The sequence below is a fragment of the Leptinotarsa decemlineata genome, unplaced genomic scaffold (assembly GCF_025532065.1).
Source record: "Leptinotarsa decemlineata unplaced genomic scaffold, Ldec_3_MD MMD2_tig00026336_RagTag_RagTag, whole genome shotgun sequence".
NCBI classification, from domain to species: Eukaryota; Metazoa; Arthropoda; class Insecta; order Coleoptera; family Chrysomelidae; genus Leptinotarsa; species Leptinotarsa decemlineata.
In genome coordinates, this window is record NW_027412692.1 from 1,069,470 (window position 1) to 1,350,751 (window position 281,282).

The window sequence follows — 281,282 nt, forward strand, 5'->3', positions numbered from 1 at the left end:
AGATGTTACTCCTTTAGATTTTTTCGTCTGGGGATACATAAAAGATAGAGATATCTATCATCTCAAACAGAAAATAAGAGATGAATGTATTAGTATCACACCTATCATGCCAGGAAATTGTCGTTAATTCCAGCATTTAATGTAGATTACCATGTAGCTTTGATTTTCAGTATTGGTTTAATTTTTCCAAAAAAATCATGACAAAATAAATTGTTTTTGTTTGATTGTTGTCACTGATGATGGTTATATAAAATGAAACGCTATAAAAATATCCAATGTGGTATACCCTTGGATTGTAAATTTGTTGGTTTATCAATATCTGTAATAAACAAGACAGGTCCCTATTTGAAAAAAAATTTAATGCTGGTCATGTTGACACGAAACGTTTAATCGAATATTTATCATTACATCGTCATAGTACCTTCGAATACAATAAAATTTTTTTTTTTAATTTTTTGATATTCTCTGAAATAACAATTTCATTCGAAAAAAACGAAAAATAGCATTTTTAGTTTCCCCGTATAACTCGAAAGGGCGAGAGTCCCCGTAAATTTTCTTCGATCATTGTATTGTTCCTGATGACAGTTATGTTTTTTCCCATTTGATTGTCTTCGTATCTGTTACGGTTCAGAATATAGCAATGTAACACATGATAAAAGAAACGGCCAGTTGATTCACTATGTCTCAAAAAATGACAATTTGGAACTAGCAATAATTTTCTTTTCTCTCGCCCAGAGGTAAGTATTCTGTTAGAAAATACATTTTAAACCTTTCAATAAAAATTTTCCGAACAGATTTGTTACTTTTCAAATCTCTATATTGAAAAATGAGTTTAAAAATTGCCGCAATAGTTCTGATTCTCCTGCAGTTGTTTTGTATTCGAATATTGGAGGAAGACAGCATTGAAAAAAAAATCAGGCGTGGACATTCTTTATTTTACAATCAGTAAAAGCTTCAACATACCTACGGTATTGATAAATTCATAAAATTGCACCGAGAGAAATCTAAAAGTTTTGCAATATATTACAATGAATATAATTAAGTTAATATTGATATTCCACTAGAACTGTTCACATTTGCAGTGATATGCAAACAAGTATTTATTAAATCACGAACTTTGTGAGCATAACAACTATAAATTATTTACAATGGATATATGAACACAATAAAATTCAAGTATACGTGAAAATTAAAAAAGTGCTGTCACAATTCAAATTAATCACTATATTTGAAGGTGTAACAACGTTGAGTTGATCTCTCGAAAAATCCTTTTTCTAAACTACTGAGCGTCTTCTGATATTCCTCGATGTTTTCGAAACTTTTTCATCATGACGGATTATATTCAACTCATCACTATCGATGAAGAATATAAATTTCATTCCAATCATAATCATGAATGATTTTCTTTCGATTCTATTCATTTCATTTTGTGACAACATGCTATTAGGTTGTTTGAGAGTAATTAATTAAATAGGAAGTTTTTTGTTGTGAATTTTTTCAGGCCATTTTGGTGTTTTTTTATATCAAAAGGTACACTTCTTGGTGGTTCTTTATCCGTTTGTTCTCACTAGGTGCCCATTTATACACAAAAAATAAGAGAATTCTTAAAAAATAGAAGAAAGATATTTACTTCAAAATCCTCTACGAATATTGAATTATTATTATTGACCTGTTACTTGATGAAAATTATTAGCCTGTCCATAATAATGAAACAATTTTTAGACGATTAAATTTACTGAAGATGCGTTTCGCTACGCTTCCTCAGCTGAACTGAGGGAACTTCTGTGTAGCGAAACAAGTTATCAGTAAAATCAATAGTGTGAAAATTATTTCATTTTCATGGATAGAATACTGAATAACACAAAAATCATGGCTGGTATCTCAATCGCCACAAAAGAAATAACCAGGAAAGGAATTTCTGGCAAAAAATAACAATCTGCACTGAACGCAGACAAGCTCTATTAGCCTTGAACATACAACTTGTTACCTCAGGGTAAGTACTAGAGTGCCATCAAGATTTAGCCAAAGTCTCGGAAGATAATAACATTATCCTGAAGTGGGTTAAAGGGCACGGCAGGAGTAAAGGTAATGGCATTGCTGACTCTTTAGCCAAGGAAGCGGCTGGACTAAAAATTTTAGGACCCAATGGCACCTACGGCCTGATGACTTCGACAATTGCAGAACGAGCACCCATGCTCGACCCTTAAGAGATGGGATGGAATCAAAGGAGGCAATCTTGCCAGGATCACCCTGGGTGACCCTAGGAAGCTGGCGCCGAAGAAATATCTGGCGATGACCAGGAAAAATCTACGCTTCACAGTAGGATTTCCCACTGGTCACTGTAAATTAAGGAAACACCTCCAAAATGTGGGGCTAGTGGACACATGCAGGATGTGTGAAGAGAAAGATGAGACTTTCAGGCATGTCTTATGCGAATGCCCGGAGTTATCGTCAATAAGAGAGTGTGTGTTCGGCGAGTCTCGGCCTACACCTGCCGATATGAAGGAGATGTCTTCCAATGACCTGTCCACCTTCCTTGAAAGGACAGGATGGACGATGACCTAGGAGGACAACTCTTTGGGAGGATGTACAATGGGTCACATGTGGCCTAATTGCTGTGGGCTTACACTCATCCTCCCTACTTTACAGATACAGAATACAAAAGTCTCTTTTGTAAATTTTCTCAAATATCGATAATGTGATGATTTCAGATACAAAGAGTATTGCTATATAGTTTTACTTTCAAAAGCAATATTTTCACTTCTCCGTGAATACTACAGTGAAGTTTTCCATAAAAGATGACCTGACGAAGTCTTTTGATAACACTCGTCGACAATTTTCAATTTTGAACATTCCGATGATGTTTGTTGTATCTTATAGATTAAACAGGTATCTAGTCAAAAAGTTATCCATCGGATGATCATTCAATGCTACATTTTTTTGCTGTGTACTAATGCTGTGTGCTGATAAAAAATAAGGCATCCTAATTTCGATTAATATCAACATTTTTCACTGGTTTGGGAGAAGAGGTTGCAATGCATGACCTTCACAATCATCAGATTTGTAGGCCCTTGATTTCATTTTATGTGGCTACGTAAAATGAAAATTAATGGATACGACCAGCCTTTTCAGAAAATTTGTTATAAATGCTGTCGTTAGACAGCCGTGAAACTTCCCAATGTGTAGGATGACATTTTATTGGATTTCGATATCAGAAATACCGAAAAAATGTTCCCCATCACTAAAAAATAGTTATCATGAAAAAAAAAATCGGTTTATCCCAAAATACTTCTTTCCATTTCACATAATTAACTTGCATTTCATTCAAATTTTCCGTGTTTTTCTACATAATTTTCCTGATATGTTCAATTTCAGTTTTGTTTGTATTGATATGATTCGCATTCGTATATGACTCATATTTTTACTTAAATCTGACCTCGACTGATCATTTCTTCTGAACGTTGTTACAACCTTATCACAATCGAAATTTACACTAATCTAAGAGGCTTATGAGCTTATGGAAAATAGTTACCCTAAAAATAGGCATCTACGGTAGGTATATGACTTAATCCCTAATAGATCCATATTCGTATTTGAAATACCAGCGATTTTGTTAATTAGAAAATGAAATTTAAATCGAAATAACAATAGATATCAGAACATAGGCTTTCACGGCCGGAGTCACGATTAAAGAGAATAAAATCCGAGCTAGTAGGGCGTTGTTGAATAGAACCTGAAGTACTAAGCGTTTCGTTTGCTACTGAGGCAGATATCGTTGGTGGTATGTGCGTCTACAGTGAGAACGAAAGTTACATTTCGAAGTCTCATCTTCCGTTGCTTAGAATTCAAGATTGAACACTTATCCCCACAGTAAACGCACAAAACACTTACTTCTTCTGCCGCAGTTGCAGACGAAACGTTCGGTATGTCAGCTGCCATTTGATCACGGCTTACTAGCCTGGATTTTCTTATCTTCAATAGATATTAGACTTCGAAAAAATAGTGAGAATACATTAGTATATTTCATTATAAATATTCAGAGGGAGACAAGGTCGTAAACTTGAACCTTTTTAGCCAAATAGTAACATTTTTCAAACATTTGTTGGGAGGAATACATGAATGAAAATTCAAACAATCGTTTTACTGACGTCACAAATAAAAAATAAGACATGACATTTTTTCAAATAGGATTATTTCAGTATCAATCTGGATTCTATATGAAAAAATGAGTTTTTCAGATACTGAATTTTATTTATACGTGAGATACATTCATTACGTTTCTTGAAAGAGTAAGAGATAAGGAATTATTGGCCACCTTCACCAAGCGTAAAAGATTTCACATCTTTCACATCTTCTACGTTTGGTTGAGAAGAATCAAAACCAATCGGGAAATGTCTAACATGAAGGTTGTTATAAAATGATTTCCTATTTCCCCTGTCAGTTACTTGATATCTCACTTAGATGATATGAATTCAAAAATGGAACTTTTGAAATTCCATTTTAAAATCCGAATCACAGACATATTCATTCTGCATCTATTTAGTAGTTCCCACTTTTATTGAAATTTCATTTGAAGATATTGAGAATCATTTCAACATATACAGGATGTTAATTTGAAAACTTCCCACCTTTAATATCTTCCTTCCAAGAATTGAAAAAACAGTTAGGAAAATGCTCATAAAAAAATATCAAATCAGGGTACCATCGGAAGCAGAATTGAACGCCAATCAAAATGATATGCCACTTGACCCCCCTTCCTATTTAAAATTCTAAGGGTAACATCTACCCCTCCTAGAGGGTTGAACCACGAGGGCTACAAAAAGTTCTTGAAAGTATCCGCCGTGACAATAAAATTGAACTGTTTTTTTCGATTCCTCATATTGTTTTGTGGCAGGAAAATATTAAGGTTATTACACTCTGTATAATGTGTGTAACATAAGCATCCAAAATTCAGATAATTTTCAATGTAACTCTACATATTTTCGAAAGGGAAAGAATAACAGTTTTTTTTGTTAAATACTCTAGTTTCAGTATATTCTTCAGTTGTTTTCTCTGAAAATTTAGAAAAGTACTACATCCGGATTCAGCTTATAGTTTTGAACATAACGTATTTTTACAGTTTTTCAAATTCTAAATCCCATTTCAACAAAATAAATTATTATTCAGAACAGTTCATCATCAGAAAAGATGAACTTCAACTGAATAAGAAAGTTTTGTAGTTATCAAAAGGTATATAAACTCATATATTTGACAGGTGTGTGTAATTTGAATAAATCGATTGTAGTCGAATCTGCTTATTTGATGAGAATTCATGGAAAATAAAATATAAAACTTTTCAATGTGCTTGAGTTTCTGAGATAATTTCACTTCACATTTATATCAATTAAAACCAATTCATTAAAATTATCGCTTCTTTATTTTCGAGATACCTTAAGAATGGTTCAACTGCAACTTATCAGATGGAATTTATCCAGAAACATTTTATAACAACTACTCCATAATTGAAGAAAGTATTCCTCATTTCTGAAATGTTGTCAAAAGTAAATTTATTCAACCACTTTTTGAAAAATATTACTTTTTCGCAGGTCTGGGCGTCCTGTCTCACTACGTATAAAACAGTTTTCCTATCAACTTTTCAAGTTTTTACATTTCATGACAAGCAGAATAAATTAGGAGAAAATATAGGAAAATTTTCGGCGACAGACAACATTGCCGAGAAGGTATGACAAACTTCAGGTCAGTTTTCTTTGACTTTTAATTTCTATAGAGTATACATCATTCATTATGCATTAGTTATGTCTTCAATTGACAAGAGAAATTCAGAGATATTTTTTGAAAATTGGCATCAGCCCTAGATCCAAGTTCAATACTGAAGATACCAAATCGTTTGAATAGGCTTCTCTACGATAAATGAGATCGTAGCATTTCCCCGATCAATTATTGAAAAGCCAGAAACAAAAACTTGATTTCTTCAGCCTTGCTGGGATGGGAATTGATTGGCCTTAAATAACTGTTGTATGCAACTACCAGCTTCCAGCTGTTGAAGCCGCTTCAACACTGAACGTGGTAGATGAAAATATGCTAAATACAGCTGCTGGATACAATTAAAAAGATTAAAAAAACGTTTTCACGCTGCTTTCAGCACATCACCTTCTTTTTTTTTCGTTTGTGTAATGATTGCTCAATAAATGGATAGCAACGCATGGCCCCATTCCATGGTTTTCCAGGTCATTTAACCTGACACGCTTTACTTTTTCTGAGGGATTAATTTGTGAACGAAATTGGTAACAGATGTTAAATTCATGTTCATCCAACCCATTGTTAACCCATACGAGGAAGCAGTATTGCCTCTTCAATAGTACACATTTGCGATGTTAACTCGTCAATTTTCCTTCTCGTAGTGCTAAGAATTCTGTCCTATAAAGTTAGCACATACCTTCACGCTTAACACGAGTATTTTTTTCAAAATTATTGCTTCATTTATTAGACATTTATATTTTTTAATACAATAAAGAATAAAAGGAATAATCAACACACTACTTATATATTTCAAGGATTTCCTGATCAATATAAACTGAAAATGAAGATATCAAGAAGACAAACTTTTGAATCTCTATGGAACACGTCTATATGTCTTCTTGACTGTGTTCATTTTCACGAAAGTACCAATTTAATTTTTGTACAACTTGTAGTTTCATGAGGGTAGTTCTGATTCCTGAATAGTATGATCTAGGTTATTTTTGGTCCTCATTTTCATTTGTTTCGGTTTTCGTAATTCGGTTATAGTACGCGAAGGTAAAAGACGAAATCACAGATTCAGAGGCACTCATCCGCTAATTGGGAAAACTTTCTCAAAATGATATTAAAACAACATCGGTTAGAATCATTTCCACTTTTTTAGGTTGGAGTTTTCCTGAATCAGTCGACAAGGAAAGTTATAGAAAAATATATCTATAGTTTCACAGGTTGATACATTGAAATATTAGAAATTAATTGAACGAGAGTTAATTGATTTTTTCAAATTTTGTAATAAGGGCGAACTTGTTTTAACAATAGTTTTTTTAAAAAGTAACACCTATATGTAAATAAATTCGGGTATATGCTACACTCCATATTCTAATAACTAGAAAGATGATTATAATTGGACCCTAAGTATAACAGAGAGTGATGGTCCAACATCTAAAATTTTCGTAAGGAATAGTTACATATGATATATTTATCGCTATAATAAATACATTTTAAAACTTTATTCCCTAAATTCGTATTAACAAACAGTACCTAAAAATTGAGGACATCATAGATTGTCAGGCTCTTACTAATCTAGTTTGAAAATGAATAATAACTATTCGGTATAGGGAAAATCTGAAGATACTTTCGTATACTTTGAGGGCACTTGAAAATTCATATAATGAACAATACGACTCAGAGTAGAATGTTAGATGAGTGTCAATGCAGAGTGAAAGTCAATGCAAATTTATTTTTTCGTCAAAAAATAACATCTTTTCATCATGATATTATACATTCATACATGTTACATGTTGTTAGTGAGATATAACACATATTGTATATCATACTTCTGATTCATTCAATGGAAATAGTTCTTTGAAAGCACCAAACTTTCACATCAGGAAAATATTTCTTTCATTTAATCATAGAGTGCCTGAATATCTGTAGAATATATCGCTCCTGGTGTATACCAGTGATTTATATAGTACATTCAATACATTTTTAATAATTATACTGACTCGATATCAACAGTGGTACTGAAAGGGGATAATCATTGTGATCACACAATTTCATCATTATATTTCAATGAAAATATTGACTCATAAATGTATATGTTCAGAATGCTAAATCATCTTGTAACAATATTTTCGAAACGAAAATCAATGGTACAAATAACAAAACTATTTCTTATAAACAAACTTTACGATTCCTTGATTCACATATTGATGGAATTTTATATTTGGGGATAGGATAAAAATATGAAATATATATCAAACCGTGAGATATTTCCCACACAATTAGGACCTCAGTGGTGATTTGAGAAACATTTATTTTTCACTATATTGATTCATTCATTTGTGTTTGGTTTTTGCAAGATGGCAAAAACTGAAAAATTGTAAAACAAAGATTTTGAAATATATTAAAAAAATATGCCAGTTAGAGTCTACTCCGTATGTAAGAGAAAACATCAAAATATCAATTATTTGTTGCTAGCCCAAAACTTCTATCCATTATCTGTCAATGACAGGTGAATATACTTATTGCTACTGTTAGAAAGTCGTCTCATTCGATAATTGAAATGCCCGCAAAGTTACAATATCACAATTTCCAGTAGAGCTTCGGATTATCTCTATCCACCTATTGGTAGTGAGATCTTCTAATTTGACAACTTTTATTAATAAATTGTGTCTAGGGAAATTAAAGTACCTAGGCCTATTTCAGCCTGTCTAGCTAAAACAGGCACATTCTATAAATGGAATTGTGTAGAAATACTACTAATACTACTTTAAAAAACACTTCATAATGTGCCTGAAAGTATAATGGTATGTATATTTCAGTATATATATATATATATATATATATATATATATATATATATATATATATATATATGTATATTTCATATATGCATACGTGAATATGTTTCTCAACCTAAAGCTAATTTTTGAACTTTTGAACGGAATGGAATATTAAGGTCGGATGAAATTCATGAAAAATGGACTGTATTTTGATAAATTATTCACTTGAACAATCAAATGGAAAAACGGACCATGAGGCATACCGTTTCACACATATTTTGGTTATCAATTCAATAAACTCTTCATTTTTGAAAATTCGCCTTTAGGTTAATTTATGCACCGTGGAAAAAATGTGGTCAGATTTGTCTAACAGTCTCTAGATTAGGGAAAAACGTATTTCAAAATGAACATAGTAAACCGAATATTGACATACTTCAATCGAAGTGGCGTTTAGTACATTGCGAATAAAAACCTAAGGTGCAATTAGAAAAAAAATGTCGCAGTAAGGCTCTCGGTGATAGTGGCGACTAGCAACTTGAACTTTATGATAGTTTGAGAGACCTTTTGAATTAGTTTACAATAATTTTTTATCATCTTTTTATCTCTTCAAATAACGGAAATAATGCCTATGTGGGACACTCTGTATACCAAATATAATTTTCATAATCTGATTTGTGATTGAATCGCGAAAAACAAAATATTTCTTATTTTCATTCAAATTTCATATAAGAAGGATGATGATAAAGACCAAATAAGGTCATAAAAATTTCTCCGTTGTCTCCGTCTAGGAGATAATAGAGAAAACGTAGAGAATTTGATTTGACTTTCGTTTTCCCTTCTTGAAATTTTGTGTATATTACTTCAAATTACTTCATATTTTATGCATTTCGTTGGTGAAATTGATCAAAATTACGGTGTTTCCTTATGAGCATTGTTAGTTCTGTGTTCAGTTTTCAATTTCGACGATTGATAAATATTTTCTAGAACATGATTTGAAAATTGATCCTAATAAAACAATGATAATGCATTTTGGATCGCAGAAGAATCGTAAATTTGCAGAAAACAATTTCCATTCAGAACTAGGTCATACCATCTTAACTCCTATCAATACAGCTAAAAACTTAGGGGTAATGCTTGACACTGATCTCAGATTCACTAGTCATGCTAAATATTTAATGAAAAAAGCTTATATGTCATTGAAACTGTTATACTGTTATCGTTTTATTTTGAGCCAACCTGTAAAAAGAATGCTCTGTGATAGTTTGGTGCTAAGCCATTTCAACTACTGTGACTTCATATATGGGCCATACTTATGATTCAAATAAAAAAAGAATACAAAAAGTGCAAAATTCTTGTTGCCGCCTAATGTATGGACTTCGTAAGTATGATTCAATTTCTGAAGCCTTTAAAAACTCCGGCAGGCTCAATATGAAAAACCATATGATTCATCATTTGGGTTGTTTTGTTCATAAATTGATTACCTTATCCCATTATCCCCTTTTGATACAAAATCTAATTCTGCGTGAAAATATTCACTTAAGAAACATTAGACATAAAAACAAATTAACTATGCCACAACGTCGTACTGCACAGTTTCAGAGATCATTTCTTTTTGGTGCTGGAAAACTCTATAATTCATTGCCCAAGCAATTGAAGAGATTCAGTATCAGAAAATTCAAATACAAATATAAAAATTATATCTATGATAGTTAGTAGTGTCAACTTTTGCTCACTGGACATATTAATAAACAACAGATCAATTAAATTTAATTATTTATCAACTCTCTTCAGAAGGTAATCACAAATTATTATTTTATTTACGTTTCTCATTACGTGGTACCATCACTGTTAATTGCTTTTATTTTTGTATGTTCGCGTGCATTATGGAGTGGTGCTTGTTGGTTGAGTTAGAGTACCTTTGAGCTAGACTTCGCCAAGGAGTACCAGAAACTCCTGTAACCTATTTTAATTTTCAAATGTATCTTTGTATTGTTTTTTTTTGTATTATCAATAAAGCCGATTTATTATTATTATTAATTATGATATTATTCACTTTTCTATTTTTTTTTCTAATCTCATGCTTATATGACAGAAGATCTCGAAGCAATTGACTTCTGTTATCTTTGTTTTATATCTTTTCCGTTGCTGAGCTCCCGTAGTTGTTATCTATCTGTTTATGAATCTCAAGAAATAATTTAGAACTCATTGAGTCCACATTCGAAACGCTATCATATTTTTGATTTTTTCCCATCCATTGACATTTCAACATAATGCTTGTAACTAATCGAAATCGAAGGTATTGGGAACACTATTATATTACCCAACTTTTTTCGACATTTTTGATATCCCTTTCCATTCAAAAATTCACGCGGGCTGGGAAAGATATTCATATTCGCACTGTAAATTCTAGTATTATTGATTTCAGAATGGAGGTAACGAAAAACTCTTTATCAAATGACATGTGAGTGATATTCGTACAGTAATCCCAAATGTACAGTTATATTTACACTTACTTATATTGAAAAATAAATAGTTTGAAGGTGTTCACTATAACGATATCAAGATTTGTTTTGAAACTTTAATTTAACTTAAGCTTATTCTATTGTGCTTATTCAATTTAATATTTTGCTTAGATGATGGTACTTGAAATAATTGGTCACCATTGGCCAGAATTGAATCGAAAACTAATTTAACAATAGCTTCGAAAAGGTTTTATTCAACCAAGTAAGTAATAAGGTATGGATTTAAATGTATCCAACTTGCTTCAGTACTATGATAGTTTGAATATTATAGGTAAAAGGTTCGAAGTAGAAAAATCTTCATTACTGTATTGGCATTGAATATTTGTGCAATAAGAATTATTGGAATTTTGAAGAGATTATTTAAAAAAAAGAATTCCTCCTTCGAAATACTTTTTAGTGCTGAGAAGATAGGAGTCCATTTCATTTCATTGTATAATCAACCAATTTCTTCTATTGGTCGAATTGCTATCTGTTGTGTTTGTGCCAATATATTTATGACATTTGCTATGGCGTCTAATTTTTTGTCCATTGTGCCCAACTGAAAAAAAAGAGAAATGAGAATAATGCATTTTGAGATATATGTGATTTCATATACAGAATGTAGAGTTGAATTATCATCATTAGGGAAAAGATGCATCGTTAGCTGAATACAGTTGAAAATTTGGTGATATTTCCAGAGGGTAGAGATTTTTCAAGATTAGATGGTTGTAAGTTGCCAATTGATAGACGATTCCACATGATTGATTTGAACGTAAATTAGCCCATTATGGGTATTGTCCATAGGATTCATATATACCGTCGTGTCATCTTTCGGTATATTCTGACTCCAAGATAGGAAGGGTCAGCATGGAAAAATCAGAAAGGGTGAGAGTTGCAAAGTCGGTGAAATTTAAGAAAAGTATATCAAATTTGCAATTTCTCCAATTATACTGCTTCTTGAGAAAATAATCAATTTGAATGTTTTAAACACAAAGTGCATCTACATGAAATTGTGAATCGTATGAATTTTGAAAAAATCTCTGAATTATTCAGTTCATCAAAAATTGTAACCCAACAGAATGTTCAAAAAAAAACTTTTTTTCTTTTCTCTGAAATGAGTAACTATCGCCTCAGTCAAATAATTGAGGAAAACTCGGACTTTTGACTTCCACAAGTGTTTCAATATGGGGAGTGTTGAGCATCGAGAAGGATAAATACTATGAAACTAAACTATCATGATTGTTTCAACTAACACTCTGATTTGAGAGTAGATTAATGAATGTTCCATTCTTTTGTGAATCATTAAACTCAATAAGAGAGTAATCAGAATATTTTTCTTACCTGTTGTTCTACCCTGTATAACCTAGCGCCTACCGTCATAGGCTTCACATTTCCTACTCTATCAATACCAGCTAGATAACTACCTGGCTTTCCCAGTGTTTGATCCAGCCTCCGCTGTAACTCCTGTAAAAAAAGGATTATTTATGGGTCAATTGATTTATATTTTGTCACTTATCAGATGGTATCTCTAATATTTATGGGTATTTGGCGAATCTCAGCGACATATGTAGCATATATGGCCAATGTTATCAATCCAGTGACTTCCGTAGTCAGTCTTTCTTAGATTACAATGAAGCACTAATGATGTTAGATCACCCAACAGCGATATGAGCATCATTTATTTAGTTAAACAGTTAATTACACTATATCATTAGAATGAAGAAGTCAAGGAAGTAGAATTGTATACTTTAAAGAATGAAGCTTCCACCCTAGATCTTCAAAATGAAAATTGTCTACACCATTACCCTCGAAATCAACTACTGTCAGCACGAAATACTTTCACGAACAACTTTTTCCCAACTGATAGCTGTCATCTTCAAACACTCAAAATTCTCAAGACCAAGACCAATTAATTACTCTGAAGATCAACTCATTTCTGGATCAAATATTATGAAAAGAAATGATTTTCAAGAACAAATATTCTCATGGTCAAATATTTACTCCGCTGAATTCTCTCAACAGCAAATATTTCCAAAACCAGATACCTGAAAGATCAAGTACTGTCAAACTCAACTCAAAATTAATATTTTCAACACTATGTACCTTCTAAAACAAATACTCTAAAATAAGATAATAATCTCAATATCAAATATTCTCAAGGCCGAACACTACCACAACCAGTTACTAATAAAGTTAATACTGTCAAAGGCTCTCAAACCAAATACCTTCAAGATCAAAATCTATCAGCACCAAATACGCTCAAATAGAATACTTTCGATACCAACTACTGTCAACACCAAATATTTTCAAACCCACATGCTATCGGTGTCAAATAATCATCAATAATTTAAGTCCAAGTACTCTTCACTCCCAAAACACTTAAATATTCTCAACGCCAGATGCTCTCAAGACTGAATATTCATAACATACATTCAAGACCATCAACAAAGATCATACCCAAAACCTTAATTGAGTTTGAAAGCGATTATTGTAAGCTGAATTTTGTAGCCATAATCTATACTATATCACGTCTAAGTGTGAAGTTTTTCAATTCATTTATGTTCATTTCTTTGATTTCAGTATATATTCCATCTGTCGTTTATTATATGACAAAATAGAAATTGGGGGACATATAAGCCAAAATGAACTTTGAAACGTTTCAGGAAGATATCACAAAATGTGGAAATATTAGAAAGTTATTTTAAAGCTGAATACCATACCCCTTCTTACACAAAACCACTTGAATCCTTCTGAAAATTATTCAGCGATACCATGTTTAGGATATATTACCCATTCAAAGTATGAAAATTGACTGTTTTTATTGAACTGTACTTTCAACCAACGCATATTCTATTGAAAATGTCCACCAGAGAAACAGATGAACACTTTTTATTTCACTTGTGACGTAGTGTATTAATTTTTTCCATTGTGGTATCCCTGGTATACTCCTCTACTTCAATTGAACAATATCATATGAAAATATATTATAAATAATGTTGAAAGTGAAACTAGTCATTGTTCATTTAGGAAAAATTTGAATCTGAATGATATCTTCCAATGTCATTTTTCTGTGGTTTAGTCTTCCTCTTGCTGTATATGTATGAATCGTACAAAAAAGAGGCATTAGCTATTTCGTCTTTGACATCATAAAAACAATAATCTATCTATTTTTTCAGTTTTCATTTATTTGTTCTTTCAGTCAGAACATATGGTATATATGGAAGCTTACGAAACTGTTTGAATAGAAATGAATAACAACTTTTCCTAATGATATCGTTCCCTATCTATGTTGAGGCCATTCATTGAAAAAAGTTCAGCTTTTATGAAATAACAAAGGTCTGGCTTTTACTGTTTCTTGCTATGTAATTAAGCATACATAACTCAATTACTTTCTGAAAGTCTCAACAATCATGGACAAGTTCATGTAATATATACTGACATTTGGAAGCCTTTTTTGCAATTGATTATTATCTACTGTTAGCCATACTCAAAGCAATCGGATTATCTGAATATTTGCTTGAACTCGTGGTAACTTAGTTACTTGATAGAATACAGTATGTTGAAAATGAAGGTCATACTTTCAACAATTATTCATTTACCCCAATGAACACCTGAGAATTCAGTCTGTCTCCCATTTGATCCGCATATTCATGAATGATTTATCTCTTGTAACTACTGGCAAGTTTCTGGCAATTCTGGCAAGTTTTTGTAAGCAGGTGATCTGAAGTTGTTCAGCTCAATAACTAATTTGAAGGGTTGCATTACATTTCAAAAAGAACTCCAGCTCTAGTGATGCAAAAATTGTGTTAATATGAATCCGAATGTAAGGTAATGTCATTATTTCGATATCCAATAGTTTTTAATTACTCAATGAATAGTGCTGCACCCGAGAGATGTCTGACTTTCAAAGATTCCGAAGTCGGTTTACCTTCAATGAAGACATCGAAAAAGTCATCATGGCTTCAATGAGATTACTTGGTTACTGTTTGCAAAACTGATCTATCTAGTTTCTCTAGCAGATCCAGTTTAGAAATGTTATATACTAATGCAATTGATAGCGTATAGATAGAAAATGTTCAAAGTATTCCTTTTTTTTGAATATCATGAGTATTATCCCGAAAGAGGTTATGAACACATGCTTCTTTTGAACTCTTTCAACTTTGAGTTGATGCGTGATATGCATAAGTCGTTTACCGAAAAGGTCTAGTTTCTTAGTACTTAGGTTAGTCTTACGTCAACAAACAAACAATGAACACTGTTGTCACGAGTGATAGAATCATATTGATGACCTGAATTTCATAATATATGTTCACAAAACGCAATTAATGTAAATTTTTTTTCGTTTGGGTAAGTTGAGTCCTAAACCAATATATTTTATTTATATAACATTCCAATTTTGTCTACCTGCTACTCATCAGGGTAAAAATAGGAGCGGAGACACACAGTCTACTGCAATCGGTCAATGAATTCAAATATCTTTACTGTGTTCTTATTCACTAATTTACTGGCCCCACGTTGGGCGCCAGTACTGGTGTGTTTTCATTCACTAACAAATATTTTCATAGTGTACCAGTAATGCATACTATTCGAAACTACTCAACAAAAATTATTGTTATGATAAAATTTTTCTATTATTGGTTGCATACCTCTTGAAAATAAATATCTTATTATCAGAAACAATGAGAAACAAACCTTGATTCGAACCATCATGTTTAGATGGCCCTGACTGTACTGCTCGATGACATCCCGAACGTCGTATGGTTTTCTCGCCTGCTGAAATTTCCTTCTCGCCACGAAATATTTGATTTTTCGGATGGCGCGTATGGCGTTCTTGTGTGCTTCAGTTAACCTGAAATGAAAAGACGACAGGCCGGTTATCTTTCGGATGAATTTCTTTTGGAACAGAAAAAACTCATTATTCAGTGTTTCCTTTCCACCTGAATCGCATATGAGAATATATTATTACGAACATGGAATTCTAGTGGTTCGAGAGAATGGAATTAATTTCGTTCACAGTTGAATGATCTGATCAGTAACGTGAATAGAGGTTGTGCGAGAGAAACTGAAAGGAATACTCGTTTGTTATCTCGTCATATATACAGATTTAGATACTGTTGATCATTTTTGTTGAACAAACTATTTGTAAAATTAATTGTAAAATTAACTTAGGTTGGTATACTTGTATGGTTGGTACGCGTGGATGGTTTACTTGTATGGGTTACCTATATAGCATAAATAGCATACATGTATACCAACCTAAATTAATTTTACAATTTTGCCTTATCTATTATTTTACAATATATGTTTATATAAAACAATTTTCAGTTATATAAAAATTTATTTCACAATATTGCCTATCCAAATTTATTTTTGCAATGTGTCCTTATGTAGTAATCAGTAAACCCAACAGCATTATTTTATTTTATTTCAACAACCTTATAGTATGTTCTTTGGTATAGGTCCGTCATCGTTATTCATAATATTATTTTGTTTACTTATTTCTACACTCTCATAGGCATCTAATAATAGAAAAGGCAAAAATTGTAAAATTAATTTAGGTTGGTATGCCTGTATGGTTGGTATGCCTGGATGGTTTACCTGTATGGGTTACCTATATAGCATAAATAGGGTTAGCTCGCATTAGTTTCTAGTTTTAATCTTCCTCTTTGAAGATGATCATTTGGTGATCGAAACACGTGTCGAGGTGTTAAAAATAACGATTTGGTGTTGGAAAAAAACTCCAGTAATATTCAAGCTACATAAAATTCAACTAAGTATGTATTTTATTTCAAGTTCCCTCGTCAACCTGTTTTACAACTACCTACAACTGATATGGTTTTTTTTAAGGTGGTTGACAATGCTTCGTGGTGTATTTCATCAGTTAGGACTTCCATTGTCTGATATAATATAAATTGATTTGATAACCCTGAAAAAAACTAAAGAAAAGATTACCCTAAAATAACAATTTTATTAAACAAAATCTGAAATTACAAAGAAATAACATGCAACAACAACCAAACAAATAAAAATTGAAATATTGATAAAAGCTGAAAAAATTTAAAAAATTAAAACTATTACTAACGAAAAATTGAAAAATTTTCAAACCAAGTTATGTCACAACGTTTCGATTGCTAGTATCCACAATCGTTATCACCCGAAGCAATATTGCCGTTGAAAGGTTACACTCGAGATGAAAATTTATTCAAGGTCATTGATGAGTTTATTACTAAATTTAACATTAGTTAAGATAAAATGGTGTCGCTTTCAACTAGCGGGGCCCCAGCAATGATTGGCAAAGAAGAAGATGATTGCAGAGAATCAGGGATGAAAACTCAGGTCTGATATCGTATCTGTGCCTAATTCACCAGGCAGCCCTTTGTGGAAAACTTAGTGCTACACTGAAAGAAGTGATGGAAAGCTTGGTCGAATTTAATAATTCTATGAGATCTCATGCTGATCTTCAGCACCGACATTTCAAGGAGTTTATTTCTGACAGCGTATTCTGATTTACTGCAACACGACAAAATGTTCATTGGCTGAGTAAAGGTAAAGTTATAGAAAGTTTCTGGCTGATATAAAGAGAAGTAACCTCCTTCTGGCAAAACTTAGATATAGAGGGAGCCAGAAAGCACAAACAATCGTAATATGCTGGTCGTGGCTTTTTTAAAAGATATTTTGAAATATTCAAATGCGCTCAACAAAGAATCACATGGAAATGGAAAATTAATATGTGATCTGATACAAAACTGGACTGCTTTTCGTCGCAAGCTGAAAAAGATATTGAAAAAGATATTGCAGGACAAGAATTTATTCATATTCCGACAATACTTTAATATAAAAAGAACTCTGAACAAGACATTGCATTGTTTGTGAAATTTCTGGCCTATCTTAGGAACGAACTTGCTACAAGATTCCAATACTTTGCAGAGATGGGCAAGCTATCTCCATTTCTTAAATCGTCATTTGGAGTTAATATACGTGGCTGTCAATGGCATAACTTCAAATATAGATAATAGATTTGCAAGATTTGTCTTTGCAAATATATAAAAAGGTATCCACTGAAGAATTTTAGACCAAATATGTTCCAGAAAAATATGACTAGCTATAAATTTGGCCACTATGTTTGGCTCGACATATGTATGTGAAACATCTTTCTCAAAGATTAATTTTTTGAACAACTAATATTGTTCGAGATTAACGGATGCCCACATAGAAGACACACTTCGAATTTTCTGTTCCTATCGAAAACCAAACTATAAAAAACTGGAGTAATTTCTCACTCTTTTCTTTCTCTCATTTTAGGTCTTGTGTTTTCTACTTCAGAATTTGATTTGAAACCAAAATAATACGTACGTAGCGCTTAATTTTTATCAGTTGTTTTTTTCTGGACCTCATCAAAATTTTCCCACAGTTACCGGACCCCACCTAAAACTACTGGCCGACCACTGATGGAGAATATTATAAGGAGAACTGCTGCAGAAACAACATTACAATCATTGAGGTGTTTACAAAATGAAACTATGAAATGCATTTCTCATCTACCTTCCTCAGTACCAACTGAAAATCTATATTCACAAAAGCGTTTACTACAGTCCGGTAAAAAGAATTAAAAAAAATTCACTATGAAATATACAGAACCTACAAATCTACATCGACATTCAACAAGTTATCTCAATAATCTGTTAACGAAACATCTCAAATCTCTTTCAGAATATCTATATTTTACAGAAGATTGGTTGCTATTACAGAATTATATGTTGCATTGATGAACATTATCATATCTGTTTGTTTTGCTCTCAATTAGATTAGACTAATTGTGAAATGGCTTCCTGAAACTGCTTTCTGAAATAGCTTCCTGATGTTTTATTTAATTGATTTGTATTACTTTCTTCTTTAATATATTAATGATTCTTGTATACTTTCCCTATCTTAACCATTGTAGATTCTTGAGAACGAATAAATGTTGCTTATTGATAAAATATTGTATTCTCAGAATCGCACCAGTTTTAGCAATATTTTCAATTAGATTCCTATAGTTTCTTATGCTGATCATGAATCTGAGGTCGAATATTGGCGTTTTATCACTCAAGAGTTGAAACTGTTGAAAGAAATCAACTATTTCGAAAACTCACTTCTGATAAAATGTTGTGACATGATATATTCTTTTCACAATCGCATGATGCGGACCTCTATTAACTCATTTTGAATGTTTTCATAGGAAATAATATATTCAAAAATGTTGACATCGTCACTTCAGTAAAGCGTCTTGTTATTGTTAGCGATGTTAAGAAATGTTAAAGTCAAAATTAAGTTCGTAAATTCGAAAAAAATTACCTAGATTTTGTGAAAATTAAATCTAACTTGTAACCTTACCTATCCAAAGCTGTTGTCCTCTGTAAGCAGGGTCTTCATTAAATTATTTTTTTTTCGATATTATTCATTCAAAGGTAAACGTTGGGCACGTTCTTTACTACTTTTGAATGGTCAAATGGACGAAACTTCATCCTTTACTTATATATTGGGTTCCAGTCAGTAAATAAATAAAGACTAGTTGAACTCAAATTCGGAAAAACATTAAGAATAATTTTTGATACGGACCATTGTGATATCAACAAACCTATACTCATAAAGGAAAACATGTTATCAGTTCCATGCATATATATGTATACTGAAATGTGTAACCTAGAGAAAAAACAATCTTGCATCTTCTGAAGTGAATGCGGCTCCTCGAAATTATGGTACACGTTATGGTGATATGTTGAGAATATCCTCCCACAAAACAACAAAATTAAAAAATTCTGCACTATATAACTCGGTCAGACTTAACAATAAAGTGCCTAATTCAAAAAGAGGTTTTAAATCTTATGAAATATTTAATAATAACACTTGAAATTCTCAATTGAAAATTGTTTTCATAGTTTATAGGATTATTTAGGATGATAATTCCAATTTTAAGATACTCATTATGTATTTGTCTCTCCTTCAACTAACTTATAAATGACAAGTTATGATTTTAACTGTGTATATATTATGTAGTCTATTTATTGACTTACCATATTTACGTACCGAAATGGTTAATGAAGATTGATTGATTACATTTTTGAAGAATTCAAAATAAATGATGTTATTTTGAAAGTTCATTGCACTATCAGTCAGTTGAACTGGGAAGAAGTGTATTCAAATGACTTCTTGGAATAAAGAAAATTTCGATTGATTCAGGAAAGAACCGGAATTAGACTATTTTGTTTCAATTTTTTTTGGTGTAACAAGGTGATATTGGAAAACAAAAACATTTTTTTATTGTCACTTTATAAACTGTATGAGGAAACTTTCAAAATTTTTTGACTCGACGTTTCGCCCCCGAAACACCATCATCCAGTTTGGTTTTTTATTTTAAACAGAAACAAATCACACGACTAAATTTCATGACGTCACTCAAACAAACTCTGAAATGGCTAACTTTTTCTTAATATATCTTGGACATACGGTCTATTTATTACAAATTCTTGTTTCTTCTAGTTTCGGTAAGATCAGTTCACAGGTTGAATTTTGTTTCATTGAGGATTATTTTCTTTTATTTTTGGTTCTTGTAAAAGTATCATTTGTTTCTATATGCAGTATGCAGTTTGATGAAAAAGATGAAAGTTAGAGGAAACTGATAGTATTGTTTGGAAAAAAAATATATTGTGACAAATGAAATTTCACTAAGGCAGCTTCAATTATCTCGGGAACTTTCTTGATAGGTATCTTACAGCTTCTCAATATGTACATACTCGTTTTATTGCCATTTTTATTTCAAACTTTCAAGCAAATATTTTGTCTCAGGCAATGACTGTTAAAAGGAATACACACTGAAAACAATCGTTTCTTTACCAGATGCCTCTCCATCAACATATGTTTATACAGTTTAATTTTTTTGTGAAAATGTAGAATCGAAGATACCAAAACCAAAATTTTTCAGCATCGCTGCTTTTTGTTGGGACATTCCAGCAATAACGTCGATCTTCCTTAAGTTGCAACCCCTGTTGATCTACGTATCCCAGAAATAAATTTTTTTCGGTAACCGTCCGGGAAGTACTCACTTCCCGAATATTTCTTTGAAAAAGTAGCCTTTTCCGGCCTAGTCCGGGAAGTATGTACTTATCGCAATGAATTATATAAAGCAGCGGCGATAGTGAGTTTGTGAATGTGCCTTACGAAATTTTCAATGCAAGCAGCTGCTGCTACATCATATTGTCTGAAAAATCAAAGTCCAGGTATGAAGATGTTTATGATTCATTCTTGAAATGGATGAATTCAAAGAAATGTTCTGCAAACGAGGAGCTCTCAAACAGTGACGTTCGAGATGTACTGAGTTCAAAACGATGAGCAGCCACAGTCCGTCGCGTATTTCTGATATGTATTGCTCTTGGTGGAATCAAATGTGCTTGAACACTTTCCGTGAAGAAATCTATGAAAGAGAGACAAACCTCCAACCTTTCTTCGATGTTCCAGACTATCAAGGTTACACGTGATGTTCGTGTCTCCAATCAGGCGTATGGCTCTTTTCTGGATGGAATCCAGCAGCTTTCGGGTATATTTAGCTCCATACATGTGAACAATACTCCAAAGAAGTTCTGATATGAGCTTTATGAAGCATCAAAAGTTTCTGGTTCGGAACAGTGTTCCAAGCTCTTGAGAAGCAGTCTTTGCAATTCCAGCAACATGATTCTGCCAAGACATGTTGGTGTCCCAAACAAATTTATTATAACAGATTGTCTGTTCTAATATTATTAAATTCGGTTCGGAGATTTATTCACATGGAAACTATCGCAACTATTAGCAGCCGTTATTAGTAACCATAATGCAGTCGTTTCATAATTATTTTTTCTTGTAATTTTATTTCATGTGTTACATGTGTGGATAATAAAAACGTCGTTATTTTTGCATCAACTACAGCTCACGATTTGATCACCATACACTTCATTTCTCGTTATTATTATTATTACTTAGATGCTCTCTTTTTTCTTGTCTTACATTTGGAATCTGAATGGTTTCGTGTATGAGTCTCATGCTGAAAAATTACTTATCTGGATAGAAAACGACTAATGCGGAAATAAAATCGTCTAGAAAAAATAAAAACTAGGAAGTACGCATACAGTTTTCAACAACAATGATGTAGGTCTGGCATCTCTGGGATTTATAATGGTTTCTCAAGTGATTAATCATTCACTTGATACAAAGTGCTCACTTACTAACTGAAAAGTGGAAGTTTGGTCATTTGCAAGTGATTATTTATTGGCGAAAACTAACCGTTTATACACGATTATAGTTATGTGAAATATATTTCGAATGTCAATTTTGAGAGGTGATACAAATGATGAGACTTCAAATAACGCGTCATGAACGTTTGTAACTTCAGAAGGGATGTATGGAGGGGGGTCAAAATTAAATTAGCCACTTGGCGATGAAATTTCTGTGAGTTGTATTATTTCCTTTTAACATGGAAACACTGGATCAGTTGTCAGATTATGGTTTTTTATTTCAGTTTTGAGTGATAAGATATTGCTCTTTGTTTGAAGAGATTCATTAGAGAAATTATGATTTGCAAATAGTGTGTGGCTTTCATCAAAATCAAAATCAAAATCAAAATGTTCTTTATTAACTATTCTCCATACAATTTTAAGGTATTTTTTTTGTGGTGTTTATAAAATATATACAATAAAAAATATATATACAAATATACAAAATGTACACAAGGGTTTCCCCAATGGAGTGGGACAGTGGGAAGGATTGGGATGGGTAGTGAATGGGGTAGAGGGAGTGGCAGGAAAAGACCCCGATACATTTGCGCTCTCAAGAATTCCGCACGGAAGAGAAAAGCGCCTCCACACAGTCCCCCGATGGGACAGTGGGAGACGCCCCCGCTGGTGTTGGCGGTTGGCTCTCCACTCAAAAACGCCTTATATCAGCCTCATATATAGTTTTCCGCTTCCTGCCGAGGCTTACGCGGAAGTTGTTATTCTGTCGCGTTTCGGTACTTCTCAGAGAATCATTCGTCTGTTTGTTGGTAGCATTTGTCGATATCCCCCTGGAAAAAGTTCATTAAAAAACCAGGTAAGAGTATTTCTGCTATCACGTCATCATGTGTGTGTGAATACTCTTATCCAATTTTTCCATGAACTAAGCGCGATCGCATTCGCGCCGTTCACGGTATATCTCCAGTTCTTCATAGACTAGCCCGTGCTTACGGCGCTGTCCATGATAGCTTCTAACTACCGTGACGTCCCTCGTCAGCGGGCTCTTCGGTAGAAAGAACTTGAAGAATATGGAGTTAACAATAATGACAATAATTTCTTTATATGATATCAGGAGTATACATTCTCCATTCACGTATTTCATTCCAAGGAAAATTATATTTGCTTATGAGTTATTATTTTCCACCTCTTGGCTTTAATCATTACTGTAGTGTATAATAACACAACACATTCACAAAGTCAAGATTAGTATCCTATAATGAATCAAACTTCACAAATGAGCTCGTTTGGTTGTGTTTTGTTTGTAGACAGACTGACAAGAGAATCCAAATTACCGAGGCTGTTGTGAGCTGAATGATTATATTTTGATAGTTAGTAATATTGAAGAGAAAATAAACCACATTCAATAATAAAACGCAATGACTGATAACTGGGGAAACCAAATATTTTTCATGAATCTTTTGTTGGATTTGTAAAATGAATCTACGAAAAATTGTCCCTACGGTTCTTTTGATATCCCAGGATATAACATTTTTGACACCAGTTCATGAAAACTTGTAGTTATGCCGTAGGACGCAAAATTAGTTGAAATTCATGAGACAGTGATTTTTTTCGAAGAGACATGTAAGTGCCATTATGAGTTTCATCTGGCTGTATATTTTCAAACATTCCAATGGATTTCCACTCCTGATTCAACATACATAAACCGGTCCCTCTGAGTAAATATTTTTTTGGTTATATAAAAGCTTATCAAACATCCCATGTGTTTTCAGATGCTGGTCGATTTTGTGTGAGTTCATAACCACAAGAAATTATTTCCCTTCGAATAGATCAAACAAATACACACCTCCATCAACGAAACTCATATCATTATAACATTTGTTCTCCTTCAAATTCCTGTGTTATGTTAACAGATGAAATAGCCAACCAACCCTCGAATCGAACTTTGGGTGAGTTGTTCTAATATAAAACAAATTGAACATATTCAGAATGTGGAGATATTTCCCAAAAACGTTCACATGAACATTTATTTTTTCTTCCTACTCGAATTATTTTCCTGGTGAATAGTTACTTTCACTGAATCAACGTTCTTTTCACCTGCTCCCCGTGCTCAGTGAATGAATACTGAAATCTCGTTCCAATGAATATATGTATGACATATCCATATATGAATTTATTACTTCCAGAAACGGTCTGTGTGTTTTACGGAGAACCATATGATTTGAAGTTTTCTTTTTGCACCGAAGATGAATCCGTTAAACTCGAACACACAACAATTTGAAGGAAATTATATTTGACACTAGTATAAAACACTGCATAATCTTCCATCGGAAAAAATTCCGATATGTGTGACAGATATTTTACTGATCTTACTACTGAAGAAACTTTGATACAGATAATGTTGGGTACGGAAGTTACCATTTTTCATGTCAAAACTTCTTCGGGAGTTAGATCAGAAAACTAAATACCATGGATGGAGCTATGACTCCTGAGCAAGTGCATGAGAAAACATTTTTGTGGGAAGATAGACGTTCAAACTAAAAATCTATACTATACACCCTTTTAACACTCATTCATCTCTGTTTATTCGTACTGGTAAGTCTTAGGGAGCTAAGATAGATGCTTCTTAGGTTTAAGATGTGCACTAAGAAAGAATTTTCAAATATTCCAGCAGGAACGCCCCCCGTGGGGGTATAAGGGGCACGTATATTTTCTGAGGCTGAAGTTTTGTATGTATGTTCGCTTTATGTTGTAGATGTGCAATAAGAAAGGATTTTTAAATATTCCGACTGAGGCGCCAGCCGCGGAGGAAAAAGGTGCCTTCACAAAATAAAGTTTCCTTTTCATCACTGTTTCTGTATGCCTTTAAATTTCCGGTGGGTGAATTTATATATAGTATCAGTATCAGCAGTGCACCCTTGCAGAGCCGGGGCGGTTCGCTGGTATCATCTACATCGGCATAAAGAGCAGGAATCTCAATAAATCAACCAATCTATTCGATTCCAAATTATTATACACGTCACTTAAAAATGATAGAATTACATAATCAACACACGATACTATAAAAAGAAATATTAACGAGTACGTTCAATGATAATAATAAGACTACAATCTTCTTTGAATTGTCATGAGGGTAGTACTAACCAAGGTTAGGGAGAAGTTTAATACTGATTATATTGAACAAGACTCGGTCTACAGAAGAAATATTGGGAGACATCCGGAGGTCTTGACTTGAACAACGTTGGAGATCCCAAAAATGTATGAATGGAGCAACTTCCGTACCCGGAATTTGACAGTGGACGGATCAAAGGTGACCATTAAGAGAAAACTTGACATGTATGAGTAATTTTTCATAGAGAAGGTTTTTAGGCTATCAATTTTTCTGTAACTCGCCACTAGATGGCGCTGTATAACACTATTTTGGAAGGACTGCTCTATAACGCTGCGCTGGCCTAAGTTTGTTGATTCTGATTCGGTCAAAACATTGGAACAGCAGCGATACAGCAACATAGTACTAGTTATTGTATATCAACGACTTATTGCAAAAGACGAAAAATCCAATATATTGCTTTGCTGACGACAGCACACTCGTTTCGTCATTTCATTTGGATTCCAGAACATCAGCGGCGGATGCAAATCTTTACCGGCAGCAGGAGGTTGCATATCTTAGCGAGGATCTAGAAGTAATTTCAAATTGGAGTGAAAGAAACCAAGTTCAATCCAATGCCACAAAAACACAGCCACCGGTTTTCTCCAGAAAAATAAACGCCTCCGAACCGGATATTAATGTCACGTCACACACTTCCACTTACTGGTTCGATAAGTTTGTTAGGGGTAAAAATGGACCCCAATATGTCTTGGCACAATCATGTCGCTGAAATTGCGAAAGCCGCTTCTCAAAAGCTTGAAACACTGTTCCGAACCAGAAAACTGTACACACCTCAGCAACTTTTGATGCTTCATATAGCTCAGAGGAGACCTTCTTTGGAGTATTGTTCTCATGTATGAAGGTTCACCCCTAAGCATACCCTGAAGCCACTGGATTCCGTCCAGGAAAAAGCCATCTACCTGATTGGAGACGCAAACATCACTTGCAACCTTGATAGTCTGGAACTTCGAAGAAAGGTTGGAGATTTGTCTCTCTTCTTTAGATACTTTGACGGGAAATGTTCAAGTGACTTGGCACATTTAATTCCACCAAGAGCGGTACTTATCAGAAATACGAGATGGAGTGTGGTTGCTCATCGTTTTGAGATTCAACTCAGTACACCTCGAACTCCACTGTTCAAGAACTCTCTCATTTGGAGAACTGCGTTTATGTGGAATTAACTTTCTAAGAACGCTTTTCCAAATGGTTTAATCTCCAGCGATTCAAATCCAATGTGAATTACTACTTTCACATAGGCACCGCTCTCAAAGTGCCTTAAGGATTTTTCTACAGTGCTTGTGTTTTGTACTTAAAAAAATGTACTCTTATGATAGTCCGAAAATTCCACCAATGTGGTGATGAAAGTAAAGAAATAGTTAGGTAACTATTCTTCAGAGTTTATAATGGAAAATGACTTTTACGGTTACGAAACATGTCTGATGAGAAAAATTAATGAATTTCTTCAGTCTCATATCTCAATCCTAATTTATCAGAACCTCCGAATAATACATTTAGAATCCTACAATGTAGACCTAAGAACTGCTTAGACCTAATGTGTTAAGGTGTTTCTTTGTGACATATAAGAAAAAACCTTTGAGAATGCAAAGAAATTAGGTGTATGTGAGCAATACAGCAAAACCTTGATGAAACCTTGAAGAAACTCATGAAAGGGAACACATACTACTTTGTATTCTGAAAAAATCAATTGCGGAAAAATATAAAAATTAGAGGCGAACCTAGTTGGATGCAATTTTCTGTGTCCCAAATTGACATGGAAACACAAATTGACGCAGAAGTCTTGGAAGAATTTGTAGATCCAATTAGATCAGTTACAAACATTGAATTCAAATGTATAGAACTATAGACCAGTCGTTTTGCTAGCATAAATCATAAAGAGAGTCGTAAACTACCATATTCTTAAATATTTGGAAGGCTTCAACATCTTGAGCGATCATCAATATGGCTTTCAGAAACAAAAATCAACACGCGACCTTCTACCGTATGTCACCCATATTAGGAATAACACAATCGAGAAACATGAAGAGTCAAGAGGTGTAGCGCTTGATAGGTCTAAGGTCTTATGAGTGTGTGGCATGAGGGTTTGCTGGCCAAACTTCGATGGCTCTCCAGCTTCCTAAAAGAACGTTTTCTACAAGTGGCCGTCGATAGATATCTCTCTAATACTTTTACCATCAACGCTGGTGTTCCCCAGGGATCCATATTGTCTCCAACCGTCTTTTCATTATATAAATGACTTTTTGGAAAAAAACCATGAATCCAATATATTGCCTTGCACATCTGCACATCTTCACCGGCAGCAGGAGATTGCATATCTCAATGAGAATCTAGAGGTGATTTCGAATTGGGGTGGGAGTAACCAGGTTCAATTCAATACAACGATAACCCAAGCATCGTTTTTTTTCAAAAAGATAAATGTCTTCGAACTGGATATAATAATGCCAGGACAGACAATTCCACTTTCTGCTTCGATAAGTTTGTTGGGGGTTAAAATGGACACCAATATGTCTGGCACAATCATGATGCAGGAATCGCAAAGACTGCTTTTCAAAAGCTTGGAACACTGTTCCGAACCAGAAAAGTTTACACACCTCAGCAGCTTTTGATGCTATATAAAGCTCAGATCAGGCCTTCTTTGGAGTATTGTTTTCATGTATGGAGCTCCGTTCCTGAGCATAGCCTGAATCTGCTGGATTCCATTCAGGAAAAAGCCATCTGCCTGATTGGAGACGCGAACATCACTTGCAACCTTGATAGCGTGGAACATCGAAGACAGGTTGGAGATTTGTCTCTCTTTTATAGATACTTCCACGGGAGGTGTTCAAGTAATAATAATAATAATATTTATTTGCTATTCAATTTGAAATACACAATAATCTTAGTTAACGACAAATAAATATAGTTCCCACAGAAGGATAAATCTGTGCGTGTGCTATATCATTTTAAAATACAATAGATTACAATGAACGAAATATAAAAAATAAAGTTTCTTTCGGTATGAACAAAAAAAGTACTAGAGAAATTGTGTACAGATATTTCATTAAAATCATATATAGTTAATATAAATAGAAACATTTAGCATGAACAAAAAAAGCACTAGAAAAATTATATACAGATATCACATCAAAATTACATATAGTTTATATAAATAAAACATTTAGGTTATACCTATAATGAAACAATCGAAATAGGTAAATTACATCGAACATCACTCACACATCAATCAAACAAATACCCTATTTTTTTTAAATGAAAAAAAAAACAAACAAACCATGGAGAAGTTGACCTACAGATTACATAACTCTAATCACATACATCTTCTACAGACATTTATACATTGTAGTTATATGTATTTTTCACATCAACATATTGGTGTATCTGTGCTCTAGAGTGACTCGGCACATTTGATTCCAACAAGAGCGGTACATATCAGAAAAACGCGACGGACTGTGGCTGCTCATCGTTTTGAGGTTCAACTTAGTATACCTCGAACTCCACTGTTTGAAATCTCTTTCATTTGGAGAACTGCGTGTTAGTGGAATAAACTTCCTGAGAACGTGTTTCCAAGTTAATTTTATCTGCAGCGATTCAAATCCAACGTGAATCGCTAATTTCAAACAGGCACGGCTCTTAAAGTACCTTGAGGAGTTTCCGGTAGTGCTTGTGTTCTGTTTTTGAAAAATAAGAAAACAACTCCACTAAATCTGTAACCTGACTTTAGACAATTCTGATGCTACCCCAATTTATTGAATATATTGAAACGAATGTACAGATTCACATTTCTCTTGCATGAATCATTTAAATGAATACTCACTGTGTAACCCTTGGCAGCTCAGCATCCAAATCGTCGATGTCATCGCTAGCTGCTTCTGTCACAGTACTTGTCTGACTTGTGAACACTGCGCCCCTTATACTTTCCCTTTCACCTCTCCTGATTCTGTTAGGTGTACCTTCAAAATAAGAGTCCACATTCATATGTTTCTTGGGTTTTTTCTATAGAAATCTGGTGTAATTTCTAGTAGATTCTTTGAAAATTGTTTGAAAAATAACCGTTTAATAAGCTGATTTTCAATTTTTTCTCAATGATCAGTAGAAATTTAATGATGATAGAAGACATATTTGCAGAAATATCTGTCATGTGTATGACCGTTGATGAAGAAACTGAGCGTACCTTTTTTAATGATTATTTAATGAAAATCCACATCTAGCAATGAGTTTTTGTTTGTTATTGGTAATTATGAATTTCAAGTTCTGATATAATTATTTGAAAGTCAATATTGATTTCTCCATCAACATCATAATGAATATCTTTCGGTTCCATCACTCCTTGTGATTCAGTTCGATACCAGACGAAATGGTAAATGAATGCTTTGTATATGAAGACGTCATAGGTGTAATATTTCTCTCTTTTCTAATATAATGAATGAAATATAACTCAAAATTCAACTATGATCAATCACTGCTAGTAATACGAGGACTTTTCAAAAAATTAAGTGAATTTTCATGTTCCTAAAAAAATAAGCATTCATTGATGAATGTCTATTTTGTCTTCTTCAAAATTTAATCAGAAACACACATTACTACTACACAATAACCTCAACACTCTTCTCAAGGCCCACTTCATAAACCAAGTTGGTGTCATTGGGATATGAATGATATGGAAGCAGTGTTTGTTTTCGATTCATTCTACGTCAGTTTAACATTTCACAAAAAATCAATATTTTTGCAGCAGTCTATAGATAAAAAATGAAAACAAAACAAACCTGTTTTTTGTTCATCCATGAAGAACATAACGTCAGTATCGGAGAGTGCCTTGTTAGGCTGATTGTTCATAACTGATTGAACGTTTGGCGTGTCCGCCAACGGGGTACCCGGACCGGGAGTATTCACCTCCGTTCTTGCTCCGGATGTGTTCACTTCCATCCTATTCCGAGATTTCCTTCTTTTCAGCACCGAGGCCTTCTTAGCTACCTGTAATATGAGGGACTGACCCAAGGTAAAGATACTTAACACCAATACATCGAACACTGCATCTAAAACTATTCTAACAAATACTAAGTCTAAAGGTTTATTTTTCAATGCTTCATAATTTATAAAAGTTTTTTCGACTGTTATTACCTGTTTTCGACCATAATTTGTATGTATTACATTGCGAAGTAGTGTAGAGAACCAGTCCAACTGAGGAAGCTACTGTTGCAGTAAAACGCGAATTGTAATAAATTATATATTGTGAGAATTTGTCATTATTATTGTAACGAATCTGAAGCCGCCCCTGACCGATATGCCGGCCAGTGAACAAACACATGACGTCACCGCAAAAATTATGCAGTCGGTAACCGCCGGTAAAGCTCTAGAAACGAACCGACTACAGATTTCTAGAAACGATCGTTACCGATATATAAGTCCGGCTTCCCGACCCAAGAGGGAGTTCAAAAAGTGAATCAAGCGGTTAAACAAGGAATTCAAATAGTGGAGATGAATTAAGCGTTAGTTGCTAAGTGTTGTAAATAAATTAGTTTGAGATTAGTGATATATTATTGAAAATACATTTGTTTATGACAGTTAATCGTTTAATTTGTTACTTTATCAATAATAGTGTTATTAATTTCCGTCAAGTAGCAAGTCAGTGTATTGAAAAAAAGGGATTATTGTTGATGAAAAAATGAGCTGAATTTCATTCCATTGAGGTTTAACATACGTAGCATATCCGCAACGCCGGATGGCTGTTCTATTTTTTTCAATGAGGCATTGTTAACCTTATGTTTGATACTCGTTTGATATTGAGAAGCTATTTCTCTTGATACGATGTTACAGGTAGGACTGTTGGCTTCATGTCCATCTCCTCTATAGACACAGGATCAGATCCTTTGGTCTATGAAGGACCTACGAGTAGCTGGGAAAGGAGATCCATGACGTAGAGCTTCGCGTTACTGTGACAAGATTTTATATGACGAGAGAGCGCCTGGTATCTCATATGTTCCGTTAATGATAGTGAGGGTATATATCATTTCTACAGACAAAAATCTCTTATGCTCAAAGAAGGTTCTGAGATCCAATTTTTCAATATTAGTATTGAACAACTTCAAGGGGGAATTTCAGCTATTTGATGTCAGACTTAGTTGTATCAGCAATGCAACTAAGTCTGAAAAATATGAACAGGCTTATAAAGTTTTCAGGGGAAAATATCGAAAGTGAATAGAGCAAACGAAAGAAGCAGCTACATTTCAAATCAATCTAATCTAATCGATCTACGTTTCTCATTCAGAAACTTCCCGGATATATTTGAAATAACGAAAGTTATTCCTATCTATGAAAGCGGAGACAGAGACATTTCATTGAACTACATACCATTATCAATAATATCTTGAATATAATAATTGAAAAAATCGTGAATGTCAGACTGATATCTTATATAGACAAACACCAAAGCAGTTCGGCTCTAGGAGTTGAAAATCCACAGTTCAAGCCGTTGAGGAGCTGGTTGGGGATATACTAGATGGTTCTGAAGTGGACCGGGTTACTGCAGTAACTATGTGTGACCCAAGCAAGGAGTTCGACTGTGTCTCACGAATTTCTCTTGCAAACACTTGAATACTACGGAATTCAAAGTATTAAATTGAAATTTTCTGAGTCAAATCTTCCAAACAGACAACAAGCGAATTACTTCAATGAAAATAAATCTGGTTTTCAAATGGTCAGATACGGAGTGAGTAGGTCTTGAGACTCACTCTATTTATAATATATGTAGATGATATGTTGTATGACTCACAACATGCATTATGTTTGCTGAAGATGTAACACAAGGTATATAAATGAAGTAATGATAAATACCTCCTGGAGTGTTTTATCATGTCAGTTAAACAGGAAGTTGATGAATAGTTCGTAACGGATATTTTCAATCAGAATCTCAATAAAACACAAAGAATTAGATTTTCAGGTAATCTCCAAATCAAATGGGTGGAAAAATCAAGCTTCTGGGGTTCACATTAGATCAGTCTCTGAAATGGCATTGTCACATCGACACACTGCCTTCTGACCTTCATAACAAGTTGTATCTATCGATATAACTCATAAAAGTAATAAGCTGTGTTGCCTTGAGAACAACCTATTTTTTTCCATTTCATTTCCATATCTGTTGTGGTATAAGGGTGTTATAAGCTATAAGGAAAATTGCCAGTATTGGTTTTCGTGATTCATGAAGAAATTTTTTTCAGGATTCAGTATGGAAATAAACAAATTCAAAAACTCACAATATCTTATGAATGATCAAACTGAACTGAATAATTCGCCATTATTGAATTTGTTTATTTCCTGGTATGAAAAACTGAATATAATTACGGTACTTTCGAAAATTTGATTTATTCCTACAGTTAATGAAGTTATACCTCCCGTTTTCAGGTAGATTCATTCAATAGAAAGTAGGCATACAAGTAGATAACATGTTAGAGTATAAAATAGTTGTAATTTAGAAGTAACTCATTATTTTATGCTTGAGAAAGCAATTGTATAGCAAAACACATGTCACGATTTTTGTAAAACCTTTTTTAGTGAAAATTATAAAATAAAATGTAATAATGAGTTTGAATATGAACTATGTTACCTAACCTCACTTTGTATCATTCAGTTTTCATTATACCTACATTTTTCTAAGTCGGTAGCGGAAGTTTCAATAAAGACCCAGATCTGTCATGCTCAATAAGTAAGTACAAATACTCATTTCATCTTTGTTTTGTCACTCACTTCATGTGGAAAGAATGAATTTAAATTTCATGGTTTGTTGCATTCGATTCTTTATCCCCGAGGTGAAATTCAGAGGTAACATTCAGGTTCCTGCAGGCAAAACTGTTCTATTTTTATAATAGCACGACAACTTCGTGGCATTTTGTTTGGAATTATTAATTCGTCTTTGAGCTAACTGGCTTAAAGGTAATGATTGAACTAGTACTACAAATACACATCAAAAACATCTCAGATGGTAGACAAAGGACTCGTCTGTAAAATTTAGTATAGGAATATTATTCGTTTGTAACCTCAGACGAATTATTACCTCTTTCTGATATTTTTTTATGATGATCGAATGAAAGTCCACGGCTAATAGAGAATTTCAAAAAAAAGGTAACAAGTTGCTAACGGCAGTCAATATATTGGGAGAGCAGTGGTCGTGGGTTTTTTATTTTGTGGAACAACCTTTTTTTGGATGGGGCGCCACTTGATTTGATTTTGCTAAAATCAAGAAATAAAAATATGCATAGTCAGAAAATTATTTAATAGTTGCTGCAGACTAAACCAAAATATGGTAGACAAAAAAGCGGTTATTGTTTTCATTACAAAAAGGATGTGATCCAGTAACACAACAAATGAAATAATACGACGCCACTGCAGCTGCAGTAGGATCTTACAAAACAACGTTATAAAGTAAATTCATATGACTTTCATTACGTCTACACAAAATAATTATTGAAACGTTGGAAATAATTTTTGAATCGTTACATGCATGTAGGCACATATAATTCAAAAACGAAACACCAGGTATATAGTTGGTTTCCAAAAATAGGTTGTCTGTGTAGTGGAAATCAACTCCGATGTAAAAAATTGGAAATTCCTCACCAAATGAGTCCCTTCTTTTTTTGGATGTCATCAGCAACAGGCTGTCTGAGAGGTCGAGTAGATTCTGGATGTAGTCTGGAGGGTTAGAAAACGGAACAGTTCAGTTGTCAGGTGATACTATAAATATCCTGGATTCGAAAGATATATGTCGAACTGGAGCAATTCGACTTTTCTTTTTTTTCAAAACTGGTCGACAGCAAAAGACGGTATTTGGGGATCCAAAAGGTTCCAAACCAGAACAAAAACGTTCGAGATGGTTGGACGACCCACGCTTCTTGGAAAATACCAAAGGCTGTACTTGTCCGTAGCTTAATGGAAACCGGCAGATCTACAGAAAGTGATCTCGGTTGTGATATTGGTTCCAGAAATCAAATGGTTAAAAAACTCACCTCCTCTAAGGGAAAGGCTTCCACTAAAATAATGCCCAACACAAAAATGGTAACTGACGTGACACACTCTACTTTCGTTTCTCAACCGTCACCCAAAATCCTTTCAGGTTGACCTCCAACCAGAAGTATTGACAAAAACTCGTCCTCTGCGCCGTGACGTACACGTTGACGAAATTTGGTGTACTCCAATAGCAATACTTCTCCTTTGAATTAAGTATTCATTGAGCATTCCTTCTTTTTGAGAATTTTATTTCATTATTAATAATTCGTTTCTTTTTCTCTTCCCCAGACTACATCAACTATGCAATGAAATACAGAGTTATCAAGAAAATAAAATAACTGATGTTTACTAGATTGGAACTCTGAAATTGTATACAGGTATTTTATGATTTCTACAATTAAATGATACATTTCGTAACAAGTGTTGTTACGAAATGTATTGTTGATAAAAGTCAACTTTTCACGTTACAGAATACACCGAAATCCATCAACATATTCCAATATAATAGTTTAGCTCGCCCTGTTTGTTTGGGACAAATTTAGTAATTGGAGTTTGACCCGCTTTCTGTTGACAGATTGATCTGATATTTGATACACACATTCAGTTTTGATGACAATACAAATAAATGAATTCTGTATGATTGTAAATCCAAGATGGCTGTTGCTACAAAATGGCGGATTACATATTTTTTTGCAACTATACCTCAATATGGGTATCAAATGACAGGGCTTGACTAATGGTATGGTAGTACACTTTAGAAAAGGTTCAAATTCAAGATGGCCGCAGCTACGAAATGACAAATTACCTATTATTTCACCACTACCGCCAATATTGTTGCGATCCAATATTGACGTATCGAAAGGATTGGTGAATGCGCTATCGGCTACAGAAATTGTTTGGCCTCGGTTTCGTCGAACTCAGATGTACGAAACAGATGTACCGTCAGTTCAAATCAACTTTGGGGAAGAGACGTCGTACGTCTTATCCACCATAAAGCCATACATTTTGTCATGGGCTTTAACTGTCCACAAAATGCGAGGCAGCACTAAAGACCATGCAGTTGTATATAAGGATAAGCTAAAGTGGCCCTGAGTCGAGTAAAGTCTCTGAAAGGTTTATGTATTGAGGAGTTAGATAGCAACAAATTATCAAATTAACAACAAATGAGGCAAATAAAAAAATCATGTTGAACGGTAGATAATGTACTAAAAGCTAAAAAATAGTTCGGAAGGTCCTAGGTAGCAGTCATCACATCAATCTTTCCATAAATATATGGTATTGATCAGATAAAAAAATTATAAAATCGTTGGGCGTAGCGTAACCTGAGTAAATATGTGAATACTACCCCAACGATTTCCTTATTTTTTATCTTATCAATACCGTAGAGGAGAGTTTTCTGATGATTGCTACCTAGGACTTATCGAATAATTTTTTAGTACATCATCTACATATTTTTTTTCAAAACCATTCAGCACTAAAAAAAATTCAGTTATTTTATTTCATTACAAACCATTTCATAGTGTATTAGTGGAAAGTGGAGAAATGAGAGCTCAGGGGTGATGGGAGCGATTACAGTTTATTCACAACTCGCCCGAAAATGATGAGAAAAGCTGAGTAGTTCTGAGCCGCTGGTTGGCTCAGAACTACCCAGTAGCATGTGCCTTGCGGTGATAACTTCAATTTTCTGTTGTATTTCTGATTTGAATTATTTCATAACTTTCACGATGACATTGTATACCAATAGTTTGGAAATAACCTGTATCATTGTATAGAGGTTGGTGGATGACATATGGAGCATTCATTTCATTTACTCAATATGTCTTCAAGTGAGAACCAATAAAATTTTGCATTTTTCGAGCAATATATTATTGGCATTGCAAAGCTCGATATCTTCTGAATGAATGAAAATATTTTCGTAAACAAAGTATTTATTAATATTTTGGGTTGAGTAATACCAGTGAGGTATTACTCAACCCACTTATGTTTTTCTGAAAAATTTGGGCAGTGAAAGCACAGCTTCAAAGGATTATGGGTTTGCAATGCAATAAGATACTTATTGTATGTGTTTGAAAGAATGTCATTTTCTGTGGAAGAAATCAAAGTTTTTATCGATCTCCTCCAGGTATTTCAACTTTACACAATCTGAAAAATATGACAATTTCAATATAGAACTTCCTAAATGTGTAAACGAAATAAGGTTGATAAAAACCTTGTTTATGTTATTTTGACAACTATTTCACGGTCCGAATACGGAAGCTTGAAAATTTGTGTCAAATATTCCACCATATACCTGAAAAATGATGCATGAATTTTCCATTATTTTAATGTAGGATCACAATTGAATTTGAAAAATTATTTCACATTTCCAACAAAAATCTGAGAGTTTTTAATGTATTCATGGTAAAAGGAAAATTTTGGCGAATGGTAGAATATTAATTTAGGCGAAGGCGCCGAAGTTTTATATTCGAATTTACTGCTTTTTATTGTTTTAATATGAAATAGTTACTCGTATACTATTGAAAAATTCAGACAAACTATCAGATAATTTGAAATCTAGTTAATTCCAAGATACATATAATAGTTTTTCATCGAAAAGAAAATTAATTTTCTGTTATGAAATAAAAGTGCTTTGAACGATATCGTTATTAATAAAATGTATGTACCATCTGTCGGAATTTCAATACATATTGTTACGCATGAAGTTCATGTAGATGGTATATACGTAGACGTTTCTCATAAGTAATCAATTCAAAGTTGAAACCGATTTCAAAACAGTGAGGTAAGGCGGAACAAGTTCAGGAATGGGAAAAGTGCATGAATTGGTTGAAGAGTTTGCTCTTGAAACTGGATGCAGTCTAGTCACTGAGTTCGGAGTTATATGTCAACTCACACTCATTCGTCAGAGAGCGCCAACACCACTAGTAATCTTCATGAAAGGTCGTAAGATCACATAGTGCCTTCATCAGTCAGCTGTAAGATTAAAGAACGTCAACGTAGGATGGTCGGTGTATGTTCTTCTTTTTTATTTCACTCTTATAATTGAAATGTAACTATAAACGATTTGTATATGAAAGGTTAGGTTCACTTACCTAATATTTTTTTTCAAAATGGGAGTAAATGCGTGGTGGAAACATAGACAAGTGATAGTATCTGTTTTTTCAAGTTTAACATTTTTTTCATTATTCCATTCATTTGTTGAGAGGCATACAGTTATCTCAAAAAAATTCCACTAACCTGACCTAATCTAGCATTTCGAACGGTTTCTTGGAGATGAGTAATATGAATTCTCGTAGACAAGTCATACATTTTTTTAGGGAGAGTCTGTGATTAAATATTTAAGCAAGCAATGAACTGATGAACGTCGTAAGGCATTCAAATATTCATCACGAGAAAACCATCGATGAAAATGATATTCCCCTTCTACTAGATATAGTTGGTGGGATCATAGTAATTCTCTATGTACAATTTTCAAACTTGAGGATCTATTGAATCTTAAATGTCATTTTATCCCTTCCATTTCATCAAGTACTTACCCTAACTTAACTTTCATTCATTAATTTTCAATCAATTGAAGGTTTTCAGTATATAACTCGTTTATATATCAAGAAGTGATTTTGAACTATAGTGAAGTTCAGTCAACCGAAAGAATAAAAAATCCCTTATATATTTTAATTATAGCTAACAGTAAAAACTATGTGTGAAGTAATAACGAACAGCAATTGTTATTTCGTGATTATTTTCATATGGATGATATGACATAGCCTATATTTTTAATGCTATTGCTATAGACAAATAAATAGTCCATACATTATAGAAATGGTGGGATTTGTAAATTATTTCCAGGACCCTCAATTTCTTACTATAAATGAGGAAAAAAATTCCAGATGAGGCTGTTTGACAAACTTTTGGGCCGATATATTATTTCTATTGACTGATCAATTAAAATAGCCTCTACAATTCAATGCATAGTTTCAATTGACAGATATTATTACTGAACCTCACATATCGATACGTAGACCAGATTCATACATTTCATAGATTTTAAAGTTTTGGCTTTCTCCTATCATTGTAGCAAAACACAGGCATTTTTCCTTTTGAGTTATTTTACGTTTACTCCGTTGACATATATTTTTGATACATCCTTCATATATTTGTATGATGGGTTGCTTGCCATAGCGATCCTCGGTATGTCTATAAACTTCGCATCTATCGGAATGTACAGAAAAATCGCCATTGTTTTTATATCGGAAACTATTTTATTGAATTGCGTTGGTAGGAAGAGATTTGTTGAATCGAAGTTAAAGTCCGTGGTTTTATTGTTACCCACGCATTATTCAGTTTGATATAATTTGCCAATGGCCTGAAAGGTTGAATAATACTTGTATTGTGGCGACCCGTGCCTGCATCTTATTTTAGGTAGGCAATGGTAAAGCCAGTAGTGTTCTCTTGTGAGAATTAATTACATCTCATTTCTGCTGTATATTTGCGGATAATCATCCATTATTGATGTCTGTATTGTTCACTCATTTCACTCCGAATCAGTAAACGTTCCATATTACAAGAGCAGCAGTCTGATTTTCCCTGACCACCCACGAAAAACTCTGAGAGAAAAACCCGTTCCTTCACACCATCAAACGAAATACAACTAGTTCATCTTCATCTATTTCGATAACTTCTGTAGTTTCTTCGCGGACTGTTAAACATTTTTTCTGACCAGAACTCAGTTATTTTTTTTGGTAATCACATTTTCTACTTTTATCTCCTGAATATAGCGTCAAGACAGAATGTTAACGCGATATTGGCACAAATTAAAGAAAATAATTGATCAATCATAATTCATATTACTGGAGTTTTCCTCAACACCAAACCGTTATTTTAACACCTCGACACGTGTTTCGATCACCAAGTGATCATCTTCAAAAGGAAGATCGAACTTCCTCTTGAAGATGATCTCTTGGTGATTGAAACACGTGTCAAGGTGTTCAAATAACGGTTTGGTGGTGGGAAAGAACTCCAGTAATATTCATTACTACACCAAAGGTTCCAAATAGTGCATCACAAATCATAATTTACGCACAGAAAAAAGAGTGAGGTAGATAATGAGAAGTAATAAAGCCATTAATAATTTTTCAGTAATTCAATTATTGCAAACTGAAAATTTCCTTTTTTTGTTTTCCGAAAAACTAACTACACACCGTAGTAGCTAAAATATTTGTAGTATCCTTATGTTTGTATCGATATCCGCTTCATGAATCAAATATTGTACCCGCTATCACAATTCCAATTTTATTTTAGGCCATTTGTTATTTTTTTTTGTTTTTCATCTTTTTCATTTTTTTTTGTAAGGTGCAAGAGGAAGAATGAACTCTGTTCAATCTTGTATCCTATTGACAAATTTGTATTTTGTTTTTCTCCATATTGTATCATGTTATTTCAGCTGTCAATAAATTCATTTATTATTATTATATCTGGATGTTTTGCTGAATTCCCGCCTGCAATATACCTAATTGTTTTTATTTTATTTGCCATCTCTTTACAAAAACCGGAATACCTACTCATCGAAAAGGGTGGATTCAGTAAAACTTTGGAATGTACATATATACAAGCTTCGCCTTATATTACAAGTTATATTTCAAATGATGCTCTCTAGTATGGATATCTCGATATTTCTAATCCGCAGTTTCGGTATGAATATATTTTATTAATTCAATTCAATTCAATTGTCATTTTTTCCTTACACTTATTTCTCTCATTGTTTAACAACCATAGTTTCACCGGTCGAAAGTGATTGTTCACAAATGAAGCACAAACTTTCCATTTTGGATAATGGAAGATAACCTCAAGGCCTATTAACTACCACGTCAACTTGTTTCATAATAAATAACATAAGTGGATAATCTAAAAAGTGTTCGACCTAACAATGATACCAAACATTTAATCAGATTTTTATATTTTTGAACATAGTCTCCTTTCAACTCTACTCATTCCTCCCAGTAATGCTTCTATTTCTGTAACCCTACAAATAGTACTCGGCGTTTTTTCCCCGTATACAAAATCCAATTCATTTTTGATTTGCGTAGGCGTATTGCCTTCCAAAAATGAATATTTATCAACAGCTCGATACTCGATTGATATGTGATTTCCGATCTGTCAAGTTTTTTGTCAGGCTGTACAAAGGCATGCAAAATCTTAGCGTAAATAATTTCTCACTTCGACAGAATTTTTAAAATGTGAACCCACAGATATTTCAATTATTGTCATATAAGTACTTCATATATGAATTTTCTTACCTTTGATAGCGGCATACTATAATTGCTACTACCACCTGCTCCGGAATTACTGGTTGGAACAACAGAGGTGCCATTTCCATCACTGAGGTATACCTGCCACGTAGCTGTAGAGTTGAAACTCTTGTCAGCAGCGTAACATCGCCAAAGACACTGGATCAACATCGCAGCTGCCGGAATTTGTCGATTGAAGTGCTTCTGACGCTGTTTTTGTTGTACTTTCAGTGCGAATCCGGAACCTAGTATTCCCTATAACAAAAAGTTCCAAGTCACATGATTTTATTGTAAAGAAACAATGATGCGGATGAGGTACTATAAAACTCTTTCAACAAAGAACCAGTGATGAATGCTGATGATCTATCCTAGCCGTTGTTCTAAATGTATCGTTCCAGTGGCGACGCAAGGCCTAGATTTAATGTGGGCAAGGTACATTTCGCGAGGCCCTCTGTTGGTAAAAGAATGAGGGTTTATAAAATAGAAAATATACTTGAATTCAAACAAATTTTCATTTATTAGTAACTACTCACCAAAACAATCTGTACTGACAGCAGACAAGCCCTATTAGCCTTGAACAGACAACGTGTTACCTCAAGGCTAGCACTAGAGTGCCACCAAGATTCAGCCAAAGCCTCGGTAGATAATAACGTCAGCCTGAGGTGGGTTAAAGGGCACGACAGGAGTAAAGGTAATCGCATTGCCGACTCTTTAGCCAAGGAAGCGGCTAGACTAAGAATTCTAGGACCCAGTGGCACCTACGGCCTTTTGACTTCGACGATTGCGGAACTTGCCAAATGTTACACCCATGCTCAATCCCTAAAAGAATGCAATCTTGCCAGGATCACCTTGAGTGACCCTGGGAAGCTGGCGCCGAAGAAATATCTGCAGATGACCAGGAAAAATCTACGCTTGACAGTAGGATTTCTGACTGGCCACTGTTAATTAAGGAAACACCTTCATAATATGGGGCTAGTGGACACATCTTTATGCAGGATGTGTGAACAGGAAGATGAGACTGTCAGACATATCCTATGCGAGTGCCCGGAGTGATCGTCAATAAGAGAGTGTGTTTTCGGCGAGTCTTGACCTACACCTACCGATATAAAAGAGATGTCTCCCAGAAATCTGTCCACCTTCCCGGAAAGGACAAGATGGACGATGATCTAGGAGCACAACTCCTCGGGAGGATGTAAAATGGGTCACATATGGCCTAAGTACTGTGGGCTTACACTCCCCCTCCTAACTCTACAGATACAGATACTCACCAAAATTTTGACTTTTGTACTTTTCTGGAATATTAAACAACAAAATCAAAAATAAAAAAAAAGTTATCAAAAAACATTATGTCCTGGTTGCTGTATCAAAACCCCAGTTGAAGTCACTGACATTGTGGCTATCTACTCATTGATACCTTTAAAATGAGCCCAAACACGTCACGTCTGCTGTAACTTGCCGAGGAGTTAGTACTTTGCAGTATGTTCTGGTTGCAGCATCATATCAAAGTTATTGTACATACTCTCAAAGTATCGGATTTTTATTACGATTAGTCAAGCACAATTCAATGCATAATTCCTCTTCATAATTTGGAAAACGAGCTGGTAACTTTCAAAAGACTGGAGCGGTTTTCATGAAATGTATCTAAGAACCATTCACACAAAATTAGCTATCAAATAAAAAAAAGCATCAAAATTGGTCTACTATTATAGAAGCTTCAGTGATACAGACAGACATACAGATACACAAGTCAAACTCATAACACCTTTTTTTGTGTCGGGGATTAAAAATGGATAAAAATCAATGAATTAACGAAACAAAAATTTTCTACTTCTGGTTTTACGGAAGTTCCTAATTATTGGTTCGTTATGCTATAACTGCTTCAGTGGATGGAAGTGTCAAAGCTGTAACTCTTTCTTGACCCAATGAATTCGTTAAATAATTTTTTATTGGTTTCAATTTTGAAAATCTCCTTTCAGCGGAAGCAGTTATACATGTTTTGTTGATAAAATGATAAAATTCGAACTTCAATGTGAACATTTGGCTAAATTTCTTTCAAATCGTTCTTTATATTATACTGGAGCAGATATTCCACGTCTTCAATGGAGTTTGGTGAATTTGAGATCATATTTTGTAGTTCTTCATATAACTCGTAAGGTTGGAAGTCACTGCTCTCGCCTACTTACAGGACTGTGTGTTGATCTTGACAGTTTTTCACTATTTGCTCTTCTTTTTTTTAACTTGTTTAGTTATGAAGAAAATCAAAAGTTTCAGAGTGTTGATTTGACGATAAATCTCGAATCCATATTGCTTATCACAGAATCAATCATTGTATTGAAAAATCTTTCATACCGGCTTTTGGCAGACTGTATAGGTTGATCGCTAAAATTACAATCAAACATTCTTTTTTCCATTTTATTATGCAAATCTCAATAATAATAGATAATTATTGAACTAACTAGCTTCAGACAAGCATTCTTCGAATCTAGTTTGTCGATATTCTTCGATCCCTTCACAAAATGACGCAAATATTAAAGAGTAACGCTTAAAAGTATTTGCATAGATTTCCATAATTTGTTTATGGTATTGGCATACGTTAATGAGGATTAATTTCATAATATAATATAGTTCAGCAGAAAGAAAAATATATTTAGGAATTTTTCATTTATATGCTTTCATAGGCTTTGAGGCGCGAGGCCCTTTGCAGCGCGAGGCCGTGGGTGGTGGCCCACACCGCCCACGTTTTAGGCCGCCTCATAGGTTTGTTCTGGTTCTGCGAAATTCAGGTTCTAGGACGTCTGGATCATGCGCAGTTGATATAGAGTGTTCTGGTTTATGATCCTGAACTGTTTTGAACCGTCCCGAATCGTTCTTCATCTCAAGGCTGAACTGTTGAGAACTGTTGCTCATGCGTATTCATGTGGAAATTTGTTTGGGCTATTTGCTAGGATGTTTTTTTATTTATTTGATTTTGATAATTGATGATTGAGGGTAGAAAACATTTGAACTGACTATAGGGATACGTTACATAACAAAATGGACATGATTAATAGTATTTTTTCGTCTTCATCTCTTCATATATACGATAGGTGGCACAGTGGTCTCCTCAAGAGCGTTCTGGTTTAAACAAGTGTCCGATACTATTTCGGACTATTTGAGATTTTTTGTTTGTACACACCATGCCTTGCGTAGTTTCCAAACGTTTTGGGATGTTAGAACCAGAACAAACCTTACATCGTTCACATGTTGGCGTATCATCGGTTAACACTTCAAAACCGCACGGGCATCGGTCGATTCCATGGTTGATGCAGATCTTATGTTTCATTAAAGGATTTTTTCTAAACAATTCATAAAACCACAACACGTGTTTCGCTAAACAATAATTTCCTCAGGCGTACTCATATTTCCATGAACATGTCTGAGGACGCTACTGTATAGCAAAACACCGATTCAAGAAATATTCGCTGAATTTTAAACTGAAAATGAACATACAAATGAATTAACTGATTATAGTTCATAAACTGAATCAATTTTCAATTTCAGTTCTCAGAATGAAGTTGTTGATAGCCAGGTTGATGCGAAACCAATTCATGACAAATTAAGTATAGAAAAAATTCCTATTAACTTCTAAGTGGACCTCCACTCATTGTTCAATAAGCATTGATTATGTTGAATTTTCGTTCATGTAAACTACAATTAGTTGAATGTAATCCAAAGGACAGAAACTTGAAGAAATTCCTACCAAAATTAAAAACCTTTTGAAAAAGTATTATGAAATATTTGAAAATAAACTAGGGACTCTCAATGAATTTGTAGTTCATTTAGCTTGGAAGAGGAAGTCATTCCAGAATTTTGTGAATTCCGACCATTAACATTGAAGTTGAAAATTGAAAAGGAAATTGATAGTTTAATCGAAAATAAAGTTTTGGAATCTATGGTACTGATTCTCAAATCCAAAGGGGAATTAACACTCATCTGATTGTTCACCACAGTCCCTCACGCGCATAGTGTATTTATTTTCACAATTGGAGGGTAGTTGGAAGTTTTCGAAAATATATCCGAGTGAGGCTTATCAGCAAGTAGTTTTGTCTTGAAATTCACAGAAATTGGTTCCCATAGCTAGACATAAGGGTTTTTTTATTTCATATACCCGTCTTCCGTATGACATTGTCAACGATTCTGCTATTTTCCAGAAAATAATGGATTAAATGTTCCAGAACATGCCTGAAGTCGTTAGCTTTCTGGACGATATTCTTCTAACCGGAAACATTTTCAAGAACATTTTGAACGTTTTGATAAAGTTTTCCATCGGTAACGAGAATGTTGATTGAAAGTGAAGAAAGAGAAGTGTTTTCTATTCAAAAACTCTGTTACCTACTTGGGTCATGTGATTGATTAGGAGGGGCTCCCGACCTCAAAAGAACAAATTTCAGCAATAACATTCACCAGTGACGTAGAACACATTACCGGCACTCCTTATCATCCTGCTACTGAAGGACAAGCGGATAGTGCTGTCAAAATCATGAAAAAAGCAAATTTGGAAGCGACACACGACGGTTAAAATAGTATCATTTTCAACCTGATGATACATCGATTCTTGATTCATTAAAGAAACAACAACAGGGAAACACCTGCAAAATTGTTGCAAGGACGTAAATTGCCATGTAGATTAAACTTATTTTCTATTCCAAATACTATCCGCAGGAAACAGAACCTGCAAAGAAATATGAATGATTTTAGACAAAATTTAGATAAGTGTATCAAAGTATCATAATGGACGTTCTTGAAAAACTAACTTTTCAGAGTTCGAACATCCCGAAGAATGATATAGAAACGTTCTTTGAATCAACTCAAAAGAGAACATACGCCTAAAAATACAGCAGTGACGTGATATGTCGATATCATTTCTCGGTCAGACATACTTGTATATTCTGTAAATATTGATCGTAATGATAGTATAGGTGAAAGTGACGGTAACGGTGATGAAGGCGACAGTGACCTCGAGCATAACGATCGCATACTGAGAAGAAGGAGCCTATTCGAACCAACAGAATGTTTAGGGCATTGATAATTTTTTTCTTGTCGTTTACCCCTCATTTGTGATATTAGAGGAAAAAGTTTCACTAAGATATAGAATCAGTATTATATATGCAGTGTGACATCTATCTAACTAATTATTCAAAGAAAGTAATACAAATCAGGAAATTATGAAACAACAAAAAAAGTGGCGCTCCAGGGCGACTCCATTGATTCCAGTAGTGCATTTGCTTTTTCGGCTGCAGGAAAACCCTAAAAACCTGCAGCACCACATCATCTGAAGATCTTGATCTGCCAATGTCCTCTCTCATGAATCAAAATGTAGGGTGTTCAATAAATTCGAACCATCGCCAGAACACTTCGTGACCAGTCCGTTTCGTCTTTCACCAATGCGTAATAATAACCTGGTTCAACGCCATAACCACAGTGAACAATGACCGCATGAAGATTAAAATAGTGGTCTGCTAAATTGAAGTGTTTATCTATTTTGAACTTTCGTAAGAGTTTGGTGCATCCTTCAGAGGTTGAGTCATGTTTGAAGATCATCAGTGTCGTTATTAGATTGACTGATGCCTCAGCTATACTTGTTTTCTTATATTAGTCCGTTATTTTGGCCCATGCTTGGCAATACAGTTGATCATCACCCGTTCAAAGTTCCATTTTCAGATGATTCGACAATAAGCTTTGCACGGCCTGGTTATCAGTCATATTGGGAAACGCTAGTGGAAGTTCCAGAAAATCACATTCGTTTTTAGTACCTCTTGAACATTCACTACAATTTTTCCAGCAAAATATCTATAAACACAAGACGAGATAGACTGTACGGGATCATTCAATCCAGAGCGGTCGGAAGTATTGATTCTGCTATTTGTTTGCTCACGAAGAGTACTCAACAAGAACTCCAAGAATTCAGAGCAATCCACTTGTTGTCCTAACGAGTACCTAGTAGACTTCAAAGACTCCAGGAAATCGGTTGGTGGGAAAGATGATATATTCTTTCGAAACTGCAACTGCATGAACAATTGTTTGAGTTTGGTGAATAAGTAGGAAACATTCTCGTTCTCGTTCATCGTTAAAACCTCGTTGCTGAAATTCTTCGTCATGACCAATACTTCTAAAATGCTATTCATGTAGTACCTGTTTCTTAAATTATCTAGGACAACTGTTTACTGTTGTATCAGAATCATTTCTGAAGCTGCAATCGATCCTTCCAATTGATGAAGGGTTTCGTAGAGGGATCGATTCGGCTCTTGCTTCATGAAGCTCTTCCACTGAAAGGTAACCAGAACAACGAGGACTGCAGCTCATATTTTATATATGTGTCTTTCATCACCCTGAATCGGGAATCCAGATATTGGTATGAATAGCTTGTTCCTCGATTTCCGATCCACGACGGTGGACTAGTTTCTTCCTCAGAGTAATGAATAAAGGACATTCAAATTAATGGTGTTTATTATTAATATTCTATTTGAATAGTCATCTTAATATCCTTATAGAACACACGTATTGCGTTTTCGTTAGGTGTTCAGTGAGAATCTCACTGAATCTCATGAGGCATATTGTTTTCCGGAAACTAGGAAAAAATGGACAAATAAGATGGACTTCTCAACCAGCTAAAAAGACTGGTGGTGTTTTCTGTAAAATACTAGATATATTTCATTCGCAAGGTTCTTCTTACGCTAGCATGTTGATCAGAATAGCATTTTTATTCACATTTATATAGAATTTATGAATAAAAACCCCTGGGTTATTTCCTGAGAAACGAATACTTCGATCCATTATGACAGAGATTAATGGTCCCGAAGGAAATTCAAATGCTATCAACACCCACCCTCTAAAAAGTATACGACCGCATTCACTGACATTCACAAAATAAATTCAGTCATAATAAAGGGATGAATAATAGCAATAACTTCAAATCGTAAATCAGTGCGACCTTTCTAACTTGACTGCAATGATGCTCGCTACCTTTTAGAGACGTCTGTATTCCAATTTTCGTTATAAATCTTCCAGATATCGATTGCATTTATCATTTTGATAGCGCTGAGAGTTCTATTTTGTAGCGAGTTGTAAATCACCTGTGAATAATCGATGAATTGGGCGAAGCATTATTTATTGATGGAATTCAAACACGACCATAATGTTGTGCCTGTGGAGACTAATTTCATGAGTACACCTGGAAAATGTTTTTTCACTGTTTTGAATATATAAAATTTCAATTTTATCGCCATTACTTCAGAAGTGATAGCTGGAAATTTTGCATACTGTACAAAACAAGAGGACACAATAGAAACTTGAAGAATTGTATCATAACACCAATAAATATTTTGTCATGATGGAACTCGGACAGTAATCACTTCTTTGCGTGTGGGTGGAACCTTGACCAATCGTAGCCTTCGCGATGACGAAGAAATATCCATTTCACCACAATTGTAATGAGAATTATTTGTACAGTCCTCATTATACAGGAAGACACACTCAATACACTCACCTGGGGAACGAAATGAATGAATTGTATCTGAAAGTTTGATACTGATTACTAATGAAAGAGTCTGTGATTCTGAAATATTTTGAGGAATGCAGTTCGCCAGTTGTTACGTTTATTCGTAAAACTTACCTCAGAGTTAGACGAGATACGGAACATTCACAACTTTTTTCTTCAAGGACAAAACACAAGCATCACAGGAAAATCCTCAAGGCGCTCTAAGAACGGTGTCTGTGCGAAAGTATTGATTCACGTTGGATTTGAATCGTTGGAGATTAAATTCATTTGGAAAAACGTTCCCAGGAAGTTTATTCCACATAAAGGCAGTTCTTCCAATGAAACACTCCTTAAACAGTGAAGTTAGAGGTATACTGGGTTAAACCTCAAAATGATGAGCAGCCACAGTCCGTCACGTGAAACTTTCACGGCTGGAAGTGAAATTGAAGCTGTGGTTGTCACGACTGAATAGTTGACCTCCTTGTTGTTAGATTCTCATTAATGACTTTCTCATACAAAATTATTCTTTTATGATATTAGAGGTGTTTTTGGGCCTTTTACATTTTTAATTATTGAATCATTTTCAAACACTATGTTATCAGCATTGCCTACCTGACCTGAAACCGTTTAATTGAGGTGTGACGTAGTTGTGCTGAAAAGTTTATAATATGACATATGAAAAAATTTGATAATATTTGATTTTATTATTCAACGATTAGTCAACGATTATAGCGTTCATACATATTTTCGATACCATATTTATAGCACGATTTGTCTACAGTCTCAGAAAAGAACTATGTTTCGAAGATTATTCATCGGTATTAAATTTCTTTCCAGCGAGCATTCTCTTGAGGGTCTACGAACAGAGAAAAGTCAGTGGGAGCCAGATCTGGAGAATACGGTGGATACGGAAGCAATTCGATGCCAAACTACTGCAACTCTGCACTCGTTTTCATTGCTTCGTGACTTGGTGCCTGGTCTTGATGAAACAACATTTTCTTTCATGGTTTACCACCTGCAGTCCACTCAGATGACGATTGTTTTGATTCTGTTGTGGAATGATGGACCCATGTTTCAGAGCCATGTTCCATCCACTGTCACATATCGACGTGAACATTTGGATTTCTTTTGTGGAAGATTTTCAGACACAGCTCACAATCATCAATATGTTGTTTCTGTTCGATTGTGAGCTCGTGCGGCACCCACTTCAAACAGAGCTTTCGCATATCCAAATACTACACTGTCTTCAACCTAACAGTTTTGACATCTTTCGGTCACAAACGAGTTTCTATAATTCTGGTAATCATCAATATTTTCAATCTATTTCGTTTTCGAAAACTCCTATGACAATTTTCAAGCAGAATAGCTGTCGAGTATCTATAGAGTATCTAAAGACCTGGTGTTTCAGGTCTATCACCTGCAGTCAATTCTGCCTCGTTGAAAAATCCCTAGATCCATTAGTAAACGAGGACGGATATTATCCTGCTTTGGAAATAACATGCAAACTGAACTTCAAAACGAACTCGAAGAATAAATTTGCATCATGTTTCCAAGATGCATACAATTTTAAAAAAGCTAATTTTCTGCTCATGTATGAGCTGATCCTCAATCTCGATTGGACGTTTCTGAATGCGTTTCGCAATGCAGATGATGCCTGTCTTCACTTTTATGAAAAATTATACAGTGCATTTGATCGCTGCGTGCCAAAATTCTCGATAAAATCTAAACATAATTATTCAGTCTACTTTGAAGGTTGCATTGATGAAGAAAATTCGAACTAAAACAAAATTTTTGGGGTAAATACAAAAGAAACGCCGATATTCACACTTTTCACGAATTTAAACGTCTTCGGGCAGAAATCAAAGCAGCTATTAGAATAGCTTATAAAAAATTAATTCAGAAAACTGAGAGCGAGATTATCCATAACCCCAATAAGTTTTGGTCATTCATTAACAATTCAAAATATATGAATGGAATCGGAGATAAAATGTTACATGAAGGCAAGCTACTCGATAATCCCTCAGATATTCTTGATGGTTTTGCAGATTCCTTCAGAGGTTCTTATATAGTGTCAACATTAAGTGACCATGCGAACAATAGTAGTGATATTCCCAGCTAAGTAATCGAAATCTTAAGTATTGAAGATGTTTATCATACCCTAAAAAAATAAAGCCTAAATTTACTGCGGGACCTGATGATATTCCAGCATTCATCATTAAAGAGTGTGCCTCAGCTCTGGTTGAACCACTAACAATTCTAATTAATATATGCCTGAAAACATCAACTGTACCATCAATATGGAAAATGTCGAAAGTACGTCCAATTTTCAAATAAGGAAATAAAAGTGAGATGAAAAATTACAGACCAATCTCTATCATATGCAACTTTTGTAAAGTGTTTGAGATTCTCCTTGAGAAGAGAATCTATTGTCATTTTAACAACAGTATTAGCCCCAATCAACACGGTTTCATGACAGGACGTTCAACCAACACCAATCTTGTAACAAATCACTCAATGTATTGCAGATGGTATTGATTGTCAGTCTCAGACTGATGTCTTCTACATTGATTTTTCTAAAGTGTTCGACAGACTTGACCATAGTATCCTGCTCAACAAGCTTTTGTCTTTTGGGTTATCCAATGAATTAATTACCACATTCAAATCGTATTTTTGCAACCGTAAGCAGTACGTCCAACTCAATGGCATCAAGTCTATCGAATATATATAGCCACATCTGGTGTACCACAAAAATCAAATCTAGAAGCCCTACTGTTCAATATGTTCATTATTGATATCGGAGCTAAGATTGATGAAAATTTCCTTTTATACCCAGATGATTTGAAACTCTATCACAATATAACATGTTCTAATGATTTCGAACGTCTCGCCCTGAATTTAAATCGCGTTGCTACATGGTGTCGGGAGAATAATCTATCTCTCAACATATCCTAATGTAATGTAATGTCTTACTCACTGAAAACGAACTTGAATTCACACAACTATGTCATAAACAATCAAGTTCTCGAGCGTCCTGACACACTCACTGATCTAGGTGTTACTTTTGATTCATCCCTCTCTTTCAATAAACATATTGGCACTACTCTAACAGCAGCCTATCGCATGTATGGATTCTTAGTTAGAAATACAAAAGACTTCGAAAAAGCTTCAATATTGAAATACTTTATTTCACTTTTGTTCGATCTAGGCTGGAATATGCACCTGTCGTGTGGAGTCCATACTATCAGGTTCGTATAAATGAAATAGAAGCCCTACAGAGGCGCTTCCTGAAATATATGTCTTTGAAACTTGAAGGCACGTATTCTACTGTAGGAATACTCTGTTATGAATTACTTGTAACTCACAATTTTTGTAGTCTCAAGGTAAGGCGTAAATATTATTCATTTCTTTTTTCATTCAAGGTCATAAACAATATCATTACCTGCTCTCAACTGTTACACATGTTGAATTTTTGGGTTCCTAGACGGTCATTTAGGAATAGTGTCACATTTTATCTCAACACTCCGCGTACAAATATAATGATAAAATCTCCAATTTATACAATGTGCGACACCTCTGATTCTGCCAGTCATGTCCTAGATATATTCAACTGTTAGATTATACAAATCAAAAGACATTTCTTAGCTAACTGACAGTTATGTTTTTAATTTTTTCAATATAGATTCACAAATTATATTATGTAAGTACATGTAATGCCACTGTTACTCCCTATTCTGTAATTGGGTTCATCCTGTAGAATAGTGTATGAAACAAATAAATAAATAAATAAATAACATTACTAACATCGATTGAAAACTTCACTCTTGTACCCCACAAAATTTTTAAAAAGTTTTCTCGCACAATATTTATGCATCCCAGGAGACAATTTTCAACGTCCCCATACTATGGTGCCATAAAAAAAACTCTGCCATAATTTTCAAGTTTTCCAATTTCCAATTGCGTGCAGATCCCATTTCACGTGCCTATCGATCATTGAACCTAGGTATGTATTTGATTGATGTACTGAAATTAATGAGTTTTGGTTGATAAATGATGGTACTATATTCGGCAGCTTATTGGTGTGAGAGGTAAATGATAAATATTTCGTTCCTCCACATTCGAGGAAAATTTTGTTATATCGAAACCACTTTATAATGTTCTAAAAATCTTTTTACGATTTCATTTCTCGCAGTACACATGTTCGCTTTCTCGTCTTTCAATGAACAGGATTTGACTCAAAACCGTGCCTTGGGGAACACTATATTATGACAGCTATAAATGAATATTCACTTCGCAGACGATCCTCAACTTCAGTCCATCAAGAACTGTGTGAAACATTATTGAACCCATTTAACGAACATGTAAATAAATTTTATAAATTTTGAAATTTGGAATACAAAAAAAACGTGAAAATATAATTATTATTGTGAAATCTAATATGTATATTTTATTCATAAACAAATTTTATTAAGTTTTAGTATTAGTCAATGACTTATCAAAACACTATGTCGTGTATTCAATCAATCAATCAATCAAATCAGTTTATTTCCAAAGACTCTACAGCATGGAAAAAGTCAATTAAACTAAAATATAGAAATTCACAATACAAATAATGATATATATATATACATATATATATATATATATATATATATATATATATATATATATATATATATATATATATATATATATATATATATATATATATATAATCATCAGTATATGTATAATCATCAATATATGTATAATCATCAGTTTCTCTAGCATACTAGGAATGAAGCGAAATCGAATTGTTGGGTGAGAATGTTTAAATTTCTGCTTTTCTTTCCTGCTCTTCGATTGAAGGAGAACTTCAATATAATAATGGCGTATATAATGAAATATCTGCTTGATTTGGCCAAGTCATATCAGGAAGGCATCTACGAGACTCTTTAGCGAGCAGATTTTGGAACACTTTAACAGTTAAATGAATTTACGTTACTTATACTTGGGAATTCAGTAATCTGAACAAAGTACTCTCGTATAGATACTTTCGAAATTCTTGATTCTGTTGAATATAGTGAAGTATATGAATATTCATAAAAATGCTGCAAATAGACGCTTCTAATGTTTTATCAACTCTTTCTAGTAGAACAACAGTATTTTTTCCAGTTCAATCAGATGAATGATACGAATTTTTCTCCTTCCTTTACATAAATTGCTTATACTGCTACATATCTCACTGAAGAGGTTCGACTCAATGTGGTTACAGTAAATAAGTATTGTTGCTTTTCTCACAACAGTTGTTCAAATTTTCTGTACGAGAGTTTTGCAGTCTGACTTTGTTTTTATTAAGTTGAAACTTTTGAAAAAATATGAAAGAATGCCGATCAGTTTTCAACACACCAACATGTTAACGATATCATCAAACATGCTTAAATTGTTTAGGGCATTTCTGCTCTTCATCCCTCAAGATATCAATACGGATATATATGTATATATATATATATATATATATATATATATATATATATATATATATATATATATATATATATATATATATATATATATAAATACGAAGGTTATCGAGTGTCTTGATATAGATAAAGGAGTTTTTAATCGGACACAGCACTCAAGGAAGTGGCAAACCATAGACACGTGTTTCGGGCTTTTGGCCCATCATCAGTATGGTGCAGCCAAGTGTAAGGATGGGCAACACTTGGTTACCAGAAGAAAGAAATACAAATGCACGGAGCCACCAGCAGGAGCCAGCCGCACATTTGTGGTTTCACTTGATAGATCTTGTGTTTACAAGACAACTATCAAAATCACCACGGAGGCAGCTATAGCTACCTGCGTGACATCCGGGTCCAGGAAATGATATAAATACGAAGGTTATCGAGTGTCTTGATATAGATAAAGGAGTTTTTAATCGGACACAGCACTCAAGGAAGTGGCAAACCATAGACACGTGTTTCGGGCTTTTGGCCCATCATCAGTATGGTGCAGCCAAGTGTAAGGATGGGCAACACTTGGTTACCAGAAGAAAGAAATACAAATGCACGGAGCCACCAGCAGGAGCCAGCCGCACATTTGTGGTTTCACTTGTCTTGTAAACACAAGATCTATCAAGTGAAACCACAAATGTGCGGCTGGCTCCTGCTGGTGGCTCCGTGCATTTGTATTTCTTTCTTCTGGTAACCAAGTGTTGCCCATCCTTACACTTGGCTGCACCATACTGATGATGGGCCAAAAGCCCGAAACACGTGTCTATGGTTTGCCACTTCCTTGAGTGCTGTGTCCGATTAAAAACTCCTTTATTTATATATATATATATATATATATATATATATATATATATATATATATATATATATATATATATATATATATAAAAGAGTAAAGGTATGAAAATATCAAATAGAAGTATGAAAAAACATGAAAATGAAAAATATGACAATTGAAAATAGTACAGTTGCAATCAAGTTATTAATATTTCCAAATCAGCCTGGAAGCATTCATTGAGGGAATAAAATGTATTATCATGTAACAGTTTTTTAAAACTTTTCTTCTTGAGGAATGCAGGGTTGATAGCTGCTTAAGAGAGATAGGTTGTTTGTTGTATAACTTGATGGGCATAATTAGAGAGTCGTTTGCTGCTTTCGTCAATTTATGGTGGGGAACAATAAAATTATAATTAGATCTTAACGTATATCCTGTGGCGAGCCGAAGATTATCTCTTGATTTAAATTTGTCGAGATGAGTTTTGACATAAACAACACAGTTGAATATATATAGTGAAATAATAGTTAGAATATCCAAATCGGTTAACATCTCCCTACATGAGTCATCATATTTTTTGAAACACATTGTTCTCAATATCTTTTTTTGAGCTATTAGTAATTCGTTTATTCTTGTACAGTTACCAAAGTTGATCAGACAATAACTGAATGGAGATTGAATATAAGCATAGTAATAGCTCTTCAATATATTCAGTGGACCATTATTGACCAATGAAATACAATACAATACAATACAATACAATACAATACAATACAATACAATACAATACAATACAATACAATACAAAACAATACAATACAATACAATACAATACGATGCAATACAATACAATACAATACAATACAATATAATTTATCCGTAACAGTAAGTGGACAAGAATATCAAGGCGTGAAAGTTTTTAAGTAGTTCTTCACAAAATGTGCCATAGTATGGCGTACATATGAATTTCCAGTCAATATTTTGCATAAAAGTAATCTTTTTCACAAATTCCCAAAATCCTGGAATCATTTTCATTCATTTCGAACTTTATTGGCGCTGTTTCAATTATATTGTCATTCAGATGGCTTCAAGTCATTCTTGTTATAACTTGCTGATGAAAAATTTGGATACCGTCTGTGATTCGTCACCTCATGGACGATCACCTGGTTATTCTGTGGAAGAACTGAAAGTGTGTGAAATATTCAAACATTCTAATCGAGGTTACGAAAAACTGTGTTTCTTAAATTCTTTGATATGTACAAAATGTTTATTTTCCGTTCTGAAATTCCTTCATCCCTGTATCGTATTAACTGTAGATACCGTGAACTAATTTAGCGATCAACTGTTAGTGTGTATCGAGGCTTCAAATCCCTCAAGATTGAGTGCACTGTGTTCACAGACCCGCAAGCGTTTATCCAAGTTGGCAGCATCCTTTCAAGCGAATAACGTCAAAGCATTTTACTGCTAATGAAAAACGTAAAAGGAAGTCTTTTTGCAGACAGATTGTTATTTTTACGGCCCTTTGTTATTTTACACCATCGAAAATTGAATGTTATTTCAGTTCGAAAAAGTTTTAGCACTTTCAATCCATTCACGAAATATTTAATGACAAAAAATAACGTGTTCGAGTGTACAAATTGAGTTTTCTGAGATCATATTGAATTGAAAAAACCGGAAGTTTTGTCCGTTTTAATATCATGTTTTTGTAGCTCCATATCTCAATAAATAATTATTTTACTGCGTCGTGGTATACATAAAGTCCACATCAAATGGGATATATTTTTTGTTAATCTCTTCAAGCAACTTTTGATATCTCCACTAGGTTGTGCTTTGAAAATGATGCCAAATGACATGCATATGACCGATCAAGTGATTTTTCTTCCCTGTCAAATTTGACATTTTTTCCAAAAAATGTTCAGAAAAGCAGTTATTGCTCGAAATTTCGAAAATCGGTAGAAGGAAAAGATGATTGTTTTTTCATTTTTTACCCATCTACCAATTTTTAGCTCTCTAGTACAAATTTTATTTTTTTTACAGTTTTTCAAAAATTTGACATTTGCCGATTTCTCAAATTTAGCCGAACCTCAACAAAGTTACTGCTTTATGCCTAACTTATCTCTCCAACGCATTTTCAGTACCAATTGCAATTCTAAATACAACTAATTTCGCAAAAATTTAAAACACCAGAAAAAATTATGCCAAAAATAATGCAAAGTTGATACAGTTTTTAAAAACAGATAAATATTTCACTTTATCTCTACTTTTTGCGAAATACCTTGATACATAAGCATAATTGAAAAACAATATCGATGAAAAGTCAATAATTTATTCTTTACTGCACTTTTCAAACAGTTAAACTTTGATTTTCTAATTACGAAAAATTACAACGAAATTAAACTAAGGGTACCGTGGAAACAATTGAACTGAACTGAATAAGCAACATATTTTATTGTCATATGACATTTGTTGAATAACTCAAAATAGTGTTTATCAGTTTTAGATTTAAAATAGTTTATTCGTTGTCTAGTGTGTTGTTAAAAATGCTGAATCTTCAAGAGAAAATTGCAATCGTTTTAATATGCGGCGAGAATATCGGTCACCGACAAGTAGCTGATATTTTCAATGCCAGACATCCTGCAAGAAATATTCATCAGTCAACAGTTAGTAGGATAATAGCTAAGTTTAAATCTACTGGCTCGGTTGAGAGTAATTTTAGAAAAGCACGTCAGCCTTCTAGACATACTGAAGAAGTGGAATTTGAAATATGTTTGGATGTCGTAGAACATAAAAAAACAAGTATTCAAGATGTTGCAGATAGAACAGATGTTAACCGAGAGAGTGTACGACGTATTTTACACAAAAATTAATTTACGCCTTATAAACCGAAATTTATCAATACATTAAAAGAAAGGGACTTCGATATGCGCTTGTATTTTTCTTTTTGGTTTTAAGGGGAAAAATAAGAAAATTATCATTTTTCTTATCAAATTGTATGGAAAGATGAAGCGACCTTCTCTTCAAATGGCGTTGTGAGCTCGCAAAACTGCAGGTGGTGGGCAAAAGAAAACCCACATTTCGTAATCGAATGTCGAGATCAATATTCGTTTAAGACGAATGTATGGTGTGGCATATTAAACGATCAAATTATAGGACCATACTTTTTTAGACATAATTTAAATTCTGCGGACTACCTACACTTTGTGAACTATCTGAAGTTTTGGATAATATGCCCCTTCAAGTAAGAAATGTTGTGTGGTATCAGTGTAATGGTGCACCTATTCATACTACAAGGATGGTTAAAGAGCGTCTTTTGGAAATATTTAGGGGCAAAGTAATCAGTCACAATATGGAACACTTTTGGCCGCCTAGATCTTCTGATATAACCCCACTAGATTTCTTCTTGTGGGGTTACTTGAAACAAAAGGTGTATAAGCAAAGACCTTTTCGAGATATGAACCATTTAGAGGCAGTTATTCGAGAATGTGTTGTAAGCACGAAACCCCGTAGTATAAAGAATGCAGTTAAAGATGTTTTAGAAAGGACAATTGATTGCATTGAACGTGATGGAAGGCACACTGAAATGTGACTTTTTATTTTGTATTTCTATTGGTATTTACATGGTTTAGGCATATGTTTCGATTTGATTTAGTGTTCTTAATTTAAATCATAACTTTATTTTAACAGATGTTTGTTAGAATTTTTTACTGTTTAGTTTTCTAGGCAACAAAATCTAAATTGATTTCTGAAGTAATTTTGTTAATTCATACCTCATAAAAGATATTTAGTAAATGTGAAATTACTTTCGTATAATTCCTTTCCTTAGTTTAATTGCGTTGTAGTTTTCCGTAATTAGTAAATCAAAGTTTAACTGTTTGAAAAGTGCAGTAAAGAATAAATTATTGACTTTTCATTGATATTGTTTTTTAATTATGCTTATGTATCAAGCTATTAGAAATAAAGTGAAATATTTATCTGTTTTTAAAAACTGTATCAACTTTGCATCATTTTTGGCATAATTTTTTCTGGTGTTTTAAATTTTTGCGAAATAAGTTGTATTTAGAATTGCAATTGGTAATGAAAATGCGTTGGAAAGATAAGTTAGGCATGAAGCACTAACTTTGTTGAGGTTTGGCTAAATTTGAGAAATCGGCAGATGTCAAATTTTCGAAAAACTGTAAAAAAACTAAATTTATACTAGAGAGCTAAAAATTGGTATATGGGTAGAAAATGAAAAAACAATCATCTTTTCCTTTTACCGATTTTCGAAATTTCTAGCAATAACTGCTTTTCTGAACATTTTTTGGAAAAAATGTCAAATTTGACAGGGAAGAAAAATCACTTGATCGGTCATATGCATGTCATTTGGCATCATTTTTAAAGCACAAGTTAATGGAGATATCAAAGGTTGCTTGAAGAGATGAACAAAAAAAAAATCCCATTTGATGCGGACTTTATGTGTGACACTGTATACTGATCGATAGACAATTTTGACCTTACCACATTGATGGTGTTTGTTTTTATGCAAATTTTAATTTTTTGCCTCTTGAACAGGCATTTGGAAATAATAGTGTTAATGAACGCATTCATAGACGTTGGTTTGGGAAATTTTGTTACGGAGGTTTCAGGCTCGAAGATGTCGACCTACAGTAATCCAGGACGAGGATTTGAGGACCCTGGTGGAGACTGACACATCATAAACTGTGCATGTGATTCGGTTTTTGATGTTTAGAATGTATTGGAAAAGTCAAAAATCTTAAAAAGTGGGTGCCCCACGATTTGAATAATCGATGAAAATCGTCCACTGAAGACAGAGGGACTCTTTAACACCAGTTAGTCCAAGTTTTTTGGCGATTCCTGAATCTGATAGTTTTACGGTCGAAGCTTCATCACACAGTGCCAAAACATTACCTCATGGTCCATATAATTTTATATGAATTACTCGTAATATGACCTTGCTTGTGGGATTATTTACGGAGCGCACCATTTCCGGATCATTTTCATCAATATTTTGTAGTAGCATGGTCCTATTTTCATTTTCCAGTTGTTTGTGTAACAGGGGATGATGAAACAATTTACAATCGTTCCTACCGCAATATTTTCTCATTCTGCATTTAAACTTTCGATGATTTTTTCGGAAACAAGAAAAACACAATTACTTTCTGGTGACAATTTCCTATCTTTTTTTAAAACCATCTGATTACATTTTAGGGCAGGTACCTTCGTGGTGCTGGGACTGATCACAGTAATTACATATTTTGGATTTTACTTGGGTCGTGTTGAAAACCCTTTCATTTTTCTTAAAATTAGTGAATTTCGATGAATGAAATTCAGTATTCAAACGAGTTATACTAACATAACATGCAGAGCTGGCCTTTTCTTTCAACCATGCACTGAAATCTTCCAACTTTAGTTCACCTTTTTTGTCTTTGACTGTTTCTCCCCATGAAAGCTTCATGATTTCTGGAATTTTTTCGAGTAACTCTCTTATCAGTTGAGGATTTTCCAGGTGACGTTTATTGTCCAAACTTTTCATCATAGACACCATATTGTTCACGTTTTCAGCCGTTAATAACATTTCAGCAACTACGGATTTAGCCTCTTCTTTGAGATATCTTTGCAATTTCAACATAATTTCTTCATTACAATAATCACAGAGTTTGCGAAGATTTTTGAACGATTTATAAAACTCGGGCCAATCTTGAGGATTTCCATGAAAATGCGGGAAATCTGTCTCCAGTGGAATTTATCGGGTTCTCTGGCAACATGTGCATTCGAGGATTGATTCGAAACAACTGGAACTGGTATCGAAACTGATTTGTGAACATTTATGATTGTTCCACATAGCATTTTGATGTCATCGCTAGATGTATTTTTCTCGTCAGTTCTTCCTACTCTTTCTATCATTTCAGGTGTTTGCTGTTGGTGGATAGATATATTTTCAACCCATTGGGCTACAGTACCTCTGTGTTGTTGTTCATTAACCGACTCTTCTCTCGAAGCCAAACTAAATGTTTCAGACTGAAGATGAACGCTATCATGAGTATTGCCATTTTCTTATTCTTCTAGCTCCGCTTTATGTAACTCTTCTTCCATCTGAAGCAAATGTGAGCTATTTTTTATTTATTTCTGTTTCAATTCCAGATTTCTACGTTGTTTTTCTATTTCTATAGCTTTCCTCTTCATTTCCAAATCTATAGAACTTCTACGGGAACATTCAGTCTTTCTAGAAATATTTGAGCATACTTTCGATTTTTGGTCATGTCTCAAGAAAGTTGGCTATTTCACGACTGTTTTCTTGAACTGGCCATTTGAAGTATCTGGAATTTGGGAACGATTTGCCTTGCCAAATTGGTCGGGCCAAACATAATCAATCGAAAGGCTTCGATTCAAACCGGCACCATGTATTTGGGATTTACGCTGCTCCATATCGTGATCACGTCGGGGTCACCAATGTTATTATTTTAGAAGAATTGATCAACTCAAGCCAATAAATCCAATTTTGGTCAAGAAGAAACTTCATTGACGTTTTTACTAATTTTCAATCTTCAACCGACAAATCTTGTTTACAAAACAAATGAACAGAAAATAAACATACAGAATGATAAGTAATAAGGAAATATCCAGAGACAATATATTTAATATGAAGGTCCAATTTCAAAATAAGGTCTAGAATAAAAGATATAAAAAGGTGTTGATTGATCGAATAGGGGTGCTACAGCTGCATTACAACAGAATGTTAGGGTATGCCTTTTGTTAATATTCACCGTCAGTAGCTTCTTTATCCAGTTATCTGCTTCATAAAATAACGGTAGAACCATCAATCAGTACATGTTTCGAACCTTTATATCATCAGCTGATTATTAAAAAATCATGAAGAAAAAATTTCATAATGGGAAAAAGGAAATTATCACATGTTACCAATGAATGATTGGTTGCAATTACAATTAGAGTTAATCGAGAGCTGGCTCTGATGTAGTCTATAAATTTCAAGTTATTTCCTTGATTATTTATTCTCAACAAATATGACAACACAACATCGTTTCATTCTGACAATACCACAGTTAATTAATGCTGAATGAATGAATGAAAGTGGACCAAGAACTGTGCCCTGAGGAACTTCACAGTTTGTTTCGCCGTATTTTGAATGCATATGCATTTTGACAATTTGCCTGCATTCAGATACTCGAAATTTGAGCTGAGTGAGAGCTCTTATTTGTTATGTTAAGCTTCTGAAATAGTGTCTCATGACTCAGGGAGAGAACCTCCGGCATATCATTAAACATCGCGCTGGCAATGTCTCCTATATTTATTTCAGTACATAGGTTGTTCAAAAATGAAAAAATCGCATCCAGTGTCAACTTCACTAAGTTTTTATAATTTTCGTATTCGATTCCAAGACACTAAAGACGTTCGAGTGCGTAAAAAAACCTGTTCATTTAAAAACCTTACTCCATCAATCCAGCCACACTTTCTGACATAGATATATCATTAATTTACAGAAAGCGAATCAGTTTCATGACGTCAATAGTTCAAACTTTATTAATGGAATGAATATTATATAACCACCAGTCTCATCGTTGATCAATAAATGTTTCATTCACCAAGTATGTCTCGGCGAGAAACCACCCCAAAACTTTCTGATGAATCATTTCAATTTATATTTACAGTGACAGAATTACTTTGGAAAATCAGACGAAGAAACAAAGAAAGAGATATGTGAATTGTACCATATGAAAATCTGTGGTTTTGGATTTCTTAATTTTTATACAAAAAAAAATTTGGGAATCTTTCAAAATCCACAATTCCACCACTAACACGAGCGGATGGTGCAACTGCAACAACAGTCATAGAAAAAGCTGAATAATTTGCGTCCCATTCCACAGTCGATTTTCTGGGAAAAGCACCACCCATTATTCCCACACTAGAATCCACAATGCCGGAAATTACTTTTCGACAGCGTCTAGTCAGGCGAATTTTGAAACAGCTTAATATCAACAAGACGTCTGGCTCTGATAAAGTACCCTTTATCGTAATTAAAAAGTGCGCAAATGAACTCGCACCAGTATTTTGTAGACTTTTCAATCTGTCTTACAAGAAAGGGGTTTCTCCTTCTTGTTGGAAGATTGCTCGCGTTCAGCCTATTTCCAAAAAGGGCACGAATAATCTTTCAAATAACTATAGACCAGTCGCTTTGCTATCAGTGATATCAAAATATCAAAAGTCATGGAGAAAGTGGTAAACCACCATATCTTCAAATATTTGGAAGGATTCAACATCTTGAGCGATCGTCAATATGCCTTTCTGAAACAAAGATCAACTGGCGACCTTCTGTCGTATGTCATCCACATTTGGAATAACGCAATCGAGAAATATGGAGAGCCAAGAGCTGTTGCGCTTGATATTTCTAAGGCCTTTGACCGTGTATGGCAATAGGGTTTGCTGGCTAAACTTCGATGCTATGGCTTGTCAGATCATTTTTTGTACGGCTCTGCAGCTTCTTGAAAGAAAGTTCCCTACAAATGGCCGTCGATGGATATCTCTCGAATACTTTCACCATCAACGCAGAGATCCATATCGTCTCCAACCCTCTTTTTATTGTATATCAACGACTTATTGGAAAAAATCAAGAGTCCAATATATTGCTTTGCTGACGACAGCACACTTGTCTCGTCATTCAATTTGGATTCCAGGACATTGGTTACGGAGGCACATCTTCACCGACAGCAGGAGGTTCCATATCTTGATAAGAATCTAGAAGTGATTTGGAATTGGGGTAAAAGTAGCCACGTTCAATTCAATGCCACAAAAACCCAGGCATCGGTTTTCTCCAAGAAAATAAATGTCTCCGAACCGGATGTAATAATGTCAGGTCAGAAAATTTCGCTTTCTGCTTCGATAAATTCGTTGGAGGTTGAAATGGACATCAATATGTCCGCTGGAATTGCAGGCTGTTTCTCAAAAGCTAAGAACACTGTTCCGAACCAGAAAACTGTACACATCTTAGCAACTTTTGATGCTTTATAGGGCTCAGATCAGACCTTCTTTGGAGTATTGTTGTCATGTATGGAGTTTTGTCCTCAAACATACCCTGAAGTTGCTGGATTCCATTCAGAAAAGAGACATTGGAGACATATACTTTCATAGGAAGTGTTCAAGTTACTTGGCACATTAGATTCCACCAAGAGCGGTATATATCAGAAATACGCGACGGACTGTAGCTGCTCATCGTTTTGAAGTTCAACTCAGTACACTTCGAACTTCACTGTTCAAAAACTCTTTCATCTGGAGAACGTTTTTTCAAATGGATTTAATATCTCCAGCGATTCAAATCGCTACTTTCCCAGAGGCACCGCTCTGAGAGCACCTCAAGGATTTTTATGTAGTGCTTGTGTTTTATCCTTAAAAAAGACAGAAAACAAACAATCAACTTCAAAAATTATTTGCATACAAACATGTGAAGATAATTCAAATCTGAATAAAAAAAGCAAGGACCTGCTGCTGAACGTATTAGAAGCATCTGTATGGTATTAGCTAGGAAAGTAGTTGGTTTCTGGTATAAATTTGTCATATCCTAGTTTAAGGACGTTGTGAGGGGGAAATGTTCATAATTTCTTTGAAAATATTTATTTTTCGGGTCAGACTTATTTTTATTTCAAACAGATTCATTTTTTTCATTCTGTGAAGTATAAAATTTCAATGTTCCTTCGGGAAAAACAATAGCCCGAAAACTCAATTTAAATGAATGTTTTTCATTCGATTCAATTTGTAGAAATTTCTTGGAGCAGGTCAATTTAGACTTCGAAGTGTCGATTTTTCGGGTTCTGAGGTTTTAAAGAATGCACCGCCTTATGCCAGAGTTCACATTCTCTACTCGCGCTCTGTTAGACGACCTCTTTGTCAGGACCGTATCTAGTAAAATTGACGTATAAGCGTGTTTCAAAGGTTGTGTCCGTTTCAGTGTCATGTGTTTTTGTAGCTCCATATCTCAATAAATAGTCATTCTACTGATCGATAGAGATTTTTGTACTGTATACATTGATGCTATATATTTTTTCCAAATTTTAATTTCTTGCCTCTTTCCAGCTCATAACTATATGATTTTCGGATAATTTCAATTCAAATTGAACTACAGCGCTGCCGAAACAGTTCAAAAAATCAACCAGGCATCCTACAAATACATGAATTGAGTGTATATACAGAATATTTGGGTAGTATATGGTGTGCGTAAAAGAAACAGTTCTATCATTGATATCTTGAGACTGTAAGCTCTAACTCAAGCCACTGTGGCAAAACTTTCGTTCAATAGTTCCATAATATTTGACGACTATCAGATGTATATAAGCAGTATTTTGAACTATACCCTATTTAGTATCACGCCAACCGTAAAGTTCTATAGACAATAACGATAGATTGCAGAAGTCCTGTATTTACTAGCTTGTTCATTCCTTCAGGATTTTTTAGTTATCAACAGTCTAGTCAATAGCCTTTCTGCCGTATAATTTTGTCGTACAGTTCATAAAAATTTGGATTCAAGTTTTCTCTACTCTCTATTTCATAGGTGACTTTGAATCGGGACAATGAAAAATGTTTTTTCTGAAATAAGTCGTGAAATGACTGGATTGAATGATTCTGCAAAACTTTTAGTATTTCTGGGAGGGAAAAATGATTCAAAAAGTATCTATTTTATCATAAAATTCATCTCCAGTGAAAATGTGTCTGTAGACCTAATATAAACGCAGTGATAACAGAAAGAATAACCAGAAAACAATGAAATATTTCGAGGGAAATTCATGAAATATTTTTCAAGGTGCTTGAAAAACTTGATTCTTCACGTCATTCATCAATGTTGCAATTACCGGTTTTTGAGTTATTTTGAAGGAAAGATGATTTTTGTAACATTACAAAACTGAAAATTCCACTTTAAACCGATCGAACCCTCTGATCACATCACAAACCTATAAAATAACATGAGTTGTGAACTGGTCATGATTGTTTTCGAATGAAGCGGTGACTAGGGGGTGATTGTCACATTTTTTGTCGTTGACAAGATAGGGATCGACATAATTTTCGAACTTAGTCACTAGTTTTGATGCTACGGACTCCTCAAAAGCAAAATAAACCGTATGAAAATGTTTTACTCGCAACTGAATCGGAAAATAAACATAGTTTAAAAAATTAAAAAACACGCTTTTAAAGAACATCGAACTAAAAAGTTGATTTTTAAAAAAATAAGCTTTAAACAATAACGAACGAAAAATATTAGTATTATTGTGAAAAAGGCGACGGGCACAAAGCGCCCACGCCCACTACTATTTTTCGTTCGTTATTGTTTTAAGCTTATTTAAAAAGTTTTTAACTTTTTAGTTCCATGTTCTTCAAAAGCGTGTTTTTTAGTGTTTAAAACTATATTTATTTTTCATTTTTTAGTTTGGTATGCTATAAAAGCGTGTTTTTTAGTCTTTTTGAACTATATTTATTTTATCTAAACTTTGGGATCAATCAGCCGTATATTGTTCAGAAAAATGACCATTGATATTTTCCGATTCCGGAGAGGTAGCCTGAAAATCAGCTACCAAGCCCAAGGCAGCAAGCGCGCAAAGGATAGTTACAAATAAGGCAGCAGGCGCGCGTGTTAATAAAAAAAGTCTTTTTTCAAATGAAGAAATACATGTGAAGTGCGTTCGAATTATATCAAAGAGGTTATGCACAGGCCATCTGCCCACGAATTGTTTAAGCCATAATGTCCATCGTCTGCCCGCGAATAGATCAAGCAATAAAGTCGATAATTCTGTCAAACACAGATCCCGACCTTGAGAGTTACAAACAAACATACATACATACAGGTGAAGCTAATGTAAAGCGTGTAATGAAAACTTCATAGAATAAAGTTGGTTAGAATCAATCTATCCATTTTTGGAATTGTTATTACCGAAACATTTTTCATTACTAAGAAGGGGCGTCATCCATCCCAAGTATGAAAGTAACCCTCGGTATAGGGCCAACCTTGAAGTAGATAGACTATTGGACTATTCCATGCTGGTTTGGATTTTTTTCAGTAGCAATTCTAATCAATATTGGAGGTGATGTGGCCTCTAAAAGATCCGGGAAGTATTGTTTAGCAAATTACTAACGGGATTCAGGATTCAGAAGCACCGCTGATTTTGGTGAGAAAAGACTAGCTTCAACGTCTTGATGAGAAGTCTATTGGTAGTAGAAAAATCCGAAAATCATTTCAAACGAACAACAACATCATCAGAGAGTAGAGGTTTCATGGAATGATGAAGAATGGTTTACAAAAGTATCCAGTGATAGGGGTCATTTTGAACCTCCTAAGATGAAGCACGTGAGTCCTGTCAATTACCGTAAATTTCCCTCAACATTATATTCCTATCAACATATTAGCTACAAATCGGTCTTGTGAAATTGAAAGGTAAGTTTCATGTATAAAATAATTCCATAATACATACTGGTGAAATAATTAAACATTAGTCAGTGTTCCAATTTTGCCTCGATTTGTCCATCTTGCGATGAAACTCCAGGCCTGTTCATGTGGGAAACAACAAAAGAATAGTGCGGAGAGGCACTAAATAATTAATGAGGGACGCTTCGAGCTGAAATCCACAATGCCGTATCGTGGCACAATGCCGTATCGTGGCACAATGCAAGTTCATCTCATCACAACGACAATATTTTGGTTTACAGGATCGTCAGGAAATTCTTATATTATAGCAGCATTCAACAATCTGAAATTGATTCAGTCGTTGATTGTAATATTGTGTTTCAACCTCCGATGATTTGAGAGATGATAGATACCTTTAAAGAGATTGGGTTTGCTTGTGATGAAAAGAAAAAGAAAAAACACCCCTTATTTGATTTAGTTTCAATAATTTTACCTATAACTAGAATATTCTATTAGGCCGAAAAACCTCTTTTTTCGTTTTTTATTTTTTTTTCATTTCACGAAAAAAAAGCGTATCACTATGAAAATTTGAGCAATTGTACTATTTTTTATCACAAATTAGTAGCAATTTTTTTTTTGCGATAAGTTAATTCGCATTTTTCGAAAAAAAAAGTATTTTTTTCAAGTTAGTCACAAAGGTTTTTTTTTGGCCTGAACAACTTTCACACCGCTCATTTTTTTCGTAATTACATTACGAAAGTTGGCCAAAAAAAAACCTTTTTGACTAACTTGAAAAAAATGGTTTTTTTTTCCGAAAAACGCGAATTTCTCAGAAACTAATTAACTTATCGCAAAAAAAATTGCTACTCATTTGTGATAAAAAATAGTACAATTGCTTTAATTTTCATAGTGATACGCCTTTTTTTCGTCAAATGAAAAATAAAAAACGAAAAAAGTGTTTTTTTTGCGTTTTACTGGAAAATTTTGAGGTTATGTAAAAAAAGTATGGATACAAAAGTTATAGATTTTTTTATTATCTACAACTTTCACATTCAACTTTTTTCTCTAAAACAATTATTTTGTCCGCAAACCACGAAAAACTGTTTTTCACCCATTTTCACATCCATCCCTCCGCCCCTGCAAACATTCAGCTGTTGAATTTTTGCCCCAACATTACCGACTACCTTCCCAACCCATTCCCGTTGAGTTTACCCTGTAAGGAATTTTTCTGAAAAATCAGTATTTTTCAACATAGTACGCCTGGCCTAATACAGAATATCTCATGACAAACTGTTGATCTCACATTGGCGTGTTACTAAAATATCGTGGTCTAGTTTGTATTATCGATTAAATCATGAAATCATTTCTTTACTGTTGGTTTTGGAATTTGCGTGACTCTCCTGAGAAATTACCTCAAATATGTTTCAGTGTAGAAATATTTATGAAAAGAACTTTGTTCAAGAAAATGGATCGATAAGATGATATCTCATTTTCAGGATACAGCCGATTTATTGATATGAAAGAGTTTATGAGATCTAGAAACATGACGTTTCCATTATGCTTTATTATTTCCATTATTCTTTGAAACCCTATGAATATATGTTGAAAAAAAATCCTCGAATTTCATATTGAGGGAGACATCTGATACACCTACTATTCAGGATTCTCTCATATTTTTCCCAAATCAGAAGAACTTCCAAGAAATTTTTTCATTTTACTCAGTACAATTTCCACAAGGTTTTTCACGTGAAGCAAATGGAAACTACTATGAAAAGACTTTCAATACTATCTTCTCCTAACCAAAAACGTTCATGAGTCAAACAAAAACATCGCGAAATATCCACTTGATTTTTCTTGCAACTCATCTCAGCTTATTACCTTTGACAATCTGAAAATTAAACGAATCTGAATCTGCTGAAGTGGTCAAGATAAGAATGAAAAGTTCACCTAGAAGAGTTATATGTAATATGAACAACTTAAAAATCCAATAAGTCAGTAGAGAAAATCATATAGAAGCTTAAGTCTAGTGCAAAAATATCACTTTCATATAAAACATTTTCTGATAACTCCATTTTTTCATCTCGAACTTTCAACGTAAGCCTGATGTAACAAGCTCTACAACAGTTCACATCGGAAGTTCTCAAACTTATTTTGTCTACCACCCACTTCGAAAATTAATTATTTTCTAGCGCCCCCCAATTTTTTTTACTCTACTACATCTTGAGAATCACAATCGCAGTCATTATTTTAATAATTAAATTATGTGTGTCATGTGAAAATGAGACTTTCTGATGAGGGTAATGTAAAACACCATTTTGTAATATTAGGAAAACTTTTATTCATGTCATTAAAACAAACATTTTAATTTGAATTTTAAAACTAATCTAATTTTATGATTTGATAAACGAATTTGATGATTAACAAGTTCGTTAATATCAGGCTCGAATTTACTCAAAAACAGCCGTAAGTCACCGCGTTCGGTAATCTGCAACCGATTTCTCTTTTTAGTTGGCAACGTTGCCATAGCTTTAAATCCACGTTCACATGTGGGAATGCTATCAAAAAATCGTTGAACGATGGACCACAATCCAGGGTACAATTGCGGAATTGGCTTTTGTAGCCAAAATACTTGGTATCCAATTTTGAGTTTTATTCTTATTTCCTCGTTGGTTATCAGTTCTATGAGTTCTTCTTAGAGCTGTGGTGATACTACTGTGTTGACATTTGAAAAAGGATCCAAAACCCAGTCCGGTATTTCCAATTTTAAAATGTCCTGGAATCATTCTGCGAAATTACTGTGGAGGTTCTTCAAATGTTGGCAGTAAACAAGCGAGTCATCGTTGTTGAAGAATACTGCTGATAAATTAGGGAAATTGCGAAACTCACGTTTGCCAATATTATTCTTGCAAAAGATCAATTTGGCGACAAAAGCAGCAATGTCATTTTTTGTTTTAATCAAATTCAAGTTGTCACCTTGAAGTTGGAGATTGACATCACCAAATAATTTATACAGGTCTGTCAATTACGCAATATCATTCTTTGAAGTGATGAGGTTGTCGTGCCATTCTTTGTCTGTTTTCCAAGTAATCTATTATAGAGTCAAATAGATTGTGAAATCGATTCAGACAGTTACCTCTTGATAACCAACGCACTTCTGTGTGAAATATCAATCGATTGAAATCTTCATCACTACCAACACAAACCTGATTAAATAATTTGTCACTTAAAGAGCTGTTTCGGATTTTATTGACTGCTTTGGTGATATATTGCAGTGATTGAGAGAGGCGCCCACTCAAATTTTTCGCAACCAAATGTTGCCAATGAATGACACAATGTAAAGCGAGCTCATCTGGAATTTTATTTTTTAAGTACGTTATGAAGCCTTTGTGACGTCCTGTCATAGTCGGAACGTCATCTGTAGCAGCTGATATAATATTCTTCTGTGGAATTTTTTTCTCATTACGAAATTCCTACAGTGTATTATAGATTTCTCCTTTTGTATCCGTCTCTAAATTTTTGGCAAATATTTTCTCATTTTTAATAAACCTCACGTATGACAACAACAATGCTTCTTTGGTTGGTAAAGTGGACTCATTTAACTGAATTGAGAATTCAGAATGTTTTCAGCCATCTCATCAATTTGTATTTGCACGGAACTATTGCTCAAAGGAATTTTTCGGATATCTGCCGCTGGTTTATCTGTTTCCTGTTTAACATCTGTTTTTCCAGTAACCAGCTGTGGCCCCCATACAAACGACAACCCTCAGAAGCCGAAACTTGTGCGAGCTAAGGATTAACGAGGTCTCACCATTTAACGTGTGATTCCTAACAGCACAGTATTCCTATGGAGCACAATATTTATTACTTTTTATATTGCCGGTAAAATTAAATCCTCCCCAATAATGTGAGGTTTATCTGTTTGAGCAATTAGCATGGAGATATTGTAGGAAGCTCGGAGTCCGTCGTCGTCTTGCTTAAAAGCCGCTGAAAAAAGTTTTGACACAGTTGACTGAGCTGAGTGTTTCTCTTCCAGTTCTTGAAAATAAGTCACACTTTTGTCTTTTTTATCTGAATGCATTTTATTTGAATGATCTTGTAGCCTTTAGGGTTTCCTCATTTCATTCGAAAATGTTTTTTGACAAAGATGGCACACATGCGAAGATGGATTTGTGGGATTTTCAATAAATCCATATTTTACACATTCCGCGCTATACCGCCGTTTTTTCTTTTTTGTTTCCGACATAATTTTGTCTTTAAAATGCCGAAGCAAAGATTCGAGTATTAAAAACTTAATAATGACACCACTCACAGCATTCACCACCGCACGTACAGCACTTTACCTAACAGGTAGCTAACTAAATTCACTTGTTTTCGTAATATCGTCGAATGACATTACTAGCTGGATGGCGCGCGCGCTTTTATATGAGGCAGCGGGCGGGCCTAGTACTTGCGAAAATGGAGACTGGACACTTCACGCTTCGCATTGAAGCTTACCGCCATCTATACAGGTTGACAACTATCGGACAGGAAATAGTTACTAGTCCCTTAGATGGCATTACACGAGGGAACGCGCGTTAAGCGTAAAGGAGCGGCAGAGTTTGTGTTGAAAGCAAAAAAACATTATCAAAGTAGCCATCGCCCCCTAAACCGCTTCAACGCCCATCAATCTTCTCTGATAAATAAAATAAAAGTTCTGAAACATGTTCCTGAACGATTTTATCTTCAGCAGACCAATTTTCGTTGAGATTATCAGTGATTATGAAGTGATTTTTTCAAATCTGGATTGCGATATCTTGTGGTTCATTTTTCATCGCAAAATATTCATCATTATTATTTTGGTAGTGGAATGAAACAGTATCATTCAAATAATTTCCTCTCACCTTCTTAACAGGAATAGCTAGTAGTAAAAAAAATGCAACTTACGGCTGGAAGAGCGAAGAAAGAGATAGCGAATACGCTGAAACAAGAGGCAACTATTTTGCCCATCCACGTTCTGGGAACAGTGTCACCATATCCTATTGTCGTAACGGTGATGACACCCCACCACAAGGCATCGGCGTAGCTTGAAAAACTTCCAGTATTTTTTCCTCCGTCTTCTTCAACTGCGTCTTTCTCAGCTAAATACACGAAGTAACTACTGAAAATGAGACCCAAAAATCCGATGTATAACGTAGTGATCAGTTCCTGTAAATGAAAAGACAAATTTCAGTATTGAACAAAATTGATTTAATCACTTGAAAGTGAGAATGTTGATATTTCTAGTTAACCAGGATGGGCGCTGGTAGCCTAGATCCATTACACCCTTTCCCTTATATAAGAAGCAATCCATAGTAGTGGAAAACACAGTAAAACCTTGCAAATTACCTGGATAGTTGCTACGTTTCTGAAGAGGACTTCAAAAATTACTAACCAGTTTCATACATAACTGTAAGCTAGGTGGAATATCCGGTGCATGCGCAGTTTGTAACCACTACTACGTCTCAAACTGTCTACCACGAGAATTCTAAGCATGAATGTCTTTCAACGTGCTTACACAGTAGGTTCTAGTAAATACCTGCAGAAAAATAACTACTTCCCCGGCTAATACCACGCTGGACATTGAATTATATCCGATTGAGGTTAGTCTTGCAGAAGTTTTTAGTTCATTCAGCAGAAGGACAAAACTGTAATCAATCGAGTAGATTACCTTCAGACCGGTTTCGGAAGTAAACCTCTCGTTAGTGCAGGAGAAGTCCAACCCAACAAGCAGTGTTCCTGAGACTCAATTATTTTTTCAACGCGGTTCGACTGTATATATAAAACCTTCGTCTAAGGGAGAGATTGTTAACTACTATCAGTTTTTTTGAAGGTGATTGACAATGTTTCATGATGAATTTCACTAGTTCGGACTTCCATTGTTTATTATATAAAATGATTTGAAATCCCTGAAACAAATAAAAGAGAAGAATTGAAAATGAATAGCTGAAAATAACAATTATATTAACCAAAATAAACCTGAAATGAAATAATAGTGAAATAAAATACAAGTGAAAATAGAACAATTGAATAAATTAAAATAAAGAAATGAAAAAGGAAATAAAAATAAAAAGTGGAGAGATTCCAAGTCACGTTAGTTCACGACGTTTTGGTGAAGAGGACCGACACTAAGTGGGAAACATCTGTATACCGAAAACCCACTCATACGGGACAGTATCTGAACCACGAATCCAACCACCATCAATCGACTAAAAGAGAAGACTCTATTAGACCGTGCTTTTGGGCTCTGTAATACGAAGGAAGGTCTTGAGAAGAAACTAGACATCATCAAAAATGATCTTCAACGGAATGGCTACTCCAAAGCGATGGTAGAAAAGACTTTGGCTAGAAGACAGCAGGAGCCTCGCAAGGAAGAGAAGCCGTCACAACCAGTGCTTGCACTTCCCTACATCAGAGGATTATCGGAGAAGATAAGGAAGAATTGGTTCCAAGTACAACATCAGAACCTGCTTCAAATCCGGTAACACTATCCGTAGCAGCCTCACAAAAACCAGGCCACCAAACGCGGACTGCGATTCCAAGAATTGCATTTACCGGATACCCTGTGAGAGTGGAGAATCCTCTATTGGTGAAACTAAGAGGCCATTGAATGTTCGCATTGCCGAGCACAAAAAACACACACAGCGAGGGGAAACCAGCAAATCAGGAATAGCAGACCATGTTTGGACCCATCAACACAACATCGAGTGGTCCCAAGCTGAGATCTTGCACAGAGAGGATCATTGGTTTACGAGAAAATTCAAGGAAGCCGCATACATGTTGTCCAACAACGTATTCAGCCAAGCCAGCGTAGAAATACGCAACATATGGAAACCCATCATCAAGCGAAATGGCCAACTTCCGCCAAAACGGTCATCTCCCACGGAACCAGTGAAGCGGAAAATGAAAAGCGGGGTTAACTGAAAGTACTCGAACGACCTAGAAATAGTTATCTCTCGGAGGAATCAGTCCAGTCATCACCCTAAGACGATTGTAGATACTAACAATCGAAACGTCGTGAACTAACGTGACTTGGAATCTCTCCACTTTTTATTTTTATTCCCTTTTTCATTTCTTCATTTTAATTTATTCAATTGTTCTATTTTTACTTGTATTTTATTTCACTATTATTTCATTTCAGGTTCGTTTTGGTTAATATAACTGTTATTTTCAGCTATTCATTTTTAATTCTTCTTTTTTATTTGTTTCAGGGATTTCAAATCATTCTATATAATAGACAATGGAAGTCCGAACTAGTGAAATTTACTATCAGTTTTATTTCGAGAACAAATCTTCATTGATTGATTTCAGCATTATCCTGCTGGTGGATGAATTAAAAACATCTGCAAAACTTATTTCTGTGAGGTATCGTACATAAATGTTTGTCGGATATAATCCAATGTCCAGCTTGGTATTTGCCGGGGAGGTAGTTGTTTTCCGGCAGGCATTCACCAGAAAATACTATGTAGATACGTTGGGAGAGATGTTTTGAGATTTCATTTCGAAATATTAATTATCTTATAATAATGAAAGGTTGAAGTGGAACATCTGGCTCAGAATAAATCTAAAATTAATAATTTGGTTGGTAAAACGCACGTCAGGAAGAGTATTGAATAATAACTTTGATACTTCGAAAGTTCCTGTCACAATGAAACCATACGACGTTATCGGTTTAGACCCTTATCGTGAAATAAGTTCACTAAACTCCAACTTTTGGTCAAAATCAGCCCTAGGTCCTTGATATCATTGCATCTCTGTAGATATGAAACGTTAATTGCATACGGAAATTTATAAATATTCTTTTTTCGGGCATAGCTCATAGCTTCACACTTCATGAAAAAGGTTTCAATTCATCACAGCTATAACAAGTAACCAAAGAATTCCAACTGATAGGTACTGAAGATTTATACAATTACAAAAAATAGTTTTGAGTCATCTGCAAAACATAGCCGCTCACATTTCACACTCCCACATAAATCATCAATGATCAGTAAAAACAAAAAGGGCCTAAGTTGGAGCCCTGAGGAACATCAGAAGTAGCTAAATATGTTCTAGACTCGTAACCATTGTAAAAAACAAATTACTTTCTACCTGAATATCCGAATATTTTAGTCTGGTTATTCAGTATTTCTGATGATTTCATTCATTTCAAAATTAATTTTCTCTTCCTATGATTTCAAATTTTTTCGAACAACATTCACCGAGAAACACTGCCAACCACATTCGAACAAATACAGACTATATATTACTAATATGTAGCGCCTCATCATAATCAAAATGGTGGCCTGGAAATAAATGGATCGGAAAGAAATAAACCATTTCTGGTCAGCACGATCCGCAGACCTCAGTCCCTTAGAGGCGTGGTCAACCGAGAGAAACCAGCGACACCTAACAACATGAAAGATAAAGTTATAGAAGATTTTCGTCCTATTACAAGATCAACTTCAATTGCAGTTCGAAGAGAAATTGTGGATGGACTTAACATCTAGGAATACTGAACTCTAAATGTAGCATCGTTTGAACATTGCTGCGATTCAAGCGAATACAAGTGTATTTTGTTCCAGCATTGAATAACAATATCTTGAATGTATTTAGTTTGGGATACAAACTGTTCGGTCGGTAGCCGGTCCGTTCGACGTTGGTCCTTTGTTCACTCACTCAATCGATTTCACTTGCTATCGTCTAATCCGTGTTAGGAATCATACGTTAAAAGGTAAAACCTTGTTAGTCCTTAGCTCGCACAAGTTTCGACTTCTGAGAGTTGTCGTTCATATAAGTGCGACAGCTGGTTAACGGATTTTAAAAGTTATTTTTTTCGTGTAATTCAATGTTTATATGAAGTAGCTATCTCGAGAAGACTTTTCTTCCAGTTTGTGTCTGAAAGTTGTTTATTTGCATGATCTACCATCCATGCATAGAGTTACTTATTTTCAAATTGATTACTTCCTTCCTTCAATTTTTGGAAGATTCCTACGTTTTTTTTTGTTTCAAGATGGAGAAAAGTATAAAATCAAAACTTTTTTTTCCAAAAAATTCGAAATAACTACTCTCATTTCCATTTTTACATAACAAAATATGGAAATTAAATCATTACATTTCATAATTGCCTATACATTTTCAATTATAACTGATAATATATTTACACTGACCCCAATGAGAGACGACAATATTTTTCATTTTATTCTGGAATGGAGTTTAGAAAAACAAAAGCTCAGGTGGACTTCATTTTATTTTTGATGCATTTATTGAAATTTTATCCACAGTAAAATCTGCAGTGGAATGTAAAAAATGTTGCAAGCTCAAAAAGGAGCTACCTGAACCGTAATCTCATGAATGATGTGTTTTTTCATCGCCTGCGTATACAAAAGAATTCTATGCTAACAAACTAAATTGTGTTTTCCAAAGGACTCATGCGTTATTCAAGTCGCAACAGATAGTTATGCATGAGTTGGGTCAAAAAAGGGAATTCTTTTTCATGAAGTATGGGTACGTGTAATTCGTTTTGTTTTATCCTGCAAATCTCATTTTCTCCAACTTTTATATATCCTGAAGTGGAACATCAAGTGAACAGAAAGTTCACTGTTGGTCCTTCACTTTTTCAACAAAAACCTAGAGAAGTTCATAGTTTCCAGTTACAATTCACGAATTTTTGTCAATATTCGAAAAGGTTCATTTTTTTATTATGTGGGGCCAACTTTGTGATGCTGAAAGAATTATACTTTTCAATTCAATAATTGATCCATTATATCATTGAAATGAGAATGAAATTGATATCCTGGAGAAACTTCACATTTTTCTGCGATACTTTCAGTATCGGCTATGGCTATGGGTTACCCATAGCCATTCCTTCACGCTGTTCATAATATGAGCCATTATATTGAAAACAATTTTGATCCATGCAAAGCTTGGTGAGTTGAATGTATTCTTCAACAGCTTCATTTGCTAAGTTGTTCGATTTCAGAAGATCCTCAAACACTCTAGAGCTTGTGATATTGGGACGCTTGGAAATAAGGAACTCACATCGAACGATACCAATAATTCGCCTTCTCCTAATTTAATATCTTTTATTTTCTCTATGAATTCTTGTGAGTTTTTAACACTCCCATCGGTTGGGCCAATCGGGAGATTTTCAAGTTATTTTGTCAACCATTTAGCGATATTATACGAAGGCGAATTAATTGCTGAGACCATTGGTCGCATCGATTTTCCAGGTTTGTGTATTTTTGGTAACCAATATATCTTTGGTACTGTGGGATTTGAAAGTTGTAGCCTCCTGTTTATAGTAATCCCAAGTTTATAGTAATCCCATATGAACTCCAATACACGAGAGGGTTTCAACAGATATTCGATAAAGTAAATATGAAAGTTGCATATAAAACTTCTCATAAATTGCAACAGCTTCTTGGTAATCCAAAAGATAGACTAGAAAACACAGAAAGGTCGGGGATTTACGAAATCAGTTGTCAGCATCGGCCAGAGCCGACGAGCGATTAAAACCCGCTTCAAGGAGCATTGTGCACACATGAAATACGGAAGGATAGAAAAATCCAGTGTCGCCCAACATGCTCTAGACAAGGACCACAGAATTGGTGGAAACAATCTGAAACTGATTAAGCATGTGCATGACACCAGGCTACTCGATGCATGTGAGAGTCTAGAAATAGCAAAATGTAAAAACAGCATGAATGGCGATATGGGACCCATCCCGTTAAGCCTGCTTTTGAATCTTCTGTTAGGAAGAGAATAATTACTAAGAACTTGCAGGTAGTTAATTACCGAGAAATTCCATATTGGATTTCAGGTATACAACCTCAGGTAACAAATTTTAGTATATAAGGACTAACCAGACTAGATACAGGTATCAATTTTCTTCTCCTGAGGATGCTAAGTTTGTTGGCGAAACGCGCCAACAAACTGGGTTAACTAGTTTCATAATCCTATGCAGTAATTTTATTTTCATATTGCTGCTCGAGTTCAACCCATTATCAAAAATTGTAATATGAAACTTCCAAAAAAACCGTAGACCATCTGCGTTACTATCAATTACAACCAAGTTGATGAAGAAAACAGTTAATCAACATACCCTGAACATTTGAAATGCTTCAACATTTCAGGCATTATCAATATGGTGTCCGAAAGACAGAAACATGGTGAGTCACGAGCTGTTACGCTAGATATTCCCAAGGCCTTTGACCATGTCTGGTTACAGAATTCACCAATTGAAACTTGATGATACGGCCTTTCAGATCGTCTTTGTTCATGCATGGCTTTTCAGCATTCTCAAAGATCAAGTAGTCATTGATGGATTAATTTTTGGATTCATTCATCATCAACGCTGATGTTGTCCATGAAACCAAATATCTATGATATATTTGTATTATATTTTGTTTTGGTAATGAATTTCCCAAACATCAACTGCCAAAGCACATATTTAGTGACACCGAGAGGTTTCACAAACCATTCCTCGAAAATATTAGCTTCCATGTTCTTATAGTCAACATTGCAGTCCTCAATATTTTACTTCCTCCGCAATACCCAATGATTAGTCGCAATCCTTTGTTTGCAGGCATGTTAGGCGTACACATTTTAGGACCATCAGTCCACCCTCTCGTAACTGTAGTGAGTGTCATACCAAGTTTCGTCCAAATAGAATATTTGCCGTTGTTCTTGTGTAAATTTTTTTTTATATTGTTACGCAATTCCACTATTCTTCTGTTTTCCATAACTGCTTGACGTTTGTTTATTATTTTAAATCTGAATCCTACTTTATTTATCCGTTATGGCCGGAAGTACCAAATTTCTTCCTTATGATTTCAGTTGTAGGAATCTTATTGCTTTTGTAACAGTCATATATTGTTTTATTCAATGATTTTATTAGATGAACGTCTGAAGGTTTTAGTGATCCTGTATCACATCGCGTTTTGCGTTCATAAGTTTTGTTTTTGACTATTTTACGTACAGTTGAAAAAGGAATGTCGGTCAAATCTGATGTTGCTTTTAATATTCTGTTTTCCCCGAAACCAATTTTGAGATGAATATTTATATATACATTGAAATATACTATCTGTGTTTCAATATTCAAATGCATCCAAATCTCATTCACTGGTATCTCTTTTTCGCATTGTTCACCATCGCTATTGGAATCACTACACTGGAAAAGTCTGCGTTGTTATCACATTCGTTATTACTATTAGTACTTGTCCAAGAACGCCTCATTTCAAACACCAAGCACCAATATCGAATTTCAATACTCAAATCACGATCAGTTCCGGAACTAAACACGACGACGATAATCATCCCCGCATTTCCCGATTTCTATTCTTCACCGTAACATGACTTCGAATTTATTTTTATGACTCTTCAGCCAATCATAAAACTTTGTTAGTGAAAATTATCCAATACGAACTGCCAATTGTACAGTCCACGTGGACTACTTCGCAGCCGGTTCATTTCTATGTATTGGTTTTTTTGGCCTTGGGTCTTTACTTTTCAGATTGTATATCTGTGATTTCCATCTGTTTGTAAAAAAATGCAATATACATCACTATGCTGACGACACGCAGTTATATTTCTATTTTCCACCTCGTGATTCTATATCCATTAAGTCAAATATCGATAACGATCCCCAGGCCATCTTTGACATTTCTACAGCCCATAGGTTCAAGTTCAAATCTAATGAATCTGCAATGAGTTGAAGAAATAGTTTTAGTCATTTCCAAACACAAATATTCCACCTTCAGCCGTTGCTCCTCGTATATTACACCCAAACATTATAATCAACAACTCTGTGATTTTCGATCTCATACAATTGAAAATAAAAAAAGACTATATACCTACTCAACTGTCTAGTCTCTTGTCCGTTGCCGACCTCGGCAATACAGAAATACAGAATTTTCAATACAGAATACAATACAGAATTTTCTATTGTTATTGTTCAATTATTGCTATTTTCAGGTTGAGTTGAAAAACACCTTTGGCTGATACTCCGCTTATTCACCTTTATATTGAGAGTTGTTTTTTTCTTCTGTCTGTTTAAATTGTGCTATTTATGGTGGATGAAGACGTATAATTATTTAGGTATACTTAGTTGCTTCATTTGCAAATTTGTGAAACTCAAATAGCATGCGTGATATATGATGAATGATTACCTGTCGATGGATGAACACCACGGATCCAAGCAGCCTCCAAGTACCTCCTTGTCGATCAACGTGAAGCATACGAAGAATTTGTAAAAATCGAATTCCTCGTATAGCAGAAGTTGCAAAAACTTGACCATTGGAACCCAATGTGAGAACTACAATTGACGCTACTACCACTATTAAATCTGGAAAATAATATAATAGTCAATGAGTTTTTCGAAAGAACGGTAGCAGCTTGAGTGTTCAGCAGCTTGAGGTTTTGTGTTGAGAATTTCTACTGATTTTTCAATTAAAACAAAAAAAAAAAATTATGCTTTCGTAAGATCCATTTTTGAATATTGTTCGGTTATATTGGACCCATACTATAATGTGAATATCAATTTGATTGAGAATGTTCAAAAGAAATTCTTAAAGAATTTCAATTTGATTGAGAATGTTCAAAAGAAATTCTTAAAGAAATGCGCTTTTCACTTTAGTATTCAACGAAATGAATATGAGTACAGTCAAATCTTAACCAAGTTGAATATAATATCATTGAAAGATAGGAGAATTTTTATGAATCTAGGAATCATTTGCATATAATGGCATAATATTATTCAATACGTTGCCTCAAGATAAGATTTGCATATTATACAATTTAAAAAACAAATAAAGGAGCTATTAACTTATAAGGGATATTATAGCGTAGAAGAATTTTTAGAACGGGATATGCTGTTATCGTGATTATTGCTTTCACTGCATTTTTTTCATCCTACTTAAAGATACATTTACTTTTATGTATTTTTATATATATATATATATATATATATATATATATATATATATATATATATATATATATATATATATACACATATATATATATATACACACATATATATATATATATATATATATATATATATATATATATATATATATATATATATATATATGTATAGTTGTATGTGTATGTGTATTTGTTTTATTTTTTATATATGTATATAGTTAAGTACCTGTCTTAAGTGTCCGATCTATGTTATACTGTGGACCGTTATTATTGTTTTATATAATTTCCATATTTTTATTAATGACATGTTTTATATCATGTAAATGATCGAAAAGACGAATAAAGTTATTATTATTATTATAACATAAGTTTCCTCCTCAAATTAATAAATAGTGAGATGATAAACTGTCCGAACTATTTCATATCAAACAAAAAGATACGAGAAAGCCTGATATTTTTCATATAACTTTTTTCCATACCAATTATGCTTCGAACAGTCCGAATCCTTGTATTCTGAAGCTGAGAAATCAATATCATAATAACTTAGATCTTTAATGTATCACTTCAGGTCTTTAAAAATCAATTGAAAATATTATAGCGTTTTCGAATCTTTTCTTGTATCGACTGGTGGAGAGAAAATTCCTCTCGTCTTGATGAGAATATCTTTTTTGTCTTTGGTGTATAGAATTTGCAATAAACGTTAAGCATAGTGTTTTTTCAAATATACCGATTTGAAATTTCAAACCTGAATGATAAAAACAGCTGGTAGGTTTTCAAAATGAATTTAAATACTTGATACTCAATAGGATTTGGAACATGCTGCGTTAACAATCTCTAAAAAGACACCAATTTGGTACCTATATCTCGAAAAAAACTATATTCAATCGTTGCATCAGATTCATTTGATTATCAATGATGGTGATTGTTTACTGATTGTGAAAAACTCTTAATTATTATATTTTAATATAGGTACACAAGAAACTGTACAGTGTGTGTCATATCCAGTTTCCATTAAAAGTTTTAGATGACCGAGTAAGTTTTTAAAAAAATGTTTAGCATATTGCATTGCATTGCATTGAACTTTTTTGAATTTTTTTTTAATAAATATATAGAGTGTACCCAGTACAAGATTGGCAAATCGAACATATATTGTTTTTGAAAGGAAGGATATATATTGCTTGCATAATTGTATTTCATTAGAAAATTACTATTGAAATTATATCGGATTATATAGCGGTTAAGAAGTAATATCGAAAAAATAAATGTAATAATCCCAACAATTTCAATGAAAACTCATAAAAGTTAATTTACTCATGGAAATGTTTTGGATATATATTTCTCAGTGGTTACATAATATAAATTATTATTTTAATTGACTTCACTTCTGCAATATAATAATGATATGACTATTCATTATTAGATAAGGATACGAAGGAAGCAGGTTTGACCACATGCCATAACATACAATGAACGATAATTAGACAAACAAGAAAACAGTTCCACTCCTTGAAGATAACAAAAACCAATGTCGAAATATTGAAAAAACACTGTCGTTCTCCTCGATCGCAAAACGCCGTCCTTCTATGGATCTCTTCAATCTTGGGAAAAGAAAAGAGTCACAGGAGGCCAAATCTGGTGATTATGGTGGGTGAGGCATGATCACGATGTTGCTTTTGGCCAAAGAAATACAAACAAGCAATGATGAGGTGCATTATCGTGATGCGAAAGTCATGAATTGTTTTTCCACAATACTTGACGTTTTCTTCGTATTGCTCACAAGCAGCGCATAACTTCAACAACCACAGTAGAATACTACAACCAGTAGGCTCTCTTATCACGTGATCCTCCCGAGTTGCCGGGGACCTTCAACCGCTCTTAGGATGAGATTCTCATCCAACGCGTTCAGTGATGTAGTATCGAAGGATTTGTCGGTGCAACGGACATCGGATTAGTTACAATAAACGGTCGGAAATTGATATTGTGTTTAGCTTATTTGTTGTTGTTATTATTGTTTTTAGATTTTGTGGTTGGCTGTAAGTAATTTACTACAAAATATTCTATAATAACCTTAAATTTCGTTTTTATATGAGCGCACGCCTATGGTAAAAGAACGAAATTGGCTCCGCACTTCGTTTAGAGGTCACCGAGAACTTTATGAATTCATGAATGAAAGTAGTAGGAGTGTACTCACTGGACATTGGACATTGGTTTCGATGTCATAACCATATTAGTCCAGTCATTTGATGTTTTATCTGCGGAAAAATTCCTACTGAGCTGAATTTTGGTATACACCTTCATTATGACGTTTTAATGAATATGTGAAAAATAGAGATTGATATCTTGCTAGCTAAAAAAAATTATGAGGGTCAAAGGTCACGAAAATAAGTTTTTCGGGAATATCTCGCGACCTACGGATTGGTTAATAAAGGTTGATATAAAAATTATTCCTCATACGATTATCTACAAAAAAGGTATCTTGCATTTTTCTGTAAAGTCAACCGTTTTCGGACTAGAGCGCTGAGAAAGCGACTACATTATGATGATGCACTCGTTTCCGCACCACCTTTGAGGTAGAATGCAAGGCGCGTTTTTTTACATGGTTTCCTCCGTAGGCATAATCCATGTACCGTGATGAAAGATTTTTTTTATGCTCATTAATTTTTTATTCGTACATTTGTGCAATGTGTTGGATATGGACTTAATTCGTATTGTAAATATTCGTTTATTCGTTATTTACACTAATTCGTTGAAATAGCAATAACGGATCGATGTTAATATACTCAGGGCTCTTCTTGGTATCGTTTGACGGCCGCAATACTCAAATTGTTCGTATAGTTTTTACGATGATTACTGTAAACATTTACAAATGTCACAGTATTAAAATATTCAATGTTACCATCACTTCTAGCGACACTAGCATTTTTTAATGTTTTTAGACCACGTCTAACTGTTACTACTTCACCACTAGATAACGATTCATTACATATGAAACATTTATCACTCATTATGAAAACTGTTCAAGAGCACAAAACTACGAAAATATCGTCTTTAACACTCAAGAAATATTTTTCAACTGAGCTCAAATATAAGTATATTTGTCTCAAAACGCCCGAGATAATTTGAAAAAATACTCTCTTGATATTACTGTTGAATTGTTTGACTAATTATTGTTTATTGTTTGTTGTGACGTGTGGTCAAAGCTATAACTTTCATTTCAATACCGTTCTTCCTCTCCATGTGTGTCACCCGTTCAACATTAACTTTCTCAATGGATTCAAAAGTGCAGACACATGGTTTGCATCAGTACATAGCAAAGATGAGAAACACCTAGTTGTTTCCGTTAGATCGCCTTGGATTAGAAACTATGCGAACTATGGTTAAGAATATTTATTAAAAATCAATATAGAGATGATTCGAAGAGAAAGAGGTAACCTAGTGCTGGAGAGAAATGTTCATATAAGATATATCAAAACATTTGCAAGTATTTTCAGTAAATTTCAATTTGGTATAAATAAAAAACCGTTTCCCTTCCCTTCTCCAAATGCCAACTGAAAAATATAATAAAGGCCCAGTCGTAAGCAGTATCATCAGTCACAAATGAATTTTTGTCCATTTTGTCACACATTTTCCGCAAAATGGAACACGGCAGGTCCCTATGTCATTATGTTGCGACCATCTGCTTGTTTTTTCATTTCAGTTTTATTGACATACTTGAGCTTTCTATGCCAGGAAAAGGGTTATTATGCGAAAATTGTCATTCCAATTTGATATTTCTGAAAGAAAGAAAACAATAAGGAAGTTATTGGATGGCATGCTCTTCCAAACTTACGGCTCATGAATGAATGGGTTCGACGAGAAAGTTCCTCTCAAAATTTTATTTATAATGCTTTAAGAGAACTCTCAATATTTATTATATCGATCCTGCCACTGTTTTAATAGTAGTTCGTATGCTATATTAGCAGATCGGTAGCCGGTCGGTTCGATGTGGGTGCTTTGTTCACTCACTCAACTGACCACCGTGTTGGTCGGTGGTTCAAGCTGCAGGCCGAACGATCGGTTTTCACGTGTTATTGTCCAATCCGTGTTAGGAATCACAGGTTAAAAGGTAAGACCTCGTTAGTCTTCAGCTCGCACACTTCTGAAGATAGTTGTTCGTAAGGGTGTGACAGTTGGTTGACAGAAAACATATTCTAAACATATTTTTGAGCTCAGGGATGTCTGAAAATGTAATATTGCTCTTGATTTGAACTTAATATAGTGGTAGTACTTAATTGAAATCAGAGGTATAATTTTTTTACAAGCTTTCCAAGCAACTTTTTGAGCTTGTGGTGTTTTTTCGTTTGATGAATCTCTGCCCAGAAATTTCAATTTTCTGTTAGTAAGTTGCTATTACCTTTTTGCTATTCCTTACTTTTATCTTTTCCACCAAACAAAATTGGAAATGATCATTCAGGGATCACATGTAAGAAAATAAAACGCACATCTTTCCTTAGTCTCTAGAAGATTCTCAAAGATTCGCATAAGGGAAGCGACTGATTGGCAGTTAAAAAGAGAACTCCTCATCATTTCATTTTTCTAGGTGAAAAAAATATTTTATATTCATTGTGACTCAACTGTGCGGCTTGCAATATGTAAGATGTTAATTCAAGAATACGGTTTTTCCTACAACTACTTACTTTAGAAACACTTTATTCCGTTATTGATTTTTATTTTTTTATTATAAATTCTTGTTAGGAAATTAATTTTTCACAACTCTCTTATCGCGCAGGCGTTCAAAATATCTATCTGCTTGGGTTTTTATGTTAATTTTATTTCATTTTAATTTCAACTTAGAATTTTTGTAATTTTTCTCCGCATATCATCGAAATCCCCTCTTCTCACGAAAAGAAAGTTTATTGCTGAAAAAACAGGGCCCAAGTGGTTGACCTTTCTTGGCTAAATTTATGACCCCGACCAGTGGTGATTTTTCAAGAGTTACTGGGAACAGATTTTTTCATAGCAGATGCATTCATTCTGTTCTGAGATTTCGACCAAGAATCAGTCTGTTCAGGGATTTCGGCCGGGAACTAATCCTAATTTCTATTCTCCTCGCCACGAAGTTACACTGTTATTTTTTTGTTCGTCGTTTTGTTGGTGTTATTATTGAATTTCATGATTTGGTTTAATTAATATTCACTTATCACCAGTCACGACACAAGCCTAACGAACTTGAACCTGAATGTAAGACCCAAAGAAAATTTTTTTCTATTCTTCAATTGTTCATACTGTTTCATTTTTTATAATTCAATGTATTTTGAGGATACCAAATAACTCAAAGGAAAACCATCAGTAATATTCGTGTTGTTCAATTTCGCAAAACCGAATGCACCCTGAGCCTGTCGTGTTTTGTTCATGTCATTTTATTTATTTTAAAACCAGCCTCAACTGAAATTCAACAAGCCAGTTAGCAATTCTCATGTAACGGATAATGGTCTCTAGAGATCCAAATAATATTGAATGGAATCGAGCAATGAGGAATCGTTAAACGCATTTTGTATAACCACTTTGCAGATCCGCGAAGTTTTCTGAAGTTCTCCGGAGACATCTAGGATAGTATTACGCAAATAAAACTGAAGTTTAGTGAAACTGAAACGAAATGGAAAGAAAATTATGGAAAAGGTCGAGTATCATGCAGGCATTTCTTCAATTTGGCTTCTTGATTTCACTAATGGAAGTTTTGAGAAGTTTTCTCATGTTTGAGCTTTGTATTAAAATCATTGGTTCTGAAAAATGAAAGGACTATATTGCTAAATAGTCAGAGAAGTACATATGAAAAAAACAAATTAGGTACTTCGCGGAATTGGAATTGGCCGCGGTGGTAGTGCGCCCGACTCACGATCAGAAGTCCGTGGTTTCGATTCCCGCCTCAACCAGATATTTTTCTCGAGAGAATGTATCTGTTTGAAGCTGGGATGATTCTGCAACCGTGTTAGGAGTCACACGTTAAAAGGTAAGACCTCGTTAAGTCCTTAGCTCGCAGAAGTTCGATGCTCAATACGTTTAATTTTCGGACGGTGATTCGAGGAACGTGCGGATGGTCGTTGTCGTGGAGCAGGATTGGACCTCTTCTGTTAACCAGTGCCGGTTGCTGCTGACACAATTTTTGATGCAGTTCGTCGAATTCCTCACAATATGACTCTGCTATGATGGTTTGGCCCGATTGCAAGAAGTTATCGTGAATTACACCAGGCGCTGGCCTTTTTTTGGTTGATGAGAGGTGCAACATCTTGTTGAAAACTGATCACTTCCTTGGTCAACTGATTTTTCCAAATCATCTATTCTAATAAAAATATAATAATACACCTCCCATTTACCTATGTATAGTGTCTGTGTCGAAACTGATGTTTTGGAGGTATAATAAGTTATTACCCGAAGACGATTAAGAATACCAACAATCGAAACGTCGTGAAGTGACTTGGCTTGGAATCTCTTAACTTTTCATTTTCATTTTTTGTTCAATTGTTCAATTTTTTATCTGTATTTCATTTCACTATTATTCCGTTTCAGGTTTTTTGCTTAGTATAATTGTTATATTTAGCTGTTCATTTTTAATTTTTCTTTTTTAGTTCTTTCAGGAATCATTTTATATAATATCAGACAATGGAAGTGCGAACTAATGAAATTCATCATGAAAAATTGTCAGTCACCTTCAAACAACAACTGTTCTACTCGGTAACAGTATTAATGAGTTTACTTTTTGATAAACTGAAGTAATTTTAATCATAATTATCCTTGACAAGTTTTCTTTATTAGTAGATTTCCCAATTCAGGAACTTTTTACCCTAATTGGAATATTGGGTAGATGACGGATTTCGACATAGTACAGCCTTAGTGCATTAGAACTACATCATTGGTGTATAAATATGATGGACACTGTGTGTTCTTGATATGGGCTATATATCGAAGGGCTGATCAAAATTCATCATTAATTCAAGAAAATTCTGCGATCCCTCAAGAGGTGGTAGATGTGACAAAATACAAACTGCAGAAGCAATTTTCCTGTTCATTTGATGAGTCAGGATTCTTATCACACAAATTCATGAGTATCTTTTTCTTCTCGGGGGTAAAAAACCCTTCAAGAATTTTCGAATATATTCGTGGAATCCTTAATGTCGCTAATAACTCTCTGTGGTCCTTAGATGACCCTAGACTCTCTCAGATGCTTTTTTTTCTTCTTTGAATTCTGATATATATAGTTGAGTGTCAACAGTATTTTCCTAATTCGGTCTGTTACATTCTCTACAAAGGGCAGAAACACTTTTCGAACTACAGACTGATTTGGAATTGGTTTGGCCTTGTCTTTCCTGGGTCGTGTTGCTCGCAATGAACGGAGAACAATCTCTTTTCGGATCTTGTACTATCAGATTCGATGCTTCAGCCGAAGTTCCAAAAATATATGAATCAGATTTTCTCAAACAAAATATAACTTCCTTTCACTGAAAAAGTATACTCATTTTATATTCGACATTGGCCATTATCGTGAAATCGATTCATTTCGTGTTTTTATCCACAAGGACATTCGATACTATCTATTATCCTTGACACGAGAAATACTAGAGGTCGGGCATTGTCATGATAATTATAGTAATTTTGATTGAACGCAGTAGAAGCGAAATTGCTTTTACTGTTTATTGCTTATTTTACAGCGTTTCTGAAAAACAACCGATTAGAAACTAGTTCTTTCAGTTCATGTAAATAACAATTATTCTATCTGAATTTCATCACTTCGGACTTCCATTGTCTGATATTATATAAAATGATTTGAAATTCCTGAAAGAACTAAAAAAGAAGAATTAAAAATGAATAGCTGAAAATTACAATTATATTAAACAATAAAACCTGAAATGAAATAATAGTGAAATAAAATACAAGTGAAAATTGAATAATTGAACAAAAAATAAAAAGTTAAGAAATTCCAAGCCAAGTTACTTCACGTCGTTTTGATTGTTGGTATCCAAAATCGTCTTCGGGTGATGAAGTCTCCAACTCCTCTTTGGGTAACTTCAAAGGCGACAGTTTCTGAAAATATCCATAGAGTTTGTTGAATCAATCGCCTCTATATGAATTTCCTTTAAATTGAGTATGGCATTAGTAGGAGGAATTGATTTTCGAGAAAAAAAGCATTTTGGCTTTTTACTAGTTGTTTCGAATGGGCTCTCATTTTCAGTTTGAATCTGAAAGAAACTTATGTGCATATTCTATATAATTTTGGTAGTTAATTCCCTAATTAAGTTCCCTTCTTTCTTTGAAAGTTTCCCAAAGTTTAGGCAAATTGTTGTTGCGAAATATTGTTTTATTTGTGGAATATTTTGATTTGTTATACATGGTGAACGTAATATAGTTGAAATTGAGTACGAATTTTTCAAAAACGGTAACACATCTCCGTTGAATAGTTTCTAATGTTTTGTCAAGCAAAAAAATAATTCAAAGTGCTTGAAAACTATAAATTTCATAATGGAGCTCCATTTTCAAATAGACCCAACGAACACTCAATCTGAACACTCCACGAAATATTGAATAATGTTAATTATATGGTTCAACTCGTTGATGATGATGAGAAATCTTACCTATAATACATATGGGTTTCCTGATGAACCGTAGTCGTCCCCAAAATCCCATATACTTAGACCTACACCCTGCAGACCACAGTCGCACCAAGTATTCAGCTCCGAAAAATAAAACTAAACAAATTTCCTGCAACAAAACAGAAATATGAATAAACAATATAATCGTTTTTCATGTTTTGAAGAGACAAATAGGAAATGAGTTCTTATGTTTCGCAGGAAATATATAATATACCCTATGTGATGATAATAATAATAATTCAATCAGCAATCAGAATTGTCGTACAGAAATATTAGCGACGTAGTTGAAAGTGTGTTCACGTTCACTTCGAAATTTTTGGTAATTGTCTAAGTATTGTCAGTAAAGTTCTTTATACGGAACCACGAACAGTGTATTTTCACTCTACTCTGCATTACCCATAAATTATGGTGCCAAGAATGTTTGATTCTGATCAGGTGGGAACTGCAGAAATCAATCAATAGTAGTTAGTGAAATAGTAAGTATCGGCTGTAGAAGAGGCAATTACTATTTGTGTTGAAAGTTTCGCGAAAACATGGCCCCAGCAGTCAACAACCAAGTTATGATTTTGAAACTCTTCGATGACTCAGATCAATCAACTGAGAATATCGTGTCAAACTAGTATTGAAATAAGCAGACATTTCGGAGGTTCTAGAAACTCTTCCACACTGAGATGAAACCGAATGTATGCATATTTTGAAAAGGACCAGCATATAAAAAGAAACGAATCTTATTTCAAGTCCAACTTCTAAAAAAACTCAAGGAGTTTTAAATATACAGTAGTGTTTTCCTCACAGAGTTCCAACGAACAGTCCTGTTGGAAAAAATCAATGAAATGAGTTTTTATCATAACTGCTTTTGTCGATATCCGAGTTATTGCAACTGCTATTGACTTAATGTTTTACCAAGATGGGTCGAAAATTACCATCGACTGTGTTAGAAACAAACTAATAATGGAAGAAGCACGACACTTCGTGGAAATTTATATGTTGTTATGCTAAATGTTATTTGCAATGATTTAGCTAACGTAACAACTCTACGAAATTCAAAATCTTCTGTGTAAAAAATGGAATAAAATGTCAATATATCATTCCAAGGAACCCCAAATGAAACGGTGTAGCAGAACGCTTCAATCGGACGAACATGGAATAATTACACCTGTAGAAATATGGTGATCAGAATCCTTGAAGAAAATGAGAGTTTTTGTTTCAGTGGTTCATAATTATGCACCCAATTAAGATAGAATATCAAAGCTCGATTCACATCAAAAAACTAATAATGATTTGCTAGACATAATAATAAAATAGTAAAAGGCAGAAATGTTTTTCACTAAACACAAAAATATCTCTTTAAGAATAAGGCACAAATTAGATGAAGGCAGTCTGTGATGACGGTTAGGAAACAGTTATTCGAGATGAGATGAATTTTTTTCAGGAGTCACACCCTTGGGAGTTTGTGCCACCTCCGAAGAAGACGAAGATAATTGATTGCTAATGGATGGTTGACCAGAAAGTGTTGAGATGTCCTTGTACTGTTACTTGATGTTCATTAGAAAGAAACTGTTTATGCTCCAGTAGCACGAATGGTCAAAATCAGACTTTTGAATATAATTTGTATTTGCAACAACAAGAATGGTCTTTTCAAATGGCACACACAGTAGATACTCCTGTTTCATTGTGATAACCTGATGAACTTCAAGAGAAGTATGGTATATGAATTATTTGAGACCCCTTATGGACTTAAATAAGCTCAAACATTTTGGAACTCCCATTTATTAGGAAATAATTGATTTAATAAACATTTTCATTATTTTATGTTATCAATTGGTGACGAAACGTTAGCATCACAACGAACTGAACATGTTCATAAAATTTTAGATTTGAATATTTCAATATCTTTTGAACATCACATCACCATGGAAATGATATTTGTGTTTGAATGTTTCACTCTGAAAAGAATATTCCACATTATTATTGAGTTGTATTCACTTATAACTATTGTTTTATTTTATACTTGTGATTTCACAGAATTGGAGGAAGGTACTAATATGTATAATTATGTATGCAGTTCTTGTTTGTTCTTTGTTCCAAAATAATTGATGGTGCAATTATGTAGTTTTGGTCAGTTTTAGTAATCGTTAAAGTATTGTCAATATTATAACTCATTCGTGACCGTATGTATTATAAATTCTATAATAATAGTAGGTCTCTATTCCCATAATGATACAATGAATATGTGTGAAGATTTGCTGAAACGAAAAAAGCTGAAGATCAGTTGGTTGTATCAAAAGATGGAACCTCTGTTTTTCATCTTAGGCCATAATAAAAAAAGGTTCAAAACTAATTACAAATTGGAGATTGAATATATAATTGAGTCCACAGTATATTAGACACATGTATAAATGTGAAGAAAAAAAGAGGTAGTGATGTTACGAACTACTATTCTCATTGACAATACTGCTTGAATTGAGAATAATGTTTTGAATTTTTTCATAGACATCACTTTTAATTCATCGTAGATTAAGTTGAAAACTCGACCTGGTAGAGAAAATATTTTTTAATGATTCTGCTTGGTATGTAGGGGGCGTTAGTCTTCCCTTGTAACGAATGTTGATATTGTGAATATTTGAACGGTATAAAAATTTCTTTCATGAATATTTGAAAGCTTTTTTGGTAGTGATATTATGATATAGACAAGTAGTATATAATGTTTGCCGTTTTGCCATGTTGAGCTTATTGGTATCTTCGAGTTTTTGTGATACATATGTTGGCCAAGTCTGATGGCTAGTATTAAACGTAGATAATTGATTTGAACAATCTGAGTTATTCTTTTATCTTCATATCCAGTCATGGTCCATAGATTGAGCTTCCAAAATTGAATCTGGATAATACAAGAGATTGACAGAGCATGGTTTTCACTTTTTTGTTGAGACAGTGTCTGTAAGTATACATTTGTGTGATGTTCATATAAGCAATACTAATACATTATAATCAAGAATGATACCTAAATTGTTTTAATGTTAAATCGGTGTACCCACATCCTTGTCTACAGTTAATTGGAAGCCATTCGGTGATTTCTCAGCCCCCAAAGACCAAATCTGAACCTGAACTACCATTGATTTGAAGAGAATGCTGCGTAGAGGTAGAAATCAATTGGGCTATGCCTTCATCTGCATTGCGGTATTCATGCCGATGGATGGAATAAAAAATGTATTTGTCTATCATTGGCGTATAGGTTTACTTTGGAGTGTCATCTTATGTATTGTAATTCGTTACTTTTCACACATCCATTGTGAAATATATTTATTGTAACTTTTACTATCCGATTGAATGATTGATTAGACGTTTTATCTGAAATCCAGAGCAGTAATTTTATTCCGCTCTGTATTTCCCATGATAGTAGTATGAATAAGAGGTATGTTGAGACAGCATAGAATGCAGTGTATTCTAAATGAAAATGAAGATGAGTCTTCATTTTCTGTTTTCTAATATTTTACAAAAAATTGAGTGCTAACGAAGAATTATTGTAGAAATTTCTGAGATTTGGAGGATACTAAACATTTTTGCTATTATGTTTTATAATGTGATATATGAGGACCACTTTTATTCAATACTTACTTGAATAATCTGCAAAGCATTAATACTATTGGGAAAATTCAGTCTTGCTGATGATACAGTTACGGTATACAGTGCTCCAAATTGGCTATGGTTTTTTTGAGGACAAAACACAAGCACTAGAGAAAAATCCCTGAGATGCTCTCAGAGCGGTACCTGTGCAAAAGTAGCGATTCTCATTAGATTTTAATCGCTGGAGATTAAATCCATTTCTAAAAACTTTCTCAGGAAGTTTATTTCACATAAACGCAGTTCTCCTGATGAAAGAGTTCTCGAATAGTGATAATCGAGGTATACTGAGTTGAACTTCAAAATGATGAGCAGCCACAGTCCGCCGCATATTTCTTATATGTACCAGTGTAATCAAATGTGTCTAGTCATTTGAACAATTCCCGTGAAAGTATTTATGAAAGAAAGACAAATCTCAACCCTTTCTTCGATGTTCTAGGCTATCAAAGTTGCACTTGATGTTCGCGTCTCCAATCAGGCAGATGGATCTTTTCTGGATGGAATCCAGCAATTTCAGGGTATGTTTGGGGGCAGAACTCCATACATGAGAACAATGCTCCAAAAAATGTCTGATTTGAGCTTAATAAAGCTTCAAAACTTGCTGGTGCAGTGTTCCAAGCTTTCGAAAAGGAGCTTTCACAATTCCAGCGACATGATTATGCCAAAACATATTGTGTCCATTTTAGTCCCCAACAAACTTATTGAAACCGAAAGCGGAATTGTCATTATTGACATTGACATTAGTAGAGACGGTTCGAAGACAGTTATCTTCTTAGTGAAAACCAATGCCTGAGTTGTTGTGTCATTGAATTGAACCTGGTTACTCCCATGTGATGGGCTACCGATCGAGCGCATCCCCAGGTGGCAGATGGGGAACGGCCAGGGAACTGTTCGGAATGCCAATGTAGCCTTACGGACGGGGTCCCCGAACTCCTGGTCAGTGGCAGAAATGAGTAGGGTGAGGGGAACTGAAACTTTCCAAAAGCATTTGCAAAACATGCCACCGTGGACCAGCCTATCCAACCAAAGGTGTAAGAATCGTGCCAATAGCTGAATAGCCGCATGGAGATATGCGCTTACGAACAATCCCCTTGGGGAATCGGGCGAAATCTCATTGTAATCAGCCTACCTCTAGTAATGCGGGGCTCTGCCAGAGATGACCAAATGATCATGAATGGTCATGTACGATGTATAGAAATCTAAATGTAACTAATATGCATAAAATTAATCTGGAACTAATATTATGTGATTTCATGCTGAACTGTGTCGATGTGAATATTATATATAAAAATTTACTAGACAGGATAAAATTGCACCAATGAAATCATTTATGAGCAGAGAGGATTGCTTAACTTATTATGATTACGAAATGAGAGTAAAGGCAAAAGAAAGAGATACAGCATTCAAACTATTCAAATTACAGAATAGCACGAACAACTGGGTCAGTTATAAAAAAATTAGAAATGAATATATCCATTTATTAAAAAGTAAAAAAGCAAATTACTATTTCAATAAGACATATTTAAATGCGAAAGATCCAAGTAAGATGTGGAAAACTTCAAAAAGCCTTGTCAACTCAAGGAGAAATGTTAACTGCTTCAGTAGAGCTATTGAATTTGAATACAATGGGGCCATAACAAAAGTTAATGAAAAAATGATATTGCGCAGAATTTCAATTTTTATTACATTGAAAGCATTGAAAATATTTTAAATACTAATGATACTGGACCAAAAAATGGAGTCATTTGTACCATTTTGTATGTACCTTCTCTGAATTTAAATTAATTGGATTGTCTGAGTTAGCAAAATTGGTCAATGAACTAGACAACAAACAAGGCAGTGAAATAATAGATATGAGGTTCGTTATATCTACTTTTGGAGTCATTGGACATGTGTTACTTCACTTTATTAACAGTTCTTTATCGTATGGAAAGTTTCCAAATTACTTGAAAACTAGTAAAGTTGTACCAATACAAAAAATTCAAAATTCCATAAAATCATGTGAATTTCGACCAATTAATACATTACCGAGAAGTGAGAAACTACTAGAATCTGTCGTATATAAACAATTACTGAGATATTTGAATGTCAATAATATACTAATGTCAAATCAGTCTGGCTTTAGGCAAAATCATTCATGTAAATCTGCGCTTCAGTTAACAATAACTAAATGGAAACAATAGATAGACCAAGGGCAATATATAGTGGCTGTATTTTTGTACCTCAAAAGTGCATTCGAAACAATTGATAGAATTCTTATAATGAAGCTAAAAAGCATTGGCATTGATGGTAATGTACTTGACTGGTTTATTGATTATTTGTCAAACAGGAGCCAGATCACAAAGATTGACAACTATTTATCGACTCCTATATTAAATGAATTTGGTGTGCCACAAGGAAGTGTCTTAGGACCCTTCTTGTTTGTGATATATATTAATGATATAAGCTTTGCTCATAACTGTGATTTCATAAATTTATTTGCTGATGATGCACTACTTTGCGTTACCAATAATAATCTAAATGAAGCAATTTGTAAAATAAATACATCATTGGAAACTATGACAACCTACTTGAATACAAATGAATTGAAACTCAATTCTGCTAAAACTAAGGCTATGATTCTAACTACTCCCTTCAAGTATGCTAACCTTGACATATCTGAATACCACATTAATATTGAGAACACAGAAATTGAAGTCGTTACTGAATTCAAATATCTTGGTTTTATGCTTGATAACAATGTCACTTTCAATAAACATTTTTTATATACTTATAAAAAGATTTTTAAAAAATTATATTTTTTCAGTCGTATATCAGCTAGTCTCTCAGCTTTCTCTAACATTACTGTGTATAATACAATCATAAAGCCACACTTTGATTATTGTGCTCTATTCATTAGATCAAAATAAAATATCAGCTTTACAGAAACTGCAGAATAGAGGTATGCGTATAATATTAAAATGCAACCGTTATACAAATATATCATTAATGCTGGATCAGCTTCAATGGCTCTCCGTGAGAGCCATTTTTAAAATTTTAAACAATCATCTCCCTACCTATTTTAATGACTTCATTGTTTTCAACTCTGATATTCATAGATATTCTACAAGAAATAATGCAAGTTTTTATTTATCTAGATGCAATCTGTCAAGTACTATGAAGTCCATGTTCTATAGGGGTTTGAACGATTTCAATAAATTACCGAATGATATTAAAAAAGCTCAGACTGTTAAGGAATTCAAAAAACGCCTTATCAGATTCATAAAAATTATGAAATGAATTTGATACCTATTTTATATTGTTTTGTCTTTAGATAAATTTATATGTAACTACCTGTATACTTATTTTTATTTGTATTTTTTAATATTGGTCCTGTCAGAAAGTTAATAATATTTTTTTTTTAATATGTAATGTAATGCAATATGTAATTTTGTATGTAAATTATGTTTTCCTATTTTCAATAAACTGTTATTATTATTATTACAAATTGTGAACTGAATTTGATACCAATTCCATATTTTATATTGTTTTGTCTTTAGATGAATTTATATGTAACTACCTGTATACTTATTTTTATTTGTATATTTTAATATTGGTCTTGTCAGAAAGTCATTGTAAATTTTTTTCTTGATATTTCTACATGTAATTTTTGTATGTAAATTAGGTTTCCTATTTCAATAAACTATTATATTTATCATTTATCATTTTTTTTATCACTCTTCCCTTGCTACTCGTGAGAATACACATCAATGAAACAAACACAAAAACAGGTACAACAAAAACAAAAACCAATCCCGAGGCTGGACAGAAGTGCTCACCTCAATCTAAGGTGGCTGGTGATGAACAGAAATGTCCACCCCAATCTACCGCTCAGAATGAGGCTGGACGTAGCAGATCACCTCGGTATGTAATACAAAGGCCAATGCCAAGGAGAGAGCGAAAAAGGAGAGAGTGGCAGCAAATATAAGTATATCCTCCTCCTCCCCCCGACCACTTCCAATTGCAAGCATACTTCCTGCGGCGGGCGCCAAGGGCTCCGCCATGAATAGAGGCAAGGAACCGGCTGCCCCTACAGGAAAGCGCCCTCACTTGTGCACCTTCACGAAGGGAACCCCAAGAAGGTTGAAGAAGCAGCGCAATGACAGTAATGTCGCTGCACCTTTCAAAACCTTCGCGGAGGCAGCCGTGAGACACCTCAAAGTTGCCAAAGAGAATGAGTGTTTGGCGAGTCTTCGCTAACACCTGCCGATATAAAGAGTGACAGGATGGACGATGACATAAGAGGACAACTCCTTGGGAGAATGTACAATGGGTCACATGTGGCCTAAGTGCTGTGGGCCTGCACTCACCCTTCCTACTCTATAGATACAGACACAGAACCTGGTTATACTTTCACCCTAATTCGAAATCACTTCTAGATGCTCATTAAGATATGCAACCTCCTGCTGCCGGTGAAGATGTACCTCCGTAGCCGATGTCATGGAATCCAAATGGGATGACGAGACGAGTGTGCTGTCATCAGGAAAGCAATATATTTGATTCTTGGTTTTTTCCAATAAGTCGTTAGTATACAATAAAAAGAGAGTTGGAAATAATTCACAGCTGAAGAGCCATACATAAAAATGGTCCGACAAGCCATAGCATCAAAGTTTGGCAAGAAAACCCTCATGCCACATACGGTCAAAGGCTTCAGAAATATCAAACGCATCAGCTCTTGATTCTCCATGTTTCTCGATTGCGTTATTCCAAATATGGGTGACATACGATAGAAGGTCGCCTATTGATCTCTATTTCCGAAAGCCATATTGATGATCGCTCAAGATGTTGAAGCTTTCCAAATATTTGAGGATAAGATGTTTTCAGATTTTCTCCATGATTTTTTATATCACTGATAGCAAAGCGACTGGTCTATAGTTGTTGGGAATAGCCTGAATGCGAGAAATTTTCCACCAAGAAGGAAAAACCCCTTTCTCATTGGAAGGTTGAAAAGTCTGCAAAATACTGGTGTGAGTTCATTTGGGCACTTTTGAAGTACGCTGACGGGGACTTCATCAGAGTCAGACGCCTTGTTGACATTGAGTTGTTTTAAAATTCGCCTAATTAGACGCTGTCGAAAAGTATAGAATTTCAGGGCGAAGAGGTGTGGAATAAAACTGCCTCATAAACATAGGCATTTTTCGAAAACACTTCTTAAGATGGATACTAAATTACAATCATTATGTATGTCCCACTGAAAAGTTAATCAAAGAAAGATGGTATAACTCACTATGGAAAAATTGTTTCATATTAGTTCTATACCAATGAGAGATAAATCCAACAAATCAAGATTTCTAAGAAATTTTCAGTAGTCATTTCCAAATATGTGCATAATGAAATCCATAGATCTGAATTTCCAAATGATTCAACACTGAAAATATAATTGTTACTATTTTTGTTAACGTATCAATTAATCCTCAATACAAGTAATTCCACTTCGTGAGCTTGAATTGTTTATTCATGTTGAGATTCCTCAATGTTGTGTAACCATAACTATCATTGATTATGGGATTGAGAATTTCGTGATTCGGATATTTCATGACGGAAAAACAGATACTTCAATAAAAACCGATGGTTGGAATTCATACTCGACTCCATTATGCTTTCATGGAAATCTTCCACTCACAAAACACTTCAGTACCCTGATATGACGAGAAAGGGGATGTGAATAGAAATTTCTCGCATGCCCGCTTTCTCCCTTAGATGTACGAGGCACTGAGTAAATGGAATGAATATAATATGAGGTATTTGAAATCCGCATATTTCGAAATGAAGTAAGCTATTCGTTCGGAATGGTTTTTTTTAAGTTCGGACCTAAGGAGGTAGAAGCAATGCTTTTGTGGCTCATTTGCGCATTTCCAGAAGTTAGAATGTGGCTCATGAATTCATTTGAGAAATGGCAAATCTAGCTGTGCCTCTAAGATGCGTGAACGATAAAAAGAAACAAGACAAAACAAGACAAGTTTTGTCTCCCAAGAAACTACATTCATGAATATACATAATTTTACACATAATTTTATACATAAATAAATAAAGATTGAACACCTGGATGGCAAGAAGATTTATGAACTTCTAGCAGAATCTTTCAGGATTGGCTAACTCCAAGGTGTTTATTCACCCTTCGAAGCTTGATACCAAACAGTTGCAATAGAGATGAACTACGATGTCTAACAGGCGTTCTTACAGGTCACTGTCATTTGAATAATCATATGCAGAGACTCGGACTGTCGGAAGACAGTGTGTGTCGCCTCTGTTTGGAAAATGATGGAACAGCAGAACACATACTTTTTGCCTACTCCGCTGGGAACCGAATCAGGTTTTTGGAATTCGGCAGAGTCGTACTCGTACCATCTTACCTGAAAGACCACTCACCATATAAACCAATCGGCTTCGTTAAGAAGCTGGGTTTATTTGGTCGAGTGTGAATAGATGTGAGTCACAATAAACCCTTGCCGGTTGCACTAACTTTGGACCTAACCTAATCTACATATTATTGTGAGATTTCCACTATTTTGTAAACTGTAGAAACAGTTTTACAAAACCGCTAGAAGTGCATAAGAGAAAAAATGTTTGATTTTTTTTGATCATACAAACGTTTGCAAGAACATCATATTGAAACTGAGTAATATTCTGGAAAACATCAATTTTCTTTTCCATTTCGTTGTTTGATGGTAGAATCTATTGGAGAGGGTCGTCAGAAAATTCTTTGAGATAATATTACATTTTTTTCTGTAGAAGTTTTCCCATAATAGGGAAGCCCAAGCAGGGATTTCGGGATTTACTGAAGTGCGGCAGATTGATAAACAGAGGGATACCTTGTAACCGGTTAAGTACCTACACCAAATATGAGCCCTATATATAAGGCCGCCCGTGAAGGATAAAGGCTCAGATTAGTAAAATTAATTGATCATCAGAAATTCTCTAGCGCGTCAGATTAAGGTAGAGTGAGTTAATTATATTGTAAAAAATGTATATTCCAGTAATCTGACAATTTGAGAGTGACGTAAAGAAAGAGGATGGCAGCAGAGTTGTAAAAAAACGTCATCTCGACATTTCGAGCGTCCTAATTTTTTTTTATTTTGAAGAAAATAATTCAAGGATATCAAAAAATATATAATCTGACGATTTTCGCAAGCCGAAATAGCAAAAATTCGTCGAAAAAGTTCAATGCGTGCAGCTGCTTGATGCCTATTTTTCCCCTTTCCGCGTTTCTATTCCTTTTTCACTTTTTCTCTATCTGTTACTCTCTAACTCCGTCCCCACTCTGAATTCTGTTGCCATGACGCCATCACAGCTGATCACAGAGACTCGTTCGTGATGAAGATGAAGATGATGATTAATTAATCAATTAATTGATGGATGTAGCCGTTACTACGTGGTAGGAAATCATAATGAAGAAAAGAGAAAATAAACTTTCTACGTTTTTTACCACTTTTATTTGTAACCAACACTTTCTATGTTTTTTATCACTTTTATTTGTAACTAATGTTACTGCAGTTTCGTCCTATAAGGACATTTTCAAACTTATATATTGTATAACGTTAGTTACAAATAAAAGTGGTAAAAAACATAGAAAGTTTCATTTCTCTTTTCTTCATCAATTTCATCAATCAATCAATTGATTATAAAAAATTAAATTTTATTGAGTATTTTTTTTTAAATTATGTTTTTATAAATACAAGTATTCTACTTGAATAATATACACTTATTCATTTGCATGCCATTTCCTGAGCTTTTTAATTAATTAAGTTCAATGTTGAAAAAAAAAAAATTAAAAAAAATTTTTTCGTCAGATTAGGCGAATCCCTCTAGATAATCGTCAGATTATGAGACAGCACGTCTAAAACATAAAAATGAAGCATATATATCTTAATCTGACACGTTTGAGTATTTAAAATGACAATTTTTTTTTGCACATTATAATAATGGCCGCGAGTTTGCGTCAGATCGAAATCGTCAGATTATTGAATGAGAGCTTTTTTTGGTGCACTTAACACCCCCTTAGAAAATCTGACGCGCTCGATTAAATTTTTTTTTCATGTTTAACCCTTACGTACAACCACCCATCATGCAAACGATCAGATTACCATACCAACATTATTAAAAATACGTAGGACATTGATGGTATCAATATCTGACGCTTGGTATCAATATATATCAAAATATAGCCGCTTCCCCCACCGATGAAAAGGTATATATTATAAAACATTTTTTTATTCTTATCATCTAAGCTTGGCACGGGCACACTTGCAGACCGGTTTCGGGCAAGTGTGCCCGTTCCATAATTGAAGGTCGACTCTTTCAGTTGTATTGCCAATTGCATATGCAGGACATTTTCTGTGAAGATTCCTGCACTGACGCCTGTCTGATATAATCCAACGCCCTTCGTGGTATTAGCCAGGGGAGTAGTTGTTTTCTGATAGGCGTCAGTCCATTAAACCTACTGTGTAGGTATATAGAGACTGGCTTGAACGTTTGAAGTTCCATTTGCTTTAGATTTGTTTACTGCCAGTCTTCAAGCATAGCCCATTGACTAATAAGAAAGTTTTTATTCCTTATTTAGAGGAATCGGGCAAATTACGGATGTGCAGTTAGTTAGTACCTCGTCCACTAGATGGAGTGACATTTTTGATGTTCGCTCCAACTTCGGAAGGGGAATGAAATACTCTGAAAGAATTCCGATTTTCAATTGTGGAATATCATTGACTTTAGGTCGATGATGGTCACTATCTTGCACTGATGAGTGGCTAATAAGCCCGAAACCGGTCTGCAAGTGTGCCCGTTCCATAATTGAAGGTCGACTCTTTCAGTTGTATTGCCAATTGCATATGCAGGACATTTTCTGTGAAGATTCCTGCACTGACGCCTGTCTGATATAATCCAACGCCCTTCGTGGTATTAGCCAGGGGAGTAGTTGTTTTCTGATAGGCGTCAGTCCATTAAACCTACTGTGTAGGTATATAGAGACTGGCTTGAACGTTTGAAGTTCCATTTGCTTTAGATTTGAAAAATAAAGATAAAGGTCCTGAAAATATGAGTTATGGCTAATTCGATTCGAAATCACCTCTAGAAGAATGTTGTTGGAGGATTTTGTTGCAGGTAAAAAATTGCAATTATTATCAACAAAATAAGATTAACAAAAAATTATATTTAGATTTTCGTTATTAACTCAAAAAATATTGATATTTAAACAATTTTTAAAGAGGCTCGTTAAAGAGGAGGAAATTTCCGATGAAAAAGTCCCGACTTCCGAAACTCTATCTCTTTTATTTATAATTTTGATTTGACGTTGAAAATAAGGTTCCGCGCGGCTGTTACAGCATGCGCGCTCTGCCGCTGAGAGTTTATCAAAAGAAATAATTTTTTTATAACATAAAATGTCATCTTGGAAATTTAAAAAAAATCTAGTATCTTCTTAACACTTGAATGAATCGAGTCCCGTAGAAAAAAAGTTTTATCACCATTTTTCAAAAAGTTATTCAATTATTAACTAACAAATTTTTTCCCAATCTCCGTTAGCATAAATAATGGGATAAAAGCTATGAATAATTGGCCTATAAATTTTAAACTTCGTGGAGCCCTTTTGATATATATAGTTCATACGATATGCGATAAAACTTCATAAAAATTTATTGATTTGTTAATTATGATTTTTTATGACTATTGCAAAATGAAATATCTAAAAATTGTTGATAAAATTGTTTTTTCAATTGACGTTCAGCTATGCCTGTTTTTACATTAAACAATGAAAGTTATTAACATAGGATATGATTTTTTACGTAATTTGTTTATTGAATTGTTTTAAATAAATAGAGAAATTATTTCTTTTGATAAACTCTCTTTAGTGGCAGCGCGCGCATGTCGTAACAGTCGCGCGGAACCCTATTTTCAACGTCAAATTGAAATTATAAATAATGGAGATAGAGTTTCGGGTGTCGGGACTTTTTTATCGGCCTCTTTAATGAGCTTTCTTCAAAATTGCTTAAATATTAATATTTTTTGAGTTATAAACGAAAAAAGAAATACCATTTTTTTAATCTCATTTTGTTAATAACAATTGCAATTTTTTACCTGCACCAAAATCCTACAAAAACATTTTTCTAGAGGTGATTCCGAATCGAATGAGCTATCGCTCATATGTTTAGGATCTTTATCTCTATTCTTCATGTTTTTGAACTTGTTGATTAGACTAATTGAAGACATAGTTATTGGATATGATACGTATACAGGTATATAATCTACAGAACATTGTTCGCAATATTGATAACACAGATACAATCCATATAATAATTTCGAAGGTTGTTTGTCTGAAGATTATAATATGATTTTCCGCCTACTATCGATACATGGTTTTTGTCAAGAAGTGTTTCGATTCCGGATAGCTTATCATCTTCATTCTCTGTGTAACAATTTAATTTCCATTCAATGAGTATATACTAATACGCCTGAAGAAGCTCTTGTATAGCAAAACAAGTGTTGCGTGTTTAGTGAAAATTTTACACGATAAAGTGTTTCTTGAATTTGTTATGGATTTTTATCAAGTATCGGCCGATTCTATCAAATATCTGAAATCTATAGTTGAATTGAAAAGAAAATTATCAAAAAATATTTTACTAAGATCATTCGTCTCTTTATTCAGAAACTCATTGAAAAATAATAAACATTGATAATAATTAAATCATAAATATTATACTTTAAATGATATATTTCATTGTTGATTTATGGTATCATTTATGTATCATATACAACTGCATTCACCACGCACAATGAAATAGTTCTTTCTGTAGTTTCACAATTTATTACATAACTAATAATTGAAAACATTTTGTAAATTATATGGGTGTTATTATGAATGAATTATTATCTATAATATTATAGCAATCCTTATCAATTAAGCAGGACAAATTCATTCGGCCCCACACACACACCCCGATGCAACACCCGTGATGAAGAAAGGTTGTAAAAATTTTGGTTTTGGGCTATTGAGGCGCTCTAGGAGTGGTGCAAAAGTATCGATTCACGTCGGATTTAAATCGCTGGAGATCATATTCATTTGGAAAAACGTTCTCAGTAAGAGTATTTCACATAAACGCAGTTCTTCAAATGAAAGAGTTTCCAAACAGTGAAGTTCGAGCTGTACTTAGTTGAATCTCAAAACGATGAACAGCCACAGTCCGTCGCATATTTCTGATAAGTACCGCTCTTGGTGGAATCAAATGTGCCAAGTTACTTGGACACCTCTCGTGAAAGTATCTACAAAAGAGAGACAAATCTCCAACCTTTCGTCGATCTTCCAGACTATCAAAGTTGCAAGTGATATTCGTATCTCCAATCAGGCGGATGGATTTTTTCTGGATGGAATACAGCAGCTTGAGGGTATGCTTAGGGGCGTAGCTCTATACATGTGAACAATACTCCAAGGTCTAATCTGAGCTTTATGAAGCATCAAAAGTTGCTAGGGATTGTATAGTTTCCTGGTTCGGAACACGGTTCCAAGACTTTGAGATTTTGAGCGATATGATTGTGTCCATTTCAACCCCCAACAAACTTATTGAGCAGAATTGTTTGTCCTGACATTATTATATCCAGTTCGAAGACATTTATCTTTTTGGAGAAAACCGATGCCTGAATTTTTGGTGGCATTGAATCGAACCTGGTTACTGTTATACCAACTCAAAATCATCCCTAGATCCTCATCAAGATATGCAACCTCCTCCTGCTGATGAAGATGTGCACCCAAATACAAGTGTGCTGTTGTCAGCAAAGCAATATATTGTATTCTCAGTTTCTTTCAATAAGTAGTTGATATACAATAGAGAGAGGGTTGAAGACAATATGGATCCCTGGGGAACACCATCGTTGATGGTGCAGGTTGCAGGGAAAGTTTTTCGAGGAAGCTGGAGAGCCATACACAAAAATGATCTGACAAGCCATAGCATCAAAGTTTGGCCAACAAACCCTCATGCCACACAAGGTCAAAGGCGTTAGAACTATCAAGCGCAACAGCTCTTGATTCTCCATATTTCTCGATTGCGTTATTCCAAATATGGGTGACATACGATAGAAGGTCACCTGTTAATCTTTGTTTCCGAAAGTCATATTGATGATCGCTCAATTTGTTGAAGCCTTCCAAATAATTGAAGATATGGTGTTTAAGGCTTCCTCTATGATATTTTATATCACTAAAAGCAAAGCGACTGATCTACACTTACTTGAAAGATTTTTTTTGCTCTTTTTGGGAATAGGCTGAACGAACACGAAGAAAAAACCCCTTTCTTGTACAGGTTGAAGAAATTTACACATATCTATCTCCAATATCTTGCCTCAAAGTTTCAACACACATTTTGAATATCATCCTATATTTTATCTTCCATTCATAGAGACATTCGATGCTTCCTTGAGGAAATTTGAGAGATCAGTGAAACTGTAGCGAACTCGCAAAACAACATCATTAACAGTCGTGTTTTGAGAAACAAAATATACATTACAAATGAGCCTGCAGGTATGCGGAAAATACCATTCCATGATAAAATAATTCCATTACATTCTCCTTCGTTGAAGATGGAGAGCTGGCATCGAAAATGTGCAAGAGTTTTCTGAAGTCTTTCATTTTCAAATCGGGTTACATTTTAGTTGAAAAAATTATAGAGTAAATACTTCCGGTACACGGACAACTGGCGATGGCACATTGGCAGAGGTGTAATATTAACTAACATTAACTAACGTTTCCATACTGTTTTATGACAGTACAAAATTCATAGACAACAAGCATATTAAGAGGTTGAGGTTGAGAAAAAGTTAGTTGGTATAGGATGTATCCGTTTGCCACAGACATTTTTTTTTATTATGATTTGTCCAACTTTTCTCTACTTACTTACTGGATATTGAGAATAATTTTTGTTTGAAGGTGGTTGGCAATGTTCTTGTTGAATTTCTTCAGTTCGGACTTCCATTGTCTGATATAATATAAAATGATGTGAAATAAAAATTGAAATTATTGTATTTTAAAAGTCATTAATATTTTTTTTTCGTTTTCCCACAGTATTAAAGTTGTATCAGTGGCATGGGGTATATGATTTTGAGCAAGGAACATCCATAGTATATGACGCTATAAATTGTATTTTCGGCAAGCAGAAAAGATATAATATGGATCAGCAATGGATTCGTTTTCGCATAGACAGATGTCAGTACCAGAGATTCCAATTTTATGCAAATGAGCGGGGTATCTCCCATGTTCCAGTCTCAACCGACTGATGATTACAGTGTGAGCTCTTGATACAATGACATGTAACTTCCTCTTGAAGATGATCACTTGGCGATCGAAACACGTGTCTATGTGTTAAAATAACGGTTTCGTGTTGGGAAAAAACTCCAGTAATATTTATTGCACTGTGATTGGAAGTGTTTTGTACAACTTTACCAAGAAAGTATTCCACCGATGTTTCATTTTGTTTCTGTCAAGACTGAGCATATCTTTATAACTATGTTTTTTGGTTATCAAAGGAAGTTTCGAGGTTTTTTGACTAGTTCATCTGCATTACTGTTTCCTGTGATTCCAACGTGATTTTTATCCGAAACAAAAACAATCCGTTGATTTCTTTTAGAGAGTTTACAACCCAATGAGTGCTTTCTTCATGGCCAATATATCTGCTTTGTATATCGAGCAGAAACTAAGTATTCGATATTGAAAATTGATGTCAAAATTTGGGCCAAGAACTGCCAAACCAGAACCGTGCTTAGTTTTTTAATCATCCGCATATATCTTCATGAAATTCTGATAATAATTGTGAGTTGCATTGATATTGTTACCAAAAATAATTTTACAGATTACGAGGGGAAATATTAAACTTATATTTGAGAGTAATGAGTGCATTTGCCAGAGGCAAGATATTCTTTTTTATCTCGTATTCACTTGTTGAATTTTTTATGGATAATTGAAGAACAAGCCTGTTTATAGGATTAATAAAAAACAATTACAAAGAACATATTCTTTCAAAATTAAAAAATTCTCTTCTCACTCTCCAAAGTTGTTATCGAGCTTCACCTAATAATGCTGGAGTTGGTGTTGATTTCGGTACAAGTTTACGTCAACCATTTTCAAAAAACAATTCTATTGGAAGTGTGGTGATTTATAATCCTACTGAATAGATGGAATTAAGAATCAAATCAAAGAATGAATGAATGAAATATTTATGAAAAACGAAATATGAAAATATATAAATAAATGAACACAGTTGCTAGTATCAACAAGTATTTTCGAAAAATAACCGAAACGCACGTCGCTGAAGGTGAAAAGCACCCAAACACTCATAAAATCTTTTTTTTTGTAATACGATAGAACGACAGGTTGGACCCAGTGAAGTATCATAAACCCGCCTATGCAGCTGTGGCAAAACATAACAGAACCACAAAATTTTGTTTGAGCACTCTGTTAGCGTTTTTCATTTATACTGACCATTCATTACTTTCCACTATAAGAAAACAAAGTAGACATCAGTTTCACCTATTTTATTGGTAACAGGTACGAGTAGATACCAGATATGACTCACGTGTCCTTAGTTGTATTCCTGTTTAATATTATATTTGCCCGTTTTCTATGAATTTTGAGTTTTCAGAAGACAGTCTAAAGCGCCCAGGTGTCTCGGTATCACTATAGTAACTTTCTATTACTATTTTCGAGGTCAGCTCTTTAAACAGAAAAATAACTATAAACAACGCAACGTTCATGTATGTCTTTCGCAACGGTTCCCTTGATAAACCGTCGAAATATGTACTTCAGGTAAGATTACTCAGCATCCAGTTTGTACCTGCTAGGATTCACTAACCTTTTTTCTAAAGATATCAACTCGATACGATTCAATCCTAATGTGACACATACGAGGGCTATTCAAAAAATAAGGTGAATTTTTAAATTTCGCGGGCTACGTACACTAGATTAGCGATGTTCTATTTTTTTCATGTTGGTACACTCGTATCGAACATATGTTCACAATTTCAGATGTTTTGCATGTTTAGTCAGTTGGTGAGAGGCATAAAAGTTGGAAGTTTTTTGCATGTTCGGCGATTTTCTGCTATCGAAGAAAATGTATCAAGTAATTTGCATCAAATGTTGTGTTAAAACCTAAATATTGACAGTGGGATACGGTGATTGTACTTTGAGTAAGAAAAATGTTTACAAGTGGGACACAGGAGGTCGAGAAGATGAGAATGACGACTTTCGTCCTGGACCCCCGAGCACATCAACAACCGATGAATTGTTTTGGAGAATCGTCGAGTTGGTTACAAAATTGCTGAATTTTGACCAAACAAACCGTCGTATGAGCATGGCTCATTAATTGTTGAATGACGTCAGTGGCGATCCAGATTTGCTGGTGACGAATAATAGAGTTATGTTATCGAAACCAAAGTCCAATCGTCAATGAAGCAGCCAAGGAGAGTCAAGACCGAAAAAGTACGCTAAGTTCGATCGAATGTCAAGGTTTTGCTGTTTTATCGATTAGCGTGGCTTAGTGCATCAGGAGTTCTTGGCACATGGTTGTACCATAGTAAAAATCAACCAGTAAGTCCACTCCCACTACTTTCATTCATACATTCATAAAGTTCTCGGTGACCTCGAAACGAAGTGTGAAGCCAATTTCGTTCTTTCACATTAGACGTGCGCTCGTATATCCATTCAATATCTCCAGTTCCCAACCTTTTTTTGATGTTCCAGACTGACAAGGTTGCGTATAGCATTTGGATGCTCGCTCAAGTGGATGGCTCCTCAGGATAAGCTCAAACCATAGGAGGTCTAATTTGACCTTTATAAAGAAACTAACTGACCTGGCAAACTTCGACTGCCTATTAATTGATGAATGTCGTGTTAGATTAACAGCTGAGTTATCTTAACTCTTTCATATTGTATCCTTGAAGTACGAAGTCGGGTCATTTCAATGCCCAGCAGTAGATTTTGTGTCACATCCGGAACAGGAGATCCACTGCAAAAACAGTAGACAACACCCAACAAGGTGCTCCTCTCATGTGATTTCTTCTTCATCTGCAGTGGATTCATTCGAAATATCAGAAAGTCTAATTGCAGGATTGTGAATATTCATGCGCGAACAATCACAAAAATAACATCATTGTCTTTGCAAACAGCATGACAACTGTCATAACGGACTCCCTCTCCGACCACGATACAGGACAGTTGTGCCGATAACGACCGTCCTCAAAGATGTTGTGGCCGGAGTGAAGTCTAAAACAGAGGTGTAGTTAAAATGAATAATGTAACGATTTCATAAATATCGAAGTCAAAGGCAAATTGAGAGGACTGACGCCCCCCTACGCCAGTAACCAGGCTGGATGTCGACGGATTCGACAAGGTCGTTTATTCTATGAGAATTAAAAAAAATGTGAAGTGTATGTTTATGCGATAGAAAAACCAAATGGTCTCCCGAAAAGGAGGAGACTATTATGTAATTATTCATCAGTATTTTCAACAAAATACTGATAGCATGAAAAAGTAAATGGGGTGGCAGCATTCCGTAAAGCAAGACTATTGCGCTTCACGCGAAGCTCCTATTAATGATTAACAGGAGGAACCTGATCAAATGCGTCAATTGCATCAGATCAGTAGGAAGTAACGGCCATTAAAAAAAGAGAGAGAGAACTGTTAAAACCTAACGTCACCAATTTAATCATTCTTCAATATTTTTTATATCCAGTCGTTATTAATACATGTTTTCGTCACTTTGTTTTATATATTGAAAATGTGTTTAACACGCTTTCATTAGCTTCACCTGTTTGTATGGATGTTTGTTTGTAACTCCAGAATCATCGACATTATTGCTTGATCTATTCGCGGGCAGATAGATGGCGCTGTACGTAACCTCATTGATATAATTCGAACTCACTTTACATGTATTTTTTTATTTGAAAAAATTATATTTTTTTATCAACACGCGCGCCTACTGCCTTATTTATAACCCCCAATACGAACCGCCAATTCTTCAGTCCACGTGGACTAATTCGTTGCGGCATAATTTCTTTGTATTGGTTTTTTTGGCCTTTGATTTCGCCGACACCTTTAAGATTACTATATCGGTTACCTCGACTATACACAAAAGTTTCAGTATAAGAAATGTCACACTGATATGTTACATAAAAAATACACCAAGAGGTGGATATGAAAGTTATGGAATTTGATCTTATGAATCAACAATATAACATTATTATAAAATTTCAAATGACTGAATTATATCTCTTCGAATGAACATTTCTCATTTAGTTATTTGTGCTAATTCAATTTTCTCAAGTGTATAAAAAGTAAAGTTTGAAAGCGGCTGTATATTTGGTCGATAAAATGAAAAATACTAGCATAAAACAAATTGAGCAATAAAGGATCGTTTTACATTTCGGAACTTGATTTTCCAGCTATCATCCATTACGAACATAAAATTTTTATCAAGAAGTATGGTTATATATTTGTCGCGTGTTGATGGGTTATGTTGATATTTGAGCAATTTTAAAAATGGTTGTACCTATTCATTTCATGTATTACAATACATAGAGAAGACTTGTGAGTCATTCTAATACCTTTCGTGAAAAATGTTGGTAACAATGAAAATCACCAAAAATGTCACTGAATTGCGGGTGCAATGTGATAAAATTAGGTCACGTTCTATTTCCTTGTGAAACTGTTAATGCAAAGCCTCCTTAACTTCATTATTTACTCACCATCCAAAAAAGTGTTTCGTTGGCGAAATTGGAATACGTATCTATCGTTGAAAGTACACTAAATATAAGACACACTAGCACCAACATGAATCTGAAACAAAAAACAAACAGTTAGGACGGAACACAGGCTCGAGTAGAAAAAATAGACTTCTCCACTTCATAGTAGATCATTAGTAAATGTGCTTAAATATGGGGTTTAATTCATGAAGAAAACATAATACATCCAGGAAAACTCATTTTACTCATATGGACATCTATGTTACCTACTAGATACTGCAAAATATACTGCAAAGTATAGCCAATAAAATGTAATATATGGTCAGATCTGAAGAAATGAATTTTAAACGTTCAAGCCAGTCTCGGATATACCTAAACAGTAGGTTGAATGGACCGACGCCTATCAGAAAACAATTACTTCCCTGGCTAATACCACCAAGGGCGTTGGATTATATGCGACATGCGTTCTTCGTGGTATTAATCAGGGAAGTAGTTGTTTTCTGATAGGCGTCGGTCCATTCAACCTACTGTTTAGGTATATCCAAGACAGGCTTGAACGTTCAAAGTTCATTTCTTTAGATTTGTTTACTGCCAGTTTTCAAGCATATCCCACTGTCTAATGAAAAATATATGGTCAGGTTGGGATTCCGACATAGCAAAAGAATGAGTTGAGCAAAATGTCGTTTTCCAAGTTATATATGAAGCGAATATCACATTTATAATCCAGTTGAAAATGCACTATTTTGAAAAACCTGATGAACTGATTTTTCAATTTTGTCATTCATCAAATCATTGTGTGGCATATGAAAGTCACCTTTTTTATTGCATTTAAGCAGTTTCCAATTTTTTTGTCAGTAGTGAATACCAAATGAATGATTTGAAAATCAAAATGTTCAGTGTTCTAATGGCAAATAGAATAGGCGTGTATTGTCAACTTCCATTAATATTCAGTGAATAGAAGAGAGCAGAATATGCCATAGCATGTCCTATCTCCTATGAACTCGGTTATTTCATCAAGTATTAACACTTCATTTGCCTTTCCGGGCAATCGAGTTCAGTATCGAACACGTTAAACCTCTTTTATTTGTGAATTTTGTATTCACTATTCATGCGAAATGGACGAGGCAAAATTATTTCAGTACGAGAAAAATTATGTCAAGATAGTTGGTGAAACTGAAATTATAGTCAGAGATGAATGAAACCAAATTGATGAATCATTGTTTCATCCAGTACCTCAAGAATAACTTCAGCAGGAAATCAATTCGCAATATCAATTGATCACTTCATCTTATATACATACAACCATACCATATACAGGGTTTTTTCTGATTACGCTACGAAGATGATTCGGTCGTTTAAAAAAAAAAGTTCTTATGAACATATGTCTGGAGTCGTCTCGTTTCTGTGATACAGAGCGTTGTTGGCAAAAACGATATTTATAAAATATCATGAATATTCTTACACCGATTTGGTAGAAATTCGCTACAGTTATTTGAAGTAATAAGGCACTTGTTTAGTTAGCCTTAACTAGATTGGAATATATCAGTCCAATGGAGTATCAGTGGGCACCACAGTCAACAATATTGGAAAAAAATACGCCACTGACTTTGTTGTTATATTTTTTTATATTACAGCTTTTATTGAACTTTTTCAAAATACTTTACTCATCATGAACACCTGCTTTGGAGACCAACTGATAGTGGTGGTATTGTCATTGTCAGTGTCAGTGAAAGTCAGAGATGTCAATTAGCAGTGATTCCATTATAAATGATTTTACTAATGATTTGACTAACTTTATTCGTAGATTAGCAAATGGAAATGCGGAAGAAGCTGACAGAATTTGTCAGGTCAGATATCTTGACAGAGTAATTCTAAGTCCTGAAACATTTAGAACTTGTAGAAACTATATTCGATGCGATACGAGAAGATCCTTGAAATAGTACAAAGAAGATTGCACTGCGGCTGGAAGTCAGCCAAAAACAGTATTGACAGTTCTAAAAAGAAACCCCCTATACAGCGGGTCCAAGCCCCACTGCCTTAGGATTTTCACCCATGATTAATGTTTTGCAGGTGGTTGATTCATACGATGATACACAATAATAATTTTTCGCTATACGTTTGGGTAGGAATGACTGGTGACTACCTAATTGGCCAATTTTTTCTACCGGCAAGGTTAACAGATGAACAGGTGAACTTGTGGTTTATGCACGACGGGACTCCTGCTCATTTTAGTGTTCTTGCTGGTCAGCATCTCGACATCACCTACCCTAATCACTGGATTGGACGTGCAGGATCTATTCAGAGGGTCATCTGAAGGCTCTTGTTTGTAAAACTCCTGTTCTAGATGTGAATAACTTGAGGAATCGCAGTGTCATATGGAATACTCCAGGTATTTTTGAACGTGCCAGATAATCAAGTCGAAATTGTTAATTATTTACTTTCTGTTTTTATTTTATGTTGTCCATGGATATTTTTGGGCGTAATTTTTTTTCTCGAAGAAAACACAGGCGACAAAAAAGTTGTATTTTTTGTTGCTTCATTTGAAAAAATGAAAACTACATGAAAAGTTATTTGCGATTTTTTTCTCTCAATATTATTGGCTGTGAGACGCCACTGGGCCAAATAATTTCAATCTAGTTCAGACTAAATGAGCGACTTACTACTTCTATTAACTGTAGCAGATTTCAATCAAATCGGTGTATGGATATTTTAGATTTTCTATCAATATCGTTTTTTTAAAAACTTCAATGCCAAGTATCTCAGAAACAAGTCAACTCCGGATATATGTTCACAGAAAAATTTTCCTTGAAACGACCTAACGAATCGGTCTTTGTCTCTTTGTACCATTGTCAGGAAGAATCCTGTATACATAACCAACTCATCACTAAATTTTTGTATCTTGTTTTATATTGTTACGCCACTGTTTTTGTCAATGTGGTGTCCAGACTTATGTATCATGACATCAATAAGTGAAAAAAGAAAGAAAAAGAAAAGAAAAAATTATAGAGCTAGAATAGAGGCGAAAAAGGAAGAGAAGAGGAAAAGTAAAGCATATCAAGAAAAGTTGCTACAACGATTAGAATAGCAAGTAATAAAAACAAAAAATAAGAACGATCTCAGTTGATCAAAAACTGCAGTCGAGAATAAATGAAGGATAGGAGACATAAGAAGGTGGAAGAAAAGAACAACAAACGTTGACGAATAGTTATAACAAGACATGCTGTTGAAATGATCAGAAACGATCAGCCTGGCAAGTAAACGAAATCAGCCAAGGCCTGCAGTTGGAATGAAGGAAATGGAGTAGATATTAGGAAATCTATCATCAGGCGTCAGAAAAGTTTGTTTAGAAGATATAGGCCTTCATTAACGTTCTCAGGGATACCCAGACGCATAAAGAAGTGAGACTAGAACATCTGTTCCATTTAGAAAAATATTAATTCAAAGTGGAATATTTCAGAATGAATGAATTGAGTGTTTTTTTTATAATTTCATTCAGATTTGGTGCTGAAGAGGCGATTAGGCAAGTGTTTTATGTCGAAACATCGCATGTCCACCAGTGAGGATGACAGTGTTCCATGTAAGTGAAATTTCACCTGAATGTGTGTGAGTGATATCTGATTCAACGACATAACGAAAGTTTGGAATACAAATATTCGTTATAGAGAGAAGTATTTTTGTATAATTCAGTGTTCGTATGAAAGTATTCGTTTCGAAAGTTTTTTTGTCGTGTAATTCAATGTTTATATGAAAATAGCTTTTTCTAGAGGTATTTCCTTTCAGGTGGTGTCTCAAAGTAACTTCTTTGCATCATCTACACTTCTTCGTGTAGAGTAATTCTTCAACTTTTTTTTTAAGAAAAAACACAAGCACTATAGGAAAATCCTTAAGGCGCTCTCAGAACGGTGCCTGTGAGAAAGTAGCGATTCACGTTGGATTTGAATAGCTGAAGATTATATTCATTTGGAAAAACGTTCTCAGGAATTTTATTCCACATAAACGCAGTTCTCCAGATGAAAGAGTTCTTAAACAGTGAAGTTCGAAAAGTACTGAGTTGGACCTCGAAACGATGAGCAGCAGTCCGTCGCGTATTTCTGATATGTACCTCTCTTGGTGGAATCAAATGTGCCGAGTCATAGTCTAATTAACGAGTTCAAAAACATAAAAAATGTATTCAGGTACGTTCGTTTTCACATTAAACAATGGCAGTTATTAACATAGGATATGAATTTTTTACGTAATTTGTTTATTAAATTGTTTCAAACAAATAGAGAAATTCAATATTTTTGAAAAAAAAATCTGATATTTTGTTGTCTAGAGATAATTATGATTAAAAATTTTTTTTCTCAATTTTAATTTTTAATTCTATAAAATAGTTTTTTTTTATATTTCGATTGTTTAAATAATTAGTTAAGAAATAATTTTGCTTTCAGAAATCATAATTCACACTTTTAAAAAGTTTGTCAGAATTTTTTTTTATTCATTATTGAATTGTTTATCAGTTTAACAATTTGTTGTAAACAAATATTGACCAACGTTATATTTTTTTCTGAAATAGAAAAAATTATTAAAACACTATATATATATAGAAAAGTTCCAAAAAATAGAAAGTATTATAATAAATAAAAACAATGTTTTATGGCACTTTTTTATATATAGCTGTTTTTATAATTTTTTTCTGCTTCAGAAAAAAATATAACTTTGATCAATATTTGTTTATAACAAATTGTTTTTGAACTTGTTGATTAGACTATCACTTCAACACTTCCCGTGAAAGTATCGATAGAGAGACAAATCTCCAAACTTTCTTCTATGTTCCAGGCTATCAAGGTTACGTGTAATGTTCGCGTCTTCAATCAGGCGGATGGCTTTTTTCTGGAAGAAATCCAGCGATTTCAAGGTACGTTTGGAGGCAGAGCTTCATACATGAGAACAATACTCCAAAGAAGGTCTGATCTGAGCTTCATTAAGCATCAAAAGTTCTTGATGTGTGTAGTTTTCTGGTTCGGAACAGTGTTCCAAGATTTTGAGAAGCAGCCTTTGCAAATCTAGAGACATGATTGTTCCAAAACATATTGGTGTCCATTTTAACCACCCAACCAACTTATCGAAACAGAAAGCGGAATTGTCTAACCTGATATTATTATCAAATCAAATCAAATCAAATCAGTTTATTCATTCAAAGGACTCATTAGGGTATAGAACATGTCAGGATATAATGTCTTAGTGCATGTATATAAATATAGTAAAGACTACATACATAACTACAACACAACAAAAGGAACATCGATATAAGTTATTTGCTTAAAAAGTTACAATAAAAATTCATCAATGCTATAAAATAAATTCTCTTGCAGAAAGCGTTTTATGGAGTTTCGAAATTTGAAGTGTGTAGGCTGAGTTTTAATGCCAGTGGATAATTTATTGTAAATTCTCACACCTGTTGAAAGTGGTCCATTTGATGTTATTTGGAGATTGCTATGATTTGGATAGATTAGCTGATTATTTCTGGTTTGGTAGACATGTATGTCCGAATGCCTGGGAAGAGTGTTTTTTATTTTATGGATGTAGCAGGCAACCTCCATAATATAAAGACAGGCCAGAGGAAGAATATTCAATTCGGCAAACAATAGTCTACAGGAATTCATGGGTGATACATTTTTTACAGTTCTTACTGCTTTTTTCTGAATAAGAAATAGATGCAGTGCTGCCGGAGAGTTTCCCCATAGTAAAATGCCATAAAGAAGAATAGACTGGATTTCAGCAAAGTAGAAATTTCTCAAACTTCCGATATCAACCACATTCCGCATACATCGAATTTGATATATTTTTGTATTTAATTTATTTATAGTTGCTGTAATATGCTCATTCCAGCTGAGATCGTCCTCTAGGGTTAATCCCAAGAATTTTGTTGTTGATTTTCTGTTAATATTTAAGTCATTCAGTTTGATCGAGAGTGGATTGTTTATTAGTCTTTGTCTGGTGTGAAAGATTAGATACTCAGTTTTTTCTGTATTGAAATGTAGTTGATTAGCTGAAAACCATAGTCCTAGTTTACCAAGAAGATGGTTACAAGCTTGTTCGGTCATTTCACTGCATTCTTGGGAGACAAGAAAAGATGAGTCATCAGCATACAGCGTGATGTTATACTCAGGTAAAAATTCCACTATGTCAGCAATGAATAAAGAAAATAGTATTGGGGCCAAAACACTTCCCTGTGGCACTCCCAGCTCCAGTTGCGAGGCATCTGAGCAGTGCTTACTAATAGATCCGTCATTTTCATTGAAACAAATTTGGACAAACTGACTTCTATCAGAAAGATATGATTCAAACCATTTGGCTGCAATTCCTCGTATGCCGGTTCAGAGACATTTATCTTCTTGGAGAAAACCGATGTCTGGGTTTTTTTGGCATTGAATTGAACCTGGTTGGTTTCACCCTAATGTGAAATCATTTCTAAATCCTCATTAGGATATGCAACCTCCTGCTGCCGGTGAAGATGTGTCTCCATAGCCGATGTCCTGGAATCCAAATGGTATGACGAGACAAGTGTGCTGTCGTCAGCAAAGCAATTGAATTCTTGGTTTCTTTCAATAAGTCGTTGACATACAACGGTGAGAGGGTTGGAGACAATATGGATCCCTGGGGAACATCAGCGTTGATGGTGAAAGTACTCGAGAGATATCCATCGCCCTACACAAAAATGATTCGACAAGCCATGCATCAAAGTTTGGCCAGCAAACTCTAATGCCACACACAGTCGAAGGCCTTAGAAATATCAAGTGGTACAGCTTTTGTTTCTCCATGTTTCTCGAAATGTGGATGACATATGATAGAAGGTCGCCTGTTGATCTTTGTTTCCAAAAGCCATATTTATGATTGCTCAAGATGTTAAAGCCTTCCGAATATTTGGTAATAGGGTAATTCAAGACGTTCTCCATGATTTATGATATCACTAATAGCAAAGCGACTATAGTTATTTGGAAAATGTTTCTTTACCTTTTTGAAAATAAGCTGAGTGCGAGCAATCTCCCAACAATAAGAAAAAACCTTTTTCTTGCAAGACAGGTTGGAAAGTCTGCAAATTTCCGGCAATTTCCGGCATTGTGGATGCTAGTGTGGGAATAGTGGGCGGTGCCTTCCCCAGGAAATCGACTGTGGAGTGGGAGGCAAATTGTTCAGCTAGCAGATTTGCTTTTTCTATGGCTGTTGTTGCCATAGGATCTAGATCCGGTAGACATTTTATTTCTAATTCTCTGAATGCGAAGTTCTTTGATTTCATTTATCCTAAGTTTGGAGCTGTTGCGAGCAAAAACAAACCTAGTTTGGTTTTCTGTACAGGGATTTTTGCGCCACTGCCGCTAGGCGAGATTTTTGGAAGCGACAGCTTGCTCGCAATTTTTGTTTAACCATGGTTTGCCGTTAGAAGGTCGTTTCTTTGAAAAAGAAATATATGCATTCATGGACGATATAATAACTTCAGTGACTTCAGAAGTTGGACCTTAAGAGCTGAAACAAGCTCTAGCCATGGGAATGAATATTTAACTTTCCTAACATCAAAATTACTGAGTATTGATGATTCAGGTAAGAGTTTTGTTATTACAGGTACAGATTTAGTTAACCTACCTAAACTATATATTGTTTATTTGAGGATTTGTTTGTCAAACTGTGTCATTGTACTTGAGAATGATTTAATAAACTGAATCCGGTTGTAACAAAAAACATTTCTGTAGAAATTAGACAGAAGTTATTTTTTTATCCTATTTCTTTGTACCTAACTTATTTATCAAAGCATGAAACAAAGTCATAGAATGCGCCTGAATAAATTTCATACATTAATATTCTGTTTTGAAATTAGTTTTATCCCAAGAAACGAGACCTCAGGTGCAAAAATGTTTCTGTGCATTTTATTCACAAATATAACCAAGATTCTCAGGAAATATTAGTAGTGGATATTATTATCTAACATTTAAGAGTTGACATTTCTCTGTATTCAATTATCTCTGCATAGTTTCAGAAGTAAACATGAATGAATTCATGCTCAAGATTCATTGAGTTTCCATTCAAATCGTCAGGAACAAAACATTCATCCTTTATCTCGAGACTTCGTTGAAGTTGTTGAAGTTTCCTGAGACAAAACATTTTAATTATTACGGCTTCCTTTGTCATTGTTATCCACCAAACATGGTACAGAATACAAAGTTAGGTTGCCGGAAGGCTAACCATGATGAGGGTTCCAATTAATTTTAGATTTTTATATCAAACTTCGTATACTCTCATTAATGATTATTTAACTAGTTTAAGGCTGGTTGGGTAAGAAAATTAATAATTATATCGGTATTAGAAGTTATGACTCGAAGAAGTTCAGGAAAATAATTACTGATGAGATCAGGCAACAGATTCAAGTTGTTCATTGTGATAATATGTTAGTAGTACACTTTGATGATATACGTCATACAAATAATTCTAGCAGTCGAATGTCCTTATCAGTCCTGGAAATATTTCACGCCTATTTTGATGAAAGCGGGACAAGCGACTACAATACATTTTATAGTCCAGTCCCAAGCCACACGAATATGTCTATCTGAACGTGAAAAACGGTAAAACTTTCGATTTTTATGCCGTTTTTGGCAATGTATGGAACGATTCAGGGGTAGGGTTAATGTGTACCCATAATTCTATTGTTTTTTGTGAGCTGGTTCAAAAATGACAATGTTTTCCTTACAACGTCGAGAGATCGGTATCGATGAGAGCTTCCATAGAAAACGATATTAAATCCTTTCGATATTCAAGGAAACAATTCACTACATTTTGTTTTTGTCATTAGTATGTCTAGCGTATGCGAAATCAACTATATCGATATAACACAATCCTAGGAGAGCTTACTTATCACTCTAAAAGTAAAACTATATTAAATCTAAAGAAATGAACTTTAAATGTTCAAGCCAGTCTCGAATATACCTACACAGTAGGTTGAATGGACTAACGCCTATCAGAAAACAACTACTACCCTGGCTAATACCACGAAAGGCGTTGGATTATATCCGACAGACATCAGTGCAGGAATCTTCACAGAAAAGTTCCTGCATATGCAATTGGCAATGCAACTGAAATAGTCGACCTTCAATTTTGGAACGGGCACAAGTGTGCCCGTTCGAGACTGGCTTGAACATATAAAGTTCATTTCTTTAGATTTCTTTACTGCCAGTCTTCAAGCATAGCCCACTGACTAATAAGTAAAACTATATCTATTGTATATTTTCAGGTTTTGAGTGGGATGAATATAGTATCGAAAGAGAAAAAAAAAGAACGATTAATGTGGTTATTGTTATTATTGGTGGGATGATACCCTCTCAACACTCGAATCTCAGACTAATATCGGCACACAACGACAGAAGTCTTGACCAGACAAATGCAGAAGACTGTCATCCTTGGCAATAATTACTTACCTCAAGGTGTGGAGAGTTTCTATCGAATATTGATACCAATCTTTCCTCTGGAGTCAGTGCCGTAGCGAAAAAAAAAACCGGGGGGGAAAGAATTTCCCAACTTTCGAAAAAATGAAAACCAAGGGATTAGTTACTACTATAATATATTAATTTCCTTACTCAGCTATCCAAATATTGGCTGAATGCTTATGCCCGATAGGATATGCACAAACAAAAATAAATTTTGGTTATTAAAAAAATAATAATGGGAATTTTTCTACTTTGGACCAGGGTCTTTGATCTTCCACCATATCCACCATGTATAGGAATATTAAATACAAATGAAAGGAAACAACACTTAAATAATATTGTACTTATTGTTTCTACTATTATTTTTTCTATCTTCACGGCCCGAAATTTCCCAACTTTTCCAAGTCGAAAAAACAGCGAAAAGTTGTGAATTTCGTAAAATTGTCACTTAAAAATTTGTGAACTGTTCCGGACTGTTACTTACTTGGAAGAAACCAAACTTTTTTGAAGTTTGCAAACAACTCAGAATTTTTATTTTAATTTTTATTCATTTTTTTTACTATTATTTTTTTTTCAATCTTCAGGGCCCAAAATTTCCCAACTTTCTCCCAACTTTTTCCCAAGTCGAAAAAGCAGGGGGGGGAGGCACCCCCCATGGCTACGGCTCTGTCTGGAGTGTATGACATTCTGAAAAAGAACACACCCCAACACAACCTTTTGATGAAAAAGTACCTATATATTATCATTTTGATGCAAATGGATCTCTTTAATTAAATTTTTCCATTAAGTGATAGTACTTTCTGTGTTGTTCGTTCTGAGCCTCAGGATTTTATGAACAAACACTACTTTTTTAGTTGGAATTCCAAAGAAGTCTGGAGTACTGATTGATTTCCGATTTTCTCAATAATTTTCTATGTGTGAATTTGAGTTTTTCGTTTACAAAACTCTTTCCCAAAGAATAACTTCGACTTTTTTCAGGTACGCTCCCAGAATTTCACTGTATGTTGATTCTGCGTTCTCTGCGATCTGTCTTTTAAATATATTTGATAGTTCTCTCAGTCACTGAATTGTGCCGTTCTTGGTCAGGTCTATTTTGTGATCCATTGAACTGATTTTTTTTCTTGTTCGAAAATAGAGGAATTTTACCCTCAGAGCGCACTCTCTTCAGTTTTTTGTAAATGAATTTCTTCTCTACCTACCACTTCAACCGCCTTGTCTCTTGCCTCTTTTCTTGGAAGACCTTTTCAAAAAAAACGTCCAGAACTTTTTGTCACCCTCATTGAGACTTTTTCAACTGTTCCTTATCTTGAGGGATTCTAGTGGATCAATTTCCGATTCTGAGAGTGAATCGTCGTGTCCCATTCATTAAGCGAAGACCAAGAAGGTTATCATTTCTCATTTATATATTTTTTCTATTCATTACAATTCTGAGATATGTGATAACGATGTAGAAGTAGGAAGCCTGAATCTTTCTTTACCAAAAATATGCCTCCTTTTCAGAAAATATGCCCCTTCCAATTTAAATTCCAGGATCATTTCAACAGCTAGTGGGCCATTGATATCATAATGTTAGGCGAAGCTAGCTGATGCTTTTGCAGCGAGCATCAGCCTCAGTGCAAATATGGACGATCCAACGAAGTTTTCTGACCCAAATTAAGAATTTGTGAGTCTTTCACATCTATACATAACAACTCATCCTTGATTCTCCATAATAATGTGGAATTACCCTTTGGGGTCTTCTGACCACCAAATAATTCCTGAATGTTTTTCCCTTTTAGACATTTGTCTCAAATTTGATGAGATATCAACATGTACTTGAAAGTGAGATCTTATTACTACTTTCTCAATAAAGTGAGCTTTTGATGATGAAACATGGCTCTCGGAAACAAAGGTCAACAGGCGACCTTCTATCGTACGTCACCCATATTTGGAATAACGCAATCCAGAAACATGGAGAGTCAAGAGCTGTAGCGCTTGATATTTCTGAGGCCTTGACTGTTTGTGGCATGAGGCCGAACTTCAAAGCTGTGGCGTGTTGGATCATTTTTGTGTATGGCTCTTCAGCTTCCTGAAAAAAACGTTTCCTGCAAGAGGCCGTCAACGGATATCTCTCGAATACTTTTACCATCAACGCAGGTTTTCCCCAGGGATCTATATTGTCTTCAACCCTCTTTCTTGGAACTTATTGTTGAAACCAAGAATCCAATATATTGCCTATTGCCTGGATCCGACGACATCGGCGGCGGATGCACATCTTCACCGGCAGCAGGAGATTGCATATCTCAATGAGGATTTCGAAATGATTTCGAATTGGGGTGAAAGTAACCAGGTTCAATTCAATGCCACAAAAACCCAGACATCGGTTTTCTCCAAAATGATAAATGTCTCCGAACCGGATAAAGTAATGTCAGGTCAGACAATTCCGCTTTCTGCTTCGATAAGTTTGTTGGGGTTTAAAATGGACACCAATATGTCTCATCACAATCATGTCGCTGGAAATGCAAAAGCCGCTTCTTGAAAGCTTGGAACACTGTTCTGAACCAGAAAATTGTACACACTTCAACAACTTTTGATGCTTTATAAAGCTCAGATCAGACCTTCATTGAAGTCTTGTTATTATGTTTGGAGCTCCGCCCCTGAGCATACTTCGAAGCTACTGGATTCCATCCAGAAAAGAACGATCCGCCTGATTTGAGACGCAAACATCACTTACAACCTTGATAGTCTGGATCATCGACGAAAGGTTGGAGATTTGTCACTCTTCTATAGTTACTTTCAAGGGAAGTGTTCAAGTGACTTGGCACATTTGATTTCACCAAGAGCAGTACATATCAGAAATACGCGACGGACTGTGGCTGCTCATCGTTTTGAGGTTCAACTCAGTACACCTCGAACTCCACTGTTCAAGAACTCTTTCATTTGGAGAACTGCGTTTATGTGGAATAAACTTCTTGGGAACGTTTTTCCAAATGGATTTGATCTCTGGCGATTCAATTCCAACGTGAATCACTACTTTCACACAGGCACCGCTTTTGAAGCGCCTTGAAGATTTTTCCGTAGTGCTTGTGTTTTTGTCAAAAAAAAGTTGCGATCAAGCTGTTGCCTCAGATTCCATGGGTTTCAATTAGGTTAGTTATGATGGTACATTCAAAATCGTGGAAACACACGATGAACTGCCAGTTGCAGTTCCAACAAAATCAACAGAGTTTATGATCCTTGAAGTGTCATTGCACTTGAGCAACGTGCCAAAAACTTGCACTAGGGTTTATAGGCTCTTTCACAAGGTTAAAGGTATACAGAACAGACAGATAAAGACCAAGGCTTAATGCCTATTTTAGACAGCAAAAAACATTTATTTCTACACTCAAACTGAATAATGATAACGATCAATTACGCTTCTGTGCACTTATGTACATCCTTCCGATAAGTTCGAATTTTTGGAGTGCAATTACATCAAATATAGGCTCCACTCCAATTACAATACAAAAAAAGAAAAACTGAACACGCAAACATTTTCGTGACCAGTACACCAGATGGTGTTGGATCACGCTTCGCCAAATCTTATATGCAATTATTATGCAAATCTGAAAATGTTCGTTTGTAATAAAGGATCGAAGATAGTGTTTACCTTGAACTTTATGCCTCTATAGGTTACATTGTTAAGGTTCGTGCAAATATTCTGTTCCTCTTTTGATAGCTTGAACAGTATAATTAGTTATGAGGAAACGGAAAACCGTTTTTCGCGGAAATTAATGATTTTCTCGAAATTTCCACGGCAAACGAGGGTCCCTTGCATTTATAAAGCTTAAATAACGACCATCATTCATTGTTTGTAGAAAATTAAAATGGGTTTTTTGGTTGATTTGTTGAATGAAAGATACTTCACTTCCTTTCAAACTGAAAAAATGAAATATAGGTACCTTCTTACCGTTACAGCGTTCTTACTGTGAGGGTATTAGGCATTGTGAAATGTTATTAGTCCTGAGCTCTATGTTGACGACACATCATCGGAGGAGATAAAATGAAATATTTGAATTGATAATTAAACTGAATACAAAAGATAGAACTTCCTATGTTTCAATATCAGTTGTATATGTATTCGTTTGAACATGTCCTTGTAGGACAAAATAAATAGAAAGTTTCATACCTCATGTTTATTACACGATTTATATTAGCTTCACCTGAATGTATATATGTATGTTTGTTTGTTTGTAATTCTCAACCTTGGGATCATTATTTGACAGAATTATCGACATTATTGCTCGATCTATTCGCGGGCAGATGGCACTCTACGTCACCTTCTTGATATATCGACATTATTGGTTGATCTATTCGCGTGCAGATAGCGCTGTACATGAACTCCTTGATATGTCTACATTATTGCTTGATCTATTCGCGGGCAGATGGCGATGTACGTAAACTCCTTGATATAAATCGAACTCACTTCACATGTATTTCTTCATTTGAAAAAAGTATTTTTTTTATTAACACGCTCGCCTGCTACTGATTTTCAGGTTTTCTCCGGAATCGAAAAATATCAATGGTCATTTTTCTAAACAATATACGGCTGATTGATCCCAAAGTTTAGATATAATAAATATAGTTCAAAAAGACTAAAAAACACGCTTTCATAGCACACGAAACTGAAAAATGAAAAAAAAACTTTAAAAAACAAAAAAAACACGCTTTTAAAGAACATCGAGCTAAAAAGTTAAATTTTATTTTTTGAAAAATGAGCGTAGTAACGGCTTCATCCATTAATTCATTGAATACAAAAGACGTATCAGTGAAATCACAACCGAAATACCTGATAAAAAAACCATATATGTTTCATTCCTAAAATAGGTTTGGAAAAAACTTCAGTACTAATTGAGTGTATGTGTTACTCCGACTCCTTCAGATGAGACCATTAGGTTCAAGGTCCATCAGGAGGCACCATCATGGCAGAAAAGATACCCCGTAGTATTATCCAAACAACGCTGAACGATGTTTATAATTGATGCCAGAAAAAGCAGTTGCCTGTAAACCCTTTCAAATTGATAATAGCCCTGTTCATTAAAAACAAGAATGTGAATGATTCAACTTTACTTTCCTTCAGTGGAGAGGTCATTTTCATTTCACCGGAGAAAATATTGTTGTAAATAATTCCCAAAAGAAAATAACGCCGGCTGCCGTTAGTAGCCATAAACCAGTCGTAACTAGGCTAAGAGCGCGCAAGTGTACGATGATTCCCCGCCAATCGAGAAGGAGCGAAAATAATGCTACCGACTTCCACAGAACTCCGGAGAAATTTCGACGACATTCGATTACGATATTTGAAGGCTAGCTACGAGGATATCGGCACAGTTAAGTGGACGTTACAGTGCGGTACGCCGCGAAGTGATTTAGTAAGGCCATAGACATTCAAATAATAGTTGAAGTTTTTTTGTATGAAGTGTTTGATGTATTTAAAGTGAAATGGAGTTGAGTTCCATTATTCAGTGTAGTCAATCACTGGTCAACCCACGAGGAAAAATGTAGCAATATCAAAATCACTTATGAATTGTTTGGAGGTAATAATAATGATAATGATAAATGGCTTCATTACTATAACCACATTTTTTTACATTATCAAGTTTTAACTACATATATAAAGTTATGGCAAAAGACGGAGTTCCATTTTCGCAGCAATGCAAATAACTGCTAAACTATTCTTCCACTTAACCTTAAAAAGTATCTGCATGTGAATTGACTTAAGCATATTAACTTAAGTATATCAATAAATGAATGAAGATCAGGGCTGGCGATGTAGCTAAAAATATTATGATACACAACTAAGCAAACTATCATCGAAAATATATTTATGCGATACAAATATAATCCCTTGTTTTGAACTCTGGATATTTTACAATGGAACGGAGATATTGCTATTGCCTATAGAAAAAATGTGTTAACCAATAATGTCATGAAGTAGTAATTCACGGCCGAGAATAACTGTGACAAAAATTTTTTTTCCGGTTTATTGTCTGTGTTGATATTTTTTTTATACCTGACGTTTCCTCTACGACTGCGGTAGATCTTATCGAAGGCGGTGGCGATGAGGCAAAGGAAACGGTGCTCTGGTTATTCGTGAAGTAGATATACAGGTTTTTTTTTGGGTCTCCGGTTTTATCCCATTGGTAGATGATAGGGCATTGTTCCTATTAATTAACTCAATGACGTGATATGGAAGTAATTGAGTGCAGATAGCCAAATTTTATTAACAAGAAGTAAGTTTTATCGTCTCTAATATAAATATAAAATAGGTGATTAATAAAAAAAACAATTAATTTAAAAAAAAATGTAATGCGACAGAGATTTGAACCCAGCATTTATGTCTGCCAAACGCAAACACACTCTTCGATGTTTATATTACAGACGATAAAATTTTCCTATTATATGTTCGGTTTATTTCATGCATTGAGATTTATGTTATGAAATTCCGATGATAATCCTATATATAAACGATTCTAGAATGAAATAATAAATGTATGAAATGATATGTGCTAGGAATCACTCGTTAAAAGGTAAGACTTCGTTAGTCCACATATTTCGACATCTGAGAGTCGTCGTTCGTATGGGTGCGATAGCTGGTTAACGGAAAAACATATTTCAAACAAATTTAAACAGATGAACTTCAGTAGTTAAGTTCATCGTTTTTTTTAAGTACAAAACACCAGCAATACAGGAAAGTCTTTAAGCCGTTCTCAGAGTAGTGCCTGTGCAGAAGTAGCAATTCATATTGGATTTGAATCGCTGGAGATTGAATCCATTTGGAAAAATTTTCTCAGGAATTTAATTCCACATGAAATGTTCTTCAGATGGAAGAGTTCTTAAACAATGAAGTTCGTGGTGTACTGAGTTGAACCTCAAAACGATGAGCACTTTTTCATTTCATGTCTGCATAAGTGGATCTCCTTTTTCAGATTCTCTTAACATTAACTTGAACTTTTCTTTGTGGTTGCAGTATAGGCCGATTCACAGCTACAAGGGATCCAGTTAACCTTCTGGTGTTGCTAAACGCCTTCTTGAATAATTTACATTCTCTCTTAAGGTTTTCATAGGCCTGAATATTGTATTCTATAGATCCAATATAGCCGGAAAGCTCTGCCTATTAGGATTTACCTTAACATTATTTTTCGGGCGTCGTATTGCCCGCACAAAAACGACTCTGCTAGACTCATTCACAGATGAGTCTGACCCTATTAACAGAATTTTTGATAATTATACCTACTGTCGTTTTAGTTAGAAGAAGTCAGGAATAGAAATGCAGAAAATCGATTTCTGCCAATATCGATGTTTCCACCATTCATCAGGCAATGCTCAGGACACGGAAATTTAGATTTCTTTTGTTAAAAATATGTACGAAAGGAGTCTATGGATATCTTGATAGCATCAGTAAATATCTAGTGTTGCATTAAGTGAAATGTTATTTTCGATAAATTCAATAGCAAAGGTATAACACCATTCTTGAATTCAAATAGCAATAATTTGAAACGAGAAGAACGGAGTTCCATATCTTCGTTCTAGAATTCAAAATTTTGATCAATGCCATTACCAGATTTTTTTTTGTACCTTGGGAGCTGTCTGACTTGTCCATGAAGTCCAAGTCTCCAGAAAACACTGCAGCCTCTTGGGCTCATTGCGTTTATTCTACCATCTTCTCATGACACCCATTCCATCAGTCTCGTTCCCTGTACTAGTTTGTACAGGTTCAGTGTTGGATGTTCGTCATATTCTTCTGGACGTAATTTCTTACGTCCATATATTGCCTGCCTCCTGTGATTCAGTGCCTCACATTCGCCTAGGATGTGAAGAGCTGTTTCCATCCCTTCGTTGCATAATCTGCAGCTGAGATCTCCGTTGTACAGCCCAATTTCATTCAGGTGTCTTCTAAGCGGACAATGACCGGTTAGTAGACCTGTAATCATTCTGAGCCAATCGCTACTATATTGAAGTAGTTCTTCGGTTCTTTTCTCGGACGGTTCCCTTATGAAGGTTCTACTGTGTTTGTTGCCAGGTACTTTTGTCCAGTACTCTGTGTGCTTCTTATTGGTCCATCTCCTAATCTGGTTTCTTACCAATGATTTTGCTACCCTCAGAGCTGGTTCAGGACCTATATTTGAAGTTGATGATCCGCGTCTAGCGCATTCATCAGCTTTATCATTACCTGGGATTCCTGAATGTCCTGGCATTCAGTTAATTTGTTCCTGTTTGCAAGTTCATTCAGTTCTTCATGGCATTCCCAGACCAGTTTTGATGTCACCTTCTGGTTTGTCAGAGCCCCTAGTGCGCTGCTGCTGTCTGTAAAAATATTGATCCGCTCATTTCTTTGAGGTCTCAATTTAATAAGCCTTGCACACTGCAAGATAGCATACACTTCCGCCTGAAAGACGAATGTGTATAGTCCTAGTGGATAGCTGTAGTTTGAATTTCTATCCGCTTGGTATATTCCAGCTCCCGTTACATGTTTGGTCTACGATCCATCTGTATACCAGGTGTTTTTTCCAAACATGTTTTCGGGATGACTAATGGTCTTCCACTCTTCACGGCTTATGATTTTGGCCGTGAAGTTTGTGTTAAAGGTGTACTTCGGTGTCATGTGGTCCGTGCACATATTCAATATGTGCTCCTCCACTTGTTCCGAAATTTCTGTTCGGTCCGATATTTTATATTTCGGTGAGTTTTCCAGTCTGAATTGGCCCATCCTGGCCTCCCCCATTATCACAAGGTGTAAAGGAGATAGATTCAGGAGTGTCTCCAATGCAGCTGTTGGGGTAGTTCTCAATGCTCCCGTCATTCCCAAACATCACCATCATATTTTCCTGAGGTTATCTAGATATCCAAAGAATTCTCAGGTTTATATTTTTAAAGAATGGAATCCAAATTACTGTGTCCTGAAGGTGACATAATAATTTTATTCATTATTGACCTCTTTCGACCAAAAAGCCAGAATGATTGAAAATATTAGGGTAACGAACCACTCTTAAAATCATTTTCAAATGTCTCTTTTTTGTCGAAGCTGAGTGTTGGAGTTTTCATTCAGATACCTATTGGGTACCTCATTATAGTGTAAATTTGATTTTTCGGTTGAGGGAGTTCAGATCTGGAAGGAATTCGTTTGGTTGCTCTTTGCCTGCCATACCACGAACGTATCGTGAACGTAACCCAGGCCACAAACGAGTTCACAGTCGTTCGCTCTTTCAATATTTTCTTGAAATAATTTGGTATCATGCAACTTAAATAAGCTGCCCATTGCGTCACTTTGCGTTTGTTACGTCGATGATAAACAACTAGCGAACAAGGTAGTTAAGGTTGCTGGGAATACTAAATTACTCGAATACGAGAGCCCCAAGTCGAAGCTCACTAGAATATTTCCTAGACCTCAACCTACATCTCTCATCGTTTCGATGAAATGTCTCTAGTCTTCAATAAATAACATCATTTTTGCCATGAGCAGTTGCAATGGGTCAACCCAAAAACCCAATTCACATTGGAAAGAGAAAACCTAAGGGACTTTTGCCTTCTAAGGTGTACTAGTGATAGACATGAAGATAGGACATTGAGTCTTGAAGCGTACACGAAAAGGATTCACACAGATAGGCATCTGAATGAAAACTCCAGCTACCAACCACGACAGAAGTAGTGTAGTAAAAACTTTAAGAGGGTTTGGCCCATTTTTGAACCTGACACTATTCCAGAGGAACTCAATCATTTGAATAATACTTTTGAAAATATGGTGAAGCCAAACCGATTTCAAGCATGCAAAATGACCCAAGAAAAAGAACGTCAAGGCTACTCAAAATGGACCTGTCAATGGAAAATTTGTCTTGTCCTGTTGAGAATTTTACGAACTGAGTCGGAAAAGTTCTTGAGGAACATAATGAGGAATCGATATTCTAGCAAACGAAAAGCATCATAGAGAATCTAAAGTCAGCTGAATACTCAGAAGGCCTTCAGCAACACATGGGGTTGACCAGATCCCTTGTAGCTTTCGGCCCACATTGGGATCACGAAGAGTGTGACTACTTGTCTCTCAGAATACAGAAGAAATTGTTGCCTGAGGAATACCAATAAATCAGCAGTGGCCAAATATGCATTTGGGAGTACCCATCTCTTCAAGTTAGAGGATACAACTCATAGAATAGATAGTAATTCTGGAATAGAACCCAGAGTTGCCATCTGAAACTTGGTAGAGGGGCAATAGACATTAAGAAACACAGAAACAATTTCAATCGAAAGGAAGAAGGAATCAACATTAATAGAATCTGGCTATCTGGTCTCGTAATCCAATTGAAGAGAATGAAGCTATAACTAATGAAATGATTAAAACCAGTTATCTGCTTTCAGAACAACTAACACCTCGTCCATGGCTTGATTGCTTTTGATATAGTGTATTGCAGTCGTAGACGAAACGATAGCCATAAAAACCAGCAGACTACAGTCAACGAATCCAAGAAATATCTTTGACAGAAAGTAATATAGATATTGATCAATTGGTCTACACAAAGAGCAATTTTTCTTCGACTTAAGAGCAACCCTTTTGCTGTTCAATGAACTGAACTTATGAAAATGTTCTTCGTTCACAATGTTTATTTATAAACTTTTCCTTCTACAAGCGCCGATATTCTCTTCACGAAGTTCAATCTAATTCCACCCACTCTCCAGAAACAATTCAATAGAGAATCCAATCGTATCGTATACATATCAAACAGTTTAATGGAATCCATCTGAATGGACCTATTTCTGGAAACGTCCAGACTGTCCTGACACCAGAGTCGATAATTGGTTTTACTTAGAAATCTGTTGTGGCGAACTCACTGAATCGCTCCTGATTACAATAATCTACAGAGTTGTTCCGTGAATAGAATCTGTTCTCAGAGCGGAGATTTCCCATTGATGACAAGGTAGCGATTGGATATGCGAACGTTTTTATTCGTCAATACGTAGATTTCCCTTCCGCATAACAATTTCCGTACAATTTCATTTCTGTTCGATAGGACAAATTGGTTGTCAGTCTTTTGTCAAAAATACAACAGGGAGTATCATATTGATTCAAACAGCAGAATGTATTCGAAAGGGAATTATTCCCAGGATGATTTTCAATATGCATATGAAACATGCCTGAATTTTCATATTTACTTAACTTAAATTTTCAAATATCAGAGATGAGCAGGGTCAAGAAGGTCTTTTACAATACTCAAATTATAAATAAGCTAACACGTGTCGTGACTTAACTTCATAATTTTCCAGTTTATTTGATCTAATCTTGACAACCATACATGAACCTTATACGTTCACCGTGAAGTTGGAAACGGGAAAGTAGTTGTTTTCCAGCAGGCATTCTCTAGAACCTACATAGTAGGAAGTTGTTGGCTAAACAACGAGCTCTATAGGAAAATCTCAAGGTGCTCTTACAGCGGTGCCTGTCCGAAAGTAGCGATTCACATTGGATTTGAATCGCTGGAGATTAAATCCATTTGGAAAAACGTTCTCAAGAAGTTTTTGTGGCATTGAATTGAACCTGGTTACTCTCACCTCGATTCGAAATCACTTCTAAATCCTCATTAAGATATGTAACCTCCTGCTGCCGGTGAAGATGTGCCTCCGTAGTCGATGTCCAATCCAAATTGAATGACGTGGAAAGTGTGCTGTCGTCAGCAAAGCAATATATTGGATTCTTGATTTTTTTCAATAAGTCATTGATATACAATGGAAAGAGGGTTGGAGACAATATGGATCCCTGAGGAACACCAGCGATGATGATGAAAGTATTTGAAAGATATTTATTAATGAACACTTGAAGGAGACGTTCCTCTGGAAAGCTGAAGAGCCATACACGAAAATGATCTGACAAGCCATAGCGTCGAACGTTGGCCAGCAAACCCTCATGCCATACACGGTCAAAGGTCTTATAAATATCAAGCGCAACAGCTCTTGATTCTCCATGTTTCTCGATTGCGTTATTCCGAATATGGGTGACATACGATAGAAGGTCGCCTGTTGATCTTTGTTTATGAAAGCCATATTGATGATCGCTCAAGATGTTGAAGCCTTCCAAATATCTGAGGATTTGGTAGTTTACGATTTACTTCTTAATTTTTGGTATCACAGATAGCAAGTAAACTGGTCTATAGTTATTTGGACCCCTGTCTTGTAAAACAGGTTGAAAAGTCTGCAAAATACTGGTGCGAGTTCATTTGCTCACTTTTTTAGTACGATGACGGGCCCTCCATCAGGGCCAGACACCTTGTCGATATTGAGCTGTTTCAAAATTCGCCTGACTAGACGCTGTCGAAAAGTAATTCCCGGCATTGCGGATTCTAGTGTGAGAATAGTGGGTGATGCCTTTTCCAGAAAATCGACTGTGGAGTGGGACGCAAATTGTTCAGCTAGTAGTTTTGCATTTTCTATGGCTGTTGTGGCAATCGAATGATCTGCTTGTGTTACTGGTAGAATTGTGGATTTTGTAAAGTTCTGATTAACAGCTTCAGCTACCGACCAGAAGGATCTAGACCCTTCGGGATTGGCAAGCAGTTCATCCCTAATTCTCTGATTGTGAAGTTCTCTGCTTTTATTCATCCTAAGTTTGCAGATGAATAACTCCAGATTATATTTCGAAATATTATTTTTAGTGAACAAAGTTGTAGAGGTGATAATTTGTAATTGCCAAATGAAAGTTTTGATTGACAATCCACGGAACTCAACAACAAGTTCAGCTCATCTGATTGTAGAATCTATAATGGAAATTATTACTTTCCAATAGCTCTAGGACAAAAAAGCCTCTGATATCGATAACGTGTCTGTCATCGTATTGAGACAATGAGCCTGAGGTCCAACTTATGCAAAAATACTTTTTGAGACCACTATATTAAAAAATCTGAAGGCGAATCTATGCTCTATTTTTGGAGATATGGATTATTTTAGAAACTCTCTTTATTTGTCGCTTCAATTTTTTGTTACAGATAATGTTGTTTTGAAATGTATCTGCATATGTTTGTCAGTTATCAGATAGCCAATTTCATGCATATTCTTTACTAAATGGAAAACTATTTTATTAATCTGAATCTTTTTTTATCTCACCACTCGGATAGTCAAACAGGTAGCGACGTTACATGTACACACAAGCCGTCCCGTTTTTTTGTTGAAGTAGCCTTGCGAAAAAATCACAATTCCATGACACTTAATTGTTACTTCGCTGAAAGTGGTCGTATACACAACTCAATTAATCTGGTTTCATCAAGCTAATCCCCCTTGCTAAATGTTTAGCGATATTGAACATGTATGATGACGTTGGATGAAAATGGCGTTTACATAGGCATCAACGTTGGTTTTAGTAACATCGGTTGTTAGAAATTCTCTCTCATACCGTGTAAACGTCCTCTCGATTTTATTTCTTGACTTCACCTTTTCATGATATCGTCAGTGAAGGGGTTATTTTGGTGAGGTTAGGCAACAATAAATTGTTACCCCGCCGAAGTTAGTTGTATTTACGACTTAAACAAATTCCGATTTCAACAAGCTAAGCCCCCTTGTTAAAGGTTAAGTTATATTGAACCTGTATGATAACATAAGATGAAAATTGCATTTACAGAGGCTTTAAAGTTGGTTTTAAAGTAACCTTAGTTGTTAGAAATACCTACTCTCTCATATTGTTTAGTCGTCCTCTTGATTTTATTTATTGTCATATGATATTGTCAGTGAAGGGGTTATTTTGGTAAAAAAAAACTGTTTCTACGTTAAACAGCTGTCGGCCCCCTACGAAAGACAACTACCGGAACTACCGGCCCAAACGAGGTCCTACCTTTTAACGTGTGATGAATCAAAAGTTGTTTTGCTATGGAAACATCCAATGAAGGTCCTCTGCATGTTACGTTGAAAGGAATGTGTCATTTTGCGAATTTTGATTACCAAAAGTGAGTTCCAGAGAGTCAATTTTTAACAGTTTCGACTTTTGAATGTCAAATTCTCCATAAGCAGACCAGAGTACCAATTCATGTGATCAGCGGATTCAAAAACTACAGTGGAAAATAACTCATAAATGGGAAAACAAACATTTATAAAAAAATATTGAACTCCTGCAAGTAATACAATAATCAACAGCCTCTTTTGCTTATACAAAAATAATGAATATATACCATACTAGCGACTCGACCCGGCTCCGTACGTGTGCAATGATGATACTAAATATACATATGAACATATGCGACCCCTGCTAATCATGAAGTGTTATAGGGCGAAGCACTTCCGGCCGGTACCGCCGCAACCGCTATGTCCCTGTATTTAAAATCTGTAATATCTTCGAAAATATTCATTTAAATCACATGTTGAAAGGGCCATTTTGATCTATATTGAATGCACAATGTATTTGAGGTACTTAATTGGATAAGGAATAATGCTGTATTGCTTAAAATCGCTTCGTAAAGAAGGAAAGGATAGAAAATGATAACTGTGTGTTATCCTTGGGAGATAGCCATATACCATAGCGGACACTTTTGTAGATCTTTTTAAGGTGTACATCATTTTGATATATCTCCTAGGGTCAAGACAGCGCAGCGTTTGCAATTTAAGCGCAAAAAATGTTTATTTACGATATCACATTAGAAACCTATGAAATTATCAGTGTTTCTCTAGTATATTATGCATGTTACATACAAACAAATCTTCCTCGTGAACCACTGTATCTATTCAAAAAAACAGTATTGAAGTTCGTTGCGTAATTTTAAAGATCTAAGCATACATAAGGACAGACAGCGGGAAGCGACTTTGTTTTATACTACGTAGTGATATGAAAGGACCATTGTTCATAGAATCGTTCAGAATAAAAAACAATAATATTGTATGAATGAATCTATCAATTGAAATCGGGTGAATGTTTCATTATTCTTACGAAAAGCGCCTATTCAATTATGTACTCTCTTCAAAGCACGTGGCTGCTTTTCAAGATTATCTACTTCCTATATCCTTCAGATGCTACTATAAAATTACGTGATTCAGTAGAACATTCGATTGAACGAATTGAAGGAGAAATAAATCGCTGCTTTTCCAATAAGGGACTCGTAGAGGAAAAGATTTGAATAATACAGCAATTTTGGCGCAGAATATAGGTTTCGGTATAAGAGCAGTTTGTCAATCGAGAATTTCATTTCGAAGATCAAGAACAGTCCAGTAAAGCTCTGAATAATGATTAGACTGATTTTTGAACTTTAGCTGATGAAAAAGTGTTTTAAACTTTCCGTTTACCATATCTTTTCCATTTTCTTCTTCATCGAAATTCTGAAAAAATATAACTCTGAAACACTAACACTTGAACATCACTTCATAATTATTTTACTAGTTCACTTAGCTTGCTGTATCTGCGTATTTTGGACCAAACTGATTCCCTGACGCGTTTCAAAAATATTGAATAACAAGATAAAAGTTTTACAAGCATTCCCCATCTTTTTTCTCTTCCAACATCCACTCTTTGTTGATGGTTCATTCACTAAACCCCTCCTTGATGATATGCATTTCGCGGTCGGTGAACGGTCCGACAAGCACTGTTTCCAAACACCAGAACTCCAACACTGAAGGTCTATTCATATCTGATAAGGTACACTTTCACTTTGATTTTTAGATACACATTAAATATTCTGGCTAGAAACTGCCAGGAAATGTTATCGTTAGTTTTAGCATAGTGAATGATATGAAAGTAAGCACATAATGTGGAGGCTGGTGTACCTCGAATATCGATTCCTGGTCCGGTAATTTTTCTACTATATTTAAATGATCTTCTGAAATACGTCAGCACTAAACACCTGATTCTATATGCTGATGATACCACTTTAGCGACGGAAGCAGAAACGTCTGAAGAGCTCATTGCAAAAATGAATATACTGGCAAAGGAATTTACCAGATGGTGTGGGAGAAATTCACTGATGGTGAATTCTGCTAAAACAGTTTGTATTCACTTTTCCACCAGAAATGAAATATTTGAGAATAGTAGAATCTCACTAAATGATAGAGAAGTTCCTTTCGTGAAATCCATCAAATTTATAGGATTATTTGTGGACAATAATATGGGATGGAATAGCAATGTCAATCACATTTGCAAGAAATTGAATAGTAGTTACTTTGCTATATTGCAACTGAAAAATATTTTTGTGACGAGTCAGTTGATCAGCATTTACTATGCTATTGTTTATTCCCACATTTTTATAATATTATTCTATGGGGTGGTGCAGTGAGAGGATCCAGGGTCTTCGTCTCTCAAAAGAGGATTATACGATTAATTTTCGGCACAGACTATAGAGAAACATGTTGTTATCATTTCAAAGAACATGGAATTCTCATATTTCACTCTATTTACATCTACAAATGCAGTCTACATGTAATAAGATCTTTGAAACTCATTAGGCCTCCTAAACATGGAACTAGTATGTATGAGAGAAGCCCAATATACAGAGGAATTCAATTTCTAAATAATCTGCCTGCCTGTATAAGATTGGAAGACAACGTCAATATTTTCGAGTGGAAACTTAAAAATGACATATAGGAATTCATGAGCAAAAAGATAACGTGAGTTATGACACTCGGAGGCCCTGGTTATTATTATAACCTTAAGAACTTCCAATATTGTCATTTCATCTGATTTTATGTATACATTATCTTTGTGACTGTTCCAATATCATGTAAATATGATCGGACTGAAATAAAAATTATCATTATTATTTTTTTCACCGTAGTGTGCGCTGGTCAGGCCCTATCCCCCAAAGCCCCGATACATTCGGAAGGGTGCGCCGGCATTATCAACCAATGACCACTCCCCACACCGTTGCGTAAGTGATCATTGAGTCCGAGAATCATGTGCTCTGAGTAAGCGCAGTGAGCCAAGAATGACAGCCTTTTGCATCTGTGTGGCTAAGATTTCTGCCTCAGATTCGAGAGTAGAAAGGGCATCATTCCACCAAGGACTCCAATAATCAGAACAACCATCTTGACAGAGTGGTCTGAATAAAGTCTGCGGAGTTCGAAGAGAAAATCACTATATTTCAACGGATTCAATATCCTCCAGAGCATAGGGCAACACCGGTGTCTCGTCAATACCGTAAGAGTGCCGTAGATGGCAATATAGCACTCTTAGTCGCGTTATGTCGATGGATATAGGCTGAGACCGCATATGCTGGACATGCTGATAGCAAGTGCATTAGAGTCTCGGCCGCCTCACGGCAGGCCCTGCATCTTGTATCAGAAACCTCTATACCCATCACGCGACTGCGGTAGACTAAGGTGTTGAAGACACCATCCTGGCAAGCCATGATGAACCCCTCAGTTTCCGACTTCAGCCCACCCGACCTGAGGAAAGCGAAATTCAGGCGCTTTGATGAGCCAAGGTCTTCAATGTTATTGAAGAAGACCCATGCATTGGCTTATCCTTGTTTCCGCAGAAGTGAGGTGATCTCTGCGGCTTTTATATGAGCTTTTTGTTGAACAGAGTTGTGGTCACCTCATTCAGTGTCGAAAACTAAACCGAGTTCATCAGCTGCTCGGGCAGCTGTCCTGAAGAGAAATGCTCCAATTTTTGCTCTCTCATGGTCAAGGACCGTGCAGAGAAGGGGACCCGAACTCCTGACGACTCTACATGCTATATTCAGTACCATTATGTCATGTAGACACTCCAAACTCAATTATTATTATTATTATTAATAATCTGTATGAAAAAGGATCTGTTCATAGTTCTCATGCTACACTTCACTCTTTGCAGACTAACGAAAGCATCGAAAAGTCTAGTGTCATGCAATGATCTCAGCGATTTTAGATATTTTATATGCTTGAATTGTTTACTTAGTGAGACCAATATATTTTTCGACAGAGTATTCATTGCCTATTTCATTTATCGGCGAATTTTCATTTTCCAACATCTTGTTTAACCTAACATTTGCTGGAGTGGACTAGTAGTTTTAAAGGCTACTTTCACATTTAACTTTTCAAAAATGTGACCTGAGTTGTTTGTGTATCTTTGTTCATACAGAAGAACATTTAATTTTTTTTACTCAAAGTAAACGTAACTAAGGACTGAACTTTTTTTCTTATGCTTGTTAGCAGGGATCTAGCTGAAGGCTATCTTTCGAATAAGGGATTATAAGTTGATAAGGAAACGTGAATTTGAAAGAATCTTAGTGAATCTCCGACTTCTCAAAAATACATTACTTCAGAGTTCATTGTTCTTCCGCGTGAAGAAATATATACACCAACATATTAGATGGTATATGTTGAAAAATAAAAAGAGAGGAATATTTGAAATGATCTGTGAGTATTGTGAGAAAAATATTAGTCAGACTAAGCGAACCATCAAAACTCGTTTCGAAGAACATAGACAGACATATCCGATTTCGGATATGTCTGCCCAGTAGTGTTCAACTCTCAATGCAAGTTTTGGCCTCTTCTGAAAATATTACAGATTTTATTGAGAAGCTCATGCTGTTATATATATAATCTCAGAAAAGCGCTGCGTTTTGTATAAGAGTATGAATTCATCAAGAGTAGATGAAAATCGGTCACGGGTACCTAATGAAAATAAGTATGAGGATTAGCTCGTCAACAGAAGAAAAAAAGTTCTGAAACTTTTAAGGTAACTTCTCAAAGATTAACAAAATAAACCTTCTTCAAAAAAAAATCGGGTAACAAATTCGGATCTCACAAATTTTCAATCCTCAGGTACGTGCTGTATTGAAAAGAACCTATTTTTCGATGAATATTCTACAGAAATATTTGACACGAGAAAATAATGCCGAAGCGAAGGGTAAACATGAGAAATCTTCAATTATTTCTGAGGTATGTACGCTGGAAGCGATTATCATTGCTTCAATGAGAAGGTTTGAGGATACTTACAAAAAAGAAAGATTTACTTGCATTGGAAATTACTTTACCGAATGTGTTTAACTTTGGTTGTGAGATAAATTTTCAATAAAATACACTTTTTTTCCTTTAACGGAATCTGACCATATTGCTGATTTGTATAAACTTGTATTGTATAACGCTTCTCTGTCCCAATATTATTCAAATCTTTCGAATGAATATCGATGAATATGGGCTCAATTCTCAGGAATTAATCTCTCATTGGCTCAAATGAGTGAATGAATGTAATTTCCTACTGTCATCGTGACATCATTAGATTTGACTCATTGGTGACATAAATTCGTGATGTTATAAATTAATTGAGTACTGAAGATTGGGGCTGAAAAGGCAATATGACATGTGTTTTATTCCGAAACATCGATGTCCGCCATTGAGGATGACAGTGTTTCATGTAACTGAAATTTTATCTCCTTCATATACTATGTTGTGTAGCGATCCTGTGAATAATATCTGATTCAACTCCATAACGAATGTTTGAAGTAGAAACTGAATGGGAAACAGTGTTTTTTGTATAATTCAATGTTCATACGAGAGTAGTTGTGTTGAAAGTACTCTTTCTTTCGTTCAATTCAATGTTTATATGAAAGTAGTTGTTTGAAAAGGGCTTTATCTTGTAGTATCTGAAAGCAACTCCCATGCATGATCTATAAATCTGTGAAAATAATTCATTTCGAAATGAAGTAGAAGTAGAAGTAGAAAAACAAAGCCTTTCTTTCCCAAAAATTGATCACTCCTTGAAATATACCCCTTTCAATTCAACCAAATTACAATTTCTATGGTTCATATTAACGCATTGTTTTCCATGTGAAAAATACCACTCTAGCAATTTGTGAGATGTTATCCTGAAACGTATTTCATTTATAGTTGTTAGTACATTTTCATAATGAATTGAATAGGTTGACGAACAGGTTAGGAGGCTCAAGAATTTTTGCAAAAAAAAAAAAGTTTTGGCTTTCTTCTTCCCTATCTTCATAAAACATTTCTGTGAATCTTCCAAAAATAGAAAGAAACACAATTTCACTTAGATGAAAGACTGACATCCTCAATGGCGGACATCAATGTTTCGGAATAAAACACTTGCCTAATTGCCTCTTCAGCATCAATCTGGACAACATTACAACCTGAGTTTATTCTCTACTCATGTCATCAATGAGAGTATATAATGGCATCCATTCGGATATTTGACTCAATTTCAGCCATATGAATCTTGTTTGAATTGAAATGGGTATATTTTAAGGAGAGATAAATTTTGGAAGACAATTTTTATATTAAAATGGAGTAGTCGCCAGCCAAAACTTTCTTTTTTCATTCTTCCATTTCAATTCATTTTTTGCGATTTTCCAGTTTGCTTCTACTTTGGAATTTTCGACTCTACTGTTTGATAATTTTCAATAGAGCCAATAGAGAACTGCAAATCTTGTTTGAAGGCATGCTACTTTGAACACAGTAAACAACCTAAATACCTAGGGGTTACACTAGACTAAATGTTGAGTTTCAAAGAACATCTGTCGAAAACAGCAGCTAAGATTGAAACGCGTAATAACATCCTCCAGAAACTATACGGCACCACTTGGATCAGCCTCTACACTGATATCTTCAGCTCTGGGCTTGGTATATTCAGCAGCTCAATACTGTGCCCGATGTGGTTTAATAGCGCTCACGCTGGTCTGGTTGATGTCCAGCTCAACCAGACAATGCGGCTTGTTACAGGTACGATCAAACCAACACCTACTTTCTGGCACCCAACGCTTAGCCACATAGTTCCCCCTTACCTCCATAGAGAGCACGCTCTTGCCAGGGAATTCAAGAAGATCATCAATAACCCTCAACTACCGATCCACTCCGATACCCTCGCCATCGAAAGAAACCGACTCCGTTCCAGGCATCCCCCTCTCAGAACTGAAAAGTCTCTGCATGATGCCGGTTTTGACATAACTGCCCGCTGGCGAAAAGAATGGGGGGTCAATGCTCCACTAGCCTACCACAACATGCCTTGCATGTGTTCCACATGGATTCGACCTACCCTGCAAATCATGGTCAATCCTAAATAAAATTAGAACCAAATGCAAAAGATGCACTGACTCACTTTTCAAATGGGGTAAAACCCCCAGGTGTGACTGTGGAGATGATATGCAAACAATCTGCCACATCGTTGAAGACTGCCGACTGAGGGCCTACACCGGTGACCCCTCTGACTTCCGGACAGCGACTAAAGATGCAATTGAATATATACGTGATTTAGATGTTTGTATTTTAAACTAGATTTCCTCTTTTTATGCCTTTATACAATCATGTTATGTTAACTTTTGTGATGTGAATAAGCTGTACGCTAAATAAATAAATAAGTAGTTTTCAAAAAACTTTTTTCCATAAGGTGAGTTCTGATTAGTTGATGAAGTCTCATTAGACCCGGTATAGGAAAAAGTAACTTCAACGTATACTCAGTTCATAATTTATTTTTCAGTCTCCTAATATGATCGTCACATAATTTTTTGTCTCCAGTTTGCACATGAGGAAATATAAACCGTGATCATTTACATTGTCACCAAAAGTGAAAAAGTGATTTCTATTCACCATCGCAATTCTAATTCCTCTTCAAGAACTCAGCTCTGCCGTAGTTCAACTAAAAAGAATGAAAAATTCTCGAACGAAATTCCTTCCAGGGTATGAAACTGGGGATAACAAACTATTTCAATTTCCTCCCCGTTTACGGTGAACTGATACAGTTATTATTCTCGAATCATGATGGAAAATATTTCAATATTGCGGTAGGGAACTGATTTCATCAGCGAATATTCTAAAGGTGGATCATTCCAAACATGCCACATACAAGTATGTCGGAGAGTAAATTCAATCACGTCCCGTTCAGGTTTTTAATGTTTTATATTTTTCAGACCTTTCACATTCAAAACTGTCAATGCGCTATTGACTTTGAACAGGGCCAATAATGCAAAGATTATAATTCGTTTGAGCATTTGTTGGATGACTGATCCAGAACTATCACTTTAAGACAAAACACTTATATGGGTTTGATGGATTGAAGAAACAACAGAAACATCGCCAAACATAATGTATTCAAACCCCACATTTGAGAGCCGCTGTTTGGCCCAGCAAAAATATGTACTCTGGAAGAAATACTGATAGCGTGAAATGTCCAGGGTAATCTTCTCAAAATGGACCAAGAAGAAACTCAGATCTTACAGTACAAAGTGTACAGTAATTTTCCAATTAGGTATTTGAAGTTATTACAAAATTTTAGATTCTCATTGAGGTATACTCCTGAAAATGTTGTAGACGAGTAGTTTTCTACAAGGCCTCTCTGTAAAAGAAGATGAGGTTTTCTACTTCCGAAGAAGAAAACGTCTAGTTCTGGAATCACACCAGTCTTTCTCTTGATGCATATCAGCACACCTTGTTTAATTCATCCTGATTATATCTCTATGTACAAACAGCTACCTGGTACTGAAGAGAATTCTCTGATATTCATAGTTTTTGGGGGGTTTCAAAGTAGATTCGTTTGACAGATGATACAAATTTTTGCTTTTCATAGTGGGAAATAATTTGCGACGAATCTTCCGAGTCGAAGACGTTGCACAGGTGCCTGATGGTTTTACTTCAACTCTCTGCGGGGCATTAACCGGGTGAGTTTTTTGTTTTTCCGTTGGGTATCTGCCACACGTACCTACAAAGTCGTAGGTCTGCATGAGATGAATGTATACTGAAATTATTATGATAATGAACGTCGATGGTGAATTTTCGTAGATGAAATGGTGCAGAAACTGCTAGCAAAATACATTTCCAATATGTGTACAGTGAATATACTATAATTGTTATAGGTCGAAGCTATTCTTCGTGTTTGTTGGCCCTGAACTGCATGGTTTTACGTCAAAGGTTTCGTCAAAAACTGCGGTAGATACTTTATCGGTGGTGAAATTCACTAGGTGGACAACTAGAAAACTTGACGATGTCTACCACAATTGTGCACGAAACTTCACGCATGAAAGAATGCAGCCATGGCTAACAAACCCAAGAAATATATTTGATACAGCTAAGCCTGCAAAAAGTAGGTAATAATCGTAATAATGTTTTTGTGCATCCAACAAAAAAGTTTCAGTTTTTCCAGTACACTTTCTTTATGTCGTGTCTTGTTTATGCAAGTGAACAGAAAAAAATTGTTAGATGGACTAGACAAGAGACAGGGCATTTGTAGGTGGGGTAATTGTATCAAATGTTTTCGTGGCTCAAGAGTATATTTTGAAAATAATAGCTATGATTCAAAAAAAAATTCTCTTATAGAAGTTTATTCATACACTTCAATATGTTGACTCTTGTCGGAATGTAGATATTTGAATTTTTTATTTATGTTTTCAGAAATAAATATGAATTCATCAATAATACATGCATTAATTGTAGGACTATGAGTGCACGTCAAAAATATAACTTCCACATACATTTTTATAAATATAAATCTTCCTCAAATTAGTGTCATGGTACTGAATGTCTTCGAAAAGTTATCAATGGATATAAAGGTGCTCAAAAAAATTCAAAGAATTCCCTTGAATCATGAAGAAATATTTGATAGATCTTTGCGTCAATTTAGAGAAGTTTTCCAATTCGAATTGAAGGGGTTATATTTTCGTAGGAGTGATTAATTTTTGGGAAAGAAAGTTTTTGGTTTCCTACTAATCCATCTTGATACAAAAAAATGTGGGAATCTTTCAAAGAAAGGAAGGAAGTAATCAATTTGAAAATAAGTATCCATACATAGATGTGTAGATCATACGAAGAAGCAACTTTGAGTCACAAACTGGAAGAAAGCCCTCCTGAAACAGGTACTTTCATATAACCATTGTATTCCAAACTTTCGTTATGGAATAAAATCAGGTATCATCATTCATAGGAGTTCTACTTTAAATGAATGGTAACAAATTGCACTTACATGGAACTCTGTTATCCTCACTGGTAGACACCGATGTTTCGCCGTAAGACATTATAGAAAATACACACAATTCATTCATGAATTACGATTTTTTATGTCACGGAATAAGTTTGATATACTTATGACATCGATGACATCGTAATGACATTCATTCACCTATTTGATTAAATCCCAGCCAAGAGGAGTCTTATTTGAATTGAAGGGGTTATATTTTTTAGGAGTGATTAATTTTTGCGAAAAAAAGTTTTTGACTTTCTACTATTCCATCTTGATACAAAAAAATGTGAGTGCAATTTGTTACTATTCATTTAAAGTAGAACTCCTGTGAATGATATCTGATTTTATTCCATAACGAATGTTTGGAATACAAACTGAGTAGAGAAAAGTATAATTCAGTGTTCATATAAAAGTATTTGTTTCGAAAGAATTTTTTTCTTTCGTGTGATTCATGTATAGAGTTACTTAATTTCAAATTGATTACTTCCTTCCTTTTTTTGGAAGATTCCCACATTTTTTTGTATCAAGATGGAGTAGTAGAAAGCCAAAAACTTTTTTCAATTCATTATAATATGAGTCTTTTGTGTGTATAATTTTTGGTCTGTCTACATAGTAATGTAGATAATTCTGTAAATTCCTTATTTCTGCGTTGCTGAAAAAATCCTATACACTCGTATGTCAAATGGAGAATAGATAAATTGATTAGTTGATCGAGTAAGCATCTCAGTCGTAATTAGGAGTAATATCTGAATTTATGAAAGCCGTACGAAAACTATCAGCCAATCAAAATTGTCATATCACTACCTACAACTTACGGAATTAGAATGAACCTCATATTCTACTTCAAGGCTATGAAAATCATACTTTTTTGGGAGGTATCCAATCAGACTCCAGAAATGTAGCATGGGCTTGCGATTTATAAACACTTCTTCCACTTTTTCTTCCCATGTTGTAATTTGGAGAAGTACATGAGATATTATTATTTATATACTCGTACCGCCGAAATTACCATTGCCAGATGAAGAGGGCAGGTAAAAGTATTTTCAACCTGTAGTAGAAGTCTATTATATCTCGTAGTGGAGTGTAGTTGATTTACGATGCTGAAAAACTCAAAGTCGTCTCCACAATTTATCACTACCTCCAGACGGTAAAAACCATCAATCGATACATGTTTCAAACTTATATAGGTTCATCATCAATCAATTATTTGATGGCCGCAGGATGACATGCTATCACGAACGATCCCCTTGGGGACCTGGGCGAAACCTCATTGTAATCAGCCTACCTCTGGTAATGCGGGGCTCTGACAGAGGTGACCAACTCTTCCCTTGCAACTCGTGAGAATGAAACAACAGAAACAACAAAAACCAAACCCGAAGCTGGACAGAAGTGCTCTCCTCAATCTAAGGCGGTGGACATAGCAGATCACCTCCAACAGCAAGGGCACTTCCTGCGGCGGGCGCCAAGAGCTTCGCCTTGAATAAAGGCAAGGGACCGGCTGCCCCTGCAGATAAGCTTCCTCACTTGTGCACTTCCACGGAGGGAACCCCAAGAAGGTTGAAGAAGCCGCGCAACGACAGTAATATCCCTGCATCTTTCAAAACCTTCGCGGAGGCTACCGTGAGACACCTCAAGGTTGCCAACACCTGCCAATATAAAGGAGATGTCTCGTAGTGACCTATTCACCTTCCTGGAAAGGACAAGATGGACGATGACCTAGGAGGCGACTCTTCGGGAGGATGTACAATGGGTCACATGTGGCCTGTGAGTCTACACGCTGTGAGTCTACACGCACTCTCCCCACTCTACAGATACAGAACATCCTAGCTATAAATGATTGAAGTATGGAAGGATTAGCGCCTTTTTTCCCACTAATTTACATCAAAATAAAAAACCCCACATGAAAACGAATTCTAATGAAATAGATCTGAACTGAATTGGATGAGAAAGGAAAATCAACTGTTAAAAATATATAAAGAAATAAAGTCGCGATGACATGGAACAGTGACAAGAGACCTGCAAACACAGAACACATCAGAAGAAGGGCCACCACATACAAATCAACTCGTGTTCTTAGCAAACAGATCCCACGCCATCTATACATGCCAGCTTGTTCATAGGAATACTTTTACAAACTATTGTAACAAGCTGGCATGTATAGATGGTATGGGATCTGTTTGCTCACGACACGGGTTGATATGTGTGTGGTGGTCCTTCTTCTGTAGTGTTCTGTGTTTGCAGGTCTCTTGCCACTGTACCATGTCATCTTAACTTTATTTCATTATATAATTTTGACAATTGATTCTACTTTCTCATCTAATTCGGTTCGGATCTTTCTCATTAGAATTTGTTTTCAGGTGGGGTTTTTTATTTTGATCTTAATACTTCAGTCATTTGTAGCTAGGATGTCATTGTGACCGAGTATTCATTGGTGATAATTTCATTATTATTATTAAAAAATGTTTTTCTCCATTTTTTTTTTATTATATCAAGTATTGTTATGTTGTTCTTCTTTTATTGTACAATTTTTGAATGATTAGCTGATGAGGAACATATATAGGTTCGGAACATGTACTGATTGATGGTTTTTCCGTTCTAACATCTGAGAGGGATATCATAGTGAATATAGTGACAATAAAATAAGTGATAATTGTGATAATCGAAGAATTTTAAATTTCAGGACATCAGTTGATTTTGAGTGACAGATATGAATAGGTTGATATAGTAATAGATCATTAGGAGAATCGTTATAATATATTTCAATTTACCATTCTGGAAATGTGCAGTCTCAGCGACAATCCAAGTTAGTAACGACCTACAGTTCATCATGATAAATAAAATACTTTCCTGTCATTAACACACAATGACATAATAAAAAGAATATATTCTCATGATATTTTCCATTTGAGAACAATTTATTCCGACCAAAAACATTTACTTACACAGAAAAGTGATAGATAAAACACAGCCATCCTCCAGGATGTTCCAAAAACACGTAGGTTCTTTCCTGGCAAGTTTTTCCCCTTTTGTGATGGAAAACGTACTTTGCTTTGAAGGCCTGATCTATGGGCAGGTAGATAGGATAGTAGGGATCGGGAACTCCACGGGGAGCTTCTAGGGAGGGGTCCACGATATCGTCCACTTCGTCGATATCTTCGTTGGCTGCTTGTTCGGCCAAAATCTTCTCTTTTTTCTCTTTCTTCCTCGAGCGTTTGATAGGAGTCGGCACCCTGCGATGGTGCGCCTCGGTGAATAGAGGCGTTCGGGGAGATCTTTGACCACGTAACCGTTGTAGAAATGGAAGCTTTTCCGAACATTCCTCATCTTCGCTGCAGGTTTGCTTACACCTTTGGAAAAAATGAACATTTCGGGGATCTGATGTTTGATTCGGAAAACCGGTAGCTCAACATTGTTCTCAATTTCGTGAAACATTATTAAGAATGAAAGAATTAGAATTACTTATCAAGAATAGAAGGTGTGGATTATGGCCCATAATGACTTACTAGTGTAATTTATTCTCATATGTGACAAAACAAGAACTGTATACATTAATAAAATTTAACAAAAATATGTACGGTCTATTTCCTCAAGCAGCGTAGTGATGAATCATTTCAAGTGAGTTACGTGGAAATAGATATCAAGAAACGTGCCTTATCTACAGGAGCCGCAAACTCATTATATTTCAAATCTTGTAATAATTGTCTTAATAGAGATTCATTCTTTGTACTACTCTCGAAGAGAATAAACGCTTTTTTGACTTTTATGTGAAATCGATTTTCTTTTTAAAAACTAAGTTATCGATTTCCAATACATGATTGGCGCAGTCTGCAGAAGAAAGAATCGGGAAAAGAACCAGGAGATTACAGTCACCAAACTGTAAGTGCCAAATTCCTTTTCGACTTTCCTAAACCCTCTTTTTGAGGACTTTGGGAGAGATAGGGTAGTGACGTTGATTCCAACTGAATATTGGATATTGACATTACATTTACTTGAGAAAATATCAAATTATAATAAAAACTATATTAAATTTGAAAGTTAAATTATTGCCGATCGATAGATACTGAATTCTATTGGTCAAAATCAACAATTTATGAACGATATTGAAAATATTTTGCAACTATTAAATAATCTGTCAGTCGAAGACAATAATCAAAATATTCCAAACATGGCACCAGCGGAACCTCGAATGGTCGACTGGAACCTTTTTAAATCTCGTTTGGAAAATATCAAACCCTACGATGGGGATAGCAATACTCTTAATAAATCCATAACTCGTTGTCAAAGCCTGTTAAACGATTATGCCATATATGGAGATGCTACTTTTCAAAAACATATACTTGAATGCATTCAAGAAAAATTAGTAGGAAAAGCAGAAGCAATGGTAAGAAATAGGATAGAATTAAATACTTGGGAAAAACTGAAAAATGCTCGTTGCCAAAGTTTTTCAGATCCCAGGGACTTAGATTGTTTAGTTCAAGAACTCACGAGAACTAGACCTTATAAGGGAGTAAACCTTATTAATTTTGGGGGTAGAATACAACTGTTGAAAAGCAGTGTTGTCCAGAGAATAAGTAATGATGTCAATTCAACCGAACCCGAAAAATTATGTCATATTAATCACTATGATAAAACAGCACTGAGTGCCTTCATTGCAGGGTGTACTGGCATCCTGAAAAATAATATGCATATTAAAAAACCAGTTTCACTGGAAGACGCAATGGCGTACGCGAATGAATTTGAAAACTTTGAAAGAATGTATGGAAGTTCAAACGAAACAAAGAATACAACTCCCAGAACTAATTTGGTTCCTAGACCACAATTTGGTAATAATTCACAAGGGCATAATTTCAATTACCAACATTATTTAAATCACCAACCCCACTTTCAGCAATACCCCCAATTTTCTGGAAATTGCAACACTTTCCAGTCACAATACAGCCAAAAGTCTACGAAACCCCGAATTTCACCAAAATCAACCTTGATGAACTGTACCAAATAGACAGAATAGCCAATCAACTGAAGCCTATTCAATCGCAACAAAACCAAGGTCCTATACAACACCTATTTTTGAGACTATAATATTTGTAATCATCGTCATCGTGATACTGCTCAGTTTGCCGAAATTGAAGTAGTATTTCCAAAAAATATTCGAGAAGAACCAAAAAGCCTGTGAATCTGCAGAAACCACAACTTCAAAAATTAACTCCGTTATTTTTTCAACCTGAGGAGGGACGAGTTACGTGGAAACAGATATCAAGAAACGTGCCTTATCTACAGGAGCCGAGACTTTGCAAACTCATTATATTTCAAATCTTGTAATAATTGTCTTAATAAAGATTGATTCTTTGTACTGCTCTCGAAGAGAATAAACGCTTTTTTGAGTCTTATGTGAAATCGATTTTCTTTTTAAAAACTAAGTTCTCGATTTCCAATACATAGTTAGTGCCTGTTCTATAGGCGTACATAACTGAGTCGGTTTGAAATATTTCCAACCCAAAACTGTGTTCACTTTTGAATTTCGATTGAAATTCTAAATACTTTTCAATGTATGACATGCCTGCACAGTATATCTGATTGAATCAGGGATGACTGGAAAAGTGAATGACTTCATGATTTGAACGATCGTATAGTACTGTAATTAGGTACTTCATTACGTGAAGATAATAATGAATCAATGATGAAGTCATTGTGTCCTAATCAGTGTTGTTATAATTGAGTTATACCGATTGTGTGAATTGAAATGGCTACTTCTGTGGTCTCTCCAGTATAACTGATGAGCAAATGTGCTTTTCTTGTTAACAAAAAAAATATTGTTCTTGATGTAAATGACACTACGATACACCAGAGTCCTTCATATACTATTGATAATCTGGTTAAAATGTGTTCGCAAATAACTGTAGTTTCGGAATCATCGATATATAAATTCAAGATTGAGAGAGAAAAAAATTAAGCTGTTAAATCACCATAACCATCTTCACAAAAATAACGGTGCCTGTTGATTAATACTACAGACTCGCAATTGGTGGTACAGTAAGTACATTCATTTTATTTTGAGAAAAAACCTACTCTGTCCAATGATAGGCAGAAAGAGATTGTAGAAAATCGATCTCAATCGAAATCAGTTGCCGAAAATGAGGCAGGTAAGAGAGTTTCGACATAAGAATAGAAAGATTCATTATCTTGATGAAACTTGGCTAAACAAAGGATATACCCTTGAGAAAATGTGGCAAGACAAAAGCATAACAAGTTCCCGTCAAGAATTTTCAGAAGGCTGGTCTACCGGATTGAAGTGCATGGTGGAAAAGGGAAGCAACTGATTATTAATCTCATTAGAGGTATTGATGGTTTTGTTGAGAGCGGTTTATTGATATCTGAGTAGAAGAAGGAAAGGTGGGAGAATACAAACTAATGCATGAAACTGGTGAAAATATATTGAACATGTTGTGAAATATATGAAGGAATTGGCCGATATTTTATAAAAATCCATGATATATTCAAAAAACACTTCATTGTGAGATTTTCACTGAACGGTTTTACAAAAACGCACCACGTGTTTCGCCTTACAATGGCTTCTTCGGGTGTATCTTTACTAACTGAATTCTACATATTGAATGCTAAATATATTTAATTTCACAATGTGTACCAAACTTCAAGTACCTGAGTTCATTGCAGACTATTGTTCTATCTGCTAGGTAATAATTACTGGTAGAAACCATGGAAATATAAGGTATTATCAAAGTTAGCCATTAAAATATGAAATAGGTTTTCCAACAATAGCCAACTTAGTTGGTGAAACGCGTGTCGAGAATAACTTACTGAACTTGATTTTTCACCCTGAGGTATTCTGAAAGTTCGCGTTTGTTTATACATGGATTTTGTAGAACTGAAGTGGCCTTCGAAGAATAAAAAAAAATCAGTTCATGCCTATCCAGTTGTACTCCAAATAGCTTCCCAAGTTTGAAAACCGAATACCTATTTCATAAAATATCTAGAAAAATTATGCAAAGAATGCAATTCTGAAGAAAACGTGACTAACACTCCAAAACATTCATATTCACCCGGTTACATTTCAGTCCTCTTGACTCATTTTCACTCCTTTGTTGTGATTTTCCTCGGGGAAAATCGCAAAGCACAGCTCTGCAAACGCCATTGACGGTTACATCGAGTTGTTTATTACGCCTTTTTGGCCTGATTAGTTCTGAGACCCTATTACTTGTTTCTGAATTCCAAATTGACGCTTCCCAATACTACGATGACGTCAAGCAACTCTAATCTGAGGTCATACGTTATGGATTTCCATGACGTGAGCTTCGTGTTTGTAACTGCCAGTATCGCGTTTGGAATCATTATTTTTGGGGTAGGTAGTCATTAAGGAAAAGATTATATTACAAGCGATTCTTAGTTGGATTTGTTTTTAATGGCATGTTTCCTAGTAACCCAATTTTCGAGAAACTGATTGAGATTATCGTAGAAGGAAAAACGTGACACATTTGTGAAAAACTGAAAAAAATGCACGGTTGAATTTGTTCAAAGCATGTTTGAATTCTGTTCATGACATTCTGAAAATACAGTCATTCCAATTGAAGGAAGATTAAGTCGTTTCATATTAAAACTGTAACTTCTAACCAACATAACCTATATACACATGTTAGGTCTTGTTGTGTATTGATTTGTTCTTCGATAAGTGAATTATGATTTTTTAATTTATGGATGTTCAGGTATTCCCAAATGTCCATACGATTTCCTTTATTGACTTGTTTTATGAATTTGATATTTTGTGGTGGGGAAAAACATATTTTATATAGGGTGTAACAAAAAGAAAGGTCCTATACTGAACCACGTATTCTGTCGTCAAAAATAACTCGATTTGATATAATTTACTTTGATGCAACTGTACGAAATGAAAAATCGATATTTTCCGATATTTCATTTTGTAATGAAAATGAAGCGATGGCTTTCATGTCGTGAGAGCATCTTTTCCATATGAAACTACGAATGGGGAATGTTCCTCAATTTGGGTTATTACAGCAAATGCAAGTTTGAACAAAATAAAGTTGAGTTTGATTCATGAGTTTTTCAAATTCACTTCGAAAAGTATTCAAATTGATGTTTCAAATGTTGGGTTTTGATTTTAAAGGGATTTGTTTTTAATTCACATATTGGCAACAGCGCTTATATCAAGTTGAAATAATTTATACGTACCTAGATACTCTACTTTAAAAAAGGAAAATTATCTTTATAAATCAACAATTAGGGCAAAATATAAATTATAGTTCAATACCACCTCCACAAGCCACATAAACAACAGTTGTTTTGTTATTTATTTATATAGAGGAAGATAGGTTAGGTGCACAAAATGTTTCGGAACTCGGAACATAAGTAAACAGAACAGCACGCCTCTGAAATATGTCATTTTTGTTTGTCTCATACAGGTAACATATTCATTATCCTTTATTAGCTATAACCGATGTTGCCAAATGGTGAAATAGAAACGAATCCCTTTGAATGTTGAATGCATTCTTTCATTCCTCTTTTTTAAATATTTGAATAATTTTTAAAGAAAAAGGTTGAAATGATAAGTTTAAAATGCGTTGTTTCAGAGCTCTTTTATGAAAATTACTTGATTTTCGTCAGGAGGAACATTCCCCATTCTGTTCAGTCCATAAAAATTTTAGGGGGTTCAACGCCTAAAATCCTTCAAAATTTTCTATGCGTTACAATAGAATCGGTATTGTGACATCATGGGTTCAATGTATTATTTTTGAATTATTATTGTAACCTAGCACTTTTTCGAAAATCCAGTTTTCATCAAGAAGCGAGCTCAATCTCATTATCCTTTAAAAATTTTCTGTTTGGCTATTCAACACTTGTATTTCCTACAGATAAAAAACAAGAGTTGTTTCAACAAACTTTTTCGAAAAGCCAGATTTTATTGAGAAGCACAAAAAATTTTAAGTAAAAGTAAGTTCTAATAACTGATTATTCATGTTATTTGCAGGCACAAGAAATATGTATGAATGTGTGGTATTTCCGGAATACACATTCAGTACCGTTTTTTAAAGAAAACCGAATTTTCTCGAAGTTTATAGTTTCCTGACGAAATCGATTTGCACTTTCAATGATCCGATGCATCAGTTGTTGTTCGCCGGTTATGAACAGAATACACATCCTCTTCCATGAAATAAAAGAAGCAAAACTCAATAGGGTTCAGATCTGGACTTCTAGTTGGCCCCTTCCAATCCAACGTCCAGGATACAGACCAAAAAGCTATTCCCTAACTTCGTTCTCAAAATACGTTGAAGTTTCATCTTGTAAATACCACATATTTTGCCTCATGTCTGCTCAAACATTGACTTCGAATGTCTTTTGATGATTGACCGTTTTTTGCGTGAAGGTTTTTTTTCGGCTCACATGTGTGCGTTATGATGATTCGTAATGCCATTCCTTTTGAATTTAGCTTCATCGGTAAATACAATAAGATTAATGAAATTTATATTTCAATTGTTTTCTTTTAAAAACCATCTTTTGTATCCATTTTTGGACGACCACTATTACCAGAAACTTGTGGTCGCAAAGTACCCGTCTCCCGTCAACGACGATCAATGGAAACAAATAATCGTGTTTGGTGTATCTATTCCGATTGGGATATTTTTCCGCATAACGCCTTGCAGGTACACTATTTCCTAGGCTTTCACCTGTGATTACAAGACTCATAGATAATTATCTGAAACCTTGTTTTAGCCTGATCAAATTTACCTTGAATTGAATGCATATCTGCCATTTCTGCAATCGTATTGTAACAGAAAGTTTTTTCTCAAAACACTCAAAATGCGGAATAATCGAAAAACTCTACAGGCAATATGTAAATGTTGAAGCTTCTGTTTGTTATTCATCAATAGGAACTGCAAATGTTGAACAGGCAACCAATGAATTTTCAAAAGATAATGATAAAAACTGGCTTGTTGAAAAAGTTCTACGTCATGAAAAAATATCAAAAATGACAAAATAAACCATAGGTATCTCAATATTGATTTAAATCCAATAAAATGATGAACAGTTCATGAAACATAGGAAAATATCGATTTTCATTTCGTACAGTTGTATTAATGTAAGTTATATCCAATCGAGTTATTTTTGAGGAAAAAATACGTGGTTCAGTATATGACCTACTTTTTTGTTACACCCTGTATATTCAGTTTCATAAATCAGAGGAGTCTAGTGTTGCTACTCAACATGACCGGTATATGGCAATATGCTTTTAGATGCGTTCAAGAGTTTCGAAATCGAAAAATGTAGAATGATATCTAAATTTATGGATGTAGCCGTTACTACGTGGTAGGAAATCATAACGAAGAAAAGAGAAATGAAACTTTCTATGTTTTTTACCACTTTTATTTGTAACATTACCGGAGTTTCGTCCTATACGGACATTTTAAAATGTATACAATGAAAAAACACCCAGAGATTTAGATGCAGTCTTCTACCGATGATGCAAACTTGGTTGGAAAACAAGCATCGATCAAGTGGAAAATGAAAAAGAGAGATATTTTCAAGTTCTCACGATTTTCTGGAATGAAACGGAAACCCATACAAAAATTGTCATAAAAAAGGTTTTCTAAGCAGTTAATGATCAAAACAACTGGTTTTATTTTCGTGCCATTCACATATTATTCGTATATATAAATTACTGAAGGTTTTCGTTATTTTGAATTATCTTTTATTGATTTCCTCATTCAATTATTCACAATTTGATACATATTTTTACTGATCACGAACGTGTAGCGTTTCTGCATACCTTTTACTATCCGTTCAAGTTCTGATAGCTAACACCCCTTTCGTGCTTGATACATTTAATCTAAAAAATCAATCTTCAATAATAATCAGCTTTGAAATAAAATGAACATAGTTAAAGTTTTATTGCCCACATTTATCGGAATAAAAAATTACATGATCACATGATTGAAAAATTGGACTCATATTCTATGTAGGCTCTGTTACCTATTCCTTGAGTTGTATCGGGGATATCTGTGCGTTATTCAAATTCCATCAGATATAAACTTGAATTCTTGGACAATTTCCGTGAAAGCCTATACTTACACCATGAATTTTGCAGTAATTTTCGTAGTATTTATATATTTTGAAGCAAGAAGTAAATAAGATTGGGGTAGTTGGTCACGGGTTGGACAACTCGTAATGGAAATCAATTTACTTATAGTTCTCCATTACACAACATCTCAACTTTACAATTTTTTCATTAAATTTTCTTCAAATTGGTACTTTTGACCCTCGATATCAAAAGTTTCGTAATTTGGAAAGAAATCGTTTCAAATGAGTAACCCTGTCAGCATGTTGCTCCAACTACAACAAAAATAAGTTACAATGTCCTTTTGGCTTCGTGGAATGACTGGTTATATGTCATGACATCCAGACAATTTCAGTGAACTTGAACAACCAAAAGTGAAAACAGAAAGTGATTTTGACGAATTCGGAACCTACTTGGCATAAAGCATAGTATTTGTTTCAAACGCGGTGATTTTCTACACATCGATAGTACTTATTTATAGTGGAACTTGAAGACACGTTGAAAGTTCAAGATCGAATTTTCTTATATTATTATTTTCCCAACGTGCTATATACAGGGTGTTTATTAAACATGCAGCAAAAAATAAGGAACTATTCCTCGGACTATTCTGAAGATAGTTTGTCCTTTGATGATTTTTGATAGGGCACTTTGTTTCGAAGATACGAGGCAAAAAAGAATGTCGACAATAACAATTTTGATAGTTTTAAAATTATTAACGTAGCCGAAATAAAAGTATAGCGTACTGCACTGGACCTACCAAGTGATAAAAAATTTAACAATTCCGTTTGTACCTAACAACAACATTCCGATTACAGTGGAAAAATTGAGGAATCGGATAATTTCTGGGTGTAACGTAATAGATGAGAAATGGCAGATGGCAAGTGACAGATAGCGTATGACAAATGGCAGATGACATTTGTCAAAAATTTTCTGAAATTGACACTAACTGATTTGACAATCGTCAAGTGGAATCTCTTCGGCAAGAACACTTCAAATGTTATTTTCAAAATTCCCCGTTTTACGTATGCCTCGTAACACATCATGACAATCTACTTATTCAATTCGATTGAAGATAACGCAATTTTTCAGCGAAGTCCTCATCCATCATCAATGTCCTGTTTACTGTTATTTTATCATATTTCTGTATCTGCTGCTTTCAGATAGCAAATAAAACAATGTTCCAGTTCAATATCAGGCCGTTTTTTTATCTGATCCTACTTCTGCCATCTCGGAAATGGTACGACCTACAAGGTTGGTTATATTGGACAAAACTTTCCTATTTTGAGGAACTATAATAATATATTTTCAGATCGAGAATTTCAGTGGTTGTTTTTGAAACATTCGTCAAAAACTAGGATTGTCAAATTTCGTTTCTTGAATTTCCGCCTCCATTTCGAATGATATAACAAAAGAACAAGAGAACTTTCAACACTGCTTTCTATTTGTTATATTCAGATATACACCAATTTGCAATGCGACGTTTCGTTCACTATATTTCATCATCACCTTTATCTTTTGTTAATATGGACCTGTATTGTAATACACAACTGAATTTATCATTAGAATGACTGAAGCAACCGATGAAAAAAACTGGAGGTACTCAATCGAGCGAGCCAAGATCCCATTTCGAGATCCCATATTCCAAATTAGGGGCATTTCACCGCCCCAAGTAACTTCACTCCTACTAAACTAGCAAACCAACTAGAAATTCAGAACTGCCAACTTGGATAAAGAGACGTATTCAAAAAATTCAGGAACGTCTCGATGTTGTTTAGATTTTATATACGTTATAGTTTTCATTAATGAAAAAAATGGAACAGTAAGAAATTCGATGTGGCAAGAGTAGTATGAAAAATGGTGAGTCTACCGATAATAGTGACCCCATAACCGTTTTCAGTAACAGATCAATATCTAAAGTGAAATCCAACAAAAGTTGTATTCAATAAAAGAGCCCAGTATGAACTTGTTTTCAAAGTCCGAAACTTTCTTGTTTAAAAATAGCAAAATTCGTCTTCAAACGTTAATGGTTAATTTTTGTTGAACAAAATTTGTACTAAGAGTCGCACATTGAAAAGGAAGAGCTCGCTAATCTTTGGCTCGTACAACTTTCGACTTCTGAGGGTTGTCCATAAGAGACGGCAGGCAGCTGGTTATACTAGAAATAGATTTTTTATTTTTTTTTCATTTTGCACTACAAAACTGTTCATGAAACATATCATTATTAATAATTTCATTTCTGCTTCGAATCATTCACATGAGTCCAGTTACAACAAAGTCAAATGTAAATGTATATATAAACGTTTCAGAAATGATTGAAAGGTTCGAAATTGAAATCCTGTTAAAAGAAAAATTCATGCATAAATGAAACGTTCGATCATAAATATGTGAAAAAAACCATTCGAAATTCGTTATCACCTGAATATTCACTAACAGAAAAATGATATTTGTATACTAGGCACTCTATGAGTTTGTATCTATAACTTTCCTCTAGGAAATTTTATTGACAAATACTGTACGAAAAATTGTTTGTAGATTTTTATTGTAGGATGAAGAATAAAACAAAAAATATTCATAAATTACAGGGTGTTTCCTAACTACAGCATGAAACTTCAGAGGGTGATTCGTTAGGTCGTTTTGAGAAAAAAAAGTTCTCATGGAAATTAGTCCGGAGTTGCTTCGTTTCTGTGATACAGGGCGTTGAAGTTGAACAAACGGAATATATGAAATATCATGAATATTGTTACACCTATTTGGTTGAAATTCGCTAGTTAATTGAAGTAATAAGGGACCTATTTAGTCCTTAACTTGATTAAAATTATTGGGTCCAGTGCAGTCTCATTGGGCATCACAGCCAACGATATTGGGAAAAATAATACGCCACTTACTTGTTGTAGTTAGTATTATTACATTAAATTCAATAATAAAAAAAAATTAACTATCAGAGACATTTATTTTTAGAACATTGGAAATAACACTTCTGTCCTTTTTTTGTGTACGGCAAGTAATGTGCTTGCTAGTAAGGGCCGTGGGTTAAATCAGACAGATAAGTATAAATATGTACAAAAAAAATGATAACGAGGGCAGCAAGTAATTTCTTGTGCACCGACTAGCCTAAACCTGAAATGAATCTACTAAACAATCCAGATACGCGAAAACAATAAGGTGGAAAACGACAAAGGAACAAGAATAAAAACGTTGAACGTTGCTTCCCCAAAATATGCCTGTTCAACGGATTTATTCTTCACTTATACTACAAACTAAACGCTTATACAAAGGCGAAGACAAAACTATTCGGAAACACCTATTCAGCGAGGTTCATTGCTTTCGTAAACAATAATGTCAGAATCCCGCAAAAACAACACCATTAATAAAACTTCTAATCGGTTCTTATCTAGCTGCTAGTGATGTGTAGATTCCTATGACCCACTACTACGCAAATTCGTGAAAAGCTCTTAATTCCACGTCCACACGGTCGAAATCGGAATACTTCGGAAAATTTGTGGTTTAGTCGCTACGTACAAAATTAAGTTCAGAAAGGTCTGACACTTCAACGTGTTCTCAAAGGTAGCACCGTCCGGGCGAAATTTCGATTTACCATAGGTTCGTTCCAACCAGCGTCAGAAACAGTTTCTGACAGTCAGGATTCTGCGCAGTAATGCGATTGCGTTCCAACGTGAGTTTCCAACCATTAGTAAACTATCAGTTTTCTGTTCCATCCAAGATTCAAACCTGTTCGAAATCTATCAGAATGGTTTGAGGATTATCTTCTAACCATCAATCTGACGCATGCGTATTCCGTATTACTGTTTCTGTTTTATGTTCATGCAACTTACAAACAACATAACCTGCAAAAATTGTTATCAAAATTATGTATTTGCTGGCGCAGGAAAAATTGGGAATTCTTTAAGTGAACCTATAATATGAACATCTTTAAATACACAAATTAATTATTGCGGTGACCTCCCAGTTCCATGTTGATAAGTAAATAGAATAGAGATATAAAATATTTTTAGTCTCCAGAAATACACTTGATTAGATTTATTTTTGAAGAATTGAAGGGGTTATATTTTTAGGAGTGACAATCGTTGTGGAATGTTTGAAATACAAACTGAGTAGAGAAAAGTATCTTCTGTATAATTCAATGTTCATATAGAAGTATTTGTTTCGAAATAATTTTTTTTCTTTCGTGTAATTCAATGTTTATATGAAAGTAGCTGTTTCAGGAGGAAATTATTTCAGTTTGTGTCTGAAAGTTACTTCTTTGCATGATCTACACTTCCATGTATAGAGTTACTCATTTTCAAATTGATTACTTCCTTCCTTTCTTTGGAAGATTTCCTCATCCCCTTTTTTTGTATTAAGATGGAGTAGTAGAAAGCCAAAAACTTTCCCAAATTATTTTTAAAGGTTATGTTGAAATTCCATGCCAAACTTCAGTTGAACTATCAGCTGTTCCAATCAGAAATTTCAAATTAATCAGAAACCAATATTTACCAGACATGCGCGTTGTCAACGATTTACAATCAGTTGGAAATCTGTTTGTGACTCAAGGTTGGAACGAACCTCATATCAGAGAAAAACATCTAAAAAAGGTATTTTCGTAAATAATTGATGTCGCGATACATCCGTGCCAAAATAAAATAAATGAATTTTGAAAATCCAAATATTTTGGATAGAGAAACCAATACATCTAAAAGAATATTTTTGGAAATGATACATATTAACAACGAAGAACATTCAATGAATAAACGAACTGATATTGATAGTCTTAGCAAAATTTACACGTACCTACTGAAATATGATAAAGAAAATAAAAGATCTAGTAATTCGAGTATCATTCAGAATTTTCCCACTTGACATTGTCAGCCAAAAATTTTTATCAAGTGTCATTATTTAATGTCTTTCTATCTGTTTTTGAACCTTTTTATATTTTATTCTCACGTTAGTAAGTTCTCCATATTTATATATTTTTACAAGATATATAATCTTATTATTATAGTTGTCCTGACGAAGGTGTGAAATATACCGAAAGCTTGACATATAACAAAGAGTTTTCTTTGTAACAACAGCCCAGCTATTGACTGCAACCTTTTTGTAGAATTTAATATTGAAATACTCAAAATGAAGGAAAATTATCAATCAAAATATATATATATATATATATATATATATATATATATATATATCCTATTCAGTAAGAATAACGACAAAGGACTACGTTATCTGAATTATTCAAGTATACACAATTCAATCATTCCGCAAGTTATCGTGCGTGAAATTCTCCATTTTTGTTTTTCACATGTTTCGTGATACATTTCTTATTCTCATTTGTTATTTTCATCTGATTTTCATTTTTACTGAACTAAAACATGCCACCCTTATTACGTGATGAATGATTACATTCTTCTGGTGGTATCAAATCCATATTAGTCCGAGGTGTAATTTTCTAATGACGGTCAAGGTCGTGGTATGTAAATTATAGCAATGAAATTCATGATAAATAATTCCAAACCTTGAATTATATTGCAGACAAAGATTAGTTGGTGATTGGTCTACTGAATAGATGTAACTATAACGTGTCTCAGATTTTTCCAATCCGTAATCATAATTAGTGAAATGCATCCTAAATATATTGAAATATTGTAGGAATTTTACAAATTGAAAGACTGGCAAATTGGTTACACCAACTTCATTTGAACTCAGCACACAGGCACATGCACACACACGCGCACGTATGCACGCACGCTGTACTCACGCACACATAGGTACACGCACTAACACGCGCGCGCGCAAGCTCAGTGAAAGATCCAGTGAAAGACAGAGGACAAATCTCGTTGGCGGTGAATGTTGAAGCTTAACTTTGCAACTGGCCGCCTTGGGGAGCTTCGTTTATTTTTGATATTCGAAGACTGAGTTCTTTGTCGATCTCATACTCGTAGATGGCGTTCTCTTCTGGGGAGATGTCGACCTTACTTAATAAACGAATTATTATTCAACCAGTACTTATTTGATATAGTTGTTGATGATCCACAAGACAAAAAATACAAGATGATACAAAATGCCTAACGAATGTTGATAGTAAATCACGAATAGTCAAAATTGGTATTACATTTCAGAAACTCCCAGAAACAACTATAGTTCATCTACAACTCAGAAGTTTTCTTCATTCAAGTTCAATAATCAGTTCGATTTTAATGGCATATGTCGATCATTACAATAATGTTCACTGCCTGAAATAGGATCCTTGTTTGGTATCGCGAACGTTTGTAGAAGTCATTTCAATTCGATTTATGTAGAAGATGAATTTATTATGGATAGAATTAATGAGATTTTATAATTCTCAATATGCTCATTCGGTCTCTGTACCTAACGTAGGTACGATCAGTACTGAAATAGCACAAAATAATTGTAATGTCACCTTTTTTGTTAATTCATTCGAGAGGTTTCTTTTTTACTGCTCTTACTATTTTCAGTTAACATGTCAATGAACAATAATGGTGCTATAATACTAGCGTACCTACCGTTTTTATAATAAAGATGAATTGTCGACACTCATTCCGCAGTTTGATGGACATAGTGAGTTAAATGATAAACTGAACTAGTCATAGCCAATAACGTAAGATATAGATGGAATCTAAATAGTTCAAAAGATATATTCCTCAACGAAAGATAACAAAAACTGAGTTCACCTTTTATTTACTAATATTGGATTATATGAAAGCTACTACAGCAATTTCCAATGGAAAACCCGTCTTTGGAAGAATTTACACTACATCAAAATATGCAACGGAATTGACCGATTGTATACTGGAGCGAATTCGCAGATAAAAAAAAATAATGAAATCTGAAATTGACAAAATGCGCCGATTTCTCACATAAAATAAAAATCTGAAGACTTTTTCCAAATCCCAAATATGGGAAATAACCTTGATTACTTTTCATTATCCCGTCCTGTATATTTTTGAACTATTCCTTTTTTTGTTGATATCGTCATTCATCCTTTTCTAAATAATGACTTTTTCGGTCTGCATACATAAGCAAAAAGTATATATGGGAACTGTTTTTTCAAAGACATTGTTATTCATTTCGAAACAGGACTATTTTCAAAGTTTAGAGAAAATAAAGGGTAAATTATTTTTGGCAAAAATAGTCTTGAGATTTTTATTCAAACTTCGTTTGAAACTCACCCTTCGTCACAAGAGAATCATGAATTGAGTTTTCACTTGACATCTACCTCAGTCTACTTAATTGTCATTATTCCGTTTCCCTCTGGATGTGCTTTCATATTCATTATTCAAAAAGCGAGCTTTCTCCTCGCTTGAAAAAATATTTTACTTAACGCTCTTTTGAGCGAGTGAGATCTGTCAGCAAACAAATTCATTATAAAAATAGCCCTCTGATGAAATTTAACCCAACTCCAATATCTGACCGACTATCATCTGATGGGTCAATATTTGAATTCGCAGGAGTAAAAGCAACGTGAATCTGCTCGGTCAGGATGTTTGATTTAACTCAATAGAGTGACGGGACGAAATATAAAAGGGTCAAACGTTATACCTAATTTCCTTTCACTGATATTCGTGAAGGTTATGTAGTGAAAGAGACGCAAACCAGCAGAAATTTTTAAAATAGGATTCAGTCACGAAAAGATCAATTCGATTGATTTTTTTGTTTCCCAGTATGTTGTGGAGCAAAGATTTTACTTTCATTGTTCTACAGTTCTCTTCTCGTCGGATATTCTTAGGAAGGGCTACAATTTTATTGATTTTTTACAAATGTTTTTTACATTATTTGAAATCGAAAACCTTTTGAAGCGGGAACATATTTATTTATATTTTTTGTGATAAACTATATACCGGGTGTCCCACATTTTATGTGACAGGCAATATCTGGTTTGTTGAAGGAGATACACAAAAATGTTTCATACAAAAGTTTTAGGAGTTCATGAGAGCTATATTTTGATATAATTTTCAAATATACAGGGTGTTTGGTGTAGGTGCTACATACCAAAATTCCATTTTTTAAAATAGAACGCCCTGTATATCATTACATATTCAGATGCTACGTTAAATTTTGATATCATTTCATGTTTGGTTTTTGAAATTCGGTTACGGCGTTGTTGAGTTATTGCTTAAAATGTAAAGTCTTGAGAACGACTATTATTTTTAAAAATATCTCATACAATTATTCTCTCTGCATCAGATCACATGAAAATTGGTCAAAATTTTGGGTGTTCGAAGTAATGGTTTCAATTTTGAGTTGTGGAATTCAGTCAGGAATCATTTTGAATATGAAACAATTGCGAAATTGAAAGAGGTGTATTCGAAAACAAATCTTTAATTAATAACAATGTAAATAATATAACTTGATAAATCATTTCATAAGAATGGTAGGTACCAAAAATAAGTCATAAAAATTGTTCAAAGTGATGCCCATTAGATATTATACAGGCTTCGAAACGTCGAATCACTTCTCTCGTACAAGTCGCTCTCATAATATCAGGCGTAATATCACTGCACGCTAGTCGAATTTTCATTTTCAGATCATCCACATTCAAAGGGGGAGTAGTGAAAACAATATCTTTTAAATAACCCCATAGGAAAAAATCAAGCGGTGATAAATCTGGGGACCGAGCCGGCCACCGAATTGGACCCTTATTACCAATCCATCTATTTGGGTACGTTCTATCCAGATATTCAGTAACAACCTATGAATTGTGAGAAGGAGCACCATCTTGTTGCCACCAAATTCCTTGTAGTTTTGCTATGGGAATATCTTCCATCAACTGGATCAAATCATTTTCTAGAAAATGTAAATATCGCAATCCATTGAGATTTTCATTGTAAAAGTAAGGTCCTATGATGCGGCCATTGAACAATCCACACCATACATTAATACCCCAAGTAGTTTGAAAATTACTTTCGCGGACCCAGTGGGAATTTTCTTGAGACCAATAGTGACTGTTATGTCGATTCACAACTCCATTATTGTGGAATCGCGATTCATTGCTCCACAAAATTTGACTGAATATGTTAGGACTTTCATGTAATATTACCTGAATACAAGCAATGAATTCAAGTCGTCGTTCAAAGTCCGTGGGTTTCAAACCTTGTACCAACTGAATTTTGAATGAATGGTATTTATTTTCTTTCAGAATTCTCTGTACATTAGATTTACTCACACCGACTTCTTCTGCAAGAGTACGGATAGAAACATGTGGATGAATAATAATATAAGCCAACACATTGATCTCTAAATCTTCAGTTCTAACAGATCTTGTATGATGACGATGCTTTATAGTAGAAGGAAATGACCCAGTTCGCAATTTTTCTACAACTCTCGAAAAAGTCATTCGTGACGGAATGGGTCTGTATGGAAAACGTTCTTGGTATAGACGTTGTGCTTGACGGCAGTTTTTCTGACATTTCCCAAAAATTAATAACATATCAATGCAATCACTTGGACTAAACGCGAAAGGCATACTGGACTTTCCGCACAAAGAATACAGTTACTGTTTTGCAAAGAATCACTGAATCGAACTGACAAGTAGATACAATTCAACAACATTTGTAACTATGGCATCGACAAGCATAAGCTACTAGATGAAATTGTGCAATATAAAGCAATTCATCCTCAAGTTAGTCACATTCTCAAGAATTTCAATATTATATTCAACTGATATCGATATCGTATCGTAGAGGTGGGAATAATGGTTTGTATTCAGTAGTAGTCTAGTTCAATTTAATAAAAGATATAGACTGGATTCGTGTAAGAGTAAATAAGTTTTTTTGAAACTTTATATTTAAGGAAAAGTGCAATAACTCAACAACGCCGTAACAGAATTTCAGAAACCAAACATGAAATGATATCAGAATTCAACGTAGCATCTGAATATGTAATGATATACAGGGCGTCTATTTTAAAAAATGGAATTTTGGTCTGTAGCACCTACACCAAACACCCTGTATATTTAAAAATTATATCAAAATATAGCTCTCCCGAACTCCTAAAACTTTTGTATGAAATATTTTTGTGTATCTCCTTCAACAAACCAGATATTGCCTGTCACATAAAATGTGGGGCACCCGGTATATTCAATTTTACAATTTGAAGGATACATACATAGAAAATATCAATACTAGTATTTCTAGTATTAAAAGTGCTCTAATCAAAGCGTTTACAGAAGTTATCAAGGAATTGTAGTCAGAAGATTCATGTGATAAACACTGCCTTTCAAAAGTCAGATTCAAAAGGTTCGCCCCTCGATTCATGGGATTTGCCCATCAAGATGCCCAGGAATTCCTCCGATATCTTATAGAAGGTTCACATGAGAATTACTGAGAAACCTAAACCGATCTTAACGGAGATTGACGAAAAATTGAGTGACACCGAAAAAGCGCAAGAGTCCTGACTGAGATATTTGAACATGAACAACTTCGAGATTTTAGACAATTTTGTTGGTCAATTGAAATCTACTATGAAATGACACTCATTAGTAACTTTTCTAGGATTTGCCTCTCCCCATACCACAAATAACTGAATAATTGAGTTTGTCACAGTGCTTGGATTTCTTCACAAGAGAGAAAACTCTGGATGGACATGAAAAACCAACGTGTTCGAGGTGCAAGGAAAGAAAAAAAATGCACTAAGTCCTTATCAATCCATAATTTTCCCCGTATTTAAGTAATTCATTCCAACGAAAAGATTCAGAGGCATATTGTTGCCATTGACTTTTCTTTAGAAGGATCAGATATGAACAATTATGCAGCAGACAATGTGGCTCCTTGTCGTTATACTCTATATGCACTTTCGAATCACAGTGGGACTACCCCAATTTCATCAAAATCGTTTGTGAGTAGGGAAGCATATGTCCTCTTTTATGAAGAGGGGGAACGAATCAGCACTTTTGAGATGTTTTTTCTTATTTTTTCTTTTCATAAAATAAATTCTGGTAATTGATTTGTATTTCATGATTCTTATTGGAGAAATTTATTTATACAACATATTCATATGAAAAAAATCAGTTTCTGTATGGCTTTTTTTCGATGAAAAATGTATATACCAATGACTATAATAGTATATTATATATTCACGTAAAACTATAGTAAGTACCAAAGTAAAACTTTTTTTATGGATTTTTTTATTTTTATTTGAAGAATACCTGCCTTTGAATACAACTAAACAAAAAAAATCGGGAAAGCAAAAAAACTACTTCTGATTTCATTGATTTCTTTTCAGGGGTGATGTGATATAAGTGACTCTCCTCTATAGGAAGACGTAACAGATTGTCTCTGGTCTGGATTCCTGGTCATACTGACCTGGAAGGCAATGAGGCTGCTGACTCCCTTGCAAGGAAGGATGCTTAAAGCAGCTTCATCGGACCAGAAGTATCATTGGCATCGCTTTAGGCTTCGCCAAACCAACATTGAACACCTGGATGACAAGGCGTTTATTCGCCTTTCGAAGCTTGATACCAAACAGTTGTTGGACTAGAGTAGGGATGAATTACGATGTCCAACAGGCCTTCTCACAGATCATTGACATTTGAATCATCATACGCAAAGACTCGGACTGTCGGAAGATAGTTTGTGTCGCGTCTGTTTGGAAAATGATGAAACAGCAGATCACATACTTTGTTGTATTAACCCAAAACTTTTCAACTTCGAAACTGACGAAATTCAACACAATCTTCAAACTCCTATTTTCCCCCTTGAGGGTGGTGATTCTCGACTCCCTTCCTTGATGCTTATTTACCTTATACAAAGAACCTACCTGCATATTTCATTATTCCAGGTTCAGTAGCTTCGGCTGTACGTTAATATTAGAGTGTCAGTCAATCAATAGGTACCCATTTATACAATATTGAATAGCATCAGCAAAAAAAACTGAAAGGATTACACTAAAATACATTGGTAATCCTACTATGACCAACGGATCATAACCTGAAATAACATATAGGGTAGGTTCTCATGGTAACGCGGGTTAAACAGCGGGGAACAGCTAGTTTCGTATAAGTGGGTACCTATCGACACTCTTATATTAAAATACAGCTGAAGCTATTGAACCTACAGTCTTTAAATATGCAGGTAGGTTATTTGTATAGCGTAAATAGGTATCAAGAAAGGGAGTCAGGAATTTCCATCCCTAAGGGGAAAAAATTGGGGTTCAAAGAATGTATTGAATTTCGTCAGATCTAAAGTTTTGGGTTGATAAAATATATTGTAACTATTCGTTTAAAATGTTTAAAAAGGAAACTTACTTGTCCAGAGATTTTAACGTGTGCTCTGTATATCCGAGTATTTTTCTATGAGTGTATTTGTAGTACATCATCTCCGAGATTCAAAAACTACTCTATGCGTTTGAAAACATGCAGTACTTCATTCTTGATACAAATGCACACATTCCCGTGAAACAAAATTTTTCCGCATTTCATCGATCATGTAGGTTCGACAACATAAAATCATAATTACGGCCATAAATCAGTATTGTCACATCGATTGAGTTTTCAATTGATTTATTTCGAAATTCCAATTACAGATGACAACGTTTCATGAAATAATAATCGAAGTGTTATTTGGTGAATGTGATTTTCGGCAATGCAATGAAATGCCAAAGTTGGAAATGCTACTAAATAAAAACAGCAGTATTCATGTCAAAAGTATCGCAATATGGTCAGTTTGGTAGCTTTAATGGAACTCTCATATTTCTCTTTACTAATTATTCGTGGGGCTGATTTCAAAACTAAAATTTTTCCTTCTCTTACGAAAACGTCAATTATGAGATCGACGGAAGGGATTATAGCAGACATAATAAATGTTTCAGTTGAAAAGGTAACGTTTCCTTTTGACCTCATGATAAGAATTGTAAGTACATTTTCAAAAAAGGTATTCAATTATGTCACGATAACTGTACAGTGAGTAATATGTAAAATAATCGAAAAATGTATTTATACTCGAATAATTTCCTTTCTCTCAAAATATAATCTCATAATAGAACATCAAAATGGATTTCTGCCAGGAAAATCAACGGAGAGTGCAACTATAGCGCTTTTTAATTATATTTATTCTTCATTAGATATGAAAAAATATGTAGGTGCCTTATTTTTTGATCTGTCGATAGCTTTCGACTCATATTACAATTACCAAACTAAGTGAACTGGGTTTCAGTGGCAAATTTCTTTCGTGGCTGACTTCATATTTCGGAGTCAGAAAAATTATTTTAAGAATTGATAATAATCAGAAATCTCTCCCACATGATGTGTAGGCTGGTGTACCTCAAGGATCGATTCTTGGCCCGCTAATTTTTCTAATATATTTAAATGATCTTCCCAAACACCTAATTCTATATGGTGATGATACCACTTTAGCGACGGAAGCAGAAACGTCTGAAAAGCTCATTGCAAAAATGAATATACTGGCAAAGGAATTTACCACGTGGTGTGGGAGACATTCTCTGATCGTAAATTCTGCTAAAACAGTTTACATACACTTTTTCGCCTGAAATGAAATATCTGAGAATAGTAGAATCTCAGTAAATGACAGTGAATGAAGTCACTTTCGCAAAATCCACCAAATTTCTAGGAGTATTTACGGACAATAAGGAATGGAATAACAATGCCAATCACATTTGCAAGAAATTGAATAGCAGTTACTTTGCTACATTGCAACTGAAAAATATTTATGTGACGAGTCAGTTGATCAGCATTTACTATGCTATTGTTCATTCCCACATTTCTTATGATATTATTCTATGGGAGCATCCAGGGTCTTCGTCTCTCAAAAGAGGATTATACGATTAATTTTCGGCCTAGACTATAGAGAAACATGTAATCATTTCAAAGAACATGTAATTCTTACATTTGACTCTATTTACAGATACAAATGCATTCTACAGTGTGACCCATTTTTAATGGAAACACCCCCCTAAAATTTGAAGTTGTGAACCAATTTCAATGATTTTTTTTTGAAATGTCAAGTACTAAAAGATCTACCTTGGGACAAAATTTGAAATGTTCATTAAAGTTTCAGGGCATACTACGATATTTGTTCTTAGTCGAAAATCGGGATTTTTTGTTTGCGATTTTTTTATTGAAAAAAAATCACTACGCCACTGGATTCAGAGTGCCTCTAAACAGGTGTGACCAAAATTTCATGAAAAAATATTCATTATTAACAAAGTTATGACGACTCAAAAATTCGAAAACTCACACAGCTAACAGTCACAAAAAACACCCTATATCAACAGATATAGCCATGAGAATATTTTTTTTTATGATTTCAACAATAAAGTGCCGCCAGATGAAAAAAAAACAAATAGCGTAAATATTTTTAATGAAAATAACGGAATTAAATTCAAGTTTTCACGCAAATTAACTAAAACTAAGACCTAATATTTCAATTTAAATCTTAGTTGCCATGGAAATGATATTACAGTTTGACACTTATCAAAGATTTAAATGTACTATTATCAACAATATTCACCTTACAGTTCTTTGAATTATTTCGTGTCATTGCTGTAAGATTGAGCATAAGAGAGAAAATTGAAATTGTACGCCTTTCGGGAGATGACGTTAAAAGTGCTAGAGAGGTTTGTAGAGTATTTAATGAGAGACATCCAGATCGTCCTCGTATTAGCTGCGGTACGGTAAATAAAATAAATAAAATATTCAATGAAACTGGTGCAGTATCAAAAATGATGTTAAAAAGTAATCCTGTACAAAGACAAAACAGGAATGACAGGAATGATCAAATCATTTTGGATTATTTCGGAAATAATCCTAATGCTAGTATAAGGAATGCCACTTTAGATTTGAATATTCCACGAGAAACTATTCGGAGATATCTTAAGGCGAAGAATATTAAACTTTTCAAGCCAAAATTTTTACACACATTTCAAGAAGGCGACGAAGCAAGACGCCTGAAATATTGTTTATGAGCCCAAGGGGAATATTTAAACAATAGAAATTTCCTAAAAAATATTTTATATACCGACGAAGCCACTTTCACTACAAATGGAGTAGTGTCATCACATAATTGTCGCTATTGGGCAGCGGATAATCCTAACTGGGTAATAAACTGTAAAAGCCAGTATTCACAAAAAATCAACGTCTGGTGTGGGATTTTGAACGAACGAATTATTGGTCCTTTCTTTTTTGAGGAAAACATTAATGCGCAGAAGTTTCTAGGATTTTTAAACACAGAGTTTTGAGATGCTATTCACGAGCTGCCAATCAATGAACGATCAAATTCAATTGTCCAGTTAGATGTGTGTTCAGTTCATTATGCCAGAGCTGTGAGGCAATGGCTTAACGAACATTTTCCAAACCGATGAATAGGCCGTAGTAGTCCGTTTATAGAGTGGTCACCCAGATCTCCAGACCTCACAGTTTTGGACTTTTTTCTCTGGGTACTTCTCACACAAAAGGTTTACAAAAACCGCTCAAGAGATAGAAATAAACTTTGTGCAAGAATTCGACAGGTATGTGCAGATATTAGCCCTCAAGAACTAAGGAACGTATTCAAAAACATTCGTAAGCGCTACGACATATGTATCAAAATACGTGGTGGATTAGTAGAGGCTACTAGAATATGAGTTAGAATTAATTGTTGCATTGAATCGAAACATTTCAATAATTAATTATTAGTTACGTTTATTAAAATTTTTTGCTTCATTGTTAGTTGAATTGTGTGAATGTAATTTTTTTTTCATCTGGCGGCACTTTATTGTTGAAATCATAAAAAATGATATATTGTGACTGTTAGCTGTGTGAGTTTTCGAATTTTTGAGTTGTCATAACTTTGTCATAACTTCAGGGCATATCGTAGTATGCCCTGAAACTTTTCAAATTTTGTCCCAAGGTAGACCTTTTAGTACTTGACCTTCAAAAAAAATTATTAAAATCGATTAACAACTTCAAATTTTAGTGGGGTTTCCATTAAAAATGGGTCACACTGTATATGCAAAAAGTAATTATCATAACTTTTCTCTCAACTCTGATTATCACGACTACCCAACTCGATCCTCGAAACTTATTAGGCCTCCTATTAGGCATGGAACTAGTCTGTATGAGAAAAGCCCAATCTACAGAGGAATTCAATTTCTAAGTCATCTGCCTGCCTGTATAAGATTGGAAGACAACGTCAATGTTTTCAAAAGAAAACTTAAAAATGTTCTATGTTATAATGTTACTATGACATATCAGAATTCATGAGCAAAAAGATAACGTGAGTTGTGACACTCGGATGCCCTTGTTATTATTATATCCTTTAAAACTTCCAATATTGTCATTTCATCTGATTTTATTTATATATTATGTCTGTGACTGTTCCAATATCATGTACATATGATCTGACTGGAATAAAAATTTTTAAGGTATTAAAAAATAAATAAATAAATTGAATATACGAATATAAAAAATGAACGAGGCTACCTAATGCAGTTCATTGTCTTCACTGCGAAACAACTGAGTGAACCCTGAATATGAAAACAAAGCATCCACGACCCAATATCTGACAAACGCTTGGTTTCATCAGTGGTGCTAGACTGAACTTCGAATGCTTTGCTAGACTATCCTGCCCATAAAATAGAAGCCTGAGTAAGTTAAGCCTCAATTCATGAATATCAAAGATGAAAGAGATTCCCAAAACTGGTTTGTTACAAAATCAAGCTTCGAAAATCGAGATTCATCTATTCCAGTTTCCACTTCAAGACAACTAAGTAGGTTGTTGATAAGTAGAAAGGTAGGAAAACTAAGTAGGTTATTGATAGTAAAGTGAGTGCTGAATAAAAATAATTTTTGGATAGAAAATGAAACTTTTTGCAGTTATTTTCATATTCCGCAATCTGAGAAAATCATAATTGCAATGGAAAACTTGACCTTGCCAGACCTCGACTTTCTTTCTCATCGCGATAACTTACTGGGTGAACACCATAATGACTTACTACAAAAAATAGCATTCAACTATGAATTGTATTGAGGTTCCTTTGCTTCCTCCAAAAAACTGAATATTTTAAAATACATATCCAACATATTCAACTAAAGTAATTTTTTGTGGAATAAAATCAGTTTTTATCGACTTTTTTGGTATTGTTACCTTCCACAATCTGAAAAATAAGAAAATTATAATGACATCTATCGAATAAGATAAGAAATAAACAACCAGCAAAGAAATAATGCAAATATCTTTGAATCTTTTGTCCATTTCTGAAGACGGAGGCAGATTTTGGCTTCCGAAACGTTAAGATAAATATTGTATTATTTCTTGGCAATTTTTCATTTTTGATAGGCAAAATTCTTAAATACAAGTTACTGATAAATAGAACATTTTTCTTTTTGAAAAATACTTTGATTTTACGCAGTAAATTATCGAGGTAAACTAGAAAGTTTGCCCTTTCTGCACTTGTATAAAGTTCTCCATTATGATTTTCATATTTTTCAGATTGTGGAAGGTAAAAATGCCCAAAAATAGGTCGATAAAAAACATATTGAACGTTATGGAAGTGAAAAACCGTAATCTTCACCAAAATTTGCAGGGGACAAACGACAGTTTCTTTCTTCAACTAAAATGTAAAAAAATAGTTTCACTTGGCAATAGCTTGCTTCGTAACTTTTGTTGTTTTATCATTGAAATGTTTAATGGTGTTATACAGTTGCAGAGAGTGGTAGAATATTTCAGTTTTGTCGGAGAATATGCCGTTTGTGGTAGTGATAATATCGCCTGAACCGATTTTAGTGAAATTCGGCACACTGGTACTTGAGTACAATATCTCGGTCGAGTTCGTCAATGCTCAAAATCAATCGAGCTGTTTAAAAATGGCGGCCGTTCAAAAATTAAATAATTACTACTACTTAATGTAATATAAAATCATGTCATCTATTCTAATAGTTTTTCCATCGCCCAAGGTTGTGATATCTTCCTCTGACAATCTTGGGATATGTCGAGGACAGGATAACGATAATTTATCACTGTATGATTTTTTATCCGGAGCAGTACAAGAAACGCCTGGGCTATCCTTTGGATTTTATTCAGATATTAGCGAAACATATCCCAGGCAATGGGTGATATCATCTAAGGAATGAGGTGCAAATCAATAATCCAGGATGTTTTTCGGAACTTTCTATTATAATATCATGCGGATTTATTCCGAAATATCCTAAGGAACAAATGGATAATGCAACAGGGATATTCCTGGAAATCCTGGAAATCGGTTCAAAATAGAAATAGTATTATCTGAACAAAGTTAATCTAAAATTGGATGTAGAGCTCAAAAATGTTGAAATATACAGGGTGTTCCATTTGAAAAAATTGAGTTCCACTCATTTTTTCATGAGATCAAAGTATCTGCATTTTTTGAAGACCCTGTATGAGGCAAATGGAAATATGACTCGAAGTGAAGATCCTCATACTATCACTCCACTCCAGTTCAAATTTGATCGTTTTAGTGCAAGAGAGTTCAAGATTATCAGCATTTATAAAAGTTCATGTAAAAAAAATATCGAAATTAATTTATATCTTCTAAACGGTAATAGAAAGGTATAGGGAAATAGTATTTGTTGACAAAGTGATAGTGAATCATAATATGATATTATATACGGGGTGTTCCGTTTGAAAAATCAAAGAAGCCGCTACTTTATAGTAGAAGCGACAACGCCACTTCGTCTGAAATATTTTAGGCGTGTAGGTCATATTGATTTATGCATACTGTGAAATTTTCAGGTCGATCCGTTGAATAGTTTGTCAGAAACGGCTAATTAACGCTCATCATGAAAAGCCCTATATAGCTCATCATGCTAATTATTGAATATTACATGAACTCCCTGAGAATTCTAATGAGTCACAACCACTTTTCCAGAAAAAGCGACATCCGTTCCGTCGTTCTCTTACTGATTTTTTTGTGGTTCATGTAAATCTTAGTCTGAGAAGGTGAGTACTCCAACTCATATGAAAACTCGATTTGATCGTATACTTTTATATTACATTAACCTTCTAGTGAATCGAATTTTTCAATATATTTGCCAAAAAAATTGTTCTCAGGGATTTTTCACTGATAGGTTTTGTTTTCACTACTAGCATCTTCTACTATAGAAGTTTCTGAAGAAGTTGTTTGGAATTTTCATTGAGGAATGAACAAGGATTTTCATACTCAAGAAACACTCATTGTAAGATTTTCACTAAAGAGTTTTACAAAAACGTGACACCTGTTTCGCTATAAAACGGCTTCTTCAGGGTGTCTTCACTAGCTAAACTCCACATATTCAATGCTTTATATATGTTTTTACATGATTCAAAATATGGCAGGGTATATGCAGAAACTCCTATCAAAATGTTTCTTGACTATAATTTCTAATTGTTGAACATTCTGACATGAAAGTATATGTGACAGACATAGGATTGACTTTGACATAGAAATGTGTTTCACTGTGAACTATAGTTGCCGTTTTCTACGAATTTTTACAGCCACATATCAATTGATCTATGTCTTGTCTAGCTGAAATGCATTGAATATATGTATGTTGAATCCGCATCGTCATAAAACCCTTTCAACATATCCCCCACACATATCATCCCATTACGGACGAAGTCCTTTGTGAAGTTTCTCGTTTCAAAACTAGATTCAGCGCTATCAGACTTTCAGTGAGGGTACACTGAAGTTCCGTTTTGCATTACGTCCGTTTTGGATAAGGAGGGGAAATATTTATTTATGGAGTTTTACTACGGCAAATACAGATAATTGAAAGCAACATAAATTGATTGATCACTCTCATCAATCAAACTCAATACTGAAATGGAAGATTCATCGTTTCCCTAATGAACCGGATACAATTGAATTTTACTGGACAATTGTGTACGTGTTATATCGATCTGTGAGTTAATACGATTATTGTATGTGGTGTGGAAGCAAGGAGTAACTTGGACATTTTCAACATGAAAATGGTTTCAAAGCATGTCAAATTTTTGCTCTCTCCATTGGAAATATGTCCCTCAACTATTCATGAATGAGATTTAGATTTGTATTCCTAGTTGCACATTATTCTAGTGCATTAGGAATGTTATTTTGAATAATAATGGAGATCTCTAAAATATCATGAAAAGAAATTAAATAGCCACTCGAAAAAAATTGAAATTGTTACAGTAGCAAAATTCTCAAAACACATTTTGAAATCAGATGGTGAACATCGAGTTTAATGAAACACTTCAAGAATGATTGCCAATGAACCATACGCTCAGAGATGTAAGCTCAAAGAATCAGTATACAGTGCAATCCATTCAAAACGAGCCATCTTGAATAAATTTTGATACAATGATCTTCAGAAAAAAAACACGTCAAACATAGTGTATAGGGGGACACATTTTGACATATTCATATTTGATGTTACCTCATCGCACCCCCAGAGCATGTCACCAATTTTTTTTAAATGAATCACCCTATATTGTTTCGCATTGTCAGATGCTCCATGATGAGCAGATTTCAACAAAGTATAAAACATATGGTCTGAAGCTTATGGATCGGGAGCTACCAATTTTTTGAGTTGGAAACGAGCCACCCTGAATAAATTTTGAAACAATGATTTGCAAAAAAACAGTTTAACAATTATACAGGAGGTCACACTTTGAAATATTCGTTCTAGAGACAAATAAGGAAGCAATAAATAAAAAAATATTTTTATTAATTCTTGAATCAAAATCTGATGACTAAACAATGAGAAGAAACAATTCTTCACTAAATGTTCAGAAACGTTCACACCAACTTTCATACAATGGTACAAACGAGCTTTTAATGCGCCCTCACATATTTGAGAATCTCGGGAGTTATTTCTCTGCAATGCCTCATGATATTCCCTCTCAAGTCTTCTAAAGTTGTTGATTCTATCTGATACACTTTCGACTCCGAATGACTCCGTAAAAATAAATCTACAGGAGCGAGATCCGGAGATCTTGGTGGCCTTTTTGTAGGAACTCTTTTGCTGATCCAGCGACCACGCTACTTATGTTTTCCAAAAACCGAAAAGTCTTTTTAAAAAATTATTTTTTATTCAATACACAAAAATTATTAAAAACGATGTTTAACAGTACATGTATAAAATCAGACTGAATGCAAAAGGTCGTTTCCCGAGGCGATGCTCTCTGGCCGGCTATGCTGATAAGAAGCTTTCCTAGGAATTGTAGCTGAGTGTCAGCAGAATCCGGGGTCAGTGACAACGTAATTCCTCCCTCCGAAGATGGAAAACAGGGTTTCACGAAGAGAAAAATGTTTTCCGCTGCATTGGTAAGGGTGGATCTGTATTTCCCTCTTGAGGTCCTTCAAGTGGTTGGTGTCGGACTAACAGGTGCTTGTATTTGTATATAACAAATATCAAAAAACATACTATGATTATAGCATATGCTGGAAGTGTCCAAATATAACCTGATGATGGACGAATATATGTTGTCAAGGGTAATAAGCGGTCGGCCTCTCTGTGGATTTCGTTTGACTTGTCTAGAGGAACGTCTTGGAGTTTTAGAACTGGTACCACCTGGGTTGTTGGAATTTGAGGAAGCATTATGTCTGGTAGAAGTAGGGGTTGTTCACCTATTTCTGTTGCTTGGTTGACATATTCGTCCGTGGGGGTTTTGAACTGGCATCCAAGAGGTAAGGTGATCAAGTGTGCTCCCTTGAGAGTGGTTATGTCTGTTGTTCCACAAATAGTCTGGATACGGGTGGCATTCTTGAAGATGCCAATATAGTGGGCTTCATCTACTTGTTCGATAATGTTTGATTCCTGTTGGATTGGTATCAACTCGCAGTTGAGTGGGTTACTGTCGATGCTCAGGATTTGGAAGATACAATCCTTCGTGGTGGATCCCGGCAGGAGGTTGTTCCAAGGGCAGTAATGGACATCGTGCAGGTCCAGGCAGGGCGTTATGGAATATTGAAAATACACCTCATCCGTTGTCAGATAGGGTGAGGGTGGTATAATGGTGGTTCCATTCAAGGTAGGAATCGAGTATAGATGGTAAAGGGTAAATATATGTGGAAGTACCAAAGGGAGTTTGATGATAAAGACGATTTTATTATGTCTTTGATATGTACCTATATCGATGATATCATAATATCGAGATGTATTTACTGGGTCTAATCCAAACAACAAATTTTCAAAAGAATAATGTTCTGATGAAAATGCTATCATTGTTTCGAGATCTTTTATTTTCAAAACGCTAGGGTGCGTAGTATGTAATTTTGCAAAAGTTATTGCATTTTCTAGATCTGTTAATATTTGGATTAGTAGGTGTAAAATGGCACTTAATTGATCGAATGCTTCTTTTGTTTCAAGAAAATGATTGAAATCAAAAACAAAGGTTGAGAGTTCTGTAGCAATTTTATCTATTCTATTTGCAATTACTTGTTGATTATGTTTCACCGTAGCAGTTGTTTCATTGAAAGTTTCAATTATATGTTTTGAGAGTGAGATCTGATCATTTACCCTAGAAATAATGTTTTCCTGGCTGTTTTGCAATTCTATAATGGCTTGGTCATACTTTTCGGCGTCTTGATAATCTAGATTACCACTAATACTCTTAATTATACTGCCTAATCCGTTTATAAGGCCTCGTTTTGATCTCCTGATGGGTGTGAGTGTATCAAATTTAGCAAATGATAATTGGAGCTGAAAGAATATCGACTGATTGATCGCTTTCAACTCTTGAAAATATGGGTGTGACAGCCCGCTATTGACTGCTTCAAGTAATTTTGAATATTGATTTTGTATAAGAATAAGTTCGTCAGCGATAGGAGTAAGGTCAAAGTAATGAATGAAGGTGTGGAAACTACTTTTGACTCGTGCGGTTCCTAATTTGAAGGGTAGGATACCTGGATTTTTATTAGTGACTGTATTTGAACTTCCTGGCTCATCGTCAGCGATAGGATGAACCTGAAACAATGGTCTTTTGAAACTTGATTTGTGTAGAGTATTTTTAGGTAATTTCAATTTTGTCCTTTGGTCTTTCAAAACTGTTACTCTTTTAAATTTTGAGGCTAATTTATTACGTGCCTCAGTGCGTTTGTATGCCGGTGTTTTTTCTTTGTAAGTGAGAGGGGGTTCGCGGTTTGTGTTCCGTTTTTCAATTAGTTTTTGTTTGGATTTGTTGAGTTTTTCATTGAGGTGCCTATAGATCTCGGAGGTCTTGTTTTTATGAGCTGCCATGTAGGCGCTTTGTACTCGATTTTCAATATTGATATTGAAAGGGTCCGAGGTAGATAGATGTCCAGTTATGACATCAATAGGTTTCATTCCTGTTGCGGAATGTATTGAATGGTTATACCCCATTATTGCATAAGGCATTTGTTTAATTATGTCAAGCTCTTTGTGGGTAGTTTGAAGAATTCTCAAATGCTCAATAATCGTGGAATGGAATCGTTCAACGATTCCCTTAGATTCAGGATGATCGGGGGTAACATAATGTAATTTTATGTTGTGGGTTTTTGTGAATTCTTGGATGAGTTCATTTTTTAGTTCAGTTCCGTTATCACTCAGATTCAGGAACACCATGATGATTAATATAAGTGAGTAAGTTATTAGCAACTTCAACAGCGCTAAGGTTGAGAAGGGGGTACGCTTGTCCATATTTGGAGAAAGCGTCAACGATAGTCAAGAATTTTCGATTCTTTACTTGAAATGTGTCCATAAAAACTGTTTCGAATGGCTTGGTTGGCGTTGGGCTCACTTGTAAAACTTGTTTAGGGGGATTATGGTCATATTTATTAGGTTGACATATAGGACAGTTGTTAATGTATACGCGGGTATCGATTTCTAATTTTGGCCAATAATAAGTTTCTCTAATTCGTTTTTCCGTTTCGACTATGCCTCTATGGTTTGTTTTGCCTTCGTGATATTTTTGTATTGTTAATTGTTGATCGTCAGTCCGAATAACATCTTTTAGCACTTTTGTACATCTAACAAATTTATACGAGGGTGTTTTGAATGTATTTTTAATTATTTCACAAAATCGGGGTATCATATTTTCGTCTGGCAAATATATTGCGTACGTATATTTTGGATCAAGAAAATCCTTGAGCAGTTTGATAACGTCTTGTTCAAAATTTTGCAATGATAACTGAGCAAATATTCTCTTTTTATTTTTAAAAATTTCTTTAATTTTCGGTTCTGCTGGTGAATAGAACACGAGATCAATATGAAGTTGGTGGTCAAAATTATTCAAGGGTTGTTCCGAGATTGGAATGGTGAGTACAGGGTCTTCGGCGTTGGAGTGGACGGTTTCACAGTTATTATTGTCAGATATGTTCATATTGGGTATTTCATCACTGACACCTGTATTAGTGACTTCGTTGATAAGGTCTTCAACATCAGTTCGGGCTATGTTATTACTGCTAAGATGATTTCCGTCGTTGTTGGCTCCATTGTTTGTACTCACATCTATGACGGGAGGTACAATAGGAGAGTCCGTAAAATTGATCAAGTCTAGTAACGATGGGGTTTCAAAATATGATGAGGGGGGATTTTCGTCACTATCGACGTCATTTAGATTGGGATTTTCATCCATCTGAGGGATAATTGATTCCTCATCTCTTGATCGATTTGGTCTAACAGGAGTGTTATTGGAGATATCCAAAATATCCAAAATTTCACGATGGTCTCCATTGGAATCATCTGTAAAATTTTGTAATTCGTTTGTATGTATTTCCACTCTGGATAGTGCGTCCGCGTTGGTGTTCAACTTTCCCTTTTTATAGATGATTTCATAATCGAACTCCTCTAGTTTGAGGCGCCATCTCACTAAGCGTGAGTTGGGTTCTTTGAGTGACATCAGCCATTGTAGAGGCTTGTGATCGGTGAAAATTTTGAACTTTCTGCCATACAAGTATGGTCTAAAATATTTAGTAGCCCACACAATTGCTAAGAGCTCCTTCTCGATAGTAGAGTGATTTTGTTCAGACTCATTGAGTGTTCTAGACGCATATGCGACTGGTTTGTCAGAACTAATTGGTCCTTGTGAAAGGACGGCTCCTAGGGCAAAGTTGCTTGCATCAGTCGTTAAATTGAATGGCTGTTCGAAGTTTGGGTATGTCAGGATTGGTTCATTGGTAAGCAATGTTTTGCAATGTTCAAAACATTGTATGAACTGAGAATTGTGGGCGATTTTTGCACCTTTCTTCAAGCACATTATGAGAGGTTTCGTCAATTTGGCGAAATCTTTTATAAATCTCCGGTAATACTCGAGAAGTCCTAAGAACGCTTTCATTTGTTTTGTTGTAGTTGGAATAGGAAATTTCTGTATAGCCGATATTTTGCTGGGGTTGGGTTTTATCCCATCGGTCGTTATGATGTGTCCCAGATAGGCGGTTTCTTTTTTGAGAAATTCTGATTTATCCATCTGAACTTTAAAGTTTGCTTTCTTCAAGCATTTAAATATTTTAGAGAGATTGTCTATGTGCTCCAGGAGCGATGTTGAGAACACGATAATATCATCTAGGTAAACTAGACAAATTTTGTTAACGTAATCTCTGAGGATGTTATCCATACAGCGCTGAAACGTTGCTGGACTGTTCTTGAGGCCCATTGGCATCCTCAGGTGCTCGTAGTGACCTCCTTCAACATTGAAGGCTGTCTTCTCAATGTCAGAGGGATTCATTTGAATCTGGTGAAAGCCAGATGCCAAATCAAGTGTTGTGAAGTACATAGACTTGCCTAGTTTATCCAAAACATCTGTGATGTTAGGAATTGGATACTTGTCATCGATCGTCTTCTCATTGAGTTTACGATAATCGATGACTATTCGCCATTTTTTCTTCCCAGATGCATCTTCCTTTTTGGGCACTATCCAAATAGGAGACGACCAAGGGGACTTGCTGGGTCGTATTATATTCTGGTCCAACATTTTACGAATTTGGGATTGAACTTCCTGTTTATGAATGAAAGGATAACGGTATGACTTCGTATAAACCGGAATTTCATCCTTAGTTTTTATTTCGTGTTTTATTTCAGTTGTCGCAGTTAATGGTTCACCTTCTCTGTAGAAGATGTCTGAAAATTGTCTACACAGTGTTAGTAATTGACGTTTCTCTTCAGAATTAAGGTGGTCTGTCCGTATTATATTTTGAATGTCACATTTAGGTACACCCTGTAAGTTTTCAGAGAAGTGAATTTCAAAGTTATTTTTCCAGTCATGTTCGCTCATGGTGGGGAACTCTGGAAGCTGATATGTATTATCATTTTTAAGGGATACGGTTTTAATCGGGTATAGCATGGTTAATTTGGTGTCGTTTTCCGTTGGATTTAAAATTTCAACAGATGCTTTTCCTTTGTATGCTACAGTTAACGTTTCCGGAATCAGGCATGACAAGATTTCTTGTTTGGGTATCATAATATAACCGTCTGGACAGTCAACAGGAATTTGTGCGGAAATTTTGGAATTTTTTGGAATAATTTTTTGGAACAAGAGAGTTGGGTTCGATGTAAAATATTTTATAGTTATGGTCGATTCAGGGGTTATTATTTTACTATTAATAAGATCTAATCGGCTTTTTAACAATTTCAAATTATCGATTCCCAATAGGCCATCGAATATATTGTGAAATTTATATAGGAAAAATTTTATTTTCTTATTTGTTTTTAGTTCTTCAAAAGCCGGAATTATGAGAGACGAATTATGATTTGAAGTATTGAAACAAGTCGATACCGAAAAAGGTTCCTCAAGAATAAAATCTTTGAAGTATCGATTAGCAATTACTGGATCTAAAAATGAACGTGTTGAACCTGTATCGATTAACAATTTTAGAGGAGGTTGTTTTATTTCAATGAAAGGGAGCTGCCTTTCTTCGATGTTATTTGTTTCAATAATTAAGTGTGGTCTTCTTGACCCTGGGCCTCTAGAAAATTTTCTGGATCAAAATTTTCTTCATCATATACGTATTCGTCTGGTTGATAACTAGCGTTATTTTCATCAATTTCGTCTGGGGTTGAATCAGAGTATTCGACGACAGGGACAGAACTTTGTTCAGTATGGAAGAGTTCTTCCGAAATGAAATTTCTATTCTGATTATTATTCTGGAAGGTGTTTGGACGAGTTTGTTGTCTGAGAGTTGTGCCATGTGATATGCCACTCATAGGGGTAGGTCGAATATTATTTGTATTTGGTCTGTTTGGAGGATTTTTCCAAACATTTTGAGGTCTCCCGAATACTTGAGAGTTCGTGAAAAATCTTTGAGGGGGCCGGTTGAACGGCCTTATAGGTATAGGTTGACTTGGAAATGTGGGGCGTTGTACATTGCCATTTGGCTGATGAAAATTTGATAAAAAAAAAGTAGGTCTCGGTGTATTGAAACTAGTGTGGGGTTGTTGATAAGTAAGATTTGGAGGTCGACTTTGTTGATTGTGATTAGGGCGAGAGTTGTTTACTTGAGGTTTTGGGAAGACGTTTCTTTGTAAATTCAAAATGTTCATTTCGTCATTGAGAATTGTCAAAGCATGTGGTAGTGTCTGAGAATTACGAGCCCTTACTCTCGTACCATATGGTTCTTTTAAACCTACCAGAAAAACGCGTAAAGTTTGACCAGTAAAAAGTTTTCTTTCACATTTTTTCTCAACTTCGGTGGTGGTATGTAAGTCGATATAGTTACAAATAGTGTTTAAAACATGAATACAATTTGAATAAAACTGCTGCGGGGTTTCATTCCCTTGTCTCATATGCATTGAAGTTTGATTGAGAGAATTTAGGTCTCTCTGATCTCCAAAATTTGATAATAATGTTTCTCGGATTTCTAACCAAGTTTTAGCATTATAAATATTTACTGCTTCTAGAGCCGCACCCGTGAGTTTTGAAAATATAGTGTTTACAATCAATAAATTTTGAGGTGCATTAGCATTGGTATTATCAAAATATATTGCTGATAGTTCTTCAACTGTTTTTATAAATCTAACCAGACCAGTTGGATTCCCGTCATATTCAGGGATGGTCCTCAAAAGATCAGAACTAATCATGGGAACAATCACAGCGTCAGGCATACTGAGAGCTGCAAGTCTATTTACTAATAAATCTATAGTAGAATCTATTTTGAAAAAATTCAAAATAAAATTTCAAAAATCACAAAAAAAAATTTTTTTGTTTACAATGCAAACTACTATAAATGTTAAATATTTGTATCGATATTGGAATTATTGATTTATTTTTATTGAATATTGGATAAGGAGGATGTTTATAGGAACTCTGAAGTTTCAGAGGTGTCTGACATACATAAATGAAGTGTACTTACAATAAAATCAAAAAACGCTTAGCCATCTGCATTTCAGCTATGGACTGTTACTCCTTTGAAGGCTTTTCGATTCCAACTTATTGTCTATGAACGTCGTTTCCACGATGGATGCGTACGTTCGCGATTTTGAACAAACAGTGAAAACTGAAGCGAACAATTTCACGATGAACCTTTTCACTTTCAAAATCCTACCGACTGCGCCACTTATGTTTTCCAAAAACCGAAAAGTCTTTTTAAAAAATTATTTTTTATTCAATACATAAAAATTATTAAAAACGATGTTTAACAGTACATGTATAAAATCAGACTGAATGCAAAAGGTCGTTTCCCGAGGCGATGCTCTCTGGCCGGCTATGCTGATAAGAAGCTTTCCTAGGAATTGTAGCTGAGTGTCAGCAGAATCCGGGGTCAGTGACAACGTAATTCGCTGGAGCTGCATAATGAGGAGGTGCACCATCCTGTTGAGAAACTATTTCGTTTTTGAATAAATTTATATCATCCGCAATTGCTCTATTGATGCACGGTATTATTCGATTCTCCAACATATCCAAATATTCATCACTAGTCGAATTATCATCGATTAAAGAAGGTCCTATGATGTGGTCACCTAAAATTCCTGTCCACACATTCAGTTTTTGAGGTCGTTGGGTATGAACTTGATGGTATAAGTGAGGATTCGTATCACTCTAATATCGACAATTTTGCCGATTCACCTCTCCATTCAAACTGAACGTACATTCATCCGAAAAACGAATTTTATACAAGAAATTTTGATGCAAGTTGATCCGTTCAGTGGGATTTTCAAAAAACTCGATATGTCTATTCATGAAGTAGTCTAATCTTTTATGAATGAAATTTGTACTCATGAAGGATCCTGAAAACATTTGTATGACTGATTCCTGATTCTTGAGATAACTAATTAAGAGATTGCAAATTTTCCATTAGTCCTACGTACCCTAATACTGCAGTACAAATAGCTTCATCGTTGACAACTCCTAAACGGTTATGATTTTTATTGTTAACAGATCCAGTTTCCATAAATTTGTTCAATAATTCCGAAACGTACATTTCTTCCTGGATGATTATAATTGAACTTACGGGCAGTAGCTCTAGCACTATTTCCATTCTGGTAGTACAAACTCACTATTTCAATCCGTTGTCGAAGCGTATAAACTATTGCTTCTCAAGAATTCACAAAAACAAAAACACTAAGTGTAACTTCACCTGGTAGGTAATCGTTATTAAAGAATGTGACGAATACAAAATGAAAAAAATATCGAATTCAAACTTAACTAGACAAAATGAGACTTTTTTGAAGTATACTTCACAAAAACACCTATGAAACGTAGGTAATAGATTGTACAAAGTTCATTCAGAGTGGTTCGTTTACAACTCAAATAATTTTTAGCTTCCAAACTATGAGCTTTTGACCAAAATGTATTCTACTTTGTTGAAATCTGTTCATCACGGAACATCTGATAGTTCAAAACAATTGATCTATTTAAAAATATGGTGATGCGATAGGGAAAAGTTAGATCAAATGTGAATATGTCAAAATGCGTCTCCCTATATACTATTGTTGGGGTGTTTTTTATTTTTCCTGAAAATCATTGTTCCAAAAGTTATTCAGGGTGGCCCGTTATTAATTCAAATAATTTGTAGCTCCCGAACCATAGGCTTCAGATCATATGTTTATACTTCATTGAAATATACTCATCATGAAGCATCTGATAATATGAAACAATATAGGGTGATCTCTGGAGGTGCGATAGAAGAAGCAACATCAAATGTGAATATGTCAAAATGTGTCGCCCTGTATACTATGGTTGACTTACTTTTTTATTTTTTCTGCAAATCATTGTATCAAAAGTTATTCAGGGTGGCTCATTTTGAATGGAATGTACTGTAAAAGTATATTTAAAAAACTCCTAAGAAAAGGATCATACTTGGGAACCCGCTTTGAAGAAAGATATGGTTAGTGGCAAAATTGGTACAGAATAATATCAGAGAATACCTAGTGCTACAGAACGAATCAGAAGTTAGTTAACAACATTGCTGTATTACATATTTCAAAACTATTTGGACATCTGTCAAAAGAGTTTGAAAATATACGAATCGAAAGAAGGAACTGCAAAACATTTTTTTCCAATTCTGAGAATAGAGACAGATTTTGACCTCCAAAACGTTAAGATGAGTTGATTGTACAATTTCTTAATTTTTTGTTTGATAGACAAATATGTTGAATACGACAATTTACTTATAGAAAAAACATTTTCCATTGTGAAAAATACTTTGGAGTCACACAGTAACTGTTTGCGTACTGGTAAAAAGCAGAAAAAGTATTCGAAAGAACTTATAAATTTAACAGCTATCGAATTTAAAAAAAAAATCAATTCGGCTTTACTGAAAATAAAGCACAAAAAGAGTATTTCATGAATTCATTGAGCATTTGGTGAATGCACCCGACGCGACTTACTGTTCCTCTATTTCTACAGAGCTTTCTATTGATTAGAGCATGAGCTATTATATTTATTTCAGAAAGAGGTGAAATAGAAGAAGCTTCGAAACTCCAAAAGTTGTACTTTAAAAATAGAAGCAAATGCCGTCAGGAGAAGATAAACCCCAAGTGAATTAGTAACCTTCAAACGTGTTCCCAAGGATCAATATCAGGACGTATACTAAAGATATAATAAAATATTTTCACGATTTGTCAACAAATCACGCCGTAGTGTGAGCAGATGACACGAATTCCATTTGATAATGAGGGATCAGGACATTAAAAGCCGAATAGAAAGAATCGAACGGTTGTTATTGAAATGAACCCTTGAGCCAAAAATAATCGTTCAACTCTCAATACATTCGATGGGATTCACAATGAGTACATTCACCAAGTATTCTGCTATTCAAGAAAATGTTGATAAAATGTATATGTTATCAGTTTTCCGTTAAACATCTGCCACCTCTCGATAAATGACAACCCTCAGAAATTCAAACTTGTCCTATCTGAATATTAACGAAGTCCGATTTTTAAACGAGCGATTCCTAGCACAAATACGCAGTGAACATCGATCATCTGACAGTTGGAATCAAACCAACGTTCACATATCGTTGATTGGATGAGTAGAATGAACTACTTTTGCTCACTAACCGGCTGCCATACTCGGAAAATCTGTTCTTGTGGGTCTAAGATATTAGGCCTAACCTAATAAACTTGCACGGACCCCTCTAATTGAATTTGTTAAAATATAAGTAGAATTATATTTATTTTGGATGTATATATGTACGCAAGAGGGCGCCACTGAATTAGTAGTTATATCAAATTTGGCAACTATGTAATATAGAAGAGAGTAGTCTTCTTCATGGAAATGTATGTAGTTGTAATTGTTGGATACTCGTTAATGAAGTTTTTGGTTACTCGCTAAGAAAATATTTCACTCCGTTCATGTATAGGGATTATAGTAATTAAATGATCGATCGTTAATGAAATCAAACTGTGACTCATTCGATCCTCTCAATTAACCTTTATATACTTATAATTTGTCAAAAGAAACAATAAACTGAGAGACAACTAGAAAACTATTATGAATTGATCTGGCGTTGGCGATACTGAAATCTGAAATAGAGCACAGGGTCTTTTGATGGAAAAGAATTTTGTTTTGCAAAAGAGAGTCGTTGGGATTTTATCCGATATAGATTGGAGATAGTCACATAAATATGGATACCAAAATCTTGGTGAACTTTCGTTTGCTACTCTATACATTTAGTTGAAAGCAAGCTCAAATTACTGCTCGTTCTAGGGAAACTAATGCCCAATATTAAATAGACAGTTTTTTATGGAAAAAAATTGCTATGCAGTAGATGAATTTCAACCATACCTGAACATTTGAAAGGCGAACAATTTTTTAATGTTATCATACACATTTTCTTATATATGTAACTTATATCTATGTGTGTGGTAATGTGTGTGAAAATATATGAATATTTTATATTTCATAGCCCAATTGAAAATTATTACAAAATTATTACGATATTTGCAAAATATTCGTGATATTAGTCAATCAAATTTTTGCCGTAATATCTCAACCTCATTAAAATGTTTGCCAGTAATTATTTCATCCAAAAATAATGTTATTGAGAGATTTGCTCACATCAAAAATTCAAAATGTGACTTTATCAATAAGGATTCGATAGATTCAAACACAAAAACGCCATAATGGAATTGCATAAAATTCAATCTATTGATGAAAAACTAGTCAGCAGTTGAAAAAAATTATAATATCCACTTCGAAGTGATTCATAAATTCATATCGATTTCAATTATAAAGTTTCCAGATAGACTCGACATTTACACACAGAATCAAACGTTGTTGGGTAAATCTTCATTTTCAACTACTGTATTATCAACCCTTTCGGAAAATGCAAGGAAGTTTCGTGCTGTGCTTCTGGGAGAACGTAAATGAACAAAGTTTCTAACATATTCCTTATCGTATACATATTTGTATTCATTATGAAACTCTAAATTGACGAGAATATATTTTGTACACGTCAGACTTCGATAATCATAAACAAAAGAAATAATTCTGTCTGGAGTAAGTAATGAAATAATGTAATTTTTTTTTGAGGTGTAAAGTTCTTATATCAAACAGAAACGAAAATGCGAATATCGTTTTGGAATTAGACGAGAATGAAGTTGAAATAGGCAGCTGATCCATTTGATACAAATGAAAATAAATCAACTAGAACTGGAAATAATTAGTTTGATATGAAAAAAGAAGACAACTAACTGTTTTTTGATACATTTCGAATTGAATGTTGATGGTATGTATGGCTACCCTGAGGTTTCAATTCGTCTTCTCCTCGGATAGTGACACACTTTTAGGGTTATGTGACTTGACCCCGAGGTCTCAATCTGCCTACTTATCAGGTCTCGTCACTGGTCTTCGTAAGAGTCTCAATCCGCTTACTACCCAAGCGAAGATTGCCCGTTCTTGGAAGTAGGTATATACATTTATAAAATTATTTTTCGTTCTGTGTTTTTTTGAAACCGAAGTTTTGCCAGGATCTCAGCTAGGATTCTCAAGTTATGTTATTTCTTCACATGAGTATTACCGTTCATATAAACGAGAAACATTGAAAAGTGTAAAAGTAATATTTTAATGATGGTTCTCTTGTGATCAGATGTTTTCCCTTTTAAATACCTTTGTACCCCTATCAAATTTCCTGAGTACTGGCATTGATCATTTCCGATATATTTCACAGAATTCTAAACGTGTTTACTAAATCCACTGGGATTAAGAAACCTGGTGTAGAAACCTACAGTATTGTTGAAATTCAAAATTGTATTACTTTAAAGCAGAAGTCCAATCGGAATGACTTTTATTGTATTGGGATCTGTCTTGATACCACAGAAAACTGGTCATTCAGGAAAATCTTTTTTTTTTCACGAAAGAAAAGACTCTGGAAGTAGATGAAAAACTAACATATTCGTAATGTGAGAAAAGAAGAAAATTAACAAAATTCCTATTGATACATAAGTTTGAGGGGTAATATATACCAGTGTATACTGGTATATATTACACTTTTCATTTTAGTAATTCAACATGTTATTTTTTTTCTTTTCAAAATATTATATTTTCCGTTATATAAAAAATAATGAAGTATACTACAACATCAAAACACACTCACCCTTCCCGAAATGTTATCCTCATAGTCATATAAAAGCGTCGTGTTTGAATTCAAAATAATTCAGATGGGCCATAATTGTGTTTCATTTTATTAATGCCATAAATTAAACACGAGTAAAAGCAATGTTGAGCTACCTTGCCGACGAATAAAGATGAAAATGGTATTCATTATATTACTTCAATACTCTGGGGAAATCAGGGTAAAACAAGGAATTTGGAAATGTCTTGATATAACAATTTTCATTTTGTCTATATTAATCTGAACATTGAAAGCAAGAGAGAGCATTTATGGAAATGCCGATGATGAATTGAATTTTAATGATACAATAAATGTTTTATGAAAAAACCTTTTTAGGTATTCTCACCATCGACAATTCAACAAAAAATTAAAATAATAATGGAGACTTCCATATAATAGATTTTTCTGAAGTATTTGATTTTTGACTATGAAATGCAGATAAGAATTTAATTGATACTCATCTCAAGGTTCTCGCTGAATCGTTTTCTTTCTGAATATTTTCGAATAAATCGATTTAGTGAGAAAAAACTGTATTATATTCATTTTTTTTCAATTCTGAAGACGGTGGCAGATTTTTGACCTTCAATACATTAACATAAGTATCGATGAAATTCTTAGCTCTTCTTTGTAGGTAAAATTACCAGAAACAACAACTACTGATAAGGGGAACATCCTTTAATCCCTTCTATACCTGGATAGATGTTTCCACTACAATTTTTTATTTTTGAAGGAAATGGCGGTGGAAAAACCCAAAAAGGTTAATGAAAAATATCATTTCGTTTCCAATTATGGATCTTGGATTCAGATAACTGGCAATACGAAATAAAAATGTTGGAAGTACTTTCTTTCGAAGAGAATTCATTTGATACCTAATAAATAACAGTCATTGATATGACTACTAATACTCGTAATAACCACCTATATCTTTTTTCAGTTTTCTAATCGAAAATAGCTGAACCAATTCTGCTAGGAGTGGATCAATACTGACTCGAAACTAAAATAATTGGTGTAAAATATAAATAAGTTAGCTATGTTTACATAGGCATGGCCAATTTGCCAACAAAACAGGCATTTATTGATGACTTTTTGAACAGAGTTGAGGAGAGATTGAATACGGAACACTGGATGTTGTTTCTTCCTGAGATCAATCGAGGATAGATCAATTTTGATAAAAACTATTGAAACAGACGATTTTCAAATGAACTGCCAAACAAGGTAGTTTACTATAAGGAGAGTCAAACTAGTAAACACAATAAGGATATACAAATATGCCAAAAAATGGAAATCGGGTTGTGAAGCAAGGCAACTTCTATAAAGCTCAAAGAATATACCAACAGTATCAACCAGACACAAGATATAAAGTACCAATAGAAATTCTGATTGAAAAGGTCCACATTGAAATTGATCTGTAATAACACAGATTATTGAGAAAACGATATGACATCCCTTTTTTAGATCTCAAGCAAGCATTAGATAGGATATAGCAAGGTTCTGACACAACATATAAAAAACCCCAGTATCCTAGGAAAACCTACAAAAAGAGTGGAACAAGATGATTCACTTACGTCATTATCTAATTATCAACAATAAGTACCGTCAAAATCAAAGCTCATTATTATATGATGTCGTTATGCCATTTCCGGCCAATTTTCTTCCACAAACTGAACGATAGCGCTGCCGAAACAGCTCGAAAAATCAACCTGACATTTTCCAATGATACTGTTAATGCGACTTTGGTTTGTGAAATATCGGAGATTTTAGCATCGAAGATGAGCCCCAAGAAGGTCAACCTACACTAGATTAGATTAGATTGTCGGGGAGCTAGCCCATGGCCTGATTTACTGCGACCTTTTCAGATCTATTGTGATGCTCCTTGGTTGTTAAAGCTCATTGTCTAGCTGAATATCTTTGATGAGACTCCATAGTCTTGTCATTGACCCCTTCATATAGCTGGCAGCCTCTGGTTTCTCTTTCCCGTATCTTGCGTGTCTCAGCCTTGCTATCGCTTCGCATTTACAGAGCACATGCAGTGCGATTTCTTCCTCTAGTTGACAGAACCTGTATTGTATTTTTTCTGTCAGACCCATGCTACTCATATGTTTCCTGAGTCAGCTATGTCCCGTAAGTAGACCCACCACTACCACTACACTAAGGTTATGGTTTAGCAGGTCTTTCGTGAATATGGGCGATGGTTTCTTTATGAACTCTTTCGCCTGCCTCATTCCTGGGAGCTTATTCCACCAATCTATCGATTCGGCTTGCATTCATGAATGTATGGATGTCTTTATACATGCTATCGCTACCCCGCAGAAGGGTTCTTGGTCGATCACAGCCTTGGATGCGCCTTCATGGGTTAGAACATTGGCTTCCTCATTGCCCTTGTGACCCTCATGGCCGGGTACCCAAGGTAGAGTGAACCTATTTTGGGTACTCAGCTCATTGAGCGCGCTCAGACAACTTCCTACCAGTCTTGAGAAGACTTGAAATGAGCTGCGCGCCTTAATTGCCTCCTGGTTGTCATAGAAAATGGTAATGTGACCTCCTGCCTAATCTACACTAACCCAGACTGGAGACTGGTTTTTTAAAACGAACCAGTCAATTAGCTCTAAAAGTAGGTGCTTCACGAATTCAACGGTTGATAAAGCTTTCACGTTTAGATATTTTTTTGTATTGGATCATCACATGTAATGAGAAGCAGATACTCTACGAAAACAGGAGTCTTTCAGGACGGTAGTTGCCACCCAGAGATCCTCACTTTTCTGGCCGGAGAAGAAATTGTTCTTCCGATAGTTATCACCTGAGTCTTGTCCGGGTTCACTCGGATCTTCCATTCGAGGTACCAGCGCTCGAGGTCGTCCATTGCACGTTGTATGTAGACGATCCCGATCTCCCAACCTATGGAAGATGAGAGGAGTGCTGTGTCATCGGCGTAGAGAGATATCTTCACTCGCTCGGACCTCGGGAGGTCACTATTGTAAAGAGAGTACAGCGTGGGAGAGAGCACAGCACCCTGTGGCACTCTAGAGAGGATCTCTCTGTTGTCAGAGACAGAGAGCCCTCTACTCTAACCTGAAATGTTCTGTCTTTCAGGAAAGACCAAATCTACCGAAACAGGCCCCGAGGCAGGTCGAACGCGACTAGCTTATGCAGAAGACCTTCGTGTCATACACGGTCGAAGGCCTTCGAGATGTTTAAAAGCACAACATGAACTTTACGACTTTTGTTCAGCTCTGCGATGGTATTTTCGACCAGTCTCAGTGCCTGTAGCTCAGTGGAGTGTTCTCTCTGATGCCAAATTGTTCGTCAGGCAGAACATTATGGTCCTCAACTTCTTCGTTGAGACTTTGCAAAACGACACTTTCAGCCAGCTTGGTTATTGAATCGACTCCTGGAGCTTTCTTGGCCTTTACGGCCCTGATATAACCCTTCCGCTACTCCACAGAAGCTGGGCGTATGTTATCGTCGTCATCTTCCCTAAGGATACGGTGAACCCGATCTTCGAGCAGAATATCGCGGTCTATGTCATCATTATCGTCAACGTTAAGTTGAAACTGGCGTTCCATCGTGTCGGCAAAGGCCAATGCTGTGTCGGCGGGGGACTATTAGAGTTGTTGAAAAACCCTCTATATATTGTAAAAGATACATCGAACTACATCAAAAGTTAAGTCACAATTCAAAACAGTCAATCGATATAAAATATAAAAAAAAAATTCTCATATCGTGAAATAAAAATGTTGATAGGTCAGGAAGAGAGTCATATGTTGTACTAACTCCACTCTCTGGCCTATAAGCACCTTCATTATTGCAGAATTCTATACGAGTTCCAAATATCTTTAAATTTTCACGAAACTGACATTAACATGTACATTTTGATTTCGATATGGCAAGAGTGGGATGTATTCTAAATTTTTCCAACACCCTTATTCGAAAGTCTAGTCGAAAACATATTGTGAATCTTTTTTCTTTTCTGAAAAAATCCCAAAATGAAATGGGTTCTCTAATCGACATATTTCCAAATTCCGTAATAATTTCCCTTACATCCCCGGACCATAATTCAAATATACTAATTACCTGTCATCCTCCTGCTCTTTATTTCGGGTAGAACAATAATCCTCACTGGAAGAACAGCCGCAATTAGATTCTCTTATTTCGTAAGCTGTATGATTCACGGGACTTTTTAGGACGCTCAGTACTAAATCCTGGGGGTAAGCAGGGGGTGGACTGTCGCTGCGATGAAAATCTTCTGTTGTCAGAATGGGCGTGAAATCCTCCCTTATGTACGAATGCCTGAAAGGAGGTGACAAGTGTCGGGAGACATCTAAAGACCGATTTTCTTTGAAGTGCGGTTTTCTGGAGATTCACGTCATGTTGATGCGAAAATCTATATTTTTAATGCTCACAGGAGAATAGTTGACAAAATGAAATTATTTCTAGAGATAGCAGCGGTTGATTCTTCGTCTGTCAGATATTAGAGTGGAAATTTCTTACACACTTCAGAACAAAAATCTAGCAACAAGATCGAAGAGAAAACATTACGAAAACGTAATACGACCATTTGCGAGTTTAGCTGCGAATTATACACTACTCAAAGTAGTCAAAGGATCACTTCTTTATGAGCTTGTCATTTTCGTAACAGCAAAAACTTATTAATTGTTATATTATTTTGGAAGGCAATATAAATGGCTACCAAATCCATGCTAAATTATTGAATAATTTTTTTTGTGTATTGGATATAAGTGAGAAAATTAAAGAACTACCGAAATCAAAATTTAAACCCTTCAGTTATTGACATCAATAGAAAACAAAAAGTTGTTTTTGTATTGAAATCAATGGCTTCTCGGACAGAAATCATCCAAAGTAGTGCGTTGGTTTTGACAGCTTAGGGTGCTTTTTCCAAGTTGATCCTAGATATGTTCGATGGGATTCGGGTCCAGGCTGCAAGCGAGACACTAACGCACGATTCCTACAGCGGAGTACGGGCCCCATCTTGCATAAAGATGAAATTGTGCCCCCCTTCTTCTGCTCTCTGAAGTATATTTACATCCGAGAGTATAATTCGACCCCACACCATTATTGAACCACCTCGAAATGGGACTAAAACGTTCGTTCCTTCTTCTATATACTCTAGCCTGACCATCATTACCAAAAAAGTAAATTTAGACTCATTAGAAAGAAGTATTTAACGTCAATGCCTTAGCTGCCAACCTCTGTGTGTCCAAACAGATTGCATTATTTCTCTTTTGTGACGTTCTGTAAGCCGAGGTACCTGTACTAGTCTTCTAGTTCTCAATCCACTTTCCCGAAGTCGATTTCGCACAATCTGGTCGGATATTTGGATTGACAACTTGGAATCAAGCTCTTTTCCATTACTGTTTTGGTGTGTTTACAGATAGATAAGAATTATCTATACTAATCCAAAGCCAAGAGACAAAAACAACCGCTATCGTTTCCTATCAAATTTGTCCACTATCAAATGTCACATTATATATTCATCATAAAACTTATTCTTGTACACTTGTACACGATCATTACAAAGTTGTGATCCATAAAATTTTTGAGGAGTGTATTGAATTCGAAATTTGGACGTTATTATACATAACACATTACCCTGATTATCTAACATAATCTGATCATATCCATTAATTGCACATGAACCCCAAATCAGAAATCCCATATTAGGAATTTAAAAGACAGTTCTCTAATTTTGGTCAATATGGCAAAAATAGCACAGCTTGTACATTTTGTGCAGATTATCATTTGTATTATTATTTTGGTGCTGCAGGTTTTTCCGGGTATCAGTATTTGTAAATGAGAACTGGACAAAAGTCGAACTGAAACGTCATCCCTTTCAAAATCTAAAACTGTTGCTAGGCAACACATCATGGTATTAGGTACTGTAATGTTCGATTTGCCGGCCGCAAATAAGTAATAATAGGGGATCCCAAGAGGGGATTTCGGGATTTACTAAAGCGCGGCAGATTAATATACCGGGGGATACCTTGTACCCGGTTAAGTACCTCCACCAAATATGAGCCCCATATATAAGGCCGCCTGTGGGGGATAAAGGATCAGACTAGTAAAAAAAAAAATTGATCATCAGAAATTTTCGAGCGCGTCAGATTAAGGTAGAGTGAGTTAATTACCTGCTAAAAAGTGTATATTCCAGTAATCTGACAATTTGAGAGTGACGTAAAGAAAGGGGAGGACAGCAAAGTTGTAAAAAAATAACGTCATTTTGACATTCTCGAGCGTAGCTAATTGTTTTTATTTTGAAGGAAATAATTCAAGGATAACGAAAAATATATAAACTGACGATTTCCGCAAGCCGAAATAACAAAAATTCATCGATAAAGTTTAATGCGTGCAGCTGTGTGATACCTATATTTCCCTCTCCGAGTTTCTATTTCTCTATTCTCTATTCACTTTTTCTCTATCTATTACTCTCTCACACCGTCCCCACTCTGAATTCTGTTGCCATGACGCCATCACAGCTGATCATAGAGACTCGTTCGCGATGAAAATGAAGATGATGAATAATTAATCAATCAATTGATGGATGTAGCCGTTACTACGTGGTAGGAAATCATAATGAAGAAAAAAGAAATTGAAGTTTCTATGTTTTTTACCACTTTTATTTGTAACTAACGTTACTGCAGTTTCGTCCTATAAGGACATTTCCAAACTTATACAATATATAAGAACATTTTCAAACTTATACAATATATAAGTTTGAAAATGAATATTTTGTGTAAGTTTGAAATGTTCTTATATATTGTATAAGTTCGAAAATGTCCTCATAGGACGAAACTGCAGTAACGTTAGTTACAAATAAAAGTGGTAAAAAACATAGAAAGTTTCATTTCTCTTTTCTTCATTGATTAATCAAATGATTATAAAAAATTAATTTTTTTTGAGCATTTTTTAAAACTATTTTCTTATAAATACAAGTATTCCACTTAAAAAATACACTTATTTTTTTGTATGTTATTTCCTGAGCTTTTCAATTGATTGAGTTCAATGAAATGAAAAAAAATTTAAAAAAATATTGTTTTTGTCAGATTAAGCGAATCCTTCTAGATAATCAATATAATCGTCAGATTATGAGACAGCACGTCTAAAACATAAAGATGAACCATATATATCTTTATTTGACGCGCTTGAGTATTTCAAAATGGCGAATTATTTTTGCACATTATGATAATAGCCGGTCAGATTATTGAATGAAAGCTTTTTTTTGTTGCACTTAACACCCCCTTAAAAAATCTGACGCGCTCGATTAAATTTTTTTTCTTTTCACTTTTAACCCTTACGTACAACCACTCACATCATGCAAATGATCAGATTAACATACCAACATTATTAGAAATACGTAGGACATTGATGCTATCAATATCTGACGCGCTCGAGTTTGTCCATACAACAGTATTTTTTTACAAATTTAAAAATCTATAGCCGCTTCCCCCACCGATGAAAAGGTATATATTATATAACATTTTTTTCTTCTTATCATCTAAGCTTTGCAACCTAATATGTTTCAATGACGCTTGAGTAAATCCCCATTTTGCATCGTGGGATCCCCTGCTATAATGGGTAAGTTGATTCGCTGAACAGAATAAAATAGTCCGAACTGATGAAAGAATAAAATAAAATATACTTCCGAGTTTCAAGTCGGGTGGTTCGAGTGGGAAGCAAAAATATAATCCCGTGTTTAGAAAATTCTGAATTCAGCAGTAGATTACATCCGATCTGAAACTCGATTGGCAATCTATAAGTAGGTTATTATTTTCAATATATGTACAAATCTGGTTTTACGAAGGTGATTCTGATTCCTAAGGAGGTGGAGTGTTAATGGAAAGGAAACTGCGAATATCATTATTCGTATAATTGCTCATTTTAGATACTGGATGGTGAATACTAAGTTTGAGCTATTTGGGAAATTGTTGACTATATCAGCGTTCGACCTTAATTCTGTACATTCAATATTTTTTTTGATTCATCAAACCTGCATTCAATTACAATGAAGTTTTTGCTTGACCAGGGTGCTTTGATTTCTAATATACTTCCTATGAAAATATATTGTTGAATAATTCTGTTTTGTCCCAATTCGAGACAACTCACAGCATTACAAACACAACCACATCAGGAATATGAGCATTATTTGGTTCAATTAATGTGTTTGAAGTTATTCACATTTTTTGCGTTTTATTCTTTTACGCATGTTAACAATTTCGCTTCTATATTTTTTGTAAATGTCTTTTTATTAAGGACAAAACTGAAGCACTACAGGAAAATCCTTAAGCCGCTCTTAGAGTGGTGCCTGTGCACCGTTGTATTTCATTTGAATTGGAATTATTTTCAAAAATTGTTTATACTTGTTTTTAGCAATATTGACAGTTTTGTGATATAACAAAGTCAGTTGCCTACTGAGGTTTGAAAGATTTCCTGAGGGAGACAATATCGATTTGGAGGAAAACATTGAAGTGATAACCTATTGCTCGTGTCCTTCTTTCTTTCGGTTCAGCATCTAATAACTATTCCCCAAATCAACGAAAATCATCTCTTCTTTCCTCTTCAAAGCTCACAAAACCATGTTTTTGAGATTTAATCTTGAGAACTGATTCAAAAAATGCACCTGTGAAAATATATCAGTCCTAAAGGTGGATATTGAGAGTTTGTTAAAAAAAAAATTATTTTGTATAATTTCTGTATACATTTAAAAAAGGGTTATCGATGGCTACTTGCAGCAATCTCTGAGAAAGACAAAAATCTCCATCTAGAAAATACGATTTGGTTTGAAAACCTCCATTTCAAACAGTGTCAAATGCGTAGTGACTTTATTGTTTGGAATCAGTCGTATTCTTCTACTGTTTTTCACTTTCCCTCCTCTGTTGAAATCTAGTTACAGTTTTGCTGAAAGGGTACATATATCTAATTTCATAACCAACCAAGCTAATTGAAAATTACTTGGCAATACATATGGAATTGTTGGATGGTCTCATTGTTTGATGGATACATCACAACCTCTGACTATTGAGCCAGATATCAATAATGAAATTAGCGGCTGGAATTGAGTTGCTAATTTATTGAAGTCAATGTATTGATTAGACCCTTCAAATCGGAAATGACAACTCTATAATTCATTATGATCCACACATTTTCCAACTGTGATTCAGGTTGAATGAAGTATTCGAATATGTTTAATCGTTCAGGTAGAATAATGTTTTATGTGAAACCATTCGTGAATCTGATCAAAACATTCAACTTTGGAAAAAAAATATTGACACTGGAGAGAACACTTTCAATTTGAAGTGACTTTGAAATATCATCAAGGGCAATTTCAGATGCATAGAAACCCTGATATATTTGTTTCAAGGTGGTTGACAATAATTTATGGTGCTTTTTATTAGTACTTCCATTGTCTAATATGATATAAACTGATTTGAAATCCCTGAAAGAACCTGTGAAAAATTAAAAAACTGAATTTACAATGAAAGAAAATATAAGTAACAACCAAAACACCAAAAAATTTGAACTATTAATACGAGATGAAAAGTAAAAAATTATTAACAAGACTCATCAACATAACATCAAGTGGCCTCAAGCTGAAATCATCCACAAGGAGGAACACTGATTTAGGAGAAAATTCAAAGAAGCCGCATTACGGTGTCCAACAACACGTTTAGCTAAGCTAGCGTAGAGATACGCAACATATGGAAACCTCTAATCAAGCGGAACACGACCAACTCCCGCCATACGGTCAGTTTCCGCTAAAACCAATGAAGCGGAAAGAGGGAAGAGGGGATAGGTGACCTATAAATAGTTAGTTAGTTAGACAGTTAGATAGGAATAAGTCCAGTTATCACCCGAAGATGATTGTGAATACTAACAATCGAAACGTCATGAAATAACTTGGTTTGGAATCTTTTAATTTTCATTTCTTGTTTATAATTTTTAATTTTCAGCTCATAATAATAGTTCAATTTTTAATTGTTGCTTGTATTTTATTCCATTGTAATTTCAGTTTTTTTTTTGCCAAATGTAATTTTTTACAGATTCTTTCAGGGATTTCCAATCACTTTATATCATATTAGACAATGGAAGTTCGAACTAATGAAATGAACCCTGATATAGTCACTGATTCGCTTTTGTTTTGTTCAAAATTATTTAATTATTCAAAGAAATTAACACAACATTTTACGCATATTTGTAGTTCGTGTATGAGTCGAATTCTGCAACATTGCAGAATTTGAAGCTGCTTCACCACGAATGTGGTAGACGGTAATTGCTGAACCCAACACTGAATAAAATTGGCAAAATTGAAAAGGCGCTTTTACGCTATATGCAGAAGTTCTGCATACTAAATTAGGCAATCACCGTCAACAAACAATGAAAAAATGTAGTAGGGTTGACTGCTGGAACCTGGTGAACGTACGCATTTTGTTTTTTGTTTCGATATTTCCAATTAGTCATATCTGCAATGTTAAATTTTCCTATTGAATCTAGTTCCCTATTTCCTTTTGATTTCACAATAATTTCATTGTTTTTATGATCCGGTTTTTCAATTATCGTTTCTTGGTTGGTATTTTATCTACAGTAATAACGATAAGAGTATCATAATGGATTACGAACTTTATGGCATTTCTTACTATACCCTTGATATTCATACATCTGAATTTTATTTTTGAATGAAAATTTTGCAGGTGATACGATAGAAATTCGTTTGTTTTTATTGCTTACAAAAAAACCACCAGAAAGTGAGTAGAGCAAATAATCGATGTTCTGTCATAAATTTCCATAAAGGATTAATAGTTAAAACTTATCTCGTGAGGAATTTGAGTTAATTCTGAACTGAATCCATAGTACAACGATTGTTTCAGTTTTGAGAACAATTACTTTAGTTTCACTTATGCACGACCCCCTAAAATTACAAATAATCGTTTAGACCTCTAATTCATGAACCACGTTAACATCAATATCAAGTTATGTCCAGATGTAAATATCAAGATATCAGTCTGCAATTTCCAAATAGAATCACTTGGTATACGCTCAGCTCCTTTGTGAATGGAATGCCGACCTTTATTGGATCTCTTTGTGAAGAGTGCCGTAGGTCGAGAGTGTTCGACAAAATATTTTACATAGGAAAGGAATTCAACTGAAATGCATCAATAAAAAATCAGTCGGTAAAGTTTTTTTCTAAGATTTCAAGTTTTCTTCAGAGATCGACTTAGTAGACTTTCAAATTCCTGTTTAGGTTGGATTCCGGGATTTGCCGTGATCTTCTTTGTTTATAATCTCCAGACGTTCCAACTGCAACTCTGTAGTTGCTGTTGAAACGTTTGAAGATTATAACCAAAGAACACCACGGATAAAACCGAAAACCAACCAAAAAATTTACGCCAGCCGAAAAAGCCTACAGTCCTATATGAATATAACCATCATTTTGAATTATAAGAAAGTTACACTGAAGGAAACAAACATATTTTTGAACTAAAAAGGGTTTGCAGGTGACGCCCATGTCGAAAAGCTCTTATGAAGCAACTTTTACAATAAGCAATTACAATGAGCAACAACTTGTCTTGTTTCATATCAATGGTGTCGAGGTACTATACAGGATTGGCTTTTTTCAATGCTCAGCATTTGAGTCCACCAAAAATAATGTCAAGAACTTGTTCATACATAATATTTAACAGAAAAATTATATTCGAAATTATGCTGATAACAATATTCACTGTTAAGTAGAGCTGAGCTCTCAGTATTTGTTGTTCCACAGTGAAGCTGTGGTAGTACATGTACAGAGTGGCCAAATTGGACACTTTTAAATAGAAACTTCAGTTTTCAAAGTAGATAGATGAAAACTGATGGCCGTATCTTGGAATTAAATTTTATGACAAACTCAATGGTGAAATCCGCATATCGATAGCTATTATCGTTTCTGAATTGCAGCATGTTTTTCGAAAATGTGAATTTTCGAAAAGTTGCTGTAACTTTTTTTCAGAAAAATTCAGAATTTTTTCATTTCTATGAAAACATTTCCGGAACACTTTTCTGCGTAGGATTCAATGGTATGAAAAACAAATTTTATTCAAATGAGATATCTGATGATGAGTACTGATGGAAAATTATTTGTTTTTAATGATAAACCCTATATATTCCTGTATATTTCAATAAAACATAAAATCACCTTTCGAAAATGTAGTACACTTATGTAATCTTTCATCTTTCAGTCATCTTTAAAATACATTGTTTTTAGGTTTTTCCATGTAGACTATGAAACGCAACACTTTGATTGAGTAGTAGGCTTTGGACGATGCGACGATAAGACAGAATGCGCATCTTCACTGGTAGCTGTAAAATTCTGATTTGAGCAGTATAAACACTCTTCAATTGGTGGTTTTTGTTCAATTTTCAGACACATCTGCAATGAAGTATGACAATAATGAAAAATGGGATATGATAGTCTGTTTTATACAAACTGGGAAAAATGCAAAAGCAGCAAGCACTTTGTATCACGAGAGGTATCCAGAGAGAAGACAACCTTTCAGAGACATTTTCGCAAGATTGCAATTGATGGTGGTCAATTTGAAAATAAAATGACAAAATTATATGAATCAAATAGGTATAAGGAGTTGGAAGAAATGGCCGTTTAAAGAGCTGTTGAAAATAATCCCAAAACGTCAACGTGAAATTTGAAAATATCCCTATATCTCGGAGTACCACAAGGTTCAGTCTTGAACCTGTACTACTTCGAGTATATATAGATAGAGTTGACGAATCTGTTTCTGATGGAAAGTGCGTGAAATTTGCTGATGACGTTGGGATGATTATAACAGGCTCCGATCAAACGAGTATTCAACAGAAATGTGAGCAAACAATAAGATCTTCGAGCTGGTGGTTTTCTAGTAACTCGCTTGCAAACAAATTCTTGACCCACTATATATTGATGTAGATAACCAACTGCTTCCATTGTCGGAAAGTATGAAGTTTTTGGGTGTTGAGATTGACAAAAACCTTAATTTTAAATCACATTATGATGGACTCATACCAAAATTGCATTCTTTAGCATTCAAGCTATGAGATCTCAGCTATATTCTCTGAAGTGGAGTCGAGGTTGCGCTATGGTGTCCGTTTCTGGGGTTGGTCAACTAACGCAAATGAATTTTTTTTTTGTGTAAACATTTTTTTAAGAAATTAGAAATATTAACTTTACCCTGCTTGTACATAATGGAAATTTGTGTCTACGTTTTTCAAAATGAAAGTCAATTTCCGTTAATAGGCTCTACTCATACAATAACACTATGCAAAAAAAATATATCAAGTTCCGCTAGCTCGAGGGCGAGGGTGCTAATGTTGCAGGTCCTCGTTTATTTAATATTTTACCAAGTGAAATGAAACAAAACAAAACATTAGAGACGTTTGAAACGAAAATAAAACCTTTTTCAGTTTCAAATTCGTATTACAGCGTTAATGATTATTTAACGTAAGTGTATGTGTGACGTGTCCATGCGTTTTTGTGTGTGCTTCTAGTTTCAGTGTAGTTAGTAGTTTGTAATTTACCTTTGTAATTTAGCTTATACTGTCTATTCGTAATACACAATAATAAAATCTCTGTATTTCAAAGATGACTCTAGCAAAACATCAAGTGTGCTACATTTTGGAAAAGGTAATTTTACGCAGGAATATTCAGTCTCTCATCAGGGTCTCATAAAAAAAAATAGTTTTTCATCAATAACTATTGATATCTTATTTGGAAAAATAAGTTTTTCACATCTTTGAATTCTATGTAAAAAAGTGCTCTGGAAATGTTTTTATGGAAACAAGAAATTTTCGACAGGAAAAAAGTTACAGCAACTTTTCGAAAATCCACATTTTCGAAAAACATGCTGTAGCTCAGAAACGATAATAGATATTGATATGCGGTTTTTTCCATTAAGTTTGTCACAAAATTTTACTCAGACACAGCCATCAGTTTCCATGTATCTAGTTTGAAAACAGATGTCTCCCTTTTAAAGTGTCCAATTTGGAAATCACGGAAGTTCGGCAAGTTGAGCACGTCCCATAAAAGTATTTATAGAAGAGAAACATCTTATCCAAAATTCCTCAGATGATCTGAATTTCCATGATTATTTATAGTACATCTTCAATCAGATGAATAGTTGTTTTATGATGGAACAACCTCAGAACAGCAGAGATCTTTATAAGTGACCAATGTTCAAAGATGGTTCTATTTTGTATGGGTACAGCTGTCTGGTTCAAATTAGTGTTCCAAATGTACCGATGTACAGCTAGCCGACTGAGTCATGGCCGATGGGAGGAATCAAATCTGCGTAAATTTGGGCCGGTGTATGAGAAATAAAGTATTAGAAAAGAAAAAAAAGGATAGAAACTTTTGTTTGCAATTATATGTTTACGGCTCGAATAATCTAGACTGATAACAGATTTCTACCCATCTACTGCACATCTTGAGGGACGTGCTTTCTCACCGGCCATGACTCAGTCCGGCAGCTGCATGATATAAAAGCTGACTTCCGAAAAATCAACCAATGAAGTTAGATGTGTGACGAAGTTTGTCACGTCTTTCTCCTTCTCAATCTATCATTCCTTTTATATATTTTTTGAGATGTGAAACGTCTGTAGCATCGAAGAAAAAGTGTGAGACATAACGAATCTCTACTGGATGTCATGTTTTAATGTTGATCTTTTATTGATAACAATATTTGAGAAAGCGAAAAAAAAAACAATAAACAGGAATTTAAAAAAAGTTGTCAATACGTATTTCAATTACTAAATCATTGTGACTCACCACAGAAGTCTGTCTCATTGCTAATACTGTATTTCGAAACATCCTTCAAAGGAACACGCAGGGTACATCAGAAATGTTTACCAAACTTTTCGGAGGTTTGAAAATGAATCAACAACTGCCATTTCAATAATTTTAGAAAATCTCCAGAACCGCAAACCTTCAACAGAATAAACAACTCACCTCCTGTAAGCTCCTTCGTTGTGATAGGTCGCCTCCTCCCTGATCCCGGATGGCCTTCTCGAATCTGTCGGATGACTGATGGGCACAAGACTAAGCTTCCTCGATGTCCGATACAGGTTCTCTTGCTCGCTTCGATTCATATCGCGGAACATCACTAAAGAAAGCATTGGCGAATTGGCCAAACGGCCCAACTAGCCTCTTTCATTTTCTCCGGCTCATAGTCTCGCGGACGAAAGCGATTTTCGTGTTTTTTGCGTATGGTTTCGAGTTATTGAGCTCGGTTTTCGGTCTGGTGGAGGTATTCGAATGAGTGATTGATTGTTGCTTTCACGGTAAGAGATGGAAATCTGCAAGACTCACGAATGTGATGAATAATATGGAAGGATTTCTATAACGTCTCTGAGAATTTTCGTATTCCATAGACTAGATGAATTCAAGTTATTGAAAAAAAACTTTCATGGTAAACGTTTTCATAACTTTTGAGTTTGATTCGAACATTTTCTTATTTCAAGTGATTCTAAGGTAAAACTTTCAACTAAAACATGAGTCCAGATATCATTTTCACTTTTCATTCAAATAGTTGAACCGGGCTGTTTCGAGTCACTGTATGAACAAAAATTAATACAATTGGAAATTATATATTTATATATATCTTCTTTATTTGCAGAGGTATTAGAAACGTGATCAAAGTTTTCCATAGGAAATTTCAATGAGCTTTCAAAATATGTTCATTGAAACTTTGAATGATCTGTATATTTCATTTAGAGACGTAACCCATACTCAGTACAGAGAAACAAGGCTCACTACGATGAAAAGAATAACTATTCATCTTGCAGAAATGAAGTATTGCAGTTTCGATGTGTGTTAGAATCGTTTCTTTCATATTCATTACACATTCAAAAATCCAAGTTCTACTGAAAATGTGCTGATACCTAAAAAAGTTTTTGCTACGTCTATCTCCTGATAATGCCTAGTTGATTGGTAAAAAGCGTGTCGAGAAGAGTGATACAATTCTGGTGTTTGGCAGCAGTGCTCGTTTTGGGAATTCAGTTATACTCTTCACTCTAAGCTATGATGTCTTGTGAAAGACCATTAGTGAAACATAAAACTCAAAACAGTTGAATGAGGTGTTTTTAATTTCAAACAGTTCGAATTTTATGATAATAATAATAATAATAGGATCTCCATCAGTCCTTGAGGGTGATAAAAGTGTACACGCATGCTATCGGTATGAAATTCGGGATAGACAAATGTGCAATGGTCCACTTCAAAAGAGGACGATGCGAGGACTACGGAGAGGATGTGCAGCTCGTAGATGGAAGCATCCTACACTATCTGGATGCCGGAGAGACGTATACTCACCTCGGGGTGGAACAACGCCACTCACAAGAGGTAACAGCAGTGAAGAACTCTCTCCGTGGCAAGTAACAGCGCAAACTTCGACAGATCTGGTCATCGGATCTGTCGGGAAAGAACAAAGTTGCTGCAACAAATATGCTTGCCGTTCCAATCTTACTCTACTCGTTTGGAGTAGTGAAATGGACTCGGGAGGAGCTGTATCAACTCGACGTAAAGACCCGAAAAATTATGCATCTCTATAAGAGTTTGCATCATAAATCGTCCATTCCACGGTTGTACTTTCCCTGACAACAGGGAGGCCGAGGATTTTTGAGTTTGGAGTGTCTATATGACAGAATGGTACTGGATACAGCCTGTGAAGTCTTCAGGAGTTCGGATCCCCTTCTCTGCATGATCCGTGATCATGAGAGAGCAGGAATTGGAGTATTTCTCCTTAGGGCAGCTGCCCGAGCAGCTGATGAACTCAGTATAGTTTTCGACTCTGAACGAGGTGACCACAACTCTGTTACCGAGTTGAAACCCGTTCAGCAAAAAGCTCAGATAAAATCCGCAGAGATCACCTTACTTCTGCGGAGACACAAGGGTAAGCCAAAGCATGGGGTCTTCTTCAATAACATTGGAGACCTTGGCTTATCAAAGCGCCTGACGTTCGCTTTTCTCAGGTCGAGTGGGTTGAAGTCGGAAACTGAGGGGTCCATCATGGCTTGTCAGGATGGTGTCTTCTACACCTTAGTCTACCGCAGACGCGTGATAAGTATAGAGGTTCCTGACCCTAATGCACTTGCTATCAGCATGTCTTGCACGAGAAGTGCCGAATTTATTGGAACTATCCGTTCCCCACCCTCAGGCTCATACAAGCTAATAAGCCTGATGTAGCCCTTCTCGACCACCAGACCAAAACGATATTTGTCGTGGAGTTTTCAACTCCTGGCGAGACGAATATCGTCAGAAAAGAGCAGGAAAAACAGATAAAATTTCGAGATTTTCTCTTCGAACTCCACAGACTCTATCCAGATCACTCTGTCAAGATGGTTGTTCTGATTATTGGAGTCATTGGTGGAATGATGTCCTCTCTACTCTCGAAACTCAAAATCAGACGGGCTTGCCGCACTAAGGCAGAAATCTTAGCCGCACAGATGCAGGAGGCTGTCATTTTTGTCTCACTGCGCTTGCTCAGGGCACATGATTCTTGGTCCCAATGATCACTTACCCCACGGTGAGGGGAGTGGTCATTGATTGATAATGCTGGTGCGCCCTCCCGAATGTATCGGGGCTTCGGGGGATAGGGCCTGACCAGCGCACACTACGGTGAAAAAAATAATAATAATATCATCTTTATTATTTCATAACCAAAACAGAAAACACAACATAACTTATATATCCAACTTACAATTGAAATAAAAGGCGAAGTTCATCGTCCATAATGTCTACAATAGTCTTTGTATTTAGTTTTGAATTTTGTGAAATTTAATTTTTTTAAGGGGGTTGGGGACACAATTATACTTTTGACAAATTTGGTACCTGAAAGACCGCCTGAACACTTCTGTTTAAATTTTGGCATTGCAATCATATTTTTATATCGAATATTCAGGTTACGGATGTCCTTACGATATGAAGGTTTTTTTGTTACAATTATTTTATGGAAAAAACAGACAGCGTGAAGTAACCTTCTTTTCTCCATGTTCAGCTATCCAATTTCTTGAAGCTTATATAGATCCTGTGTCGCCAACCAATACCAAAAATTAACCTAAGGCACGCGTTTTGAACTTTTTCAATCTTATTTTTGTATTGATTGATTGAACATGTGCCATAAAGAACATCCGCATAATTGAAAACTGAAAACACCAAAGATTCACATAAGTACTTTTTCACATAATAAGACCATAAATGATTTTCAGTGCAGAATAGGGACGTTGTAAGAGATCATCTTCAAATTTTTCAAATCTCAGATCTATATCCATCAAAACACCAAAATTTTTTGCTTCACCAACAATATCTAGTGGCTCATTTCGAATGCATATATTCACAGAGTTATTTACTATGGAACGGTGAAATCTTAGACCAAAGATCATTACATTTGATGTACTAGAGTGTATAAATAAACAGTTGTCCGTTGCCAATTCAAAAAATCTATTCATATATGCATTGACAATGCCACAAGCACTAACCAGTTGCTGTCATTTTTCAAGTAGTCCGTCAATAATGCAAGAGCATTGGCAGAAAAACCATTATAATTCAAAATGCTTAGCAAAAGATTGTTATTAATAGTATCAGACGCCCAGCTGAAACATAGTAGGACTGATAACGTACATTTGTTTTCATCTATTGCTTTCATTATATCATCCACAATATGTAGAAGGGCAGTTGAACAGCTATGCTCTTTCTAAAAAAAAGTTCAAATTATGGTTTTTAATTTGAAACTCCATGGCTCTCCAGGATTTTTGACAATACAGGCAGGATACTGATATTCTTCAAATCTTTAAATTCCATTGGATTCTGTGTTTTGGGCAGAACTTTCACAATGGCTCTTTTCCAGATAGTTGGGCAGACATTCTCAGTTAACCAGAGATTTATGATATGGTTGATATAGGGTACGATATTAGGGCAACACAGCCCTCATACATATTTTTCTTCGGTAAACTCACCAAAGAAAGCACTAGCAAACGTGAGCATCTAATTTTATTTCTCCAGTATCCTTGAAACCAAAAACCGCATGTTTTTTCATTAGTGGAGAGAAAACGTCTAGTATTGTGGAAAAACATTTCATGGCTTTTGCATCACGATAATGCACCTGCTCACTCGTCATTGCTCATTCCTTTTTTTTAGCCAAAAACAACACCTTAATCATGCTTCAGCCATCATATTCACCAGATTTGGCTTCCTACGACTTTTTCCGATCCCAATATTGAAGACACCTATGAAAGGACGGCGTTTTGTGATGATTGAGGGAATGTAAACCGAAAAGCTGAGAGGGCTCAACGACATACAAAGAAATGCATTTCGGAACTGCTTCGAGGACTAGAAGAAAACGCTGGCCCAAGTATATTATACTTTGAGGAGGAAACAATGGAAACTGATGTGTAATAAATATTTTTTGAGAAAAATGAAAATTTACATTATTTTTTGAACAGATAGCGAATAGCGAGTCCGGAAGAAGATAATGCAGGTAGAAACAGATGTTTTAGCCAAGTCTATTTAGTTGACCTGTCATTTTTTCATGCCAAGTCAAAGACAGTACTGAAATGACAAAAATCACACTTAGGCAAGAAGACGAATAAATGTTTGTATAAGTTTGGCTGATATTCATGTTTCAATCAATAATTGCTAACGTTCATTATGAACATTTGTAACTAAATGGTTCGTTGTGTATTGTTGTTTATTGAGGAAATATTATTGAAGAATTATCATCTACTGTTATTTGACAAATCAAACTAACTGACTATAGAGTGTATTTGATGACTATTCTAGAAATATGGCAGTTCCTAGAAAGTTGCGATATATATTGACGTTGTAACATAGACGCCCAGTTCAAAGGTAATACTTTGATAGGTTATTTTTCGACATACAAATAAATCTGTCTATAATTTCAGAATGATATCATTGTTATTATACTCTAGTATAGAAAAAAGTCCTGTGATAAGAACATCACAAGATTCTATGAGAACTAATTCACTGTACGCCTTCTGTTATTGAAAAATTTCTTTATACTACAATTCGATGACTTTCAAAAAACCTTTCTATGAAATAATTCATTACAGCAAAAATTGAAAAGAAGTCAATTCAATTTATCTCAATGATTTTCACAAAACAAAAAATCTCACACAACTTCTGTTGTTCAGAAACAATTTGAAATCAGAGAGTGACAAATTTGTATTGAAAAAGTTTGTTCTATTGAAAAAAACATTGAATCTATAAAAAATAAAATATTCTTCTTCAAATAGAAAAAATATATCACAAGATTGAAAATGGAATCGACTTGAAATGAATATTTCTTTGAACAAATTTTCTGCAATTGTCTACCATCCAAAATCTTCATTTTATACTATCAAATTATTCACATTATTGGAAACTAATGGTAGTTTCTAACCCATATTTCATCACAACATCAATATGATTTCAAAAACACTTGTGGGCTTTTCATATTCATTCGTATTTGTTGAATGAAAAATTTTATTTGAGAGAGAAAATCATTCTTGTTCTTATATATTTCAACTCTGTCAAACATCTTCAAGGATATTTTTCTGGAATACAAAATAAAACTTCAATGAAGCACCTAAAATGTATTGACAAAACGAGAACAGAATTTACGCGATAATCACAAATCCATTAAATTATTCATTTCCACCCTACCGCTGGAAACTCTTAACCATCAAACTTCTCGGAATCTCGTTAACCTCAAAACATCCATTAAGTAGGAGTTCAGAATGTATCATTCTGAGATATATCTACCGAAATATCCCTTGTTTTATGATAGAAACTAAGATAATTACTAGTGTTTAGATTAATTTCAACGTGGCTGGTTGTAAAATCATCAAGTTTTGCAGCTCGATTTACAATTATGAAAATCCGTATCAGGAGTATATTTAATTTTCTTTACCCAGCTGAATATCTTGGAGAATACGATTGGGATGAAATTGAATCTTTGGAGAAAACCATGAAAGAAGATTAGGAATGAGAAACGGGCGAAAGCGGAGACTCATCATATTGTGGAATAGGCATTACCTTAGAGATTTTCTCGTCATAGGAGTATACAAGTTATATTGAAATTTTTTATTTGTTATGTTATTTGTTTATTTGTTATGTTATTTGTGAAATTTGTTATTTGTTGAAAGTTATTATGTTGAAATCACAACTACAAATCGAACACTGGAATATTACCTTATCATGTAATGAAAAGCATGAATCTTACGATACCTTCATTATCAAATTGAAGCGATACATATGCCAAGCAACTGAAACTATTATAATTCATAGTAAACTTTATTGTAAAATAAAACCGTGGATTTCTGCGGGTGTTATAAACTCAATCAGAACTAGGGACTATCTGAAAAGAAGGCTATTGAAAGTATTCTCTCCTGAAGCTGAAGTGAAATATAAAGAATATAGAAATAAACTAAATAACTTGATAAGAAAAACGAAACATCAATACTACAAAAACAAACTGCAAGATGCTAATGGTAATTGCAAAGAGACGTGGAAAATAATTAATGATATTTCGAATACCATATCCCACAAAAACAATGTAGAAAATACAACCATCACCAACGAAAATGGTGATTGTATAACAAATAACGAAGAGAAAGCTGATATATTCAACAAATTTTCCACTAACATAGGAATAGAAATGGCTAGCAATATCGAAAAAATTGATTTACCAAATACCTTTTTGTGGCACCCACATTATTTCTGGAGTCAACCAATGAGAGCGAACTAATTTTACACATTTCGAAATTGAAAAACAATTGTACGCTAGGACCAGATGGAATGTCATCGAAACTTATTAAAATCATCCATAATCAAATACTGAACCCACTTGTTCATGTAATGAACATATGCTTTAAAAACGGAACTATTCCACATCAGTGGAAAGATTCAAGAGTAACTCCTGTGTATAAAAGTTGCAAACATAATGTCATTAGTAATTATCGACCAATTTCGATGATTAACAATTTTGCGAAATTATTTAAGCAGTCAGTAAAAAAAGATTGGTGGACTTTTTCAATAAACATCACGTGATAACTAGACAGCAATTTAAATTTATAAATAACAAAAGTACTGAAAATGCCATACTAGATTTTGTTGAACAGACAGTGGAAACCTTGGAAACTTCGTCGAAATGCTAAGTGGTTTTTATTGACCTTGCAAAAGCATTCGACACTATGTCACATGACATACTACTGAGAAAACTCTTTGGATATGGCATACGGGGAAACGCTTTACAGTTGATGCAAAATTATTTATCACAGCGGACATAGAGAGTAAAAATCGGTAATGAAATCAGTAAGCAGTTGAATATATCTGTTGGTGTGCCTCAGGGAACAGTTTTTGGACCAATTCTGTTCGTTGCTTACATAAACAGTATTACACAGATCAGAGATTTTCAGGGGCACATAGTTTGCTATGCTGATAACACCGCCTTAATATTTAAAGGTGAAACATGGCATGATGTTTTACATACTGCAGAAATAGAACTGCAAAAAGTACTGATGTGGGGAAATGATAATTTACTCAGTTTGAATGTCAAAAAACCAAATTCATGACTTTCTTACTGAATTCGAGTACTCAGCCAAGCAATATCGAATTGTATCTACATAAACCTAGTTATTCTGTAATTGTCCCACTATTGAGGAAACAACATCCATGAAATATTTGGGTGTAGTTATTGACCACCATTTGAGATGGGATGAACAAGTGCCACATGTCATTAAAAGAATGAGACTTCTCATGCATACATTTTACAAGCTCCGAGACATGCTCTCAAGAAAAAACTTGCTAACAGTATATGACTCTCTAGCAGAATCCATAATTCGATATTGTATTATAGTATGAGGTGGTACTTTCAACAATACGCTGCATTACTCACATTCGGTACAAAACTCGCTACTGAAAAGTATATTGAAAAAAAATTGGCGCTTCTCAACGGAAAAACTTTACAATGAAACTAAGTTATTAAACGTAAGATATCTGTACACCTACCAGTGTTTAATATGGATGTTCTCAAACATTAACAGATATAGAACTAATATATCCAGACCCACAAGATTCTCAGAAAACTCAAATATCCAAATACCAAGTTACAAAAAAAGGCATACGCAGAGATTCGTCTTTTTCTTTGGTCCAAAACTATTCAACATGCTTCCAACAAACCTGAAGAATATCAATAATATAAATAAATTCAAAACTATCGTAAAACAATATTTTATCGAAAATCCAGTAATAATTAATATATTTTGAATAAGAAATCAATACAGCTGTTAACGCTGCCTCAAAAAAACATTGCTTTTTCCCCGACATCCCCTCTTTCTATATTTTCTCTGTATGAATTCATCTATTTTCTACTAGTGTGTACTAGTCATTAAATGTCAAATTAATATTTATTTGTACACTTTAAATGTTGTTCATGAATGAGTGAATAAGCACAATACAGGCATTTGTATGCCTAGGTGTCATTTACTGATTCAGAATGAATTATATAATATGAATTATTATACATGTACTATAGAACTATAGTACTATAGAATTGAGTTGAGTTGAAAAAGTGAATAAATTCAAGTTTTACTCGTTGAGTTGAACTGTAACCTATACTTGAGGGTGTTTCAATTTGCAAATGAATTTCTGAAATTATTTTTCTGTTGATAAATAAATATAAATCTGAACAGTCAATGTATCAGTTTTATGAAAACTACAGCTTGGCAAATTTAGATGTGCCTCTGAATTTTGGATGCGCAATAGATCAGCCGGCGAAATGAGGGCGAGAGCTCATTAAAAACGTGTTGGTGCAGTATGTGGAGAAATTATTTTCTGTGGTGATGTGTGAGTGGGGTACATAGAAACAGGACGCTTGGCGGGAGTCTGAAAAAAAACTGCAATATTTCATACAAGCAGAACTAGTAGCTAGAAAGGTTCATTTCTCTCAACATTTGGGCTGGAAAGTTCCGTGCGTAATCTCCTGCAAGAGCCACATAATCATTTCAGCGCCTCTCTAACATTTCAATACCACTTTTGTAGAACGATATATCTTTTGTATTTCATCAGTTCGGACTTCCATTATCTAATATTATATAAATTGATTTGAAATTCCTGAAAAAATTTTAAAAAAATTAACCGAAAATAACAATTTTATTTGAACGAAAACAACAAACAAATAATAAAAATTGAAATATTAATAAAAGCTGAAAATTAAAAAGGTTAAAAATTATTATCAACCAAAAATTTTAAAAATAAGGGAAACGCTACTGTTGTGATGGATACTGATCTCTACGAACAGAAGATCGAAGTGGTGCTTCAGAAAGGAAAATACACGAAGATCGTAAGAGACCCTACTGCATCAATTGAAAGGAAGTTGTACCAGACTTTGAAAAAACATCAAGTCTATTATTCGGAAAAAGAGAGATCATCGCTAACACCGCACCACAGTAAATCCCCTCACTAGTATGGACTACCCAAAATCCACAAAAAGGATGTTCCGCTCAGACTGATCATTAGCTCCAGAGTCAAAGAGCAGGATCAACTGATCAGTTTCGGCGTAGAAAGCCTCTATACCAACGTTCCTGTCGAAGAAGCACTTCAAATCATACAGAAGAAGCTATGCGAAGATGGAGACCTGAAAGATAGAACAAACTTACCGATACAAGTGATCATGGATGCTGTGTACGAAAGTACTACTTCCAACTGAAGGATGAATTCTTTACGCAAGATGAGGGACTGCCAATGAGATCGTCACTTTCACCGCTTATAGCTAATATATATATATAAATATATATATATATATATATATATATATATATATATATATATATATATATATATATATATATATATATATATATATATATATATATATATATATATATATATATATAGATATGGAGTGGTTTGAAACTCTGGCCATTGAAGAAGCCCACAAGAAGCCCCGAGTCTGGTTAAGATACGTAGACGACACCTTCATAATATGGAACCATGGGAATGCAGAACTAGACACTTTCCTGAAGCACATCAACAACGTAAGTCCTTTCATTACTTTCACAATGGAAAAGAAAGTCCACAACGAATTGCCTTTCTTAGACGTATTGGTGAAGAGGACCGACATTAAATGGGAAACATCTGTATATCGAAAACCTACTCACACAGGACAGTATCTGAACCAGAAATCCAACCACCATCAATCGACTAAGAGAGGAATCATCAAGACTCTACTAGACCGTGCCTTCGGGCTCTATAATACAAAGGAAGGTCTCGAAAGGGAACTAGGCATCATCAAAAACAACCTTCAACGGAATGATTACTTCAGAGTGATGGTAGAACAGGCTTTAGCTAGAAGACAGCAGGAGCTCCTCAAGGAGAAACCTCCACAATCAGTACTTCCACTTCCCTACATCAGAGGATTATCAGAAAGGATACGAAAGATTTGGTCCATCAGGACCTGCTTCAGATCTGGGAACACTATCCGTAGTAGCCTCACGAAAACCAGGCCAGCAAACGAGGACTGCGATTCCATGAATTGCATTTACCGGATACCCTGCGAGTGCGTAGAATCATACATCGGTGAAACTAGGAGGCCATTGAAAGTTCGCATTGCTGAGCATAAGAAACACACACAGCGAGGAGAAACCAGCAAATCCGGAATAGCGGAGCATGTTTGGGCTCATCAACATAATATAAAGTGGGCTCAAGCTGAAATCATCCTCGAAGAGGAACACTGGTTTTGGAGAAAATTCAAAGAAGCCGCGTATATGTTGTCCAACAACGCACTTGGTCAAGCTAGCGTAGCGATACGTAACATGAAGAAACCACTAATCGATCGGAACGCGACCAACTCCCGCCAAATGGTCATCTCCCACTGAAAATCAATGAAGCGGAGAGAGAGAAGAGGGGATAGGTGAAAGCACTCGAATGGCCTATAAATAGTCGGATTTTGAAAGAATAAGTCCAGTTATCACCCGAAGACGATTGTGGATACTAACAATCGAAACGTCGAGGCATAACTTGGTTTGAAATTTTTGATTTTTATTTTTCAAAGTATTTGTTAATAACAATTTTATTATTTTTTTATTCTCAGCTATTATTAATATTTCAATTTTTATTTTTTGTTTGTTGTTTGGTTTTATGTTATTTCTATATAATTTCAGTTTTTTTGTTAAAATAAAATTGTTATTTTCGGTTAATCTTTTTAATATTTTTTCAGGAATTTCAAATCAATTTATATTATATCAGACAATAGAAGTCCGAACTGATGAATCACACCACGAAACATTGTCAACCACCTTCAAACAAAATATTTATCTATTGCCACTAAATATTCTTCAGTTTCAGCAATAACCTCTTCATTCGAATGAAATTTTTTACCAATGAGCATTTTTTCGAGGTCTGCGAACAGTCATTTGTCGCTGGGAGCCGAATCTGGCGAAGATGTTATATGCGGGAGCAATTTGAAGCATATTTCATGCAATTTTGCCATCGTTTCCATTGATTTGTGACACTGGGAAATATCTTGATGAAGCAGCACTTTCTTTTTCCTCAAATGGTATTGTTCTAACGCTGCAATACCACTATATAGTATTCATTGTTGATGGTATTTCCCTCCTCAAGATAGTCGATGAATATTACAGCATGCCCATCTCAAAATACCGCGCTTTGGACGAGGTTCATTAGTTGCTCTCCACTCAAATGACGATCGGATCGGAGTGAAGTGATGGATCTATGTTTCAGCCATTGTCACATATCGACACAGAAATTCCGGTTTGTTATGTTTAAACATGGCCAAACACTGCTCAGAATCATCAACACGTTTGAACAGAGCTTCATCATAGTTAAATGCGCATGCAAAATAAAGCCAACTCATTTTTTTGATATCTTAACAATGTCAGCTAACTTAAGCAACTTCACTTTTCAATCATTCAAAACGATTTTGTGGATTTTTTTTATGTGTTCTAGTGTTAATGCCTCATTTGGACGTCCACTGCGTTCTGCATCATCGGTGTCTCTACGACCACGTTTGAAGTTGACTTACGTTCAATGGTTGTTTCTGATTGAGCGGGGTCATTATAACACTTTTCAAGCCATTGCTTCGCTTGAACGGTATTCTTTCCCATCAAGAAGCAGTGTGAAATTAAAACATGAAATTGTTTTTCATCCATTATTTTGATAATAAAAAGAGTAGTGTCACTCTTGGCAAAATAACTCACAAAGTCATGAGTAGAATGTAAAATATTATAAAATTCCAACAGCTTTCTCTAGAAGGTTAGTCTATGTGTTAGGCCCGAAACTTTTCAGCCCATGTAGTACTCAAAGGTGGCTTTTCATGTTCATCTTTCACTACCTGAACCACTGTACATGCTGTTTTTGGCGCATGCATTAGCTCGGGATGTGGGGGTCGATCAAACCGGCCTTCGAATGCCTGCTTCCATGTAGCCCCGCTGGATACGGAAATGACAGAATCATTTCTGGTTCTGTTATTCCCTAAGTAAATGACATCCCAACGATGGCCTAATCCTAAGTTGTGTGTATCCGTGCCGAGAGGATGAATGACACTGAGCCTATCAGCCTATCACCGGAACCGTCGAGATGCCGGGCGCCCTCTCGTCATGGATGTCGAGCTTACGACTTCAACTGACCTTCCTGTAAACTTAGATCAGGAGCGAGTCTACAGAGGAGATGGATGTCAAATTTACGATTCCAACGGACCTCCCTGTAAACTTAGTTCAGGAGCGAGTCTACAGAGGAGATGGATGTCGAGTTTACGACTCCAACTGACCTCATTGTAAATTAAGTTCAGGAGCGAAAGTTTCTCAACTCCTAATCCAACAAATGAACCATTAAAAAAAAGGATTGGTGGTACAACCAGGAAACGACTGAGTCATCTCCTCAAGAGCGGGGTACCTTAAACCGCCTTGCACCAAATTCTTGAGCGGCGTACGCATAATCTGTCTCAGGTGGGGGAACAAACCCCCATGAACAGGTTAGCAAACGTTTGCGCTCAAGTGACTATTCACCAAAACCAGAGGCGAAAAAGCCCTGCACGGCTGAATCTAAAGCATCGTCAGGTGTAGCTGACGTGCAAACACCCTCATATGGGAAGATTGTCGTGGGTATCAAGGTGGGAATCTTGCAACTTGACTATTCGACTACCTCATTAACAGAGCATATACCTTGTGCCTGCCCGGCTGGGGACCGAATCAGGTCTTTAGAGTTCGGCAGAGCCGTACTGTTAGCATCTGACCTGAAAGACCACTCACCATACAAACTAATCGGCTTCGTTAGGAAGCTGGGTTTATTTGGCCGATTGTGAATAGGTGTGAGCCACCATAAAGCCTTGCGAATTGCGGGTCGAATAGACCCACTCACTTTGGACCTAACCTAACCTAACTTAAAGGTGAGTTTGTTCAAAGTGGCATATCATTGTTACGATCTTCATTCGGGTTTGAAGGCCGTCGTGGTTCAGAACTGTTCCCTAACGTTTCACCAGCACGAGTGGCTGACTTCTTCAGAGGTTTATTCATCTTGATGGTTCACCGATGATCAGTGATTTATAGTTCGAAAGTTGTATTTATGTTCGCTCAGGTAGCCCGCTTTTCTTGTTGATGCGTTGCTATTGGCCGAAGTGTTATTACCTGTTAATGACGTTATATTGAATTGCACTGTTGCCACCTTAGCATCTTTCAGTATGGGATTCCAAATCCGGTTGAGTGTTATCGTGTTGTAGTTTTACGTATGTTTATGTATTTCTATGGCTTCCCGTACAAGCCGACTGTGATCGGCTGCAAGTAGTTTACAGTATCGTATGATCTTCTTCACTAACCGCATGTTCTGCTACTGCCGATTTTTCTATTTGACCTAATCTACAGTTTCTCCGATTTTCATTTAGCCTTGTACCCATGGATCTTTTTGTGGTACCGATATAAACTTTTCAGGTGCATGGTATACGATACACCCCCGCAGCTGATATTCTTTTGTCTTTCGCACATCTCAGGCTTTGTGTATTTTCCTGGTGGGCTTGAACACTGTGTTTATGTTATGCTTCCTTAAGGTTTTTCCGATTCTGTCTGTAACCCTAGGGATGTACGGTAGAAATGCACGTATAACCGTTTGAGTTTCCTCCTTATTTTGACTTGTAGAAGTCTTCAGTTTCATGGCCTTGTTGATCTCGGTTGCACTGCATCCATTCGATCTTAAAGCCACTTGAAGATGCTCCAATTCTTCTTGTAGGTGTTCCGGTTCACATATTCTACGGGCACGTTCTGTCAGGGTGTTGATAATTCTCCGCTTTCGACTCGGATGGTGGTTCGAAAGTGCATGCAGATATCTGTCCGTATGTGTCAATTTTCGGTACACTTCTGACGAGTACATCTAGAAAAACTATTCATTGTTCCTATTCAGGCTCCATGGTGAACTTAATGCTAGGGTGTTGAGCATTTATGTGGTCTAGAAATAGGTTCAGTCTGTCCCTCCCATGTCTCCAGATAACGAATGTGTCATCCACATATCGTAGCCAAATGGTTGGTTTGAAATCGAAATCGTCTATTGCTTTCTTCTCAAATTTCTCCATGAAGAAGTTGGCTGTCACTTGGCTGAGTGGACTTCGACCGCGATAGCCTTAACCAATTTATCAAAGTTGCATATTTTATAAGTCAATATAATCAAGGTTTTGTGCTATGTTGATATAAATATTGAAGTTTTCGGCAGATTTTCATAACAACTTTTTTTATAGGTTTGAAAATGTGCCGATTCCATTGGGAATGTTTAACGAATCAAAAAGGAAGGCGAAGTAGTTGAAACGTGTCTTTCAACAAAATTTGGAACTCCTTATGAGAAAAATAAGACTTTTTTATCGACAGATATACAGCAAATTTTCGAGCATCACGTAGCAAAAATCACTTACAAATAAATTGTTTTCTGGGTTATACGGTTTTCGAATGACAATTAGAAATGAAGAACTATCTGTTCAATGTGACATTTCCAAATGGGAGTGCTGTTCAAATTCACACCCAGGAACTTTACACTATGACTAAGCTTGTTTGGGTTGAAATAAAAGAGTAGGGTAGGGCGGGGCTAGTTGGGCATTGGGGTAAGTTGGGCAATCAAAAAATTTCCGAAACTTACACCGGACGCTAGCACGTCGAATGAAAGAAATACGGGGGCGCGGGGGGAACAGATCACGCGACCGCTAGTGGCGAATTGACGATCGAGTAAGGCACGCGAGCGCTTTGTTTATTTTGCGAACAAAAAGTAAAATAAATCGTGTCTGTAAATGTCTTCTGTACAGGTCAAATGTTATTCATTTTCAATCAAGTAAGTATTAAAGTTTCATCAATTTCATGTATTTTTAATATCTATTATGGATTTTGTTTAAACTAATGCAGTTTTTTCATAACCTCATTTCAAATTCAAATACTCGGGTTGAGATATATTGAGCAACTGTTGCTCAACTTACCCCGTGATTTAAAATAATAGTGACGTATATTTTTCTCTCGTTTTAGAATGCGGACGTATAAAAGGAAAACTTCAAGAGGTGTGTACTCAACTCAACAGTTAAATGGATGGACGTCTCAGTATTCGGACCGTTCAAAAAATGCACAAGATTCATGGCAACGAAACAACTCAGGGTAGACTATAACCATTTACGATTTCCCAAAAATAATCGCTGATTCACTGCCTTTTGCTCATACAAGTTTGAATATTATGAATGGTTTTAAAAAGACTGGCATCTTCCCATACAACCCCAACATGTTTAGCGACAATGAGTTTTCACCATCGTTTGTAACCGACCGTCCAGATCCAGCATCTATTGACCTAGAAAGAGATCGTCAAAAACAAGCAATTTCCACCACAACCTATTTTTTTTAATATACTTTATTGTCTGAAGAATAAATTCTTATTGACAAAGCCTTGTGCGAAATATAAATAACATATACATGAAATCACAAAAGTAAAATCACTAAAAGTAGGTTACAACACGAACTGAAAAGAGACATGTAAATAATAACAAACGTTCAGGATATAAGAACATGGTCAACAAAATGTAAATAAATCAATTTAAACTAAATTGAATGAAATGAAATCAATAAAATACCGTAGATATTACAGTTAGTCTTCTCAATCAAAATTATCATCATGGAATTCTGCTAAGCTATAATAAGGTCTCCCAGAGAGCAAGTCTTTCAACTCTTTCTTAAGAGCTCTAAGGTCATTTAAGGTTCTTATAGCTTGAGGAAGGTGATTGAACATTTAAGACCGTTGTAAATAATGGAATCTTTAACTAGCGACGAAGAAGGCAGCGGTAATTTAAACCTGATCCTGTTATGTCTACCTCTGCCAGTCAATGTGAACCTGAGCCCAGTACGAGCAATAAAGAAAATGAACAGCCCCAGAAAATGTTCAGTCATACCCAAAGGCAGCTCCAAGAAAGATAAGTACAAGTATTCGAAGAAAGAGAAAAGCTGCAATTCTCATGCACAGATACACCTGAGAAAAACGCGTTGCAAGAAGAACAAAATAAATCTGGTAATAAAGTTAAGAAGCAAAAAAAGAAAATTTGAAAAAAAAGAAAGAAGAGGGATAGTAAAAAAATACTTCAGTCAAGTGATGAAAGTGACAAAGATAAATGTATCTGCCTGGTTTGTAGTGAAGTCTGATCTGACAGCATTGAAATTGATAAAGTCCGATTTTAAGTGGAATGGCTGAATATATTCCAAAAATTAATCTTTAAATATGTTGCGTTTCTATTGATTCTATTTTCATGCTTAATATATAAAATTTGTTTAATTTTTTCACTTGAAAATTAATGAAGTAGCAGTTAATTATCAAATACAATTTTTTTTTATGTCTAGAAACCTTAGTAAGACTAGAATCTCTAACTGCTCAATTTGCCTCATCCCCTTTCTCAACTTACCTCTCCTATGGGGTTAGTTGAGCATACTTGACTTTCTTCGTCAGGCTTTTTTGTAGAAGAATAAATAAATAATCCATCAGTATGCCACGCAAGCTATTGAGACTCATTGTTGAGGAGCTGTAATCACTTGAGTAAAGAATTACTCATCTAGCTCCGCCCTACCCTAATCACTAAAAAAAGAAGCGAAGTTTATATTCAGGTCATTAAATATTTTCAAATTATTTGTAGGTATTTTCCTTCTAGAGAAATTCATCCACCTGTTGATTTCTATTGAACGCGACAAACTAAAGAAGCAAGGGAAAATCGAATAGTGACTTTGACCTAGATTAGTTATTAAAATATCTCTCTCGATCGATGACAATATCCAAGGTACATTACTCAAATTATCGTATGGAAATGAAATTCCTCATTTATAGAAAGGATTGGAAATTTTATCAATAAATTATGAATAGAGTTCTCATCAGCATTTAGGGCTAGACTGGCTTTATTCAGCAAAGAAGACTTTTTGGTAATTTCACTCCAGAACTTCTGAACATTAGAGAAATCGAACTAACTGGAAATAGCTCCAGGTTTGGTTGCTGAACAGGGTGAAATATGAAAATATTGACAGAATTCAACAAATTACGTTGATGGTATTATGTAAAAGAGATTTTCAGTTGGAGCTAGTCACTTTAATACAAGGAACAATTTACACAAAGTCTAAAATAATGTTTCATGCAATTTTCTACGTGCGTAGAAAGACCTGAAAGGGTCATTAATTCTAAAAATAATGACCCATGATGATAGGGTACATATTGAGTTAAAAATCTCATTAGAGCATTTGATATTGAAATTATCAAAAGAAATGTTATACCTGAAATTTCTAGTCTTCAAAATACACCTTTGCAATACACGGTGGCTTTCAAAAAATGTTAGAATCAGTAAAATGTTCAGTTTTGATGTATGTTATCATGATTGAACTTTATTCACAGTGACAGCATCAAACATTCCAAGATCATTCCTTTTGTCTGCCAACCAATAGGATGCCACGGAAAGAAGGAAACAGACAATCGTTTCATTTCACCGTCCAATTTGGAATCTGCTTCTTCTTCTTACAAACACACTGGCGCATAAACATATTTTAAGAAATGGTTTTTGAATTTTTCAGCATATCTTTCCTCATTCCACAGAGCGAATCCCTATAATATTGGGTAAATGTGGGATAGATGCCCTAGTGGGATAGATGCCTAAGTAGAGGCGTAGCGACTTCTGCGAGTAGGATATTCAAAGTATTTTGTTTTAATACAAGCGTACCCCCTTCCTCCCACTAGTCTACGCCAAGCGTTTCACTTGGATGCACGTATCGAGAGTTTTGGCGCGAAACACTTTGTCGAAGGCGACAAATTGACGAATTTATGTTACGTATAACCTTTACGTGCCCGGTAAGTGATAATATTTTAGTATTTGTGGTCTGTGGATATATCAAATATATCAATTTTAATATAATTTAGTTATGTTTTGATATGTTTTATTTGGTAAGCCTGAAGGCATCTATCCCTAAGACAAAGGATAGATGCCTCACTATTTGTGAGGCATCTATCCCATTAAATTTTTTTAAGTATTTATTTATTTTCTTTTTTTTAAAGCCATGCCACGCAAGTACGTGCGCAAAACAGGTACACAGCCCCGAGCCGTATGGACTGAAGTTGCTCTTAAAGCTGCCTTTGAAGAGATGAGCCAAAAGCAATGCTCTGTGAATGAAATATCTCGGCGTTAAGACTTTAAGAAGACGATTTGAAAAACAAGATACGCAAAAAATAACATTAGGTACTGTTATTTTTAAGGTTATATTCAACATATAGTATGTAACGGGAATTAACGCGAATCATGCATTTCATTACCTTATTTTTCCTTGATGTTTCTTTTTATTTTTAGGGAAACACCCAATTTTGGACTTCGACAATGAAAAGCGGCTCGTCACTCACATTCGAAAGTTAGAGGCAGCGGGGTTTCCAGTAACACGTGATATGTTACGTAGACTAGCTTTTGGATTTGCTGAAAAACTTGGCGTTAAACATCATTTTGACCAAGAAAGTCGCAGAGCTGGACATCATTGGCTACGCTCTTTTATGGAACGGCACACCGAACTAAGCGTTCGACAAGCTGAAGGCTTATCCCTTGTTCGAGCTCAGGGACTCAATCGTGAAGAAATAAACAAGATGTTTGAGCTTCTGCTCCATATTTTGACAGAACATGATTTGTTGGATAAACCAGAACGTATATTCAATATAGACGAGACTGGTGTCCAGTTAAATAATAACCCTGGAAAAGTCATTGCTACAAAAGGTGCAAAATCAGTTCACTCTGTAACGTCTGGAGAAAAGGGTGAGACGATGTCGGTAATAGCTTGTTGTAATGCCGCTGGAAATTTCCTTTCTCCGGTTGTTATTATAAAAGGAGTAATTAGAAAGCCAGAATTCCAAGATGGACTTCCTCCTGGATCAGATGTTTACATGAACAAAAAGTCTGCTTATGTTAACGCGGAGTTATTCCAGAAATGGCTGATGCATCATTTTGTTCCTCGAAAGCCTCAAGGTAAAGTCCTTTTGCTTCTAGATGGACATTCTTCTCACAAAAATTCTGCAGATATGTTAGAGACTGCAGACAGGAATGATATAATTCTTTTTTGTTTGCCAAGTCACAGTACACAAGCCTTACAGCCTTTAGACCGCAGCTTTTCCAAACCCTTCAAAACATTTTTCGCAGCAGAGACTCGAAACTGGATGCTTGCAAATAAAGACAGAAAAATAAACCGTGCAGTTGCTGGTAAACTGATTAGTAATGCATGGATACGAGCGGCAACACCTTCTAATGCTGTTTCGGGGTTTAGAGCTTGCGGAATTTATATATTTAATCCTTCGACTGTTCCAGACAGCTTCTTTGCGATCTCTGATTTCTCTTCAAATTGCCTAGCCCATAATGATCACGAAAATGATTGCACTGTTGGGCGTGACATATTACAATTGCCTGGTCCCTTATATAGTAATCAAGCTTTGCCTGCTCCCTCACGTACTAATGAGCCTTTGCTGTTCTCTCATGTAATAATCAGCCTTCGACATGTTTGGATGAAGAAATTCGTATGAGCCCAACATTGTCTCAAATGCGAAGTTCTACGCCACCAGATCAAGTTATAAATAATGAGACTACTGTTAGCCTGACAGAGAATCAAGATCCTACCAATTCGCCATCTTTGCTTGATCAAATGTCTAGCGCAGAGTTACATATGGAGACGCCAAGCAAGTTTTTACAAGAATTTTCTCCCGTACCTATAATTCCGGTACCTTTATACAAAAGAGGAAAGCAATCAGCTACAGTATTGACTACCAAGGAGAATATTATTTCCAAAAAAAGTAAAATTCAAGCTTTTCATAATATCCCACGCAAAATCATCAAACCACCTGAAAAATTGTCAATAAAGAGGACTAGAACAGATTCAGAGGACACAGAGGGCAGTTTGACCTGTGCTTTGGATGATTCGATAGAAAAAAAAGAAACTGATCCTATCAACAAAAAAACTAAAGGAAAAGCTACTTCAAACATACTATGCAAAAGTAGCAAAAAAACTAGGCAAGTTATGGAAAAAGGGGATAAAGCAGCTTCAGATGATATATACAGAAGTTTGGATGATTCAGTCAAAGAAAATGAGCCTAATGTTGACCAAAGAGCCAGTTTAGTGAAAATCTCACAATAAAGTGTTTTTGGAATACGTTTGAAATAAATAGAAATGAAGAAAGAGATCAGACTAAGAGGAGTAGCAGAATTCTGCGTCCTGTTAGCAAAGCTCAAAAACAAATTTATAAAGATTTCAACACAAGCAGTCTTGCATCAGATTCTTCTTCGGATGCGTCAAATGAATGTGTGGAGTGTTTTGAAGATTTTGAGAAGACAAAGTCAAAGGTAGACTGGATACAGTGTGTCATGTGTCAAAAGTGGTTGCACGAAACCTGTACCATGTACGGAGATTATTGTAATCAATGTCAGCGTTTGAAATTGCAACATGAAAAAAAAATTATTAAACAATAAGTGTTTTTAGTAGTTCGAAGTGGTGAGGAAAACATTCAACACGCTCAAAGATAAAAAAATAATATTTTTAAAGTTTTAATACCTAAAACGATTGTACCACTGATTAAAATTAAGAAAATGTAGAATTATTATACTTAAAGAACACCATTTTAATTCAGTAATTACCAAAGATGATTGTGCCATTTGATTGAAATCGATTAAAGTTTTAAAAAATATATTATACTTTCATTACTTCCTTAGGGCAACTATCCCCCAGGCCATATTCTCGTTGCGGCATCTAACCCACACATTAGGCATCTATCCTCATTCATGAGACTTTTTTTTTCTTTTATTACAAAACCAATAAAGAAGATAATATGAAATAATATATTATTTTAATATTATTTGTAATCTGTATACGTTGTATACGTAGAAATAAAGTAGAAATAAAATAAAATAAATCTCATTTATTTCCTTTATCTATAAATACACTAACCATAACAATAGTACTATATTTTTAAATAGTTATCTATTTTGCTCAACAAGCACATTTGTAGAGGTTTGGCATCTATCCCACATTTACCCTTATAAATGCGAATGTAAGTTTCTTTGTTACGGTTTCACGCGAAAACTACTCAACCCATCATCATGAAATTTTGTACACATGTTCTTGGAGGTCCTAGAAGTAACATAACATACTTTTTATTAAAAAATGTAAGATGTAACATAAAAAAATTGTTTCGGTTGTTTGCAATTTTTCTATATTTATTGTTATTTTCTTCTGTCATTTTTATTTTTAGGTTAGGTTATTTTTGTTACAGTGAAATATATTTTAACATCTCATATTGATTATTTTCTTTTTTACTGACACTTATTTAATGGCATAAATGCGAGCGAAGCCGCGACTAAAAGCTAGTAATGATATAAACGAATTATATTTCACAATCAGTTGTTAAACGAATTGATTGATTGATTAATTGAATTGAAAACGCGCAATATTATTATAATACTCCAAACAAAAGTAAAATCATTTTGGAATTTTATTACATTGATAATACAGATTCAATCAAATATTAGTAGTGTGAATGAGTCGATTCATGCAATTCTTTTACGATGCAGTCTGACTTTTTTTAAAGAAAAAATAGTAGATGTTCTTCACAACCGAACTATTGATTTGGTGGTAAAATTTGTGAATTTCAATAAGAATTTGGTTCACTTACAGACTAAATAAATGAAAATTTAAAAAAGCGAGTTTTATCATTCAAATCGGTCATTCGGAAGTAAAGATAATTTTTGAACTATGATAGACAAAAATCAGTTGAATGAAGAAAAATTTGCAATAATCGTAGCTCTGTGAAATATTAACAAAACAAATTTCAAGAAATATTTTCGATTTTTTTTTCATTCAAACAGAGTTTTCTTTGATTTGGAAGTACCAAATGTTCATTCAGATGTTCCGTATCCCAAGTTTCTCAGTCAGTTCTATCAGTATATCATATAATCACCGGTATATCACATAGAAATAATCAGTGATGAAGTCTATGATTTCAGAAAATAGTCTTCGATAAGTTGAAAATCAATAAGAAAACAGCTCAGCCTCACATATGCTGCTGCAGTTAAGTTTAACCCAGATAATCCTCTTTTCAATAATGTTATAGCCCAAAGGTTCAGAAATACATTTGCAAAAAAGAGAGTGGTTATTCCATTCTACGAGGGACTCAATCGATTCCTTTCCAACTCACTCCTCAATCGACCTGAAATTTTCAACACCTCAAACATTCCTAATCCCCCTCCATGGACCTTTTCAAGCATTAAAATTGAAAAACGGCTCGTTCAATTGGAGAAAAATTACACCAACCATAGTCTAATTCACACAACTATTGCAACAATTCGAAGACTGTATCCAAATATACACCGACGCATCCAAATCAGGAAGAGGAGGAGGAGGGGGCAACATTCACCAGTACTGCCTGCAATCACTCTTTGAAACTACCAGCAGAAATCACTGTGTTCTCAGGAGAACTTAATGCCATATGCAAAGCACTTGAATTTGCAGAGTAAAGCGATCATTCAAAATTCTTGGTAATTACCGACTCATTGAGTCCACTGGAGGCAATAACGAAGCTAAACCCAGAACACCCCATCATACTTCACATCAAACATAAGCTCCACTCAATCATTGAGAAAAGTAAACATATAAACTTTATGTGTGTTCCATCACATGGTGGAACACACATAAACAAAAGGGCCGACTAGCTGACGAAGGATACTATTACTAACCCACTCACAGATATTGAAAAAAGAATAGCCCACCCTGACCCGAAATCGTTTTACAAACAAATCCTTACTAATGTATGGCAACAGCAATGGAATAGCTCCAACTCTAAGTTATCAGCAATCAAACCATTGGTCTTACTCTGGAAATCACTTCCAAAAACGAGAAAATTGCAAGTTATCCTGTCACGTCTTCGACTAGGGCATACTCGCCTCACTCATGAATACATCCTCAACGGTAATAACCCTCCATCATGTGAAGTTTGTGACTGTACCATAAGTGTCAAACATATTTTATCTGAGTGTGCATCTTACTACAACAAGAGAATCGAGTAGTTGTTTACAGCTGATTCTCGGCCTCCCCCCACCACTATGACGTATTAATTGCTTTTTTTATTGGTTGTTGTTTGGTGAAGTTTTTTTGTTGTGCAGTGAAGTCAAGGCATTGTGACCTTGAAGTGTCTGGTGCATGGATCGTTCAGATTTTTTTTTCATATGAGATTTTGTGTGTTTATGTGTGTGTGTAGGAGAATGCACGGTACAGGGTTTCATCATGTGCTTGTTTGTCTATGTACAAACATACGTCTGCATACTTCGAAGATCCTCCAAGTAATAAATGCTCCATCGGTGTTAGGGCACCAAGTTAGTAGTGGAGTGACGTCACAGCAATAACCGTTCAACGGCTAGAGAGCGACATGTTCACTCCACGACGTGTGGCAGAGTAATGCGTATTCATCGGTCTGCCCTCACCTCTCCTGAAGCGATGAAGGTTCGCTCTAGCCCCGCTATCGATGGTGACACAACGGCAGCCGAGGACTGTTTGCCTAGCGTCTACCCTCTCCGAGACCGCAACGACCACTGCTTGCTCGTATATCGACATCTGTTATCGCATTCAGTTGGGAGGTAATCTTGGCGCATGTAGTTGAGAAGTGGGGTTGGCTATGACGTCTTGACGGGTCCTATCAGAGTGTATTTAAGAAGCGTACGAGTGTTGGCTATGTCAGTTTACATCAAGTGAGTTAGTGAGAACTATTATATAAAATGTATTCCTGTGACTGTGGTAAATCTTTCACTCGTAGTGATAATCTTCGTCGGCATCAGCTCCAGAGTTGCCAAGGAGGGCCTGCAGTGAAACGGGTGAGAGTGGATAATGCAACACCTATGTATACGTGCAATTGTTGTAATGTGACAATTCCTATGAGCCAAGTGAATTCTCACCGAAGAACCATGAGTCATAAAAATAATGCATGTGTTCAATTGTCTGACGGTGTTCAAATTATAACGAATGCATTCAATTGCCGCATTGCTACATACAGGGTGGAGAGTTCGATTGTAACCAGTGACTACATTTCATTTTTCAATAAGATTAGGCAGAAGGTCATTGAATTACTGGAATCAGCCATCAGGATCCATAAAAGCATCAAGGTGAATATGGAAGTTTTTGGGAATTATATTCTTCAGACTGATGATTCGAGGGACACGAAGTCATTTAATTCCCAAAATAAAATAGTGGACCAATCTTCAGATTTGAATGCTGTTTTTGATGGATTCCGTGATGTAATTGTGGCACAAACGACTGAGTTCCAGGATCGTGACTCAGGTATTTATTTTTTAAAAATTTCAATAAGATTGAATAGTAATATTTTTTTTTTTTATAATTCAGGTTGGACTTGTGAAAAAATATTGTTTCTCGAGGTCAACATTAATAAATACAGTCCACTGGAAGGACGTTCATATGTGAAGCTGCCTCAATGTATTCAATGGAAGAAAGCTGTTGTGAATGTTCGTAATGAAGATCAATATTGTTTCGCTTGGGCTATAACATCAGCATTATATCCTGCAGATAGTCGAGTGTCCGAACTTACGTCATATCCACATTTTTCCACTGTTTTAGATGTCACAGGTATGGATTTTCCGGTTAAAGTTAATAATAAGAGTATCGAAATATTCGAAGATAGGAATGATATTTCAATTAATGTTTACGGTTTAGAGAGTACATTTGAGAAGGGTAAAATGAAGTATGAAGTGATTGGTCCATTGCGATACTCACAGAGAAGACTCCGGAGACATGTCAATTTGTTGTTTATAACTGATGACTCCGGTAATGGTCACTATTGTTGGATCAAAGATCTTTCAAGATTAGTTTCTAATCAACTATCAGCTCATAGACAGAAAAAATATTTTTGTGACGGATGTTTGATATATTTTTCTGATGAGAGATTGCTTTTACGTCATAATATGTATGATTGTAATCACATTAGTACCACAACACCAACTACTAATTTAAAGATCAATAAATATGGTAGAATGGTTGCGGAAAATAAACTAATGTTTGAAAACTTTGAGAGGCAAATGAGGGTGCCATTTGTAGTGTATGCTGATTTTGAATCAGTGCTTAAACCGATTCATGTGAATGAGCCAAATCCTGGAAGTTCATACACGATTAAAACATTCAAACATGCCCCATATTCATTTGCTTATTTGATAAAGTGTTCATATAATGATGATTTGACAAAATTTGTTACATATAGGGGTGTAGATGCAGCTCAGAAATTTGTGAGTAGCATTGAAGATGATTTGAAAGAGATACATGAAAATCATCTCAGAAACCCTAAACCAATGGATACACAAACTGTCGAAGAAGAAGAACAGTTTGTTGCAGCCAGAACTTGTGGTATATGTAATAAAGCATTTACTGATGGTGACGTCAAAGTAAGAGATCATTGTCATGTCACAGGAAAGAAAAGATCACATGCCGCTCACTCGAAATGTAATTTAAATTTCAAAATACCAAACTTCATACCTATCATTTTTCATAATTTAAGTGGTTATGATTGTCATTTATTCATAAAAGAATTGTATAGGAATAAAGAGAAAGTTGATGTTATCCCGCAAACTAAAGAGAAATATATATCTTTCACGAAGCATCTCTTTACACACAGCTATACCGATAAAGATGGTGTGGTTAGGAAGAATTATCTCAAAATGAGATTTATCGATAGTTATAAATTTATGACTAATTCGTTGGAGAAGTTGGGTGCAAACTTGACCTCCGATCAATGTTTGGAGATGCACAAACATTTCCCACAAATTGAGAAATTCAATTTGATGAGACAGAAAGGTGTATTTCCATATAGTTTTGTTGATGACATTGACAAATTGAATTATCCATTACTTCCGACAAAAAATCAGTTTTATGACACACTCAATTGTGAACATATATCGGAAACTGATTATGATAGGGCTAGAAAAGTTTGGAATTTATTCGAGTGTCAGAATTTGGGGAATACTCTGATTTGTATTTGAAGTCGGATGTATTGCTACTATGTGATATTTTTGAAAACTTCCGCACCACAAGTTTAGAGATATATAACTTAGATCCGGCACAATATTACACTGCACCTGGATTATCATGGGATGCCATGTTGAAGTTCACTAATGTTGAATTGGAATTACTAACTGACATTGATATGATTCACTTTTTTCAAAAAGGTATACGAGGTGGAATTAGTCAATGTAGCGAGAGGAAACATATAGCAAATAATAGATTTTTACCCAATTATAATCCCAACGAACCTTCCACATTCATTACATATTTAGATGCAACAAATCTATACGGTCACAGTATGTCACAACCTCTACCAACAAGTGAATTTACATGGTTGACACCAAATGAAATTCTTAATCTCGATGTGATGGATGTGAGTACTGATAGTCCGTATGGGTATGTATTTGAAGTGGACATTCATTATCCACAAGAGTTGCATGATAAACATTCTGACCTTCCATTTTTAGTCGAAAAAATAATACCACCTCGTACACAATCGAAAATTCCCAAATTAATTCCAAATTTGAATGATAAAAGAAAATATATTGTTCATTATAGGAATCTACAGCAAGCTGTCAAAAATGGATTGATTGTAATGAATACACATAGAGTATTGAAATTCAAACAATCATGCTGGATGAAACCCTATATAGATCTTAATACTGAAATGCGTAATAGGTCTAACAACAAATCTGTTAAAGATTTCTATAAACTAATGAATAATGCGGTGTATGGAAAGACAATGGAGAATGTAGATAATCGAATTGATGTTAGACTCGTTACACATTGGGAAAATATAAAGAAAAATATAGGTGCCAGCACTCTCATAGCCAAACCAAATTTCAAAAATTGTTCAATTTTCACTGATAATTTCGTTGCCATTCAATTGGGTAGAGTGAAGGTTCATTACGATAAACCATTATATTTGGGATTTTCCATATTAGAATTATCTAAAACAGTCATGTATGACTTTTTCTATGGATGCATCAAACAACACTTTGATGAAAATGTCTCTTTACTTTACACAGATACCGACTCGCTCATTCTTAAAGTAAACACAGAAAATTTTTATGAATTCATAAAAACTAACATAAGTAGATTTGATACATCCAATTACAGTATAGTTAACCAATTCAATATTCCAGTAACAAGTTCAGTCTTGGGTAACTTCAAAGATGAATTTCCAAATGATCCAATCATGAGTTTTTATGGTACAGGTGCTAAAGCATATTATGTGAAATCTGTTGATGGTGAATTTAAGAAAGCCAAAGGGGTTAAACGATCTGTAATAAAGAATGAATTGACATGCGAAGATTATCAAAAAATCGTCGAACAAGGTGGTATGATATTCAGAAAGATGAATTCATTTAGAAGCGTGTTACATGATATGTATACTGAATTAAAAAATAAAGTTGCATTATCATATCACGATGATAAACGATTTATCATTCCGAATACTACCCACACTCTTCCTTGGGGTCATAATGATATTGAATTTTATGAAAACGATCCAAATGAGAACATTCGTTGGATAAGTAATATTATTCAACAATCACAATCTCAGGAGACTCCATTGGATCAATTGATTAATTTATTATCTGCCGAGATCAATGATTGAAATATCATTCAATATCTTCAAAACCGGAAAATTCAATATTGATATTTATGTAGCCATTTATAATTAATAATATATGATAGAAGTAATGTGATATTAATGTATTATGTATGTATGTATATGTATTACTGTAATGAATATAAAATGATTAAAATTTTATTTGTATTATTTCTATTTCCCTAATCAATTACTGCAATATATAGTATAATGTAAATGACAGAAATATCAGTTTGAAGAGAATCATCGTAGAGTGCACAATGTCTAAAACAATCGATAAGTTTGGTAGAAAAAGAAAATGGGGTGGTAATGTCATTCGAGGTCCTCCTGGGAATGGTTTTAAATTAACAAAAGATGGTCATTATGACATGCAAAGGAAAATATTGAAAAATACAAGTGAACCAATTGACAAGAGTGATTGTGTAACTGTATCATATCTTGAGGGGGAAATTAATGGAGCAAAGGAAGTTATACTTCTAGCCCTACAAGCTGCAATACAATCCACAATAGGCAATATTGCTCGGGACGCCCGGCAAGCATTTAACGATAAAATTGCAGAGGCTCGGATAACTTTCACTCGTAAATTTGACAAACTTACAAGTGATGTAGACATAAAAATGTCTGACATAACAGCGTCTACAAATAAAAAATTTGATGCTATGTCAAACATAACAGGGACTACAATGAAAAAGTATGATGTACTGGAACAGAGAGTTGAAGTATTGGAGAAAAACCATAAAGAAGTTTTGGAGAGAAACTATAAAGTCAGGCCATCATCATCAGGTGGACTGGGATATCCAGGACTGAACATTAATCCAAATCATAGAATAATACAACCAAAACCAAAACCAACTGATGATGTATTAATGGAACCAACATGGTGAATGTATTCCCTCGTTAGGTTAGGTTAATAGCTACGTTAGGTTAGCTGCATACTTACGTTAGGTTAGGTGTTAGGTTAGTATTCCCTCGTTAGGTTAGGTTAATAGTTACTGTAGGTTAGGTTAGGTTAGGTTAGGTTAGGTTAGGTTAGGTTAGGTTAGGTGTTCGGTTGCATAGCGGTAGGTTAGCGTACTAGGTTAGGTTACGTTAATACATACGATAGGTTAGGTGTTCGGTTGCATAGCGGTAGGTTAGCGTACTAGGTTAGGTTACGTTAATACGTTAATACGTTAGGTTAGGTGTTCGGTTGCATATTATGTTACGAACGCGCGCGCGAAGAGGGCGTAGATGTCTCTCCAGATGTCCCGCCTACCTGGGGCCGGAGGCCCCACCCACCTGGGCGGAGCCCAGGCAGTGGGCGGGGCCCGTTAGGGCCACGCCCCCCCCCCCCCCCCCCCCCCCCGTCGCCACCAACTTTTCGGATACCCCGCCCCTTTCCGAAGCCCCGCCCCCTTTCCGAAGCCCCGCCCCTCCCCTCCCCGAAGCCCCGCCCCCCCGACTCCCAACATTTGCGCATGTACACCCCTACCCTCATCGCGCATGTGCGCTCCCACCATTTTCCCACCGCTCACGCATCGAAGTCGATACCCTCCGGAGAGCACTCCACAACATTCAGTTCGAGAAGTCATCTCATCGAGAGCAGTCCACTCCACAACAAGGCAGTACGTTCCAACGACCAACTTGATATTTGAGTAAGTAAATTAGGAATGTTATTTTTTATATCAACTAACTTTGTATTATTTCTTCTTTTTCAGAATGGCAACCAATACACAGGAGGTGAATAATGCTGTGGCGTCTATTCTGCCGGTGTCCGCTGACCAGGAGGAGGCAGCATCTTCGAGAGCGGTGACGGTTGACCAGCCAACCACTTCGCGTTCGCGAGTTAGGTGCAGATCTTCTAGCCCTGACTTATTCGAGGAGGAGGAGGAAGTCAGGGCTGTGAAGAAGGTTTGCCAACGACCTGCAGCAAAGGTTGGTCCTATTTCAAAGTACCGAGCTACTTGCAATAGGACTAATCCTTATGCAGGTAGTTTTTCGACCTCTCGTAAGAGGGCCTCCACACCAGCAGCAGCACCAGCAGCAGTGGAAATTCCGAGGAGTCCTTCTCCGGAGTTGGTGATATTGTCGCCGTTGGTGACGCGACTACCACCGCTGCCAGCGACACCGGCGGATCCTGAGGTGTTGGTGCCACAGCCTATCGGAGAGGTTAGTGAAAAGATGAGTGTTTTTCTGCAGAGATGCAAGAAAGCAGAACGAGCTGCCCGATCTAGCGAGGCCGAGTTGGTTACCATGAAGCGACAAATGGCTGAAATGGATAACCGACGGAGGGAACTCCAAAAGGAAATGGCCGAAATAGATCGGAATTATGCATCTCTGCAGGAAAGGTGTAAAGCAAAGACCTCTTCGATAGAGCTGTACAAAAAAGTAGTGACAGTTATGGACACTCTTTTTGTAGATGAAGTGTAAATATAAGATTAGTTTTAGGTTAGTTAGGAGTATTTAATTATGGTAGTTTTAAGTTTATATTTGTTAAGTTTATATTGAATAAAGGAAAAGGAAGTGAAATAAAGGGTGTACACTGTTTTTTGGTTTGGTACACATTGAACAATGCGATGGTTGGAGCATTTTTCTTCACTTCCTCTTATTATCATTATTATTTTTTTATTTCAATTCCAAGTTCTTCTAGACAAATACCTCACATCAATTTTTGTGTTCTCTAATCACTTGTAAATAATTTCATGTGAAGAAAATTTAAAAAATAAAAAAATAGACATGTTTCATAGTGAAATCGACAAGTATATTTCATTTGTATTTTATCCATTCAAGTATCTCTTTCATTGAATATGTCTTATGTCACTTTGCAATTTACCCCTACTCATTGAATATGTCTTATGTCACACTACAATTTACCCCTACTCAATGTTCCACTCCTCTCCCACTCCCTCTCGAAAGTATAAAAGTAGAAATCATCTGATGAAACATTCAGTTGATCAGCTAGCATCGAGATGGAACCCGATTCAACCTCCGAACCCTATAGCTGCCCGGATCAGGGGTACAACTTCAATTACTGGGATAACAGCCAGGTACAGGTTGTCTCTTCCACCACGGAACCCCACAGTCCGCCATACGAATACCGGGATCACGACATCAGGATGCAAGTTCAGCATGTCACTGGCAGTGACGAAGGACACTTGGATGACTCGGAATATCCAGATCCTGACGGATGGTGGGACCCTGCTTATGATGACATTGTCCCAATGAGTAGCGACGACGACGATGATGACGACGACGACTCTGGTGATGATGCTGATGACGAGCTTGACGTTAGACGTCCTCCACCATCCCCTATCCTCATCGAGGATAGTCCTCCGCCATCCCCAATCCTAATCGATGATGATGTCCTCAATTCCGATGATGACATATAATCATCTACTCGTCCATCATTTCCTTTCCTTTCCTTCCACGGAGTACACACTTTTTGGTTGGTGTACACGAGGCACTGCGAGGCTGGGGCAGTGTCTTCCTCCCTTCCTCTCCCTCTTATTAGTTTTTTTTCCATAATAATCACTAGAATTTCTCCTAATAATCGCTCAGAGTTTCATTCTTGATGTTTTCGAATCTCAAACACTGTTCTACATTTCACCCCCTCCATTTCATTTCTTCCAATATAAATATAGCAACAATCCCAGTTCTATATCATTCTTCCACAATGTCGAGTACAGGACCCATCCAAGTACATGAAATAGATTCAACGTCTGATCATTTGAGTACAACCTTCGCTCAATTTCTGCAGCGAATCTATGATCTTCCTGATGATTTCGCAGAACGAGTGGAACAAGGTATTCAGGACGACATAGATGCTGTTGACGATAATAATGCGGATGATGTGATTAGTATATCATCTGATTCAGCTGATTATGACGACGACGACATCATGAGTATATCATCTGATTCAGATGACTACTATGAGGATGATATCATTAGTATATCATCTGATTCAGATGACGATACCATAATTATTGTTTCTGATGATGAGGAGCGTTAGTCCATATCATTGCATGGATTAATAAAAAAATAACAGCCCTTTTCAGGGCTACAATTAAAGACTGAAACAATAAAAAAATAGCTCTTTTCAGAGCTACCATTATACTTTCAAACAGAAACAGATTCATACCATTGTTAACATTATGTTAACATTATAATCTCAAACGAAATATATGTATGTGAAAGTATTCATCATTATATGCATATGAATGATTGACAAATGCCAACTTCAACTTTCATTTAAAGTAGTACTCATCATATGCATAGATATTCAATGACTATCAAATTCCAAATTTCGACTTTTCAGTCAAAGTAGTAATTTATTTGTCATATAATGTATAGATATTCAAAGACTAACAAATTTCCAACTTAGACTTTTATTAATCAAAGTATTCATTTGTCACATAATCTATGAATACTAATACAACTAACTACTGTTTGTGTGAATAATGTAGCCCTGAAAAGGGCTGTTGTTTTTTTTTTGACCAGTAGGTCCACGGTTATTGTGCCACAGGTTGGACATTATTACATATAATACATGTAGATACTCGGGTGAAGTTTGTTAGTGGCCTCTCGCAAGCTTCACACCAATTCTGTCCCATTTCCATAATTGAGACAGTGTTGTGGGTGTTGACATGGGCATACCACCCTCCATTATTGTTTCTATGCGAATAAAACCGAAAGCAGCACCAACATAGTTTTTTGTTCTCTCCATCTATTGTGCTGATCAATACGTATGCATCCAATGCACAATACAAATCCAAGGGATCTTCCAGTGTCTCACTGACATTGAGTGTTCGCATACCGATCCTCATAGCACCATCACCTTCAGTTGTGTCAGCTTCTATCCCTTCATCATCTCCTTCTTCATCCATGACCCTCTCAAACTCCATCACGTCATCATCTTCGTCGCTTTGGTTGGCCTCGTTTTCAACTTCGTCTATCTCATCTTCATCGACTCCAACATCTTCTGCTTCAACTATTACTTCCTCTAGCGGAACATTGACATCCTCATCATCTGATTCGTCTATCCAATTGTTTTCATCAACAGCAGCTATTCTATTTAATGCAGCATTTATTTTTGCAGAATTCATCTTGTTGTTGTTTGCTCACAGTTGTAGAGAGTGAATGAATGAACTCTAGGTTTGCAAGTCAACTTATATAGGAGGTGATGCGACTCCCACTTGACTCGTTTAGAGTGGAATAGTAGGAGAAGTTATCCCACTATACTTCCACATGATGTTGATTTGTATAAATAGAGATCGTAGGTATAGGAGAGAGCATTCAGAGTTTCTGTAAGTCATCTCTTTATATTTCTAATCGAATTAGTAAAATGCCGTTTCCAAAAGAGTGGAATGAAAAACCAAAAGTGTGTGTCTACCCAATGATGATTGCAGGGGCTATTGTGTGCTACTTTTGTCAAATAAGTAGACCTAAGGATTCAATCAATCCATGTACTGGTATGTGTAGTGATTGCGTGTTGCGGATTCAACTATCGCCTCCTTCTCATCCACCGAAGCGAACAAAATCGGATTATCGTCAACAACAGTTACAGTGTCTGAAGTGTTCCGAACCTATAATATTTAACAATATAGGTATCTGTAGAAATATTTGTGGTATCTGTGCTGCCGTTCCAACTCCACTGCAACGTTGTTTGCGTTGTGATACATATTCCATGAATTGTTGGAATCATGTATGCAATGCATGTAGAAGTACTTGGGATCTGTGTGAGAAGGTTGGTCAACTCTACCCCAATAGGAGAATCCATTTTTTTCAATGTTGGTGTTTGACGCACGAGCAACAACTATTGAGGAATAGAGTCAAAGAACGTTCCACATCCACAGAGACATATTAACATTTTTCATTTTTTATTATCGTTATTGTCCTCTATTATTAATAAATATATATATATTTTGAATTTATTTGTATTATTTTCTAACATTTAAAAATACATGCATGCAACACAAAGTTTTCCTCTTAAATGACAAAGATTGTTACATGCGTGAATAGTTTAGTGAGAGAGCGCATGTGCCAGTTGATGAAAGAGCGCATGCGCTAGTTTATTTTCTTCTATAAATGGTGAGGTCTCAGTAACATCATCACCTTTCCTATCCACATTCTATTGCTATCACATATCATTCCTCAGACCTTAATAATCATGAGCTCTATGCCGCTATTGATTGCTGAAGATGGTTCACCACTTGTTGATATCGATCAGACTGATTTTGAAAATATTCCAGTATTACATTTATCGAGTCAAGATTCGATAAATGATTTTGATATTAACGACTTCGTTAACTTTGCAGATGTGCCAGAACCAAATGAGCAAATTATTATTGAAAATCCGATCGTTTCGCAATTATCATCACTCAAACACTCTTCATCTACCCTTCCTCTTGGTGTTGATAAGAAATCTAGAACAATCAAGAGGAAGGTTACTAAGGCATCTTCATCGATTGTCACTGACTTTAAAGAAAAGAAAGAATCCAAAAGTGTTGTGCGACAGAAAAAACCCGCAACGAAAAGTGACAGATCGAAGAGGAAGCCAAAAGGTACTCCTAAAGAAATGAAGAGTGATTTGAAAGCTGAACCGCTATCTTCTTTCAGCCCCCTCCATCGGTTTGGGGAAATGAAAAGGAAAGCAAAATGCCGTCTTGTAAAGGCACAGATGACTATTGCTGAACTTGAAAAGAGTGAGCGAGCTATTAATGCTAATAATGAAACTCTTGAAGCATTAGATGCCAAGATTGCATTAGCGAAGGTTGAATTGGCTAGAATGTCTAAAGATGCTGATGAACTCCGTTCAAAAATTGGTAAAGATAAGCAATTCCATCAACGTTCGAGAATGCAAGCTCAGGCTGAGCTTGAGGAGTCGACTAAGCTTTATGAGACAGCATTATCAGTGAGAGATAATTGGCAAAAAGAGTTGGATACTGCATTTCAAAGTGACGGCGATTAGTTTTGGGAATGATAATGTGTTTTCAATATCGTGAGTTGAAAAATATAAGCGGGAATGGAGTATACAATTAATTTGGTTTGGTATACACAGAACATTGCGAATGGCTGGGGCAATGTTTACCGCTGCAATATTTTTCAGTTCACATACTTATAATTGAAATGAAAACAATAATGAACTTTAATATTACTTTATTCATAAAAGTCACTATTATATACATTTAAACCATATTTGATTCATCAATCCAAGAATTTTGTTCGCTAGGAAGGCCTAACCACTTTACATATACTTTATTTTTTCTTCTCTTCAACACCTTCTCAATCAGATATACGTCAGGATTCTCGGTTCGTAATAACTCTTCTTCGTAAAAACATCCTCTAATCGGCTGTTCATTCATATCTTCAAGATTATAAGTCGTTGGGATGGTTTTATTAATTTTAACAATCTTGAATAGCTCCGTGGTAAAATTCGCAGTGTAAGACTTTTCAAAAATATGTTTGTATTTACTTATACGTACAATATCATTTAATTGGAATTTGGGTTTACTTTGTCTTCCTCCAATTCCATTGATACCCTTGAATTTTAATTTTGTTGTTGAATCAACATTGATGGGTGCCATACCTATTGTACGATGAACTTTATTATTATATCTACTAGTTATAATTGGAAGAATATCAAGCCATTTGTGGTGACCTCTCATCGAAAATTCCTTGTAGAGCCATGCCTTTATTGTACGAATCACTCTTTCTGCTATAGCTGCCTTCTTTGTGCTAAATGTTGAATAATGATTGATATTATATTCTCGCATGAGAGATGAGAAGCTTTTATTGAAAAATTCTTTCCCTTGATCGCTTTGTATGTGTTTGGGGGAGTATTTGGCTTCTTTCAGTACATGTTTCATTGCATTAGTTACTGTACTACCTGTTTTATCTTTAACTGCTACAGTCCACAGATATTTGGAGTAACAATCTATCACTACAAGTATATATCGGTATCCTTCATTACTTTTTGCATAAGGTTGCAGTTCAGCTAAATCTATTTGCCATAGATCTGCAAAACCTTTGATGGTGGTTATTCTTCTACGAAAATTACGTCTTGCAGGTTTATGTAATTCATTAACAACTTGTCGTTTGACATCACTTATTTCATTAGTCATTCTATTTCAATATGATTAAAGAGAAAAGGTGATAATGTTACTGCATTGAATGATGATGTGACAGTGATCATTACATGTGAATATGTTAATATATTATACCTTCTTCACGTAATTCTTCAATTATTGAAATTATTTCATTATCATGTCCGGTATGTCCGGCTGACTTTGAAGCTACCAATAGTCGTAGGCGAGCAACTAACTCTTTCGGTGAATTCCAGTACACATAATTCACAGGTTTAGAATTATATATTTTCTCCATTTTCACTCGTTTGAGTGCTCCACCAATTTTACTTCTACTTCTTATTGGATATTGTCGTGAGTCTAATAGAGGTTTGATAACTTCACGAAATTTTTTAGAATTTGTATTTTTAAAACCATTCTTCAGATGATATTGTTTATATGGAGCATTCGTTATTTTCAATATTTTGGAATATACTTGACGAGTTTCTTCATTATCAACATCTTGTGGATTCTTCAAAAAAATCATATCATACAATTCTGGACTACCTGCGCATTCATATTTTTTCACTTTATTAGCATCCCAAAATGAAATGTTTCCATCTTTGAAATTTACCACTAGACTTCCCATTTTCAGCTTTTGTGTAATTGGATCCATACGTACGCCAAATGTTCCATCATATGCTGGATTTCTAGATTTTATATTATTCAAATGTTTCATCAAAACATCTTCACCACTTTCATTCATAACAGGTGAGATGTCAGGATCCGAGGAATCGATGTGGGACGATGATGGTGTTTCGAATAGAGTTGTTCTCATATCGTCTTGAAGTGTGCTCGTGTCACTATTCACAGATGATACACTACCAAAAGATTGTTTTCTTCCTATTGGAGTACTCATGGGATAATTTGAAGTAGATTGAACAGTTCCATGATTTGGTGATAACACTGGTGATTTAGAAGTAGCGTTTGATGATAAAACATTCAATGGTTTCATTATGGGCTCATACAATCTTTCAAGTGTCGTACGATTTTCAATATTATCATTCTTGATAGAGTTGAATTTCTGCCTGACAGCTTCTGTTGTCTCTACTAGTTGACGTTTCAAATTTATTTCATTGTTTTTATTTTCAGGATCTTTTTTTGTATTCATAATGCCCTTTTTTTTGAATTAAAGCTTAATTCGTTGGTGAAGTGACCACTACAATATTCAGTGATCGAATAAGTTCCAAAAACAAGATCATGGGTATATAAAACTATCGAATCCTTTGCGATATCTACCTTCATCTATTTTTCTATCCTTATCAATGACTAGAAATCCATATTGGTCCTCCCAGCATTTAACACACATCAATTGGAATTGTTTGAATGTTACATCGGGTGAAACATGATCTGAATAAATGTGATGTAAATTCGTCTCATCTTGTTTGAACATTATAATGAAATTGGTATTGTCACGCACTAACTGTTTGGGTACCCGTGAATATGTCTGTGCTAGATAAAAACAATCAACATCCTTATGACGTCCCATACAGAAATATGATCTAATAATATCTTGCTTTTCACATATTACATCATCGAAAATGAAAACAGAATTAGGCTTAGCGTCGGAGGGTTCCACTATTTCTGCATTATTGCTGAATGTATAAAAACCTAATCCTTTTATAGGTTCCAAAACACTTCGCAAGTACTGATATTTAGGTTGATTGAGTGATTTCGAATAGAGATACACATTTCTAAATCTCAGTCCTTGTGGATGTGTTAATAGTGATATCATTGCATTCGTCTTTCCACAATTTGAAGGTCCTATAATGAGTCCTCGAACTGATGATGGAAGTAGTGGACCATGTCTGAATACCCTTTGTCCATTCAATCCACAACCAAATTTCTCATCTAGATTATCTACAGCAAACTTTTCTTTCTGTTTTACAATGCGCATCGTGCCGTGGTTGGAGACTATATAAATGTTATTAGCTTATTCATTTCAATGTGTACCATCAAACGATACGGACGTATTGAAAGTGATCGTAAAATTAAAAGAGGTTGTGGTTTTGTTAATGATTTAATAAACAAACTTCCTTTCGAATTACATCTACCGGAGGTTATCAATACTGTGGACCGGGTACAAAATTGAAACAACGTTTAGCTCGTAACGACCCTGGAATCAATAAATTAGATATTGAATGCAAAAAACACGATATTCAATATTCTAAGCATCCATCCGATCTTGCAGCAAGACATTTAGCCGACAAAGAACTTGAATACAGCGCTTGGGATAGGGTTAAATCGAAGGACGCGAGTATTGGGGAAAGAGCAGCTGCATTACTTGTCACCAACATTATGAAAGCGAAAAGACATATGGGCATGGGTTGTAGTACCAATAAGAAAAAATGTAAGAGGAAACAAACGAAGAAAAATAAAATTAAAAAAGTTGCATTTGGTGCTGGGATAGTCCATAAAGTGCGAAATGTATTGAAGAAAGCTGGTGGGAATCAATTTGTGACGAATAATAGCAAAAAAGCTATCACTGTGGCATTGCAGGCGGCACGTAAATACCTTAAAGCTGCCGGTGGAAAGAAGAAAATCCGCACACCACGCATAATTCCTGTTCCCAAGATCGGTGGACTTTTACCATTGATACCAATTTTTGCTGGACTATCCGCACTAGGAAGTTTGGCGGGAGCTGCTGCTGGTATTACCAAGGCCGTGAATTCGGCAAAAGCCAGCAGAGCGGCTTTAATGGAAGCCAATCGTCACAATAAAACCATGGAGGCTGTAGCATTAGGCAAACGCGGAAGTGGAATATATCTCAAACCATACCGTAAAGGTTTAGGACTATATTTAAAACCATACAAAGCCACAAACAAAACAAAAAACTAATTGAACCCCTACCTCAGAGGCCTCTTACTGATCTCGATCTCAGTTATTATGCACAAAAAATGAAAATTCCACATTTTCGTGGTGTTTTTATGCGTGATAGATTACCATCTTCAGGTCCAAAACAAAACGAGACAGCTATTGTTAATTTAGATGGAATAAGTGGACCAGGAACACATTGGGTGGCATATAAAAAATGTGGGAAAGAAGTCACATATTTCGATAGTTTTGGAGATCTACCCCCACCATTGGAATTGACTCGATTCTTTCGAAAATGTTCGAATGTAAAAATCAAATATAACTATGATCGACAACAGAAATTTAATACAGTTCTCTGTGGTCACTTGTGCTTGCAGTTTCTCTCTAAATAATTTTCCAAATAAAAATGGATTCAACACCAAAACTGGATCGGGAGGCTATCAAGGGAATGGGGTTTTCACTTAGAATGTTTTCAAAATATGGTACCTTGAAAAAAATGGATAAAGTGATGCTTGCAAATATGCCTAAGGAAGTGATACTTGCATGTGTTGCACATGAGATTGCATATGTTTGGGAAAAGTTGCCTAAGCATCTGCAAGATGACATCGATATAATGAAACATAGATATTGTTATGAGCACCACCACCACGATCAAAATTCAGAATCGGATGTTAATGACGGTCCTATACCTCGGAAATCTATGTGTTGTATTTGTAATATAGAGGATGTGAATATTGGTATCAATAAAAATGATACTTATTACAATACAACACCTTCCAAAAAGTGTAAATTGTCTCAAATGTGCTGTTGCTGTGTACAATAATAAATTGAAATGTGTTTCAAAATATTCATCAGTCATGTCACGAAAGTTCGAGCTACAAGCTGTCGGGACAAGTGTCTTGAGTGCGGATTTTTTTCCACCAATTGAATTGGATAGGAACAGTCGTTATGGATTAGGACTTTTGGGATTCTATGGATGCAATACAATCAATAATATAACTGAAGCTAATAACTTAGTTAGTTTTAGAATCAGTAATGACAACTCATCGATACCCCAAAAGTTGACAATTGAAATTCCATGTGGTGCTTATGAAATAGAAGAGATCAATGCCGTCATACAGAAACATATCATGTTCAGATTGTTTCATGATAAAAAACCAAATGATGTCGTTGCAGATGATATTTTCTATCTACACGCCAATAATAATACATTCAAATGTGAAATGCGATCCAAATATGAAATTGATCTGACACATCCAAATTCAATAGCAGAAATGATGGGGTTCGCTCATGAAATATTTCCACCAAATCAGATACATGAATCATCATTACCAATAAACATTACAACTGTGAGACTTATCCGCTTAGATTGCAATATAATATCTGGTTCATATATAAATGGTGAAGAATCCCACATTCTTTTCTCATTCGATATTGATGTTGAACCTGGCTACAATCTTACTAAAGAACCACACAGTATTATATATATGCCTGTCAGTCCAGAAGGTCGTCAATTGATTCACAACATTACAGTGCGTATTTTGGATGAAAAAAATAACCTTATCGATTTTGGAAGTGAAGAAGAGATTTTCATTATTTTGGAATTGAAGAAAATCGAATAACTGTTGTTATGGGTTTCATTTATAATAGACAAAATCGCATTGAACAATCCCAAACGAGTTGCACTATCAAAAAGAAAGGTGTGCATAAAAAGAAGCTCATTCCACAAGTGTATGCTAAACAGTTAGCACATAACGCTCTGTCTGTGAGTGATCTTAAATTTTTGAAATCGATTGGATTGAAAGTGAGAAAATAACAATGGTGCTCGAAACAAACAATGAAAAGTTGAATATATTCAATGAACCAGTGCTCGATCATTCTCTCATAAGTTTACATGAGCACACATATAAGCCCTATGGATCACCGCTATTCAGGAATTCGGATGAAATCAGAATTGCAATCAATAATCAAGATGTTATACTAGATATTGCCGAGAGCTTCATTTACATAGAAGGTAAATTCACCCCAAAGATGTAGCGAAAACATGCTATCTCTCGAATAATGCAATTGCATTTCTCTTTGACGAAATTCGTTATGAAATGGGAGGTGAACAAGTGGCTGTTGTTAGAAAACCTGGGATAACATCTACAATGAAAACCATGATATCATTTGGACAATCTCATGCTAACACATTATTGACATCTGGTTGGGGACTTTCACAATTGAAGCAAGATATCTTGGATACAAACAGTCATGTTTTTAGTGGAAAACTACCACTGAAATATTTGATGGGTTTTGCTGAAGATTACAACAAAAGTATCTTGAATGCCAAACAGGAATTGATTTTGATTATCGCTCGATCATTCAAAAACTCATATATAGGTGAGGTTGATGCTGATTTGGAAATAAATAAAATCGAATGGAAAATAAGGCATATTGTACCAGATGATAAACACAAGCTCAAACTTTTGAGTAGAATAAACAAAAGCGGTCTGAATGCCAAAATCAAGTTGGCGTATCGTATGTGGGACCTCTATGAACTACCATCATTACGTGGGACTTCTTCAGACATATGGGCCATCAAAACAACTAACGCATTGGAAACTCCTCGTTTTGTCATCATCGCATTCCAAAGTACTACCACATCTGAAGATAGAACACAAGATATTACAAAATTCACAACTGCTGATATCAATAGTATTCGAGTATACTTGAATTCTGAAGTTTATCCATATGAGCGTTGGAATTTGAATTTCGATAAAAAACTTGATGCTCCTGCTTATTATGCTTTTGAGAGTTTCCAGCGAAGTTATTATGATAAAGATATGAGTGAACCTCTGATGGACATTGGACAATTTAGAGAGAATCCACTATTCGTCATCGATTGTTCCCATCAACCGAATGCAACAAAATCATCAACTATTGATATAAAGATTGAGTTTGAGACGAGGAAGACCAAGTTTCCAGACAACACTAAAGTATATGCATTAATTTTGCATGATACAGTTTTAACATACAATGCATTGGATGGTTCAGTTCATAGCAGATATTGACACTTTTTTTTCACTCTATCATGTACTGTTTTATGATCTTTTTTTTTTTTATTTGTAACTGACTTATATCATGTATTGTATTTTATATCATATTTATTGTTTTGTAATCATTTTCTATTGTATTTCATCAGATTTAAATAAATAAAACATGAAAATAATACAAAGTTTTTTATTTGACATTATTTATGATTCACAGGAACATACAGACTATCTAAAATAACTTCTTCCTCATAATCATCATTTTCGCGACCATCTTCAATTTCCTCTCGATTTTCATCATTCAATTCAAAGTGATGAATAATCCATTCTGGCAAGTATGGTTGGAGGCTATACAGGAATCTTCTTAGGTTCAGTTCAATCATAACCTCACAAAGTTGCCACAATTCCAATTCATTATCCAAAAATTTGTTGCAAACTTCTGCACCACTCCAATAGTTCTCAGCATCACGAAGGCATAATTCGATTTGTTTTTCATCATAGCATACACTCATATCATAAACGCTTGCATGTTCGGCTCCATCACCCAACACCTTCAATTTAGACGACAAATGTTGAACCGATGATTTGAGATCTACAATATCGACCCAATCTTGACTTGCGTACTGCATCCACATCTTTAAATGGTGGAACTGAAATCGAACAAAAAAAAAAAAACAATAAGCAACCTCCAATTTTTCAGTGATATAATACTCACATTCCCATTTTACTTGTAGTTACAAAGTGAGTGTATTCAACTAAGTTAGTAATGTTTATATTTCCATATAATTATCATCTAATATATGAATATTAATAAAACAATAAGAAATTCATTATAATTACTATTATTATTCAATCATATTGAATTTGACTAGAGTTATCGTTTTCACACCAAAAAAAACTTTGTAAGCTATGACCTAAAGAAATTCACTATAAATTATTACTATTATTCAATCATATTGAATTTGACTAGAGATCGCGTTTTCATGCCAGCAAAACTTTGTTGGCTCTGTCCTAAATACATCATCGTATATTTACCACCTGATGAGTTGATACAAGATATATCGTCATCACTGAATTGCAACGAAATACGTTTTGGTAGCCATGTTTTAAATAATTTATCATTGCTCACATCTTGCAAAGTTAATAAAATTGATTTACCAAATCGTGTAGAATAAGTTGACATATTTTTAATTATGTACACTTCATCAATTGGCAATGATGATAAGGCCTTTTGCTCTAGTATTTCAACCTCCTGTACAATCAAATTATTAATTTTATTCAAGTCTACTTTTGAAACGGACATGATGAAAATATATATGAAAATATAAACAATTTCCAACAGACAAATACACTCACCGTCTTCCTTCTATTACGAACTGAATAACACTCTACCAATTGCTAACTGCTGCAGATATATTCGTCTACTGATTTCATAGTGTGCCAGGCATTTCTTTTATATTAAACAGTGTGAGTCACCCCCACCATGAAACCGTGAAAGATTCACATTGCTAGTTGCTATCCACTAGAGATGCCTGACGTCACAGCCAAGCCCATCTCCCAACTTGATGCGATAACAGTTGCCGGTACGAGCAAGCAGTGGTCGTTGCGGTCTCGGAGAGGGTAGACGCTAGGCAAACAGTCCTCGGCTGCCGTTGTGTCACCATCGATAGCGGGGCTAGAGCGAACCTTCATCGCTTCAGGAGAGGTGAGGGCAGACCGATGAATACGCATTACTCTGCCACACGTCGTGGAGTGAACATGTCGCTCTCTAGCCGTTGAACGGTTATTGCTGTGACGTCACTCCACTACTAACTTGGTGCCCTAACACCGATGGAGCATTTATTACTTGGAGGATCTTCGAAGTATGCAGACGTATGTTTGTACATAGACAAACAAGCACATGATGAAACCCTGTACCGTGCATTCTCCTACACACACACATAAACACACAAAATCTCATATGAAAAAAAAATCTGAACGATCCATGCACCAGACACTTCAAGGTCACAACGCCTTGACTTCACTGCACAACAAAAAAAAACTTCACCAAACAACAACCAATAAAAAAAGCAATTAATACGTCATAGTGGTGGGGGGAGGCCGAGAATCAGCTGTAAACAACTACTGAATCGAGTACGACATCCCCTCTTCAATTGAAGCAGCGTTAGGACAAAATTGTAACTATGAAAAACTAATTGCCTTTCTAAGACTTATAAAGCTGCTGCACCGTATATGACATTTATTGTAAGAAATCAATACTCTTATGAAATTTGAATTGTCGCTAATAACCCTTGAGGTTGATGCGACATTAAATAAATGTAAAAAAATATACAGTCGAACGAAGCAAGTATAATCTTGGAGTGATGGTATTGTTAATATGTAGGCCTTACAAAAGTTAGAAATACTTATATCTGTCACTTGTTGTTTTTGTTATTTTAGTGACTTCTCATCAAGCACTGTACTTTTTGACTACTGAACTTGTAAGAAATGGTTAGGTTCATGACTGAGAAAAAAATTAGAATGTACAATTTTACATCAAACATAAAAGAAATCAACAAACTTGATAAATTTTCTGATTGATTCGGACGTTTACTTGATGAATATCCATAGTAATTTCAAAAACTACACCTAACGATTCGATCAAATCGTGAGGTGTAGTTTTTGATATCACTTGATAAATAAGATATGGGGAATTGCACCTTGAAGGAACCCAGTTTGTAAAAGATTACCTACAATCTTATTTGTATATTTAATAAGCCCAGAAAAAATGTGTGATCCTACTGATCCTATACATCAATTTTATAGGAAGAAGTTACTGAAAGGGTCGAAACTGTTCCAGAGACCATAAAATCAGAGAAAATTTTGTTTAAAAAACTTTCGAACACATTGAATAAGCATTACGTTTTATTCATTCCCGGAGTGAGTCAATCTCATCAAAGCTATTTTCTTTATCCTATATTTTGTATGATATATCACTTTATCCAAAAAAGAAAACTCGTTGAGTTCGTATTTACAAACACGACATATCTACAGAATTTCCATTGATTCAGTTCTGTTCACTTTTCAAAGTGTGCAGGGTTATAAACCCAAAAAACATTCAACAAATTTTCTATCACATACAGATTAACATTTATTCACACTTTGGAAAACTGTCCTCACGGTGAAAGGTTCAAAAATACCTTTTTTATTATTTGTTTTATATCTCTTATTCAGAAAGAAAGCTTGAAAACGTTTTATGAATTCGTAGAAGGCAACGTTTAAAATTTGGTTTACAAACAATTAAAACCCTCTATTAAACAGTAAAAGTAAAAATGCGACTTCAAATCAATTTAATATAAAAACAACAATAAAAATTATTTGGCGCTCCGGGACGACTTCATTGATTCCAGAGGCGCATTTGCTTTTTCAGCTGCAGGAAAACCCGGAAAAACCTGCATCATCAAATCATCTGAAGATCATGATCTACCAGTGTCCTCTCTCGTATAAAACAAAATGTAGGGTATCTCCAGAGGCTCCAATAGATTCAATGCATCACCAGAACACTTCGTGACACGACTATCGTCAAACCTAAACCAGTCCGTTTCGTCTTTGACCAAGGCGTAATAATGACCAAAATCAATGCCAGAACCATAATGAACAATGACTGCATGAATATTATGAAAGTAGTCTGCTAGATTGAAATGTTCATCTATTTCGAACCTTCCAAAGAGTTTCTTGCTTCCGTCAGAGATTGAGTCTTGTTTGAAGATCATTAATGTTATTATTAGACTGACTGGTGCCTCAGCTATACTTGTTTCCTTATAACAGTCGGTTAGTTTGGCGCATGTCTGGCAATACAGTCGATCATGACCTGTTAAAAATTTCATTTTCAGATGATAATTATGTGAAAAGTCAAGTATTCATTGCATCAAATACCAAAAATATGGATATTATTCAATGCAGAGATTTTGTTAATTTCTGACTATGAACTAGAACTGATTGGTTGATTCATACTTTTATTAGATTTTTATAATACAGTTTCTGGAGACTTTTCCATCAATTTATTCAACTCTGCAAAATGTGAAAATTTTTATCTCGCCACATCAGAGTGTAATGTGCAAAAATCACTTTTTTTTCAAGAAACTAACTGTGGCTAGAAGAGAGAAGTCCAATGATAATATATTTTCTTTTATTAGGAGAAAAATAATGATTTGTGTGGCGACCGTGGAGATTGATAGATGACTCGTCAGCCAAGAGAGCTACACAAAACTCTTCTTCTCCGGGTAGAACAAAGTATTTTTCTTCAAACACATTCGGGATAGAACGGTCAAAATTGGTAATGATTGACGGTCACTTTGAGTGAACACTAAGAGAAAAACCGTAACTATTTTGGTGATACTTTGAATTTGCTAGGAGATAAACGTCAAGTCCGGTAAAATTAGACTTAAAAATAAGAGTGAAGGTACATAAATTTACAACAAGCTGCAAATGTGTGTAATTGTTCGAAACATAGTTGAAAATAAGATTTTGAAATTCCGAATGATTGCGATGCCTGAAAAAAAAGTTATTCGAGCTCAAAGGTCAAAAATCTCGAAAAAAAAAAATAAATTGGTTTTTCGCGATTTTCAGGAAAACGGTAAGTTTTATCATAAAATAACCTCAGATAAAAATTTTTTTTTCTTAGAGCCACCGTTTCTGAAATACGACGAGTCAAAAAGTTGTAATCGTCATTATATGCATAAGTATGCCACTTATATACATCTCTGAAGTTGTAATTTAAGTAAAAATATTTTTATATTGTTATTAAAGCTGCAGAACAACGTCGTCGAATTTTAGCAACATCTTCATCTTCTGATATTCTATTTGATGGACTTATGACACTTCCTACCAGTCAACAGAAACTTCTTGCAAATACTCGCAACAAATCTCGGTTCATTTCAATGTTGAAGGATAAGTTATATATTGGTTAAACAGGTTAATAACGATGCCGACGTACTGATTATTGAAACAGCTACAGAGCCATTTAATTTGACAAATACAACTATTATTGTTGGTGAAGATGTAGACTTACTCGTACTTCTTACTGCTCGAACTCCACCTGAAAAAACTATTTTCTTTCTAAAGCCAGGAAAAGCTCAAAGTCAAACCGAAATATATCCGTCAAAAAGTTAATCTACTTTTGCAAAGAGTCAAAATCATGTACTATTTTTACACGCCATAACTTGCTGTTATACGACGTCTGCATTTAACAGAAGAGGTAAAGCAACAGTCTTCAAAATGTTTGAAAAACAAGATTTAGTTCAATGTGCCGAAGTTTTCAAAAAAGTAATTCGAGTCAACAAGAAATTATCACCAACGGAATTCGGTTTCTTCTTTTACGTACAAAGCTCCGAAAAATACCACCTGCTCAGATGAGTATCGATATGCATGTTTCATAAAAAACACTAAAAATAAGAAACACGTGCAATTAGCTTGTCTTTCTCCAACCTAAGTTGCTGCTCATCAACATCTTTTCCAGATATATCACCAAGTTCAAGTGTGGCTTGGTTATCAGCTCGACCCAAAAGACTGAGGTTGGAAGTTGGTCGACAATACATTAGAACCTATTCAGACTTTACTCTCACCTGCGCCGGAAAAACTGCTGAACACAATTTTTTGCAACTGTAAAAAGATTCATTTGAAACCAACGAGAAAACATGCGATACATCACTTTTGACGCAGTTTACCTACACCCAGGATGAAAATCAGGAAGAAGAAGATGATCAAGAAGAAGAAGAAGACCAAGAAGAAGAACGACAAGGAGAAGTATTTGAAGGTTATGACTCAGATGAATACATTTTTACATTTTTTAAATTTCAATCGCTTTTATAATTTCCAACCCTTCCTAATATGTTTTATTATGCAAGTTTTCAACTTGACTGAATCACAACAGATATGTGGAATAGGCCTACTGGGGAAAACACGTTGAAAAAACGCGCTAAGTACACTACCTCATAGGTGGCGTGGAAACGTGTGCATATAATGACGATTACAACTTTTTGACTCGTCGTATCTCAGAAACGGTGGCTCTGAGATAAAAAAGTATTTATACATTTTTTGTAGAGAATTTTATGATCTACAATTTTTATTTGAGGTTATTTTATGACAAAACTCACCGTTTTTCTGAAAATCGCGAAAAAACAGATTTTTGACCTTTGATCTCGAACAAATTTTTTTCCAGGCATCGCAATCATTCGGAATTTCAAAATCTCATTTTTAACTGTGTTTTGAATAATTACACGCGTTTGCAGATTGTTGTAAATTTATGTCTACCGGGTGTCAACGAATCTATTAGACAAGTCATAACTTCTAGACTATTAGGTGTATCAAAACGAGATTTGGTACAGATAAATGGTATGTGGAGAGGAGAGTTTTCACATATTTTTCACTTTCCTCAAAAAATCCTTTTTTCGGAAATTGCTTGTCAAAAAATGGTCGCCATTTGAAAAATAATAGTTAGACACGAAAATGTTATTTTGTAAACTTGTCTCATTCATATTCAACACACTAGTCACTAAAACTCCGCTATTGCAATTTTCTGATATCACCTGAGGTCCATAGATTAGTTTACGCCCGATCATGGCCACCTAGATGCAATTTTAAAAGTGACTCTGAAAAAATCAAGTAGGCTGAAAAACTTCCGGAAATGTCAGTTTCTGATCCAGAATTGTCTCAGAAATCCAAAAATGTTACAATATACAGGGTGTTCCATTTAAAAATTCAGAACCGGAGCCATTTCCGCTGAAACCGGAAGTGACCGGAAAGTGAAAAATATGTGAAAACATTCCTCTCCAAATACCATTTAACTATACCAAATCTCATTTCAATTCTCCTAATAGTCTAGAAATTATGACTTGTCTAATAGATTCGTTGACACCCGGTAGATTGACCGGCTTATATACAAATGTCAGTCACAAAACATCCCAAATGAGAACATTTGTTTCAAAAAGTTTTCTATGAATCTGGAAGTAATCTCCATAAATGAAATTAACAACGGTTCGTCTTCGGTTTTAAAAAGTTTTTAACTGCAAATAAAAGAGAGTTTTGAGAATTCAATTTGAGTGAATGCACTATTGCAAACATGAGAGCACTGAAACAGCAAATGCTTCTCTCGATGTGTCGATATGGATTTTCTGTGGTTTCCTGACTTAAAACTCTGCTCGAACTACCCATTTTAATATTTGTCGGCACACACACAGTCACTTTCACTGTTCCTTTGTTTCGACGGGTTGGTGGAAATATGAAGTTTGAGGGAGAACTTTTATTCATGGAAATATTCAGAACTTTTGTTCGTTTCCATTAACGAAATATTTCTGGTTGTTTTGGAGTTTTTGAATTCTTTATTCGAAAAAAAGTTAGATAACAACTCTGTTTTGTTCATTATAACAAAGAATATAGAAGTTTCAATTACTCAGGAATCTTTGCAGTTTTCCTGGATGTTTTCCAGTAAAGTGGAAGAGTTTACAATGAAAGTAAATTCTTCTATATCAATTGAGTGTGATGTACATGAGAAGTACAGGAAACCTTAGTGGTCAAACACTTCAAGTGTCCTAAGTTTTTCAAGTAGTTTGTAACTCAAAAATCCCCACATTGTATGTCACATTCATCCTTCCAGTTGTCTGTACACTCATGAGAATTTGTTTACATTTGAAGTTTGTAGACTTTCATACGAAAGTCCATGGACTCGACAGAGCACTCAGAGTCGGTTATACACCACGGAGCAGGACATTTCAACTTCACCGGTTCGACCTCAGTTAATCGATTTCGAAGCTCTTTTGACTCCGCTTGGGCTTCGCTCCGCTCCCTTCCAGAGAGGGGTACGCAGACTTCAACAAGTTTGCCCACTGTGCAAACGACATAGCTGCACTTGCCAGATCCACCAGCTACACGTTAATCACAATTTACCTGCAATACCAAGCGGACAGGTTATAGGAGTTGGACAATCTTTGAAACAATTTGATCAACCCTGGCAAGAGTGAGGTAATACATCAGGTACTACATCAGAAGGTTTCTTGGACGAACAAAGCAAAATATCTTGGGATCATCCTCAACACAACCTCAATCCCTTCACAAGATTCACTCCCATATTTCTGTATGCCTTCACTGCTTGGGGCCAGTGCACAGAAACATACATATTCCAGATCTAAACGATTACCGGATGGCCTTAAATGCTCCTAGATGCATAACCGATCGGTAAACTTTTCGTGATCTGGATTTCAACAACCAGTACATGAATATCTTCTCCTTGAGAGACACTCTGAAAACATTTTTGAACGAATTCGGATACACCCCAACCCAGTGTGGTGTATCTGATGCATGAGACACCGACGATATACAATCAGAGGTCATCTCCGCCATCCAATCATTCTGGTAAGAATTAGAACACTCAAAACACAGACATACACACTCATACTCCTCACCAGTCAAACACAGGTCCCCATATACACAGTAGAGTCATGTACAACATTAAACGATACAAACTACAACATTAACAAATAACGAAGAGTCTAAGCACCAGAGACTGACTCCAAACCAGAAGAAGTTTGATTTACATTTCGCTACAGAACCAAGCTGTAAATTGGGTACCGCTCGAAACCTAGCAGGCAAATGAAAAATACTGAAGTGCAAAAGAATAATCTAGTCAGTGAAAAACATGAATAGTAAAATAAACCTGGGAACATACACAGGAAAACATGGCTCAAAATTATTATTGGGTCTCTGAATGGATATTGTCCATTCATAGGACACCTGAATAAAATAAGGCACATAACGAAGACCTTAGCTGCAGGCAATGCAACAAAACGACAGAGACCATTTGTCATGTTTTATTCGAATGTGGCACTAGAGCTAAGTGAATTATGTACTCGTAACGTACTCGTTGGATTTATAAAAAAATCTGTCTATTTAAAATATGTTTTTTCGTTAATCAGCTGTCGCCCCCACACGAACGACAACTTTCAGAAGTTGAGAAACTTGTGCGAGCTAAGGACTAACGAGGTCTTACCTTTTAACGTGTGATTCCTAACACATTTGTTAAAAAGAAAAGCTTTAGATATTTATTTGGTTTTTCACAAGGACATCATTCTCTGAAAAGCGTATTCGGAGGTGTGTGAAATGAATCCCCAAAGCCATGGACAGTTGTATTTTGTAAGTTTTTTATTATTGTAACGTGATTGTGCCAAAACATATTGGTATCCAATTTAACACCCAACTAATTGATCGATTCGGCTAGCGGAATTGTATGTCCCGACATTATAATGTACGGTTTCACCACTTTTACCTCTGCAGAGAACACTAATACCTGAATTTTCATAGCATTAGAGAGCATAGCAGAAGAGCAAAATATTTGAGGAGTTTCCAATTCATAGTTGACGTTTGCGACAATATGGATTTCTGGGACACATCGGCGTTGATGGAAGCGGCATTGGAAAGAACATCACCAACGAATACTCGTAAGGATGAGTTTTTGAGAAAACTGGAGAGCTTCGAACAAGTACTTTTTGACCTGCCATGATATTAAAGTTCAATAAGTAAACTCTCATTACAGACACGATCAAAGACTTAGTAAATATCAAGCGCAACATTCCAAGAGTCTCCGTAAATATCGATGCTGTTGTTCCAAAATTGTGTAACATAGTAAGGCCGCCTGTTGATTTCTACTTTCGGAAACAAAACTGATGCTTACTCAAGAAGCCTGAATATTCCAAATATTTGTGAATGTATCGATCACGATTTGCGATATAACTGATAACGAAGCAACTGATATATAATAGCTACTTCTTTTCCTTTTCGGTTATAGGTTGAATTCGAACAGTTTTTCAACAAGAAAAAACACTCCTTTCGTGAGAGCCTACAGAATACTGGTGCAGACCAGAAAATTTGTTGATAACAAGATGTTTCAGTGTGCGTCTACGATGTCGAAAATCAATATCTCGCACCCTTAGAATGAAAGTGACTGAACTCAAAATTCCTGTAACTCTCGATTTTACCATAAACTAACCTTATAAAGCAAACTCTATAACCCTGTAAAGAAAAAGTGACCTATCTCTAAGTATGACAGGGACAGCGCATGTTTCGGTCTCTTTTACTGTTCCCGCTATTCATTTATGCATGTTTTGTGAAAGAGGCAGAACAAGTATTACGTCAGAAGTACTTTCGAGCGGACGTGTAAAACATCGGCGGATCTCGAATTGTGTCTGTTTATTACAAATACTGTGAAGGTAAGTAACAACTATTTTTTGTAATAAAGTGACCATTTATAAAATAGGTCTGTATAGATCAAAATATGTAATAGTGTACAGTGACTATTTACAGATTAGGTGTATTTAGTAAAAAATAATAATCAGAGACAAACGACACTTATACGAATAGGTCTATTTTTAACTAAAATGATACTGATTATTTTTGTTATTCTAAATATTGAGCCTGTTTAGTAGTAAAAATAAGAAGGATTAGTTGGCTATTATTTGGAATACGTCCGCTCAATATAAAAGTTTTGTACGTTATGTACCGATTTAGGTACTAAGTATTTTGTATAAATTTGTTTTGTTTCAGATTTTACTTCACAAGTTCACTAGTTGAAATGACAACATAAAGACGAGTTCAAGAGATGTTTAGTTTGATGGGAATAACACCTCCAAAATTGCAGACAGGGAGCCTTTGGTTGAAGGTCTCAATAGCAATGTTGCTTAATGAGTAGAAAATCAGTATCGTGTAACAATCACCAATCCACCTATTTCGAATGACTGGAGTTGCGATAAAGAAAACCAACCTAATTCTGATACTGTATATTATAATGAATGCTCATTAGTACATTCAACACTTCCGTCTCGAATTGACATACATACACACGTCGATCTATATCGTGATGTAGATGAAGTAATTAATGATAGCTACGAGGGTCGCGTGAAAAAAACTCCGTCACAGAAAGCCATCATTAATCCTGAAACAAATAACATGCCACCATCATCATCGGAGATTTCATCTGGATCTCGCCTCAAAAGAAAATCGACTCCAATTGATGAATACAAGATTTCATCATTACACTCCGGTGAAAGTGATGTGGACCTAAGCGGTAGCAATCCGACGTTTATTGTGCCAGAGAAGAAGGGTTCCAAAAGTCGTAAGAGTTTAACTAATTTTGATTCCCACTCATCTCACAGTCAGACATCTCCTAACAAATCACCTGCCCGTAGTTTGTTGTCAAAGAAAAAATCCTCCCGTCGTAGTCCATTTTCTATAAGTTCATCCAGTAGCAGTTCTTCATCTAGCAGCAGTTCGTCATTAAGTAGCAGTAGTGCACCATGCGACAAAAACACCAATCAAGATAGCAATTCTTTTTCCAACAGCAGAAAAAGGAGATGGGACACCACGAAATGGAAACAGACGTCTGCTTAAATTGCAAGAAATAGTGGGCAAGCATACACTTCTATTTCTTAATCAAAACGTCAAATCAAATCACGCTCAGTAAAACCACCGTCTTCTCAAAGGTGTAGGCTGAAATGTCGAGACAATATCATCAAGTATTTTCAATAAATTCTGGGATTTGAATGAAACTGATCTATAGCGCTCCTTTATCAATTCAAGTATGGCCGAAATAGCTCCAAAATGTCGTTACTCTAATGCTGAAAATCCAAGAAAATTTAACCACGCATTCTATTTCACTCACTTATTCAACTACCTTCAATCCATTGATGCAGGATCCGGAGGAAAAAAAGTAGATGTCATTTTATATTCTGACAACTGTTGTGGCCAGAATAAAAATAAATTCATGGCGTGTTTCTTTTCATTTGTGGTTGTGTATTTTGAAAACATTCATTCCATAACTCATAAATTTTTGATATAAGGCCATACAGAAAAAGAAGGGGACAGCGTGCATAGCTTAATAGAGAAAGAAGTGAAAAAGAGCCTTAAGTCTGTTCCCATATACATTCCTCAACAATACGTCACCTTGATGAGAAATGCTAAGAAGAATGGATCACCAATTCTTGTTCACGAACTTGATTTTCATTATTTTTTTATTTAAAAGATCTACAAGTTCAATGAGGCTACAACTTCTCAGAAAATGAAGATAGAGAAACGTGTAACTGGAATAATATTAAATTGCTGAAGTTTACGAAAAAAGAACCATTTCTAATCCATTACAAGACTTCTTACAAAGATGATTTTAAGAAACCCAACGTCAGAAACAGAAGGAAGAAAATGCCGACAGTGTAACAATTGGAACTTATAAAACTGGATTCGAAAAGAATTGAGCTAAGTACTAACAAAACAAAGGATCTTCGTGAGTTACTTAATAAACACTTAATATCAAATGTTTACGCTGCTTTATATCAATCTTTATTTAACAATGAGTAAAAAAACCCTATCAATGACTAATTAAAAAGATATTTTTTGTTCTGTAATATTAGGATGTAATTTTTGTTTTCTGTTTAAATAGTAACTTTTTCATGTGATTCTAAGTTATTAAGAGTGGTGACTTTGAATATTATTCTTCATTAATAAGTTTAAAGATATATTTTGTTTTGATATCAAAGTATGTCAATTTTAATTTATAATTTGCAAAAGTAACTCTTTTATGTGATTTTCAGTTACTATGTTTGCTAAATTGAATAAACATCAGACTTTTTAGTTTGCAAGCGTAATGTGAATTACGGGTAATCTAAGACTACGTTTTTAAATAATTTGTTATTAGCTAGTCAGAAGTGGAAATTAGTACTACAACCTCATTAATAATAAGACTTGAATGAAAAGTTATTAAGACTGTTGTAAAGACTTAAAATAAATAGATACATTTGATTTTTAAAACATTGCATTTTAATTTACTACCTTGTATTCACAGAACTTTCAGTACAACAATGACTTATTATTTATTATGTAAACAGAATGTTCTCCAATATGCGTCATAAACTCATAAAAAATCTCAAAAAGTTCAAAACTAATTTTGCGATAGTGACTTAATTTGAAACTACTTTATATTTAATGTCAAAATACTAAAAGTTTTATAAATAGAAAATTACTTGGTCACGGTGTACTCAAAAGGCTAATCATAAATCTGCTAAAAATCGATCTAATGCGTCGGAACACAGAAGAGTTATATTGAGATGTATTCAATACTAGAATTTTTTGAAGAATTTCTTGTTCATTTACCATAAACTTCATTTTTTGAATTCAGTCACTTTCATTTTAAGGGTGTGATCTGACATTGTAAAGAGGAAGGTGGAATGTTACTGAAACATCTGCTTCTATTAGTGGTGGAATTATTGAGTCAATATTTCTCAATTCTCACTTTATTCTTAGTTTACATTTGTTGCGTGCGTTAAAAATCGTTTGCAACAGTAGTTAACTCATTGGTCAGATTTGACAGTGATATTTTGAATTGAATCATTTTAATTTCTGCATTTTTCTGAAGGTTCAGCTCCCTCCACATATTTTGAACGATTATTCTGATTTCCAAAGGTGGTGCAGCACTGATGGGGAATCAAAAGCCTCTCTCCGAGTAATATTTGTGCAAGAAGTCCCGCCAAGTGTAACGAAAATCAATTACCTTTTCTCTCTATCCCTTATTTTTCCCTCTATCTTATCATTCACCCTCTTTCTTGGCCTTCCATTTTTTCGAGAATTCTAAAAAGATTCAGGGTCAATTAAACGGCAGCCTCATTGATTGAAAATTCTTTATTCAAAGTTCCAAGTCGGTCTGAATAAAATCATATTTGAAATTATTTTCACAGCTCTCGACTGTTATCGATAGGTTTTGTCCTTGGAAAATGTATCAATCGTTTTCAGAAGTCTGTATATGCACTGATATATAGATATCACAATAATATCAAGCCGAGACTATTACTGTATTTAAAATTGATTTCATAGCACGGCATAGTTAAGGCAGAAAAATTTACATAATTATTTTACAGAATATTCTATTCACATGTCGATTCTATGATGTTTCGAAACCTCTCTCCACTCTAACAGCATCGATTTAAATTTGGATTCAGGTTCAACATACTTTCTACTTCAAAGTTGATCCCCTGTCAGGGCCTGCACTTACCCTGGGGGTGAAAATAGTTTCATTGAAAATGAGTCCGAAAATAAATGAATTAACAAATTCAAAGCAACTCTTGTTTCATACAGTCCTTTTTTTCTGGAATTTAATACTTTCAGACTCATTGGCTAGTGAAAAGGTCAATATTTCCACCATTGAACCCACGTTCTCTTATTTTTTTCAAAAGATGACTCAAAAAATTTTTTTCTATCAAAAAATCATTACTGGTGAAACTCAAGCTTATAAATAATAAAAAAAATGGGAGGCCTATAGTGTCTGTGAACTCAAACAAATAGAGTAATGGCTTGTTGAAGATTGCTTGTTATTCGTGAAATGCCGAAACGGAAAGTTCCAACGTGAAGTAACTGAAAAACAATGCATTTTCTGGGAAAACTCATGTACCCTTTTTTAAAGTGCTTAAAAATAACCTCCATTTTAGTTTTTCCGAAAATTATCAGCATTAAAACTATTCGAGTTATGAGGGGACAAAAATCACCCCTCAATTACCACCCCAGATAATTGGGGAGTTAATTAAAGGGTTCATATACTTGTGATATGCTCTAGAAGTTTGACTTTTGTGAACGGCTTAGTTTTGAGGAAAATTGAGATTATGGTGAAAAAACATTTCTGAAATTTTGCAAAAAAGTAGTAGTAGCGAATATTTTCAACTGGGGCGGTAATTAGGGGACGATTTTAAATTCTTCGTCGACAAAAACAGTTTGAAATAAACATATTTTCGTCATAATTTCCTTAGCTTAGATGCTGAATACTTTTGTTAAAATTGAAAAATTAAGTTTTTCTCAAGCACGAAAACTTAATTTCTTTCGAGAAATATATTTTGTTTTTTGGTTACTTCACGTTAGAACCTTCAATTCTGGCATTTAACAAATAATAACCAACTTTCAACAAGCTATTACGCCGTTTGTAACAGATCTACAGCAGACACGTCATTACTTTGTTTTTTTTTATAGACCACATTTCACTTAGGATGTTTTTTTCAATAAAATTATTACTTATCGAATTATTCGTGAAGAACTGTGTAAGAACTCTCCAAGAGTATTTACTTTCGGAAAAAACTCTATGGAATGAAATTTTCTTGGAATTAGTTAATTCATCCAGTTTTGGGATAACTTGCTATGAAAAATGTTTACCCCTGAGAAGGGGTGGCATTCACTCTCAGGGCAAAAGTAACCCCAAGTTAAGGATCAACTTCGCAGTAGACGGTAGATAAATTCTAAATATTAATTTTCATCAACATCGTTTCTGTTTGACAAAATTATACGGAGGAAAGATCTTCGACTGGACTATTTCTTAAGATGACTCACGTCCAATTTAACACACTCGGGTAATACTTATCCGTCTTACAGGCGAAAGTGGACTTTTTTAATTGAAATCAGAATATTCCATGTTGAATTCAGCATGAGCCTTCTGGACAGGCCGAAAACCGAACATGAACCGAAAGCTAAAATATACTAAAATGAACATTTCCATTGCAAGGTATCTTTTTGATCAGGATCCCTTTTCATGGAACCCGGTGCAAAATCCATTTTGAAAAAGTCAAAATCGTTGGATGCGTACGAAATTATAGTAGGATTGTTAAAGAAACGGTGTATTTCCAAATGAGTTTAACGTTACCCAATGTTTTAGAAAGGCAGCGATGATGAAATCAAAAACCGCCGATCATTATCAATCGTCTCAATTTCCGTGAAACTATTCGAAATCATCCTTAAAAATAGGCTTTATGAGTATTTTTATAAGTACATGCTACTCAACCAAAATCAATTTAGACCACAATCAGTATGGTAAAAAAGTAATCGAAATTATAATAACTTGCTTTGAGAAAGTTGAACACGGTATTGCTGCTTTATGCGATCCAACAAAAGCATTCGATTGCGTCTCCCATTCCATTCTACTGAAAAAAAATATAAGACTGCGGCATGAGAGGCACCCCTCCGGCTCATTTTTTCATCATGTTTGATGAATAGATACCAATATGTGACATTTCTGGGCCTTCTTTCATTCATAACCTATGTGAATGATTTTTTTTTCCACATGTCACCTCACATTTGTTTTGCTTTCGCCGATGATACTACTCTTACATTCTAACATATGGTTCAGAAAAACTAATCAAATGTTGAACAAAAATAAAAAACTCAACACATCACTTTCCCTTCCAACACCTGTTTGGTTAAAAGACACATTGTCAAACATTCAGACATACATCTATACTCTGTTCATCCAACTAACAAAGTGCTCCAAAACATTATCATGCATAGTGCACGTGATCTCCCAGATAAGGCTGCTTGTACAGAGTTGCACTAAGGAACGACCAATTTTTTATTCCCCAATATGCGGCTGGGTATAGAAAACATTTTCAGTCGTAGTGTAGGAACACAAATTAGCAGCTTCTTCATCCATACCAGAACTTAACATTTTGAAAATTTTGAACCTTAAAATACCGTATATGTACACACCACAGGCGTTAACATGAATTCTGCCAGCCAATTGCAGTTAAATCTGATTGGCCAGCTTAAGGATACTTGTTTATTTCATTCAATAGATGCAAATGTGGGTGGTGATCATGCTTTGATCACGCATCTATCTTTGTTTAGGTTGTTTTGTTAGAACATATTGAAACAACATTACTACCGATACACCTTTCTCCTTCGGAAATTGAAATACTCAATCTCTCAGCAGATGATATTATCAGCTTACAATGCATCTTAGGGAATAGTATTAGCGTAAATATGATATTTTTATTACAAAACAGCCATGAGAATAATATCAGGGTCTGGTTTCTTAGTCTCAGTGAACCCTATTTTTTATCGTTAGAATAATGACGGTACCTTCTACTTATTCGTATCAACTTTTGATAGAAATTCATGAAAATATATCAATACAAAAGAGAAATGGTTATTTCCAAGATCATAATGCAAGAGGACGTCATTTATTAAGGGCAAATAGATTCAGACTGAAAAAGTTAACCGGAAATTCTATGGACGATAACCTCTACAGACACAGATCAATGTTTGGGTTCTCGATCAGCTATACGTGGCGAGATAACGAAATGGGTCATTAAAAAATCCACACGGAAAAACTAGTTGAACAAAATAGAAATCAGCTCAGAGTCATTATGGAGCTACTAACTAGACAGAGTCCCCTCAAAGATCAATTGACCTGAATAGGGCTGGATAACAAAGACTTTGGGGACTATAATGCACAAGTATGAGTTTTTGATAAAAAAAGTATAGCCCTGCTTTTTTGTTGTGAATGTTGATGAGAGATGTCAGGAATATATCTGAAGGTACTGGTATACTTACTTATTTTGTGGTTTGTTTGTGGTAAGTAAGGGAAACCTCAAAATCTTACATACATGTAGTAAAGGAAGGAAAATGAATTTGTTGGAAGTCATGGAAATCAATAAATCAATTAAATACTCAAAATTTAGAACCCTTAACGAACAAACAGATTTGTGTAGGTCTCCACTTTCGAATTTATAAAGATGTCAATACAGTTTAAAGTTTATGTAGCTGGTATTAATGAATGTAGGTATATATCTTATTACCTACTCTCGGTATATATATATATATATATATATATATATATATATATATATATATATTCAGAAAGAAAGAAAAATCTTGCTTCCCTATCATTCTTCAAGAAAAAGCTGGGGCATATAATTTTTTCAATGATTTTGTGCTAAACTCGCACGAATACTACTAGCAAGAATAAAAAATAATGTAACAGAAAATGCCTCCTGATGCATAAAAGTACGTACAACGTTTTACACCTGAGTGAAGTTATTTTTGCTCGAATTGATCTGAAATATTAGTGAGTCATTAAGAAACACTTTATATAACCACATCATTAAGATGCTCTACCGATGCTTCAATCGGAAAGGTACGGAATCTGAATTTCTGGCTACTATACAGGCTCCATCTAGAACCAGAATACATAAATATATTACGTCAAATTCGAAAATATCACCGATCTCCTTAAAACCAGTTTTACTACACAATACATGATGGAAGCATACTTGCTAACTTCTGATTGTTCAATATTTTCAAAAATTTAATCGTTTGGCAATAAAAATGTTTATTGATCATCGAAAACAGATAATTTGAATAAAGAAAACACCATGTGATTAGGATTTTTAGATGTAAGAGTTCCATTAACCACAAATGCTTGCCAAACAACTTACCATACAAATAAAAATATCTTGTTCTGATTTGAACTATTGATTATGAATGATGAAATTAATGATTTTTGGACTAATGTTGACCCCATGAAGATGATCATCGAACAAAGAATCATTTGATATAAGAGAAATGATGAATATTCATGCTTCGTAAAACCATAGTTTTACAACACACTATTTTGAAAACATTCATTTTATGACTCAGCAGCTTATCACAATATTTCAAGTAACTAAACAAGTTAACTCTCTACTGGTTTCTCTGGAAATCAAAAATATTTCATCGGGAAGAATCGTCCGACTTTTTCTAAATGTAAATCTTTTGGCACTATGAAGCAAACAGTAAAAATTTGTAGAGATGGTCTACGTTCGAATAAAGTAAATATAAATGAAAATATATTGTTTTGACTTGAACTACCCATCATTTTGGGATATTTGGGTAGATATGATTGAAGGGAATGGCGTTTGGACTGATAATGAATATTGTTATCGAACAAAGGATTATATTATTATATTCAAAGAACTATAAATATCTATTTAGGCGTTGTAAAATCGTGGTTACACTTTTTTGTCAACCCTCAGTGTGAATCAGTAGCTTTTGGCAATATTTCCAGTAATTAGTCGACAAATTAACCCTCTGCTGTTTTCTCTGGAGATTAACCTACTATCTAGGGAATTAGTGTCACCCTCTCATCCAAAGCAGCAGGTCCCTTCGCAAATAACAGAAAATGCAAAAACATTCCGTTAGAAGAAAAACGACGTGAATCAATCATCAACATCCATCAATCCACCTTCAACTCCGTTCCACTAACCCCCGAGAGAACGGCGCGTTAAATTTTCAAAATATCTACCAAGAACTACCCGCGTAATGCCCGGTTCGCTTCGAGAAACCAACTGTTGTTCGTGCAAACGTTTGAAAACGACGCTGTGGCGTCGGTGGCGTCGCACTCGTTGGTTTTCGTCATCGATCTTACTCTATCTACCTGGCTGTTACGTCAGGATGTGTGGCTTACTCCGACATCTATCTTTCTCTCAGAGGGTGCATAACGGTGAATGATTTGATGTTGCAATTTCGTCGTCAGGCGGCGTTAGAAGTAACGAAGTCTGGAGGTCGGAGGATGCAGATACAGGGTACTTTTGAAAGTTTCCATAGTTCACATGATAGCCTGTATTTTCTACTGGATAACAAAATAACGAATTCTTGATAACTTCACACATATCCTGGTACTTGGGAGCGCCTATCTTGTCCATTCCTTCTGAATCTTCGAACACTGCTGCTCATTGTGTTATTCCTTTCATCCCTTCATGATCCCCATTTCGTTCAGTATATCAGTTTGTACGGATCTTCTATTGAAATGGATGTCTTCCATATTCTTCTGGACATAATTTGGATTATCTATAAACCGCTTGCCTCCTGTGATCCAGTCCCTCACATTTCCTTTGTTGCATTTCCTGTAGCTAATCTACCCATCAGTCAGCATTTGTATCAGGTGTTCTCAAAATAGACAGTATTCAGTAAATAGCCCTGTAACCATTTTGAGCGGATTCATCCAATACTGAAGTAGTTCTCTTCACAGACGATCTTTTTATGAAGGTTCAACCGTGTTCGTCTCAGGTGTATTTCTCCAATAATCTTCACGTTTCTCATCGATCCATTTCCTGATTTTTGGTCCTTTACCATAAATTTTGATACCTCCTCAGCCGAATCAGAGCCATTTTATGGACCAATACAGAAATGGTTCTCTCTACAGACGATCTCTTTCTGAAAGTTCAATCTTGTTCATCCCAGCTATCAGTTTTTCCCTTGAGTATGCTTCCTGGATGTCCATTCTTCCAGTATAAAGGCACTCTATTCCTTGAACTTCACTATATCACCATGAGTCGAATAAGTCAGCAATGAGTATTTAAGAACAACTCAAGTCAAGAAAAGTTTCATACTAAAAATTGGAAAGCGATAACGACAAAGAAAGATATTATATAATACACCAAAAATTCCAACGTTGAGTAAATTAATTTTTTTATCCGGAAGACCTAACTGATTTTAACTCAAACCTTATAAACCTATTCTAATCTTCAAATCATCCCCACAAAAATTGCTCAAAATTGGTCGCTAAGCTGAATGCAATTTGATCATAACCGAACCCAATCTAAATCCCAAAAGTTAATCTCATTTTCGATAGACCATGAAACCTTGAAACTTGTGAGATTTTGTCAATGTTCGTCATCGTGGATTTTAATAATAAACTTTTGTCTCATTTCCTCACAAGCTATGGATTAAAATTGGTTGCTGATCCAATTAACATAAACCTCAATTATCCATCTCATTTTCACATTGTAAAAAACGTAATCGAACTTCAGCTGAATTCAACTCAAACCTAACCTAATCTGAACTCTAACCGGTCTTGGGACATGTTTTTCGTTCTAATGAAGTTGTGAACCGAAAAAACCATCAGAACTGACCTGGGCTGAATTCACACCAAACCCAAAAGTAACCTAATATTATCCCTAATCATCCTCAGTAACTATTGCTCAAAATTGATTGCTAAGATCATTTATACATTGAAGAAAACCTAATACAAATTGAGCTGAGTTCAACTCAAACTCAACCTGATTACAACACTAATTATAACCACAACAATTGCTCAAAATCAATCGATAATAAAATTCAAACCTAACCTTACCTAACACATCTAATTGAATCTGAAACCCGATAAATTTTATTCCAGGTATAACCTGTTTTTGGAGTGAATTTTTCAGTTCAATCTTTATTACATTTCAGTAGATTATCGATTGATTCAGTTTCGCTCATTTTTTACATTGTAGAAGAATATTACTGAAGTTTTTTCCCCAACACCAAATCGTTATTTTTAACACCTCGACACGTGTTTCGATCACCAAGTGATCATCTTCAAAGAGGAAGATTAAAAATAAGGACTAGTACGAGCTAATCCTATTTATGCTATAAAGGTAACTCATACAGGTAAACCATCCATTGTAGAAAGTTGAAAACCAAAAAAAGCAGTGAGAAAGAGTGACCCTTCACAAAAATGTCTTTGAAGAAGTGTCTAAAACCATCCAAATTTCACCTAGTTCACAGTTCTATCACTAACACAGCAACACTAATCTCATTGTACCATCCCCAATTCTATTTAACCGAATCTAGTTGAAAACTTTCTGAAACCGTTTAATATCAACAAAGCTTCAGATCCTGATCAGGTACCTAAGTTAGGTCAGGTTCAAAGTGAGTGTGTCTATTCGAATCTCCAACGCAACCCGCAAGTGTTTATTGTGGCTCGATCAGGTACCTATCAGAGTACTTGAAAAATACATTGAACTCACATGTTCTTGCAAAAAACGAGTATTTATTTTTTTGAAGACCACTCGAGATGATTCTGTATCCAATAAAAACAAGAAAATCTTACTTTAAGTGATTTCGAAAGTCATGGAGAAAGATGTAAATAAATATTCTTGAATATCTAAAAATTTTTAATATTCTGAACGATCGTGGTTATGGTTTAGACAGCAAATATCAACGAGCTATCTTCTTCCATTCTCCACGGATCTTTGGATGTTTGGCATAGAGATCACTTAATGAACTATTCAAAGACCGTTCTTTTGAAGTAGCCAAAGATGATACTTTCTCGAATACTTTCACCATCAACACTGGTGTTCTCCAGGGTTCCATACTGTCACCAACTCTTTTCCTAATATGTTACTATGTTGACAACAGCACTTTTATATATTCGAACCTTGCGAAGGAGGGTGCTGCAAGCAGCTTCATCGGAGCAGTACCTGTCATTGGCAATGACATAAATCACTCTCTATATTCGAATTTTGTCAAAAAATATAATTGTAAAATATTAGATACAGAAATATTAGATTACACGTTGTAATTTTATAGAAAATCTGAACTCGAAATTTGTCAGTACTATCGACTGGAGTAAACCCAGTTAACGTTGTGGACTCTCTTGTAGATTATATCCCTGCAATAATGTTCGATAATTTTTAAATTTTTTCTGAGTTCAGTAACACTGCGTCTGCTCAGGGCACATGATTCTCGGACCCAATGATCACTCACCCTATTGTGCGGGAAATGGTCATTGGATGATAAAGCTGACTCGCCCACCCGACTGTGTCGGAGCTTCGGGAAAAAGGACCGACCTTTCTACATTGTGAGGAAAAAATAACAATGATAAAAGAGTTTATTCGTCTAAATTTCACATAAAACCAAAATTACAATGTATTAGAGACATATCACTTTCAAATATTATGAAAATAATGAAGGGTTAGGTTTTGAATGCACCAAATTTAATGTGTCATAATTTTCTAAATTTTGACCAGAAAATGACTGGAGTTTATGATAATTTGAGTCGAGAATTTCAAAATGATAGAACTGTACCCAATTTGATAGAATGGACTTGGTTCTCGTAAGATATACGTTGAAATTGTTTTCTGTGAAAAGAAACGATAATATAAACTGGGTGTCAACTCTCATGCCGTTTTTGATGGTTTGAAACGAGTTGAAAAAGTCAGAAAGCTGAAAAAGTGGATGTCCCATGATTTGAAAGATCAACAGAAATTGTTCCGTTTCGAGGTCTGTTCTTCTTTGCTTTTGTTCAACCAAAATGATCTTTTTTTGGATTAGATTGTCATGTGTGATGAAAAGTGAATCCTCTACGTCCACAGAAGACGTTCATGATAGTAATTGGGCAACGATGAGCCACCCACGTACTCCCTAAAGGTGAAAACTCTTTAAAAAAAGAACATGTTCACAGGTTCACTGTGTCGTTTCACTATAACTTCCTGCAACTGGGCCAAAACATCACAGCAGAATCCTATTGTGAGGAAATCGACGGAATGGACCGAAAATTGCGTCAGCGGCAGCCGGCACAGAAAAGGTTTGATTCTGTTTCACGAGAACACCCGTATGCACGTTTCACCGTCAAGCATCGAAGTTCTACTTCACCCACCATACTCCCCAGACCACTCGCCAACCAATTACTATCCTTTCAAGCACTTTGGTAACTTTCCCACCGATAGAATCTTCGCCAATCAGGACCAAGCAGTATTGGACTAACAGTCTTGGTCGACTTCATCGAATCCTGAGTACCCAATTTTCTTGCTGACGGAATCAATCAACAAAAGTACTTGATTCAAATAGCGCTTATTTCGATTGAATGTATTGAGTATTCACTGAAATACTACAGTTTAAAGTAGACCCATAAAAACGGACTAAAACTAGAAACAACCCAATAATTCATCGTATTCATGCATTGAGAGGAATATTCTCTCTTATTCATCCCGTTGTGAATTCATGAAAGCAGAACTTTCTAATAATAACACTGGCTTTGAAAATAGATATGAAACGCTAAACTTATATGCGTTTATATTTCAACCAACACATTTAAATACATTTCAACTCTTATACCTCAAAAGAGATAGTAGCAGATTCATCCATTTTCACAACAGTTATCTGTTGTGTTTCATTTCTCTATGAAGCCCACACGTCACTATAATTCTGCACCAAATCTGTTATTGTAACAAGGGATATTCATGGCGCTATATTCCGGATGAAGTGAGCTTTTTGTGACGGAGCCAAAAGCTCCATTAATTATAATTATGCTCTGTAATCGGATTTAATAATTTTGAGGAAAGAAACGGATTTGTTGTTTTCAGACAAATGTGAATGATAATTAAATGAACCTCAAAAAAAATTTTCTTGTGGCAGCATTATACAGTTATCTGATTATAGAATAACTAAGTACATAATACATTTCATTAGTTCGGACCTCCATTGTCTGATATTATATAAAATGATTTGAAATCCTTGAGAGAACTAATAAAAAAAGAATAATTAAAAAATGAATAACCGAAAATAACAATTATATTAAGCAAAAAACCTGAAACCAAATAATTGTGGAATAAAATACAACATGTATGCGACTTCTTTGAATTTTCTCCTAAATCAATGCTTCTCCCTGTGTATGATCTCAGCTTGGGACCAGTCGATGTTATGTTGATGAGTCCAAACATGCTCTGCCATTCCTGACTTGCTGATTTCCCCTTGTTGTGTGTGTTTCTTGTGCTCGGCAATGAGAACATTTAATGGCTTCTCAGTTTCACCGATATAGGATTTTCCGCATTCACATGGTATCCGGTAAATGCACTTTTTGGAATCGCAGTCCGTGTTTGGTGGCCTGGTTTTCGTGTGGCTGCTACGGATAGTGTTTCCGGATCTGAAGCAGGTTATGATGTTGTACTTGGATCCAATTCTTCTTATCCTTTTCGATAATTCTCTAATGTAGAGAAGTGCAAGTACTGGTTGTGTCGGCTTCTCTTCCTTGCGAGACTCCTGCTGATTCTTAGCCAAAGTCTGATCCACCATCGTTTTGAAGTAGCCATTCCGTTGAATGATGAATGATGTCTAGTTCTTTCTCGGACCTTCCGAAACATCATCAAAATGATCTTCAACGGAATGGCTACTCCAAAGCGATGGTGGATCAGACTCTGGCTAAAAGACAGCAGAAGTCTCGCAAGGAAGTGCAGTGCTTTTTTCATAAAAATTTTAACAACACACAGGTGTTGTTAAAATTTTTATGAAAACTAAGTTTCATCTAGATATTTTTATTTTTCATCGCCTAAAATGTAATCTACATATGAACGGTTCAAACTGTGAACCACACAGTACCATAGAGAAGTATAAGCGATTTTTGAAATGTCTTCGCACATTTCTCAACATTTCTGGAGTCACTGCACGACACTCCACAACAATTGACCTTATTAAGTAATGCGACCCCATGGTTGCCAACTGCGGTGAAATACTAACATTTGACAATTTGACATTTGCTAATGAATAAATAACCCATCTTTCTGAGTTCCTTCTGCCTCTTCATTTTTTGGACATAATTGGGACAGGCCATCCTATTTTTCTTCATAACTGATTCTTCATTCTGGAGCCCCAACTTCATATAGAACGACTGGAAATCTATTTTCGGCCGTATTCTGGAAATCAGTTTCTCATTTACCAAAGATGAAAATGCAGGAGGAACTCAGAAAGATAGGTTCTTTATTTATTAGCAAATGTCAAATTGTCAAATGGCATTATCTTGATGCAGTTGGCAACCATGGAGTCGCATCACTTAATAAGGTCAATTCTATTGCATAGATCTTAAATAAGAGAATTTGGCTGTGTAATATGAACTTTGGATTCCGAATGAACCCATAGAAAGAAGTCTAATAGTGATAAATCAGGAGATCTAGCCTGCCATTTTATTGGTCCTCGCCTTCCAATCCATCTCCCTGTGAAATTATCATCTAAAAATTGACGTACAGGAGCAACAAAATATGGAGTAGCTCAATCTTGATGAAAGGTGAGCTGATTTTCAAGTAGACTTTTATCAGGAAATGAATTTTCTTTCAAAATGTTTGATTCAATAACAAAACGGATTTCTGAAATGGAGAAGGGACTGCCTCAATGCAAGTCAGCGGACACATTTCATTTACATGTTGCTGGAGACCATTTTATTTGCTGCTCGAGGGCTGCCTGACAAGTCTTTTGCTCAGTGCTCACTTCTTTCATTGGTGCCAGTGTTACTTCATGTTAGGTGGTGTACATTTGTGTCACGCACACCAGCTTTTCCCAGGTCCTCTCTCACTATCAAGTAAACTAGGACCTAATCCACATTTTCCCTGCAGACCCAAGATTATCGTATAACAGCTACTCCCAAGGGAAGCAGGATATATGCCTACATGTTTTCTGTCATATTGTCACATCAGCTCGTAACTAATAACAATATTCTTTGTTAAAATTCACTCACAAATGTGAAAGAGGTAAGTAACACAAAACAGAAATGTGACCTCAATATCTGTAGTGATTATCAACGTAAAACAAAACCAACGCAATCCATTTCTTCATCATCGGTATGTGAGACCGCTTGATTTCATTTTATCACGCGATAGTTTTAATTCTGCGATATGATGTAAAGGGTAATTATGAGGTATCTAACTTGTTTATTTGATATGAAATGATATCATATCCGTCTGAATAGCTTTCCAATTACCATATTATATGTGACCATCATTTTGAACAATAAAATGGGTATATCCTGCAAAAATAAACATACGTCATCGCGGATTTTTTGTAGATCTATGAGAGAAAAATAATAGGTAGTGAATTGTTTTGTTGAATCTCGAAAGGTTAGAGAGCGTTTTTGATGAAAAATCCTCGGTTCCTCAGAGATGATATCGTCATATTTCAACCAATTCACACAATTTTCAGGTTTATCGCATTTAAACAAATAGAAAGGCAAGGGTGAAGATTCAGTCTTATAATATGTAGTAATATGTCGCGGCCCAAATGGCTCGCGAGTTGGGGGTTAAGATCGTAGGATTTATATAAAAATAATAATCATTAATAAAAAATATAGGAGTTTATTAAAATAAAGTTACAACATAACCCTCAACAATGTTACAATGTTTCAAAAATATGGTTCAACAAGCCAATAATACAAATAAAAAAAATCCACTTACCGAAGCTACATTTTCAGGGGTGATGGATGTGTTCTTCTAGAAGGTGGCAACCGAATGCATCATACCCACACATTCTTGTTCCCAATTTTAGGTCGAAGTCTGATATTGCCAATCAGCATTATTGCATTATCGCTAATTGCCGAATATCATAACTTTTATTTAGGTAAATGAACTTTTACTAGATCGACCCATACAGTGCGGTGCACTGAGGCTATAAATTTAGAAAATTGAATATTTTTGGAAATTAATATGTTTGACAATTTGGCTTCTGACAATATGTAGTAATATATGCAGCTTCAACTGCAAAACAACTAGATGAAACCAGAGCCCAAAAATGAAGTATTCGTAATTGAACACCAGACTGCGCTGTTTCGGTCCACCAAGGTCTCATCAGATGTGCTCTTATTTCATCTCACTCGGCTATAGTTTCACCTAGTTGTCTTCCAGTACAAAAAGCTGCAATAAAAACCAGAGGACGAATCTTTTTCGCGTACCATGTCGAAGCATCACCATGCAACATCAACATACTCGTTAATCGGTAATATTCATAACCCTGTTGTCGATTACACTTCAGAGGATTGTCTTTCGAAGACAATTGAGTCTAGCAATGCATTTGTGGTTCAGCCTGGCACCACTGATAAGAACTTGGCGGATAGGTTCAAGTTTATTAGTACAATTTTGAAAACTCCAGATAAAACGCTCTCCTGTGAGATTTATTTCAACACAATGAGGTTCAATGATTTGGTCTTGAATTAACCAGTCTATCATCCAGTATAGTTGATCCTTATTGCAGTGTCTTTATCGGAATACGTAGTTTCAATTGAAATGTAGATTACGGTAATATGAAGTGGTAATGGAACATCTGGAGTAAAATGAATATAACGAATACACTGTTATTGAAACTTCCAGCCTCTTCTGGTGATGCTAACTTGGTTAGAGAAATGCGAGACTAGAGGCAGTGTTGTTGTTCTGTTTTGGGGAGAGTGGGTTCATTATATTTTCTCCAAAATGACTTTGAAACACTTTCTGAATAAGGACAAGAAATTAATTCTTGATATTTCATTCAACTCTTGACAATTTCTATTTGGTTCTCGACACATACTCATTATAACTTTTCATTAATACCTATGCATCTGAAATGCTCTATTTGCTAGGATCCTTGGTAACAGACAGTGTAACTAACTGCTACGATGATATGCGTAGATACATTTTCATCTACCTATCTGATTAACACTGCAGATTATAAGCACACATGAATTTGCATATATGAGTTTGTACATCCAGATGCTTGGATTATAATGAGATCCCGAAAGCGAAGGGATTATTATTAATCTTTGGTGAAATGAGAACTGAATCTAGACACGTAATCCTCGATACGTGTAATGAAACGGGAAAAATACTTCAGGAATAAACTTACACTAAAATGTTATTCAAAAATACAATAAAACACCAAAAACTTACATTATACAGCCATCCATCAGGATCGAAGGAAAGGACATGTGCTGCAATACTGAAACCTCTTCTGAAGATCACAATATACTGAATGAATTACTCGCTGGCTCCCCGGTCGGTACCTCCGCAATATATTTTATATTTTTACTTTATATTATTTTTAGTAATTGTTTGTGACGTGGATTTCCTATACACATCCAGAGATATTCAATTATTCTAGTCATTTTATATGTATATACATTTTCTTTTATCATTTCTCTACTTGAATTTACTGACGTTTTTTGATTTTTTATTTGCATTTTCACAATGTTGATGTGCAAACTGATTTATGGAAATGGATTATTATTATTATTATCATTGCAATACTCACTGATGATGATCTTGACATCCCTCAATATTTATGAAGATTTATACCCTGACATTGCAACTTTGATCCGGTCACTGTACTAAGAGAGAAAGCTCAGTATGCAATCTATGCAAAATTTGCGTATTTGGAGATTGTTTTATATTTCTATATCCTGTGATCGTATCAATTTCGATGTCTATGAACTTGGAATATTAAAAGATGAAATTCTGAATACTGAGTATTTTTATTTTAGAATATTGAAGTTGAGGTTGGAACATCTTTCAATTCATGTATTCGCTGAAATGAATTTGAATTATTTACTGATCATTTTCCATATTTTACAGTATTTCCTCAAAACTTTTCATTTACTAAAAGAAGATTTCCACTTACTGTGGCTGTTGGTCCAAAACAGGTTTTGTAAAGATGTGTTTGATCCGTGTGAATACTTTCCAAAGAGGGGATATCAAACCCTAGATTGTTGTAACTCTACTAAATATACATATAAATGCGCGCGATCGCTGATAATCATAAAGTGCTTTAGGGCGAAGCGCGGCCTTCGTCGCGCTATTTATAGGCATGCGCCGCCAGCCCCCCGGTCGGTACCTCGGCAACCGATATATCCCTGCATTTTAAATCTGTGATATCTTCGAAAATATCCATTCAAATTACACGCTGTAAAGGGCCGTATTGATCTATATTGAATGCAGAATGAACTTAAAGTACTCAAATGGATAAGGATTAATGTTGTATTGATTACAATCGCTTCGTAAAAAAGTGAATATTATTGTGGGTTATGACTAAGAAATGATGACATACCATCGTGGACTTTTTTGAAGTCCATTTCGAAGTGTGCAATACTGTGGTACATTATTTTGATCTATCTCGTAGGGTTGAGCCACCGTTTAGAATGTAAGCTCAAAGAAAATGTGTTTATTCACGATATCACATAAGGAACCTCTAAAATAATCAGTGTTCATCTACTATCTACTATATATATATATATATATATATATATATATATATATATATATATATATATATATATATATACAGTGAGTTTCAAAAAGTTTGCACCATATGGGAAACTTTTTTATTATCCATTTGTCAAAAAATTTTAAAACTGATAAAAATTGGTGCATTGCGTGAAACTTGAATTTGAGTTGTCGAAATTCTGAATTTTTGATGGTGTACAGGGGAGAACAAAAATAAAAATTTTGATCAGGAGTAAACTACCCTTGTTTTCGACCTTACTAAAAAAGTTCAGTTGAAAAAGTTGTTTAAATTTGAAAATAATATTCGGATTTGGAATTACGGCTAACAACGTATCGAAACAATAAATATCAACTTTTTTATGGGTCTTGCCTTATAAAAAGTACTAGTATCTCATATACACATTAGGCCCTCATATTACCATAATTATATTTCGAAGCAAAATTCAGTCTGATTCATTATGCGAACTAGTATATCTATGTTTGATAGTATATCGATGTTGAAAATAGTTTTAATTATGACTAGTTTTTTGGTGCTGCAAAATTGATATTTCACTCTGTATGTATGTCCATAATAACTATTAGTATGAATAAATAAAAATTAATGATTAACTGAATTATATAATACTAAACATACATACATACAGAGTGAAATAGCATCTATGAGACTAACAGAGAAGTCGATGATAATAATAGTTATTCAAAAGTCAAGTATATTTGGAAATAGTTTCATGATTATCGCTCCTAATAACATCACTGATTTTCTTCACACTAAATCAATATATTCAGTGATAATCATTTGAGCAATTTTTTATAATTCTGACGTTTTCAATAATAATTATCATCAGCAGTTTCATTCAATTTTCAAATATATTCGAAAAACAGATAAGTTAAATCAGCAGCCCGAACCAATATAGCTGACCCTTCCATTAGGCCCTTTTATTCTGTGAACCCCAATTCTCAACAGAATTTACTAACTTGCTCACTTTCATGAATCCCAGTTTTTTATTCAAAGCGATCGTATATCCAGATATATTTCGCTATTTCCCTGGAAAGCAATAATGTCACATCCAACTCCTGAAATTAATTAATCGGAAAACTTCCCTCGAGACAAATTTACTTACCCTAGAAGAGAGTCGTTGCTGCTCATTTATCGATCTTCATGTCGCAGTTTGATTCTAGTTTCAGGGTGTCTTGAAATTTATCGAAGGAACTATTTGAATGACGGCGTGGAATCGACTCTTGAAGATGTTTATCACTTCTAACTTAAATGTCAATTTTTAATGGAATTGACATATCATAGAACAACTTCGCAAAATAAATTGCTCAGCACTCTAGAGAACCATAGACAAGAATTCTATTCATAAATGACTATCAACTCGGCACGGCTTCGCAAGGGTGACAAAACATGTTTGCTTACTTTTTTCTGTCTGTCACTCGATCAAAGTGTATTCACAAACATTAATTTCAGTTTTGGAGTAATGAGGTGTATATCTACCCAAGTTATTACGTGAATTGCAACTCTCTTCATCATGCATGTCTCATCGCTCTGTGCGGTCGCTCGAATTAATTCTATCGCGCGATAGTTTCAGTTTTGCGATAACTACTAAGATATAGATTTGAAATGTATGTTGTGGGGGCCAATTATGATATGAAGAGAGTTGGAGGATTCTGTGGGAGGATCAATATACATATAGAATGACAAGAAAACGCTTTTGGACAAATTCTGCCTTTATTTTTGCGAGATATTAGTCACTCTCAATTTAGTTTATGATATTTTGAGACCACTGACAATAATTTCCTGGCAATTTTAAGAAAAAGTGTTTGAAATTCATCCGATGTAAATATTCCTAACTCAAATGTAAGGTATTTTCTGAAGTTTCGTAATTGCTAATGACAAATGTAAATGATTCATATATTCCTTTCAAGACCTGTATTATTCGTCGTCAATTTCGTATCAACCCAGTTTTTTATTGATTAAATCATCTGAAACAACAATTCGCTCAGGCCAGTCTCAAGTCCCTACACTCTAGGTTAATGGACTGACATCTATCAGAAAACAATTACTTCCCTGGCTAATACCACGAAGGGCGTTGAATTATATTCGACAGGTGCCAGTGCAGGATTTTTCACTGAAGTTATTCCCGCATATGGTTTTGGCGATAGAACTGCCGCAATAGATTTTCAATTATTGAAACATACTTGTAGACCGGTTTCGGGCTGTTTGGCCACTCGTCAGTGCAAGGTAGTGTCTATCATTAACATAAAGTCGATGATTTCCGATAATTGAAAATCGAATTCTTCCAGAGTATCATTCCTCGAACTAGGGTGAAGCGAATAACAAACAACAGGAATCTTTTCGCAACTGACTTTTCAACTGATTTTCGCAACTTCTCTATAGCAATTTAATTTCGCGACTGACTTTCGCAACTCCCCCAGTTATCCGATCGCTACTGTCCCAATTATCCGACTCCCCCAACTGTCCGATCGCCACCGTCCCAATTAACCGACTCCAACTGTCATATCGCCACCTTCCCAATTAACCGACTCCTTAGTATTCCCAAGTCCGAAAAACTGTCCGTAACACTCCTCCCTTGTGCCGTCCCCTGATTGGTCTGATCTCTGGTTAATATTCTCCATGACCCTTCCTACACAAGACCTATACCTTCGTTTCATCAAAGTCATTGGTCAGTTTTTATTTTAAATAAATTTTCGGGACCACGTATTCAGATATGGCCGAACTTCCTGTCCACGATGCTGAGATGCAAAATCATAGCTTGCATTTTCGCGTTCCAGTATTGTAATCCACCAACAGGATATATGTTTGTTTAGTCTACTTTGAACGAAACATAACCATTCATGATGCCGCAAAAGATCACCAACCATAAATTAAATTCAACGCTTACTCTGTTGGACAAATATCGATATCGAAAAACCGGGTGAACGACGCCGATCGTGATCGTTATGAATAAAATGATATTTTCTGTAAACTATTACAATGGCAGTTATTACAACACTATCTTGCACTGACCAAACAGCCCGAGACCGGTCTGCAAGTGTGTTCCAATAATTGTAAATCTATTGCGGTAGTTGTATCGCCAACAGCATATGCAGGAATAACTTCAGTGAAGAATCCTGCAATGACACCTGTCGGATATAATCCAACGCCCTCCGTGGTATTAGCCAGCGAGTAGCTGTTTTCTGATAGGTGTCAGTGCATTAACCTACAGTGTAGGAAGTTCAGACTGGCCTAAACGAATTGTTTTTTTTTTAGATGATTTGATTCATAGCCAGTCGTCAAGTATGCCCACTGACTATATGTGAAAAATGTTTATTGTTTGTTGATACCTAATTATTTTATTTTCACATAACGTGGTTTCATAATATTCGGTCAAGAAGGTTTGATACATGTATTAGACCTCCCCAAACGAACATAATATTCAATTGCGCAAATATGATTTACAAAGTTGTGATTGCTTTCTTGAAGATTTCTTCCAATTGAAAATCAGAAGGAAGAGTTCCTCCAAAATCTGAGAAAAGCTGTGCAGAAATGGAAACATTAAAACTGAAACTGAAAATATGAAATTGATCTAATGAATTCGTGAGAATTGAACGAAAGTAATTTTTTGTGGGTGAAAATTGAATACATTTTTAAATCATACCAAGGAATAGGAACCGACAATAAAGTTCACAATAGAAATTGAACATAATGGTTAACTCCTTCTCCTTGATGTAATTTTGAAATGGTTGTCAGATCATTCTGTTACAAACGTCCACATACTGATAGATATCTTCACTACACGTCAAATGATCATGCCAGTGTTGAACAAAGTATAATAACAGATCAAAAACGATATGCAAATCAACTGAAAATTTTAATAGAAAAGTCAGATTCGTTCATAAATCAATTCAACGATAAATGCAACAGGAAATGAAGATTTTGTTAAAAACCAAATGACCCTACAAACAGCATCAAAAATTCAACAACCTCCAACTCAATTACCGACACGTTCTATAACTAACGCTATACCTTACATTCCAGAAGTATCTGGAAAGATAAGACGAATTGAAAGTAGATATGATGTGAAAACTTTTATCAAAACAAAAAATACACTTAGATCTATACTCACACATACAAAACCCAACAATATAGAAGAAAAAACTAAACATTGCACTTATGATATACTTTGTTGTTGTGGCAAAAGTTATATTGGTGAAACTTCGAGACCATTGAAAGTGCGTGGGAATGAACATCGAGATTACATCAAAAATTAACTGGATCAAAATTGTCAGCACTCATTTTGGAACAAAACGAGAATGATTGCCCACGAATCCTACTCTAAGAGACTTGAACTGAAAGAATCAGCGTATATTCTCATATATGGGGAAAAGTGTATTTTGAACAGCTCCTTAGAAATAGATCTTACTTATCTACCCAAAATATGGAAAGTAGTGAAATAGCAACAGACTGACATCAGAAAACACCTTGTACTACATCAAATGTTTTAAGGTTCAATCAACAACATTACATAATTCACATTTCAAAACTCTTTTGTCATCTGTCAAAAAAGTTAGAAATGAAAATAAATCAGCAAAGGAAGAGCTGCGTATAGACTTGAAATGTGTACATTTCTAAAGACGGAGGCAGAATTTGGCCTTCGTTTCTTAGCTTTTTCTTATAGGCGAAATTATTGAATGCGACAAGTTACTGATAAACAGAACATTTTTCTTTGTGAATAATACTTTGAACTCACGCAGCATAATATAACTACACTTGTATAAGAGTTCTCCATTACAATTTTCATATTGTGAGGTTATGTTAACCATATCTATAAAGACAGAAAAATATCTTTCATACCCAATTTCATCTTTTCACAATGGAGATATTGTTAACCGACCTGCATTACGGTGGCATACCTTTTTCTACAAAGAAGCTTGCCTATATATATATATATATATATGCTGACGAAAATGGAAGAAAATCTAGGTCAAGAATAATGCTGCGAAATGTCCAAAGACACATTGGATGAACCAGGTAGTAAGTGACCATTTTGTATTCTATCAGTCCCACAGGGAACTCAAAATCACTCTTTTGAGATATTACAGAAAGCCTGTATGAACAAGAATTCTGACAGAGAAAACGGAGATAGAATATGATTCCGAGGACAAAAATAAAGTGGAGAGAAAATGAAGCCTGGAGGTGTCAGAAGAAAGTTTAATCCACGTAAACTCATAAATGAAAAAATATATCTTATACTGTAGATGAATTCTATTCATCTGATATTTCTCTCATTGAAATCGAATGAGACAGCTCTAATATCACTGGTATTCAAGATAAAATAATGATTAAATCGAAAGGGTATATTTTTAGGAGAGATTGACTTTTGGGAAAGAAAGTTTTTGGCCTTCTACTTCTCCATCAT

The 281,282-nt window shown here is 35.0% G+C and overlaps 2 protein-coding genes across 3 annotated transcripts; one reads left to right on the forward strand and one right to left on the reverse strand.

The window, feature by feature from the left end:
• Window positions 1-914: 914 nt before the first annotated feature.
• Window positions 915-205,475, reverse strand: LOC111505605 (KCNQ potassium channel). 2 transcript variants are annotated; one of them, XM_074183370.1, is made up of 13 exons: window positions 204,124-205,475; window positions 193,215-193,430; window positions 147,052-147,456; window positions 110,807-110,897; window positions 89,417-89,543; window positions 80,051-80,226; window positions 71,811-72,071; window positions 40,717-40,962; window positions 30,193-30,400; window positions 29,244-29,379; window positions 15,719-15,875; window positions 12,368-12,490; window positions 915-11,585 (listed from the first exon to the last, which is right to left on the reverse strand). In XM_074183370.1, the coding sequence occupies exons 1-13, from the start codon at window positions 204,288-204,290 to the stop codon at window positions 11,484-11,486; spliced, it is 2,415 nt and encodes an 804-aa protein (XP_074039471.1). In that variant the 5' UTR covers window positions 204,291-205,475; the 3' UTR covers window positions 915-11,483. The 2 variants fall into 2 exon arrangements, with proteins under 2 accessions (XP_074039471.1, XP_023016216.1); XM_023160448.2 differs by having other exon boundaries at window positions 30,193-30,415; window positions 204,124-205,405.
• Window positions 205,476-227,742: 22,267 nt separating this feature from the next.
• On the forward strand, window positions 227,743-234,903 carry LOC141485775 (uncharacterized). The gene is made up of 2 exons (XM_074183241.1): window positions 227,743-233,978; window positions 234,042-234,903. Exons 1-2 carry the CDS (start codon window positions 233,827-233,829, stop codon window positions 234,751-234,753), a joined length of 864 nt encoding a protein of 287 aa, XP_074039342.1. The 5' UTR covers window positions 227,743-233,826; the 3' UTR covers window positions 234,754-234,903.
• The last annotated feature ends 46,379 nt before the right edge of the window (window positions 234,904-281,282 follow it).

Excerpts from the sequence above, each read along its gene's own strand:
- LOC141485775 (XM_074183241.1), top strand. The coding sequence starts at position 233,827 with ATGTGCGCTCCCACCATTTTCCCACCGCTCACGCATCGAAGTCGATAC. Across the intron at positions 233,979-234,041 it reads ACGACCAACTTGATATTTGA|AATGGCAACCAATACACAGG; the intron begins GTAAGTAAATTA and ends CTTCTTTTTCAG.
- LOC111505605 (XM_023160448.2), bottom strand. The coding sequence starts at position 204,290 with ATGCTTTCTTTAGTGATGTTCCGCGATATGAATCGAAGCGAGCAAGAG. Across the intron at positions 89,544-110,806 it reads ACGAAACACTTTTTTGGATG|GAAATTTGTTTAGTTTTATT; the intron begins GTGAGTAAATAA and ends GTTTTGTTGCAG. Across the intron at positions 29,380-30,192 it reads CATGGATGAACAAAAAACAG|GTACACCTAACAGAATCAGG; the intron begins GTTTGTTTTGTT and ends CTTATTTTGAAG.